Source organism: Schistocerca gregaria, unplaced genomic scaffold, assembly GCF_023897955.1.
Source record: "Schistocerca gregaria isolate iqSchGreg1 unplaced genomic scaffold, iqSchGreg1.2 ptg000394l, whole genome shotgun sequence".
Taxonomy (NCBI): domain Eukaryota; kingdom Metazoa; phylum Arthropoda; class Insecta; order Orthoptera; family Acrididae; genus Schistocerca; species Schistocerca gregaria.
Genome location: NW_026061833.1, coordinates 380,259 through 668,616, shown reverse-complemented (window position 1 = coordinate 668,616; position 288,358 = coordinate 380,259). Strand labels below are relative to the sequence as shown.

The following is a 288,358-nucleotide window of genomic DNA, read 5'->3' as shown; positions in this document are numbered from 1 at the left end:
AAGCACTACACCGACACACACCTATTTGGGGAAAAGCACTACGCTGACACACACTTATTTGGGAAGAAGCACTACACTGACACACACTTATTTGTGAAGAAGCACTACACTGACACACTCCTATTTTGGAAGAACCCCTACACTGACACACACTTATTTGGGAAGAAGCACTACACTGACACACACCTACTTGGGAAGAAGCACTACACTGACACACACTTATTTGGGAAGAAGCATGACACAGACACTCACCTATTTGGGAAGAAGCACTAAACAGAAACACACCTATTTGGGAAGAAGCACTACACTGACACACACTTATTTGTGAAGAAGCACTACACTGACACACACTTATTTGGGAAGAAGCACTACACTGACACACACTTATTTGGGAAGAAGCACTACACTGACACACACTTATTTGGGAAGAAGCACTACACTGACTCACACTTATATGCGAAGAAGCACTACACTAACACACTTATTTGGGAAGAAGCACTACACTGACACACACTTATACTGGAAGAAGCACTACACTGACACACACTTATTGGGGAAGAAGCACTACACTGACACTCACCTATTTGGGAAGAAGCACTAAACAGAAACACAACTATTTGGGAAGAAGCACTACACAGACACACACCTGTTTGGGAAGAAGCACTACACTGACACACACTTATTTGTGAAGAAGCACTACACTGACACACACCTATTTGGGAAGAAGCCCTACACTGACACACACTTATTTGGGAAGAAGCACTACAATGACACACACTTATTTGGGAAGAAGCGCTACACTGGCACACACTTCATTGGGAAGAAGCACTACACTGACTCACACTTATTTGCGAAGAAGCTCATCACCTACACACCCTTATTTATGAAGAAGCACTACACTGACACACACTTATTTGGGAAGAAGCAATACGCTGACACACACTTATTTGGGAAGAAGCACTACAATGACTCACACTTATTTGGGAAGAAGCACTACACTGACACACACTTATTCTGGAAGAAGCACTACACTGACACACACTTATTTGGGAAGAAACACTACACTGACACACACTTATTTGGGAAGAAGCTCGACACTTACACACACTTATTTGGGAAGAAGCACTACACTGACACACACTTATTTGGGAAGAAGCACTACACTGACACACGCTTATTTGGGAAGAAGCACGACACAGACACACATTTATTTGGGAAGAAGCACTACACAGACACACACCTATTTGGAAAGAAGCACTACACAGACACACATCTATTTGGGAGGAAGCACTACACAGACACACACCTATTTGGGAAGAAGCACTACACAGACACAAACTTATTTGGAAAGAAGCACTACACTGACACACACTTACTTGTGAAGAAGCACAGAAGCACTACACTGTCTCACACTTATATGGGAAGAAGCACTACACTGACACACACTTATTTGGGAAGAAACACTACACTGACACACACATATTTGGGAAGAAGCACGACACAGACACACACCTATTTAGGAAGTAGCACTACACAGACACACACCTATTTGGAAAGAAGCACTACACAGACACACATCTATTTGGGAAGAAGCACTACACAGACACACACCTATTTGGGAAGAAGTCATACACTGACACACACGTATTTGGGAAGAAGGACTACACTGACACACAATTATTTGGGAAGAAGTACTACACTGACACACACTTATTTGGGAAGAAGCACTACACAGACACACAACTATTTGGGCAGAAACACTACACAGACACACACCTATTTGGGAAGAAGCACTACACTGACACACTCTTATTTGCTAAGAAGCACTACACTGACACACACTTATTTGGGAAGATGCACTACACTGACACACAGCTATTTGGGAAGAAGCACTACACAGACACACACCTATTTGGGAAGAAGCACTACACCGACACACACCTATTTGGGGAAAAGCACTACGCTGACACACACTTATTTGGGAAGAAGCACTACACTGACACACACTTATTTGGGAAGAAGCATGACACAGACACTCACCTATTTGGGAAGAAGCACTAAACAGAAACACACCTATTTGGGAAGAAGCACTACACTGACACACACTTATTTGTGAAGAAGCACTACACTGACACACACTTATTTGGGAAGAAGCACTACACTGACACACACTTATTTGGGAAGAAGCACTACACTGACACACACTTATTTGGGAAGAAGCACTACACTGACTCACACTTATATGCGAAGAAGCACTACACTAATACACTTATTTGGGAAGAAGCACTACACTGACACACACTTATACTGGAAGAAGCACTACACTGACACACACTTATTGGGGAAGAAGCACTACACTGACACTCACCTATTTGGGAAGAAGCACTAAACAGAAACACAACTATTTGGGAAGAAGCACTACACAGACACACACCTATTTGGGAAGAAGCACTACACTGACACACACTTATTTGTGAAGAAGCACTACACTGACACACACCTATTTGGGAAGAAGCCCTACACTGACACACACTTATTTGGGAAGAAGCACTACAATGACACACACTTATTTGGGAAGAAGCGCTACACTGGCACACACTTCATTGGGAAGAAGCACTACACTGACTCACACTTATTTGCGAAGGAGCTCATCACCTACACACCCTTATTTATGAAGAAGCACTACACTGAATCACACTTATTTGGAAAGAAGGACTACACTGACACACACTTATTTGGGAAGAAGCACTACACTGACACACACGTTTTTGGCAAGAATCACTACACTGACACACACGTATTTGGGAAGAAGCACGACACTGACACACACCTATTTGCAAAGAAGCTCGACACTTACACACACTTATTTGGGAAGAAGCACTACACTGACACACACTTATTTGGGAAGAAGCAATACGCTGTCACACACTTATTTGGGAAGAAGCACTACAATGACTCACACTTATTTGGGAAGAAGCACTACACTGACACACACTTATTCTGGAAGAAGCACTACACTGACACACACTTATTTGGGAAGAAACACTACACTGACACACACTTATTTGGGAAGAAGCTCGACACTTACACACACTTATTTGGGAAGAAGCACTACACTGACACACACTTATTTGGGAAGAAGCACTACACTGACACACGCTTATTTGGGAAGAAACACTACACAGACACACACCTATTTGGGAAGAAGCACTACACAGACACACACCTATTTGGGAAGAAGCACTACACAGACACACACCTATTTGGGAAGAAGCACTACACAGACACACACTTATTTGGGAAGAAGCACTACACAGACACACACTTATTCGGGAAGAAGCACTACACAGACACACACTTATTTGGGAAGAAGCACTACACTGACACACAGGTATTTGGGAAGAAGCACTACACTGGCACACACCTATTTGGGAAGAAGCACTACACTGACACACACTTATTTGGGATGAAGCACTACACTGACACTCACTTATTTGGGAAGTAGCACTACACAGACACACACCTATTTGGGAGGAAGCACTACACAGACACACACCTATTTGGGAAGAAGCACTACACAGACACAAACTTATTTGGGAAGAAGCACTACACTGACACACACTTATTTGGGAAGAAGCACTACACTGTCTCACACTTATTTGGTAAGAAGCACTACACTGACACACACTTATTTGGGAAGAAGCACTACACTGACACACACATATTTGGGAAGAAGCACGACACAGACACACGCCTATTTGGGAAGTAGCACTACACAGACACACACCTATTTGGAAAGAAGCACTACACAGACACACATCTATTTGGGAAGAAGCACTACACAGACACACACCTATTTGGGAAGAAGCACTACACTGACACACACGTATTTGGGAAGAAGCACTACACTGACACACACGTATTTGGGAAGAAGGACTACACTGACACACAATTATTTGGGAAGAAGTACTACACTGACACACAATTATTTGGGAAGAAGTACTATACTGACACACACTTATTTGGGAAGAAGCACTACACAGAGACACACCTATTTGGGAAGAAGCACTACACTGACACACTCTTATTTGGGAAGAAGCACTACACTGACACACACTTATTTGGGAAGAAGCACTACACTGACACACAGCTATTTGGGAAGAAGCACTACACAGACACACACCTATTTGGGAAGAAGCACTACACCGACACATACCTATTTGGGGAAAAGCAATACGCTGACACACACTTATTTGGGAAGAAGCACTACACTGACACACACTTATTAGTGAAGAAGCACTACACTGACACACACCTATTTTGGAAGAAGCCCTACACTGACACACATTTATTTGGGAAGAAGCACTACACTGACACACACCTATTTGGGAAGAAGCACTACACTGACACACACTTTTTTTGAAGAAGCAAAACACAGACACTCACCTATTTGGGAAGAAGCACTAAACAGAAACACACCTATTTGGGAAGAAGCACTACACTGACACACACTTATTTGTGATGAAGCACTACACTGACACACACCTATTTGGGAAGAAGCCCTACACTGACACACACTTATTTGGGAAGAAGCACTACAATGACACACTCTTATTTGGGACGAAGCACTACACCTACACACACTTATTTGGGAAGAAGCACTACACTGACACACACTTATTTGGGAAGAAGCACTACACTGACACATACTTATTTGGTAAGAAGCACTACACTGACATATACTTATTTGGGAAGAAGCACTACACTGACACACACTTATTTGGGAAGAAGCACTACACTGACTCACACTTATTTGCGAAGAAGCTCATCACCTACGCACCCTTATTTATGAAGAAGCACTACACTGAATCACACTTATTTGGAAAGAAGGACTACACTGACACACACTTATTTGGGAAGAAGCACTACACTGACACACACGTTTTTGGCAAGAATCACTACACTGACACACACGTATTTGGGAAGAAGCACTACACTGACACACACTTATTTGGGAAGAAGCACTTTACTGACACACATTTATTTGGGAAGAAGCACTACACTTACACACATTTATTTGGGAAGAAGCACGACACTGACACACACCTATTTGCAAAGAAGCTCGACACTTACACACACTTATTTGGGAAGAAGCACTACACTGACACACACTTATTTGGGAAGAAGCAATACGCTGACACACACTTATTTGGGAAGAAGCACTACAATGACTCACACTTATTTGGGAAGAAGCACTACACTGACACACACTTATTCTGGAAGAAGCACTACACTGACACACACTTATTTGGGAAGAAACACTACACTGACACACACTTATTTGGGAAGAAGCTCGACACTTACACACACTTATTTGGGAAGAAGCACTACACTGACACACACTTATTTGGGAAGAAGCACTACACTGACACACGCTTATTTGGGAAGAAGCACGACACAGACACACATTTATTTGGGAAGAAGCACTACACAGACACACACCTATTTGGAAAGAAGCACTACACAGACACACATCTATTTGGGAGGAAGCACTACACAGACACACACCTATTTGGGAAGAAGCACTACACAGACACAAACTTATTTGGAAAGAAGCACTACACTGACACACACTTACTTGTGAAGAAGCACAGAAGCACTACACTGTCTCACACTTATATGGGAAGAAGCACTACACTGACACACACTTATTTGGGAAGAAACACTACACTGACACACACATATTTGGGAAGAAGCACGACACAGACACACACCTATTTAGGAAGTAGCACTACACAGACACACACCTATTTGGAAAGAAGCACTACACTGACACACTCTTATTTGCTAAGAAGCACTACACTGACACACACTTATTTGGGAAGATGCACTACACTGACACACAGCTATTTGGGAAGAAGCACTACACAGACACACACCTATTTGGGAAGAAGCACTACACAGACACACACCTATTTGGGGAAAAGCACTACGCTGGCACACACTTATTTGGGAAGAAGCACTACACTGACACACACTTATTTGTGAAGAAGCACTACACTGACACACACCTATTTTGGAAGAAGCCCTACACTGACACACACTTATTTGGGAAGAAGCACTACACTGACACACAACTATTTGGGAAGAAGCACTACACTGACACACACTTATTTGGGAAGAAGCATGACACAGACACTCACCTATTTGGGAAGAAGCACTAAACAGAAACACACCTATTTGGGAAGAAGCACTACACTGACACACACTTATTTGTGAAGAAGCACTACACTGACACACACTTATTTGGGAAGAAGCACTACACTGACACACACTTATTTGGGAAGAAGCACTACACTGACATACACTTATTTGGGAAGAAGCACTACACTGACTCACACTTATATGCGAAGAAGCACTACACTAACACACTTATTTGGGAAGAAGCACTACACTGACACACACTTATACTGGAAGAAGCACTACACTGACACACACTTATTGGGGAAGAAGCACTACACTGACACTCACCTATTTGGGAAGAAGCACTAAACAGAAACACAACTATTTGGGAAGAAGCACTACACAGACACACACCTATTTGGGAAGAAGCACTACACTGACACACACTTATTTGTGAAGAAGCACTACACTGACACACACCTATTTGGGAAGAAGCCCTACACTGACACACACTTATTTGGGAAGAAGCACTACAATGACACACACTTATTTGGGAAGAAGCGCTACACTGGCACACACTTCATTGGGAAGAAGCACTACACTGACTCACACTTATTTGCGAAGAAGCTCATCACCTACACACCCTTATTTATGAAGAAGCACTACACTGAATCACACTTATTTGGAAAGAAGGACTACACTGACACACACTTATTTGGGAAGAAGCACTACACTGACACACACGTTTTTGGCAAGAATCACTACACTGACACACACGTATTTGGGGAGAAGCACTACACTGACACACACTTATTTGGGAAGAAGCACTTTACTGACACACATTTATTTGGGAAGAAGCACTACACTTACACACATTTATTTGGGAAGAAGCACGACACTGACACACACCTATTTGCAAAGAAGCTCGACACTTACACACACTTATTTGGGAAGAAGCACTACACTGACACACACTTATTTGGGAAGAAGCAATACGCTGTCACACACTTATTTGGGAAGAAGCACTACAATGACTCACACTTATTTGGGAAGAAGCACTACACTGACACACACTTATTCTGGAAGAAGCACTACACTGACACACACTTATTTGGGAAGAAACACTACACTGACACACACTTATTTGGGAAGAAGCTCGACACTTACACACACTTATTTGGGAAGAAGCACTACACTGACACACACTTATTTGGGAAGAAGCACTACACTGACACACGCTTATTCGGGAAGAAGCACGACACAGACACACACTTATTTGGGAAGAAACACTACACAGACACACACCTATTTGGGAAGAAGCACTACACAGACACACACCTATTTGGGAAGAAGCACTACACAGACACACACCTATTTGGGAAGAAGCACTACACAGACACACACTTATTTGGGAAGAAGCACTACACAGACACACACTTATTCGGGAAGAAGCACTACACAGACACACACTTATTTGGGAAGAAGCACTACACTGACACACAGGTATTTGGGAAGAAGCACTACACTGGCACACACCTATTTGGGAAGAAGCACTACACTGACACACACTTATTTGGGATGAAGCACTACACTGACACTCACTTATTTGGGAAGTAGCACTACACAGACACACACCTATTTGGGAGGAAGCACTACACAGACACACACCTATTTGGGAAGAAGCACTACACAGACACAAACTTATTTGGGAAGAAGCACTACACTGACACACACTTATTTGGGAAGAAGCACTACACTGTCTCACACTTATTTGGTAAGAAGCACTACACTGACACACACTTATTTGGGAAGAAGCACTACACTGACACACACATATTTGGGAAGAAGCACGACACAGACACACGCCTATTTGGGAAGTAGCACTACACAGACACACACCTATTTGGAAAGAAGCACTACACAGACACACATCTATTTGGGAAGAAGCACTACACAGACACACACCTATTTGGGAAGAAGCACTACACTGACACACACGTATTTGGGAAGAAGCACTACACTGACACACACGTATTTGGGAAGAAGGACTACACTGACACACAATTATTTGGGAAGAAGTACTACACTGACACACAATTATTTGGGAAGAAGTACTACACTGACACACACTTATTTGGGAAGAAGCACTACACAGAGACACACCTATTTGGGAAGAAGCACTACACTGACACACTCTTATTTGGGAAGAAGCACTACACTGACACACACTTATTTGGGAAGAAGCACTACACAGACACACACCTATTTGGGAAGAAGCACTACACCGACACATACCTATTTGGGGAAAAGCACTACGCTGACACACACTTATTTGGGAAGGAGCACTACACTGACACACACTTATTAGTGAAGAAGCACTACACTGACACACACCTATTTTGGAAGAAGCCCTACACTGACACACATTTATTTGGGAAGAAGCACTACACTGACACACACCTATTTGGGAAGAAGCACTACACTGACACACCCTTTTTTTGAAGAAGCACAACACAGACACTCACCTATTTGGGAAGAAGCACTAAACAGAAACACACCTATTTGGGAAGAAGCACTACACTGACACACACTTATTTGTGATGAAGCACTACACTGACACACACCTATTTGGGAAGAAGCCCTACACTGACACACACTTATTTGGGAAGAAGCACTACAATGACACACTCTTATTTGGGACGAAGCACTACACCTACACACACTTATTTGGGACGAAGCACTACACCTACACACACTTATTTGGGAAGAAGCACTACACTGACACACACTTATTTGGGAAGAAGCACTACACTGACACATACTTATTTGGGAAGAAGCACTACACTGACACACACTTATTTGGGAAGAAGCACTAAACTGACACACACTTATTTGGGAAGAAGCACTACACTGACTCACACTTATTTGCGAAGAAGCACTACACTAACACACTTATTTGGGAAGAAGCACTACACTGACACACACTTATTCTGGAAGAAGCACTACACTGACACACACTTATTGGGGAAGAAGCACTACACTGACACACACTTATTTGGGAAGAAGCACTACACTGACTCAAACTTATTTGCGAAGAAGCTCGACACTTTCACACACTTATTTGGGAAGAAGCACTACACTGACACACACGTATTTGGGAAGAAGCACGACACAGACACACACCTATTTGGGAAGAAACACTACACAGACACACACCTATTTGGGAGGAAACACTACACAGACACACACCTATTTGGGAAGAAGCACTACACAGACACACACCTATTTGGGAAGAAGCACTACACAGACACACACTTATTTGGGAAGAAGCACTACACTGACACACAGGTATTTGGGAAGAAGCACCACACTGACACACACCTATTTGGGAAGATGCACTACACTGACACACACTTATTTGGGAAGAAGCACTACACTGACACTCACTTATTTGGGAAGAAGCACTACATAGACACACACCTATTTGGGAGGAAGCACTACACAGACACACACCTATTTGGGAGGAAGCACTACACAGACACACACCTATTTGGGGGGAAGCACTACACAGACACACACCTATTTGGGAAGAAGCACTACAAAGACACACACTTATTTGGGAAGAAGCGCTACACTGGCACTCACTTCTTTGGGAAGAAGCACTACACTGACTTACACTTATTTGCGAAGAAGCTCGTCACTTACACACCCTTATTTATGAAGAAGCATTACACTGAATCACACTTATTTGGAAAGAAGGCCTACACTGACACACACTTATTTGGGAAGAAGCACTACACTGACACACACGTTTTTGGCAAGAATCACTACACTGACACACACGTATTTGGGAAGAAGCACTACACTGACACACACTTATTTGGGAAGAAGCACTATACTGACACACATTTATTTCGGAAGAAGCACTACACTTACACACATTTATTTGTGAAGAAGCACGACACTGACACACACCTATTTGCAAAGAAGCTCGACACTTACACACACTTATTTGGGAAGAAGCACTACACTGACACACACTTATTTGGGAAGAAGCAATACGCTGACACACACTTATTTGGGAAGAAGCACTACAATGACTCACACTTATTTGGGAAGAAGCACTACACTGACTCACACTTATTTGCGAAGAAGCTCGACACTCACACACACTTATTTGGGAAGAAGCACTACAATGACACACTCTTATTTGGGAAGAAGCACTACACTGACACACACTTATTTGGGAAGAAGCACTACACTGACACACACTTATTCTGGAAGAAGCACTACACTGACACACACTTATTTGGGAAGAAGCACTACACTGACACACACTTATTTGGGAAGAAGCACTACACTGACTCAAACTTATTTGCGAAGAAGCTCGACACTTACACACACTTATTTGGGAAGAAGCACTACACTGACACACACTTATTTGGGAAGAAGCACTACACTGACACACGCTTATTTGGGAAGAGGCACGACACAGACACACACCTATTTGGGAAGAAGCACTACACAGACACACACCTATTTGGGAAGAAGCACTACACAGACACACACTAATTTGGGAAGAAGCACTACACAGACACACACTTATTTGGGAAGAAGCACTACACAGACACACACTTATTTGGGAAGAAGCACTACACTGGCACACACCTATTTGGGAAGAAGCACTGCACTGACACACACTTATTTGGGAAGAAGCACTACACTGACACTCACTTATTTGGGAAGAAGCACTACACAGACACACACCCATTTGGGAGGAAGCACTACACAGACACACACCTATTTGGGAAGAAGCACTACACAGACATAAACTTATTTGGGGTGACACACACGTATTTGGGAAGAAGCACTACACTGACACACACTTATTTGGGAAGAAGCACTATACTGACACACATTTATTTCGGAAGAAGCACTACACTTACACACATTTATTTGTGAAGAAGCACGACACTGACACACACCTATTTGCAAAGAAGCTCGACACTTACACACACTTATTTGGGAAGAAGCACTACACTGACACACACTTATTTGGGAAGAAGCAATACGCTGACACACACTTATTTGGGAAGAAGCACTACAATGACTCACACTTATTTGGGAAGAAGCACTACACTGACTCACACTTATTTGCGAAGAAGCTCGACACTCACACACACTTATTTGGGAAGAAGCACTACAATGACACACTCTTATTTGGGAAGAAGCACTACACTGACACACACTTATTTGGGAAGAAGCACTACACTGACACACACTTATTCTGGAAGAAGCACTACACTGACACACACTTATTTGGGAAGAAGCACTACACTGACACACACTTATTTGGGAAGAAGCACTACACTGACTCAAACTTATTTGCGAAGAAGCTCGACACTTACACACACTTATTTGGGAAGAAGCACTACACTGACACACACTTATTTGGGAAGAAGCACTACACTGACACACGCTTATTTGGGAAGAGGCACGACACAGACACACACCTATTTGGGAAGAAGCACTACACAGACACACACCTATTTGGGAAGAAGCACTACACAGACACACACTAATTTGGGAAGAAGCACTACACTGACACTCACTTATTTGGGAAGAAGCACTACACAGACACACACCCATTTGGGAGGAAGCACTACACAGACACACACCTATTTGGGAAGAAGCACTACACAGACATAAACTTATTTGGGAAGAAGCACTACACTGACACACACTTATTTGGGAAGAAGCACTACACTGTCTCACACTTATTTGGGAAGGAGCACTACACTGACACACACTAATTTGGGAAGAAGCACTACACTGAGACACACATATTTGGGAAGAAGCACGACACAGACACACAGCTATTTGGGAAGTAGCACTACACAGACACACACCTATTTGGGAAGAAGCACTACACCGACACACACCTATTTGGGGAAAAGCACTACGCTGACACACACTTATTTGGGAAGAAGCACTACACTGACACACACCTATTTTGGAAGAAGCCCTACACTGACACACACTTATTTGGGAAGAAGCACCACACTGACACACACTTATTTGGGAAGAAGCACTACACTGACACACAGTTATTTGGGAAGAAGCACTACACTGACACACACTTATTTGGGAAGAAGCACTACACTGACACACACTTATTTGGGAAGAAGCACTACACTGACTCACACTTATTTGGGAAGAAGCACTACACTGACACACACTTATTTGGGAAGAAGCACTACACTGACACACACTTATTCTGGAAGAAGCACTACACTGACACACACTTATTGGGGAAGAAGCACTACACTCATACACACTTATTTGGGAAGATGCGCTACACAGACACACACCTATTTGGGCAGAAACACTACACAGACACACACCTATTTGGGAAGAAGCACTACACTGACACACTCTTATTTGGGAAGAAGCACTATACTAAAACACACTTATTTGGGAAGAAGCACTACACTGACACACACCTATTTGGGAAGAAGCACCACACTGAAACACACTTATTTGGGAAGAAGCACTACACAGACACACACCTATTTGGGAAGAAGCACTACACAGACACACAGCTATTTGGGAACAAGCACTACACAGACACTCACATATTTGCGAAGAAGCACTACACCGACACACACCTATTTGGGGAAAAACCCTACACTGACACACACTTATTTGGGAAGAAGCACTACACTGACACACACTTATTTGGGAAGAAGCACGACACAGACACACACCTATTTGGGAAGAAGCACTACACAGAAACACACCTATTTGGGAAGAAGCACTACACAGACACACACCTATTTGGGAAGAAGCACTACACTGACACACACTTATTTGTGAAGAAGCACTACACTGACACACACCTATTTGGGAAGAAGCCCTACACTGACACACACTTATTTGGGAAGAAGCACTACAGTGACACACTCTTATTTGGGAAGAAGCACTACACTGACACACACTTATTTGGGAAGAAGCACTACACTGACACACACTTATTTGGGAAGAAGCACTACACTGACACACACTTATTTGGGAAGAAGCACTACACTGACACACACTTATTTGGGAAGAAGCACTACACTGACACACACTTATTTGTGAAGAAGCACTACACTGACTCACACTTATTTGCGAAGAAGCTCAACACTTACACACACTTATTTGGGAAGAATCACTACACTGACACACATATTTGGGAAGAAGCACTACACTGACACACACATATTTGGGAAGAAGCACGACACAGACACACACCTATTTGGGAAGTAGCACTACACAGACACACATCTATTTGGGAAGAAGCGCTACACTGACACACACTTTTTTTGGGAAGAAGCACTACACAGACACACACCTATTTGGGAAGAAGCACTACACAGACACACACTTATTGGGGAAGAAGCACTACACTGACACACACTTATTGGGGAAGAAGCACTACACTGACACACACTTGTTTGGGAAGAAGCACTACACTGACTCAAACTTATTTGAGAAGAAGCTCGACACATATACACACGTATTTGGGAGGAAGCACTACACAGACACACACGTATTTGGGAAGAAGCACGACACAGACACACACCTATTTGGGAAGAAGCGCTACACTGGCACACACTTATTTGGGAAGAAGCACTACACAGACTCACACTTATTTGCGAAGAAGCTCGACACTTACACACCCTTATTTATGAACAAGCACTACACTGAATCACACTTATTTGGGAAGAAGGACTACACTGACACACACTTATTTGGGAAGAAGCACTACACTGACACACACTTATATGGGAAGAAGCACTACACTGACTCACACTTATTTGGGAAGAAGCACTACACTGACACCCACTTATTCTGGAAGAAGCCCTACACTGACACACACTTATTTGGGAAGAAGCACTACACTGACACACACTTATTTGGGAAGAAGCACTACACTGACACATACTTATTTGGTAAGAAGCACTACACTGACACATACTTATTTGGGAAGAAGCACTACACTGACACACACTTATTTGCGAAGAAGCTCGACACTCACACACACTTATTTGGGAAGAAGCACTACAATGACTCACTCTTATTTGGGAAGAAGCACTACACTGGCATACACTTATTTGGGAAGAAGCACTACACTGACACACACTTATTTGGGAAGAAACACTACACTGACACATACTTATTTGGTGAGTAGCACTACACTGACACACACTTATTTGGGAAGAAGCACTACACTGACACACACTTATTTGGGAAGAAGCACTACACTGACACACACTTATTTGGGAAGAAGCACTACACTGACACACACTTATTTGGGAAGAGGCACTACACTGACACACACTTATTCTGGAAGAAGCACTACACTGACACACACTTATTTGGGAAGAAGCACTACACTGACACACACTTTTTTGGGAAGAAGCACTACACTGACTCAAACTTATTTGCGAAGAAGCTCGACACTTACACACACTTATTTGGGAAGAAGCACTACACTGACACACACTTATTTGGGAAGAAGCACTACACTGACACACACATATTTGGGAAGAAGCACGACACAGACACACACCTATTTGGGAAGTAGCACTACACAGACACACACCTATTTGGGAAGAAGCACTACACAGACACACACCTATTTGGGAAGAAGCACTACACTGACACACACTTTTTTGGAAAGAAGCACTACACTGACACACACCTATTTGGGAAGAAGCCCTACACTGACACACACTTATTTGGGAAGAAGCACTACACAGACACACACCTATTTGGGAGGAAGCAGTACACAGACACACACCTATTTGGGAAGAAGCACTACGCAGACACACACTTATTTGGGAAGAAGCACTACACTGACACCCATTTATTTGGGAAGAAGCGCTACACTGACTCACACTTATTTGCGAAGAAGCTCTACACTTACACACACTTATTTGTGAAGAAGCACTACACTGACACACACGTATTCTGGTAGAAGCACTACACTGACACACACCTATTTGGGAAGAAGCCCTACACTGACACACACTGACACACTCTTTTTTGGGAAGAAGCACTACAGTGACACACACTTATTTGGGAAGAAGCACTACACTGACACACACCTATTTGGGAAGAAGCACTACACTGACACACACTTATTTGGGAAGAAGCACTACACTGACACACACCTATTTGGGAAGAAGCACTACACTGACACACACCTATTTGGGAAGAAGCACTACACTGACACACACCTATTTGGGAAGAAGCACTAAACTGACACACACCTATTTGGGAAGAAGCACTACACTGACACACACTTATTTGGGAAGAAGCACTACACTGACACACACTTATTTTGGAAGAAGCACTACACTGACTCACACTTATTTGGGAAGAAGCACTACACTTACACACGTATTTGGGATGAAGCACGACACAGACACACACCTATTTGGGAAGAAACACTACAAAGACACACACCTATTTGGGAAGAAGCACTACACAGACACACACCTATTTGGGAAGAAGCACTACACTGACACACACCAATTTGGGAAGAAGCACTACACTGACACACACCTATTTGGGAAAAAGAACTACACTGACACACACCTATTTGGGAAGAAGCACCACGCTGACACACACCTATTTGGGAAGAAGCACTACACTGACACACACCTATTTGGGAAGAAGCACTACACTGACACACACCTATTTGGGAAGAAGCACTACACTGACACACACCTATTTGGGAAGAAGCACTACACTGACACACACTTATTTGGGAAGGATCACTACATTGACACACACTTATTTGGGAAGAAGCACTACACTGACTCACACGTGTTTGGTAAGAAGCACTACACTGACACACACGTGTGTGGGAAGAAGCACTACACTGACACACACGTGTTTTTTGAAGAAGCACTACACTGACACACACTTATTTGTGAAGAAGAACTACACTGACACACACCTATTTGGGAAGAAGCCCTACACTGACACACACTTATTTGGGAAGAAGCACTACAATGACACACTCTTATTTGGGAAGAAGCACTACACTGACACACACTTATTTGGGAAGAAGCACTACACTGACACACACTTATTTGGGAAGAAGCACTACACTGACACACACTTATTTGGGAAGAAGCACTAAACTGACACACACTTATTTGGGAAGAAGCACTACACTGACACACACTTATTTTGGAAGAAGCACTACACTGACTCACACTTATTTGGGAAGAAGCACTACACTTACACACGTATTTGGGAAGAAGCACGACACAGACACACACCTATTTGGGAAGAAACACTACAAAGACACACACCTATTTGGGTAGAAGCACTACACAGACACACACCTATTTGGGAAGAAGCACTACACAGACACACACTTATTTGGGAAGAAGCACTACACTGACACACAGGTATTTTGGAAGAAGCACCACACTGACACACACCTATTTGGGAAGAAGCACTACACTGACACACACTTATTTGGGAAGAAGCACTACACTGACACTCACTTATTTGGGAAGAAGCACTATACTGACACACATTTATTTGGGAAGAAGCACTACACTCACACACACTTATTTGGGAAGAAGCACGACACTGACACACACCTATTTGCAAAGAAGCTCGACACTAACACACACCTATTTGGGAAGAAGCACTACACTGACACACACTTATTTGGGAAGAAGCAATACGCTGACACACACTTATTTCGGAAGAAGCACTACAATGACTCACACTTATTTGGGAAGAAGCACTACACTGACTCACACTTATTTGCAAAGAAGCTCGACACTCACACACACTTATTTGGGAAGAAGCACTATACTGACACACATTTATTTGGGAAGAAGCACTACACTCACACACACTTATTTGGGAAGAAGCACGACACTGACACACACCTATTTGCAAAGAAGCTCGACACTTACACACACTTATTTGGGAAGAAGCAATACGCTGACACACACTTATTTGGGAAGAAGCACTACACAGACACACACCTATTTGGGAAGAAACACTACACAGACACACACCTATTTGGGAAGAAACACTACACAGACACACACCTATTTGGGAAGAAGCACTACACAGACACACATTTATTTGGGAAGAAGCACTACACAGACACACAGGAATTTTGGGAAGAAGCACTACACTGGCACACACCTATTTGGGAAGAAGCACTACACTGACACACACTTATTTGGGAAGAAGCACTACACTGACTCACACTTATTTGCGAAGAAGCTCGACACTTACACACCCTTATTTATGAACAAGCACTACACTGAATCACACTTATTTGGGAAGAAGGACTACACTGACACACACTTATTTGGGAAGAAGCACTACACTGACACACACGTTTTTGGCAAGAATCACTACACTGACACACACGTATTTGGGAAGAAGCACTACACTGACACACACTTATTTGGGAAGAAGCACTATACTGACACACATTTATTTGGGAAGAAGCACTACACTCACACACACTTATTTGGGAAGAAGCACGACACTGACACACACCTATTTGCAAAGAAGCTCGACACTTACACACACTTATTTGGGAAGAAGCACTACACTGACACACACTTATTTGGGAAGAAGCAATACGCTGACACACACTTATTTGGGAAGAAGCACTACAATGACTCACACTTATTTGGGAAGAAGCACTACACTGACTCACACTTATTTGCGAAGAAGCTCGACACTCACACACACTTATTTGGGAAGAAGCACTACAATGACACACTCTTATTTGGGAAGAAGCACTACACTGACACACACTTATTTGGGAAGAAGCACTACACTGACACACACTTATTTGGGAAGAAACACTACACTAACACATACTTATTTGGTGAGAAGCACTACACTGACACACACTTATTTGGGATGAAGCACTACACTGACACACACTTATTTGGGAAGAAGCACTACACTGACAAACACTTATTTGGGAAGAAGCACTACACTGACACACACTTATTTGGGAAGAGGCACTACACTGACACACACTTATTCTGGAAGAAGCACTACACTGACACACACTTATTTGGGAAGAAGCACTACACTGACACACACTTATTTGGGAAGAAGCACTACACTGACTCAAACTTATTTGCGAAGAAGCTCGACACTTACACACACTTATTTGGGAAGAAGCACTACACTGACACACACTTATTTGGGATGAAGCACTACACTGACACACGCTTATTTGGGAAGAAGCACGACATAGACACACACCTATTTGGGAAGAAACACTACACAGACACACACCTATTTGGGAAGAAGCACTACACAGACACACACCTATTTGGGAAGAAGCACTACACAGACACACACCTATTTGGGAAGAAGCACTACACAGACACACACCTATTTGGGAAGAAGCACTACACAGACACACACCTATTTGGGAAGAAGCACTACACAGACACACACCTATTTGGGAAGAAGCACTACACAGACACACACTTATTTGGGAAGAAGCACTACACAGACACACACTTATTTGGGAAGAAGCACTACACAGACACACAGGTATTTGGGAAGAAGCACTACACTGGCACACACCTATTTGGGAAGAAGCACTACTCTGACACACACTTATTTGGGAAGAAGCACTACACTGACACTCATTTATTTGGGAAGAAGCACTACACAGACACACACCTATTTGGGAGGAAGCACTACACAGACACACACCTATTTGGGAAGAAGCACTACACAGACACAATTTTTTTGGGAAGAAGCACTACACTGACACACACTTATTTGGGAAGAAGCACTACACTGTCTCACACTTATTTGGGAAGAAGCACTACACTGACTCACACTTATTTGGGATGAAGCACTACACTGACTCACACTTATTTGCGAAGAAGCTCGACACTTACACACACTTATTTGGGAAGAAGCGCTACACTGACACACACTTATTTGGGAAGAAGCACTACACTGACACACACCTATTTGGGAGGAAGCACTACACAGTCACACACCAATTTGGGAAGAAGCACTACACAGACACACACCTATTTGGGAAGAAGCACTACACAGACACACACATATTTGGGAAGAAGCACTACACAGACACACACTTATTTGGGAAGAAGCACTACACTGACACACACTTATTTGGGAAGAAGCACTACACTGACACACACTTATTTGTGAAGAAGCACTACCCTGACTCACACTTATTTGCGAAGAAGCTCAACACTTACACACACTTATTTGCAAAGAAGCTCGACACTGACACACATATTTGGGAAGAAGCACTACACTGACACACACATATTTGGGAAGAAGCACGACACAGACACACACCTATTTGGGAAGTAGCACTACACAGACACACACCTATTTGGGAAGAAGCACTACACTGACACACACTTTTTTGGGAAGAAGCACTACACAGACACACACCTATTTGGGAAGAAGCACTACACAGACACACACTTATTTGGGAAGAAGCACTACGCTGACACACAGGTATTTGGGAAGAAGCACTACACTGACACACACCTATTTGGGAAGAAGCACTACACTGACACACACTTATTTGGGAAGAAGCACTACACTGACACTCACTTATTTGGGAAGAAGCACTACACAGACACACACCTATTTTGGAGGAAGCAGTACACAGACACACACCTATTTGGGAAGAAGCACTACGCAGACACACACTTATTTGGGAAGAAGCACTACACTGACACCCACTTATTTGGGAAGAAGCACTACACTGACTCACACTTATTTGCGAAGAAGCTCGACAGTTACACACACTTATTTGTGAAGAAGCACTACACTGACACACACGTATTCTGGTAGAAGCACTACACTGACACACACCTATTTGGGAAGAAGCCCTACACTGACACACACTGACACACTCTTTTTTGGGAAGAAGCACTACAGTGACACACACTTATTTGGGAAGAAGCACTAGACTGACACACACCTATTTGGGAAGAAGCACTACACTGACACACACTTATTTGGTAAGAAGCACTACAGCGACACACACATATTTGTGAAGAAGCACTGCATTGACACACTTATTTGGGAAGAAGCACTACACTGACACACACTTATTTGGGAAGAAGCACTACACTGACACACACCTGTTTGGGAAGAAGCACTACACTGACACACACCTGTTTGGGAAGAAGCACTACACTGACACACACCTATTTGGGAAGAAGCACTAAACTGACACACACCTATTTGGGAAGAAGCACTAACTGACACACACCTATTTGGGAAGAAGCACTACACTGACACACACTTATTTGGGAAGAAGCACTACACTGACACTCACTTATTTGGGAAGAAGCACTACACAGACACACACCTATTTGGGAAGAAGCACTACACAGACACACACTTATTTGGGAAGAAGCACTACACTGACTCACACTTATTTGCGAAGAAGCACTACACTGACACACACGTATTTGGGTAGAAGCACTACACTGACACACACCTATTTGGGAAGAAGCCCTACACTGACACACACATTTGGGAAGAAGCACGACAATGACACACTCTTTTTTGGGAAGAAGCACTACACTGACACACACTTATTTGGGAAGGAGCACTAGACTGACACACACCTATTTGGGAAGAAGCACTACACTGGCACACACTTATTTGGTAAGAAGCACTACACTGACACACACCTATTTGGGAAGAAGCACTACACTGACACACACTTATTTGGGAAGGAGCACTACACTGACACACACTTATTTGGGAAGAAGCACTACACTGACTCACACGTGTGTGGTAAGAAACACTACACTGACACACACGTGTGTGGGAACAAGCACTACACTGACACACACGTGTTTGGGAAGAAGCACTACACTGACACACATGTATTTGGGAAGAAGCACTACACTGACACACACGTATTTGGGAAGAAGCACTACACTGACACACACCTATTTGGGAAGAAGCACTACACTGACACACACCTATTTGGGAAGAACCACTACACTGACACACCTATTTGGGAAGAAGCGCTACACTGACACACACTTGTTTGCGAAGAAGCGCTACACTGACACACACTTGTTTGGGAAGAAGCGCTACACTGACACACACTTGTTTGGGAAGAAGCGCTACACTGACACACACCTATTTGGGAAGAAGCACTACACTGGCACACACTTATTTGGGAAGGAGCAATACACTGGCTCACACCTATTTGGGAAGGAGCAATACACTGGCTCACACCTATTTGGGAAGAAGCACTACACTGACACACACCTATTTGGAAAGGAGCACTACACTGACACACACTTATTTGGGAAGAAGCACTACAGTGACACTCACCTATTTGGGAAGAAGCACTACACTGACACACACTTATGTGGGAAGAAGCATTACACTGACACACACTTATTTGGGAAGAAGCACTACACTGGCACACACTTATTTGGGAAGGAGCAATACACTGGCTCACACACATTTGGGTAGAAGCACTACACTGGCACACACCTATTTGGGAAGAAACACTACACTGACACACACTTATATGGGAAGAAGCACTATTATTCCCCACCGAAATTGTTGGTCTGCTCTATGGTTTTCACTTCAAACACTTCCCTCCAGTACTAGATTGGTCATCAGTTAGTGCCTGAGAATGTGTCCTTCCAATCGATCCCTTCTTTTGTTCAGGTTGTACCATAACTTTCTCTTCACCCCAACTCTGTACAGTACCTCCTAACTAATTACGTGATCTACCTATTTAATCGTCAACATTATTCTGTAGCACCACATTTCAAAAGATTAGACAAGAAGAGACACCAAATCCGTACTCGATGTTAACAAGTTTCTCTTCTTCAGAAACGGTTTTCTAGTCACTCCCAGTCTACATTTTATATCCTCCCTACTTTGAACATCATCAATTATTTTTCTTCCCAAGTAACAAATCTCGTTTATCTCATTTCCTAATTAATTACCTCAGCATCACCTGTTTTAATTCGACTACATTCCAATATCCTCGTTTTGCTTTTGTTGACTTTCATTTTATTTCTCCTCGCAAGATACTGTCCTATCGGTTCAACAGCTCTTCCAACTCCGTTGCGGTCTCTGACAAAAAATGGCATGTCATCAGGAAATCTCAAAGTTTATATTTCTTCTCTCTGGACTTTATTTTGTACTCCAAATTTTCCTTTTGTTTCCCTTACTGCTTGTTCATTATACGGACTGAACAACATTGGGAGTAGACCACAACCCTGTCTCGCTCCCTTCTCAACCATTGCTTCCCTTTCGTGCCCCTCGACTATTATAACTGCCATCTTGTTTCTGTATAAATTGTAAATAGCTTTTCGCCCCCTGCATTTTATCCCTGCGATCTTTAGAATTTGAAATAGAGTATTCCAGTCAACATTGTCAAAAGCTTTCTATAAGTCTAGAAATGCTAGAAACGTACGTTTGCTTTCCTTCACCTATCTTCTATAAGAAGTCATAGGGTCGGTCCTTCATTTCTCCGGAATCCAAACTGATCTTCCCCGAGGTCGTATTGTACAAGTTTTTCCATTCTTTTGTAAGGGATTAACAGACATTGGTATGGAATTGGTATTACTATATTCTTCTTGAACTCTGCGGGTATTTCGCCTCTCTCACACATCTTGCTTGCCAGACTGAAGAATTTTGTTATGGCTGGCTCTCCCAAAGCTATTAGTAGCTCTAATGGAATATTGTCTACTGTCAGGGCCTTGTTTTGACTTAGGCCTTTCAGTGCTCGGTCAAATTCTTCACCAGTATCATATCACCTATCTCATTTTCATCTACGTCCTCTTCCGTTTCCATAATATTGCACTCAAGTACATCGCCCTTGTATAGACGCTCTATACACTCCTTCCACTTTTCATCTTTCCCTTCCTTGCTTAGGTCTGGTTTTCTATCTGAGCTCTTGATATTCATACAGGTGGTTCTCTTTTCTCCAAAGGTTCTTTAATTTTCCTGTAGGTAGTATCTATCTTATCCCTTGTGATACATGCTTCTACATCATTACATATGTCCCAAACCATTCCTGCTTATCCATTTTCCACTTCCTGTCAATCTAAGTTTTTAGACATTTGTATTGCCTTTTGCCCTATTATTTAATATATTTTAATATTTTCTCCTTTCATCGATTACATTCAGTATCTCTTTGTGTTACCAAGGATTTCTACTAGCCCTCGTCTTTTTACCTACTTGATCCTCTGCTCTCTTCACTGTTTCATCTCTCAAAGCTACCCATTCTTCTTCTGTTGTATTCCTTTCCCCCTTTCTTGTAAATCGTTGCCCTCTGAAACCCTCTACAACCTCTGGTTCTTTCAGTTTATCCAGGCCCCATCTCCTTAAATTCCTGCCTTTTTGCAGTTTCTTCAGTTTTAATCTGCGTTAATAACAAATAAATTGTGTCGAAAATCCCCACCCCCCGCTAAATGTCTTACAATGTAAAATCTGGTCCTAAACCACTGTCTAACCGTTATATAATCTATCTGAAATCTTCCGGTGTCTCTGGGTCTATTCCACTTATACAACCTTCTCTCATGATTCTTAAACCAAGTGTTTACTATGATTGCATTATGCTCTGTGCTAAATTCTACCAGGCGACTTCCTCTCTCATTCCCTTTCCCTAGTCCACATTCACCTACTGCTTTTCCATCTCTTCCTTTTCCTGCTACCGAATTCCAGTCCCACATGAGTATTAAATTTTCGGCTCCCTTAACTATCTGAATGATTTCTTTTATTTCATCACACATTTTCTGAATCTCATCCTCATCTGCAGAGCTAAACTAGTACTACTGTGATGGTTGTGGGCTTCATGTCTATCTTGGCCACAATAATGCGTTCACTATGTTGTTGATATTAGCGTATCCGCGTTCTTGTAACTAACTACATTGGTTCTGCCAAAGTGGCTAAAATTCAGAGTTGTTAATTAACTACTACCTTCATGAATTAGATAACTCTTTCAAAGTAATTATTATGTATAAACAATTCTAAAGTTACGTGCAGTCACTTAATTTCATTATTTCTTCGAAAGTTATCCTCTTTTAATTACTTTATTCTTTACATAATTTGCTTCTTTAATAACAACTGTGAAGTCTCGGTATTAAATTATTGACATTGTTGGTTCATAAAGAGTTGCTGTGTTTTCCCTGTCGCAGTCGTGATGTGTTTCTGCTTACATTTCGCTGGCCTCGTCGCGCAATTACCTGGCTCGTCTATCTCAGCTGCCAGCTGTGCGCTGCACATGTCATTAGCCTCTTGCAGCCTGTGCAATCTCTTTAATGGCCTTGCTGAAGTCAAAATATGCCAGCACATAATATCCCTTCGAGGGTCATTCAACCCCTGCCTTTTGTATTCAAACACACAAAATGGACATGTTATTTCAAAATGCTTAGAACTACTTTGTCTCTCAGCAATTTAGTAGAACTGCTGTTTACAATGTATTTTATGGTCATTTTTGTGTCTTTCAGGCTGGATACTATTATCTTACTATAGAGATATTCCATCTGGTAACTGATATTCAGGCACTTCAGAGTTTGGAGGCTTCCCTGTAATTACCACGCAGTCTTAACATCGACTACATTGTATATGCCCCTTACTATATAGGATTCTGGACGTGCCAACTCCACTACATTAGGGTGTGGCACCCTGCTGACTACATATGATCCTTCAAAAATTTCGTAAATGAGCCCTTATTAGTACCAGATCAACCACAATGAATTCCCTACGTGTTACATACTTGCTATGCGTCGCCTTACAAGACTCTCCCTTTGCTGTTCTTCCAAAATCAAGTCAGTATTTTCTGGGAATTTTACTAAGCGTTCGATCATGGTTTCAGGTCTTTTACCCATCAACAATTCATAGGGCGATATTTCTCTTGTTGAATGTGGAAGCTCATTCAGTATCTCCTCAAACTCTGTAACATACATTGCCAAAGGCTCTACTTAGTCTTCCAGGATCTTTCTTAACTGTCTTCACAGCGTTCGAAGACCGACAGAACCTGGATATATACACTATGTTATCAAAAGTATCCGGACACCTGGCTGAAAATGAGTTACAAGTTCGTGGCGCTCTCCATCGGTAATACTGGAATTCATTGTGGTGATGGCCCGCCCTTAGCTTTGACGACAGCTTCCACTCTCGCAGGCATATGTTCTGTCACGTGCTGGAAGGTTTCTTGGGGAATGGCAGGCCAGTCTTCACGGAGTGTTGCACTGAGGAGAGGTATCGATGTCGTTCGGTGAGTCCTAGCACGAAGTCGCCGTACCAAAACATCCCAAACGTGTTCCATAGGATTCAGGTCAGAACTCTGTGCAGGCCAGTCCATTACAGGGATGTTATTGCCGTGTAACCACTCCGCCACAGGCCGTGCATTACAAACGGGTGCTCGATCGTGTTGAAGGATGCAATCGCCATCCCCAAATTCCTCTTCAAGAGTGGGAAGCAAGAAGGTGCTTAAAACATCAATGTTGGCCTATGCTGTGATAGTGGCACGCAAAACAACGAGGAGTGCAAGCCGCCTCCATGAAAAACACGACCACACCATAACACCAACGCCTCCGAATTTTACTGTTGGCACTACACACGCTAGCAGATGACGTTCACCGGGCATTCGCCATACCCACACCCTGCCATCGGATCCTCACATTGTGTATCGAGATTCGTCACTCTACACAAAGTTTTTCCACTGTTGAATCGTTCTATGTTTACGCACCTTACACCAAGTGAGCCGTCGTTTGTCATTTACCGGCGTGATGTGTGGCTTATGAGCAGCCGCTCGACCATGAAATCCAAGTTTTCTCACCACTCGCCCAACTGTCATAGTACTTACAGTGGATCCTGATGCAGTTTGGAATTCCTGTGTGGTGGTCTCGATGGATGTCTGCCTATTATACATTACGACCCTCTTCAACTGTTGGAGGTCACTGTCAGTCAACAGACGAGGTTGACCTGTACGCTTTTGTGCTGTACGTGTCCCTTCACGTTTCCACTTCACTGTCACAACGGAAACAGTGGACTTAATGATGTTTAGGAGAGTGGAAATCTCTTGAGCAGACGTATGACACAAGTGACACCCCATCACCTGCCCACGTTCGAAGTCCGTGAGTTCCTCGGATCGTCCCATTCTGCTCTCTCACGATGTCTAAAGAATACAGAGGTCGCTGATATGGAGTACCTGGCAGTAGGTGGCAGCACAATGCACCTAATATGGGAAACGTATGTTTTTGACGGTGTCCGGATACTTTTGAACTTTTATATCAAGACTTTTCAAAGTATTCTTCCAAGGTGTCGATGAAAACTGGGACCCATTATCACTAACAAGAGAACCTCCCTATCGCACCCCCCTCAGATTAAGTTATAAGTTGGCAAAGTGGATAGGCCTTGAAAAACTGAACACAGATCGCTTGAGAAAACAGGAAGAATTTGTGTGGAACTATGAAAAAAATAAGCAAAATAGACAAACCGAGTAGTCCATGCGCAAGATAGGCAACATCAGGAATAATATGATATCAGGAGTGCCGTGGTCCCGTGGTTAGCGTAAGAAGCTGCGGAACGTGAGGTCCTTGGTTCAGGTCTTCCCTCGAGTGAAAAGTTTACTTTCTTTATTTTCGCAAATTTATGATCTGTTCGGTCGTTCATTGACGTCTCTGTTCACTGTAATAAGTTTGGTGTCTGTGTTTCGCGACCGCACCGCAAAACCGTGCGATTAGTAGACGAAAGGACGTGCCTCTCCAATGGGAACCGAAAACATTTGTTCGCAAGGTCATAGGTCAACCGATTCCTCCACAGGAAAATACGTTAGAAGGAATACTCTCTCTTCCGTGCGCTGTAGTCGACTGACGTCGTGTGTTTCGATGTTTGTTTAGGCGTAGCGTCCCCATACTACGGCGCAGTTTCCTCGCATCGGACGGACGGACGGACAGATAATAATTGTCTGAAAATAAAAAATTAAATCTTCTTTCTCGAGGGATGACTTGAACCAAGGACGTCCCGTTCCGCAGCTGCTCACGCCAATCACCGAGCCACGGCGCTTTAGGGCTCACATTCTCTTTGATATTGCCTATGTTGCGCATGGACTACTCAGTTTGTATGTTTTGCTTATTTTTTTCATAGTTCCACACAACTTCTTCCTGTTTTCTCGATTGATCTATGTTCAGTTTTTCAAGGCCTATTCACTGTGCCAACTTATAACTAAATCTGAGGGGGGTGCGATGGGGAGGTTTCCTTGTAAGTATTTATTTAGGTTTGCATGCTGTATGCACATAATATTGCCCTAATTTACTAGCTATTGCTTTTCCGTTACATTTCCTCATAGGGTACAACCTTACAACCTTAGAAAACTCGTCCCTGATTACCAGCACAGACATAATACCTTCTCTGGTGGTTGTGAGAGGCCCAAACACACAGGCTGCAGCTAGCTCACCTTACCTCTTCTGGTATAAAATTTGTCCTTTACTGCTGGTTGTAGGTATTTTCGTTTTCTGACACTTTTCACATCTTTCTAATATTTTCCTATCCCTCTTTATTATATTGTTAAAATGCAAGTTTCTTTTAAATTTTCTGAACACTGTTTGGGCCTGAAATGAGCATAGCGCACGCGTATATACCATGAGAACTGCTCTATGGTATGTTCAGGTATACATAACTTCCAGTCTTCCCACACTAAATTACTTCTGTGGTACAATACCCCTTTTTCCACAAAATAATATTCCCTTACTTTGGGCTCCTAGTTTTCTTCCCACTTTTCCTTTGCCATAGATCTTTTTCTTGTTCATTTTTTGATAATGGTTTTACATGTGGTCTCAGATTAAAAGATTGATGAGGCTTGACTTTAAATTCGTAAGTTTCTCCCTTCATTAATCCTAGTTTATCAGAAAATACTTCTATATATTTTAACAACACATTTTTGTAGCTCTCTTTTGCCATCTGTATCAGTAACATCAATATTCTTTACTTTATTCTTTATTTCATTTATTATCCTTGAAATACATACATCCCACTGAAAACAATCTCACATTATTTTTAGGTAGTACTTATCCTGCACTTTCCCTTTGGGACAAACCATATTACCAATTTCTTTGCCGGCCGCGGTGGCCGAGCGGTTCTAGGCGCTTCAGTCCGGAACCGCGCGACTGCTACTGTCGCAGGTTCGAGTCCTGCCTCGGGCATGGATATGTGTAATGCCCTTAGGTTAGTTAGGTTTTAAGTAGTTCTACGTTCTAGGGGACTGATGACCTCAGATGTTAAGTCCCATAGTGCTTAGAACCATTTGAACGAATTTCTCTCCAAGTACAGCTAACCGTTAGGGTAATACTACCCTTTCCTCGACCCGTAATTGCTGCGTGGTCCACCAACAAATTTGTCTCTATTATCAATCCAATACAAAGATTTGGGACCACAATAGCACTCATCTGCAACAAAATTCCTTGAACATTTACCACTAATACCACTTGATTTTTTGTTTCCTGTCTTTTTCCTCCTACTGCACCTTGTAAGGGCGATACTGGTAAATCAAGCGGTGATCGAGCCCTCCGGCTATAGCACGTAACTCGCTACTTGTATCAGTAACAGCAGCTATTTTAATTCCATTAATTTCCATGCCTGCAACCGGTTGGTATTCCTCTTTGCTATCTATTTCATCTTCTTCAAAAAGAACTTCTGTACTATCCCCAGGACTTTCCCCTATCAACCCCTTCAATAGTCAATAATCCGTCATTTTTCTGAGCTTGATTTCGGACCTTTCTGGTTTTGCGTTCCCTGGTGTCCCCTTTCGTGATTTCTTTTTGTCTCGTATTCATTCGTCTTTTATTTTGTTCTTGAGATCGCCTGTTATTGTGATTGTTTACCACCTACTCGGTTCCAAACTCCTCTGTTGAATCCATTGCCATGACTGTCGCTGTATGTCCCATTCTGTTGCGATCCCTCTGCTCATTATGGGTTCTTTTTTGTTTCCTCCAATTACCGCCTTCTCTCGATCTCTAATTTACTCCTCTCCAGCCATTACTGGATGTTTCCTTCCCTGAAATTGCATCCAGCTGGTCTAAATCTTGTAAAATATCTTCCGTTCCTTTTTCGATATCCCTATTAAAGCTGTCTCTGCTTCAGATAATTTTTTGTTTACATTCGAGATCGACGCATTGAATTTTTCAGTCTCCTTACCAAAAGTATGATCTAAAATTTTTCCGTTCTGCTTTATTCTGTAACAAAATTTACTATGATTTACTACGGCTGCTTCCTAGTGGTGACGTTTATTTTCCAGACTCTGAGCCACTGCCCGCTGTTCCTTAATTATTTCATCTACCACTCTGAAATTTTGGTTATCATCCCCAATACATTTATCCAATCTATAGCTGTGTTCTTGTTAATTTCTTTCATGAGTTTTATCAATTGTTTTTTAATGTCTCTAGCACTTTTCCCTATTCTCTTAATAGTTGCTTCGAATTTTTGGGTATTTTCTTCTATTTTCATGTTAGTTTCCGTACCAGTTTCTGAATGTTTTGTTGGTTTCCAATTTTTTTGTTTAGTTGTTTACTTTCCCTATCACTTTCCTCTAGTTTACTTATGATAGCTGAAAAAATGGCTTGCATATTTCTGAATCATTAATTCTGTTAGTTTCATTTTCTGTCGTCATGCTTTTCTGAACCACTGTCTGAGTGTCTAACTCAGCACCATTGTCTGTGGTAACTATTTAATGTGACTCCCTGCCCCTCGGTGCCTACGATATCATTCATAGTGACTACAGGGCCTTTTGATTTTGCAAGCGAAAATACATCATGCGTCTCTGTCAAGTCAGAGCTCCCCTGAGGCATATTCTCTCTAATATTTGGTTCGCTCATTTTCCTCTTAGTTGTCCTACTGCTTCTAAGTAAAGTTAACTATGTACAGCACTATTGTATCACTTTAACTTACTTTGAAAATTGTTTATTTTCCTGGACACAGTAATGCTCCGCTGCCTCGCCAAGAGTCGAACTCCGGACATCAGCTAGAGCGCCCCCGGCGCACCCCTTCTCTGCTGCTGTCCTACGCTGAGTAGTTATACGCGTTGGTTCCTCCGGTTAAGCGGCTTGCTTTGCCACGTTGGACGTCGCTATCTCGTTTCTTCTGCTACGATCTCTTCTCGACGATCGTTCGCTGTTCTCCTCTCTCGAAATGTTTGTACTCCAGTGACGCGAATTATATTTTTCGCTACGCGTAACTTATCACTTTACATGACACACTTCCTTCAATGTTTGATTCACCCAGTTTAAATACTAGACATTGCAATCACTTGTAACAGTTATTGTTCGTTTCTCGGTTCTTGTCTCGCCGCTTTTTTCATCGAAATTGCACTTCCTGTTTTGCCTATAAATTTGCAATAAAGTTTCTTCCGCCATAAGCTATCTCTTACAGTCGTATTTCATTCACAAGATCTCTCAAATTGCGACGACATGCAAGAAGCATCTAATGCAGTCTATCCAAATTTGCGAGAAATTCACTCTCCCACCAGGGGTGCGAAATGCAAGAGCTCTCCACTCGTAGTAAACCTCCAGAAATGTCTCAGTTTAGCCGACGAGTTCATAGATGGTGATATAGGGGGCATAGAGTATAATTGTCCACGCTTTTCCAACCGACCTTTCCGATAATTAAGCCAGTCCGTCTTTGAATTGACCTAGTGAGCCACAGCGTAAGAATTCTTAGTACTTGTTCAGCCTCAAGAGGCTAAGTTTACCGAGTACCATTACTTTCCATCACAGAATATCGGGTAGTTACTAGCAAACCGACCTAGGATCTCCATGTTAGTAGCCCATAACGCGCAAAACTATCACGTGGGCAGGCCCGGTTTCAGGATGACGCCAGACGTACTACAGAAGGCGTTCCGATATGATACGGTGATGACTGATGAGTGGCAAGGCGGAAGAGTACGAATATAGTGAAATGAAAGAATCCGTCATCTGCTGGTGACTGATAACTTAATAGCAGGGTGCTCGCTGTAACTGGTAGCTTCGACTGTCACGCACATTCTGTATCTTCTGCCATACTTCCTGACGTATCGCGACATGCTCTGAGCCTTTATTCTGACCACATGTTGCCTTTTCTCAGCTCTATTGAATTAAACGCTCATTTCCATCGACAAGAGAAACAACGAAAGACGAAGTTGTGAGGTTGAACTTGTACTTCTTTGATTACACTCAAATTCTTTATTAAATGCACACAACATGATCTCTAATAAATAAAATAAATAAAAACATTTATTAAACTGCTGAGTGTGTAGTGCAGCTGTTGTGATTTAACTAGTGTCTTCATCTTTCACGGAAGACGGTGGAAAGCAATAACGACGTGTTTCTTCCACATATATTTAAAGAAAGATTTCCACCACTGGCAAGTCGGTGGGAGAAATGATTTTGATTTTGTAGACTGAGATACGATGTCGTATTATAAGTGGGTCGATTCTGACGATATTGCGGAGATTAAACTGCCATTAGTCCAGCTGTTCCGCAGCGTATTACGGTGATGACGATTGATGAGCGTTAAGTGGCGGCATCAAAGTGGGGACCCGGGGCGACGAGCCAGCCCGCGCGTTTCACTGTCACAGTCTCCAGCCGACTGTCTACGTTTCTCTTGACGTACAGTGCTCCCAGCACTGGTTCTCGAAGGCGAAATGTCTTCTGGTTTCCTGTAGCTGGCCTTAGGTATTTCGCAAATAAACTATGGTACATGTTCCTATTCTGACGCAGGCCTTGTTAACTGGTGTACCACTCCAGTACTACGTGGACACTTAGTTGTACGTGTTGCCCTGGCGTCGCACCTGTGGGCCAAAACACCCTAACCAGCCGCTTCAAGACGTGTTCTCTCGCCACTGGAAGGCAGCACAGCGAAGCCCGGGAGCCAACAAGTCGCCGGTAGGTTTGTGCACGTGTGGCGCACGTCTCTTGTCAGTGCTCCTCAGGCCACTGTGACGTCATTCGCGGTTTACGAGGTGCGACAATAAAGTAATGAGACTGGTTTTCTTTGTAAGATGTGGCAACCCTGCAGGCTTACGTAGGCACAATATCTTTGACCTCGGTCTATAAGCTGCTTCTAGTCCTAGCGGCATATCGATGCAAATGCTCAGTCGTGAGTTATGCTTCAATAAGTTAACATGTGTTTGTGTCTCTCGTCACAGAAATGGAACCGCATAATATCGCGCAACGAAAGATTTGTGCAAAAATGGTCTCCAAAAATCTCACACCACAACAGTGAGAACACGGAAAAATATGGCAGCCGATCTGTTAGAGCAAACGGAAATCAATCCATAATTGTTGAGCTGTGTTATCACTGTTGATGAAAGTTGGTTTTTTCAGTACTATCCAGAGACAAAACGCCAAAGTTCGCAATGGTGCTCAAAGGGATCAAAGACCAAAAAAAGCTCACATGTCAAACTCGAAAGTGAAATGCATGCTTCTGTGCTTCTTTGATTCCAACAGAATTGTTCATAAAGAGCGGGTGCCTCCTGGACAACCAGTTAACCAGTATTACAACAAATAAATTTTAGAAATACTTCATAAGAGTTCTTCGTGTCCTTATCAACATTGCTGATAATTGGATTTTGCATAACGATAATGCGCCATCCCATATTGCTCTGTCAGTACAGCAATTTTTAACCTCTAAACAAATTTCAGTACTACCACAGCCACCTTATTCACCAGCTATCGCTCCGTGCGACTTTTTTCTGTTTCCAAGAGTCAAAACGGCGGTCAAGGGACACCATTTTCAAACAACACAAGATGTCCAAAAAGCTGTGACGAGGGTCTTGGAGGATATTACAGAATATGAGTTCCAGAAATGTTACCATCAACGGCAGAAACGCTGGAAAATGCGTGTGTAGCCAGAAGGGAACTACTTTGAAGGAGACAACACTAAACTTGACTAAAACGGTAAGCAACATTTTCTCATATCAGTCTCATTACATCAGTCTGAATCAGAGGCTAAGACGGTTCTGCGACCGTGTAGGCTGCAGATTCCTCGACTTGCGCCATAGGGTGGTGGGGTTTCGGGTTCCGCTAAACAGGTCAGATGTCCACTGCACACTGGCGGCGGCTACACGAGTTGCAGGGCCAATGTGGCGTGGACTGGCCGGTTTTTTAGGTTAGACAGTCTTGGGAAACATTGAAAAGGGTTCCAGTCTCAAAGGGTACAGGGCAAAGAAACGACGAGAATCGACCAAGCAACAGTCGGTATTATAGTTGTAAATTGTCGTAGCTGTGTTGGAAAAGTACCAGAGCTTCAAGCGCTGACAGAAAGCACTGAAGCTGAAATCGATATAGGAACAGAAAGCTGGCTAAAGCTGGAGATAAATTCTGCCGAAACTTTTACAGAAACGCAAAACGTGTTCAGAAAGGACAGATTAAATAAAGTAGGTGGTGGTGTGTTTGTGTCTGTTGGAAGTAGTTTATCTTGTAGTTAAGTTGAAATAGTTAGTTCCTGCGAATTACTATGGGTAGAGGTTATACTCAACGGCCGTACCAAAATAATAATTGGCTCCTTCTACCGACACCCGACTCGGATGATATAATAGCTTAACGCTTCAAAGAAAACTTGAATCTCATTACAAATAAGTACCCCACTCATACAATTATAATTGGTGGAGATTTAAATCTACCCTCGATTTGTTGGCGACAACCACTTGCCCGCGAAAGGCAAAGGTCCCGAGTTCGAGTCTCGGTCGGGCACACAGTTTTAATCTGCCAGGAAGTTTCACTTCTACTGAAATTTGCAGGAGCTCTATCGTGCATGAACCACATGTTGTGTCGTACTTGTGAAGGCACATGTTCCACCAGCACAGGTAGAGAGAGTATCCCGTATGATATCATGATAACGTGCTCCATTGAGCGTAGGTGGAAGAACATAGGGCCCAATCAAGACATCACCGACAATGCCAGCCCAAACGTTCACAGAAAATCTGTGTTGATGGCGTGGTTGCACAATTGCGTGCGGATTCTCGTCAGCCCACACATGGTGATTGTGAAAATTTACAATTTGATCACGTTGGAATAAAGCCTCATCCGTAAAAAGAACATTTGGACTGAAATGACGATTGGCACATTGTTGGATGAACCATTCGTGGAAGTATACCCGTGGATGCCAATCAGCTGCTGATAGTGCCTGCACACGCTGTATATGGTACGGAAACAACTGGTTCTCCCGTAGCACTCTCCATACAGTGACGTGGTCAACGTTACCTTGTAGAGCAGCAACTTCTCTGCCGCTGACATCAGGGTTATCGTCAACTGCACGAAGAATTGCCTCGTCCATTGCAGGTGTCCTCGTCGTTCTAGGTCTTCCCCAGTCCCGAGTCATAGGCTGCAATGTTCCGTGCTCCCTAAGGCGCCGATCAATTGCTTCGAACGTCTTCCTGTCGGGACACCTTCGTTCTGGAAATCTGTCTCGATACAAACGACCGCGCCACGGCTATTGCCCCGTGCTAATCCATACGTCAAATGGGCATCTGCCAACTCGGCATTTGCAAACATTGCACTGACGGTAAAACCACGTTCGTGATGAACCCTAACCTGTTGATGCTACGTACTGATGTGCTTGATGCTAGTACTGTAGAGCAATGAGTCGTATGTCAACACAAGCACCGAAGTCAACATTACCTTCCTTCAATTAGGCCAACTGGCGGTGAATCGAGGACGTACAGTACATACTGACGCAACTAAAATGACCTCTAACATGGAAATTAAGCGTTTCCGGATACATGTCCTCATAACATCTTTTCTTTATTTGTGTGTGAGGAATGTTTCCTGAAAGTATGGTTGTACCTTTTTTGTAACACCCTGTATGTTAAGAATCTGTGGTAGACAGAAAACATCTTCCGTTATTGTACTAAAAACTTTCTCTGAGAATTACTTCGAACAATTAGCTCATGAGCCCACACGAATTGTAAATGGTTGCGAAAACACACATGACGGACACAGGGATTCCGAAAACAAAGGAAGTTGGTTACAGTACGCTTGTTCACCTACTGCTTGAATTCTGCTCAATAGTGTGGGATCCGTACCAGATAGGGTTGATATAAGAGATAGAGAGGATCCAACGGAGAGCAGCGCGCTTTGTTACAGGATCATTTAGTAATAGCGAAAGCGTTACGCAGATGATAGATAAACTCCAGTTGAAGACTCTGCAGGAGAGACGCTCAGTAGCTCGGTACGGGCTTTGTTGAAGTTTCGAGAACATACCTTCACCGAGGAGTCACGCAGTATATTGCTCCCTCCTACGTGTATCTCGCGAAGAGACCATAAGCATAAAATCAGAGAGATTAAAGCCCACACAGAGGCATACCGACAATCCTTCTTTCCACGAACAATACGAGACTGGAGTAGAAGGGAGGTACCCTCCACCACAACCCCGTCAGGTGGCTTGCGGAGTATGGATGTAGATGTAGATTAGTGAACACAAGGTCTTTGTAGCGAGGCTTAAAACCATATCAACCAAAACCACAAAAAATAAACGCATAATATATCTATTTAAAACAGCAAATAAAAATTCTCTTGATGCCTTCCTAAGAGATAGTCTCCACTCCTTCCAAGCTAATTATGTAAGTGTAGAACAGATATGGCTCAAATTCAAAGATACGGTATTGACGGCAATAGGTAGATTCATACCGCATAAGTTAATAAGAGACGGGACTGATCTACCATGGCCCACAAAACACGTGAGAACACTGTTGCAGAAGCAACGAAAAAAGCATGCCAGATTCAGAAGAACGCAAAATCCCCAAGTTTCAAGGAAGCTCAAAGTTTAGTGCAGACGTCAATGCGAGATACTTTTAATAGTTTCCACAATGAAATATTGTCTCAAAATATGGTAGAAACCCCAAAGAGAAAAAGCTGTCAATACCGTCACTTCGCGATAGCGATGGAAAAGTTACCGATGATGGTGCCACAAAATCTGAGTTACTAAATACGGTTTTCACGAAAGACGACGAAGTAAATATTCCATAATTCGAAGCCAGAACTGCTGTTAGCATGAGTGACATAAAACTAGGTACCTTAGGTGTTACGAAACAACTCAAATCACGTAAGAAAGGCAAGTCTTCCGGTCCAGATGGTTTACCAATCAGGTTCCTCTCAGAGTATGGAGACACAATAGCGCCTTCCTTAGCAATCATATACAACTGCTCACTTGACGAAAGGTCTGTTCCTAAAGACTGCAAAGTAGCACAGGTCACACCAATATTCAAGAAAGGGAATAGGAGTGACTCATTGAATTACACACCCATATCAATTTGCAGTAGGATTTTGAGGCATTTACTGTACTCGAACATCATGAATCACCTTGAATAAAATGACTTATAGATACGTAGCTAACACGGATTCAGAAAATATCTTCTTGAGCAACACAGCTAGCTCTTTATTTCCATGAAGTAATGAGTGCTGTCGACAAGAGATCTCAGATCGATTCCATATTCCTAGATTTCCAGAAGGCTTTTGTACCGTTCCTCACAAGCGACTATTAATCAAATTGCGTGTATATTTAGTATCGTGTCAGTTGTGTGACTGGATTCGTGATTTCCTCTCAGAGAGATCACAGTCCGCAGTGACAGACGGTAAATCATCGAGTAGAACAGAAAGGCGTTCCGCAAGGTAGTGTCATAGGCCCTCTGCTGTTCCTGATTTACATAAATGATCTAGGCAATAATCTGAGCAGCCCCCTTAGATTGTTTGCTGATGGCGCTGTCATTCACCGTCTAGTAAAATCATCAGACGATCAATTCCAATTACAAAATGATCTAGAGAGAATTTCTGTATGGCGCGAAAAGTGGCATTGAGCACTAAACAAAGAAAAGTGCGAGGTCATCCACATGGGTACTAAAAGAAGTCCGATAAATTTTGGGTAAACGATAAATCGCACAAATCTAAGGGATGTCAATTCGACTGACAATTACGAGCAACTTAAATTGGAAAGACCACGTAGATGATATTGTGGGTAACGCGAAACAAAGACTATGTTTTGTTGGCAGAACACTTAGAAGATGCGACAGACCGACTAAAGAGACAGCCTACATTACACTTGTCCGTCCTCTGCTGGAATATTGCTGCGCCCTATGGGATCATTGCCAAGTAGGATTGATGGAGGACGTCGAAAAATTGCAAAGAAGGGCAGCTCATTTCGTGTTATCGCGCAATAGGGGTGAGAGCGTCATTGATAAGGTACACGAGTTTCGGTGAGATATTTTTACCCGTGGTCTAGCGGTAGCGTCTTTGATTCGTAATCAAAACGTCTTCGGTCCCGGGTTCGATCCCCGCCACTGCCTAAATTTTGATAAATAATCAGCAATGGCGGCCGAAGACTTCTGGCATAAGAAGTCAGCCTCATTCTGCCAACGGCCTTGTCGAAGAGGGCGGAGGAGCGGATAGAGGTTCAGCGCACTCTCTTGTCCTAGGGGTGGGAAATTGCCCCTAAAGGCGGAAGAATCAGCAATGAACAACGACATGAGGATGCAGAAGGCAATGGAAACCACTGCATTACAGACACGTAACGTGTATCCACAGGACATGTGGCCTGTAGTTGAAGAAGTGTCATGATGATCTCTCCATTGGCAAAAGATTTCGGAATAATCCCCCATTCGGATCTCCGGGAGGGGACAGCCAAGGGGGAGGTTACCATGAGAAAAAGATTGAATAATCAGCGAAAGGATATTGTTCTACGAGTCAGGGCGTGGAATGTCAGAAGCTTGAATGTGGTAGGGAAACTAGAAAATCTGAAAAGGGAAATGCAAAGGCTCAATGTAGATATAGTAGGGGTCAGTGAAGTGAAGTGGAAGGAAGACAAGGATTTCTGGTCAGATGCGTATCGGGTAATATCAACAGCAGCAGAAAGTGGTATAACAGGTGTAGGATTCGTTATGAATAGGAAGGTAGGGCAGAGGGTCTGTTACTGTGAACAGCTCAGTGACCGGGTTGTTCTAATCAGAATCGACAGCAAACCAACACCGACAACGATACTTCAGGTATATATGCCGACGTCGCAAGCTGAAGATGAACAGATAGAGAAAGTGTATGAGGATATTGAAAGGGTAATGCAGTATGTAAAGGGGGACGAAAATCTAATAGTCATGGGCGACTGGAATGCAGTTGTAGGGGAAGGAGTAGAAGAAAAGGTTCCAGGAGAATATGGGCTTGGGACAAGGAATGAAAGAGGAGAAAGAATAATTGAGTTCTGTAACAAGTTTCAGCTAGTAATAGCGAATACCCTGTTCAAGAATCACAAGAGGAGGAGGTATACTTGGAAAAGGCCGGGAGATACGGGAAGATTTCAATTAGATTACATCATGGTCAGACAGAGATTCCGAAATCAGATACTGGATTGTAAGGCGTACCCAGCAGCAGATATAGACTCAGATCACAATATAGTAGTGATGAAGAGTAGGCTGAAGTTCAAGACATTAGTCAGGAAGAATGAATACGCAAAGAAGTGGGATACGGAAGTACTAAGGAATGACGAGATACGTTTGAAGTTCTCTAACGCTATAGATGCAGCAATAAGGAATAGCGCAGTAGGCAACACAGTTGAAGAGGAATGGACTTCTATAAAAAGGGCCATCACAGAAGTTGGGAAGGTAAACATAGGTACAAGGAAGGAAGCTGCGAAGAAGCCATGGGTGACAGAAGAAATACTTCAGTTGATTGATAAAAGGAGGAAGTACAAACATGTTCCGGGAAAATCAGGAATACAGAAATACAAGTCGCTGAGGAATGAAATAAATAGGAAGTGCAGGGAAGCTAAGACGAAATGGCTGCAGGAAAAATGTGAAGACATCGAAAAAGATATGATTGTCAGAAGGACAGACTCAGCATACAGGAAAGTCAAAACAACCTTTGGTGACATTAAAGGCAACGGTGGTAACATTAAGAGTGCAACGGGAATTCCACTGTTAAATGCAGAGGAGAGAGCAGATAGGTGGAAAGAATACATTGAAAGCCTCCATGAGGGTGAAGATTTGTCTGATGTGATAGAAGAAGAAACAAGCGTCGATTTAGAAGAGATAGGGGATCCAGTATTAGAATCGGAATTTAAAAAAGCTTTGGAGGATTTACGGTCAAATAAGGCAGAAGGGATGGATAACATTGCATCAGAATTTCTAAAATCATTAGGGGAAGTGGCAACAAAACGACTATTCACGTTGGTGTGCAGGATATATGAGTCTGGCGACATACGATCTGACTTTCGGAAAAGCATTATCTACACAATTCCGAAGACGGCAAGAGCTGACAAGTGCGAGAATTATAGCACAATCAGCTTAACAGCTCATGCATCGAATCTGCTTACAAGAATAATATACAGAAGAATGGAAAAGAAAATTGAGAATGCTCTAGGTGACGATCAGTTTGGCTTTAGGAAAAAGTAAAAGCAACAAGAGAGGCAATTCTGACGTTACGGCTAATAATGGAAGCAAGGCTAAAGAAAAATCAAGACACGTTCATAGTATTTGTCGACCTGGAAAAAGCGTTTGACAATATAAAATGGTGCAAGCTGTTGAAGATTCTGAAAAAAGTAGGGGTAAGCTACAGGGAGAGACGGGTCATATCCAATATGTACAACAACCAAGAGGGAATAATAAGAGTGGACGACCAAGAACGAAGTGCTCGTATTAAGAAGGGAGTAAGACAAGGCTGTAGCCTTTCGCCCCTACTCTTCAATTCGTACATCGAGGAAGCAATGATGGAAATAAAAGAAAGGTTCAGGAGTGGAATTAAAATACAAGGTGGAAGGATATCAATGATACGATTCGCTGATGTGATTGCTGTCCTGAGTGAAAGTGAAGAAGAATTAAATGATCTGCTGAACGGAATGAGTACACAGTATGGTTTGAGAGTAAATCGGAGAAAGACGAAGGTAATGAGAAGTAGCAGAAATGAGAACAGCGAGAAACTTAACATCAGGATTGATGGTCACGAAGTCAATGAAGTTAAGGAATTCTGCTACCTAGGCAGTAAAATAACCAATGACGGACGGAGCAAGGAGGACATCAAAAGCAGACTCGCTATGGCAAAAAAGGCGTTTCTGGCCAAGAGAAGTCTACTAATATCAAATACCGGCCTTAATTTGAGGAAGAAATTCCGAGGATGTACGTCTGGTATGTATGTATGTATGTATGTATGTATGTATGTATGGTAGTGAAACGTGGATGTTGGGAAAACCGGAACAGAAGAGAATCGAAGCATTTGAGATGTGGTGCTATAGACGAATGTTGAAAATTAGGTGGACTGATAAGGTGAGGAATGAGGAGGTTCTACGCAGAATCGGAGAGGAAATTAATATGTGGAAAATACTGATAAGGAGAAGGGACAGGACGATAGGACATCTGCTAAGACACGAGGGAATGACTTCCATGGTACTAGAGGGAGCTGTAGAGGGCAAAATTTGTAGAGGAAGACAGAGATTGGAAGACGTCAAGCAAATAATTGAGGACGTAGGTTGCAAGTGCTACTCTGAGATGAAGAGGTTAGCACAGGAAAGGAATTCGTGTGGCGGGCCGCATCAAACCAGTCAGTAGACTGATGATACGAAATTCCAATCACCATCTTTCTCTTCCGAATGTGTAAATATTTTTTTGACACCCACCTACGTAGGGAGAAATGATCATCATAATAAAATAAGAGAAATCAGAGCTCGAACGGAAAGATTTAGGTGTTCCTTTTTCCCAAGCGCCATTCGAAAGTGGAATGGTAGAGAAGTAGTATGAAAATGGTTCGATGAACCCTCATCCAGGCATTTAAGTGTGAACTGCAGAGTATCCATGTAGATGTAGTTGTTGACGTAGACTTTATTGTCGCGCCTCGTACTGCACTCACAGTTATCGTGCTAGTTGTTGCCACCGTTGTTGGGAAAGACGTGGAGCGTGACGAGATGTGAGTAGCCATCAGCAATGTCCACGTAGTACACAGGTGTCGACCTGTCTCGGAATGCTGGCTCACACACCTGGACCCCAGCTGAAACCCTGCGCGCGGTAGGACTGACTCCACTGTTGGGCATCGGAGGCGCGGTGCGTGTTTCTTGCGGCAGCCGTTCGCCCTGTCATACTCTGACAAGAAAGGTGATTCGTGTGACCAGGCAACACTTTTCCATTGATTTACGGTTTGGTCTCGATGATCCCATTCCCTCCGCAGCCCTAACGTGGGAACATGTGGAGAAGCCCCGTCTTCCACAACACGCGCTGAGCGACGTCTTCCGAAACATTTGCGCTCGTACGTCATAGCACTGCGTCGTCAGACCGGCAACACCGTGTAGCGTCTGTCCTACTTTTCAGAGTAGGGAAGTGTACGGCAGGGGATCTCTCCATCTGCGGTTCTTGTCACCGTTACAATGATTCTCCATTCCTTTGTGAACCATAACTCCATTGACAAACTTTCAGAGATGGTAGTATGGAGCAAAACAAGAAATAAATATTTTACCGACATTTGCTGTACAAGAGCTATGAGCACCTGTTTAGTAGAATAATTGTTTTTCACAGCAGCAAAGACGAGCTCCCAGCTCTTACGGTATGCACTTTGGAGTGCACGTTTTCTAGACTTTTTTGGCCCGTACTAACGCCGCTGTAAGATTGCCGGTGGAGTTCCGGTTCACGGTGTGTTGTCTCTCCATCGCGCCACGTACTCGCAATTTCAGCACCTGCTGGCCTTCCGTCTCTCGGCGAACAGCCGCAGTTTCTGCTCACAGCTCATAAGCATATTTCAGCAGCTTTTTACTCGACAGAAGGATTCGTTAAATATAAACAAACTTTTTTCTTTCTTTATAAAACTGTTTCTTATTGCCTAATAGAACTTCCGCTGCCAGAGTTGTAACAGGGCAAATTATTTATTATCGGTGTTCTTCCGCGCATTTTAGCACAAATGCTGACACCACTAAAAGGAAGAAATAATTGTAATTTAAAGATAGCTGTCGTATATTAGAACTCAATGATTCAGGTCCCACAAAATTGAAATTCTCTACTTTCCGAAACCGTCTGATGTGCTGAGAGTAGTCTCAATAAACGGCGGAAGACTGCAGACTGCAAAAGTGCTAACTTTCAGTTATTCCATAACCAGAAAGAATACAGCGCACAAACTAGAAACTTTTTCTGTAGCACCAGATAGTTCATAGCTACCCATTTTATTCACTCTCCTGTTGTCCTTTGTCTGCCGTATACCTTACAGGAACTTTTAGATGATGACGCTCGAGCAGCTGCTCGTATCCTTAGTTTTATTACATTGAAGGACTTGTCCAAAAAGATCTAACTCTCTTATTTTGTTTACGTGCGTCTATGTAAGTACTTTCTGGTGCTGCCTCCTTGCGTTTTTTTCTACGCTATTAGTGCACTAATGTTTGTGACTGGGCGCTAATGACCTTAGTAGTTGAGCGCCCTAAACAAAACAAAAAAAAGATACTATCTCCCGAGGTCACCCTATAACATCGGCCAACAGTCTGGTCACGATGCTTCAGATTTCCTTCAGTATTTGGAGAGATCGAGCAGCTTAGAATCTCTTCTGACTACGCAGCACCTTGGCCCATCTTCTCCGCTGGCGATCGCCGAAATCACTCGCGATCACTCAATAACAAACAGCACTGCGAGACTCCGGTCCATCAGCGTACAAAGCCACGTCTGCTGTCGAAGCGAAGTAAAGTGTTTCCACTTTGTCAGATTCAGGCAGCTGAGGTTTATCTTAATCCGTTTGAGGCCCTCAGGGGCTCAGAATTCGTTTGCTGGCTGAGTGCTGAGCGATCCTCGGGTTACTGACGTGAGATGCGGTGTGGTGACAGTCCCCTGTCACCTTAAGCTCTAGACATGTTCCAGCGACCACCGTGCGGCGCGGCGGTGGAACGTTTTGTGTCACAGGAGATGATGGTCTCTTTACCCGCACGGATCGCGGGGATAGCAGAACCTCTGTATCAAAAAACCTCGAACTTCAGGTGTGCTGTGCGCTGCTGAGATGCGTAGCTGTTGAGGAGGATCAGTCGCTAGCGGGCAACATCTGGAGAAGCTGCTGCACCTCAGCTATATAGAGCTTACTCTGGGTGGACTGTCTTTCCTACCTGCTCGCGGGAACACCACGAAGCATAAATCACATCTTTCTACTACCAGAGGTTCGGGTTCGCCGTTGGGCAGTATTAACACCCAAATTCCTAAGAGGCCTCGAGTGACTAGTCGACGTGGGTCACCATTTCTCAATGTCAAGGACAGTACTCAAAGTAACGGACCACATCCTGTGATAGAAACGTTGCTGGTGCCAGGAAATGTGTGGAAGGTTCATTTCAAAAACTGTTGGAGTTCTACAGAGTGATTTTTTCCACCGTGTTCAAACTCTAGGTACTGAGCGATGAGAGGACACAGAAAAAAAGATCTAATGAACTTATGTCCCAAATTGCGTGTTTTCTACATCTACATCTACATCTACATCTACATCCGTTTGAGGCCCTCAGGGGCTCAGAATTCGTTTGCTGGCTGAGTGCTGAGCGATCCTCGGGTTACTGACGTGAGATGCGGTGTGGTGACAGTCCCCTGTCACCTTAAGCTCTAGACATGTTCCAGCGACCACCGTGCGGCGCGGCGGTGGAACGTTTTGTGTCACAGGAGATGATGGTCTCTTTACCCGCACGGATCGCGGGGATAGCAGAACCTCTGTATCAAAAAACCTCGAACTTCAGGTGTGCTGTGCGCTGCTGAGATGCGTAGCTGTTGAGGAGGATCAGTCGCTAGCGGGCAACATCTGGAGAAGCTGCTGCACCTCAGCTATATAGAGCTTACTCTGGGTGGACTGTCTTTCCTACCTGCTCGCGGGAACACCACGAAGCATAAATCACATCTTTCTACTACCAGAGGTTCGGGTTCGCCGTTGGGCAGTATTAACACCCAAATTCCTAAGAGGCCTTGCTAGAAACCATTTATTCAACCGTACCATGCAGCCACACTAACACTACGCACATTTTCCTCCTATATGGTGGTACAGTTTCTCATACATCATGCTTTAGCTGCCACTCCTGCCATAGTAATTGGTAATGTTGTGTCCTATTCACTTCTTTTGCTGTCTCACCTTCTAGTGGATGTGATACAGCGTTGTGCACTGGTGCCGTATACGGATTGAGTGTGTGCCTTCGTGGTGTTTACTTAGGTAAAGGCAGATGGCAGTGGAGAGCAGGCAGGCAGCAAAGTTGTATCAGGAGACCTATATCCACAGGCAGCTGCAGCATTCAATGTCTGCAGGAGTGTTTCGCCGTTTGTCTGAGACAGGGTCGTTTTAAGGATGCAGGAAATCAGCAAGGATATACCTGAAATGTTCGGACACTAGACTTGGAGGAAAATGTGATTAACAATGTGGAAGGCGACCGCCGTGTCAGTACCAGGCAGTTGGTCCGCCAGTACTGGGTAAGCCGGACGACCGTGTGGAGCAATCTCCATGACAATCAAATGTCTCTCATCAGCAGTAGTTGTGTCACTGGTTTCTTCACAAGGCAACCACGATTTCGGATTTGTGTCATCCATCCTCTTAACGCCTGAGGCCTCCTTTACACGGAGTGGTATCTCCAACTTTCATAACGGTTATCGGTGGGATATCATGGAGAACCCTGGCGGTATGGTGACTGCGAATCACCAGCACGGTGCCGCCGGAGTGTCTGGGTGACCATATTTTGGGGCCAGTCTTTCTTCAACATCGCCCAAACGGCCGGAACTATCGACATTTCATGCAGGTGACTTTACCTCCCTTGCTGGAAGCAGTGCCATTGATGGTTAGAAGGGTTATGTGGCTGCTACACGATGGTGCTCTAGCCCACTTTGCCAGTAACGTCCAGACGCATTTCATTCGTGTCTTCCATGGTCAATGAATCGAACAAGGGGGTCCAGTTGTAAGGTATGCTCGTTCACTGGATGTCAACCCGTGCGATTTCTGGTTATGGGGCCATTTCAAAAGTATTGTGTATGCAGGGCCCATTCCGGATGTGGAGACACTGGAGCAGCGTAGTCACGCTGCCACTGTTCCGATGCAGCCAGACCGATGAGCACGTCTGAGGCAGAACATGTTACAGCGAGTACATGCATGCCTTGAGGCACATGGAAACCATTTTTAACACATACTGTAACCGTGGCTGCGTGGTACAGCGCGTATTAGACAAGTCTCTGTAATAATGTATGATTGAACAAATGGAAGTCATTCATATCTGGCCATAAGTTCATTAGGCCCTTCCTGTTCCATATCCTCTCATCGATAAATCCCTAGAGTTTATACACAGTGGAAAAAATCACCCTGTATATCGATAAAGCTCTTGAGGGACTTCCAAGAAACTCAAGTGTATCAAGAGGCTGCGAAATGGCACTCTGCTCCTGGAGACTTTGAACGCTCCCCAAATACAGAAGCTGTTGAAAGCAGAGCTACTTGGAGAGTATCCCATCAGCAGTGAGCTGCAGAGAGGGTTCATTAGTGTTGAAGGAGTTGTAACACTCTGGGGCGTTATGGATGTGGATAGAAAAGAACTGCAACGAGAATGGGAAAGTGCAAAGGTGACTTAAGTCCAGAACATTATGAAAAGGGGTGAGGGTGAATTTCAAACGTCGGCATCTTCTGTCCTGACATTCAGTCTAGAAAAGTTACCTTAGTATAATGGAGAAGGCTTTCTCCAACTTATGGCTCTGAGCACTGTGGGACTCAACTGCTGTGGTCATCAGTCCCCTAGAACTACTTAAACCTAACTAACCTAAGGACATCACACACATCCATGCCTGGGGCAGGATTCGAACCTGCGACCGTAGCAGTCGCACGGTTCCACACTGCTCGCCTAGAACCGCGAGACCACCGTGGCCGGCTCCAACTTATGGTTAGAATGTATGTCCCAAATGCATTGTGTTACTTCAAGCGCCGACACTTTGATCACACCACTGTGGATTGTAAGGGTCAGGCTACATGAAGACGATGTGGTACTGCTGGTCAGGAGCACGGTTTTCAATGCAGTGCGCCACCCACATATGTTAACTGCTACCATGCCCATCCAGATTGGAGCGGGTACTGCTCTGTCTTCACCAAATAAAAGGATATTCAAGTCACCCTATGTGTGTCTCAGTCTGATGTATGGAATGTATTTAAGGCCATTGAGTCGCCAACTTTTGTTAAGTCTTTTGCCTCCGTGTTTGCAACCTGTCCAAAAGATCAGTGATCTGTGTTACCACTCAGACCACATCCATCTGCATCTGCCACCTTGCGCCGCTGGTCCCGCAGCGCATCCTTCCTATCGCTGAAGCACTGAAAGTTCCCGAAGATAATGGCGTGATACATAGCAAACACTCATTGCAGACAATAAAAGGGAGTGTTTTTGTTACCACCCCAGAATGGCAGCTGGGGGTAAAGGCCAACTGGCAAAAACAATCCGTTCTGAAGCCATCAGACCGTGCGATATTGGTCTTCCGATGGATCTGATGATGACCAACCGTCGCCTGAGGGAACCAGCGATTCCTTCATGTGATAACTCCCTCCCCCTCTGTTGGATTCTTCCTAACACCTTGGAATGACGAGGGCGAAGACATGGCTTCTATACTGCAGTGGAACTTGAATGTTTTCAGGACACGTGTGGAGGAACTAGAAGGTAGACCAGTGTCCCTCTGCCTTCAAGGAACACATTTTAAATTGCATCCGAGGTACTCGGGTGTCCAGCCGGATCCGATCGTCGAAGTTCCACGATATTTCGGCGAACAACCATTCCGCCATCATCAGGTGGTGCTGATGGAATGGTCTGTCTGCGCTGTGTCCATGGTATTTATGTCCGCGGGGTCCCGAGTCGTACCCCGGCGCGGACAGCCGGCGGGGCGCCTGTTGGGGGGGGGGGGGGGGAGGAGGGTAGCTGCAGCCACGTCCGGTGGTAGGCGCAGCTCATCTCCGCCCGTCGTGGCGGAAGGATAAGGATCTCGCGTCCGCTCGCGCCGTTGCTCTTTGATAGTGTTTAATTTTCTAGGCCTTGCTAAGTTGAAACCCGGTGTCCCTGTCGATGAGGTTATCTGTTTCGCGAATTTCTATGGCCTCCTTGTAGATACTGTCCCAGTAGGCACTTGCGGCCCTCAGGATTTTTGTCTCTTCGAATTTAGCTGTGTCTCCGGCTTAAGTGCAGTGTTCTGCTAGGGCCGAATGGCTGGGTTGGCGTAAGCGGGTGTGACGTTCGTGTTCCTGGCATTGGTCCTCGACCGTGCGAACTGTTTGGCCGATGTAGGATTTGCCACAGCCGCACGGGTTTTTGTGTACGCCCGCTTTATTAAGACCTACGTCATCTTTTGCCGTTCCTAGTAGGTCACGAATCTTTGCTTGTGGTCGGAAGACTGTGTCAATCTTGTGCCGCCTTAACAGTCTCCCTATGTTTGACGACACGTTGCCAGCAAACTTCAAAAAGGCCAGAGCTTGCTTCTCTTTTTCGGGTTGTTCTTCGTCTCAGTTATTGCTGCCCTTGTGTTGTCGGAAGAAGGTCCTTTGGATTTGGCGGTTGCCATACCCATTCTCGCGGAACACGGTCTCCAGGTGTTTGAGTTCTGTTGGCAAGTTCTGTTCATCAGAGATCGACTGTGCTCTATGTACCAAGGTGTTGAGCATTCCATTAAGCTCCACCGGATGGTGGCAGCTGGAGGCATGTAGGTACAGGTTAGCGTGAATCGGCTTGCGGTACACACTGTGACCCAGTGAGCCATCTGACCTACGTTCCACTAGGACATCAGGAAAGGGTAGTGTTCCCTCTTTCTCAGTCTCCATGGTGAACCGAATGTTACTGTGGACTGAATTTAGATGTTGTAGAAAAATCTGTAGCTGTTCCTGGCCATGTGGCCAGATGACGAACGTGTCGTCCACGTAGCGAAAGAATCATACAGTTTCAGTTCGGCGGCTTCCAGTGCTTCCTCTTCGAAACTCTTATGAAACGTCCCCTTTGAAAAATTTATACACGACTGGTCTATGTGAAACGTCCTCTTTGAAAAATTTATACACGACTGTGCTTAATCTGACACACAATATTTTTAGCGCAACGCAATCTGACTTTCAATAATCCCTACAAAAGAATGGCTCTGACTAACATTAACCTATACCTTTCACAAATCACTTACCTCACAAAAAAATCTTCGTTACTCGAACTACTGCAATACAGCGAGCACCACTACTGCCAGCTAAATAAAAGATTCTAACTACGGAAGGCACTAGCTACTGATAGGTATAGTTAGCAAATGAAAGATTTTAATAGAGAACAAACAGTGTATTTACCTTAATAGTCAAAATATATATGATAGTTCATGACATCCAGTCTCACAAATTACAAAACTCCGCCATCTCTCTCCCCACATCCACCACTGCTGGCGGCTCACCTCCAACTGAGCAACGCTACGCGCTGTTAGCATCCAGCTGCCGCTGCCCGACACTACAATGGCAGACAACAATGCAAACTAGCCACAGACTGCGCACAGCACAGCCAGTGATTTTTCATACACAGCGCTATGTGGCGTTACCAATAAGAAAACCTAAACAGCCTACTTACATAGCCCCCATGCTCCCCACAAAAAATTTTTACAAATTGTTTTGGGCAGTGGCCAATAATGATTTGATAAAATTTTTCATAATTACTATTACAAAGATATCAAATGCACACACTTATTGATACAATGTTGGTCAGGAGCTAAAATTTTCTCACAGTCCATAAAGACAGTCCTGATCGTTCATCACAGTAAAATTGCAGTGTTTATTTTTTTTTTTTTCAAAGTCTGAGCAATAAAAGAAATTGCACTTGGAAGTAGTGGATTTCTAAGCAGTCTTGAAGAAGTAGTGTTGTCCTTCCAACAAAAGGAAGTGCTGACTCTCGACATGCAGACAGGTAATGGGCCACAGCAGAGTCAGTCGACGTTGAAGACTATCGATAGGTAGCTCATCACAGAGCAGACCCACTGTAGTCCTGGTAGAGAGATTACTGTTGGTGGGCCACCAGAGGTGCAGACCCACTGCAGTCCTTGTAGAAATAATGGTATTGGTGGGTCATCAAAGGTGTAGACCCACTGTAGTCCTTGTAGAGATGGCCAGCAGCCATCTGTTTGACTGTGCAGGCGCACAATCACCATTGAAGAGTCTTGCAGATAATATAACAAGTCCATAACCACCACTTGTGCACTCGGAAAAATTGTTTTTGAAATGTCCTTAGAACCAGCAATGCTGTTATCCAGTCCCTTACTGAGTTATTAACACATGTGCAAACACTATCAGTCCCTACTTCTCACATATTGTCCATATACTATGACCAACAGAAATGTGTGCAGTGAAATGTAATTTACAAGTTACTTAATTTGATGAACTGGTGTCAATTACAATTTTATAACATAAGAATACAATAACAAAGGTACAAAATATATCATTAAAGAACATAATAGTACAGATAACATTTGCAGTAATACAAGCTTTACAATAGAATCGAAATAGCAAATACATCAGTGTTACAAAAATTATGACATAAGTACATACATAAAAGATCAGAATAACTTTTGAAACATCAACTTCACACATGAGCATTAGAACAAAACAGAATAAATAATGTGTAAACATCTTTACAAAGTAAATAGCATGTTATTAATGCAAATTATATTTGAGGATAACAGTATTCCTCATCATAGTGAATGTAGCTTAGTATTAGAAAAATTCTGCAACATAAGTCTTATCAGATAAAAATTTAAAGACAGGAAGAACATAAATACACAAGGGTACACAAACACATAGTGGGATAACACAAGGAAAGGGCAGGGTTTGTTTTACTGCAGTATTTTGCAAACAAAACTTTCTTTACTTCTCGGAGATCTCCCTTCGTTCTTCATTATTTCCAAAAAGTCCTATCTATACCTGCTTTCTGTACTTTTCTCATCCTCTTTCAAAAATAGTTTTTCTCCACTATACACTACTTTTTTTGGCCAAATCATTTTCATATAGCTTCTCAATGCTTCTCTTCCAATTCATCATAGTTAGTTTCTTATATAGTCTACCCCCTCTTAAGCTAACTTAAAATCTACTGAGCTCAGATGCTAAACTAAGGGACGACGCAATGCAGCAGCACAAAACGATTAACACAAACAGCAATGAATAAAAAATGCAAGTAAGCATAGCAAGCAGGAATAAATGTAATAACTTATACCTAAACATGACAAACCCACAAGCAGAAAAAATAGTACACTAAAGACAACAATGCAGATAAGGGAAAGTTATAATCACATCTTAATGACTATGTAATTAAAGTGGTGCACCACAACTTATTCTATTAAATAAATTACCAAGTACTTGAAAAGAAAATTATGTTTGCAGTTCCTGTTACTAGTCCCTTCTTATTGTTCTTTCCTTTCCAAGTGCTCCTTTTTTTTGAAGAATGTGGATCATAAAATTATTATTTAACAGATCTGTTGACAGAAAGTTTTCAAATTAGCAAATGCATTTAATTTTATTTTATAAAACCAATGCTGTAACACAGCTGGAAAACAGATATCAAATGAAATAAGCAATTATGAAAGCAAAGAATAAAAACATCATTCAATAGCTATGTGGCATTTCATAAGTCAGTAGAAGTTCTCTCAGATGTAAGAATGTTTCCAAGTAATGAGCATGTCGTATTTGCGACGCTTTCAACAATGAAATGTCAATAGCGAGGATAATGGCTTCCCCTTTTTTTTTTTTCCTGTGCCTCTGAAAGGCACACACTAATGGCTTGTTTCCTGGTGGCTGTCGCCCAGCTGGGCGCCGACGACGCATTACGTCCAGGTGGTCACTTAACTTTCTTACCGAAATATTTACGACACCAGTTTCCGCTACAGTGGCAGTCTCATATAAAAAATTTCACAGGTCAAGCATTTGCGTTACAAATATGTAGAAACAAAATCCTGTAAATATAACAGTGTCCAAAAATTTTTGGCGGCCTTGTGATACATTCACGCGTATACACACATTTCATAACTCTTAAAGTACGATTCTTGGTTTCTAACATCCTTTTCATAAATCAGAGTCCCTAACCACTACTCATTATTCCTTACCTTATTACACATATGTATATTCGTCGACACTTCTTCACTATGTCATCATAACAGATACGTAGCATAACCAAATAACTCATATAGCATCAGCTTAAGCATACTTCAGCAGCATAATTCACATCGTCGACGTAATAATAACATCATAACACCACAGTCAAAATCTCAAAATCTCCGTAGCTTCCTCCAATAATTTCAAAACCTAAAAAAAATTCTCTGCTCATGTCAAAAGTGTCATCTGCCTCAAACGTACTTTAAAAATCGTGATCCCATACCAAATATGTCATTCAAAGCTCTCATAGTATCACAATGTTTCCGAAAAAATATGAACAGTTCACAAAGTACAGACAAAATACAATTTCATAAGTGTGAAGTTATCCACCTGCGTAATTGCGTAAACATGTGTCACTGACGTAGTAAAAATATGTTTGTTTCTCTGTCAAATAATCAGATAGCTGTGTAACTCTGTGTTAGAGAAATATGGTACCGATGTGTAAAGTTGTATAAACAAATACCATATTAGCTAGGGCTCCTTGTGCTTGCCAAACACATGGTACAGAAAGTAAGCGTGTACCCCCCTGAGGATTAATGTAATTATATCCTCAGGTGTTACAGATTACAGCAATGGAATGAAATGTATCACGGAAAACTTTCTTTGTAATTCAAATATGTTGAAAAATAAATAGTTTAATGCGTGTCCTGTAGCGCTAAATGCGCATCTTGCTGTAAGACAATCTCTGTGGAAGTGTCGTAGTTATTGTCCTCCGAAAGCTACGTTCTGCAGAAGTCAATGTGCTTACCTCATGATAAAAGAAATTGAAATGCTTTGCGTATAGATATCTTAGTTATTACGCTTATTGCCGTGATGAAGTAAGTACTGTACTGTACGTATTGTTGTGCTACAGAAAAGGCTGTCTCATTGTAGCTATACCACAAACGTTACTACTAAAACATGTTTTACTTTCCAGAAAAATTCATAAAAACTGTGCAGATATAAAACAGATAAACTGCAAAAGCAACATTGTAAATTGTCACTCATTAGTAGCGTCGTGATATAATCGTGTAGCTGTCACATAAACTAACCACTGTATCATCTGGTATCTCACAGAAAGTACTTTAAATCCAGAATGTATTTTCAAGTATACCAAAATGTTGCATTAAAATCTCATTAGCAATACTGGTAAATGTTCTAAGTATGTGAGCCTTATAGTCGTTACGTAATCGTGCAACTAACAAGCAAGAATGTACACACGAAATAACACAGTGATGTCTGTTCACTATAACAATGCACTCGTAAATACTGTCTAAATATGTTTCGTAGGTTCTAGACTGGATAGTGAACTTCAAAACATTGTTGCATGTTAACAGTTTCTAAGTGTGACAAAGCATACTAGAAATGTGAAGTGAAATGTTTTATGGCAAAGACAAAGTTAAAAAGCAGATTATCTTTCAATAAATGGTTTTACATGTGAAATGTGGTGTAAACCTTTACTCTTCCTAGTACGCAGACTGTCAACTGAAAAGCAATTATCATGTGGTTACGTCGGTAAGGAATACTGGAATGTTGCTCAAGGTTAGCGCGTATGTTATTTTTCTCTGGCTGCCTGCGGTGGGAGTCATTGTCTGTCTCTTTGTTGGCGCGCGCCGTTATTGGGATTAGGAGACCTAACTTCTACAAATTCACCTTGTCGAGAGGGCCCTGCTCTGTTTGATTCCCGCCAGTTCTGCTGCAATTCAGGTCTGTCGTTACGATCATATCGTCTGTCGTCATGTCGGTAGATTCCATAGTTTCTTTCTTGTCGGTCACGTGGTGGAGAATTTCTCTCTGAATCGTAACTGCGCGCTGGACCCTTGCGTCTAAAGTTATTCTGTCTCCCTTGATAGTAATTATTTTGGTTCCCATATTGTCTGTTTCTCTGATTGTCTCTGTGATAGTCATTACCGCGGAGAGGTGACCTTTCCCTATAATTATTACTACTCTGCCAACGGTTGTCATACGGGTGGTGTCTGTTTTGGTCACGATTTGTATTGTGAGAATAGCCTTGTCGTGTCCAGTTATTATTTCTTTCATCGCGGAATTGCGACGGATGTGACCTGTAATTGTTGTGTTCCTGTTTTCGCGTTCCGCGATTGTCAGTGTCAATTTCTAATTCTTGTAAGAGTCCCTGAAAAGCTACAATGTCGTCTTTGCAACGGCCTGCCAAAATAATATGCCGTAAATGTTCAGGCAATTTGATTAAGCAAATGCGGATGAGTTCTGACGGGCTGTATGGGTTTGACAGGTACTGATTCTTGTGCAACATGTCTTCAAAATATTTCACAAGACTGGAAAATTCAAATTGTTCGAAATGATTCATCATCATGATGCCATGTTTTACTCGGTCTTGTGTGGCTTGGGACCAATGTGCTGAGAGGAAGGCATGGTAAAATTCTCCTTCACTGTGGCAATCGTGAATGACCGATCGCATTCTTACAGCTGGTTCATTCTCTAAGTAGCCACACATAAATTCTAATCTGTGCTCTAGTGACCAGTTGGGAGGAAAACAATGAGAGAATTGATGGAGCCACGCTTGTGGATGAATGTCGTTGCCAGAATTCTTAAATGTTTTGAATTTACGTGTAGTAATGAACAGCTTATAGTCAAAATCATCGTGTCGGCGGGTAGCATATCGTTCATTGTTACGTTGTTTCGGCGGTTCCATCTCAAAATTCGGTGTACTTTGCCAATTACTTTCATGATTTCCGTAATGCCCTGTGTTATTATTTTGTGGTTGTTCTGTATTGCTATGTCCCTCTTCCCATACTGGGGCGCGAGTGTCCTCTGAAATATGTAATTCTTGTATTACTTGAGCCAACTGATCTTGTACTTCCGCATTTCTCTTTTGTACTGTGTGTTGATTTGATTTTGATTCTGTTTGAATTTCCTAATTTGTTCATACTCTTCAGTGTCAGTGAAGGCTACGGGTTTTGTGTCATTCAGATCATCATCTACCTTCATAGATAACTTAGTGAACTGATCTGAAAGTTCGGCTACTTTATCCGACAGTGAAATTATTTCCTCTGTGTGTCTTTCTGAACCAATTTTCAGAGTATCTACTGTGTCCTTTAAGTTCGCTTGAGTTTTTGCAAGTTGCGTAACCGAATCGGTAGATGCAACTGAGTCAGTTTTAGCTTGCAAGGTCTCATGATTTTCATGAACAATAGTTTGCAGTTCTTTTATGGCTGCTTTGTGATTCTGTAATGCATTTTCATGCCGCGAAAAAATAGGTTGGAAATGCTCACAAATTTGTGTTTTTACGTCATTACAGACTTTTTGACATTTCGATTCGATGTTATGTAACTCATTAGTTAAATATTCACGTGTTTGTTCAAGTGTGGTGTCTAACTTTTGAAGCTTTTGTTCCATTGTGTCTAACGTTTGAAGCTTTTGCTGTGTTTGTCTCTGATTTTGTTCCATTGTGACTAACATTTGAAGATTCTGTCCCATTTGTTTCTGATTTTGTTCAAGCGTTGTGTCTAACTTTTGTAGCCTTTGTCCCATTTGTTGCATTAACTGTAATAACAGTGCACTGGTGTCTGAAACATGTTCCTCAGTGCTTTTCGGCAGTGCATTTGAACCGGCAATATTCGCATTTTGAAAAGCAGAAAATGTGTCTTGATTTATTTGAGAAAACGGTGAGGACGCAAAATCTGAATCTACAGTATTTGCTAGATTGTGTCCTGTCATTTCGGAATCCTGAGGCGAGCTGTTGCCGACCGATCTGTCGATAATGCTTCCCCGTTCACTAATTGTTTCACTGCCTACACCATTATTTGCAGCCCGCTCCATTTCCCTATGCGCTATTACCAAATTACTACTTTGAACATTAGTGAATTCATTACATGGTGACGCTAACACACTGCTTTCGTCTTCACTGCCATTTCTCAGTTTACTTTGGAGCCTAGTGTTACGTTTTTCACACGCCATTATTGTCACAAGTTTTCACACGACAACACAGAAAAACACAATTTGAAGAACAAAAATAAGAGAACACATTAACATAGCACTGAAAATAATATCTAGTTAATTGCAAACACAGCTGCGAAATACTTGGTGCAAATCTACATGCATGCCACAACTGTTTTACTGTACAACAATGAAAGACTGCAACTACAAAGGAAATTCTCTCTATGATTACGCGCTAGCAATAAACAAAGGCTACACTAACTACACAAACTACAAGAAAAAATCAGAAGATTCCAGTGAGGTATCCTTGGCTAAGGTTCGACATATGAAACGTCCCCTTTGAAAAATTTATACACGACTGGTCTATGTGAAACGTCCTCTTTGAAAAATTTATACACGACTGTGCTTAATCTGACACACAATATTTTTAGCGCAACGCAATCTGACTTTCAATAATCCCTACAAAAGAATGGCTCTGACTAACATTAACCTATACCTTTCACAAATCACTTACCTCACAAAAAAATCTTCGTTACTCGAACTACTGCAATACAGCGAGCACCACTACTGCCAGCTAAATAAAAGATTCTAACTACGGAAGGCACTAGCTACTGATAGGTATAGTTAGCAAATGAAAGATTTTAATAGAGAACAAACAGTGTATTTACCTTAATAGTCAAAATATATATGATAGTTCATGACATCCAGTCTTACAAATTACAAAACTCCGCCATCTCTCTCCCCACGTCCACCACTGCTGGCGGCTCACCTCCAACTGAGCAACGCTACGCGCTGTTAGCATCCAGCTGCCGCTGCCCGACACTACAATGGCAGACAACAATGCAAACTAGCCACAGACTGCGCACAGCACAGCCAGTGATTTTTCATACACAGCGCTATGTGGCGTTACCAATAAGAAAACCTAAACAGCCTACTTACACTCTCCACGAACAGGTTGGCCACCACTGGGGAGAGCGGGCTCCCCATGGCTACTCCGTCGCTCTGCTCGTAGTATTGACCAATGAAGACAAAGGATGTAAATGTTAACACGTGCCTGAAGAGTTGCGTCAGTTCAGGCCCGAATTTCTCACCGATTAAGTGGAGAGAATCTTCCGGCGGGACACATGTGAACAATGAGACGACATCGAAGCTGACCATGATGTTGGATTCTTGTACTGCTATCTCCTTCAGGCGGCCAATGAAGTCCGTCGAGTTCCGGATACGGTGCACACATTTCCCCACATAAGGTCTTAGCATGCCCGCCAAGTGCTGCGTCAAAATATACGTCGGTGCCCCTATGTTGCTGACTATGGGTCGCATCCTTTCTTTGTGCGTTTTGGGAGACCATGTATCCTCGGAACTACCGCCGAACGTTGGCGAAGTCTTTTGATGTCCTTGTCCTCGAGTGCGCCATTTTTCAGCATCGTGGCGGCGCTTTGTTGTATCTTCCTGGTCCGGTCTGTGTTGATTTTCAGCAGCGTCTTCTGTTCGTAGTCGCGTCTCTCAAGGATGACTGTGGAAATTCCTTTGTCGGCAGGAAGAACGGCTATCTCCTTATTGTCTCAGAGGGCTCCTGGTGCTCCTCTTTCTGCTCCCGAGATGGTGCTTCTGGTCGGTGTTGCCCGTGAAACAATCCGGCAAGTTTCCATTCTGCTTTCTCATCTGGTAAGCCACGGACTGCCTGTTCTACCGAAAAGATTATTTCATTGAACGGCAGATATGCAGGTGTCGGTGCGAAATTGAGTCCTTTTTCAAGTACAGCTGTAGCTGCGTCGTCGAGTGGTTTACCCGTGAGATTAATCACGGTGCGCCTAGTGAGCACTATCTCATGTTTCGGTTTGCCAAGTAGTCGTGGAAGCTTGGTCTGCTTCTCCGTGGATTTCCTGTGGGTCCAGTCTGCCTGGGCCCAGGTAACACCTTCCACCCATTCCCAGGAGTGGAGTACGGAGGATAATCGTAGTTGAAGATGCAGCAGCTCCTTGGCGTTCTTGGCGAATTGTAAATGGGTGTAGCGAATGCTCTCCCTGACCAGGGCCAGACTGGCTCTTCACTTAATATGATTCGCTGCAGGCGTGCACTTTGTATGGTGTTTTCATCCCTATACCTTAGTAAAAAGGCCAGAGAACTCAGCAGTCGTCCTCTCTGGTTCCGAAGCTTATCCAGTTTCTTCACCAGTTGGTACATATCCTCCCTGTTGAGGTTGGTAATATGTGACCTGAGGCTTTCCCGGCGAATGTGCTGTATATTACCATCCTCTCACAATTCCCTTTTCACACACACTTGCGTTCCAGCCCCACATGACAATCAGATGTTAATCTCCATTAACATGTCCTATCACACTACTTACGTCTCTGTATATTTCGCCAACTACCGCATCCTCTTCTTTGGACTTAGGCATATAAAGTTGTATTACAGTTGTCTGCAGAGTCAGGCTCGAGCTCTTGGATCATAAACGAGTACAAATACAGACCGACAAATTAACTTTTCATCTTTTTCTCTATTTTCCTTATAGCATATTTATTAAATTTCGACCGTGTTTCTCTATTTAAGAGGTTTAATCCGCGTATTTTAAAGTGTAAATTCATTCAGTCTGTAGCGCCGTAGTTGCTCACTGAACAACCAATTACGTAGTTCATTAACGCAACAGCGTCCATTGCTGACACATCAGGAAGATAGCAAGTTGGATAATTGTCTGCTTTTGTAGTTCACTTGTTCAGTTAGTGTTGCTAGGATGGCTAGGATTTGCCCCTTTCGCAGATACCGTTCTGGGCTGGAGAAACGCTAGTGAGCACTTAGTATGTCTGCCGTGGGGCCTCATCCCAGGCTATCGAGCGTGCTGGGTGCAGTCGTCTGCATCTTGTGAGCCACGCTGGCACCGACAACGACTGTCGCGTGGGGTAAGAGGCGATTCTCAACTCGTACAGGCAGCTGGCGGAAATGGCGAAGACTGCCGGTTTCGCACACGGGGTGCAGGCAGAGCTCCAAATTTGCCGCATCGTTCTCAGAGTTGATCGGGGTTTGATGCTTCCCGTGACGAATTCCTCTCGTGTGCTTACTCTTACTCTTCATCTCGGAGTAGCACTTGTAACCTTCGTCCTCAATTATTTGCTTGACGTATTCCAATCTCTGTCTTCCTCTACAGTTTTTGCCCTCTACAGCTCCCTCTAGTACTATGGAAGTCATTCCCTCATGTCTTAACAAATGTCCTATCATCCTGTCCCTTCTACTTATCAGTGTATTCCGCGTATTCCTTTCCTCTCCGATTTTGCGTAGAACCTCCTCATTCCTTATCTGTCCACCTAATCTTCAACATTCATCTGTAGCACCACATCTCAAATGCTCCGATTACCTTCTGTTTCGGTTTTCCCACAGATCATGTTTCACTACTACACAATACTGTACTCCAGACGTACATTCTCAGAACGTTCTTCCTCAATTTAAGGCCGATATTTGATATTAGTAGACCTCTCTTGGCCAGGAATGCCCTTTTTGCCACTGCTAGTCTGCTTTTGATGGCCTCCTTGCCCCGTCAGTCATTGGTTATTTTACTACCTAGGTAGCAAAATTCCTTAACTTCATCGACTTCGTGACCATCAATCCTGATGTTAAGTTTCTCGCTGTTCTCATTTCTACTACTCATTGCCTTCGTCTTTCTTCGATTTACTCTCAATCCATATTGTGTACACATTCCGTTCAGCAGATCATTTAATTCTTCTTCACTTTCACTCAGGACAGCAATCACATCAGCGAATCGTATCATTGATATCCTTTCACCTTGTATTTTAATTCCACTCCTGAACCTTTCTTTTATTTCCATCATTGCTTCCTCGATGTACGGATTGAAGAGTAGGGGCGAAAGGCTACAGCCTTGTCTTACTCCCTTCTTAATACGAGCACTTCGTTCTTGGTCGTCCACTCTTATTATTCCCTCTTGGTTGTTGTACATATTGGATATGACCCGTCTCTCCCTATAGCTTACCCCTACTTTTTTCAGAATCTTCAACAGCTTGCATCATTTTATATTGTCAAACGCTTTTTCCAGGTCGACAAATGCTATGAACGTGTCTTGATTTTTCTTTAGCCTTGCTTCCATTATTAACCGCAACGTCAGAATTGCCTCTCTCGTGCCTTTACTTTTCCTAAAGCCAAACTGATCGTCACCTAGCACATTCTCAATTTTCTTTTCCATTCTTCTTTCAGTGCTCTGTCAAACTCTTTACTCAGTATCGTATCTCCCATTTCATCTTCATCTACGTCTTCTACCATTTCCATAATATTGCCCTCAAGTACATCGCCCTTTTATAGACCCTCTATATACCCCTTCCACCTTTCTGCATTCCCTTCTTTGCTTAGTACTGGGTTTACATGTGAGCTCTTGATATTCATACAAGTGGTTCTCTTTTCTCCAAAAGTCTCTCTAATTTTCCTGTAGGCAGTATCTATCTTACCCCTAGTGAGATAAGCCTCTACATCCTTACATTTGTCCTCTAGGCATCCCAACTTAGCCATTTTGCACTTCCTGCCGATCCCATTTTTGAGACGTTTGTGTTCCTTTTTGGCTGCTTCATTTACTGCATTTTTATATTTTCTCCTTTCATCAATTAAATTCATTATTTCTTCTGTCACTCAAGGATTTCTACCTGCCCTCGTCTTTTTACCTACTTCATCCTCTGCTGCCTTCACTACTTCATCACTCAGAGCTACCCATTCTTCTTCTACTGTATTTCTTACCCCCATTCCTGCCAGTTGTTCCCTTATGCTCTCCCTGAAACTCTGTACGACCTCTGGTTTAGTCTGTTTATCCAGCTCCCATCTCCTTAAATTCCCACCTTTTTGCAGTTTCTTCAGTTTTAATCTACAGTTCATAACCAATAGATTGTGGTCAGAGTCCACATCTGCCCCCGGAAATGTCTTACAATTTAAAACCTGGTTCCTAAATATCTGTCTTGGCATTATATAATCTATCTGATACATTCAAGGATTCTTCCATGTATACAACCATCTTTTATGATTTTTGAACCAAGTGTTAGCTATGATTAAGTTATGCTCTGTGAAAAATTCTACCAGACGGCTTCCTCTTTCATTTCTTACCCTCAATCCATATTCACCTAATATTCACCTACTATGTTTCTTCCTTTTCCCACTCTGGAATTTCAGTCACCCATGACTATTAAATTTTCTTCTCCCTTCACTACCTGAATAATTGCGTTTATCTCATAATACATTTCATCGATTTCTTCATCATTTGCAGAGATAGTTGGCATATAAACTTGTACTACTGTGGTAGGTATTGGCTTCGTGTCTATCTTGGCCATAATAACGCGTTCACTATGATGTTTGTAGTAGCTCCTATTTTCCTATTCATTATTAAACCTACTCCTGCATTACCCCTATTTTATTTTGTTTTTATAACCCTGTATTCATGTTACCAAAGTCTTGTTCCTCCTGCCACCGAACTTCACTAATTCCCAATATATCTGACTTTAACCTATCCATTTCCCTTTTTAAATTCTCTATCCTACCTGCTCGATTAAGGGATCTGACATTCCACGATCCGATGCGTAGAACGCCAGTTTTCGTTCTCCTGATAACGACGTCCTCTTGAGTAGTCCCCGCCTGGAGATCCGAATGGGGAACTATTTTACCTCCGGAATATTTAACCTAAGAGGACGATATCATCATTTAACCATACAGTAAAGCTGCATGCCCTCCGGAAAAATTACGGCTGTAGTTTCCCCTTGCTTTCAGCGTTCGCAGTACCAGCACAGCAAGGCCGATTTGGTTAGTGTTACAGGGCCACATGAGTCAATCATCCAGACTGTTGCCCCTGCAACAAATACTCCCCCCCTCCTCCCTTCGTTGTAGTTGCACCTACGGTACGGCCATTTGTACAGCTGAGGCACAAAAAACAAAAAAAATTCTCTAGGCTTACATGACCACAGTTATTGTTCGATCTTGAGTACCGCCAGTTGGCGAGTTACAGCATACGATTCTAAATGAGGAGAGAAAGAGATGAGTTTACACCGTAGTAGTGTGCGATGGATTCCTCCAGGAAAAGACTTGACGTATCGCGGTATTGTTCCAGTAAGAGCAGTTACTAGGGTACTCGCAGTGACAGCTCGGTGGCCCCTGCGACACGACCGAGCCGCCGCCGGCCCCTCGGACTGCGAACGCACCGATCCGCCACTCACATTCACGTTCACGTACGCGTCCACGTCGCCCGCTTCCGCAGTCCTCAGGGCCAGTTCAGTACAAATACTAAGCTATTATAATATTACGTTACAAAATTGGTGCACAGAGTGAGTCTAAAATTATAAAGTGAATTACATGTCCACAAGTGTAGCATAAAATATAATGAAGATCACAAAAATAAAGCAAGTCTCCTCTTTACAGAATCTAAGTAACTATTACCTTTATAACGTTCTATGTTTACTCCTCTTTAATAATCGTCTTTTACGAGTTTACTGTTGATATTGTGTATTGTATCTTATTCACAATTAGTGCCCCTTATGACAAATCAGTTGTTGGACTTATTGTACATCCAAATAATATTTTTCGTCGCAGATGTAGGGTCGGTACAAGATTTGATGAAAAAAAAATAAAAGAAATATTTTTATTATGTATAAAAATGAAAATGGATGAAAATGAAAATGGGGAAGAAATGGATTTAAATATTTATGTTATTTACTCTTTCAGTACGAACTTTGTTGTAGAACCCCTTATTTACGTGTGGTAATAAAAATTGATTTAGACAGAATTAAGCACATTTAAAATTACGTGAACCTTAGCAACCCTCTTATGCTGACAAATTAAAACTAACTGATTAATAACATTTATTTGAAATTTATTTAAATTAAATTTTTTTTACGTAATTCGGCCTTGGCACACATTTTCTAGATGCAGTGGGTTTTTAAATATTTACTGAATTCTTTCCCGGCGTTAGCTATGGAACACAAGACTGTCTGTGTTAGCATAAAATGGTTAAATATTGCCAAGCCGGCCTGAACGTTTAATTGTCATTGACAAACACACTTCACTATACGTTTAAGTTATTTGCTTTAGAAATGGAAAGAACCAACAGATTAACAACTTCAACGTTAATTATCCGCCTATGAATGCACAAATGTAAAACCAGTAATAAATTCAGTCAGCCTCAGGATCGCTGAAAAAGAAAAATATTTCATAATTCACTGCTAATTTTACCTGCTCCCGATTTACGGGTTTGGTTAATTTTATAGCGGAACAATTCTTTAAATGAGGGCCGCTGCAAATCGTTCGGTCGCGGCACAGCCCAGCAACACCAACGATAATCGCTAAAAGTGCTGAAAATTCTTTAAAGAAATATTATAGATGACATGGGCAAGCTAATTTACATTAGTAATACACGATTTTGATGAATTATAATGTATTTAGACCATAACAATAATCAAAATTACACACCTTGATTATTTCTCCTCTAATGGCGGCTAAAGATAGATACAGACAAACGAAGTCTACTCATTCATATAATGCTACGTCACAGGTTCCTCTCTCTCTCAGCTCTAGAGAAAGACGACCAAGAATACACATTATGTAGCGCTTTTTATACTACTGCTGATTTTGAATATCTCTTTGTAATCTTACAACATTATTTTCATCTGTGGCTATATTTTACATTTTTTCATCGCAGATATTGACATTTTTCGTAATTACATTATGAGTATAGAAATATTACAATCGTAAATACATCGAGAATATTATTACAGAAAATATTACAATAATAACTAACGTCCTTTACACAAAATTAAATAACATTTTTTGTTAAACAATTACAGTACATTCGAATTGCTTCATAGCGGCGTACATAGTACAATTAAATGTCATTTCATTTTATTAATTGTGTGTGTGCTGCCAGGGAACATTACATTGCCCCCTGGCAGCGTTTGGCAAAGAGTTTCTATACTTTGACACAGTGGTGCCAGTAACGTTCTTTAAAATTCTGTTTTTTTTTATATAGTGGAATGGCTCTTTTAATTCGTCCCAGGGTTATATATGTTTATGGCTCCCCCATTTGGGCGAAGGCAGACAGGAAACCTGGGCAAAACTGTGCCGGAGCCGAGCCATCCCAGTTGGTTCACGATTAATCTTGTCTCTATAATAGTAATTGTTTTGAAATGATTTAGCAGTTTGTCATCAACGGTTGCATAATATCACAGTCACGTACAGTTCAACGAAAGTTTGTTGTGTGAGTTTAACAACTCGTAATTATCATTTTGCGATACACTGCAAGGTCACTCGTCCTATGATATATCACTTATTTTTTTGAAATCATGTAGTTCAACGTCACTTTCATAATGTTCTCACTACCTACGTGTTACAAATCCATCTCGTACACTTGTTAGTGTTCATTTTCTCTCGTCAATTTACGGGTATACATAATAAGTGTTCAATGTTTGTCAAAAATCGAGTTCATTGACATGTTATGCAGTTTGTAAAATATTTTGGAATATGTCAATAATGCTGTAGTTGGTGAGCGCTGTGGAGTGATTGTTGAGCGGCGATCGGCGCGGCGCGTCTGCTCCGTATAGGTCACCGCCCCCCCTTCCCCCCCCCCCCCCCCCCCCCCCCCATCGGTGTTGCCAGCTACGGCGCTGAGAGGCGTGTGGCTGTCTGGACTGCTACGGGTTGCTGCGGCCGCTGCATGGCTGAAGTAGCCGGATGCGCGTTGTATATCAGCTCGCCCGTGTGACGTCTTCTTGCAGTGCTCCAGCGAACATGCAACAAGTTCACAAACAATGAACTATCCTTATGGGCATTTTTCCTGCTGTGGGAAAGAACGCACACAGTTATTGGCAGTTATTATTCAGTAGGCCTTCACTAGCCTGGTTTGCACAATGTTTCGTTGTCATAGTAACGCGTTTCATGGGCATACAATATTTTTTCACCATGTCATTACTTGTCATTAGTCACACGCAAGTTTTCACCTTAGAACAAAATGTATCTCTGTAGTCAATGCGCTTTCCTGGCGTCCCTTGACACACAAAGAATTTTTTTTTGGTACACACGCACAGTACAAGTTATAGTTTGACACTAGCTTGGTCCACCGTCTATTATCGGCTCACTGTTCGTGTCGTGTTAGTTCCTTGTCCACTTGCACACACGGCGATGATACAGTTTTTTATTGCTTGTTCGAAACAACCTCTTTACGTATTGCTGCAGTTTTAACAATCACTGTCTGTCTCTGCCACACAATACTACACTTTTGTTTAAGTTTTTTTTTTACAATGTCCGTTGTGCAATTTTTTTCTAACAGCACATTCGTAACTTCTTTGTTCGCTCTTTACCAAGGTGTGTGATAATTGCGTACATGGTAATAAATATTAAAATTTCGTATTAGTTTACCCAAAAATCATCTATATTTATGTTCGAGTAGATTTTATTTGTGCATTCCAGCCGGATTCAGGCATATTGTTCAATAACTCCTTTGAAACTATGTCTCACTTTACTTGCTAGGTCCTACGTAACTACAGTGTAGTCTCTGTAGGCTAAAATTGACTTCGACTCTATCAGGCTAGCTCTTTCTACTGATTCGATCTGCACATGCTTCAATTGAAGCTTCTTTGTGCGTAACTTTGAGTAACTTAATTTTGCAATAAGTTTGCCTCCCATGGTGCCCTCGGGTCACTACTGGGTGCATTACTCTCTTTGATAATACCGGTTTGAAAATAAAATTGGCTCAAAATGGTTCAAATGGCTCTGAGCACTATGGGACTCAACTGCTGTGGTCATCAGTCCCCTAGAACGTAGAACTATTTAAACCTAACTAACCTAAGGACATCACACACTTCCATGCCCGAGGCAGGATTCGAACCTGCGACCGTAGCAGTCGCACGGTTCCGGACTGCGCGCCTAGTACCGCGAGACCACCGCGGCTGGCTGAAAATAAAATTCTCAGGGTCTCATATTATTAATATTATTCCGGGTTCGGACCTGTCAATCTGACAGCTACACACATATAGTTGTATATATACATGTAATAGAAAAGACTGTACCAAGAAATATTTCAAGTTTGACACACATATAGAATATTATGCAGCACACAAACTAATCACTACTAAAATGTTCCTCCTGACTGATCTCTGTCACAATTTAACACTACAAATAATTGCACTAATCAGGTCATCTGTGCAGACATTTAGAGCATGTTTAAGGTAACACTAATTAAAAAGAAGACATAACAAATAATCATAAACAAAAGAGAAAGTCAATCATATTCTTACAACTAAATACTTTTACACTAGTACATTATCTCTACAGATCACATCATTAATGTTCATTCATTTCCAAAAGAATGGTGTACCTTTTTACACATAACACATAGGACTATTAGTCATTTACTGTAGGAATATTTCACATCCTTACGCGAATAAAGTCCCCGTACTCTCCCTGATTGGGGATCTGCTAAGAGATAGCTACTATTTCCTTCTTGGACCAAGGAATGGAGTATGAGGCTCAACAGTAGGTTTTGTGAGGCTTCACCTCGATATTGTATTGATATCCCCTAACAATTCCTGGTCGTTCTGAAAATACTCTGCATAGTCAGATAATAACTGTACCAAATCCTGCTGTTGCATTGAGTTCAAATTTTCGGACTGTGATACTTTGTTCACAAGTGCGTCCACATTTGCTTTTAATTGATCACCTTGTACGTCTGGATAATAGAGATTTTGTCCTAGAGAATGATTATCTAAATGTAGTATCCACTGATTCCTACATTTTATTTTAATAGCATTACAATTAGACACAGGTACCTCTTCAGATCTGAGCATGGACAATTCTATCCTCCTACCCGTTTTCATCAAACTTAATTTTCCCCGAGAAAGGTCGATTACTGCGTCCCTTTCTCTCAAAAAATCTACCCCCAAAATGCAGGCTACCTTTAAACCCTTTACTACCAGGAACGAGCACGCTATGGCTTCTTCCCCTATATACATCTCTACCCGCACTTGGAGTTTAATTATTTGTCGCTGTGCACTGATGGCTCCAGTGACTTTGCAATTGTTCACAGGGAAAGTCAGCATACCCTTTTCTTTACCCAGTACTCTGAATAAGTCCATACTCATGACACTGACAGTAGCACCTGTATCTACGATTGCTTGCACATCAATATTGTTAATTTTGATCTCTATTATCGCTTGTACTTTGTCTTTGTGCTCCTTTATGCACGTGGGTGGTTCAGTTATTAGTTCATGTCCCATCTGTACCCCGTCATTAACCTGAGGATACAGATTTCCGATGTTTTGTTCTGTGTCGGGCTGCTCTCGCTCCAAACCTCAGCCGACGATGGAGAGCGTATCTCGGCTGAATCTAGTTTGTTGGATTATTACTGGTGGATGGGTGAGGCTGCTCTGTGTCGCTAATCTCCACTGTGTGTAAGTTGTGTTGCTTCGGCCGTAACGGTTGCGCAATTGGCGCATTTTGTGGTGGCGGTCGGTTATTGTCATATCTTTCACTGTTTTGCCGATCCGGTCTGGGCCTCTGGTTCTGTAGCCAAGTTCGGTTTGCATCGTTATAGGTATTGGTGTTCCACGGCCCCCTGGCATTGTTCCATCTACTATTGCTTGGTGGGCCTGTTTCATATCGGTCTTCCAACCTCCTTTTCCGGTCATTGTTCACCGGCGGACTATTGCCGTTCCGGTCTCTACCTCTATTCCAGTTTTGTACAATTCTGGTCTCCTATTGTTACCTCCGCCGTCTCCATTATTTGGTGGAGGCGTGTTATTTCGACCATTTCTGTAACCTTTTCCGTTACTTCTAGCCTGTTCAGAGGCTGCCTTAACATCCTCCTGAATCAGGTCAATCGAGTCCAGAACAGACAAGAAATGTTCCATGTCGTTCTCCGGTACGTGTATAAGTTTTTCCTTTACGTGTATCGGCAAGTGTGATTTCAAAAGTCTGATCAAATCCCGGGATGAAATCTGCTCGTCCCAGTAACGGGTCTTATTAATGTATTTCTCAAAGTATTTTCGCAAATTGCCTAATCGCGGAGAATACGGCTCTGTATTATATACTTCTTTCCGTAATCTCTCCTGAATACATGTTGATCAATATTTGGCCAAGAATGCTTTTTCAAATTGCTCATATGTGTCGCAACTGTCAGCTGCTTCGGTTGCCCATAATGCAGCATCTCCTTGTATGTAAGACATAACAAACTGTATGTTCTGTGTATGACTCCAAACACTAGGCAAAATGTTTCTAAATCCCTTGATAAATACTACAGGGTGAACAGATTTCTTCTCCGTTGTAAAGATCTGAAACTGTCGGTTTCTAATCAGGCTTTCTTCAATCACTATTTTGGAGTGACATCTGTTTATTTCGCTAACATTGGTTGCCTGTTCTGTCTCGCAGTCGCTATTTTTCACTGCTATATTTATATGCCTATCATTGTTGGACCTGGCTGGCGTCACACACGCCTGTCCGTCGCCGTGCAACAAACTGCTTTCCAGCTCCGCAAGACGACGGTTGACACTTCGCTGCCACCGCGGAATGTCAGTGTGTGCCGCCCGCCGCCCTCTTTAGGTCCTGCACATCCGCACTCGAGCCCAAGTCTTTGGCCTCAATCGCGGCGTGCACCTTCTCGTCTATTGCTTGACTGAGGTCGGTGTCTTTTGCCTCTAACCAGTACGTAAATTCCTTTTCAATTTTGTTCGCCTGTTCGGATATTTTCTGCTCTATTGCTTGACTTGTGTCAATTTCTAATTTTTCCATACTGTTACCCAGTAAACTGATTTCATCTACGATACTGGCGTTAGCCACCTGGATATTATCTACTCTTTCGCTCAGTTCTTGCACCGCTTTGGGTGTTGTTTCATAGTTTTGTCTCAAACTAACAATCTCACTTTGCATAGCTTCCAAAGATTGCATTAACTGCAAGCCTCTCTCATGCTGGCGTCGATCACGCTCTGCTTGTTCACGCATAAACGTGTGTGTGTGTGTGTGTGTGTGTGTGTAGGGGAGGGGGGGGGTGGCTGCGGTTAGGGGGGGGGGGGTTGTAAGACAGCCAGGGCTGGGGCCACACACCCATTCATCGAACTACTCGTAACAGCTACTCTAAGAGAAAAATATTCCTGTATTAAAAAAAAAAAACTGTGCTGTGTAATTGTTCTCGGACGACGGTATTACACATTCTATGAATATAATTATGGACAGTGTTCTCGTCAATGTGGTAGGAGTCACAGCTTGGAGAAGGAGTTAATTTTAACAAATGTGTCATATTGTTGGTGTTCATATGACTTGCTCCGTGTCTGTTAAGAGTAAGAGTAACAAATTCTCTTCTCGTGCCAAGGTGAGAAACGAAGGGTAGCTTGGAATCTGTTACTGAATCGACCAGTACTGTCTTCCTTTGATATTACGATCTGTGTTTACTAACTTTATCCATACCATTTTTGCTACCTGACGACTCTACTACGAAAATGCCAGTATGACTGAGGTATGTCGATGGGAAGTAGGTGCTATTTTCACTAGTTGGTCTGCACGTTCGTTGCCCTTCACTCCATCTTGCTTCTTCTCCCAAACCGTAGTAAAAAGACTGGCAGTTATTATGAAATTCAGCAACTAGTTTACTTTTTTAAAAATGCAACTACCGTTAGGCACTTCAAGTGTTCTCGAAAATTCGCAATGATGTGATTTCTGAAGTATCCCCACCTTGACTGATCAATGACTGGATATCGGGACACATGTCTAATGTACTTATTACTGGTAAAGAGATAAATATGTAATTATTAACTAATTTATTGTAACACATGCACAAAAACTGCAATGAATGGCCGACTGGAATGAAACTCGGTGGCCGCATGCATTATAATTTCTTACAACGTGTGGCAGAGAGTACTGTTCCCATGCTAGTTTCGACAATAGTGATGACGATTCTATAGCATCCCATGAATAAAGCCACATGATTGCCTCGAATGATTAGGTTATTGGAAAGAGACGTACGTGAGCAAAGACAGAACATTGAACAAACCACACTCAGTGAGCACTGCTCTCAAACGGTTTCTGCATAGTGTGAGAGACTCAACGATATCGCATTAGTTTCTTTGATGTTTCAAACAACATCCGAAAATACCAATCAGTATAGAACAATGAAATTACCAAAATGGTGGGCGCGTCCCCAGGTGGCGGAAGGGGAGAATGCGTCCCAGATATGGATGGTAGGAGGGTAACGGAGTACCTGCCGCGGACCAGCACCAAAACTGCCGTCCTGCAGTCGGATGTTGGCTCATCGAGGACTAGTAGGCCCACCGCTTAAGACTGTGGATCGACGACATACTTCCGTCACATGATCATGGCTCAATGTCTAAATACAAAGGAATGGAAAAGTATAGGGCGTCCCCCGCAGGGGACGCGCGTCATCCAGGCACGAATGACGTAAGAAATGAGCAAGGGTTACCGACTTTTTCAGAACGAGGTCGGCTAAACAAGCGAGCTCTACTAACACAGTTTGTCACTCTTAATGTCAGCTCTACGAATGGAGGAGCACGTGGAGTAGCGGCAGCATTAGAAAAGGCGTCAAACTGACGTCTGCACAGTGCAGGAGGCCAGCGTTGAGAACCACTGCGATGTGTTAGCCGCAATTCATACACAGTAAGGTATCACCTAAAATGAACCAAACGTAAATTTGGCAGCGTAGTTGCAATAAGGTACGTAAACGAACGACTGATGTGGATGGATTTGACAGTGTTGATCAAGAAAATTAGGATTGTGTCAGTATATTCGCATCGTAAAGGGACAGATCAAGATAAGATGGATAGCTTTTATGACGCACTCAGTGATGTAGAAGTTAAAGGACAAAGACAGTGTTCTGCTCATGGGTGATTTTAATGCCAGGATTGGAAATTGAACAGAAGGGTATGAAAAGGTTATGGGTAAATTTGGAGAGATATGGAGGCCAACAGGATCGGGAAACAACTCTTCCATTTTTGTGCCAGTATGGGCTTAGTAATCACAAACTCCTTTTTTAAACGTAACAACATTCACCGGTATACTTGGGAAGGCAGGGGAACCAGATCTGTCATTGACTATATAATAACAGATCAGGAATTCAGGAAGTCTGTGAGGGACACACCTGTATGAAGGGGAGTCTTTGATGACACTGACCACTATTTAATCTGCAGTGAAATTGGTATTGTGAGGCCGAAAGTGCAGGAGGTCAGGTCCATATGTAGGAGGATATGAGTGGAGAAACTTCAGGATAAGGAAATCAGGCACAAGTACGTAACAGTGATCTCAGAAAGGTACCGGTTAGTTGAATGTAGTCAATTACAGTCATTGGAAAAGGAATGGACAAGGTACAGGGACACAGTACTAGAAGTCGCTAAAGAATGTCTTGGAACAGTAGTGTGTAAAGGTAGGATGAAGCAAACAGCTTGGTGGAATGAAACAGTCAAGGCAGCCTGTAAAAGAAAAAGAAGGCGCATCAAAAATGGCTACATACTAGAACTCACGTAGACAGAGAAAGTTATGTTGAAGAAAGAAACAAAGCCAAACAGATAATTGCAGCATCCAAGAGGAAATCTTGGGAAGACTTTGTAAACAGGTTGGAGACTTTGGAGAAAGCTGCTGGAAAACCATTCTGGAGTGTAATTAGCAGTCTTCGAAAGGGAGGTAAGAAGGAAATGACAAGGTCAGGGAAACTGCTGGTGAATCCTGTTAATGCCTTGGGCAGATGGAGGGAATATTTTGAAGAGCTGCTCAATGTAGGTGAAAATAAGATCAATAATGTTTGAGATTTCGATGTATAATGGGATAGGAATGATGATGGAAGTAGGATCACATTTGAGGAAGTGGAGAAAATGGTCAATAAATTGCAGTGCAATAAAGCAGCTGGGGTGGATGAAATTAAGTCAGAACTCATCAAATACAGTGGAATGGCAGGTCTTAAATGGCTACACAGGATAATTGAAATGGCGTGGGTGCAGGGACAGGTTGCATCAGACTGGATGAAAGCAGTAATCACACCAATCTTTAAACATGGAAACAGAAAAGATTGTAACAACTACAGAGGTATCTCTTTAATCAGCGTTGTTGGTAAAATCTTCTCAGGTATTGTTGAAAGTGCGAGTATTAGTTGAGGACAAACTGGATGAATATCAGTTGTGACCAGATCTTTAGCTTACGAGTGGAACAGGGAATTGTATCTATCCTTTATAGATCTAGAAAAGGCATATGACCGGGTTCCTAGGAGGAAGTTATTGTCTGTTCTACGAGATTATAGAATAGGAGGCAAACTTTTTCAAGCAATTAAAGGTCTTACATAGATAGTCAGGCAGCAGTTAGAGTTGAGCCGGCCGCGGTGGTCTCGCGGTTCTAGGCGCGCAGTCCGGAACCGTGCGACTGCTACGGTCGCAGGTTCGAATCCTGCCTCGGGCATGGATGTGTGTGATGTCCTTAGGTTAGTTAGGTTTAAGTAGTTCTAAGTTCTAGGGGACTAATGACCACAGCAGTTGAGTCCCATAGTGCTCAGAGCCATTTGAACCATTTTTAGTTAGAGTTGACGGTAAATTGAGTTCATGATTCAGAGTAGTTTCAGGGGTAAGACAAGGCTGCAACCTGTCTCCACTGTTGTTCTAATTATTTATAGATCATATGTTGAAAACAATAGACTGGCTGGGTGAGATTAAGACATGTGAACACAAAATAAGCAGTCTCGCATATGCGGATGACTTAGTTGTGATGGCAGTTCGATTAAAAGTTTGCAAAGTAATATTTCAGAGCAAGATCAGAAATGTAAGGAGTATGGTATGAAGAAATCTGCATGTGTTTGTTTGTGTGTGTGTCTGTGTGTGTGTGTATGTGGAAAGGTTTGTGCGTTGGATGTGTTGGTCGCAGTGTGATTAGGAAAGTTTTGATAGATAATGGAATATGCCGCCTTGCACTGTGATTGGCTGAAAACATATATCCTGAATCTGTCATGTTGTATGTATTTAAATTTCCCATCACCCACAATCTTTAATTTTTAAACATACCACAAAGTTTAATTTTTAAATTTTTCACCATCCACCATTTTGATGGCGTTATGAATTACTGTTATACATGCTATTCGATAGCGTTTCATTTTCTGGCCTTACTTTATGGGTTTTGTTAGTGAGTGTACTGGTCACGTGGCCTAGGAAGAAAAGCCTTACATTATTGATGGTGAGAAGGAGCACTCCTGGTACAGTCTTAGACAACTGCAGTCAGTGCAAGGCAGTCAGTGAATCTGGTTATGAGAGATAAGTCTCGGTAGGAAGATGGGCAATTTTCGAGCAAAGTGAAACTGCAGCCTGCTTCATGCTGTTGTGGACAAAGCTAGTGCCTAGCCTAGCTAAGGGCGGAGAATGCCGTGTTGCTATGCTGCCTCCAGAGAACAATTGAGTACAACATTTTTGCCTTTCTGCACGAAAACAAAATTTCTCGCACATCATGGCATCATTCCACTGCTGTGGCTGTTTTAGCGGTGACCTTGCCAGGATCATTTGGTTTCGTTTGATACACTGCAGTTAGGATGGATAGTCTGACATATCTTGGCATGTAAAAACTTATAGTAATTATTTTTGTTCTGTTTCATAGTTTGCGCATTAATCTATAGACCTATCCTATCCTAGTGCGGCAGATGTGTTATACTATTTTTATGTACCTGTATTTTGGGGCATTTTAGTCGAAAAATTTATATAGCATGTGAAAATTTTTATATAGTGTGTGGAGATATCGTTGTGTTCAATGTGTTCACTTATGTTAAATTCGTGTTAGTGATAGTTCACTGTGTAGTAGATTTTGTTTTCATTTCATTTATACATGGACAGGACTAGTTGAGCATGATCTAGAGAGGCTAGGAGAAAATGTTCAAATGAGTGTGAATTCCTCAGGGTCCAAACTGATGAGGTCATCAGCCCCTAGACTTACACACTACTTAAACTAACTTATACTGAGAACAACACACACACACACACACACACACACACACACACACACACACACACTCACAACCGTGTCCGAGGGAGGTCTCGAACCGCCGGCGGAAGGGGCCAAGCAATCCGTGACATGCCGCCTCAAACCTCGCGCCCACAAAGACTGGGAGAGTTTTTAGCCTGGATGATCTAATGGAACTGCAGAAATCATGTCGGAATTCAGTGCGGGAGAGGGGTCATAGGCAGTTGCGTCTCCTGAAACCCATGAAACTCCACTGACAGCCTAACAGACTGAAATTAGTATAACTTGCGGCAACACACACACAAGATATATAAGTTTAGTCATGTGAAACCATGTGAAACGTCCCCTTTGAGCAATTATTCAAGACTGTGCTTAAACTGACACACAATATTTTTAGCGCAACGCAATCTGACTTTCAAAAATCCCTACAAAAAATGGCCCTGACTAACATTAACCTATACGTTTCACAAATCGCTTACCTCACAAAAATCTTCGTTACTCGAACTACTGCAATACAGCGAGCACCACTACTGCCAGCTAAATAAAAGATTCAAACTACAGAACGCACTAACTACTGATAGGGATAGTTAGCAAATGAAAGATTTTAATAGAGAACAAACAATGTATTTACCTCAATATCATCAAAAGTCATAATATACACTCCTGGAAATGGAAAAAAGAACACATTGACACCGGTGTGTCAGACCCTCCATACTTGCTCCGGACACTGCGAGAGGGCTGTACAAGCAATGATCACACGCACGGCACAGCGGACGCACCAGGAACCGCGGTGTTGGCGGTGTTGGCGGTGAATGGCGCTAGCTGCGCAGCATTTGTGCACCGCCGCCGTCAGTGTCAGCCAGTTTGCCGTGGCATACGGAGCTCCATCGCAGTCTTTAACACTGGTAGCATGCCGCGACAGCGTGGACGTGAACCGTATGTGCAGTTGACGGACTTTGAGCGAGGGCGTATGGTGGGCATGCGGGAGGCCGGGTGGACGTACCGCCGAATTGCTCAACACGTGGGGCGTGAGGTCTCCACAGTACATCGATGTTGTCGCCAGTGGTCGGCGGAAGGTGCACGTGCCCGTCGACCTGGGACCGGACCGCAGCGACGCACGGATGGACGCCAAGACCGTAGGATCCTACGCAGTGCCGTAGGGGACCGCACCGCCACTTCCCAGCAAATTAGGGACACTGTTGCTCTTGGGGTATCGGCGAGGACCATTCGCAACCGTCTCCATGAAGCTGGGCTACGGTCCCGCACACCGTTAGGCCGTCTTCCGCTCACGCCCCAACATCGTGCAGCCCGCCTCCAGTGGTGTCGCGACAGGCGTGAATGGAGAGACGAATGGAGACGTCTCGTCTTCAGCGATGAGAGTCGCTTCTGCCTTGGTGCCAATGATGGTCGTATGCGTGTTTGGCGCCGTGCAGGTGAGCGCCACAATCAGGACTGCATACGACCGAGTCACACAGGGCCAACACCCGGCATCATGATGTGGGGAGCGATCTCCTACACTGGCCGTACACCTCTGGTGATCGTCGAGGGGACACTGAATAGTGCACGGTACATCCAAACCGTTATCGAACCCATCGTTCTACCATTCCTAGACCGGCAAGGGAACTTGCTGTTCCAACAGGAAAATGCACGTCCGCATGTGTCCCGTGCCACCCAACGTGCTCTAGAAGGTGTAAGTCAACTACCCTGACCAGCAAGATCTCCGGATCTGTCCCCCATTGAGCATGTTTGGGACTGGATGAAGCGTCGTCTCACGCGGTCTGCACGTCCAGCACGAACGCTGGTCCAACTGAGGCGCCAGGTGGAAATGGCATGGCAAGCCGTTCCACAGGACTACATCCAGCATCTCTACGATCGTCTTCATGGGAGAATAGCCACCTGCATTGCCGCAAAAGGTGGATATACACTGTACTAGTGCCGACAATGTGCATGCTCTGTTGCCTGTGTCTATGTGCCTGTGGTTCTGTCAGTGTGATCATGTGATGTATCTGACCCCAGGAATGTGTCAATAAAGTTTCCCCTTCCTGGGACAATGAATTCACGGTGTTCTTATTTCATTTTCCAGGAGTGTATATAGCAGTTCATGACATCCAGTCTTACAAATTTCAAAACTCCGCCATTTATCACCCCACATCCACCACTGCTGGCAGCTCACCACCAACTGCACAACGCTACGCGCTGTTAACGTCGAGCTGCCCAACGCTACAATGGCGAGTATTACAACAATGCCAACCAGCCACAGACTGCACACAGCACAGCCAGTGATTTTCATACAGAGCGCTACGTGGCGGCGGCGTTAAAAATAAAAAAAAACCTAAACAGCCTACTTACACATGTATCAAAAAATTATTCGGAGGGTGTAACTTGTAATATTTAATGTAGATAAGAAACAGTGCATGCAGTGCTTTCAGCTACCTAGTTTCAGCTACTTTTCAAGATCACTATCCAAAGACATACGAAAATGACGTTCGATTAGTATGTTTGGCATGTAGTACAAATTCTGAAAGGTTTTGAAACGGTGATACTCTCCAGGTTCATGATGAACTGCTCTTCGATCAAGAAAGAATGCTTTGCAGTTTTTTAATAGCGCCAGGTTACACAGTTGAGTTGAAAAAGTTTACATAAAATACTGCTGTGGCTTTTGTTGGTGTTACTGATGATGATGATAGGATACAACTGTAAGACAGAATTTCAGGTGTTTACAATTATTTGCTAAATAATACAGCTGTGTGTGTGTGTGTGTGTGTGTGTGTGTGTGTGTGTGTGTGTGCTTAAATGTTTGATTAACAATTGAATACTGTTCAACATTTTTGCAATGTTCACCTTGTGGAAACAGTGATTGGATACCTCTGAACACTATACAAAAATAAGTCTTTCTTCGTGTGGGAGTTTGCATATATGTGTGTCATTACGAAAATTTAATAAATAATGGGATACCGCCATCTTGCGCTGTGATTAGCTGGAAAAATATTTCCGGCACGGCCATCTTACACTGCTTTTTAAATTTACCAAAAGCCACCATCTCGCATATTTTTAAATTTTCTGGCATCTGTTACCTTTTATATGCTGGCAACAATCAGAGCAAAATGCCTGGGACCTTTGGAGGTGACGGAGCCCCACCTCTAATTGACAAACCGGGGACTCCTAAGATACGACTCGGCAAACGAATGGTAACGAGATGGGGAGTTATTAATATCAATGGAGGCTACTCTGGGAAGAAGGCAGAGCTGGCAGAGGCTGCAAGATGGGGTTGGACGTTTTAGCTGTTAGTGACGTTCGGGTAAGGGGTGAGAAAGAAGAGGAAGTGGGAGAATAACTGTCAGGAGTCAAAGCAGGAATAGCACAATGGGGTGTAGGGTTGTACATCAAAACGAAAGTAATGTCAGTGGGAAGGAGATATAAACGGATTGAGTGCCAAATAGGAGGAACAAAGTTGGAACAGGTGGATGGTTTCAATTACTTAGGATGCCTATTCTCGCAGGATGGCAACATATGAAAGAACTGGAAGCGAGGTGTAGCAAAGCTAATGCAGTGAGCGCTCAGCTACGATCTACTCTCTTCGTCAAGAAGGAAGTCAGTACCAAGACTAAGTTATCTGTGCACCGTTCAATCTTTCGACCAACTTTGTTGTATGGGAGCGAAAGCTGGGTGGATTCAGGTTACCTTATCAATAAGGTTGAGGTTACGGATATGAAAGTAGTTAGATGATTGCAGGTACTAGTAGATGGGAACAATGGCAGGAGGGTGTCCACAATGAGGAAATCAAAGAAAAACTGGGAATGAACTCTATAGATGTAGCAGTCAGGGCAATCAGGCTTAGGTGGTGGGGTCATTTTACACGCATGGGAGAAGCAAGGTTACCCAAGAGACTCATGGGTTCAGCAGTAGAGGATAGGAGGAGTCAGGGTAGACCAAGGAGAAGGTACCTGGATTCGGTTAACTTCAGAAGAGGCACCAATGTTAGCACTGACTAGGGGATCATGGAGGAATTTTATAAGGGGGATTATGCTCAAAACTGAGCGCTGAAAGACATAATCAGTCTGAAATGATGATGATAATGATGTTACCTTTTATTTTTGCATTTCCGACACTTGGTAATCTTGATGTTGTCATGTGTTCAAGGTTATTGATGAAAACATACGTGCATATGTCAAGGTCACTGAAGACGTTGTGCGTTCGATGTTATGACCTCACCAGAGAGCGTGGCTTGTGACATCGAAAATATATAAATTAACACTGTTTGACTGAGTGTTCTAGGAATTCCTACTCCGAATTATTGAAATGCTTAGGAAAACATCTGTCTGAGGCTATAATTAGAAGTATAACATACACTGTATGTGGTGGTTACATAAAAACTGCAGGGACTGTAATATAGTGTGAAATAGTGCACAGTCGGGACTTATCGATTTATATTTATTCCTGACCCTCGTCTTGATTACTGCATTGTATTGTGCGACACGTTCTTACATAGAGATAAAACTGAACACATGTTTCATACTGGTTTCAGCAACCTAAGTGAGCAGGCTTTCACTTTGTTGCGTGCTTGAAAGCGCGGGGGGGACGGGGGGGGGGGGGACACTTTCAGAATTTTTCAGGGAATGATCTTGTCAAAAATAATGTCTGCTACTGAAATGTGGTGTTTCTATCAATCACCAGTTCAATGTCCTACTATCTTGCTGCATAGGGGTTGGAAAATTGACTGCTGAAGTTAGATTAAACCCAAATACTGGTTCCTTTCTCCTGTCCGTATTTTTAAAGAAATTTACTTGAAAATCTCCGCGAGCTACCAATTGTTTCTTGTTGTGTGACAGGTATCTCGATAATCCACCTAGTTTTACATAGATTTCTCGGAAATAGTTTCCTAGAGGATATTTGTAGAAAGTGACAATTATCAGAGCAGTATTCTGCAGTAATAGCTCACAAACACATGCTCCTAGGTGCTGATCAATACAAAAATTATTCCTTTCAACATTTTTTACTTTCGTATTCAACTTTTACATATGTTGCAATTCGTCCTTTTTCTATGTTAACTTTAACTAAAAATGATGCTAGGTTATGACCCCTGATATTTAACTTTTCCGTCCCTGTGGTTTTATGGTTTTCAAAGAGGACCAGAACATCTGTCACTTCAGAATTTTCCACATCCTCCAGGCTTTCATCTGCCTTGTGATGCTTCAGTTACTCCCAGCGTGACAAAAGAGTAGCAGTCGGGTGCTAGTGTCAAATGGGCAGGCGACCACGGCGTCATCATCAGGCCTTCTGACGAACTGAGCGCAGAGGCGCCGGCGCCGGTCTTTTATCTCCTCGATCCCCCTCCCCCCCCCCCCCCCCTCCCCCAGCCGTTCCGATCGTCGTCCGCGCCCAGGGGCGCGTGCCGGCGGCGTGTTCTTAGTGTCTCTGCCTGTTCTCGAAGTTCATCGTGGGATGTCTCCTTTCAATCAGTTTCAGAGAGGCGAACGGAAAGGATGCTGGAAGGTCCGCGCCAGGACGCGGACCCCGTTCCGAACACCTAGAGGCCTGGGAGGGGGGGGGGGGGGGGGGGGCAGGGGGAAGTAAAAGCCCTGCGCCAGCGCCTGGGCGGTCAGTTGGCCAGCGCACATGATGGCAGCGTGGTCGCTTGCCGAAATGCTGTGCCCGTTGGACACTGACACCCGGCTGTTCACACGTGAACTCTCTCGTACCCTTATCTATCTTATTTTTCAACACCCTAATGTTCTGATAAAACAAATTGTTTTTTTTTTTTTTTTGGGAACAGTTAAATATATTGTGGTCCTGTTCTGCTCTAATTTACTCGTATTTCAAAAATGTCTGTCTGTAAGCTGCCTCTAGCCTAAAAAATTTATCTCTTTGACTCCAGTAATCACACTATGCGTTCAATTCCTTGCGATGCGTACAGTATGCTCAGATAATCTTTTCTTTTTCACAGCTCTTTCGATAATATGAAAATTAATACAGCTAAAACGAAAATCTTAGTTATGAGTAAAGAAAACACCGTTGCCAAATGCTCACTTAACAATGAGGGACTGAAGACCGTTGTATCGTTTGCCTACTTAGGGAGTAAAATTAATTCAAACGGAAGATCGAGGGCCGGCCGCTGTGGCGGGGCGGTTCTGGGCGCTTCAGTCCGGAACCGCGCTGCTGCTACGGTCGCAGGTTCGAATCCTGCTCCGGGCATGGATGTGCGTGATGTCCATAGGTTAGTGAGGTTTAAGTAGCTCTAAGTCTAAGGTACTGATGACCTCAGATGTTGTCCCATAGTGCTTAGAGCCATTTGAACCATTTCGAATATCGAGAAAGGACATTGCAAGTCGAATCCAACAGGGAAAATCTGCTTTTAACAAAAGAAGAAACCTTTTCATATCAAACTGCATAGACAAATGTTTCAAAAAACTCACTGTTTTTTTAAGTGTACTGTTATACGGAAGTTAGACATGGACACTGGGGCAAGCAGATAAACACAAAAATTCGATAATTGGTGCCACCGGAGAATGCTAGAGATTTACTGGGTAGACAAGATATCAAATGAGCAGGTGCTACACGGAGTGGAGGAAGAGAACACGTGTCTGTGATGCTTATCCGACACAGAAGGGACAAATGGGTCGCCCATCTGTTGAGACGTGACGGTGTCATTAGAAGTAACATTTGAGGGACGGTAGAAGAGAAGAACGAAAGAAGCAGAACCAAAGTAGAACACATCGGGCAGTTCGTGCAGGATGTCAAGTGCAGCACCTGTACCGTCCTCGACAGAAATGTGTGACAAGCTGCTGGCAACAAGCGTGCTGGGTGAGGACAAAAGAAGAATTGCGTAGCATAAAGACGAGTTGAGTGGATTTGTTTTGTCAGCTCACATAATAAAATTGGATAGGAAATGCTGAGAAGGTACAGTCCGTCTGTAAACTGAAAAGCGAGCAGTCATCGTGGAGGGGGAAGTCGTGTTTGCTAGGAGAACGTTACAGCTGCCATACAGAATGCCTAAGAACTAATTTCCTCTCTATCAGCTTTGGACAGTGTGCAGAAATTTACGTAGAATCAGTCCATATGTGTTTCATACAGTGATCTTAAATGTAAGTCGTCTCTGTAACGCTCAGTGGGTGTCCCTGTGCACTGTGTCACCAGTGAGTGCTAAGGGTCGCTGAGCGTCGGTACGATTTGTGAGAAGACCCCCTGTGGCTTTCCGTTGAGTAGCCACAACACAGTTTATCCCTGAATACGACTCTGCTTCATTTAAATGCCGTACATAAATATAATATTTGTTCCTAACCTACTTTACTGAACAATAAACATCAATTTTATGTCGTTAAAAGATTATTTTCAATACCCCGCAATTTTAGCATCGCCTGAAACTCAGAAGCTACAGAAAAAGTGAATTGGACCTTTTCATAGGAAATTTAACGTAGTTTAATTTTGTACTGAGAAACGTTTCCAGTAGAAGCCACGGCTTTTGAAGGGGATGCTAAAATTGCGGGGTATTAAAAATACTCTTTTAATGACATAAAATTGAAATAATGCAAAAAGTGACGTCACGCACCCTTCCCGAAGTCAGCATTTTTGTTGTGTAATTCATTGCTCTCTCGCCTACCACTGTACAATAGTTTGGGACTACACTGATTTTTTTTCCCGACTCAACCATCTCCGTCTTCGTTGCTTCAGGTTGATTTGCTGCACGATATTCACCAGCAGTGCAGCAGAAGTAACTCTTTTAACCCTGTGTAGCGGGTGAAAGCGGGGGTGGACATATTTATTTAGATTTATTTACAGTGTGGCAATGCAGAGAACTGGATCGAGTTCACCAGTAAACGTTTTCGATTGGATGTGCTAAGCTGCAAGTCGGTTAATTTGTGTCGCGCACTGCAGGACGCAAAGAGTGCGCGGATTCTAGCCACGGAAACTCCGAGGCGCGGCGCGGACACAAGAAACGGTTCCCCATTAGAGTGGGATGGGAAAGAGAAACTTGTTTAGGGACTTCCCGCGACGTCCAAGCGTGGCTACGCATCCCTCGCCACTTCTCGCACCCCGTGAAGCACAGCAGTGCCAGCCAGCGACCTTGCCACCTGCTGCTAGCCGTCACACCCCGGTCCCAGGATGTGGTACTCGCGGCTCCACAAGAGCGGTGTGGAATGAGCGACACCTTCCACCGTCAACCTTTCTGTGGGAACCTGCGTCTCCAGAACGCTGCAGAATTTGGCCGCAGAGCCAATATGGTGGTCGTCTACGCCGTGGGTATTTTCCTGTGAAAAGAGCGCAATTTCTATTTGCTACATCGTAGCAAAAGTTCAAAAAATGGTTGAAATGGCTCTGACCACTATGGGACTTTACTGCTGAGGTCATCAGTCCCCTAGAACCGAGAACTACTTAAACCTAACTAACCTAAGGACGTCACACACGTCCATGCCCGAGGCAGGATTCGAACCTGCGACCGTAGCAGCAGCGCGGTGCCGGACTGAAGCGCCTAGAACCGATCGGCCACCTCAGCCGGCAGCAAAAGTTGATAACCAGTGTTTCTTATGGAGTAGCGGTGAAGATGAGAAAAAATTTGCTGAACCATTCGTATATACAAACAGCACAATAACAGTTGCATCGGGGCTTGATTATAAAAATGCAAATATTTTAGTATCTGTGAGTCCGGTTACGAAGTCTCGTAACCGGTTGGCCCTGACTAGTATTAGCACGCAATCTGACTGCATAAAATAAAAAGAAAGAATGAAAGGAAATTTTCGTTAACACAATTGATTAATTAAGACCCCAGCAACTATAAAAGCTACGACACAAAAAAGCACAAGTGTAACTGTTCTGTGTGTGGTATTGAGGTTTAACGTACATGTATCTGGCACGGCTCTTCCTCAATACGACAAGAAATTTTAAACACCATTTACAATGAAGTAATTAAAAAAAGCCAGAAATACTATAATTGCACATAGAAACCAGAATTACAGTCTAATACATGAACACGAGCCAGGTGCTTTGTTGACTGAACCTATGAGCAAGAGGCATTGTTATTTAGGAAATTTGAAATAATTTTTTTTACCTTCATATATATTGACGAAAAATACACTGTGATCATTGCAACATCTTCAATCTATAAATTACAGCAACCGAACAGCATCTGCTCTCTCGCCCAGCAGAAGAACAACTGCACACGACATGCTCTAAACTAGTACTGCTCTCGAAATCCTTTCAACAAGCACTGCCCACGGCGACCTCTGAACTACAACTGCCCTCGACATTCTCTGAACAGTCACTGCCAGTGGAGGCGGCGGAATAATACTCTTTGGCGCAATCTCTGGCGCTGTGACTCAGTGTATCCACCTTTCGCAGTAAATAAAATTTGTGTTTAAATTCAGTCTATTGAATTTCGTGCAGAAGAACTCTGTTTTTTGGAAGGAGGTCTGTAGACCAGCTCATTTGTGTTAGATACCACGGTACGTAGAGTCGCAAGGCATTTGCTGTAACACGACGCACACTACAGTGCCACGCATCTCGAGTCACATGACTGACTGCAGATTGCCGAACGTACATCCACATCTACATACATACTCCGCAAGCTCTACCATATGGTGCATGGTGGAGGATACCTTGTAATCATTTCCTTTCCTGAAACTTCCTGGCAGATTAAAACTGTGTGCCCGACCGAGACTCGAAATCGGGACCTTTGCCTTTCGCGGGCAAGTGCTCTACCATCTGAGATACCGAAGCACGACTCACGCCCGGTCCTCACAGCTTTACTTCTGCCAGTATCTATTTCCTTTCCTGCGCACTCGCAAATAAAGCGGGGGGAAAACGATGTACGAGCTCTAATTTCTCCTTTATCTTCGTGGCCCTTATGCGTAGTGTACGTTGGTGGCTGTAGAATCGTTCCGCAGTCAGCTTCAAATGCTGTACTGTTCCTCAAAAATAAAAAGTCGCCTTTCCTTCTGGGATTCCGAATTGAGTTCCCGAAGCATCTCCGTAGTACTTGCGTGTAGATCAAAGCTGCTGGCAGTCCGTCTCCGAATTGCTGCGATGTCTTCGTTTAGTCCTACATGGAGGGGATATAAAACACTCGAGCAGTACTGAAGAATGGGTCGCAACGTCTGTTCTGTACGCAGCCTCCTTTAAAGGCGAACCGCACGTTCCTAAAATTATCCCAGTAAAACTAAGTCGACCATTCGCCTCCCGTACTACAGTTCTTATGTGCTCCGAAAGCTCAGATCAGAGAACCCCGACAGAGACACAGTGTGTTGACGGTGCGTCAACGCACCGAGCGAGCTCATAGTCACGATAAGACGCCTTTCCACAAATCAGTGCTCAAATTCGAAATTTCCTTGCAAATCCAAAGTGTGTGGCACAAGGGCAATTAGTCCACACCACGCTACAGGGTGAAAACTAATTCCATAAATTAAAAGTTTTTGGATATCAAAAACTACGTGTTTCTCCTTCCCGTTTACTGCACTTGATTTCTTTTCTTCTTGTTTTCTTGAATTGGAAACTTTTATATGACGTATAGGTATCGAGTGCTAGTAACCATGGTCTAGGGGTAGCGTCTTTGATTCGTAATCAAAACGTCCTAATTTTTGATAAATAGTCAGCATTGGCGGCCGAAGACTTCCGGCATACGAAGTCAGCCTCATTCTGCCAACGGCCTTGTCAAAGAGGGCGGAGGAGCGGATAGAGGTTCAGGTCACTCTCTTCTCCTAGGGGTGGGAAATTGCCCCTAAAGGCGGAAGAATCAGCAATGATCAACGACATGAGGATCCAGAAGGCAATGGAAACCACTCCATTAAAGACACATAACGTGTATCCGCAGGACATGTGGCCTGTAGTTGAAGAAGTGTCATTGGCAAAAGATTCCGGAATAGTCCCCCATTCGGATCTCCGGAAGGGGACTGCCAAGGGGGAGGTTACCATGAGAAAAAGATTGAAAAATCAACGAAAGGATAATGTTCTACGAATCGGGGCGTGGAATGTCAGAAGCTTGAACGTGGTAGGAAAACTAGAAAATCTGAAAAGGGAAATATAAAGGCTCAATCTAGACGTAGTAGGGGTCAGTGAAGTGAAGTGGAAGGAAGACAAGGATTTCTGGTCAGATGAGTATCGGGTAATATCAACAGCAGCAGAAAATGGTACAACAGGTGTAGGATTCGTTATAAATAGGAATGCAGGGCAGAGGGTGTGTTACTGTGAACAGTTCAGTGACCGGGTTGTTCTAATCAGAATCGACAGCAGACCAACACCGACAACGATAGTTCAGGTATACATGCCGACGTCGCAAGCTGAAGATGAACAGATAGAGAAAGTGTATGAGGATTTTGAAAGGGTAATGCAGTATGTAAAGGGGGACGAAAATCTAATAGTCATGGGCGACTGTAATGCAGTTACAGGAGAGTATGGGCTTGGGACAAGGAATGAAAGAGGAGAAAGACTAATTGAGTTCTGTAACAAGTTTCACCTAGTAATAGCGAATACCCAGTTCAAGAATCACAAGAGGAGGAGGTATACTTGGAAAAGGCCGGGAGATACGGAAAGATTTCAATTAGATTACATCATGGTCAGACAGAGATTCCAAAATCAGATACTGGATTGTAAGGCGTACCCAGGAGCAGATATAGACTCAGATCACAATATAGTAGTGATGAAGAGTAGGCTGAAGTTCAAGACATTAGTCAGGAAGAATCAATACGCTAAGAAGTGGGATACGAAAGTTCTAAGGAATGACGAGATACGTTTGAAGTTCTCTAACGCTGTAGATACAGCAAGGAACAGCGCAGTAGGCAGCACAGTTGAAGAGGAATGGACATCTTTAAAAAGGGCCATCACAGAAGTTGGGAAGGAAAAAATAGGTACAAAGAAGGTAGCCGCGAAGAAACCATGGGTAACAGAAGAAATACTTCAGTTGATTGATGAAAGGAGGAAGTACAAACATGTTCCGGGAAAATCAGGAATACAGAAATACAAGTCGCTGAGGAATGAAATAAATAGGAAGTGTAGGGAAGCTAAGACGAAATGGCTGCAGGAAAAATGTGAAGACATCGAAAAAGATATGATTGTTGGAAGGACAGACTCAGCATACAGGAAAGTCAAAACAACCTTTGGTGACATTAAAAGCAACGGTGGTAACATTAAGAGTGCAACGGGAAATCCACTGTTAAATGCAGAGGAGAGAGCAGACAGGTGGAAAGAATACATTGAAAGCCTCTATGAGGGTGAAGATTTGTCTGATCAGATAGAAGAAGAAAAAGGGGTCGATTTAGAAGAGATAGGGGATCCAGTATTAGAATCGGAATTTAAAAAAGCTTTGGAGGACTTACGGTCAAATAAGGCAGAAGGGATGGATAACATTCCATCAGAATTTCGAAAATTATTAGGGGAAGTGGCAACAAAACGACTATTCACGTTGGTGTGTAGAATATGAGTCTGGCTACATACCATCTGACTTTCGGAAAAGCATCATCCACACAATTCCGAAGACGGCAAGAGCTGACAAGTGCGAGAATTCTAGCACATCAGCTTAACAGCTCATTCATCGAAGCTGCTTACAAGAATAATATACAGAAGAATGGAAAAGAAAATTGAGAATACGCTAGGAGACGATCAGTTTAGCTTTAGGAAAAGTAAAGGCACGAGAGAGGCAATTCTGACGATACGGCTAATAATGGAAGCAAGGCTAAAGAAAAATCAAGACACGTTCATAGGATTTGTCGATCTGGAAAAGCGTTCGACAACATAAAATGGTGCAAGCTGTTCGAGATCCTGAAAAACGTAGGGGTAAGCTATAGGGAGAGACGGGTCATATACAATATGTACATCAACCAAGAGGGAATAATAAGAGTGGACGATCAACAACGAAGTGCTCGTATTAAGAAGGGAGTAAGACAAGGCTGTAGCCTTTCGCCCCTACTCTTCAATCTGTACATCGAGGAAGCAGTGATGGAAATAAAAGAAAGGTTCAGGAGTGGAATTAAAATACACTCCTGGAAATTGAAATAAGAACACCGTGAATTCATTGTCCCAGGAAGGGGAAACTTTATTGACACATTCCTCAGGTCAGATACATCACATGATCACACTGCTATTCTCCCATGGATACGATCGTAGAGATCGTAGAGATGTAGTCCTGTGGAACGGCTTTCCATGCCATTTCCACCTGGCGCCTCAGTTGGACCAGCGTTCGTGCTGGACGTTCAGACCGCGTGAGACGACGCTTCATCCAGTCCCAAACATGCTCAATGGGGGACAGATCCGGAGATCTTGCTGGCCAGGGTAGTTGACTTACACCTTCTAGAGCACATTGGGTGGCACGGGATACATGCGGACGTGCATTGTCCTGTTGGAACAGCAAGTTCCCTTGCCGGTCTAGGAATGGTAGAACGATGGGTTCGATGACGGTTTGGATGTACCGTGCACTATTCAGTGTCCCCTCGACGATCACCAGAGGTGTACGGCCAGTATAGGAGATCACTCCCCACACCATGATGCCGGGTGTTGGCCCTGTGTGCCTCGGTCGTATGCAGTCCTGATTGTGGCGCTCACCTGCACGGCGCCAAACACGCATACGACCATCATTGGCACCAAGGCAGAAGCGACTCTCATCGCTGAAGACGACACGTCTCCATTCGTCCCTCCATTCACGCCTGTCGCGACACCACTGGAGGCGGGCTGCAAGATGTTGGGGCGTGAGCGGAAGACGGCCTAACGGTGTGCGGGACCGTAGCCCAGGTTCATGGAGACGGTTGCGAATGGTCCTCGCCGATACCCCAGGAGCAACAGTGTCCCTAATTTGCTGGTAAGTGGCGGTGCGGTCCCCTACGGCACTGCGTAGGATCCTACGGTCTTGGCGTGCATCCGTGCGTCGCTGCGGTCCGGTCCCAGGTCGACGGGCACGTGCACCTTCCGCCGACCACTGGCGACAACATCGATGTACTGTGGAGACCTCACGCCCCACGTGTTGAGCAATTCGGCGGTACGTCCACCCGGCCTCCCGCATGCCCACTATACGCCATCGCTCAAAGTCCGTCAACTGCACATACGGTTCACGTCCACGCTGTCGCGGCATGCTACCAGTGTTAAAGACTGCGATGGAGCTCCGTATGCCACGGATAACTGGCTGACACTGACTGCGGCGGTGCACAAATGCTGTGCAGCTAGCGCCATTCGACGGCCAACACCGTGGTTCCTGGTGTGTCCGCTGTGCCGTGCGTGTGATCATTGCTTGTACAGCCCTCTCGCAGTGTCCGGAGCAAGTATGGTGGGTCTGACACACCGGTGTCAATGTGTTCTTTTTTCCATTTCCAGGAGTGTAGAAGGTGAAAGGATATCAATGACACGATTCGCTGATGATATTGCTATCCTCAGTGAAAGTGAAGAAGAATTAAATGATGTGCTGAACGGAATGAGTACACAGTATGGTTTGAGAGTAAATCGGAGAAAGACGAAGGTAATGAGAAGTAGTAGAAATGAGAACAGCGAGAAACTTAACATCAGGATTGATGGTCACAAAGTCAATGAAGTTAAGGAATTCTGCTACCTAGGCCGTGAAATAACCAACGACGGACGGAGAAAGGAGGACGTCAAAACAGACTCGCTATGGCAAAAAAGGCATTTCTGGCCAAGAGAAGTCTACTAATATCAAATACCGGCCTTAAATTGAGGAAGAAATTTCTGAGGATGTACGTCTGGAGTACAGCATTGTATGGTAGTGAAACATGGACTGTGGGAAAACCGGAACAGAAGAGAATCGAAGCATTTGAGATGTGGTGCTATAGACGAATGTTGAAATTGAAAATTAGGTGGACTGGTAAGGTAAGGAATGAGGAGGTTCTACGGAGAATCGGAGAGCAAAGGAATATGTGGAAAACACTGATAAGGAGAAGGGACAGGATGATAGGACCTCTGCTAAGACATGAGGGAATGATTTCCGTGGTCAAGCAAATAATTGAGGACGTACGTTGCAATTGCTTCTCTGAGATGAAGAGTTTAGCACAGGGGAGGAATTCGTGGCGGGCCGCATCAAGCCAGTCAGTAGACTGATGACGCAAAAAAAAAAAGGTATCGAAGATAAGGGTATGAATCGTAACGACCCGAGATTGCTGAACTACTTATCAAACGAAGATATTTAATAGCTATAACTACATCTTACTTAGGTTTTACACCTGTCTCTCAATTAGTTTCTCCGTTTCTCTGATGATTGATTTACAGGGTCCTTTATCTAACATTTGTTGATTAGAACTGAACATGAATAAATGTAAGACGTTCATAAGCAAGAAAGGTTGGAGCGACTGACGTACATCTGAAGACAGGTGAGGAGGGGGCGATACACGAGCATGAGTCTTCTGTGGCCGGGGGGGGGGGGGGGGGGGGCGCAGCTCGCGGAACTCTCGCCTTTCGGTCCGCACTCCACGCAAAGGTCGACTACGGAATATTTCTGAGCTCCTCTTACTCTTTGTGTAGTGTGTCTGTTTTACTGGAATGTTACCACGCAGTTTTTCTCTCTGCGTCTCTGTTTCTTGACGACAGCCTGGTTGCATAACACTGAATTCACGCCGAGATCCAAGGTAAAGTTGCGGCGTTTCTTCTTTTCCTTTCTTTTTCTTTGTTCTTCGCGCATTCCTGAACACCGCAAGTAGCCGTGCCAGTTCGGATACACCCGCGTGCGTAAATGCCGCTCTCTGCGAGGCAGCCGCTGCAGCGGCACGGTGCCATCGGGACCTAGGGAAGGAACAGCAATGGTGGCGCTGCGCGAAGGGAATGGCGGAAGACGCATCGTTGCTGCTGTACGTCTGTTCGGCCCAGCGCAGCTCGCTGGCGCCCCGTCCACGTTGTGCTAGGCGCTAGTTCGAGAACGTGGCCGCCTTCCCTGTCGCCACACGCACGCTTGTTTTCACTAAACCGATTACTCCTATAATTTCCGCTGGGCTCCTATTCTGGGTGGACGGCGGCTGAAACCCGCGTCCAGCCATCCAGATTCAGATTTTCCGTGATTTCCCTTAATCGCTCCAGGCCAATTGCGGGATGGTTTGTTTGAAAGGGCACGGCCGATTTACTTTCCCTCCCTTAACACCATCCGAGCATACTCTCCGTCTTTAATGACCTCGATGTCGACGGTACATTAAAAACAAACTTCCTTCCTATAATTTCGGCATTATAATGTGTCACGATTTTGGCCTGTTGCTCTTACATACGGCAGGTTCTAATGCCGAAAATTTCGGTTACAGTGTTTCAAGCTGTGCAGGAATGTTACCCATCGTATAAACATTTAGAATACTCTTACATACCAAAGATAAATATATCGTAATCTGTCACATTAAGATTATGTACAGAAAACGGTTCGGAAACTGGCGAAAGAGACATTCTGACATCAGCTGAAATCAGACATTGAGATAAATCCAATGGCGAGAAGTGAAAATCTGTGGCTTCCAGGAACCCGGTCCGGGGTTTCCTGCCTGCCACGAACCGCTTTCTCTTAACACATATAAACTAGCTTGTACAAGAGTAATCGAAACTGTACTTCAAAACCACTACAAAAATGTATGCGTCTTTATAATGATCAACTATACATTATACAGGCTACATTTTTAGACGTCTACAAGCAAAACACGAAGTAGCCTCTCAAGCAACAGCAAATCGCTTTTGGCGACCGCACTGTAGCAAAGAGATTCCCGGCGCACGGGTGACACGTGGACGGACACATCTTCTCGGCGAATATATTCCTAGTTCCGGGGAAAGTTTAGTAACAAATGGCTACTGACGGTCTTCTGGAGTGCCTGTAAAAGGCAGCTACAATTAATCGCCGCTCCGAGTAAAGAGGATGCCGAGGGCAGGGCAGCGTGTCCATCGCTTGCAGGGACTCTTGGAGGCCGCTACCAATGTTCACCGTCCAAGACCTGCCCGTTTGCGTACAGCTATCCGTCGCCATCGCGTATGGCACTGTCCATTCCAGTAGCAACTTTACCTCGTGAACTGATGAACCGCATTTACCGTGCTACGAAATGTGTGCCTTCGCAGTGTTATTCCTGATTGACAACGCTTCTCCCCGCACATAAATAGATCAAAAGCAACTGTATATAAAGATCATTGAAACTGGGGCGTATTTCTTGCATCCCAGGGTACGTGAAGTAAGTGGGGTATTGAACTTTGGAATGAAGCACTCTGTTGTAGTTACCACAGTTGTCGAAGCGACACAGCAACAGAAGCGAGATCTCCTACAAATAGAAACGCGACCGGTCCCATCTTTTGTTCGTGCCAGACGCGGCACAAGTGTTTACAATCCCTGTACGTTGTCTGGTTATCGCCAATCCTTTGCCTGACAGCAGATACGTCGCCTCGTCAGTTCCACGCCATTTTGCACCAGTATGCCCGTACCGCTACCGGCATCGTAAGCAGGTGTAACATATGAAGCATACACTGAAGCGCCAAAGGACCTGGTATAGGTACGCGTATTCAAATACAGAGATATGTCAACAGGCAGAATACGGCGCTGAGTCGGCAACGCGTATATAGTACAAGTGTCTGTCACAGTTGTTAGATCGGTTACTGCTGGTACAACGGCAGGTTATCAAGATTTATGAGACTTTGAACGTGGTATAGTCGGCGCACGAGCAATGGCACACAGCATCTCCGAGGTAGCGACGGAGTGGGGATTTTGCCGTACCACCATTTCACGGGTGTACCCTGAATATCAGGAATCGGGTAAAACATCAAATCTCCGACATCGCTGCGGCCGGAAAAAGATCCTACAAAAACGGGACCAACGACGACTGAAGAGAATGGTTCAGCGTGACAGAAGTACAAGCCTTCCGCAAATCGCTGCAGATTTCGATGCCGGGCCATGAACAGGTGTCACCGTGTGAACCATTCAACGAAACATCATCGATATGGGTTTTCGATGCCGAAGGTCCACTCGTGTGCCCTTGATGACTGCACGACACAAAGCTTTACGTCTCGGCTGGGCCCGTCAACTGTTGATGACTGGAAACATGTTGCCTGGTCGGACGAGTCTCGTTTCAAATTCTATCGAGCAGATGGAGTTTTACGGGTATGGAGACAACGTCATTAATCCGTGGACCCTGCATGTCAGCAGGGGACTGACCAAGCTGGAATAGTGTAGGGCGCGTGCACTTGGAGTGATACGGGACCCCTCCCTGATACGTTTAAATACGACTCTGTCAGGTGACACATACGTAAGCATCCTGTCTGATCACCTGCATCCATTCACGTCCATTGTGAATTCCGACGGATTTGGGCAATTCCAATAAGACAATGCGATACCCCAGGCGTCCAGAATTGCTACAGAATGGCACCAGGAACATTCTTCTGGCCACCAAAATCCGCAGACATGAACCTTCTCGATCATATCTGGGATGCCTCTGAATGTGTTGTTGAGAAGTGATCTCCACCCCCTCGTACTTTTACGGGTTTACGGACAGCTCTGTAAGCTTCGTGGTATCAGCTCCCTCCAGCACTCTCCATTAGGCGCTAGAAAGGTCTCCACGAGCGCAGTGCCGATATCCGGCATAACTTCAGTCACAGAATGTCCGTCGTCAGCGCTGGCGCTGCTGTCGCGGTCACTCTCTGACACTCTCTACAGGGGCGCCACGCTGTCCCGTCTACTGTGTGGCCACAGGTTGCGTGTCTCGATGGCGTCCACCAGTCCACTACCGTCTGGACGAGGCGGAGACCCATCTGTCAGTGACGGTCGTCCCGTCCCTTCCTTCTCGGATAGTGGCAAAGAATTTTAATGGTCTTGGCACAAACACTGCCGCGGGCGCTATCAGGGTGTCAACGTTTATGCCTCCATCGGCATTTTCGTTACCTGTTGACATAGCTGTCGGCGCAGGAGTCACGTCTTTCCTCTGTAGTGCCTGTAACGTGCAGAGTGTCACGAGCGCCCGTCAGAGGCGGCAACGTGCCGATATCGTTCTCGAGCGCTACCACGGCAATGTGGGAGGAATCGTAGGTGCATGTGAGAGCTGTGCTATCCTTCGCTGCCGACGTGGTTTTCTTTGCTGCATCCTGTGCAGGTCTTCGGCTGTCCGTCATCATGCAAAGTACGGCTACGGCAGAATGCGTTTATTTAAAGTAATGCGGGCGAGACGCACTCCACTAAGGATTGGGTACTGCCGAATTAACTCAGTTTCTCCGCAACAGGCTGTAGCGTAGCAAATTGTTACGAATTCAAAGCTCAGCTGGCCGTGGAGTCGGCAGGAGGTGAGGCGTTCAGTTCTCCTGCCGGCACAGCTGACGCCGGCTACTGGAGCGAGCGGGACGTCTTCTTGGTTAACGCTGCGTGCAACGCGTTACACGTGCTCTCCATTAATCTGAGGTAGTACTATTAAATGTTAATGCATCTTTCTCATATTTAGTATGTCAAATTCTATGGATAACACAACCATGCTGGTAAAATATCCAATGTATAACTTCAGTAGTTTCGAAGATATAGATTTTAAGCTAAAAAAACATAATAACTGTACTCGCATTGTGAAACCCAATTAGGGACTATAATGTACGAGGTGTGTTCAAAAAGTAAGGTGACTTTATATTTTTACGAAAAAATATTTATTTATTCATCAGTCTTATAGAGCTTATAATTATATTTATCCCTGAGACATTTAAGTCTCTTCTTTATCCACGATAATGTTGGGGAGGGACCTCAACTTTGGTAGTTCGTGTAGCATTGTTGACCATAGTACTGTGGTGGTGTAATCGTTAGCATTTGTGCCTAGTAAGCAAGATGACCCGGTTTCGAGTCCCGGCCGTGGCACAAATTTTAATTTATTTCTTCTGCGTCGATCTTTATTCATCAATATTTATGTTGTTCCCTTCAAAGTAATCCCCCAACGGTTCTTCCAATCCTCGAAGCAATTCTCATAAGCACTTTTTGGTGCAGCCTTGAGTACTTCCAGTGATGTAGTTTTTATTTCTTCAATCGCTGAAAATCTTCGACCTTTCATCGGTCGACCTTTCCCGGCCGTGGCACAAATTTTAATTTATTTCTTCTGCGTCGATCTTTATTCATCAATATTTATGTTGTTCCCTTCAAAGTAATCCCCCAACGGTTCTTCCAATCCTCGAAGCAATTCTCATAAGCACTTTTTGGTGCAGCCTTGAGTACTTCCAGTGATGTAGTTTTTATTTCTTCAATCGCTGAAAATCTTCGACCTTTCATCGGTCTCTTCAGTTTTAGGAACTGGAAAAATTCGCAGGGGGCCAAATCCGGTGAATATGGTGGCTGAGGCATGTTTGTCGTGTTGTTTTTGGCGAAAAATCTTTTCCGCAATTCCTGACTTTTTTCCGTATTCCTTCTCGCAAACGGCGCATAACGTCAAGGTAATACTCCTTATTGACCATACGACGTCGAGGCAAAAATTCAGGATGCACTACGCCACGGTAATTGGAAAATAATAATAAAAAAAGCAGTGAGCAAAACTTTGGCATTTGATCGAACATGGCGTGCTTTTTTCGGTCTCGGCTCTCCGGGATGCTCTTATTGGGACGACTGAGCTTTGGTTTCGACGTCATAGCCGTAAAGCCGTGTTTCGTCACCAGTTCAGACCCTTTTGACCAAATCTTTATCATTATTGGAGTCATTCAAGAGCTCCTGAATGATGCTCATGGACGGTTCCTGTGATCAAAATTGAGAAGCTTTGGAACAAACTCCGCGGACACACGTCTCATGTCCAAACACCCGAAAAAATGCATAACACTAGACGATCGATGTGGCAACATTCTCAGCAACTTCTCTTACGGTAATACGACGGTTTTCCAAAACAATTTTCTTCACAGTTTCGGCATTATAATCTGTTGTTGATCTGCTGTGGCGTCCAGAGCGAGGTTAGTCATTAATATCTTCTCTGCCATCTTGGAAGCGCTTGTGCCACTTGTACACCGTACGCCACTGTCACATTTCAAGCGTTTTAGAGCGCTTGATTCAATTTTTCACACAAAATGTGATGCAATCTCTTTGCTCCATTTTTTATAATAATCGAAAATCACCGAGCACACTAAAGCAAACGAAGTACGCTGTACACTTGGAACTGTTGGGAACATGTGTGCCAACATAACAAAACAAAAAGGATCGGTATTCGAATATACGTTGCCCGCGCAGTTCGACAAGTCACCTTACATTTTGAAGAGCCCTCGTATTCGTCTGTAGTATCAATAGTATCAATTGAAACTACAATCAAGACGAGAGGTTCATATAATCAAATTTTCTTTTCTTTAGTTTCATTGCGACAGATTTCAGGCGTAATTAACAGTACATTGAAAATTATTTCATTGTGTTTTGGTTGCCTGTGTGTTTTGGAGAGACAAAGAGAGTGAATGGAAGATGTACGTAAAGAGAGAATGAGATATTTTATTAAAACTATGTAAATGTGTGACAATGTTGTGTTCAAATGGTTCAAATGGATCTGAGCATCTGAGGCCATCAGTCCTCTAGAACTTAGAACTAATTAAACCTAACTAACCTAAGGACATCAGACATATCCATGCCCGAGGCAAGATTCGAACCTGCGACCGTAGCGGTATCGCGGTTCCAGACTGTAGCGCCTAGATCCGCTCGGCCACACCGGCCGGCTTCTGGTTGTGTAATAGGAGAATTGATGAGATATATGCGAGTGGTCTTGATTTTGTAAAGGGCAGCCAGAAGGGGCGTTGAGTACTAAATTTGTTAGTAATTTTCTTGTGGAAAGGAATCGTATTTTGTTTTCATTAAATTTTATCTTGTTTCGGAATTACGAGATTTTTAGTCTAAATTACGTGTTGTGATCTTATCGGCTGCTATTAGAAATACGTCGAGTGTAGATGTGCTCGAGATGATCTGATTGACTGCTTAACGTACTGACCAATAGAAATCCAGCATTTCCCGCTCGTTTAAGTCGGGCTTTGTGCCTCAGATTCCCGGGGTCGATTCCCGGCGGGGTCAGGGATTTTCTCTGCCTCGTGATGGCTGGGTGTTGTGTGATGTCCTTAGATTAGTTAGGTTTAAGTAGTTCTAAGTTCTAGCGGACTGATGACCATAGATGTTAAGCCCCATAGTGCTCAGAGCCATTTGAACCATTTGTGCCTCAGATCTATGACTCAGTAGTAGCTCGGGAGCAGTCTTCTGGTAAACACCAATATTAATTCGTACTGATCAAATTTGTACCAAAAAGAAGAAATTGCGCGTTTGATCGGTTATCGTGCAGTTCATGAAAAGGACTACAGCGTTGAGTATTTTGAGAAAGTGAGTGATTTATTTTAGCAGATCTAGTGTGTGAACATTTCAAGTCGGACGTAAACTTTGCGTGGCGAGCACCTCTGTACAGGACAGAACGCCTACTGAATGTGTCGAGTCGCAAGTAGTCTGGGTCAGTGACTGTTCAGGATGTTTAGAATATCGGGTCGGACTCTTTTGGCTGCTTTTGGATGTGCACTTGTTATAGAGACAGTTAGTAACATTGCCAATTGATGTCGGGATATTAAGTACGGACTTGATAGCCATTTTCCTTGTTTTAATAACAAGGAACCAACTAAAAGGAAATTTCTGACATTTTTTCAAACGACTCGTGCAACAACACCGAACGCTCGGTAGTTTGACTAACTTCCAACTACTGCCCACGGACTGGAGTTAATGGCCTTTGCGTGCTAGGTATTTAGTCGAATTTTCGTCAACGCTGCTTTTTTCGGTTTGTTTAAAAGATAGTGAGCGGCCAACCCGCCCCGCCGCAGAGTCCGTGCACCGTCCCGAAAGGGCGAAGCGCTGACACCACCTCACCTGCGGGCCTTTCGCGAGCAAGTCCGACATTCCGGATCGTCTGCAATGCTAGCCCAGCTTGGTCGATCTGCGCAGCACACACATTACCGCCCGAGTGGCAGGAACTGAGCCCGTTTCTTAGTCTCCCAAAGAATCCTGTAACAGAGTGCCCCACGTAAAATATTGACGTGACCACTCTGCTGACTATAGAAAGCTGTATTCGAAGAAGTTCGTCACTCAGGATCCTTACTCCTTCTCGGAGAAAACGTTCTACTTCCAGAGCTTTTGGTAGAGCAAATTTACTCCTACAAATCAACTGCCATGTCGGTGTTCTGTACGAGTTGGCGATTCTAAAACTAGGAGCGCGGAGCAATCGAAGCGAGTCGGCGAACACAGAGAACGCGATGTGCAGCAGGGAGCAGTCCGCACACAGACAGACTGACGGGTGAAATGTTGTACCAGACCGGGACTCGAACCCAGATTTCTTGCTTGTCGCCTTAACCACTTCCAGACCGACACAAATTCTCACATATCGCGAACGACACGTGTAGTGTTCCCTGTCCTTTACCTTCATCGCTCAGAGACTCACCTGGTTCCCAGAACAGGCCGAACGAAGAGTGCATGCGTACTGAACGCGTAGTCTTATACCAAAAGAACAAACAGCACACACATAAGTATATACGCGTTGATGGCAAATAATAATACTTTCAGTACAGGTGGACTGTGAGCAATGAGCATAATAGACAGGCGACACTGCACGTGTAGAGTACGACATGTGGGAATTGGTGGGTAGGGTGACTAAGCCATTTCTGGGCCAAGTTGTTAGTGTGGATTGCCTACAGCAATGGCAGGTATGCATTCAGGGGCGGATATATTGTTCTCATTTGATTGACAGATATTTAACCTATTGTCCTGTTAAGTGGTTTTCCATGTCACCTCCCTTTTACTATTATTCCCCCATCCCCTCCCCCCAAACCCCTTTCCCCCCTCGCTGCTATACGTACACTTTCATGTCTCAGTTATTGGAATAGGCCCTTTAACTACTATCGGAATATTGACTATTTAATTAAGTTGATCAATTAATTAATTCCCTCCCCTCTGGTAAATTCCCCTCCCCTCCCACCCTCTCCTCTCACTCGGAAAATGGCGGGAAAAAGACTCAGTAGATTGGTTATTTGGAGGGAAATCGATTGCTGTGTATCGAATATTGTTTTAGAGGATTCAAGGCAGTGAATGCAATATATGGAAAAGAGTATATTATTTATTTATAAAAAAATTAAGTTTATGGGGGTTGGATTTCTCTTGCACGTGATTCTAGGATCTTTGGAAAACATCTAGGTCTTGCAAGAAGCAATTAAATGGGGGAAACATGTTGCATAACCTAATGTTCGGCACTGTACTCTGGGCATCTTAACCTAATGTTTGGCCATTTGTGTGCAATTAACCAATTGTTCTGTTAAGTGATTTTACATGTCACTGCACATAAACTAGTGTACCGCCTTTGATAGGAAGTTCAATAATATCCTCCCACCATTTTCTGATACACGTTTCGAATTTCACATGCTTTTGAACACCATTTCTGGCGCATTCTTCATTGTCATCCACATCCTTAAACTATTGTACCATGTTTTACATAAAAGATTATTCAAATTAACTTAGTGTTCTGCGCTTAATCAACTGTTCTGCTACATGTCACCCTGCCGGCCGCGGTGGTCTAGCGGTTCTAGGCGCTCAGTCCGGAACCGCAGGACTGCTACGGTCGCAGGTTCGAATCCGGCCTCGGGCATGGATGTGTGTGATGTCCTTAGGTTAGTTAGGTGTAAGTAGTTCTGAGTTCTAGGGGACTGATGACCTCAGATGTTAAGTCCCATAGTGCTCAGAGACAGAGCCATGTCACCCACTCACACACAGCCACCCCTTAACTATTGTACCGCTAACACTACGTTGATATAACACATGTATTGGATAATTTGCGGTATCCTATTTGTCTTAGAATGTTATTCATCTTATCAGTTGGGTCTGATTCAAGAAATCGAGAAGGTTCAAAAAAGAACTGCAATAATCGTCAATGGTACATTCAACAATCGTGGGATCGTTACAAATCTCATTGAAAGTTTGAAGTGGGACACACTTGCAGACAGACGACGCACATAATGGAAGGGGCTGCTTACTGCATTCCAAAATCCTATCTTCGCCGGGGATGTAGAGCATACATTATTACCACCAACTTTCCTATCGCGCAATGATCACCAGACAAAGGTGAGTGGAACAGGAGGGGGGAAATATAACTGTAGTGGGAATAGTTCCCTCCACCACATTTCGCTTTGTGGCTAGCAGAGTATGTATGTAGATGTAGATGGAATATTGTTTAAAAAAGTGCAATAATAATAAAAAAACATATCCAGATATCCAGCCACTCGCCGACCGACTCTGATCCAAGAGAAAGGGTGCACTTGCGCCCCCAACTAACCTACAACGCGACAGTTCGGGTGCTGCAGGGATGAGGCGGAGACAGTTCTTTCATACTTTACACTTGGGAAATTACTATCGAAATACGTGTCCACCTATGTATCATTGCTGGTACGATGACGCATAGCTATAGTGAGGTTCACGGCCTAGAGATTTCGCAATGCTTACCAGGACACATTCCCTACAGGAACAACCAGTCCGTCAGAGAATTTACCCATCAAGCTACCGGTCTGGGAGCACCGTCCGCCATTGTTTTCTGCAGACAAGACTTTCAGTGGCAAAATTATTTTGCACCGATCGCTACATTGCACTGACTGTTAAACCCCGCAAAAGTTGTCTACAGATCATCAAATACATACAAGACTCACAAGAATATTTAACAGTCTAACTACAATTAAATATTACGATAGCTGCTGCAGCTTGACACCGATCGATGTACAGGTAATGTCTCCTCTGGAACGAATCTAAGTATCTATTCCCCGCACATAATTTTCCACGTAAAATATCTTTCGCGGTTATCGATGTCCTTAATCTTTACGTCCCTCGCGATAGGACGCACACTCATTTTCTCCGATGATGCCAAAACACAAGCCACAGTAACATTAAACTGCAATATATACACATTTTACACAAAAAGTGCAGTTATCTCTTATATCTGTAAAGCCCCCGAAAAAATTATGGTATACATACACTCACACATACAATATGTCTCGATTCTCCTCAGTTCAAGGAAATTATCTGACAAAGCCTTTGAATCAGCGCTGTATCACCTACAGGTTTACTGTTAAAGATTGCAGTCGCATGACATATCCTGCGTTCTACTCGTATACAGCCAAGTGTTCTGTATGTGGTTTAAAGCACTGTCTACTTGCGATCGTTAACGGCTGCTGCTGTGTAGATCCCCCGCAATGCATGTGCGCAACGCGCGCCGCTGATGGCACTCGGGAGCCGCAGGCCACCAGTGCTCCGCTGAGGCCAGGATGCCCTGTGGTTGAGGTGAACTCGACGCCGCTCGGCGCCCCAGTACGGGCACGCCCACTTAGCCGCGACGCCGTGAGGTCAGCTGCCGACGCCTGTTATACTGGTGGCTGGGAAGCCGTCAGTCGCGATGTCCGTGAGCTCCCGTCATGGACGGAGCGCACGCCGTGGGGCCGGGTTGCCGTGGGGTCAGGGCGTCAGTGCCCGGCGGCGCCTGTGACTGAGACCGCGCTGCGGCCGGTCCTGCTGGAAGTTCTCGCTGTAGTTAGTCAGCCATGGTGCCGACCGAACTCGGGCCGACCTCCAGAGCTGGAGTTGAGATCTTGCGGCGAACGGACGACTCCTGCGAGCTGGAACAGACATCCGGAATCGTCACCTACGAAGACTGAACATTCGGACACGGACCACGTCCGTCCTCAGACCCGAACCGCTTCCTATTGGCTTCTGTCTGTTGCTGCCTGCCGTCCACTATTTATATCCGGCAGGAGGACGCTTTTTACCCTCGGTGGTAGCTTTTTGTTATTACTCCCGCAGTATATTGCAGAGTAACTTAGCGTGCTGGCCTCACTTCCTCTTACTCAGCACTCTCCAGGCTTCGCTCGGCGCTCGGTCTGTGTGCGTTCTTGCGTCAGCCTGTTGGTAGACTGCTGCTCTCAGCAAGGCTATCTGTGCCTGCCTACTTCGCAACGCCTCGGTCTCCGGCGTGCCTCTGTTTTGCCATCTCCACTGCATGAAGCAATACTTACTACATGTGGCCGCAACACTGCCTCCTCCTAAAAATTAAATTCGCCCACGAATTTACCCTATACGTTAACTCTAGTTCTATCCTATATTCTACTTCTTCCCTATATACACCGAGGTTGCCCAGACTCATGCCTTACTGGTAATCCATTCTACAGGAATCTCATGGAGCGGTCTTCCATTAACATGCTGAATCCTCTGTTTTAATAAGGTATATACCACACTGATAAATACAATCAACAAGGTAATAGTACTGGCTGAAATACCAATGGTCACTATGCTACGTTTCCGCCTCGTATCGTACTCCTCCACATGCCTTAATAATTGCTGCATTGAAGTTTGACCTTTCTCCGAATCTACTAGTTTATCTACCGTTTGCAATAGTGTAGCCTGCATGGTGTTGTTATTTTCTCCTGGAATGACGCACCTGGCCAGTACAACGTCAGATGAGTATCTGTAGCCTTGGTGTCTCCCGTGACTGTCGCTGGTAAGGCGAAACGATCTCCTACTGTTTCACAATTTGTCCCGTTGATTAGCAAACCACTATCCCGTAATTCCATCTCCGTGGTTGCTGTCCAGTTCCCATTGTCATAACACTTGGCTGATATGCTCTCCGTAGCAAATACAGAATACAACCAATGCCTCCCAACTTGCTGAAAATGCGCCGTAGGCTTCACTATTATTCTCCGACACTTCAAAACTTCTGCTTCTGCCCTAATTAACTGAATCTCACACGACCCCTTCCCTGTGAAAACAACCTGTGATGGACAAATGGAAAATGACTCCGTTAGACATCAACTCAACTCTACATTCGACATAGTAGCATGAGTGTCCCCCTCCTTAGAAATTAATAAAACCTCCTGTGTCCTGAACTGTACGCCCTTCCCCATACGCTTGCATCTGACCGGATAAGGATGCACTGTGTAACAGTGATACTGTCTCCCCACACTAGTTATTGGAAATCTAATCTCTAAATACATCTTAACTAGATCGGTTGTTACCTTAATCCTAGACGTATGATAAAAAAAGTGACATACTCACTTCAATTATGGGCACTACGTGCTCTACCCCCTCTGGAAACTCTGCCTGCTTCAGACTCCATCTGAATATTTCTGGTGACATCAACGTCACACTCACCTGACCGTGCAATGCGTCATGTACTGTCTCTTGCAATTCATCTATCCTCACTCATGCATCACCAATGCTGTTGACCAGTTCCTGCAGCAGTTTAGCCATTTGCAGCTTCCTTTCCACTATATCCAATCGCGTTTGTACCTGTTGCAGATCAGTATTCAATAATTTCTGTGTTTGTTCTATATATGCTCGTAACCACACGTGTCGCATTCAACAACTCTGTACCTAATCCCCGTACTTCTGTTGTGTGTATATCTACTCTTCCCTATGATTTCCTTCCTGTCGCGAATAACTGATAAAGAATCGTTCAAACTCTCAATATCGTCTCTATCCGCTGTTCGAAAAGTTGTTTTCAGCAACTTCCCACCTGCATTCAACCAAACCCTCTTTTCTCTCTTTCTCCTCCGTGGAATCTTGCTCATGACTTGGCGCAATTGTTCCCTTATTTCCGTACATGACCTATCCAAAGACTCGTACTCTTCTTGCACGTCCCGTCATATTACGTTCTTAGATGCAACCCTTTCCACACTCGTTACCACCTCCAGTAGCTGCCGCATCTCATTCCTTACCTGCAGGATGTTGAGTGCCAGCTGAAGCGTCCACTCGTGACTCTTGAGGATCACATCCGGTTGTTTCCCGGACAACACCCCACTTCGCAACGGCATATCCTGTACCTGGCCAGCTTGTGTCAGCTGCCAGAGGACTACGCCCCATACTATTCACTTGTACCCCATCCTTCGTCACCTACAGAGTGGAAAGAGAAGGAAAAACTCCCATCACTACCCCTTAATACCAATAAAATAACCCATGTTCGTGCACAAAAATAATACACACATGATAATTACTGCTAACTACACATCCCTCGAACGCAACTTAATTTAATACCCGGTTTACTGTCTGCTTCTGGTGCTTGTTTTCGCTTTCTGCCAGAAGAAGAAGTACATATACACGGATCTACTACCCCCTGGAACGGCTTAACTCTACTAACGTGAACCACTGTTGTCTTGGTCGGCAATTGTAATTTTGCATTGACAGGTGACGTCATTTCCACTACCTGGTACGGTCCCTGGAACTTGTTTGTGAACTTCTTGGTTCTCCCTTTTGGAACATACGGATTTGCTAGTAGCACCCCTTGGCCTACTCTGTACTGTGGCAGCTTCCTCGTTGTAACTCCCATCCATTCTTGTCGTTCCAACGTTTTCGTGTTAGCTCGTCTAACTCTGCCATACTTCGTTAATGGTTTTCGCAAATTGCCTTACATGCTCGCCCTCCGCTCCCAGCCTTGGACGAAGCATGTCAAAAGGTGATGGCATCTTCCGCCCATACACCACTTCGTACGGCGACAATCCTGTCGACCTATGTACCTACTATTATATGCACTGATTACGAATTGCAAGTACACGTCCCAGTCGGTGTGTTGACTATTTACATAGTGACTCAACATCTTAGCTATCGTGTGATGCACTCTCTCTGTTCGTCTGTTTCCTTGTGGATGGAATGGACTAGTCCGTAGTTTCTTTACCATCAGTAACTTACGCAGTTGCTTCATCAGATCAGACGTGAAATTAGTAACTTGATCCGAGATTAAAAACTGAGGTATCCCATACCTCAGTAACCAATTATTAACTAAAGCTTGTGCCACAGTACTTACTTTCTGATCTGATAATGCAACCATGACTAAATACCTAGAAAAGTGGTCAATCACTGTTAACGCATACTTATTCCCTGCTGCAGTCCTATTAAATGGGCCTGATACATCAATTCCGATTTGTTGGAGAGGTCTGTCTGCCTCTGGTAATCTTTGAAGCTGAATCTTTTGATGGCACAAGTCCCCTCGCTGTGCGCATGGCACACAATTCCTGACGTACCCGTCCACGTCTTGACGTCGTGTCCTCCACCAAAACTTCTCCGCTATCCGCATCTCTTCTCCCGCCATGTCCTGTTGGAAAACTTCCGATCTTAACGCTGCTGGTACGACGACGCGCGGGCCGCATTTCGTCGACCTGCAAAGTAGCCCGTCCTGTACTAGGAACTGCAGTTGCTTTCTCAATAACTGGCAATCATTATCCACGGCTTGTGCCCTTTTCCACTCATCCTCAGTCATCCCTGTTTCTTGTAATACTGCCACTTTTCTGCTCAATGCGTCAGCATTGGCATGTTTCACACCTGGCTTGTGTATTAGCTCATAATCGAACTCACTAAGTTTCAGCGCCCATCTCACTATCCTATTCTCTGGGTCAATCAGTCCTAATAACCATTTCAGAGTTGAATGATCCGTCACAACCTTAAACTATCTACCGTACAGATAACATATAAAGTACGAAATCCCGATATTACCGCTAACAATTCCTTCTCCATCGTGGAGTAATTTTGTTCCGCCTTGTTAAGTTAACGCCACTCGGGATTAGCCAAGCGGTCTTGTCGCTGCAGTCATGGACTGTGCGGCTGGTCCCGGCGGAGGTTCGAGTCCTCCTTCAGGCATGTGTGTTTGTCCTTAGGATAATTTATGTTAAGTGGTGTGTAAGCTTAGGGACTGATGACCTTAGCAGTTAAGTCCCATAAGATTTCGCACACATTTGAACATTTTTCTGTTAAGTTGATGAGACGCGAACACAATCGGATGTTCTTTGTCATCAATTTCCTGCCCAAGTACAACCCCAAGAGCGTGATTAGACGCATCACATTGTTGTATAAACTCCTTCGAAATGTCTGGAAACTTCAAAACTGGATCTGATGTCAGTATCCGTTTCAACTTTGGAAATGCTTTCTCGCACTCTGACGTCTACTGGAAGGTAACACCTTTTCTTAGCAGCTTAGTAAGTGGCCTCGCTATTTCTGCAAACCCCAGTACGAATTTTCGATAGTAGCCCGCAAGACCAGTATACGATTGCAGTTGTTTAACCGTTTGCGGAACCAGAAAATCTCGTACTTCAGCAGTGAGACGAGGATCTGTCCGTACACCGTCCTGACTGATAACATGCCCGAGATAATTTACTTGTGCTTGCGCAAAATGGCATTTGTCCAAACTTCATATTAGCAGTGCTGCCTCTAACCTTTTAAACACCTCCTCTAACCGTTCCACATGCTGCTTTGTATCTCTTGAAAAAACTAAAATGTCATCCATATACAGCCGACCAGGGTGGTCGAGCGGTTCTAGGCGCTACAGTCTGGAACCGCATGACCGCTACGGTCGCAGGTTCGAATCCTGCCTCGGGCATGGATGTGTGTGAAGTCATAAGGTTAGTTAGGTTTAAGTAGTTATAAGTCCTAGGGGTCTGATGACCTTAGAAGTTAAGTCCCGTAGTGCTCAGAGCCATTTTTCATCCAGATACACCATGTATTTTTTCGGTTTCAACCCGCGAAGGACTCCATCCAACAACCTCTGAAATGTTGCTGCAGCGTTTTTTTTAGTCCAAACGGCATTCTTTTATACTCGAAGTGACCACAATGCGTCGTAAATGCTGTTTTTGGCCTGTCCTCCGGATATACTTCAATCTGGTGATAACCGCTTCGCAAATCCATAGTGGAGAACAATTTACACTGCCCTAGGTTGTCTAACGTTCCTGTGATATTCGGAATCTGATATACGTGCGGCACTGTCCGTTCATTCAAATGTCTGTAATCGCAAGAAAAGCTAAATTTTTTTCGTCCCGTGAGGTGTCTTCTTCGAACTAGGGCCACGCTACTAGACCAAGGACTGTTACTTTGCGGATTATCGCATCTTCCAGTTGTTGCCCTATTACTTGCTCTACTACTGGTTGTAATTGTTTCGGTGGTCTGTATGGCTTACGATACACCAGAGCGTGATTCGCTGTCGGAATATGATGCTGTATTATCGGTGTAGCAGGTAACGTACTCTGTGCTTCAAACAATGTTTTACAGTTCAGTAATAATACTTCCATAGCCGATCGATCATTTCAAATGATTTAACTTGTCACGAAGTGCAGATGTTCTGACGGTTTGCTTTACATCATAGTCTAGCCTCGAACTATCGATGTCCTCTTCATCCATTAACTCTACTGCGGCTATTACTAATCCCTTCAGCAGATCGACATCATCCCGCCCGAATTTATCTAAACTCACTGGAACCATAAACTGCCCGTTTATGTCCGTTACACGTGGTACACTCCTACGAATAAACCAAAGCTTTTCGTCTAACACCTCATTACTCGTTAGTGGCTCTACCAAGAATAACCCCTACTGTGGCACATGGACATCCACCGGTACGCAGATCAACTTCCCTGTACCTGTGCGTACTTTGTCACACGAAATCACCTTTAAAGCACTTGTACACAGTTTAGTTGGTATCACCTTAGCTATCGGTCCACCTTGCGACTCTGAAACATTTACAACAGCTGTACCCATTGAGAACAAGTTGCCATCGAGTTCCAGCGTATGTAGCGATAGGTCAATTTTGGCGTGATGTTTAATAAGATAGTCTAACTCAAGTATCGCTGAAAATCCCTGTCCCACAGTTGACAACACCTCCATTTGGTCCGGGAACCACACGTTTCCTATCTTAAACTTGAGCAGTGCTGTCCCTAGTGCATCTAATTTTTTTATCACCCACTGCGCGCAATATGTATCTTGGAGCTTCCAATCCTTTCTTGCCCACGAGGTCCACACTGACAACTGATACATGCGTTCCAGTATCCACTAAAACTCTTTGCCAAACCATCAAACTACAATCCGCCTCTTCGTTCACTCTCTGAGTACCTCTTTTTACTGGGGATGCCTCCCGACTGCAGGAACACTCCCTTTTTCGTTTAACAGTTTTTTACCTGCTGTATCATTAACCCTTTCTTGGCTTTACACTGCCGTGCCTTACGCCCTATTTTCTGACTATTGAAACACTGTGGTTCTTTTAATAGAACATCATTTGCACTCGCATCTTGCGTTAACTCATACGTGTGCGCATTCGTTCTCCTAATTCTGTCTGAAAATTCTTTTACCGTTTCACCTGTTTTTGTACCATCCTCCCCAATTTTTCCTCTAAAGAATCTGGCACTGTTTTGTTTCCTAAACCTTTGCAATAATCCCTCAGCCAACTCTGTGAACGTAGTAGCATCCTTCAACCCTTCGTGGTCACCTACTACACATAACCTCGCCATTTGCAAACACATTTCATCCGACCAGCCACGCAGCTCTGTTGTTGAGCAAGCAGAGTCGCGCAGTCACTATCCCCCTTTAAAAGCGACAACTAAAGCACGACACGTTCCTCAGAACTACGGCATTACCGTATTCACGGACATCTAGGACACACTTGAAGTTGGATAACTGTATGACAATTGTATCGTAGTGATTATTCAGTTTGATAAAGCTAGTGCGCAGAAAAGAGACAATCACAAGTCTACTTCACGATTGTAATAAGGCATTATTTGCATTCAGGTCTATAGGAGGTTTCTTGAAAATTCAGCTCTCGCACACAAACACACACATTATTGGATCTAAAGAGGGCTGTCAGCATTTCTCGCACATGCAATAAACAAAATATTTGTGTGAAGCTCTAACAGGTTCCTTTGTTTTTCGTGACAAATGTTTACCTGTTGAGTGATCGTGATTTGATTATGACCAGGAGGTCGTTTACCGATTGTGTGGCCGCCAGTGCGGTGCCGGCCCATTTAGCGTTACCCAGGGTGCACGTGCAGTTTTCAGCTACGGACGCGAACTGGCTTTACTCCCCGCTTCTCAGAGAATTAAAAAAAAAAAAAAAAAATACAAGACAACCCGCAACTTCCGATTCACGCTTTGAGCAATGGCATTGACAGAGATAGATTGCGCTCTAGACATCCACCTCTTATAAGGGCCAAAGATCTGAAGGAAAACGGTTTCTGTCTTGAAGAACGCTGGAAAGTGGAATGGGAAGAATCAGCACCACCACAGGTAAACACCTTACTGAAACCGTCGAACAGACCTCCAGGCTTTGGCTCACCACGTAAAACCTGGACCATCCTCAACAGGATCAGGACGGGCCACGGTCGATGTGCGGACTCTCTACACAAATGGGGAAGAGCACCATCCCCAAAGTGCGACTGCGGCGCTGAGAAGCAGACGATCCGGCACATCATTGCACAGTGCCCTCTGAGAGCCTACTCAGGTCAAACAACGGACTTCCTGGATGCGACTCGAAGTGCAGTTCAGTATATTAAAAACCTAAATGTTAATTTGTAATTATATATATGTTGTTCATGACATAACTGTATTTAATTCTTTATGTCTTGTTTTTAGTGCCAAAGTTATAAAGTTATTGTAGCAGCTTATTTCTCTATACACGAGATTTGTGCTTGCCATACGCTAAATAAATAAATTTACCTGTTGAAAAGACATATCCGTCCCGCGGTGATCCTACTCCTGCTCCAAAGTGTTAAACAGGTACGGTGCTAAGCAACATGAACTTAAAAATGCTAGTAGACTAAAACAGTTTTACGGTTTCTCCACCCACCTGCTCAGCCCGTGAAAAGTGACTCCGAATGACCGTACTCTAGTATATTTCGCACTCACAATGATTTCTTAGTCAGGGGGAAAATTGTGTGTGTTGTAGAAGCTATGCATGTAACGCGCTGACACAAACATCGACTTGGCTGTGTTTCGTGGAAGTGGTAAAATCGATAAACCGAATATACTCCGGGGCTTTTTTACATTGCAATTACACCCTTTATTGATCGACAAAAACGTAACGGTTTGCTTTGCGAAAACGACGCCCGTCTGGTGCAAGTGTGCACGTATCATCATTTTTTTTATACACCTATAACTGATAGTCAGAAATGTTATGCTGCTACTTGAACGTGAAGGTACCGTTGTTTATGTTCCGACATACGTTTGTGGGAAGTAATAAAACTACTATTCAGCTAAAAACAAAAAGAGATTTCGTATGTCGACTTGTAACGGAAGGATAGACTGGACGTGGCGCATTGTGATTTCAACGTACTGAGAAGTGTATCGGAATGTAAGTGGTGGTAGATTCATTTCGTAAGCAGCTGAACAATATAGCAATGCAAGTGTTCAACTGGATCTGCTATAGTGTAGAAACAGGAGGGGGAATACGGCTGTAACAATACGCCCCCTCATCGACAGTCTTAAGCGTACCCCAGCATTTTCCTTGCTCTTCTATTGATAGTGATGGTCGTAACAGTACACCAACCTGCGGCGGTGATGCCTTTCCAAGCATTACGTCCGCGGCTGCGGGATTCATTATCTGAACACAGTCCCAGACGTCTATCCTTCATAACACGTGTTTGCGACAATCTTGGCAACACCTTCCAGAAGAGATGATTCTACAATTTTGTCAGATAATTTCCTAGAACTGAGGAGAATCGAGACATATAGCATGTGTGAGTGTATGTATACCATAATTGTTTCGGGCACTGTACAGATATAAAAGATAACTGCCCTGTTTATTTTTAAAAAAAGTGTATATATTGCAGTTTAATGTTACGGTGGCTTGTGTTGTGGCATGACCAGAGAAAATGAGTGTGTGTCCTATCGTGAGGTACGTAAAGATTAAGGACATCGATAACTGCGAGAGATTTTTTACGTGTGCGCGATAGATAGTGAGATTCGTTCCAGAGGAGACATTACCAGTACATCGATCGGTGTCAGAGTGCACCAGCAATCGTAATATTTAATTGTAGTTAGACTGTTAAATATTCTAGTGAGTGTTGTATGTATTTAATGAATTGTAGACAACTTTTGCAGGGTTTAACTGTCTGTGCAATGTAGAGATCTGTGCAAAATAACTTTGCCTCTGAAAGTCTCGTATGCGGAAAACACAGGCGGACGGTGCTCCCAGACCGGTAGCTTGATGGCTAAATTCTCTGACGGACTGGTTGTTCCTGTAGGGAATGTGTCCTGGTAAGCATTGCGAATTGTCTAGGCTGTGGACAGAACCGCATCACACCAGCAATGGTAGCTAGGTGAACAGGCATTTCGATGGAAATTCCTCAAGTGTAAAGTATGGACGAGATGTCGCCGCTTCATCCTTTACGGGACCTGAACGGTCGTGGGAGCGATGGGCGTCGAGTGGCGGGATGTATTTTCTATTATTATTAGCGATATTCTATTTAAACTATATTCCATCAACATATATACTCTGATAGCCATCGAGTGGTGTGTGGTGGAGGGCACTGTTCACGCCAAAGTCATATTTTCCTCCTCCTCTTCCACTCGCGGTTTGCGTGAGGGGAAACGACTGTCTGAACGTCTCAGTACGAACTCTAATTTCCGATGGTGATAACTGCATGGAATGAAAGTTGGTCGTAATAATATATGCTCTACATCCTTGGTGAGGAAAGGATTTTGGAATTTAGTGAGCAGCCCCTTCCGTTTAGCGCATCGTCTATTTGTAAGTGTATCCCACTTCAAACTATTTAATGAGATTTGTAACGTTCCCGCTATGGTTAAATATACCAATCACGAATCTTGCCGTTCTTCTTTGGACCTTCTCAATCTCTTGAATCAGATCCAACTGGTAAGGGACCACCATACGGACGAACAATACTCTAAGGCAAACAGGATGCCTCGGAAAAAAAAAAAAAAAAAAAGAAAGAAAAGACCTGTCCAATACATGTGTAGAATATCGATTTAATTAATGTGAATATTTTTCATATGAACGTAGTGTTAGAGGTACAATAATTAAGGAGAGGCTGTATGTGAGTGGGTGACATGGAGCAGAACAGCAGGTTAAGTGCAGAACACTAAGTTAATTTGAATAATTTTTGTGTAAAACGCAGTACAATAGTTCAAGGGTGTGGGTGACACAGAAGGATGCGTCAGAAATGGTATTCAAAAGCATTTGAAATTCGAAAAGTGTACCAGAAAATGGTGGGAGGAGATAACTAATTTCTTAATTTCGTATCAAAGGCGGTACAATAGTATAAGTGCGGTGAAGTGGAAAACCACTTAACAGAACAGTAGATTAAGTGCCAACAAAGGGTGAAACATTAGGTTAAGACACCCAGAGTACAGTGCCAATCACTAGGTTATGCAACATGTTTGCCCCATGTAATTTCTCCTTGCAAGACCTAGATGTTTCCAAAGCGCCTAGAATCGTGAGCAAGAGAAATCCAACCTCCACAAACTGAATTTTTTATAAATTATGAATATACTCTTTTCCATATATTCCATGCACCTCTAAAACAATATTCCATACACAGCAATCGATTTCCCTCCAAATGACCGATCAACTGTGTCTTTATCCCGCTATTTTCTGGGCAAGAGGAGAAGGTGGGAGGGGAGGGTTAGGTTAATTAATTGACCAACTTAAATTAGTAGTAAATCAACTGATAGTTGTTATAGGGCCTATTTCAATAACTCAGACCTGAAAGTGTACCTCTAGCAGCGTGGGGGGGGGGGGGGGGGATGTTTGGGAAGGTATTGGGTGGTGGAACAATACGTTAATGGAGGTGATATTGAAAACCACTTAACAGGTCAATAGGTTAAGTACCTGTCAATCAAAGGAGAACAATAGGTTTGCTCCTAAGTGCATGCTTGCCCCTTATGTAGGTAACCCACACTAAGAAAATGGCCCAGAAACGGCTTTGTTCCCCTACTTATGTGTGGGTCTAGAAGGGTACCTGGGTAGGCGAACTGGTTAAGCCGACTGTTCTAGGTAAGCGAGAAATCTCCATTCCAGTGCTCGAGCAGCGCAAATTTTCACTGTTTCAGTGTGCGATTGCAGCTGATGTTGGAATCTGTCTTTTGTCACGTATTTTCCGCTGCAGAATCATGAACGGTGTGTCTTCTTTCGGACATGCAAGGTTTTATTACTTGTCTCTGATACATTTGATACGTGTCAGTTCACAGAGTTACACACACATCTGTATAAGTAGGTTTGAAGGTCCTTCCACAATAAGATCTACTGCACACCTGTAATCTGCAAAAGATTGTACAGTATGTGGCGGAGAGTAGATTTTGCATTAATGTCTGTTTCTTCCTTCGATATTCCTGTAGCTGAGAAACACTGTTAGTACATATGTGTGTGTGCCCGAATTTCTCAGGTTTCTGCGAGATTTATGCTGTAGGAGGCAATCCCATCTTCTCGGAACGTCTCAGATCTCGGGAAAATGAAGCTCTCTGTGGTACACATCTTCAGCCGCCGCCGAAGTTATGTCTGCAGCCCTAGTCTGCAGTTCACGTCCGTGTACTTGGCAGAGGGTTCAGAGAATCACTTTCTGACTATTTTTCGACTGTTCCACTCTCAAGCATCACGTGAGAAAATTCGAATTTGAACCTTTCGGTGCGAACTGTGATGTCTCCCATTTTACTTCGACGGTCGTTTCTCCGTATGTCGGTGAGAGTCAACAAAATACTTTCGCATTCGCAGAAGAGAGATGGTGTTTGAAATTTTGTGAAAATATCTCGCCGTAACGAAAAACGCCCGCCGGGCGGCGGGTTGTTGCTTCATTATCTCGTGTCTGTTTTTGACCTGCCGATTCATGAGCTTGTAGATTACTTCGAGGAGTAGCCAGAAAGTAGCGTAATACCTGATACAGCTCGCCTGGATCGAAGAAGGAAGTCACGCTCGCCACTTTACGAGGAGTAAAGACGTAATGGTGAAGGAATAACTACAAGCGCACTGTTTCCATTTAATCGCGTGTATTCAGAAAATCTGAAGGTTCAGACACACAGGTTTAAGGTACTGTTTGCTGCTGCTAGCCTAAGAGAGGTACTCCAGTCGCCACAAGAGTTTATGGCACGACGAGCGGTCTGCAGATTATAGTAGATGGAGACGTAGGAGGCATTTCAGGTGTTGCACTCGACGCGAGAGCTGACTCGTGTACGAGCTGAGCCTGAGCGCTCGTGGCGGGCAGCCGAGCCGCTCGCCTCTCAGTGTCAGACTATTAAAATTTGTTCTACTGCTGCCGTACCGCCTCTGTAATTTTTACTGTTTTAAATCTACATTAGACCAACTCCTCATGTTACTTCCACGTTCGTACCTTATTGCATACGATTTTTGCATGATTTTTTTTCACGGAATCTTGAGTGTCCTGATCTGTCTCTTGTATTAATGCTGTATTTTTACAAAGTCCATTAGGAGCACTGTATTTTAGTAGAACGTAATTAATTATTGTATAAAATATAGCGCAATATTTTCGCCATTGTGTATAATATCTAACTATATGATAATCTACTACGTGAGACTAGTTTTGAGGTAAGAATTTACATTTTTAAAAGAAATCGTAAGTATTGCAGAAAATTTCAGCACATCATATTTTCATATGAAACTACACATATTCTCCAAATTTCACTCTTTTTTCTGCCTGCAGAAATGGCGAAAAAACATCGATTTTTGTGCAAACTATGTATTCGATTTTTCTCAAACTACTTACACCTGCATCATTCTGCACAGTATGACGCTGCAACACCGTAGGGAAACTCAGCGTTTCTTTCACCCTCCGGCCGTACCCTGGTGAAACTGCACAGCCGCCAGTGGCACGCGCGGCGGCCCAGCCGGCACCCGCCCTGCGTCTGCGGCTGCACCTGCCTCTGCCTCTACCTCTCTACCTCTGCCTCTGCCTCTACCTCCTCTCTACACCTCTACCTCCACCTTCACGCCTCTGCCGGACACCAGACCGGCGAGCCGTGGCACAGCTCTTCTCACAATATTTTGTGTATGTCCCCGTTTCCATTTTGGCAACGGTTCCAACTGACGGGCAGTATGTGAGAATTAGTCTAACAAAGATTTGTAAGCAACATCTTTTTCGCACCTGATTTATTCTTTCACAGGATTCCTTTAATGAACCAGAGGCTGAAAGCTGCCATACCCGAGCGTAAATTTCTGTGGTTCTTCCAGTTCAAAGCGGCTCTGGAGTGTAACCTCCAAGAGGCTGGCGGCCCCGCTTCCAGAGATCGACAGCCGCTCCGTAGTCGAACGTCATCGGATCTTTTCATGTACTTGTGCGCGGTGCATCTGTGTTTTCGGTAAGAGTTGCTCTTCACCTGCAACCCTATTCACAGTTTGTAACAGGTTTATAACGGTGTCGCAACTCTAAGTAGGATGCTCAGGTCTTGCACAGAGTCTACACTAACAATTCGACCTAGGACCTACGAAACGGTATGCTACTTTTAGTACCTAGGGGGCATTCAGGCTTACAGCTAATATGGTAGAATTTGGGGGTCGCCACCAGCCTAAGCCGCCTCTTCAGAGAAGCGACCAAACTGCAAATGTTTAAAAGAAAGGGACTTACAATTGATTTCTCCTTTTTTTGATCACTTAGTTACAGTGTTCTGTTGATTTTCACCTTCTCTTTTGTTACTCCCTTATGCAATGACTCGTCAAAAGATGTAAAAATGAAGATAGCATTCATATTGATTTTGCAACTGAAATCAGCTATTAACCTAACGATCATGAAATAATTTGCAGGATTGATGGTATACAACATATCACTGGTTTATTCAAGTAGCAGTGGTTTATAATGGAGAGAATCAGTTACATTGTAAGAGAAAACGGTTTCGTGATACTCCAACAAAATAACCTGTTTTCTTTTTAATGAGGAGACCCTAGAATTTGTGAAATTTGTACAGTGGCTACAATTTCGCACCTTACAAGCACTCATCTACATACTTTGCCATGATTTACAACTGGAAATAGGTATTATTTGATAGGTTGTACATCGTATATGTCAATATTTAAGAAAGACTGACATTGTCATGTACTTCTTGTGAACAGTTGTTAACGCTTATTGCATGAATGGTGACGGAGTGTCTTTACTATCAAAACAGCGTAATGAATGATTGCCTGTAGTAGTAGCGGTTGGAATGCCAGTGGAAATGAAACGGCAGGCGTAACTCAAGCCCTGTGCAGAAAATCCCCTGCAGGTGTGTTGGTCCTGCTTAAACACAGGAAGTGGCCAAGACTGACGGTTGGAGCACATGAGCGCCGAAGCACAATACGCGGGGAGCCGGAAGGATAACCGGATAGTACTCCGGAAACTCTGAAAATCTTGGATGCAGCAGAGAGGAACGAGGAAGTGTTACCTTGGAAATCACGCAGACTGCGTTATTTCCGAGGATTTTTACTCTGAGATGTGTACCATTGTATGTATTCCTAATTAACGAGAATAGGTATTTCTTCGCAAACTTTTTCGTGATGGACGACAAAAGACTAAAATATGGGTGGTCAGCATTCGGAAGAATCTGTAGAGACGGTTAACTCAACTTGCACCACAAACAGATAGAAAAGACATTCAAACACTCATTTGTTCACATTCACACACACGATGGTTCAGAGAAAGGAATAGGTATACATGTGAAAACGCGGAAGGTAATAAGTAACATGATATAATCTAACACGCTCAACCACAGTTACACGGTAGGCCACATAATTCACAATTGATTCAGTTAGTGGGAACTTCTTATGGAACGGCTGTGATGAGAGGTTTCATCACCCCGAACTCCCCCAAGAAGATTGCAAGATTGCGCAGGGAACGTCGTTGCCATGCAATGCCTCTACCAAGTAATATTTTGCAAATTCAAATATTAAACAAGACAACGACTAAATCAGGCAGCCAGAAAAATTTGGGGGTCACAGAATTTCCTTACATTCTAAAACAATGAATTGACATTTATTCTGTGGTAACAAGTTAAATGGAGTTAATAATGACCTCACTCGGTCGCAAAGTGGACAGTGCTTCTGTTCGCAAGGTACCGCGACAAGGAAAACAAAATCTCATTATGCAAAAATGTGTTACTAGAATTTACTTGTGGTGCCAAATTAATGGAGTTAAAACGACCTCATTCGGTCCAAGGAATTGACAAGTAAAATAGTCGAGGCACCACTGCAAAAACGTATCAACATGACATTAATAAAATTGTTATGAAACAAAATTAAGGTTGGTGGTGTCAATTTAATGAATCTTCAGCGACCCGAACCGGTAAGATAATTAATTAATATGGCAAGACGCCACTGCAAGTTTAGAAACATGACGTCACTAAAACAGTAAACAAATTATATACAAAAGGAATCACAAATTTAAGTACTTCTAAGTCAAAAGTGAATGTGTCTTAGCTCAGTTCATGTGGCCAGTTGGCCCAGTTTGGTCAAAGAAATTCTCAGGAGCATGTAAGGACACACAAAGGGGGAACTATACGCATCTAAAGCCATATTTCTGACATGTTCCCTGCAATGTAAAACACAGTTTGGTACGATTGGCACTTTCTAACATGCAACAGTGCCTTCAGTGGCCAATGCCACACGCATACTGAACTGACATTTATGCACATAAAACGCAGGCCCTGTCACACACACACACACACACACACACACACACACACACACACACACACACACACACACACACACACGATTCTCTTTTCATTCGTCTTCAAGATCAAGCAAGCGGGTGTCAAGTCTTGCAGTAAAAAGCAAACTCAACTGTCCAAGTTGCGCCGCCATGATTGTCCTCTACCCCGGAATATCACTTTTGAAGACCGTGAGCACTGCGCCAGGTGAGCCACGGCCCTCGGTTTTGGTGGCACCGTCGGTTAACCCCTCTTCCTTCAGCTTATTGTTTCCAAGGGGGGCCGACCATTGGACTCATCTTCGTGTCGCCCTGAGCTAGCAGAGGACGCCGCCCACTTCTGTCCCGTCAGTGGCCCACTAACCAAACTACCTTTTCCATACAATACAAAACATAAAACTATCACAACCTCATGTCCCACTACAATGAACAGATTATAAAACTACGGTCGCAAGTTGGAATCCTGTCTCGGGCATGGATGTGTGTGATGTCCTTTGGTTAGTTAGGTTTAAGTAGTTCTACGTTCTAGGGGACTGATGACCTCAGCAGGTACGTCCCACAGTGCTCGCAGCGATTTGAACCGTTTTTAGATTATAAAATTCCAAATCAATTATCGGCTACCAATGCCATCATATTTATGACACTCGTCATCCTCTGGTACCTAGTCTATGACAGCAACCGGCTTTCTTTGTGAGCCGTGCGTGGCTCGCGCACGCGCCATCTCTTATTTCACATCCTTTCTTTGCGTACTGCCACCTCGTTACGATATAGTCCTCACGTGTCATCTTTGCTGTAACTTCCCGGTAGTCGTCTGTCGGGAGTGAGTTGGAACGTGCCAGGAGTGCAGTTCGGATCTCCCAGCGAGTTGGGACGCGCCTGCAGTGCAGTTCGGACATGGCAGTCGTAGAGTTGGGACGCGGCGGAAATCGGTCGGGTCGGAGTGGGAGTGAGGCTTGGATAGCCGTGACTCGCCCGTCTTGGTTGATCGTCGGTCGGTCGACGTGAATTGCCTCGCCGATCGCTTATGGGTCGGCTGTGTGTGTGTGTGTGTGTGTGTGTGTGTGTGTGTGTGTGTATCGACTCTCGATATGTCTTCGTGAGTTCACAGCCACTGCTTATTGTCGTTCGACTCTTCGTGCAAGTGTTTGTCAATTTGTGTGTTATTTCCACTGACAACTTGTTTTAAATGTGGTCGCCGTACTGGGTGTGTGGCAGTTGGTCGGTTGGTGTGGATCAGCCAGGAAATCTCCGCACGGCGCAGTGGGCCGGGCCCGCTGGCGGTCTCTACACAGTGTCGGAGTGTGTGGGAGCTGTTCCGGTTGCTACGAGGTTTGTGGCTCATCGACCCAGGACATCAAAGTTGAGTGGTGATTTAATTACTGAAGCTAGACTGTTCACATTGTGCCGCTGGTTTACATGGTTGGCTGTTGGGGGTATTCCCGTGAGTAACAGCGAGTGTTCGAGTCAGCGAAAGTTTGGCCACCATGTGGTGGAGTTTAACTGTATTTTAGTTATTTGTAGTCCAAGTGCACCATCGGAATTTTCTGCCTTGTGGCCATTAGCGTTCCGGTTATCTGCCCTGACCGCTGACGTAACATTCAGGCAGTGTTTTTTCCTCGCCGTATTGTCGCTGTCCAACACGTGTGTGTAGTTTTGACAGCTTTGCATACGTGGTTGCGGGCGGCTACGCCTTTTGCGTTTTGGCTTTGGAGTTCCTTGTGCACTGGTTGGGTGGAAAGCAAGTCGTCTTGTCGGAGGGTCCGTTGAGTGTATCTCGGTTGGGTTGCCGGCGGATCGGATATAGTTGGGCCGACTGGCTGTCTCCCCTAAGCGGACGTTAATATTTCAAGTGCAGACCCACCCCCGTAAACTTCTGAGCGCCGCTGGCTGTACTGACTTTCCTTATTGGTGTTTTATTGTGTATTTTAATGGCTTATAGCCGATGATTTGAATTTGTATGCTTTTAGTTGGGTTTTAAATAATGGGTCTTGAGCCGCTTTAAAATTGAAAGTTCCTTACTTGTCAAGTATTCCGTTGTTTGGTCGCTCAGTCTCATTTACAATATTTTTTTTTTTGGATAAAGCTTTTGGCCTTCTGCCTTTTGAAAATTTATTGTAGTTGTGCTTTTCAATAATGGTCCGTCAGCCGCTTTAAAATTTAAATTCCTTACTTGTTAAATTTTAGATTGTTTGGGTCTTCAGCCCGTGTAAAAGCCAAAACTTTGGGCCTTTTGCCTACTGAAAGTTATTTTAGTCTTTTAAGTAATTGGCCTTCAGCAGTTTTTCAATTGAAGTTCTTGTCTTTCAAGTATCTGAGTGGGATCTTCAGCCTAATTGAAGATAAGGCCTTCCGCCTTGTGTGTTTTTTTAAAATTAATTTTACCCGCAGTCTTAAATCATGGGCCTTCAGCCGTCTTTAGAATAAACTTGTTTGCTTTTCAAGTGTTAGATTTGTTGGACCTTCAGCCACGTTATAGAACTTACTTACGTGAGACCTTCTGCCTTCTAAATATTCTGAGTCTGAATTTTAAGTTAATGGCTTCCAGCCGTTTTTGAATTTTAGTGGTTGTGCCCTGAAGGCATAAGACAGTGTGGCCTATTCAGCCGATAACTAAGTTGAATATTTTTTGCTGTATTGTTTGGACAACTAAATAAAGTTAGTGTAACTGACAGCCCCAATATGGCCCCTTTCCACTACCTCTTCTGTCCTGCGAAATCAAGCAGGCCGTTTCACTTTTTACAGGTTTTGCTGCACATGTTAGTGGTTCGGTCACTCTTTTTGTATGCCTTTACTCGGGCCTCACCGGTTCTCCTTATGTTTTGTATCGTGATGTTAATAATCGCGCGATGCCACATTTTCGGCTGTGTTGGCCAAGGCACAACCTCCTTAATCTTGCTCGGTGGTTGCTTGCTCTTCAGAACTAGTACAGGCGGTAGCGTAGAAGAGGCATTGGGTTACTCATTTAGGATGTCCTGAAACGTACTCAGGTGCACGTCTCAGGTATGATAGTCCCTATTATTCTATAATCTGCACCGCTTATTAACTTCCTTTATCGTGCGTTCTCTCGTGTGCGCGGCGGCGTGAAATAATGAGATGAAAATGGGCCTAATTCGGTGTTTCCTGAGCATTCATTTCCAGTGCGCGGACTGGAACTGCGGTCCGTCGTCCGAAATCACTCGCTTCACCGGACCGACTACCTTTCAGAAGTGAGGCAGACGTACTCTGACGACAGCTCCACAGCTGCTACTGCTACGTAATCGAAAGCCCTCCGAGAACGGACGAGTGGTCCCAGGAGACCGGCGGCCCAGACTTCCCTACGTCTGCTGGCGACAACTGGATGTAGCGCTGCGGCATACGGCACGGTGGGCGGCTTTGCTCGCTGACAGGGCTTGCACACCCTAATGACGCGATTTTTTCTCCTCAACATGTCATTAAAGTAGCACGTCTCCCGCAGCTTTTCATAGCACCTCCGTGCACCAGTGTCCGTAGCTCAAATGCACATACCGTACCAATTTGTTCACTAGCTTGTCAACGATGACGAGAAGCCACCTGGGATAGTCAACCGCTCGCTTCTTGAACAGTACGTCATTCTGCACTAAATAATGATGTAGTGCGACATAGTTCCTGCCGTGCCACTTTGCTTTCACCTCTCGCAACAGCAACACCTTTTTTTGTTCCTGAGCAGTGCCACTGAACGACACCGTAGCATGGTTTTTGAAGGCAACCCCACGGATATACATGACGCTGAAGTTGTTCTCGCGAAGGTCACCCTCTTCCACATGTTCGAGGTCCACCGGAATGCGTGAGAGAGCGTCCGCTATGATGTTTGTTTCTCCTGGAATATACTCGATCGTAAAGTCGTACTCCTGAAGCAGCAAGGTCCACCTTCGCAGCTTCCTGGTCCTATCTTTGCTCTCATAAAGAGCTGCAAAGACCGGTGACCCGTAAATACCCTCGTTGTCCGTCCGAAAAGCTAGTAACTAAATCTTTGGAAAGCCCAGACTATGGCCAGGGCTTAGAGTTCCGTTATGGAGCAGTTCCGTTCCGCACGAGGGAGAACCCAGATTTCGAAAGAAATCGTTATGCAGGCCGCGGGATCTGCCGAGAGAGAACCCGGCTTGCGAACGAAATCGTTTTGCAGTCCGCGGGATCGTGTGTGTCGCGTCCGTCTGAAACAACTCCGCACCGAGTCCACTCAGCGAGCTATCCGTCATTAGACAGAACTCTCGATTCAAATTAGGTGGGGTAATAGCGAAACGTTAACCAACGCCTTCTTTAGCTCTTCAAATTTGTCGATAGCTTGCTGCTCCCAAATCCACACCATATTCTTACTAGTCATTGAACAGAGCGGTGGAGCAGACGCCAAGTTCACACTCACTAGCCTTTTATAAAAGTTACAGAGGCCAAGAAAACCCCGTAACTGCCGCACAGTCAGCGATTGCTGCTATTTTCTCCGGGTCCGGCTGAGTTTCATCAATGGAAACAATATGCCCCAAGAATGTGATATCTTTTCTCCCAAATTGAGATTTGTCAAGGCTTACCTTCACTCCGGCCTCGGCAACGACACTGACGCGTTTGTGTTTGTTCCCATCAGGTTAATTCTTACGATGAACGCAGTAAGTAGTTTTTCAGTGTGGAGTGTCCCCCTGATAAGCTAATGAATACGTAGGCAGATGGTTGATAAGAGTGCACGGAGACGTGATGGCGGCGTATCGCGTGTGTCCACAGGATGGGCGAGAAGCAGCCGCCGCAGCAGAAGCACAAACCCGTGTGGCGCACGGGGCTCGCCCCCTACGGCCGGTCCGCCGCGCCGGGGGCGGCGGGGGCGGCGTCGGCGTGCTCCAGGGCTTGCTGCCGGCGCCGCAGCAGCTCGCACTCGTCGGCGTCCGCCAAGGTAAGCCGACTGCTGCCGCCCGCGAGAAAGGGCTTCCAGCCACCTAACGGCGTCTTCGTCTTGCCCACGCTTCCGTCTCGCCGCTCCTCTCGCACCCTCTCCACGTCACGGTAAATCCAATGTGGGTCACGTACATCATCCCTTACACAAATGTTTACATATGGCAAGTTCTCGGTTTCAGTATCGGCTTTGATACTTGTTTCTTTCCGATAATTTCATTCATTCTGTCACTTGCTGTGCCACTCCTTCTGCCTAAGCCATTTGTTCCCACTCTCTTTCCTTCGGTCCCTTGCCGTAAAGCAGATCACCAGTCTCAGCTCTCACACTGGTGTTTGCACCTGAAAAGCTGTGATTTCGAAACCCAACATTCCATTTTTGCTAATTTTTGCCTGATCCAAAATGTAATGCTATTTCCACCTGTATACAAAAGTATCGTTACCTTTACCGATAGCAATTAGCGTCTTGGAATTCCTCGGCTCGACATCTCGTTGGGGCATTTTCTGCTTTTGTTGTACTAGTTCTCGACCTCGAACTTACGACCTGTGTGACAGAAATTGGTAACTGCCACCACAAGATGTTAAGCCTAGGGTGCAAATCGAAACTGACGCAAGTAATGAAACAACTCCGAGAGTGTGAAAACAGCAGAACATTAGATTAGTTAAAGCTGAAAACGGCTCCATAACATGATGACATATGAGCAATGACGTACATGACATAATCTACTACTAAAAAATGACATAATCTACTACTAAGAAATCATCCATAAAATACTCAGAAATACAATCATACATGAAAGAAAGAGAGTGGTAGCTGAAGATTTGCGAAATAAGAACACATTCAGTCACAGAAATTTAAGTAAATATATAAATTAGGTAATGAATTAATTTATCACACATATCCAATATTAGGCTAAGTTGATGATTATTTTATTTTTCCTGGGTTTTCTGATTTTGGAGGTCCAGGGGAATCTTTCACCTTTCCCTTTGTTCTGGTAAGCCCAAATTTCCCACAGATTGGGTACAATGGGAGTAGACTCGTTGGATTGGGGTGGGGGGTGGGGGGATTGACAAAAGAATTACTATTATTATTATTATTATTCTTTTTTTAATGCCATCCAAGTGCTATTCTAGTGGTGCAGCCACCAATCTAGTTCAAAGTAGCAAGCATAAAATTACTAGGAGCTTGTCTACAATTTTGGCACCGAAGTTTAGTGTACGCCTATGCAAGTTGGTACAAACACCTGCACGAACAGTTGGGCGACGTCACCCTTGACGATCAGTCATGTGAAATGATACGTGACAGAACATTTATTAATGCTATTGCTACAATGTGGGCTTGCCAGACAATGGACAGAAATAATACAGCATTCTTTCACTAACAGAAGACTAAATTATTGTCTTCCATGTTGGTAGTTTGATGTTATCATATAAACTCAGCTGTTAACTGCTCCATCTAGAAAAGAAAATTAGGTCAGGGTAAATTTTCAGGAGTAAAAGCTTGTGCGACGGGGGCGTACAACTGGGCCGTTTTGAATTTGAGACAAGGGAGCGAAGTGAGGGCAGTGGGAAGCGAATAGCGTCTGGAGAGGGACTCGTGTCGGCAGTTGAAAGTTAGGTGGAGGAAGCAACAGACAGCTTGAGTCCACAAGACTCAAGTTCCACACGGAATTTGCAGTCTCCCCTCCACAACGGCCAAAGGCCGGTCACGTGATTCCACCTCCACGAGGCGGGGCGTACTGCCAGCGCTCCTGGTTTTACTTGAGTGTACTATGTTGAGTACACCATCGCAGGTGCTTCTGTCTGTGCTGCATCGTCAAGGGTGACGTCGCCCAACTGTTCGTGCAGGTGTTTGTACCAACTTGCATAGGCGTACACTAAACTTCGAAAATGTATTGTTGAAGGGCAGTGGCAAGAATTCGTGCTTCAAAGTCCACATTCTTTTGGACTAGTTGCTTTGTTAAATGCACGCCGTCCAGAAGAAATTAGTTATTAAAGCGCATTTCCGTATTTCGTTATTTGAATTTCACGTAGTGTCCACCAATATTTTTCGTTTCTTTAGATAGATATAAGTGTGTACTAGAAACCATACCTTTTATGCAATGTTATTCAAAAGAACAAGTTGCCGAAACTAATAACACACATATTTTGTATATGCAATAGATACATAAGGTAATTCATAATAATGGCAACAGAGTTTGTGATGGCAGCAATTATATGTGGTTATTGTACAAAGCTTTAGAACCATTCAGCAGTTTGCTAAGGACGACTGTATGGAAAATATTGACAGTTCAATAATTATTGTATTCTATTTAAGCGGCAAATGGACAAAATGTTGGAAACTCATTCTTCAGCCGACTGTAAAACTCTGTAAAGTCATATCCCATGTATTGCTAAACTATGCATTAAATGTTATATCAGACTAAGACACGGATATATTATGAACATAACACTTGAAGCATGCGGAGTAAAATCTCACAAGAACACCAGCAGACAGTAACTTTAATAAAGAAACGAAACGAACAATGAACTTATAACAATTTCCGGGTATGCAGCCGGATCCCGTCGATAGTCTGTCACGATATTTCGGCCCAGAGACGTCCGGCCATCATCAGGGGAGTACACAACTACTGAAGAGCCCAGGTGCAGTCGCGGCCGGACGTCTCTGGGCCGAAACATCGTGGCAACTGTCGACGGGATCCGGCTGCATACCCGGAAATTATTAGAAGAACAAATATGCCGGGAAAATTTCAGAAGAACAATGAACTGTTTGCATCTGCTAAATGTTTATGTACAAAGCAATAGCCAACTCGTTACAGCACGTTAAAGTGGAAATTTCACGAACTTAAGCCTTTTTAATTGCCGTACACGAAATTAAAGCTGACTCCTTCGGCAATTTTGTCACATACATTTTATTTTGAACAATAAAAACATCAAAGTAGAAACTCATGTTCGCTACACATGAAAGTTAATAAGAAAAATATTTATTTTGAGGCAACATATTACACTCAAGTAGAACCAGGAGCGCTAGCAGTCACGCCCCGCCTCGTGGAGGTGGAATCACGTGACCGGCCGGGTGAAACTTGAGTCTTGCGCTTGAGCCCTGTGCTGGTGGGGAAGAGGCGGAAGGGAGGCGCGTGGCGTGCCTGTTGCTGCACACGCACCCCCCCCCCCCCACCCCCTCCCACCCCCCGCCCACAGCAGTTGCTGCGGCTACACACCGCAGGCGCGTGGTGTGCTGCGCTGCCTCCTCCCCTGAGGGGGCCCTGCACTCAACGCCACCACAATTACTTCCTCTTCTCGTGACGTCACTCCAGCGAGGGCTGGTGATCTCATGATTATGTTTATGAACCCGTAAACACAGGACTAAGAAGTGAACTCAGGAAAAATGTCGTATAAAACATGTCAGCAAGAATGCCCTGCTGCTTCTGGACCAGATTCGACCTTCTTTGTCCTTTGGGCTGCTTACATGCGAGAGCAGGGACATTATCCTGACGTCATCAGTGATCTTTCACCATGACCGAGTGAAATCGTTAAGAATCTTCATTGTGTGGTGTCATCAATGATCTCCAGTGCGTGAAATCCCCCGCCCTCCGACCCCTCCAATCAGAGCACAGTATTTTCTCGGGAAATAAAATGAAAGAGCCAATGATAGCCCAGCATTTCTCCGACCATTGAAATGGAACAGCCAGTCAGTACGTAACCCTGGAGCTGCCACCTCGGCCTCGTTCAGAAGAACTCTTTACCAGAAATACCTCACGATACTGGCAATACCGTTCGTACTTACAGTACTTACACGTCTGTATTATTTATCAAAAATGTTTCTATAAAATCGTCGAAAAAACGGTCTAGATTGCGACGAGTATTTTACTAAAATGACCGTTTTCGGTCTAGTCTTAGGCCATATTCAGACAGCACCATCAGCTGCATTTGACGATGCGTAGAACAGATCGTTGAGCTCCTGAAACTGCGACTGAATCAAACTGACTGTTCCATGCATCGTCAACTTCCGCTGATAGTGCTGTCTGAAGATGCCTATGCAAGGCCGAAACTGGTTATTTTAATAAATTACTCATTGCCATTTATAATGTTTTTTCACCGATTTTATAAAGATTACGAGATTGCTGTTCCCAAAAAATGTTTATGCCAAATGATGTACCTAAAATTCTGCCTGATCAGTTAATCTCATCTCACATGTACGCACATAGCATCAGAAATGTAAAAAGTATGTAACCTGCACTATTTTCACAACTCTGTTATGTATTAAAAATTCGTTAGCATCTACAATTCTGTCAGATCAGTACTTTTCATCACACACACACACACACACACACACACACACACACACACACACACGCACGTGCACACACACAAACATAGGGCCGGTGAGAGCCAGGATTGGGAATGGGGTAGGATGTGTGACTGGGTCCCATCTCCGAATACAGCAATCCAGTTTGTTGTTATTTTGAAGAACGTTTGACGTGATTTAAACCTAACGCAACTCGGGGAATACTGAAAAGACAAAAGAATAATACTCATCAGGATGAAATATACACTAAACGTAATCACTTATTAAGCACTAAACGTACGTCCACAGACGGCATGCACACAGTGATACTGTACGTAGCACGAGACACTGCCTGCGTAATTCGAGAGAACCATCATGGCGCAGCAGGTTGAATGAGAGCGCAACTGAGTCGTGCAGCGGGTCGGGAAGCACACTAAAACAGACCTTCGTGGAACACTATCAGTGGCGCTTTTCGAGCCTCTCGTTCAGCAAATGTGTGAATCACATCAAAGTCTAGCAAATTGTATTCATTTGCCAAGCTCCCCAAATCTGTGAGATGTTATTGACGCATAGTTTACCCGAGACAGTTTTAACACGAGCGACAGTGCTGAATGAACCGCTGTTTCATTTACAGCCATGGAACGGTGTAAACGATGCGCATAGGTACGCATAATTTTGGAAATAAACTTGAAATATTAAGCTTCTCTATTTTGTTGTTAATTTCTCCTTGTCAACCTGTTCTCACATGATTAAGGTATTCATTGATAAATAAGCGGCATTCCTCAGTGACCTGACCAGCTGTGTTCAGTGAGTATTTCCATAAAAACCCAGATGTTTCATCTACAGTATAACCTTAACTGTTTCACGTCAGGTTTTCAAGTTAGCCACCTGATTGTAATGATGATGTAAAAACATTTATGACGAATAAGTTTTGCGAATTTACATCTTTTATTCCATACCTGGTTTCATGGTGAAATGATTCTTCTTCTTAATGCGCACTTGTGGAAATTAAGGATCGGAATTAACCATCCGAAGATGAATCTGAAAAGGTTCGAAAACCAGTTCATGGAATAATAAGAAACCATTGAAAAAAGTGATTGATTACAATTTTATGTATTTACAAATTAGTAATTACTGTGAATTGCCTGAATGCATTAATTTTTCTTTTATCAGGTGTGCCTAGTGTAAGGAAAAATCTTTGTTTTCGTTATCCAATGGAAACTTCGCATTTTTGTGACGACTATAGGAAATAAACAAGGAACTGCTTTGTTGTTAGCAAAAATTGGCGTAAGATTTGTGCTACAGGAATTGTTGTAAAATATGTAATGTCAACCAGTTAAAGGGCCGACTGACGGATGTCATCCGTAATGTAAAATCATACACTGCCTCGATTTTCTTCCCTCTCCTTGTCAGCTTTATAGATAGCACTTATTACATCTCTGCTGCGGATATGAAGTACAAATTATTCAAAAAAGGAACGGTTTGAGACCTTCTCGGTATGGTTAAGTGCTTGAAATTCACGTGTGCGCACTGCGTGCTTAGCGCTACGCTGCGCTGTGTTCTCCAGTCACGGATGCGCGTGCATACTCGCTGATTCACGTGCCGGCTGGGAAGGGTTGTACGAACAGCTACCACGAGCTCTTCTTACTGTGTCAAAAATAAGTAACTTTAACACTTTAGTAATACCTGTAGTGCGCCTTAGCAGCTAAAATTTTGACACCGCATTACTTTCGGTGTATTTTTCCCGTGTGAAAAATTTAAAGTTTCGATATGTTGGATTTGACCACTTACTTGTCAGCTGCATGTGCCACACATAATGCTGTGAAAAGCACACAGAGGTTTGAGCTGCCTCTCATGTTACTTCCATTATAATAACCGTGGACCGGGCGAATTGACGCATTGGTTAGCACACTGGACTCGGGTTCGGGAGGACGTCGGTTCAAATCCGCCTCCGCACACACTGATTTCGGTTTTCCGCGATTCCCCTAAATCGCTACACGAAAATGCCGGGATGGTTGCTTTGAATGGGCGCTGCCGACTTCATTCCCCGTCCTTCCCTAATCCGATGGAGCCGATGACCTCGCAGTGTGGTCTCCTTCCCCGAATGAACCACCCAACCGTAATCTTGTTAGCCGCATTAACTGATAGGAATCGAATATTTGACGAATACTGATCTAATTAAATGTGCAAAAGAAACTCCTGTTTTCTGATTACAATCTACGAATTCCAAAGCCGTTCTTTTCTATTCTGTTTATCAGTGTGCCCCTTGAAGTAAATGTGATGCAGGATGAGTGTTATCTTTTCACCACGATTTAAACAGGGAGTTACATGAACAATAAATGGCCAGTATTCTCATTTTGCCGCTGGTCCGGGATGGCTCTGCTGTCGCGATGGACACAACTACAAATAAAATCATTCAGAGCGTCACTTTGTAAGTAGGCTGTTTAGGTTTTTATATTGGTAACACCACGTAGCGCTCTGTATGAAAATCACTGGCTGTGCTGTGTGCAGTCTGTGGCCTGGTGGCATTGTTGTAATATTCGCTATTGTAGTGTTGGGTTGTTGGCTGTTAACAGCGCGTAGCGTTGCGCAGTTGGAGCTGAGCCGCCAGCAGTGGTGGATGTGGGGAGAGAAATGGGGGAGTTTTGAAATTTGTTAGACTGGATATCGTGAACTGCTATACATATTATGACTTTTGAACACTATTGAGGTAAATACGTTGTTTGTTCTCTATCAAAATCTTTCGTTTGCTATCTATGCCTATCAGTAGTTAGCGCCTTCAGTAGTTTGAATCTATTATTTAGCTGGAAGTAGAGGCGCTCGCTGTATTGCAGTAGTTCGAGTAACGAAGATTTTTGGTGAGGTAAGTGATTTGTGAAAGGTATAGGTCAATGTTAGTCAGGGCCATTCTTTTGTAGGGATTATTGAAAGTCAGATTGCGATGCGCTAAAAAATATTGTGTGTCAGTTTAAGCCCAGTCCTGTATAATTTTTCTAAGGGGACGTTTCATATGTCGACCCCTACCCGAGGATACCTCACTGAAATCTTCTGATTTTTTCTTGTAGTTTGTGTAATTAGTGTAGATTTTGTTTATTGCTAGCGCGTAATTGTAGTGAGAATCTCCTTTGTAGTTGCAGTCTTTCATTGTTGTGCAGTAAAACAGGTGTGGCACGCATGTAAATTTGCACCAAGTAGATATTATCTTCAGTGCTATGTTAATGTGTTCTGTTATTTTTGCTCTTCAAATTGTGTTTTTAAGTGTTGTCGTGTGAAATATTGTGACAATAATGGTGTGTGGAAAACGTAATACTAGGCTCCAAAGTAATCTGAGAAATGACAGTGAAGACGAAAGCAGTGTGTTAGCGGCACCATGTAATGAATTAACTAATGTTCAAAGTAGTAATTTGGTAACTGTGCGTAGGGAAATGGAGCGGGCTGGAAATAATGGTGTAGGCAGTGAAACAATTAGTGAACAGGGAAGCATTATCGATCGATCGGTCGGCAAGAGCTCGCCCAGGGTTCCGAAATGACAGGACACAATCTTGCAAATACTGTAGATTCAGGTTTTGTGTCCTCACCGCTTTGTCAAATAAATCAAGACAAATTTTCTGCTTTTCAAAATGCGAATATTGCCGGTTCAAATGCACTGCCGAATAGCACAGAGGAACATTATTCAGACACCAGTGCACTGTTAGTACAGTTAATGCAACAAATGAGACAAAATCTACGAACGCTAGACACAACGCTTGAACAAAATCAGAAACAAATGGAACAAAATCTTCAAAAGTTAGACACAATGCAACAACACCAGAGGCAAGCACAGCAACAGTTAGACACAATGGAATAAAATCAGAGACAAACACAGCCAAAGCTTCAAAAGTTAGACACCAAACTTGAACAAACACGTGAAGATTTAACTACTGAGTTACATAACATTGAATCGAAATGTCAAAAAGTCTGTAATGACGTAAAAATACAAATTTGTGAGCATTTTCAACCTATTTATTCGCGGCATGAAAATGCATTACAGAGTCACGAAGCAGCCATAAAAGAACTGCAAACTATTGTTCATGAAAATCATGAGAGCTTGTGGGCTAAAATTGACTCAGTTGCATCTACCGATTCGGTTACGCTACTTGCAAAAGCTCAGGAAAACTTAAAGGACATAGCAGATACGATTTCAACACAAATGGACACTCTGAAACTTGGTTCAGAAAAACACACTGAGGAAAGAAGTACACTATCGGAGAAAGTACCCGAACTTTCGGATCAGTTCAGTAACTTATCTGCAAAGGTAGATGATGATCTGAATAACACAAGATCTGTAGCCATCACTGACACAGAAGAGTATTAACAAATTAAGAAATTCAAACATAATTAGAATCAAATTAATACGCAATACAAAAGAGAAATCCGTGAAGTACAAGATCAGTTGGCACAAGTAATACAAAAATTACATATTTCAGAAGACACTCGCGCTCCAACACGGGAAGAGGGACTTAGAAATACGGAAAAGCCACAAAATTATAACACAGGGCATTTCGGAAATTATGAAAGAAATTGGCAAGGTGCACCGAATTTTGAGATGGAACCGCCGAAACGACTTAACAATGACCGACATGCCACTCGCCGACATGATGATTTTGACTATTTACTACACGTAAATTCAAAACATTTAAGAATTCTGGCAATGACATTCATCCACAAGCGTGGCTCCATCAGTTCTCTCATTGTTTCCCTCCCAGCTGGTCATTGGATCACAGGTTAGAATTTATGTGTGGCTATTTAGAGAATGAACCAGCTGTAAGAATGCGATCGGTCATTCGCGATTGCCACAGTGAAGGAGAATTTTATCATGCCTTCCTCTCGGCATATTGGTCTCAAGCTACACAAGACCGAGTAAAACATAGCATCATAATGATGAAACATTTCGAACAATCTGAATTCTCCAGTCTAGTGAAATATTTTGAAGACATGTTGCACAAGAATCAGTACCTGTCAACCCCTCAGAACTCATCTGCATTTGCTTAATCAAATTACCTGAAGATTTACGACATATTATTTTGGCAGGACGTTGCAAAGACGACACTGAAGCTTTTCAGGGACTGTTACAAGAACTGGAAATTGACACTGACAATCGCGGAATGCGAAAACAGGAACACAACAATTACAGGTCACATCAGTCACAATTCCGCGATGAAAGAAATAATAACTGGACACGACAAGGCTATTCTCACAACACAAATCGTGACCAAAACAGACACCACCCATACGATAACCGTTGGAAGAGTAGTAATAATTACAGGGAAAGATCACCTCTCCGCAGTAGTGACTATCACAGAGACAATCAAAGCAACAGACAAAATGGGAACATAAATAATTATTATCAAGGGAGACAGAATAACTTAAGACGTAACGGTCCAGCGCGCAGTTACGATTCCGGAAGAAATTCTCCACCACATGACCCCGACAAGAAAGGAACTATGGAATCTACCGACATGACGACAGACAATATAATTATAACGACAGACGTGAATTTCATCAGAACTGGCGTGGTTCAAACTAGGTAGTGGCCTCTTGGCAAGGTAAATTTGTAGAAGTTAGGTGTCCTAATCCCAATAACGACGCGCGCCAACAAAGAGACAGACAATGACTCGCACCGCAGGCAGCCACGTGCGCCGGCTGGCTCAGAGAAAGATAACATTGACGCTAACCTTGAGAAAAATTTTAGCATTCTTTACCGACATATACCGCATGATAATTTGCGTTCAAGTTGATTTGCAGCGCACTGAAGAAAGAGTAAAGGTTTACATCATATTTCACATTTAAAACCGTTTATTGAAAGATAATCTGCTTTTTAACTTTATCTTTGCCATATAACTTTTCACTTTACGTTACTACTAGTATGCTTTGTCAGACTTAGAATCTGTTAACATGCAACAATGTTTGAAGTTAAATATCCAGTCAAGAACCAAGAGAACTTATTTAAACAGAAATTGCGAATGCATTGTTGTTGTGAACAGACGACACAGTGTTATTGTGTGTGTACATTCTTACTTGTTAGTTGCACGATTACGTAATGACTATTAGGCTCACATACTTAGAACATTTACCATTACTGATAATTAGATTTTAATGCAACATTTTGGTTTACTTGTAAATACATTCTGGATTTAAAGTACTTTCTGTGAGATACCAGATGACACAGTGGTTAGTTTATGTGACATCTACACGATTTTATCACGACGCTACTAACGAGTGACAATTTACAATGTTGCTTTTGCGGTGTTTCTGTCTTATATCTGCGCAGTTTTTCTGAATTATTCTGGAAAGTAAAGCATGTTTTAGTTGTAACGTTTGTGGTATAGCTACAATGAGACAGCCTGTTCCGTATCACAGCAATATGATACAGCACAGTACTTTCTTCATCACGGCAATAAGCGTAATAACTAAGATATCTATACGCAAAGCATTTCACTTTTGTTTATCATTAGGTAAGTACATTGACTTCTGCAGAGCTCTTTCGGAGGACGATAACAATGACACTTCCACAGAGATTATCTTACAACAAGACGCACAGTTTAGCGCTGCAGTACACATATTTGAGTGATTAATTTTGCACTTAAAACATTTATTTTTAAAGTACAATGATACAAACGTTTTCCGTGATACATTTCATTCCAGTGCTGTAATCTGTGACACCTCAGGGTATAGTTACATTAATCCTCAGGGGGGTACACGCTTACTTTGTGTACCATGTGTTTGGCAAGCACAAGGAGCCCTAGCTAATATGGTATTGGCTTTTACAACGTTACACATTGGTACCATATTTCTTTAACACATAAATTACACAGCTATCTGATCATTTAACTGGACGAGACAAACATTTATTTTACCACATCAGTGTCAGATGTTTACGTAATTACACTGTTAGATAACTTTACACTTACGAAACTGTATTTTGTCTGTACTTTGTGAACTGTTCATATTTTTTTCGGAATCATTGTAATACTACTACAGCTTTGAATGATGTATTTTTGTATGGGATCATGATTTTTAAAGTACGTTTGAGGCAGATGACTTTATTGAAGGTCTTGAAATTATTGAAAGAAGCGGCAACGATTCTGAGATGTGATTCATCTTTTATAATGCTATTATTGCGATGACGATGTGTATTATGCTGTTGAGGTATATTTAAGATCAATAAGCTGAGAATCGTACTTTAAGAGTTATGAAATGTGTGTACATGCGCGAATGTATCACAATGCCGCCGAAAAGTTTTTGACTCTGTTATACCAATAGGATTTTGTTTCTACAGATTTGTAACGCAAATTCTTGACCTGTGAAATTTTTTATATGAGACTGTCACTATAGTGGAAACTGCTGCCGTAAATATTTCAGTAAGAAAGGTAAGTGACCTTCATGTAATGCATCGTGGGCTCCCAGTTGCACGACAGTCGCTTGGAAATAGGTCATTAGTGTGTGCCTTTCAGAGGCACAGGTGGAGAAAAAAAGAGAGGCCATTATCCTCACTATTGACATTCCTTTGTAGAAAGCATCGCAAATACGACACCCTCAGACTTGAAAACATATAATTATACTGTGGAGCTCTTAATTTATGATTTTACTAAAATGCCTAATGAAACGATGAGAAACATTTCACGGCTATTGTCTTGCTAGTTGAGAGAAATGGCATATGGCTTGCTTTATGTATTTATTTACTCATTTTGTTTAATGTCTAGTTTCTAGCTGCACTGCAGCATTGGTTAAAATAAAATTTAATACATGTACTAATATAGTTATTTTATGCCTACAGATCTAGTCAATAGTAAGTTTATGATATACTTCCAAGAAAACGAGGGCACATAAATAGACATTTCCCTTCACAGGAATTGCATAAATCATTTTTTTTACGATTTGGTACCTTATCTGCTAGCGCAAATTCTTGTGATGCATCACTCTAGTGTTAAGATTTGACATAGGTATTAAACATGGCCATTTTTACTGTAATATTTTTTCTGCTTGAGCTTTGTCATGTTTAGATATAAGTTATTGTATTTGGTGCTGCTTGCTTTGCCAATTTCCATTTTTTTGTCATTGCTGTTTGTGTTAATTGTTCTGTGCTGCTGCATTGCCTCATCCCTTAGTTTAGCATCTGAGCTCAGTTGATTTAAGTTAGCTTAAGAAGGTGTAGACTATATAAGAGAATGAGTTGCGATGAATTGGAAGGAATGCATTGAGAAGCTATAAGAAAATGGTTTGGCCAAAAAAAGTATTTTGAAAGAGCATATGAACAAAAAAAAGTAGGGTTTAGGGACAATACGTTTAGGTAGGATTTTCTTGGAAATAAATGATGAGATAAGGTAATGGAAAATAATGAACTAGGAAATATGTGAACATATAAATACAGAAAGCCTGCTTGGATACGATTTTTTTTGGTGGAAACTAATGTTGAAATAAGACGAAAAATCTATGGAAAGAAGTTTTGGATTGGACTGCAGTACCAAATGTTACACTGAAAACAAACCCTGCTCTGTATTTTTGTGTTATTACACTATGTGAATTTGTGTTTTTCCTGTCTGTATGTGTTTAGCTAATAAGATTTATGTTGTAGAATTTTCCTGATAATATGTTATTTACCTTGTAAAGATGCTTAGACATTATTTATTCCGTTTTGTTCTAATGTTCATGTCTGAAGTTGTTTCACAAGTTATTCTGATCTTTTATGTATTTACTTATGTCATAATTCTTGTAACACTGATGTTTATGTTTATTTCTATTCTTTTATAAAGCCTGTACTACTACAAATGTTATCTGTATTATGTTCTTTAATGATGTGTTCTGTATCTTTGTAATTGTATTCTCAAGTTGTAAATTTATAATTGTATAGACACCAGTTCTTCAAATTAAGTTTCATTTCACTGCACACATTTCTGTTGGTCATAGTATATGGACAATATGTGAGAAGTAGGGACTGATAGTGTTTGCACGTGTGTTAATAACTCAGCAAGGGACTGGATAACAGCATTGCTGGTTCTAAGGACAATTCAAAAAAAATTTTGTGAGTGCACAAGTGGTGGTTCATGGACTTACTATATTCTCTGCAAGACTCTTCGATGGTGATTGTGCACCTGCACAGTCGCAACAGATCGCTGCTGGCCCTCTGTACAAGCACTACAATGGGTCTGAACCTTTGATTGCCCACCAGTACCATTATCTCTACAAGGACTTCAATGGGTCTGCACCTCTGGTGGCCCACCAATACCGTAATCTCTACCAGGACTACCGTTGGTCTGCTCTGTGATGACCTACCTACCAATATCCTTCAACTTTGACTGACTCTGCTGTGGATTTGCTCTGTTGTGCCCCATTACCTGTCTGCATGTCAAGAGTCAGCACTGTCTTTCTATTGGAAGGACAGCACTACTTCTTCAAGACTGCATGGAAATCCACTACTTCTGTGTGCATTTTCTTTTACTGCTCAGACTTTGAGAAAACAAACGGCAGTTTTACTGTGATGAATGATCAGGACTGTCTTTATGGTCTGTGAGAAAATTTTAGCTTTTGACCAACATTGTATCAATAAGTGTGTGCATTTTATTTCTTTGTTATTGTAATTATAATTACGAAAAATTTCTCAAATCTGTATTGGCCAGTGCCCAAAACAATTTGTACAATTGGGGATCACGGGGGCTATGTAAGTAGGCTGTTTAGGTTTTTATATTGGTAACGCCACGTATGGCTCTGTATGAAAATCACTGGCCGTGCTGTGTGCAGTCTGTGGCTGGGTGGCATTGTTGTAATATTCGCTATTGTAGTGTTGTGCTGTTGGCTGTTAACAGCGCGTAGCGTTGCCCAGTTGGAGGTGAGCTGCCGGCAGTGGTGGATGTGGGGAGAGAGATGGCGGAGTTTTGAAATTTGTAAGACTGGATGTCATGAACTCCTATATACATTATGACTTTTGAACACTATTGAGGTAAATACATTGTTTGTTCTCTATCAAAATCTTTCATTTGCTAACTATGCCTATCAGTAGTTAGTGCCTTCAGTAGTTTGAATCTTTTATTTCGCTGGCAGTAGTGGCGCTCGCTGTATTGCAGTAGTTCGAGTAACGAAGATTTTTGGTGAGGTAAGTGATTTGTGAAAGGTATAGGTCAATGTTAGTCAGGGCCATTCTTTTGTAGGGATTATTGAAAGTCAGATTGCGTTGCGCTAAACATATTGTGTCAGTTTAAGCCCAGTACTGTATAATTTTTCTATGGGGACGTTTCATAACTTGACGGATAATGCACCTGTAATTGCTTTCTATCGTTGTCCGTTTCTGATCTAGCTGTTATGTTACACAAGAACTGGGTCGAAGGCAGTCAAGAGATCTTCCGTGATAAGTCCGCTAAACCCGCTGGGCACAACAGTTGATTAGGACTGTGGAAAGGGCCAATACGGTTGAGGCCAGTTTCACCTTAAAATTGCAATTTATTGTTATTTAATAACACATTTACAAGCAAGGCGGTACATAGCCGAACTTGTACTACTACCAGTTTCAGACTCCAAATATTTCACGGCTTAAGGCCTCCAAACAATAAATCTTAAACGTCAACAAAGTGAATTTCAAGTGACTAAAAAGAAACGCAGTTACAATTTCAAATAAAAGGATTAAAATATATCACCGCTAAACTGAAAGCCTCAAGGCAAGAGTGGATAGACAAACATAAACAAGATGCAATACAAAGGCCCAGAATAAAATTTTCAAAAATTGCAAATACTACTACCATAACCTTTCAAAGGCAGAAGGCCGCAATGTTTAAGCTTGAAAAATAATTTTAAGACTGAGGTTCCAAGCCGCAATGTTAAAGTTTGAAAGGTAATTTTAAGAGTAAGGTTCCAAGGCTGAAGGTCGACAATTAATTTTCCAAAGTTTTAAAAAAATATATAGCTGAAACTGGACTAAAAGAAAAGACAACACAACGGCAATAACCTTTCAGCAAATATCCACTTGCCGGAATTCAAACTTACTTACATAAAACACAGTAAAAAAAGATTTTTGTTATCAATTGCTATGATAGATTATAAACAGACAATTAAACACCGGTGAGAAAGACCGTAAAGACAACCGCACTCACAATCCTCCAGGAGGTCGTTCACTTAGGTGAGACAGGTGGTGAGCCCAACTACACTTAAACCGTCGGAACCCAACCAAGGGACAGCCACGGACCGATCGACAAACGACTTGCTTGCCACCAATCAATACATGAGAATTCAAACAAAAAATGTTGCTGGGTCACGTCGTCCATAAAATGCCGTTTTCAATCTATCCCAGGCATGTTCGATAGAGTTCATGTCTCGAGAACATGCTGCCCACTCTAGATGAGCGGTGTCGTTATCCTGAAGGAAGTCATTCACAAGATGTGCACGATGGGGGCGAGAATTGTCGTCCATGAAGACTAATGCCTTGCCAATATCCTGCCGATATGGTTGCACTATATGTCGAAAGATGGCATTTACGGATCGTACAGCCTAGAGAGCCTGTATACAGAGAGAGTGGCCATAGGTGAAGTTGCCTGTGATTGGTTGATTAGCTTTGGCGCCATTTTTCTGCCAAACGTCTCTCGCGCTTCCTATGTTCTCCGTGCTTTTGAGTTGAATTTAAGTTCAGAGGACTTTTGGAAACGATTAAAAGGTATTTGAATTATTGAGAAACTTGTTATGCGTTGTGCATACATGTTCGATTTAAATGAATATCGGTTTTTAAGCTCTTATTTCTTTAACAGTTCGTGCCTACTGCTAGCATCACAAGCTTTTCTGAAGCCAATATCTGACAGTCCTTGCTGGAAACGGAAAGTTCCTGTAATTGTTGTGCCATGCTCATTCGACTTTGTAGCGTCAAACTTTATTTCGTTCCGAATCAGAACAGTAGGCATTATTTTGGTTTCACTTTTATTGCCAGACTGTTGACGCAGGCAAGTTGTAAGCAAGTTTTCCGCAGTTGTCGTGGTTGCTGAAACACTATTCGTAGTAAGTAATAGTAGGTACTCTTGAAGACAGTTTTTAGTAGGCCTACTTACTGTGGGGTAGAAGGGATACGGTAGTTTTCTTGTTATATTTCGTCGTTGTTACAGTAGCCTATATTTAACATTACCTGATTTTTGTAACATTTTTCCTTTGTAATCTACGAGAGGTATTCAGAAGTACTAATACGTCTCACACTTTTTGCATGTCACCAGTAAATAACTGCTTACAACTTTCATTCATCTGACGTAATACAGGTACGTTAAATCTTTAGCGTTATGCTCTTCCGATGCAAAACAAATGCTATACACTGTAATTTTTTATTTACTTTATTTTCATCGCAAGACGTCTAGTAAACGAACTTTAAAGGAGATAAATGCAAGTATCGAATAATTTTTACAGCCACTGTATCAAATTTTCCTGTGCTGTAAGTAGTAGGCTACTATGAGTATATTATAGCTGTAAGGAAAGGCATTTAACGAATGATTTCGCCATATTGTCTTGTGCTTTTGATTCGGTGACTGTGTACTCCACTACTGGTCATTCGAAAGTCCCGCCCGCAGTTTGGCAGAAAAATGCCGCCGTAACGTCCGGTTGGCTACTCTCTCCCTGTACAGGCTCCCTAGTACAGCCGTTAAGGCGACTTCCATGACCACCAGCTGCGTACGTCGGCCCCACATCATGCCAGCCCAAAACACCAGGGAACCGCCACCTTGCTGCACTAGCTGGACAGTGTGTCTAAGGCGTTCAGACTGACCGGGTTGCCACCAAACACGTCTCTGACGATTGTCTGTTTTAAGGCATATGCGACACTCATCGATGAGGACAACATGATGCCAATCCTGAACGGTACATTCGTCATGTTGTTGGGCCCATGTGTACCGCGCTGCGTGGTGTCGTCGTTCAAAGATGGACCTCGCCATGGACGTCGGGAGTGAAGTTGCGCATCATGCACCTTCTGCACACAGTTTAAGTTGTAACACGACGTCCTGTGGCTTAACGAAAAGCATTATTCAACATGGTGACGTTGCTGTCAAGGTTCCTCCGAGCCAAAATCCGTAGGTAGTGGTCATCCAATGCAGTAGTAGCCATTGGGCGGTCTCAGCGAGGCATGTCATCGACAGTTCCTGTCTCTCTGTATCTCCTCCATGTCGGAATAACATCGCTTTGTTTCACTCCGAGACGCCTGGAAACTTCCCTCGTCGAAGTTCATTCCTGGCACGAAGTAACAATGCGGACGCTATCGAACTGCGATATTTATTGATTTATTTAACCTGGCAAGATTAGTGTCATCAGGCCCTCTCTTACATCTAACCAGGCATTCTACTTATTTTACATTCTTATGTTTTAGTAGGCATGTTGAACTACATCTAGTACAAAAAGTGAAGTAAGCAATTAGAAAGGTACACCTGGAAAAATACATTATTGAAGAGAAAGATTTTAGATAGGAGTGCTGGCAGCAGGGAGTATGAGGGAGACTCATGGTGAAGGGAGGAGAAAAACAGAAAGACATGATGAAACATAATTAAGGAAACATAAAGGAAAAGAAGATTGCGTGGCTAATAGAGATAGAAGAAGAGGAAGGCATCTCAGGAGCAATATAGGAGACACTAGCTTTGCTATTTGACAGATGAGAGAATTGGCCTTGTACATTAATTTTGTGGAGAACTTTATGAGGATGATAGTAGGAAGTGCTTCAACTTCTTCTTAAAAGCAGCAGGAGATTGAATTTTCCTCAAGGTAAGGGACAGTTTGTTCCAGAGGCGGACAGCGGCAACTGAGAAAGAGTTTGCAAAAGTTTCTGTTTTGTGAGTGGGCACAGTTAGGATACCAAATAAGAGTGACCTCGTGTTTCGATTATGATGGCATGACAGGTTTTTAATCTCTGACACAAGGTACTGGGGTGCTTGCGCGACGAGGTGTCGGTGAAGAAGATAATAGAGTGTGGTAGTCACGCAATATGTCCGGCCGCAGCCACCCTAGCTCGGAGTATGAAGCACTAACATGATCATATCGGTGAATGTTGGAGGTGTAACGCACATAGGCATTCATGGTTAGCTCTAGCCGTCTTTTGTTTTCAGTACTCATGCCTTGTTGAATCACATCACAATAGTGGAGGGTCGGTAGAACGAGTGCTTGCACGAGCTGGCGTTTCAAGTCCTGTGGAAATATGTTCCGAAACCTTTTGAGAGCACAGAGACAAGCAGACGTCTTTCGGCACACTGCGACTGTATTCTCCGCCCAGTTGAGATGCTCATCCAAAGTTACACCCAAGTTCTTAACTGTTTTCTGGTATGGTACTGGAGTACCGTCGAGCAGAATAGGAGGTAGCCGTTTGCGGAAATGTGAACTTATTAATTTCTGATGGGCTATTAAGATTACTTGCGTATTTTTTGCATTTAGTTTAAGCCCTAGGTTTTTCGCCCATGTCACTACTGAAGACAGATCATCATTCATCTGAGCGATTGCAGTGTTTATATCTTCAGGTCTGACGCTTAGGTAGAGCTGGTGGTAGTCGGCATAGAAATGATATTTACAGGAGGACAGAACCGACGAAATATCGTTCAAATTTAAAGAAAACAAAAGTGGTCCTAAGACTGATCCTTGTGGCACTCCCGAGGAAACATGTTTCCAGGAACATTTTTCATTTACGCAAAATGGTTCAGATGGCTCTGAGCACTATGGGACTAAACTTTTGAGGTCATCAGTCCCCTAGAACTTAGAACTACTTAAACCTAACTAACCTAAGGACATCACACACATCCATGCCCGAGGCAGGATTCGAACCTGTGACCGTAGCGGTCGCGCTGTTCCAGACTGAAGCGCCTAGAACCGCTCAGTCACACTGGCCGGCCTTATTTACGAGGACAACACACTGCTGTCTGTCTTTTAAGTAGCTTTCAAACCATCTCATTGCACTATCTGAGAAATTAAGCTGTTGCATTTTTCTGAGCAATATGCCAAAGTTAACAGTGTCAAAAGCTTTGCTAAAGTCCAGTAGCGTCAATATTGTTGCCTCTCTATTGTCGATGGCATATTTCAGGTCATTAGTTACGTTAATTAGAGCAGTGTTTGTGCTGTGATGTTTACGGAAACCGGATTGAAATTTGTCATATAGGCTGAATTCATGCAGGTGTTCAGTGATTTGGTCATGAACAATATATTCAAGTGCTTTGGAAACAGCATGCAGTATGCCAATTGGTCGGTAATCACTAGGCAATTGCGGGTTTTCGATCTTAGGGATGGGTCGAATTATGCTGCTTTTCCATGCAGTGGGGTATATTGCGTTCACGAGGGAAAAGTTAAATATGTCAGTTAAGACAGGTACTAAGATATCGGCAACATTCTTAATCATGGGTATACTGATACTGTCGTTGCCTATTGCACCAGAAGAGATTCTCATTATTGCTTTTCTTGCCGTATTTACTGTTACATGTTTTAGATGGAAGGTGTCGTTGTTAGTTATCCTGTTTGGGGATTCTTGTGCACGGTAATTATCAGCCGTGCTGGTGTTCAGACGTGCAGGGAAGAATTCATTTAATTCGTTAACTGACACATGAAAAGTAGTTTCCAATTTTGCCTTTCCGACCCCCAAGCTACGGAGATTCTTGCATAGAGTCGTGGGCGTCAGATCGCTGCATACAAGGGAGCGAGCGTGCTTGATTTTAGCATTGCGAATGCATTGTTTCACTCTGTTCCGTAGCTTTCTATATTCTTCGAAACGCTCGGGTTTCGGATCTGCCTTGAAACGCCTGTGGGCAGCATCCCTATTAGTCATCATTTGACGTAATTCAGATGTCAGCCATGGAGCAGGAGGTTTTCTTACACAGATTGTGCGTACAGGTGCATGTTTGTCATAGAGGGCAGTGAGTTTATCACCAAGTTCATTAATTTTGCCGTCGATTGTAGGTTCTCTGATTGTTTGATGCCGTGAGATTTGTGAGCAATCGGCTGTTAGAGCGTCAAGGTCAATACGTTTCATGTTCCCACAAGTTATGTAACGCGATTTGATCCTTGGGGGCTGCACAGAGTAGGCCAGGAATATTACATCATGTGCTGAGAGGCCAGGGGCCGATGATTGACTAACATCTCTTACTTTGTCAGTCTGTTTCGTTGCGATTACGTCTATAAGAGCGTGACTGTGCGCCATATGTTGCGTAGGTTGTAATGGAAGAATGTTCATGATATTGCAACTAAACAGTCTTCTTAGGTTTATTGCGGAGGGAGTGTCTCTTAGCAGGTCTATGTTCAAGTCACCCATTACGATGACATGTTCGTATTGACACTGAAGTGAATGTAATTCCGACTGAAAGGAACTCATTGAACTTATTTTTGGCGGCTTGTACACGACGCCAGTCAAGAACTTCGGACTTTGTATATTTATTTCAATGAACATGAATTCAGCCTCTTTTTCTACAGCAGGGTTTGACGTACATAAGACTTTAGCTTGAGATCTGTTCGTATATATGCACCGACTCCGCCACCTCGCTTTTTTTATCTGTCTGCCCTAAGAAATGTGTTTGCCTTTCGCGGGCAAGTGCTCTACCATCTGACCTACCGAAACACTCTGGTTTGTCTCTTTGTTAGGCACTACCTGCCGCGAGGGGCACTGGCCGGTGCTTCCGCCAAGTGACATAAAACAGGAGTGTCCCAGATTTTGCGTGCCCTGTTTGTGACTCCGCGAGTGCCGAAAGAAAGGCGACTGCAAGAGGTTTCCTGAGGTTGCGGGAGTATAGAAAATGGATTCGTGGTATTCGGTGCAAGGAGAATATGACCAAAATAGTGACGGCTGTGTGTCACTGAGTATCCTATGTCGTAAGAGGAGAAATGTAATTACCGTATTTGAAACAGCTTAGGGTGGAATTAAGGGAAAGGGGAGTGATTTAAGAGGCCGATGCTGCCAGCAGAGAGAAGTAAGCTTAATAGGAAGCTAGAATTAAATTGAAATTTACTAAAGTGATACTGGTAGTGATTATCGTAGGAAGCTACAATTAACAAACTGCCTACTGGCTCCTGTCTCGGGTTCTTCGGCCGACGTTCATCTCATGATTTTTCTGACATTTCGCCAGCACGAGTGGCTGGCATTGTCAAAGCTTCACCCTCCACTGCCGGTGGTGAACTGGAGCCGATCTCGCGGCCGCAGACTATATGTACCTGGCGCGCCAACGTCCGAGGGCTTCTCCGCGGTCATTTCCGGTGCGGTTCTCCTCTTGCTACCTGCGACGGTCGTTCGCTGCAGTACAGGAAGGCAGGATCCGTTTACCTTAAGGCTTTCCTCTTTCTTGTTGAAACCGTTCGCGTGTTTTTGTATTTCTATAGCTTCTCTGAACAAGCGCGTGTGATAGTGATCCTCTACAGCCAGAATTTCCTTGTTGGCGAATTTTATTACGTGGTCGGTCTCATTCAGTGCGTGCTCTGCCACGGCCGGTTTCTCCACCTGCCCCAGCCTGCAGTGTCGCTTATGCTCTTTGATCCTGGTGTTAATTTATCGTCCAGTCATTCCGACGTAAACTTTTCCGCATGTACATAGTATACAGTATATTCCCTACATTGCAAGTGGGGCTCTTCTATCCTTCGCCGACCTCGACACATTGTGATCTTCCTTGTCGGTTTCAAAATCGTGTCTACGCCATGTTTGCGCAATATACGGCCGATTCTGTTCGTCACTCTGGGAATGTACGGCAGAAAAGCCGCACCCGACATTTCTTTTTCTGGTTCCTTACTTCGCCGAGTGTTTGGCTCTGTTGCACTTCTGATATAACTTGTGGAGTACCCACTACTCCTCAGAAGAGTTTACAGGTTTGCATTTCTCATTTGAGGTGCTGCGGCTCACATATTCGTCCTGCTCTCGTTACGAGCGTACTAATCATGCCTCTTTTCTGGCTCGGGTGGTGGTTTGACAGTTTGTGCAGGTATCGGTCCGTGTGTCTGTTTTCGATACACGCTGTGTCACTTGTGGCCAGCACATCTAAAAATGGCAGTTTCACCATGGCTCCACACCACGAAAGTATCATCGACATATCTGTATCACACCTTAGGTTTGCAACTCGCCAAGTCCAGTGCCTGTGCTTCGAATTGTTCCATGAAGAGGTTGGCCATCACTGGACTGAGAGGACTACCCATGGCGACGCCTTCCAGCTGTTCATATAAATCGCCATTCCACGTGAAATATCTCGTGGTGAGACATGCATGGAAGAGCTTTTTGATGTCTTGCGGGAAAATTAGATTGGGATTTGCTAAAGTGATACTGATAGTGATTTTTGTTATGAACAATTTAAACCGAAGAGATGGGTGATTAATGAACTAAAGGAGAGACTAAAAATTGCAATAGAACTATTACAGAATGGAAGAGAATAAATGGAGAAAATGAAAAAAGTATTAGCTGTAACTAAAATTAGGTAAAGGTTAGAGCTACAGGTACAAAAAAATAGTAAGACGTTAATACAGTTACGAAAACAATTAGTTGAAGGTACAAATATGGGTATAATTAAAAAGTTAATACAATTACAAGACAGTATATCTGAGTATAGGACTGTTACAATTTGCAAATTGTGTTAAGTTAGCACTGTTGGCTCGAGTAGGTTCACTTAATACTATTTAGTTCTGTCGTGTTTGTGACTGTCTTCTTTCCAGCTGCTGTCTTAATGATTACTCTGCCATCCTGAGTCCACACATTCTGAAGATCGAAATGGGATATGGCACTGTTTAAAATCTTTAGCCGTTCGTGTGTCAGATCTTCCCTTATTGTAAGCCCTGTTCTTGCTAACTTCCTCTTCTGGGTAAAGATCTCAGCCCTTTTTCAGTATGAGAGAAATTTAATTATTATTGGACGAGGTTTGGTAGCACCTGGTAGTTTTCGTCCCACCCGATGGCTCCTGTCAATGTCTGCCTTGGTCACTTCAACGCCTAATTTTTCACGCGCAACCTGTATAAGCAGGTTGTCCGTGTCTTCTTCCTTATTTTCTGCTACTCCAAACAGTCGTAGACTATTTCGCTTTTGGTACTGTTCTAGCTCGTCTGTTGCGGCACATAGTTTCACTTCCAACTCTCGTGCCTTTTTCTCGTATTCAGACACAGACTTTTTTAGTGCTGTAATTTCGGTAGTATTGGCCTCAACAGTTTCACGCATTTTGGCCAATACTGCTGCCGTTACTGTATCTGATATGGTGCCTGCTATCAGATCGAGATTTTTTTTATCGCGAAGCGCAGCGTTTACCTCAGAGCGGACCAGCTCCCCTATACCGGGAGGCGCGGCTACACCTTCCGCCAAGAGCAGGCCCGGCGCACCTGCTGCTTCCCCGCTGCTGGACGCGCTGCTGTTGACTCTTCTGTTTACCATTTTCTCGAAGATACTGGCGGAGCAAGGAAAAAAATAGCACTACTGCACAGAACACTGTTGTTTACACGATTTCCTCTTGTACTAGACAACACCACCTGCGTGAACACCTTCGAATTCAACTAAATTTCGCGAGCCGAACTTAACACGTGTTACACTGCAGCCGCCATCTTCCGTATTGACCGTCTAGGCATGGTTGAACTGCAGACAACACGAGCCGTGTACCTCCTTCCTGGTGGAATGACTGGAACTGATCGGTTTTCGGATCCCCTCCGTCTAATACGCGCTGCTCATGCATGGTTGTTTACATCTTTGGACGGGTTTAGTGACATCTCTGAACCATAAAAGGGACTATGATACAACATCCACAGTCAACATCGGTCTTCAGGAGTTCTGGGAACCGGGGTGATGAAAACCTTTTTTTGATGTGTGTACATACGGAGAACAAAGAATGAAACTACAAGTAGGTTCCATGCGGACAAGTTGGCATCTGATTCATTAAGCCCATGAGTCTTTCATGAAGCCCATGAGTCTTTCATGAACATTATCCCATCACATGCAAGACAACAGAGATTGCAGCACAATATAGGCAGACACTCAGAATTACTTATTTGTAGGAAGTTAGAAACAAAATTATTTCACATTATTATTCATAAATTCGTGAGTTAATGTTGAAAAGAAAAATAGACGCAGAACAAACGTAAGGAATTCGGGAATTAGGTGTCCCTGTCACTATTCTTTCTTTCTTTCTTTTTTTTTTTTTTCATCAGTCTTTTGACTGGTTTGTCCCAACGTAATCATCTCAGAGTAACACTTGCAACGTATTTCCTCAATTGTTTGTTGGGTGTATGTCTTCCTCTACAATTTCCGCCCTCTGCTACTCATTCCAGTACCATGGAAGTCATTCTCTCATGTTTTAACAGATGTCCTATCATCCTGACCCTTCCCCTTCTCAATATTTTTCATATATTCCTTTCCTCTCCGATTCTGCGCAAAACTTCCTCATTTCCTAACTTATCAGTCCACCTAATTTTTAATAGTCGTCTGAAGCATTACATCTCAAATGCTTCCATTCTCTAGAGTTTCGGTTTTCCCACAGTCCATGTTTCACTGCCATACAGCGCTGTGCTTCAAACGTACATTCTCAAAAATTTCTTCTTCAGATTACGGCCTATTTTTGATATCAGTATGCTGCTCATAGCCAGGAATGCCCCTTTTGTCACTGCTAGTCTGCTATTTATAGTCTCCTTGCTCCGCCCGTCATTGGTTATTTTGCTGTGTAGGTGGCACAATTCCTTAACTACATGTACTTCGTGACCATCAGTCCAGACGTTAAGTTTCTCGCTGTTCTCCTTCCAGCTCTTTCTCATTACGATTGTCTTTCTTCGATTTTTTCTCAATCCATATTCTGTATTCATTAGAGTGTTCATTCCATTCAGCAGATCATATAATTCTCCTTCATATTCGCTCAGGATAGCAATGTCATCAGCGAATCGTCTCATTGACATCCTTTCACCTTGACTTTGTATCCTCTCCCTGCCTTTCTTTTGTTTCCATCACTGGCTGCTCGATGTATAGTTTGAACAGAAGGGGCGAAAGACTACATCCCTGTCTTACACCATTCTTAATCCGACCACATCGTTCTTGGTCGTCTACTCTTATTATTCCCTCTTTGCTCTTGCACATAAGTATATTAACCGTCTCTCCCTGTAGATTACCACTATTTTTCTCCGAATTTCAAACATTTTGCACCGTTTTACAATGTCGAACGCATTTTCCAGGTCGACAAATCCTATGAACTGTCTTGATTTTTCTTTAGCCTTGCTTTCATTATCAACGGCAGAAGCAGATTGCCTCTCTGGTGCCTTTACATTTCGTAAAGGCAAACTGATCGTTACCTGAGACATCCTCAATTTTCGTTTGAATTCTTCTGTATATTATTTTGGCCAGCAGCTTGGATGTATGAGCTGTTGTGCTGGTGGTGCGACCATTCTCGCACTAGTTAGCTCGAGCAGTATTCGGAATGGTGTCGATGATGTATTTCCGAAAATCAGATGGTGTATCATAAGACTCATACATTCTACCCACATCGTGAACAGTCGTTTTGTTGCTCCTTTCCCCAAGGAATTTAGAAATTTTGATGGAATGTTAACTGTTGCTTTTGCCTTATCTGATATTAAGCCCTCAAAAGAAATTTTAAATTCTGATTCTAATACTGGATCTCCTATCTCTTCGAAATCGATTCCTATTTCTTCTTCTATCACAAACGTTCCCCGTGATAGAGGCCTTCAGAGTTGCTCTTCCTCCTATCTGCTCTCTCGTGCGCTTTTAACAGTGGAATTCCTGTTGCACCCTTAATGTTAGCACCCTTGCTTTTAATATCACCGAAAGTTGTTTTGAATTTCCTTCATGCAGCTACTTCATCTTAGCTTCCCTGCACTTGTTATTTGTTCCATTCCTTAGCGGCTTTATTTCTGTATACCTGAATTTCCCTGAACATTTGTGTGCTTGCTTCTTTCATCGATCAGCTGAATTATTTCTTCTGTTACCCATGGTTTCTTCGCAGTAACCTTCTTTGTGCCTATGTTTTTGTTTCCAACTCCGGTGATTACCCTTTTTATAGATGTCCATTCGTCTTCAACTGTTCTGCCTACTGGGCTATTCGTTATTGCAGTATCTATAGCCTTAGAGACCTTCATGCGTATCTCGTCATTCCTCAGTACTTCTGAACTCCCCCTCTTTGCGTATTGATTCCTCGTGACTGCCTTAAGCTCCAGCCTACTCTTCACCACCAGTAATTTGTCATCTGAGTTTGTATCTGGCATGGGTACGCCTTACAATCCACTATCTGACTTTGGAATCTCTCTCTCTGTCCATGATGTAATCTTACTGAAATCTTCCCACATCACGAAAATGATCCTATCCACACATCCGCGCTGTTAAAGAGTTGCCGTGACGTCGGTGCGCAAAAGAGTCTTGTAGCGTGTATCAGTGATGGTACAGGTAACACGACCGGCAGGGCTCATCTTCTCGAAAACATACAGCCCTAAGATAAACGATGCGTCAACCCGCACCACGCATTCAACTTTGCAGACTTAACTGGTACCGATTGATGTGCGTGCGCGGTCTGTAATTGTACGTATTTATACGTCCTGGTACATGGAAATGGGCTTCCACAGAAAGTTCTGTAGCCACTTCCACGCGAGGAAGAAATTCTAGAGCGTGCGTCTGACGTCTTGCTGGCACGTCAGCAGGAAGCAGCTCCTGAACATGGCAGATTATGTATGTACAGCAGTGCAGGACGTTTCATAGGATTTTAGCCATCCCCAACGTTCGGCCAGTTCCCTGTGCACTGTATCTTTGCAGACCACCCCTCGAATCATCCTGCAAAGCTGTGGCCACATCCCTCCCTCTGCCACATTACACTGTCTTTTCGAATTTTGTTATCCTTTCCTCCAGAACCTTCGCAGACGTCGGACCAGTGCCTTTTTTTTATACCACTGAGTGTCAGGAACTTCTGCAGGGCTACTGGGGTACAGTTACCAGCAGCGCTCGATCCTGCATGGAGACAGTTACGTTGGGCGTTTCGGACGCAAACTCAGCAACAGCCGTGTGGCACGTGTCTGTTCGACTGCGTGTTCCCATGCTTACAGCGCCATCTGTTGGTCAATTTTTTTGCACTTCGTTCCCCCTGTGTTGCCAATATTATATTCAAATTTGTAGCAGTAGCCCTCTTTCGACAGCGTCTTGGAATTGGAACTGTATTAGTGACAGTCGTGGAATCCTCCTGCCGCCATTCCTCATCTCACCTTCTGGACTTCTTGTTCCCTAACGACCCGTCCTGCAATGAGCCTCCCTACAAATGAGCTACATGAAGAACCGACATACAACGACTGACCACAAACAAAATCACATAAGAGCAACGGTCGTAACAACTTCTACCTAATATTATTAACGTTCGAGGGGAAAATTCTAAATACAGGGTGTACATGAAGTCTGGAAACACAATTATTTATTGCACAAGAACCAAATATTGTATAGATATCATACATATGTCATTTTGAAGAAAAACCCGGAAAGTTTTTTTTAGGTATACTACCACAGCGTAGTTCGGTAATTTGCCGATAGTCAGCGCTAGTGGCAAACATGGCGAGTTCAGTTGCGGAGCGAGCTTTCTGTGTGTCGGTGTTCGACAAAAACAAGTGTGCTGTTCAACTGATGTTTAGAACCAAGTACGGTAAGATGCCACCAACGATGAAGGCCATTTACCACTTGCACAACAAATTCGTTACGACGGGTTGCTTGTGCCCGGCAAACAGAAGTGGACGTCCCAGTGTGTGTGAAGTGAATGTGGAGCGCGTACGAGAGACATTCACAAGGAGTCCAAAGAAATTGGTGCGTCGTGCATCCCGTGAACTTGGAATGGCTCCAATGATAGTGTGGAAAGTCCTGCGACAGAAGCTGTTTGTGAAACCATTCAAAATAGAGCCGCTGCAGAAGCTCAGTGACGACGACAGAGACAGGCGCTTTGTCTGAGTTTTGTCCGCAGCTGCAACAACTGAATGAGGATGGGGAGGGCACTGTTGATCGCTTAATTCTTAGCGACGAAGCCACTTTTCACAGTGACCAGGCATTATTGTCGAATCTGGGGTACAAAGTATCCACAGAAATACACTGAATTTGAGTGCGATTCCTCTAAGGTAATGTTTTTTTGTGCCATGTCACGTCAAAAACCGGTCATTCTTCTTCGCCAAGAACACTGTCACTGGATATTCCTACTTGGACATGTTGCAGCAATGGCTGATGCCTCAAATGTAATCGGACTCTCCATTCATCTTTCAACAGGATGGGGATCCACCTCATTTTCATCATTTTCATTGTGAACTTCGTGGATACCTGAACACGAGCTGCCGCATCGATGGATCGACCGTGCTACATAATGGGACACCTGTTTCGTGAAATGGCCTCCCAGATCACCAGATCTCGCTCTGTGTGACTTTTTTCTGTATGGGGACACATTAAAGATCTGTTGTATGTACGGCCTCTACCACGTGATGTAACAGAGCTGTAGGAGAGAATACGGGAAGTGACTGCCACAGTCGACGCAAAAAATGGCTCAAATGTCTCTGAGCAATATGCTATGGTCATCTGTCCCCTAGAACTTAGAACTACTTAAACCTAACTAACCTAAGGACAGCACACAACACCCAGCCATCACGAGGCAGAGAAACTCCCTGACCCCGCCGGGAATCGAACCCGGAAACTCGGGCGTGGGAAGCGAGAACGCTACCGCACGACCACGAGATGCGGGCAGACTGTAACAGGAATAGTAATATTCTGCCGGGTCACTCATGGTTCGCATATCGAATGTTTGTAAAAAATAATATAAAATAAAATAAACTTTCAGAGTTTCAATTCAAAATGCAGTATGTAAGACATCTGTACAGTGTTTACTTCTTGTGCAGTAAATATTTGAAAGTGTTCCCGGACATTATGAATACCCTGTATCTTCTCCCAGCAACAAAGCTACAAATACCATACTGGCATACCTAACACTATACTCCTTCAAAGCTATGCCCGCTGCATCTCTTATATAAGTCATCAATAGCTTCGCGTGCCAATTATTTATGACACATAGAGCCACAAAAATTGGCGTCGATGAGTTGATTTCCCCTATCGTACCCTGAATCATGGACCTTCCTGTTGGTGGGGAGGCTTGCGTACCTCAGCGATACAGATATCCGTACCAAAGGTGCAACCACAACGGAGGGGTATCTGTTGAGAGGCTAGACAAACGTGTGGTTCCTGAAGAGGGGCAGCAGCCTTTTTAGTAGTTGCAGGGGTTAACAGTCTGGATGATTGACTGATCTGGCCTTATAACACTAATCAAAACGGCCTTGCTGTGCTGGTACTGCGTACGGCTGAAAGCAAGGGGAAACTACAGCCGTAATTCTTCCCGAAGGCATGCAGCTTTTCTGTATGGTTAAATGATGATTGCGTCCTCTTGGGTAAAATATTCCGGAGGTAAAATAGTCCCCCATTCGGATCTCCGGGCGGGGACTACTCAAGAGGACGTCGTTATCAGGAGAAAGAAAATTGACGTTCTGCGTATCGGAGCTTGGAATGTCAGATCCCTTAATCAGCAGGCAGGTTAGAAAATTTAAAAGGGAAATGGATAGGTTGAAGTTAGATATAGTGGGAATTAGTGGAGTTCGGAGGCAGGAGGAACAAGACTTCTGGTCAGGGGAATACAGGGTTATAAATATCAAATCAAGTATGGGTAATGCAGGGGTAGGTTTAATAATGAATAAAAAAATAGGACCGCGGGTAAGCTACTAGAAACAGCTTAGTGAACGCATTATTGTAGCCAAAATAGACACGAAAGCCCACGCCCACTACAGTAGTACAAGTTTATCTGCCAACTATCTCTGCAGATGGTGAAGAGATTGAAGAAATGTACGATGAGATAAAAGAAATTATTCAGATACTGAAGGGAAAGGAAAATTTTATAGTCATGGGGGACTGGATCCGGTAGTAGGAAAAAGTAGAGAATGAAAAGTAGTGGATGAATATGGAATGGGGGGAAGGAATGAAAGAGGAAGCCGCCTGGTAGAATTTTGCGGTTTAAGAACCATGTAAGGAGGTTATATACGTGGAACAGGCCTGGAGACACCGAAAGGTTTCAGATAGATTACATAATGGTAATACAGAGATTTAGGAACCAGATTTTAAATTGTAAAACATTTCCAGAGGCAGATGTGGACACTGAGCACAGTCTGTTTGTTACGAACTGTAGATTAAAATTGAAGAAACTGCAAAAAAGATGGAAATTTAAGGGGATGGGAGCTGCATAAAATGAAAGAACCTGAGGTTGTAGAGAGTTTCATAGAGAGAATAAGGGAACAATTGAAAATATGCGGGAAAGAAATAAAGTAGAAAAATAATGGGTAGGTTTTAGAAACGAAATAGTGAAGGCAGCAGAGGTTCAGGTAGATAAAAAGACGAGGGCTAGCAGAAATCCTTGGGTAACAGAAGAGATATTGAATTTAACTGATGAAAGGAGAAAATATAAAAATGCAGTAAATAAAACAGGCAGAAAGGAGTACATACATCTCAAAAGGAGGATATAAGATGAGCACCAACAAAAGCAAAACGAGGAAAATCAAATGTAGTCGAATTAAATCAGGTGATGCAGAGGGTAAAAATCGTAGAGGGAGACCAAGAGATGCATACACGAAGCAGGTTCAGAAGTATGTAGCTTGCAGTAGGTACTCTGGAGATGAAGAAACTTGCACAGGATAGAGTAGCGTGGAGAGCAGCATCAAACCAGTCTCTGGACTGAAGACCACAACAACAACAACAAAAACCCTCCTGAAATCTCACTCGACTCTAGAATCCGAATTCTTCTAGATTACACTCGCAATTATTCAATGTTTTACACTCTGTTGCTTCTCTCTATACCGACTGCATGCCAGAAACGCGCTTCTAAACTCTTATGACTCGCAGGTTAATCTCGCTGATTACACTTTTACTGCCGCATCGGGATGAGATCGTCATCTGCAAAATTCAAACATTTCCTTACGGGCCAAGTAGGGAGAAGTGATCGATCAAACTGTAAAATCCAGGGTCCTAACTTCATGTCTAAATATTTGTAAAATCCTCAAACATAGATAATGTTCATCATCAAAAGTCTCGCCTTTTAGTAACGAGGGAGAAACATATTGTGCGTTACTTAACGCAGTCCCTATCCACTCCATCTCCCTCCGTACCTTCTTGACCTTTTGCTCGAACATTTCTCTGTTTCTCATCAGCAGCTCCTCTAGTGCTTCATGCAATGGCCGTTCAACTTCACCATACCTTCAACTTATTCTCTTTTCTACCTCCTCTGTTCATCCTACCCCTCACAAATTTGTTGTGACAGCTGTGGAATCCGTCCCAACTGGCGTCCTATATCCAGCAACTACTCCTTCTGCTTCGCCAAGATCGCTTTCATCTCGTTGTGCGATTTCCAGAAAATTGTATTTTGCACCATCCCTCTCACGTTCTCTCATATTCGGCTTAAGCTCGGTGTAACTAGGCAAGAGGCGTTCCGGGACCACTCTGTCTAATATCCGGAAGTGTGACAGCATTTGCCCTGACATTGCTTTCCGCACCAGGAACTGCGGAGTAAAAATCCGCGCCCACGTAGTGCGACAGTCTCTCGTCCTCGTACACGCTGCCACGTAGTCCGTCTTATGAGTTCCGCTTCCGCTTTCTGCCCCGTAAGGGTCCACTTGCTCGCTCAGTTCGACATATTCCGCTCTTGCGCTATCCGTGGCCTGCTTGTCACTAAGTATTCCTCTTCACTACTGACCATATCACCCAGTCCTATCCTATCACACTTTATACTACATGCAATACCTCCTAGTCAAAGTATTTCTTCACTTTGACTTCCTCCTCTCTCTGAAATTTATTGATCCGCTTTCTACTGTGGTGATCGACAAGATCAAAGTGGTCGTAAACATGCCTCGACTTCTGACACTGAACTTTACTGATAAAAGACTACCAACTTCTGTTGAGACACTGAATCCCTCGTTCAGTATCACGAAGTTGCATTCACTGATGCAACACTGAGTTGTGGCCACACTTGCCGGTGGTCTTTCCATTTTATGTCAGGTGTCAATCGTTAAGCCACCATTGTTTTCAGTTACACGCACAGCTTATAATATTATAATTGAAGCTCCTTATCTACAATTCTCACGTCTCGACCAGACACGAAATCAGGAGCAAACAGATTAAATAAAAGCTGGAAAGAAACACATATGCAGTAAATAAGAGCGCCAACCACTTAAATCATTTCTTTCCTTGAAACGAAATTCTTTAATACCAGACTCAAAATTTACCTTCATCTTTAGAACATTATTAAATTTCCGCAATATTCTACTATTCACTCATACTTTACCTACTTTGTAACCAACTCTTCATTAACTTGCGTATGCAGTTCTAAAGATATCCCAAGAACCAAAATTATGAGTCACGCAAGCGTCAAAAGTTCCTATTGTGTAAATAGATAAAAGGAATGAAAAACAATCTAAAATAACGTGGACTTAAATGATGCCACCGCCCTGGGGGTCCAGGGGTTAGAATAGGCCTGAGGTATTCCTGCCTGTCGTAAGAGGTGACTAAAAGCAGTGTCACACGTTTCGGCCTTTATGTGATGGTCCTCTGTAAGGTTTGACAATTTTTCAAAATTTTCTCAAAGAGCGAGCCAGTTGGGGAAGGGCACCTTCCGTGGTGCACAATGTCCATCATGCGCTAAGACCTCTCGCATCCTTCGTCGACGTGGATCTGCACTTCCGCTATCCTCCAGCTGTTGGGCGAAGTCACCCTCTTGGGTGCGTTTTCCCCCATCCTCTGTGCAGTATCACTTTCCGCGCTGTCGACGGTAATGGACTTCTTAGCTCGTTTGCGCCTGATATCCAGCACGGTAGCCAGTCTGTTACGGTGGGGCTGCCTTGTACCATGTTGGTTGTAGCCCCCTGACCACACAGGGTTCGCTCTGCTGATGCCTGCGCCGTTAACTCCCCAATCGGAACTTTTGATGATTGCATCACATACTTATGGTTGTTGGGATTTCTTTAGAACTGCATACGCAAGTTAACGAAGAGTTGGTTACAAAGTAGGTAAAGTGTGAGTGAATAGTAGAATATTGGCAAAATTTAATAATGTTCTGTTCTAAAGATGACAGTAAATTTTGCGTCATCTATTAAAGAATTTCTTACAAGGAAAGAAACAATTTAAGTGGTTGGCGCTCTTATTTAATACATATGTGTTTCTTTTCAGCTTGTATTTTATTCTGTTTGGTGCTGGTTTCGTGTCTGGTCGAGACGTAAGAATTGTAGATAAGGAGTAGATGCCCATCACCATGGGGCATTGAGACTCCCGGCAATGACCATCCTGCCGGGGGGTCTTTGCTGCAAAAAATGGTTCAAATGGCTCTGAGCACTATGCGACTTAACTTCTGAGGTCATCAGTCGCCTAGAACGTAGAACTAATTAAACCCAACTAACCTAAGGACATCACACACATCCATGCCCGAGGCAGGATTCGAACCTGCGACCGTAGCGGACGCTCGGCTCCAGAATGTAGCGCCTAGAACCGCACGGCCACTCATGTCGGCATTCCTTGCTGCAGCTGGGTGGCGCCCGTGGGAAGGCCCCGGAATGGGTGGCATCAGGGCGTATTACGCGCCATGAAGTGTAGTACGTCATCTCATCTCTGGCTGGTGGTCAAACACCAGCAGTCTCTAAGCAGTCAAGGCCTAACTCGAATGCTAAGAAAAACGACCCCAAATCGTTCCTCTCCCTGGCTACACCAAGAGAGGAACGCCAGGTTCAAATGGCTGAGCATTATGGGACTTAAGTTCTGAGGTCATCAGTCCCCTAGAACTTAGAAATACTTAAAATTAACTAAGCTAAGAACATCACACACATCCATGCCCGAGGCAGGATTCGAACCTGCGACCGTAGCGGTCGCGGAACGCCAGGCTAAGGATGGCAGCAAGCTTATTCACCCCAGTACCTCATATGTACGAGACTTGATGGAGAATATTTCTTATCAATGAAGCGTCAGTTCTTTATGGAGCATTTAGAGGACAAGTTTGGGGAGGGTGGAGGGCTTGTCCAAAATGCGGTCAGGGTTGGTCTTGATCAAAGAAGCATCATCGGCCCAGTCACGGGCACTACTCGCCTGTGACAAGCTGGGTTATGTTTCTGCTTCCATAACGCCCGATAGGAGCTTCAATATGGTCCAAGGCATCGTATTTCACAGGGACCTCCTTTCGCAGTCTGACGAGGAGATGCGCGCCAATTTAGAGCTGCAAGGTGTCCGTTTCGTCCGACTCGTCCACCGGGGTCTGAGGGGTAATCAGTTTGCCACCTGCCACTGGCGCCCTCATGTTGGCCTTCGAGTGTGACACATTATCCGAAAAGGTCAAGGTGATGGTCCACTGCTGTGACATAATGCCGTATATCCCTCCCACAATGTGGCGATGGACGTTCGGCCGTATGTCTTCCCATTGTCAAACTACACGCCGTGCTGGACAGCAAGAACATGACGAAAATTACATAAACGCCCAGGGCAGGTAACCGGAACGTTAACGGTAACAAGGCAGAAGATACCGCTGGTGCATTTCATTAATGAAGGAGTGAATTAAATTAAGTTAAATCCCATCCAAGGAAACGGCTGCAATTCTAGACGACTTCAATACACACACGTTGTTGCTCGCGGGAATCTCGCAGAAAGCAGTAACCACGGTCAAACGAAGGGAAATTATAGCAGTTGAGGCTTTAGTGTCCAAGATCGCTGGGCTACGAACTTCGTAACCCTCGCAGCAAGCGTCTCACAACTCCAATTGCGCGTGCACGCCGCCAGCAGCTCCAGCCCGATTTCCCGCGACAGGGACTTCCTCGCTGCTCTGCGCCAACCGATCGACTGCCTCACGCAGCGAAACTAAATACACGACGGCCGATGACACGACCTACTAAACGGTCGTCCCGCTCGTCTCCTTCCGTTGGACAGTTCATGTGTGTCGCCAGCAGTCGGTGAGCACTGGCTATCCGCTCCTCACCAGTGTTCCGTCCCCGACTTCACTGGCGCTGCGTCCCGACTGCACTCCTGGTCCGTGTCCAACTGACTTCCAGTCACACGACGACCCGGAAATACTATCGGTCGCTCCAGAGTTGGTATGACGGTGCACTTATCGATATGCGCTGCTGCTGTCACTCACGTGCAAGTAAGGCAGAAGTTAGGTGGCAGTACTGTAAAAGAAGATGACAAACAATAAGTGGCACGAACACGAGCCCTTCACAGCTCAGCAATGTATCTCTTCCTCCAAATGGTGCAGCACCCCTGAACATATTGGCTGCACTGATTGATCAACTCCCTAAACCTTTCCTACTTTTGGGAGATTTTAACACCCATAACCCCTTGTGGGGGGCGCCATGCTTACTGGCCTAGGTATGGAGGTCGAAAATTTTCTGTCACAACTCGACCCCTGCCTTTTAAATACAGGTGCCTCCACACATTTCAGTGTGGTACATGGCACATATTCGGACATTGATCTCTCGGTTTGCAGTCTTGGCCTTCTCCCATCTGTCCACTGCAGAGCATATAACGACGTGTGTGATAGTGACTAGTTCCCCACGTTCCTGTCACTCCCCTGGCGTCATGTCCACGGCTGCCTGTCCAGGTGGGCTTTAAACAAGCCTTCGCCTCTGTTGTCACTTCTGAATCTCTCCCACATGGTGTCGTCGATGTTGTCGTTGAGCAGATGACTACAACGATCGTTTCTGAGGCGGAAAACGCGATCCCTCGTTCTTTAGGGTGCCCCAAGAGAAAGACAATCCCATGGTGGTCGCTGGATGTCGCCGAGACAGTTAAAGAGCGTCGGTTAGCTCTACAGCGACATAAGCGGCAACATTACCTAGAGCACCTAACAGTGTTTAAGCCGCTTCGTGCCCGTGTTCGCCAAATTATAAAACGACGGAAACTGGAGTGTTGGGAAAGGTACGTGTCGACCATTGGGTGCCATACGTCACCTTCCCATGTCTGGCCGAAGTTCATACGTCTTTTTGGGTACCAGACCCGAATAGGTGTCCCTGGCATTAACATCAATGGCGTGTTATATACCGACGCAAACGCGATTGCCAAGCACTTTGATGAGCATTATGCTCAAGCCTCTGCGTCAGAGCCCCACAGCCTTTCGCACCCTCAAACAGTGTATAGGAAGGAAAGTCCTCTCGTTTTTAGTGAACCCTGTATCGCCCCATTTACAGAGTGGGAGCTCCTCAGCGCACTTGCACATTGCCTCAACACAGCTCCTAGGCCGGATCGGATCCAAAATCAGATGATTAAATATGTCTCATTTGACTACAAGCGAAATCTCCTCGTCATTTTCAACTGGGTCTGGTGCGATGGCGTCTTTCCATCCCACTGGTGGAAGAGCACCATCATTCCGGTGCTAAAACCTGGTCAAAACTTAGTTGATGTGGATAGCTACTGGCCCATCAGCCTCACCAACTTGCTTTGTAAGCTGCTGGAATGTATGGTGTGTCAGTGGTAGGGTTGGGTCCTGGAGTCACCTAACCTACTGGCTCCACGTCAGGGCGGCTTCCACCAGGGTCGCTGTACTACTCATAATCTTGTGTCCCTCGAGTTTGCCATCCGAACAGCCTTTTCCAGACGCCAACACCTCGTTGCCATCTTTTCTGACTTCCATAAAGCATATGACAGGACCTGGAGACATCATATCCTTGCCGCATTGTATGAGTGAGGTCTCCCGGGCCTGCTCCCAATTTTTATTCAAAACTTCCTGTCGCTCCATACTTCCCGTGTCTAAGTTGGTGCCTCCCATAGTTCCTCCCGTATTCAGGAGAGTGTCGTTCTGCAGGGCTCCGTATTGAGTGTATCTCTATTTTTAGTCGCTAATAGCGGTCTAGCAGTAGCTGTAGGGCTTCACCTTCTCTGTACGTGGATGACATCTGCATTTCGCACTGCTCCTCCAGTACCGGTGTTGCTGAGCGGCGCCTACAAGGACCCATCTACATGGCTCACTCATGGGCTCTAGCTCACAGCTTCCAGTTTTCAGCCGCGAAGTCGTGTGTCATGCATTTCTGTCGGCGTCGCACCGTTCATCCAGAACCAGAACTTTACCTTAATGACGATCGCCTCACTGTAGTGAATACATATCGATTCTTAGGACTGGTTTTCGACGCCCGATTGGCTTGGCTACCTCACCTTCGTCAGCTTAAGTGGAAGTGCTGGCAGCACCTCAATGCCCTCCGCTGCCGGAGCAACACAAACTGGGGTGCAGATCACTCTGCGCTGCTGCAGCTCTACAGCGCCCTCTTCAATCGCGCATTGACTATGGGACTCTGGTTTACGGTTCGGAGGCGCCCTAAGCGTTGCGTTTATTTGACCCGGTGCACCTCTGTGGCGTTCACAGAGAGATGGGAGCTTGTAGAACGAGTCCAGTGTCCAGGTGGAGGCCAGAGTCCCTCCATTGCAGGTTAGATGTGTACAACTGCTCGCCCGTTAGGTTGCACACGTTCGTAATTCTCCTGTGCATCCGAATTACCGTCTCTGTTTCCCAACCATGATGGTTCATCTCCCACATCGGCGGCCCAGGTCAGGGCTTACTATTGGGATTCCCATCCGGTCCCTTCTGTCTGAACTGGAGTCCTTCCCAGTACCACCTCTCCTTGAGGTCCATTTATGTACACCTCCATGTTGTACGCCTAGGCTGCAGATTCATCTCGACCTTTCGCATGGTCCTAAGAACTGTTAACCCTGCGGCTCTCTGCTATCACTTTCTTTCTGTTCTCGACATTTACCAGGGCCATGAAGTGGTCTACACCGAGGGCTCAATGGCTGATGGTCACGTAGGCTTTGCGTATGTTCTTGGAGGACATATTGAACAGCACTCCTTGCCAGATGGTTGCAGTGTTTTCATTGCAGAGCTGGCGGCCGTATCTCTTGCTCTTGAGCACATCCGCTCGTCCCCTGCCGAGTCATTTCTCGAGCAGCCTACAAGCTATCGACCAGTGCTACCCTCGCCATCCTTTAATAGCGTACTTCACGAGTCCACCCGTCGTTCAGTGGTGTTTGTGTGGACCCCAGGACACGTGGAAATCCCAGGCAAAGGCAAACGGGCTACGCGGGAACCGCTTTTGGAGATAGGCACCTCTGAAGCTCACCTGCGTTCTGTCTCACACCGCAGGGTTTTCCGGCTTTGGGAGACGGAATGGCACAACAGTACCCGTAACAGTCTGTGTGTCATTAAGGAGGCTATGAATGTGTAGAAGTCTTCCATGCGGTCCTGTCGCAGGGAATCAGTTGTCCTCTGCCGGCTCCGCATTGCCATACGTGGCTAATGCACGGTTACGTCCCCTGTCATGATGACCCACCTCGGCGTCGCTGTGGCTCACAGATGACCGTTGTGCACCTCTCGCTGGACTGCCCACTATCCACCGCTCTGCAGTGGACTTTTAACTTTCCCAGCACCCTGCCTCCGGTGTTGCACGACAATGCCTCAACAGCAGCTTTAGTTTTACTCGTGAGGGTGAGTTTTATCATATGATCTAAGTTTTAGCGCATGTCCTTTGTCCCTCTGTGTTCTCTACACCAGTGCTTTTAGTGTATGAGGATGGTACCAGTTTTTTCGGTCATGTCCGAAGCAAGGGATACGATCTTCGTATAGTTAAGGGTAAATGGGCCATTGACCTTCTTCCTTGTGCTGGGTAGACACGCATTGTCCGAACTTTTATCGGACTCGGTAAGATTGTCTGCGCGAGTAATGAGTGTAATGGGCAGGGTCACTACGAATGTAGTGTGCGGACATTAAGTTGGGAATGTGGGGCTCACAGGGAGCGTGCAAGGGATAAGTCCCTGCAGTCGCACTGTGCCCTCAGGTGGACAGAGCGTCTGCCATGTAATCAGGAGATCCCGGGTTAGAGTCCTGGTCGGGGCACACATTATCAACTGTCCCTGTTGATGTATATCAACGCCTGTCAACAGTTTAGGGTCTCGATTGAATTATCATTTCATTCTAGTGCTTTTAGGGTGGAGGTTTTAGTGTGTTGCAGAGTGGCTGGCTTCTTCTTATTCTCATGGTAAGTCAGCCACGGTAAACTGCTGTCTTGTTTTGATCTCTTGTACATGTTTCTTGCGTCTCTCTGTAGTATTCTTGTCCGATTTTGTCCATTTGAGTGTTTTTTGCCCTTCTGTGATTCTCTTTCCTTGCAGCTGTATTTTGTATGTGTCGATTATTTTACCCCCACCCTTGTGGAATTAGTTTAATCGGAACGTGGGACCGATGACCTAGCAGTTTGGTCCCTCCCCCCTCTTTTAAACCAACCAACCAACCAACGAAACGATGCGAACGGAGGAAGCCTACTATAAAGAATGTCCGCAAATTAATGCAAAGTGGAAGTTAACAGCTGTCTGCGTTAGAAGGTTACGTACCGGAAAGGAGCAAGTCAAGAGTACGCTATTTTAGTGGAATGTGCCACTGGTCCATGGCTAAAAGGCAACTGCGCCTGTGCTCGGAAGCGGTCGAACCCCTCGATCTGCAGATCGCACCACACCCACTCAGAGGTGGTACCACAAACTGTGCCCAACGGAAACGATTGTGAGATTAGTTGCTCTGATACATAAGTTGAAGTTGTGGTCCTTGCAAGACTTAATGATAACCAAATGAATTAAGCGGTTACAGAAATTAAACATTGGTTCACTTTGACCAACATTTATTGAAACAAAATTCAAGAGGAAAAGCAGAAGATGGTTTGTACTAAGTGTCAACTTCTTCAAACCAGAAATTACGATACAACGTGGATTGCAGAATCCGTACAATTTTTAATTGAAATCAATTACCACTGAGCAGTAAAATCCGTGGGAAGCATAAGGGAAATGTGTGGTACTATGCGTTAAACGTCTTTTGTGTTTGTTTCATAGTTTAATTGTTAAATTCCGTGCGTGTCTTTATGTTTAAATTCTGTAATCTCGCGTTCTTGTTACTGTTAAGTGTTGATTCAGGTAGTCTGTATCGCAGTTGTCATTTATTTTGAACGACCAGCTACACAGCTCTGTAAAACGTCAGCCTCCATTGCCTACGCCGGCCGCGGTGGTCTAGCGGTTCTAGGCGCTCAGTCTGGGACCGCTCGACTGCTACGGTCGCAGGTTCGAATCCTGCCTCGGGCATGGATGTGTGTGATGCCCTTAGGTTAGTTAGGTTTAAGTATTTCTAAGTTCTAGGGGACTGATAATCACAGATGTTAAGTCCCATAGTGCTCAGACCCATTTGATCCATTTGAACCATCTATTGCCTACACACCAGGAGGGTAACAAGTTACATACTTAGGTTTCTCAGTGCTTTTTTAGTTCTTACGTTAACCGTACTGGGATGGATAAAATGTGTGGGTATTGTATGCGGACGCAGGAGGCACTGGTTCGCCAACAGATGGCTACAATCATTCTGCTGCCTCGGCGTGTGGCTGTGGCGGATAATCTGGCGCGTCGCTCGGAGCAGCTGAAGTGTCGCTCGTTTAGCGCACCTGCTCTGCTGCCGAAGCACCTCCCCTAGTGTGTACGACGCGCCGGATCTGCTCTCGATGCAGGGCGATTGGCGAAGAGACAGCGTGGGTGCTTGTCGCCTGACGTCGGCCTCGGTGGTTGGTAGCTGGCTGCTCCTTCAGCAGAGGAAAGCAGTTACATGGCGCGCATAAGGAGGGGGTGGGAGGGGGGCTCCGATGTTAGGAGCGTTATGATGCCCCGGGTCTTAACTCCGTCCTCAGTTCGTACAGGCAGCTGGTAAAAATGCTGAAGCTACTGGTCTCAAACGCAGACTCAAGATATGGAGCATTGTTCCAGCAGTTGAATGGCGTATTTTGGTTTGCAGCTGGGTGAAGGGTCTCAACGAAAGTTTCGCCAAGTTTGGGACGATTATTAACTGGTTTATATCTGTGTTATTTGACGGAGAATTGTAGGACTCCCCTCTATAGGTCAGGGATCCACTACACCAAGAAAGGACTCTCCTCTATAGGTCAGGGGTCCACTACACAAAGAAAGGACTCCCCTCTATAGGTCAGGGGTCCATTACACAAAGAAAGGACTCCCCTCTATAGGTCAGGGGTCCAATACACAAAGAAAGCAGCTACTTGGGTGGCAGCTACTTGTGGTGTGCACATGGCGGTTTTTTAGGCTAGGCGGTAGTTTGAGGTACTTTGATAAACACTCAACAGGTGACAAACAGACAGCGAAATCAGGACGCGTTCAGGGTAAAGACACGTCGACTGTCGAACTTTTATCGATAAACTGTCCAAGTATTTGTAACAAAGTTCCAAAAGTTATGCCATTCAGGAAATTTTAAGAGCTCAAATTGCTCTCGGAAGTAATAGGTGGCTGCAAGGACAGATTATATGCCATACGAGAGGCAGTGTTCATTGCAGTTGCCAACCACATTGTATCTATTGAGGTCACATTTGAGTGTGATTGTCAAGTTGTCTGGATGTGTATAACAGGTCTAGGTGAAATCAAGTTAGTTGCTGGATATTTTTATCAGCCACCCGATTCCGCCGTGAAACGTTTACAGTCATTCGAAGGAAGTCTGCAGTGAGTAGCGCCAAAATATCCAGACCGTGTAGAATTTCTTTGGAGGACGTCAATAAATTTATTGCAGGAGATACTGATAAACAGTCTTCTGAAGCACATTTGAACACGTTTTCCGAAAACCATCTTGAGCAACTAGTTCGAGAGCCCACACACAACGGGATTATGGTAGCCCCTTTAGCTACAAACAGAGCTGACCTTATCTACAATGTACTATAGGCACAGGGATTAGTCATTATGATGTCATCGTAGCTACAATGTTCACTCAAGTTAATAAACTAATGAAGGAGGCTGGGAGAGGACTTTTACCAATTAATTTATGTCATTTAGTTCTAGTGTGATGGATGAAATTATTTGCAAAGTTTAAACGGATTGCAGGTCGCGCGCTCTAAGAGTGCGTGCCGAGTAAGTGGATTAAGGACGGAGAAGACCCACCACGATTTAATAACAAACTCTGTTGCACTCTCGGTCCAAAAGAAAACATGCAAATGACGAGAGACAAGGGCAGCAGAAATTCGCGCGTCTGTGAAAAGATCTGTTACGCAAGCATACTACAACTACCACCGTCATAGGTTAGCTGGCAAATGGTTCAAATGGCTCTAAGCACAATGGGACTGGACATCTGAGGTCATCAGTCCCCTGGACTTAGAACTACTTAAATCTAACTGACCTAAGGACATCACATGGCAAATGGTATTGGCGACAACCGCCTTTCTCAGGGGCTCAGCCGTGGCGCCCCGCTATTCCCGACCTGGCGACACGTCAGCGACACGACACCAGTCCCCCCACCCCCACCTTGTCACCGTAGGCTCTGGCACAAAGTAACATATATCTTTGTCTGTGGCCCTGGGCTAGAGCTGTGCGAAAAATATCGATATATCGCCTTTTACAAAAATCTGTATACGTCGGTGGCACCTTTCCACACAATATTTTCATACATAGATATCAAAATGGTGATAAAGAGAGTCGAGATCTTTTTCACAATTATCGGTAAATATTTGAGGTTGTACTTTTGAAACTGTTGAACATAATTCTACTTTCACTGTGTGAAGTAGTCTTACAACTTTTTGAGCTTTCATCACCTCCAGTCTTTCTCTGTGACTGTATGAAGCAAGTATGTGTGGCACAAAAGTAGTAGTCAGATTGCACTGGGGGAGGGGGGGGGGTGGTGGTGTGAATGGTATAACAAGATTTCCGATGTGAAGAAATAGCATGCCAGGTGCGTTAAAAAGTCTGGTGTGCTATTTGATCACGTCGGCGCTCTTCAAACACAGTTGCGGGCTCGGTCTTATCAACAGAAACAGCAACGTCTGTCTTCACCACTCAGTTTGGACACTACAACTGCTATGGTGCTGGCGTTAAAAAAATAAAATCGACATGATGTGTTCCGGACAAATCTTCTGTGTGACGAAACCGAACGGCGCACCCATTGGACACCTTATTGTCCCACTTACATGCAGTTAGCAAAGTGGTTATCGCCAAGCGTGAACTTACACCGTTTCCTCTGCTCGGAGGAGGTCAAGCAGGCTGCTAGCTTGTTCCTGCTCAGAATATCTAACAATGAACTAGTACTTAAATGTACAGCTCCAAAACCGGCAATATATTTACAATGTGCAGCCCATATTTTTATAGGCAGGTACGTCGATATTCCTTCCGTAGGTATACTCATACTTTTCTCCTTTGTGTCCAGAGGAGATTGTGTCATTTTTTAAAAATATCGATGAATAGGATTACCGATATTAAAAAAAAAAATTCAATAGTCCTACTCTAGACATGCTTCAGTAGCCACTATACGGTGCAGCAGTGGAACGTTGTTTGTCACACTGAACAGGGACCTTCGTTTGACCGCTCGGATCGCGAAGATGGTAAAAAACTTTACAAAAACTCCTCAATCTCGAGGTGTGCTGTGCGCAAATGAGATGGATGACTGTCGAGGCGAACCAGTCGTTAGAGGGCAACCTGTGGGGACCTATCCGAACCTAGCTTGTATAAGATTTACCTAAGCACACGGGGCTCTGTCTGGGTGGATTTCCCTCGAAATGTTCTTCTCCGCCTCCCAGTATAACACTACATGCGGCAGTTACATTATTACTACACCGGTAATGTTATTCTTGTGAAAGGATTTTTGTGGGCGTGACTGTGTGTAGTGGAAAAGTATCGGACTATTTTTCGATTCTAGAAAAATTGTTAGTGAGAGGAAATAATAGCAAAACAAACGGAATCGAACCAAGGTTCTATAAGTAATCAAACAAGCTGTAACTACGTAAATAGAAACGGTCGCCAGCCTAATTACGCAATGCTGTACTCAGTTCTAGTATGAGTCATAGAGAAAGTTACCTGTGTGGACGGCCTTTACTTGACACAAAACTTCTGTTTTGCTGTTAAGATATAGGGCAATAGCACGATTTAACAAGTAATGTTCCAATGAACTGACTTCAACTACACTAATGTGTTTACGCAACAACTGGCTCTCATTGAAACTCACTTTCTATACACTAAAGTAGTAAGATCGTGATGATTGTAGTAAATGACTACTAATGGAGGAGCCACTATTGACATGGGCAAGTAGTTCTTTAATCAGTTTAATTATAGGAAATTATTGCTATTGAAATAGTTACGAATTAATAGTATCTCCTGTACTGATTATTATTTGCATTTTCAAGCAACATCACTACCTCATATTATTTAGCTCAAATGCACTTGAGTCTAGTATAGTTTCAATAATTGTAGCCAGTTGTCTATTTTCGATTGATGTTATTGCAATAAGACCTTTAAACTTGGCCCAAGAACCAGCATGGTGACCTAGAAACTAATTTCTCGGTAGATTTAGTCAGAACACGAAATAGTAAACACTGTTAACTACATTACACATAAAATTGTAAATGCTATTATTTCAGTTAAAGTAATCTTTGAACTGAGTCCTTTCAGTGACCATTCATGAAAACAACGCTATTTCAAAACCTATGCTCACTAAATAATTATACACTTTACAACTCAACAAAGTCATTTAACTTTTACATTTGTTCTCTAAAACAATCGCCTTTTCTTGCTACAATTTATTTGTTTTTCCCCCATTCGTCTCGCCTTTTTCTTGCTCTAAGGCATCATAAGTGGGATCTATTTTTAGAATATCGCGATTTTTTTATGTAAATAAGTAATTACGTACGGTTAGCTGTGATCTGCGTTTCCTCTTATCTGGTCTGGAGGTCGCGCTACCATTTTATTACCGACACATAAGCACAATTTTCTATTGCGAACTTTTTCACACTGTTCACCATGTTTCTCCTTCTTTTTTGTGGTTTACTATTATTCTCTTGCCACTCGATATAGCTATTTCTTCGGACACTGTGCTTTGAACAACGGAAATTTTGTGACTTCAAGTGGAGGAGACATTGACAGGTGCTAAGACGGCAGGCACCCTTAACGCTCATGAAATTGTTACTTTTGCTCCGTTTCAATGCAAATATGATGATGTCCCTTCTTAAGGTATTTGTCTGGAGTGCCGCCTTGTATAGAAGTGAAAGATGCATGATGAATAATTCAGACATGAATCTCCAGCTGATGACTACCCTGCCACACACATCTTTTCTGCCTTCTCTATATATGCTTCCTCATAGCTGATGAGTATCCCAACACAAACACCTTCCTACAACCTGTATGTACCATGCTCCTGAGCGGCCACCTGCCCCTACATACCTCATTTTCCCGTCTCCTGTATGTGCCCTCCTCACCAGCGCTTGACTGCCCCACCAGACTACACCTCCCTGTCTCCAGTACGTAACCTCCTGCCGATCTGATAACTTCCCCACCACACTGTGCCCTCCTGCCTCCTTTGTGAAGCTCCCTCCATAGTTGACTTTCTGTGCCCTGTATGCACCCTGCCTCCATCAGATGACAACCACACAAAATGATTACATATCTCCTGTAAGACTCATCACCAGCTGATGACTCCCCACCACACCATGTTTTCTTTCCTCTTACATGTACGCTCCTCCATAGCTATGAGTGCCCCACCACATCACACTTACCTGTCTCCTGCGTGTAAACTTCTCCTTAACTGCACCAACACCTGCTTCCCATTCCTATTCCCTGTACGTATGAGTTCCCACCGTGCCACACAATTATGCATCATGTATGTACTCCCCAGCTAACGACTCCCACTCTCTAGTATGTACCCTCCTCCCTAGTTGCAGACTGCACCATTTTACCACAGCTTCTTGCTTCATATATGCACTTCCCTCCCCCGCTGATGATTGCCACACCACACCATGTCCACCTGTATCACCCTCTTCCCCAGGTGATGACGCCTCACACACTGCACTTCCTACACAGATGACGACTGCCCCAATGCACTGCACGCTTCTACCTCCTGTGTGTACCAACCTGCATAGCTGACGAGTACTCCAACTCACCACATCTTCCTGGCTCCTGCGTGGCACATGCTCCACCCCAGATGATGACTACCTCACAACCAAACACCTTCCTGCCACCTGTGTGTACCGTCCTCCCCAGCTAATGACTGCCCAATAACACCACACCTTCCTGTCTTATGTATGTACCCTTCTCACCAAGTGATGACTGCCCCACCACGCTATGCCTTCCTGCCTGCAGCACATATCCCTCTCCCTAGATGACTGCCCCACTCACCACGTCTTCCTGCCACCTGTATGTAAGCTCCATCCCACCTGATGTTTGCCCCAAGGCACCACACCTCCTTGTCTCCAGTATGTAACCTCCTCTCCAGGTGACGACTTCTGACCACAATTACTCAGAATACTGATTTTAAAAGGCAACAGACATGACACAGGGCTCACCTTCTACAAATAAAGGTGATCAATAACATTAAACTATTGTATTATTGAATTAATATGACAAATGAGCTTACATTAGGCAGCAATTAACAAACATGTCCGACCTCTACCACATCAGAAAAGAGAGAAAAAATAGATAGTAGAAGAACAACTGAACGCTGTTCTTATTCACATTAAACTTACATACATACAAGCACGAATGTATCTAGACATTGTTAGGCAGTTTGTTTCTTCAGCGTGTACTCTCTGTTAACAATACCATCCTATGTTCGATGGCCACAGATTAAGGGAATGGAGGTTACTTTGCTTCAATCACAGTGTGATATATCCAAATTGTATTTTCGACTTGCAACTATTTTACTACTAGGTAGTTCTCAGTTCTAATTCTCAGCGATTTATTTTTGCACTCCGACTTTTTTCTTCTGTTTATCTTTCTTTAATCAGACTATTTATAATATTCGTCGCCACTGCTACGCCACAGAAGAAAAAGCACAGTCAGCTCTCTCTGTCTGTCCTTTACGAACGGAATAAAACGTAAATGTCGTGTGGCTAGGACCTCTCGTCGGGTAGACTGTTCGCCGGGTGCAACAAGGCATGAGTACTGAAAACAAAAGACGGCTAGAGCTAACCATGAATGCCTATGTGCGTTACACCTCCAACATTCGCCGATATGATCATGTTAGTGCTTCATACTCCGAGCTAGAGTGTCTGCGGCTGGACAAATTGCGTGACTACCACACTCTATATCTTCTTCACCGACACCTCGTCGCGCAAGCACCCCAGTACCTTGTGTCAGAGATTAAAAACCTGTCATGCCATCATAATCGAAACACGAGGTCACTCTTATTTGGTATCCTAACTGTGCCCACTCACAAAACAGAAACTTTTGCAAACTCTTTCTCAGTTGCCGCTGACCGCCTCTGGAACAAACTGCCCCTTACCTTGAGGAAAATTCAATCTCCTGCTGCTTTTAAGAAGAAGTTGAAGCACTTCATACTATCATCCTCATAAAGTTCTCCACAAAATTAATGTACAAGGCCAATTCTCTCATCTGTCAAATAGCAAAGCTAGTGTCTCCTATCTTGCTCCTGAGATGCCTTCCTCTTCATCTATCTCTATTAGCCACGCAATCTTCTTTTCCTTTATGTTTCCTTAATTATGTTTCATCATGTCTTTCTGTTTTTCTCCTCCCTTCACCATGAGTCTCCCTCATACTCCCTGCTGCCAGCACTCCTATCTAAAATCTTTCTCTTCAATAATGTATTTTTCCAGGTGTACCTTTCTAATTGCTTATTTCACTTTTTGTACTAGATGTAGTTCAACATGCCTACTAAAACATATGAATGTAAAATAAGTAGAATGCCTGGTTAGATGTAAGAGAGGGCCTGATGACACTAATCTTGCCAGGTTAAATAAATAAATAAATAAATAAATAAATAAAGGTTTTGATACGGTGTTGGAATTCTTGGAATCGATGTCTTGTCGGTATCGATAACGGGTAAAAATAGTCGGGACTCTCCATTTCCGGGATCAACAGACTATCTGTGTACGCACAGTTAGGCCTTGTATAGAAGTGAAAGATGCATGATGAATAATTCAGACATGAAGAGAATGGATGCTTGCGAAATGTGGAGTGACTGAAGAATGGTGAATATTAGATGTTGTAGATTGAGTAACTAATGACGAGGCACAGAATCGAATTGGGGGAAAATTGTAGCATAATTTGATTAAAAGAACGGATCGGTTGACAGGATATGTCCTGAGGGTTCAGACATTAGTCAGTGTGGTAATGGAAGTGGGTGGAAGGGAGTTTGAGGGGTAAAAAGTACAGGGTAAGCGGGATCTGTTAGGAGTAAGTTAGAGTAGTAGGGGGAGACCTGCAGAGAAAAGAGCAGCGCAGAGAGTTGCACCGAACCATTCTCGGGACTGGTGGCTGCGACAGCTTGGCCACGGAAGATCGTAAGACCGTCCCCTCCTCCAGTCATCTTCTGACCGCCTCAGAATAGCACTTGCAGCTTACGTCATCAGTTATTTGCTGGGGGCATTCCAGTATCTGCTTTCCTCTACAGTTTTTACCCCTACAGCTCCCTCTAGTTATTCCCTGCTCCATACCGAGCGAGGTGGCACAGTGGTTAGCACACTGGACTCGCATTCGGGAGGACGACGGTTCAATCCCGTCTCCAGCCATCCTTATTTAGGTTTTCCGTGATTTCCCTAAATCGTTTCAGGCAAATGCCGGGATGGTTCCTTTGAAAGGGCACGGCCGATTTCCTTCCCAATCCTTCCGTAACCCGAGCTTGCGCTCCGTCTCTAATGACCTCGTTGTCGACGGGACGTTAAACACTAACCACCACCACCACTCTGCTCCTTCTTCCTGTCAGTGTTTTCCACATATTCCTTTCCTATTCTGTGCAGAACCTCCTCATCCCATACCTTATCAATCCACATAATTTTCAACATTCTTCTGTAGCACCACCTTTCAAATGCTTCGATTCTCTTCTGTACAATGCTGTGCTCCAAACGAACAAATTCAGAAATTTCTTCCTCAAATTAAGCCTATGTTTGATGCTAGTAGAGGTCACTTGGCCAGGAAAGGCCGTTTTTGCCGGTGCGAATCTGCTTTCGATGTTCCGCTTGCTCCGTCCGTCATGGGTTATTTTGCTGCCTAGATAGCAATATTCATTAACTGCATGTACTTCTTAAATTTCTCTCTTTTCTCATTCCTGCTACTTCTCATTCCTGCTACTTCTCATTACTTTCACCTTTTTTCGACTTACTCTCAAGCCATTTTCTGTACTCAGCAGACTGTTCATCCCATTCAGCAGATACTGTACTTCCTCTTCTCTGTCACTGGGGATAGCAAAGTCATCAGCGAATCTTATTGTCGAAATCCTTTCACATTGAATTTTGACTCAACTCTGCCGCGCGGGGTAGCCTTGCGGTCTGGGGCGCCTTGCCATGGTTCACGCGGCTTCCCCCGTCGGAGGTTCGGGTCCTCCCTTGGGCATGTGTGTGTGTGTGTTGTCCTTAGCGTAAATTAGTTTCAGGTAGATTAAGTAGTGTGTAACCCTAGGGACCAATGACCTTAGCAGTTTGGTTCCACAGAACACACCATAAATTTCCAAAGTGACTCAACTCTTGAACCTTTCTCTTATTTCCGTCCTTGCTTCTTCGATGTATAGTTTGAATAGTAAGTCCGAAAGACTACGTCCCGTCTTACAGCATTTTTAATCTCAGCACTTCGTTCTTGCTCTTCCACTCTTATCGTTCCCTCTTGGCTCTTGTATGTATTGTATATCACTCGTCATTCGCTACAGCCTATCTCTATTTTTCTCAGGATTTCGAACATACTGCAGATGCTTTTTCCAGATCTACAGACCCTAGGAACGGATCTTGATTTTTCTTTTCTGTGTTCCTGAATTTCCTTGAACATTTTTGTACTTCCTTCTTTAATCGATTAACTGACGTATTTCTTTTGTTTCCCATCGTTTCTTCGCAGTTACCTCCATTGCATCCATGTATTTCTTTGTTAGATATGTCCATTCCTCTTCAACTGTTTAGATATGTCCATTCCTCTTCAACTGTACTGTCTACTGTTCTGCTCCTTATCGCAGTAAGTATAGCTTCCGAAAACTTCAAACGTATCTCTTCGTTCCTCGGCACATCTGTTTCCACTTCTTTGCACATTAATTCTTCCTGACTAGTCTCTCAAACTTCATACTGCTGTTCATCACTGACTAATTGTGATCTAAGTACATGTCTGCTCCTAGATACGCTTTACTATACAATATGTGGTTTCGGAATCTCTGCCTGATCACGATGTATTTAAAGTGAAATTTTCTCGTATATCCCGGCCTATTCCGAGCATATCTCCTCCTGTTGTAATTTTTTGAACTGAATCTTCGCTATTACTAGCCAAAAATTATTGCAGAACTCAGTCTTTCTCATCTGTCATCTCTATCGTAACCTTTACTTCTGCTCCTTCCCCTGCAATCATATTCCAATCTCCTATGATTGTTGATTTTCATCTCCCTTCAGGTATTGAATTATCCATTCAATATGCTCATCTACTTTCTCTAGCTCTTCATTTTCCGCTTGCGACATCGGCACGTATACCTGAACTATCGTTGTCGGTTTTGGTTTGCTGTCTGTTCTGATGAGAGCAACCCTATCACTGAGTTGTTCACAGCAACACACTCCCTGCACTACTTCCGTTACAGTATTTTGTGCAGCCATTGATATTACCCTATACTAATCTGATCAGAAATCCTTGTCTTCTTTCCATTTCACTTCACTGACGCCCAATAGATACAGATTGAGGATTTGAATTTACCTTTTCAGTTTTTCTAGGTTACCCACCACATTAAAACTTTTTACATTGCACGTCCTGAAACATAGAACGTTATCCTTTCGTTCCATACAGTACGAACACCGAAATTGCATATATAATCTATTCCGCAATAGGAAAGCAACTACAGTCGCGTAGTATTGGAAAACACCAGAACGAGATACCTACAAGATTCTACTAAGATTATGCCAAACAACTTACTCGCTTTCTAGGAGCGGTTTATCGCTGGAGCAGCGGGTAGTACATAGCGGAAAAAAAAGAAGCCTTACCGAGTATCGGACCAGATTTACGATTGGGTTCACGACTTCCTTGCAGACACAATTCAACATGTCGCTCTTAACGGAACAGCGTAAATGTAATTTCCGGAGTATCCAAGGAAGTGTGATAGGATAGTTACTGTTTACATTGTATAGAAATTATCTTGTACAAAGCATCGGAAGTTCTTTAAGACTTTTCACGGATGATGGAGTTATCTACAAGAAAATAGTAACGCCAGAAAACCGTATCGATTTGTGGAATGACAAGCAGAGAATTGATATATGGCGCAGACTCTTGGTAGGTGAACCAGAGAGTGACGTATTGAGCATTCATAGGGAAACATACCTATTACTGTACAGCTAAACAGTTGATGCCAGATTGCTGGAAATAGTATCTACCGTAAAATATTTAGGGGCAACTATCCCGAGCGACTGTAAGTTGAATAACCACATAAAGCAAATTATGTAGGAAAATCAGAAGCCAGACTGACATTCGAAGAAGTGGCATACAAGGCCCATGATTCTCGGGTGTTGCTCATCCATCTGGGAAACTAACGGAACTGACAGAGAAGAGTGGTGCGCCCACGTGACGGGACCGTTTAGTTGGAACGACAGTCTTACGGTAGACGTTACGGAAGAGCGCTGTGCTTCACGGAGAGGATTAATATCGGAATTTCGAGAGAGTACTTTCTGGGAAGAGTCGCAAATCAAATTCATTCCGCCCAAATACATATTGGGAAACGACCACAGAGAGAAAATTGGAGAAATTACAGCTAATACAGAAACTTATCGAAAATCCAGTCGCATTTGGATTATACAAGAGAGAATTAGTTAGTGGTAGGAGGATTATCCTTTACCACACACAATGCCAGAGCTTGCGGAGTATGGCGTAGATGTACATGTCTTGTGCTGTTCAGCATGTGTCTCTTGCTTCCGACATACCCCATAACACCCCACCACACCACACCGTGTGTCTCCAGGATGTATCCTCTTCCACAGCTGACGACCGTCCCACCACACTACGCCTCGATGCCTTCTGTATGTTGCAACCACTACACCAGACGCTTGTGTGTACCCTCATCCACAGCTGACAACTGTCCCACCACACCTCGACTTCCTGCCTCCTGTATGTACCATCCTGTCCCCAGGATGCACCATCCTCCTCAGGTGATGACTCCCCCATCACACCACATCTTCCTGTCTCCTCTACGTACCATCCTCCCCACACACAATGCCTTCTTTTCCTCCTGTATGTACCATCCTCCACAGCTGTCACGTGGCCCAACACACCTCACATTCCCATCTCCTGTATATACCCTCGTCTCCAGCTGATGACTACCCTGCCACACACATCTTTTCTGCCTTCTCTATATATGCTTCCTCATAGCTGATGAGTATCCCAACACAAACACCTTCCTACAACCTGTATGTACCATGCTCCTGAGCGGCCACCTGCCCCTACATACCTCATTTTCCCGTCTCCTGTATGTGCCCTCCTCACCAGCGCTTGACTGCCCCACCAGACTACACCTCCCTGTCTCCAGTACGTAACCTCCTGCCGATCTGATAACTTCCCCACCACACTGTGCCCTCCTGCCTCCTTTGTGAAGCTCCCTCCATAGTTGACTTTCTGTGCCCTGTATGCACCCTGCCTCCATCAGATGACAACCACACAAAATGATTACATATCTCCTGTAAGACTCATCACCAGCTGATGACTCCCCACCACACCATGTTTTCTTTCCTCTTACATGTACGCTCCTCCATAGCTATGAGTGCCCCACCACATCACACTTACCTGTCTCCTGCGTGTAAACTTCTCCTTAACTGCACCAACACCTGCTTCCCATTCCTATTCCCTGTACGTATGAGTTCCCACCGTGCCACACAATTATGCATCATGTATGTACTCCCCAGCTAACGACTCCCACTCTCTAGTATGTACCCTCCTCCCTAGTTGCAGACTGCACCATTTTACCACAGCTTCTTGCTTCATATATGCACTTCCCTCCCCCGCTGATGATTGCCACACCACACCATGTCCACCTGTATCACCCTCTTCCCCAGGTGATGACGCCTCACACACTGCACTTCCTACACAGATGACGACTGCCCCAATGCACTGCACGCTTCTACCTCCTGTGTGTACCAACCTGCATAGCTGACGAGTACTCCAACTCACCACATCTTCCTGGCTCCTGCGTGGCACATGCTCCACCCCAGATGATGACTACCTCACAACCAAACACCTTCCTGCCACCTGTGTGTACCGTCCTCCCCAGCTAATGACTGCCCAATAACACCACACCTTCCTGTCTTATGTATGTACCCTTCTCACCAAGTGATGACTGCCCCACCACGCTATGCCTTCCTGCCTGCAGCACATATCCCTCTCCCTAGATGACTGCCCCACTCACCACGTCTTCCTGCCACCTGTATGTAAGCTCCATCCCACCTGATGTTTGCCCCAAGGCACCACACCTCCTTGTCTCCAGTATGTAACCTCCTCTCCAGGTGACGACTTCTGACCACAATTACTCAGAATACTGATTTTAAAAGGCAACAGACATGACACAGGGCTCACCTTCTACAAATAAAGGTGATCAATAACATTAAACTATTGTATTATTGAATTAATATGACAAATGAGCTTACATTAGGCAGCAATTAACAAACATGTCCGACCTCTACCACATCAGAAAAGAGAGAAAAAATAGATAGTAGAAGAACAACTGAACGCTGTTCTTATTCACATTAAACTTACATACATACAAGCACGAATGTATCTAGACATTGTTAGGCAGTTTGTTTCTTCAGCGTGTACTCTCTGTTAACAATACCATCCTATGTTCGATGGCCACAGATTAAGGGAATGGAGGTTACTTTGCTTCAATCACAGTGTGATATATCCAAATTGTATTTTCGACTTGCAACTATTTTACTACTAGGTAGTTCTCAGTTCTAATTCTCAGCGATTTATTTTTGCACTCCGACTTTTTTCTTCTGTTTATCTTTCTTTAATCAGACTATTTATAATATTCGTCGCCACTGCTACGCCACAGAAGAAAAAGCACAGTCAGCTCTCTCTGTCTGTCCTTTACGAACGGAATAAAACGTAAATGTCGTGTGGCTAGGACCTCTCGTCGGGTAGACTGTTCGCCGGGTGCAACAAGGCATGAGTACTGAAAACAAAAGACGGCTAGAGCTAACCATGAATGCCTATGTGCGTTACACCTCCAACATTCGCCGATATGATCATGTTAGTGCTTCATACTCCGAGCTAGAGTGTCTGCGGCTGGACAAATTGCGTGACTACCACACTCTATATCTTCTTCACCGACACCTCGTCGCGCAAGCACCCCAGTACCTTGTGTCAGAGATTAAAAACCTGTCATGCCATCATAATCGAAACACGAGGTCACTCTTATTTGGTATCCTAACTGTGCCCACTCACAAAACAGAAACTTTTGCAAACTCTTTCTCAGTTGCCGCTGACCGCCTCTGGAACAAACTGCCCCTTACCTTGAGGAAAATTCAATCTCCTGCTGCTTTTAAGAAGAAGTTGAAGCACTTCATACTATCATCCTCATAAAGTTCTCCACAAAATTAATGTACAAGGCCAATTCTCTCATCTGTCAAATAGCAAAGCTAGTGTCTCCTATCTTGCTCCTGAGATGCCTTCCTCTTCATCTATCTCTATTAGCCACGCAATCTTCTTTTCCTTTATGTTTCCTTAATTATGTTTCATCATGTCTTTCTGTTTTTCTCCTCCCTTCACCATGAGTCTCCCTCATACTCCCTGCTGCCAGCACTCCTATCTAAAATCTTTCTCTTCAATAATGTATTTTTCCAGGTGTACCTTTCTAATTGCTTATTTCACTTTTTGTACTAGATGTAGTTCAACATGCCTACTAAAACATATGAATGTAAAATAAGTAGAATGCCTGGTTAGATGTAAGAGAGGGCCTGATGACACTAATCTTGCCAGGTTAAATAAATAAATAAATAAATAAATAAATAAAGGTTTTGATACGGTGTTGGAATTCTTGGAATCGATGTCTTGTCGGTATCGATAACGGGTAAAAATAGTCGGGACTCTCCATTTCCGGGATCAACAGACTATCTGTGTACGCACAGTTAGGCTGTACGGAACTCCTGGTGCGGGAGTCGAGCTCGGCCAGTTTTTGTAGCATTTAGAGCACCCTAAGACCGTCGGAATTAGCAGTGTAGTGGTATAGCCCTTGCCGATGGAGGGTGAATGTGGCACGATCGATTGTGTACGCGGCGCGAAGCCGCCATTGCTGGGTAAACAACGCCTAGAGGGGCTCACGCGCAGGACAGTCGCAGTACCGTATAGGGGATGACAGTGGCGGTGTCGACTGTCAGATTATCGCCTCCGCCAGGAAACATTATGAAAATGTACACCGCTTCACTTCTTTTTACCCCAGATTCAGTATCTGGATTTACACAGATGTTGCGGATTTAAAGAAAATACAAATCTCGTTTCAGTGTCTTTCGACAAGTTGTTTTGGAATGCATACGTGCAGGAATGGTTGTACGAGCATCAATTTGTACTTGGCATATGTGGAGGTCGGCTCACGACATTTTTTTCCGGTTTGGGGATAAAAAATGAAACAGGAATTGTGATGAGTGATGTAAAGAGTGGTTAATGAAGTTGTTCTCAGAGGAAGTTACCCCTCGAGGAAAGAGTAAATACTTGGGGATGAGCGGAAAAATAAGTATGAATGGGTCATCCGCAGTAACAGCTGTGGGTACGAGTGTGGCGTTGGCGAGCCGCGGTGTACGACTAAGTTGCAAAGGCGGCGGCGGAGGTCAGGAGGAAGGGAAGGAGGGAGGGCAGGAGGGAGGGAGGGAGGGGGCGCCACCTGTCGGCGGGCAGAGGGCGGCGGCAGGAGCAGGAGCAGGGGCCGGGGGCCAGCCAGCCAGCCGGCAGTGCGCCGCGCGCCGCCGCCGCCTCCTCCGCCTCCGCCGCCATGGGCGCCCACGCCAGCGCGGAGCAGCAGCGGCATCCGATCAGCTGCGGCGCCGCCCGCTCGCCGCCAGAGGTACACACACAGCCCAGCCGGACTCCGCCGTCCCGTGTGCTCGTCTCACTCGTAACGTGTCTGAGGCGAGGCTGAGGTGTCGCAGCATTTGTTTAGGCACGGACGTCCCGTCACCTCGCCCCACTGACAGTTGTCGATGTGTAAACGGATACTAAAGCTGAGTCCCATTCGCTCCCGAATTAGGCTTCCTCTCTACCTCTTCGTCACGCCTCCCGCAACCTGCGCTTCCCATCACGAACGGTAGCTCCCGCTCCCTGGCGCTACAAAGTACGCCACAAGTCCTTCAGGTGCACCCCAGCTGCGTTGTCCCCGGCGACTGAATGCTCATCAGGTGCCCGAATACGACGAGCGGGTACCGTGCCCTGCAAACAGTGCGGAGGAAAGGGAGCGCCGGATTTGATGAGGGACGCCCCGCGACGACGCGTCGCCGCACGCAGCCCGGTGCGAGGGAAGGCTGCCGCGCCTGCCGGCGCCCGCCTCCTTCCTGCTCCGGACGCCGCACTCTGCCGCCGCCACTGGTGGTACAATCGACTGTTTTCGACAATCGATTGGTTAGTGTGAGTCGATTGGTTTTTTCGTTCAGTCGGTCTTTTCAGTCCAGTGACACAACCGAATGAAACTAGTATGCTTCAACGTCAGCTATACAAGTATTTTCTCCCACTCACCGTGTTTGCGTTGTTTCACTTAATGCGAGACAACCGACTGAAACAAGTCTCCGTCGGTTGCGCCCCTTATATGGATGTTTCCACTCCCTGGTCGGATGTGAGTCATTTTATTTACATCCGTTTTGAGCCTTTTCGATTATACATGGAACGTCACGTTGACAACTTTTTTACAGACTAATAAAGTATCTCATTTCAAGGATATGTGAATAAAAAGTATATTTATAAAGTAAGGTACATCCAAAATGAATGCATTTACGTACTGAAACACGAATTTTCGTACTTGTGGCGCTAAATATCAATTTTTGGTTGGTTGTAAAAGTTTAATATCTGGTGGCGCACTTGAAATTTGTGTAGGCCTATATATAAATGAACAATCACTCCTTGGCACTTTTTATTACTTCACATTCTTCTCATTTTTGCGGTTCAGATTTTGCAATTGGTTTTAAAGTAACTTCCCGATAAGCTAAAGGCTTTAAACCTTGAACTCTAATATCAAATATCTGTCTCTTAACTCAGCACTGGATGACAACGCAATATTGACCGGCTTTCTTTCCTGTTGTGTGACGGAGCGTGGCTACTTGCCGTACCGTTGCTGTTTTGCTGTCTTCTTCTTCCAGTCGCGAATGTTTCGCGCTTAAGGACGACTGCTACCAAGTTCCCCTGTCAGCTCGAGTCTCTCTAGCTTTTACATTCGCCGTCTTCTCGCGAGATATGCCTATGAGCAAGCTAATTTGAACAGAACCTGAAACGAGCGTGAAGTTTACCACACGTCTTGCTGTAATGTCATCAAAATGTTTGAAATCGACTGAAAACTTCCACACACACAAAACGAAAAAGTGGAAAATAGCTATATACATACAAAAACTTTTTAATGTAACACTGTTTTCAGTTGCCTTTCCTAGGCCCTTGCAGATCCCTAGAGCCATAGCCCTCAAAATTTGTGCTTGTGAATTTTTAACAGCTACGACTCTACATGAAAAACTGAAAACGTATGTAGCTGGTGACGTAGTACAAAATATTTACCTTCCACGCAAATAAATGGCTGAATTTTCAAATGATGTTCCATTTGTGCACATAATCACACATGGCCTATAAAAGGGAATGCAAACCGCCGCTACAACGAGGCAAGATTCCTTTCCTCTTAATACATCTTTAAGTAAACCATTGCACTTCTGTTTGCACCCCCACCTAGGGGTGCAGTACGTCCGGATTTCCGCGGATTGGCGCTTATTTTGAGGACGTACTGAGGCGTTCTGGAGGGATTTTTATACTACTGTCCGGAATAAACCTCGATCTTGATTGGAAATACACTGTAATTCAGTCCTAGTTAAATTTCATTAAAGGAGGATCTAACTATAGATAGTTTCTTGGTCTTAGTTTGTTAAAAATGTAGCGACAAGCACGCTTAGTAGCTCTCTTATGCGTATACATTATGTTCCAGAGTTGTCTTCACAACTAGAAACGGGAATAGGTAGGAAGATCCGGTTTGTGGCATAATGTTCGCACACACCTACAGCTGTTTTTCTCTTATTTTGCGAAGTTAGGGGCTGGTGCAGTGCACGGAATGGTTTGTACAGACCAGATCTGACATCCAGGTCCTGCGCAAACCCGCTGGCGGGGCTTGTACGAAATGTGTCCCAAGTTTGGCGCTAGAAAATATGGTCACTTTAACATAGTAAACTGTGTTAAGCGGCTACTAGAACCCTAGATGTATACGAACATTATGTCGCAAACCCCTCTTTTCTACCTAGCCCCATTTCTGAAATATGTGTGATCAAAGTTGTACAGACAATTTTGGAACACTCCTTACATTGAAGAATGAAGGCTTTTACGACCGGGTGACATGGCTGTTGTATACTTTTCGGGATGTGAGGTCGTGGACCAAGAACTTTTATGCTCCTTACGTTTCGTCCAGGACTGCGCTGGACTTCCTCAGAGGCGCTGCTCCGCTGAGTCTAACCGACTGACTGGTCGGGTGTCTGAGAGCGACTTATATATTGTGAGAAAGGGGGGCGTGGTTCGAGAGACACGTGATGAGCAGTGATAATCTATAGGAAAGTTAAGGTTGACTATCGATTACCACCTTGTCAAAGATAAAACTTGTTAGCATTTTTGTAGAGCCGAGCCACTGTCCATATACCGCTAAGTTTCATAGCCTCCTCTTTCCTATTAAAATTATCGTGATGTTTATAAATTTCAATAGCTTCTCTATATAACCGTGGGTAGTAATTTAACGTTGTAGATAAAACTTCGGTATCCGAAAACTTCACTTGGTGGTTGCCTGGTTGAAGAGCATGTTCGGCTACAGCTGATTTTTCTATTTTTCCAAGTCGACAAAGATTTTTATGCTCTTTCAGTCGCGTATTTACGCTTCTTTTGGTAGTACCAATATAAACTTTACCACAGGTACATGGAATTTTATACACACCGCATGTCGACAGGGGAGGGCGTTTATCCTTCACAGATCGTAGTACTTGACTTATTTTCTTTGTTGGTTTAAAGACGGGTTTTATGTCATGTTTTTTAATAAAAGGCAGAACTACTGTATTTTTCTGTCGCTGTGGTTCATTCTTATCTTTTGGTCTTCTGTTCCTTGGACGCAAAATTCTATTTATCTCTTTTCTTGAGTAGCCGTTTTTTTCAAAAGCCTGCTTCAGATGTTTCACTTCAGCATCCAAATGTTCAGGTGTACATATCCTTTCCGCTCGATCGACAAGACTTTTTATGACACCCCTTTTTTGTTGTGGATGATGATTAGAAGTTTTGTGTAAATATCTGTCCGTATGTGTTGCCTTCCGAAAAACTTTATATTCCAAGCTTCTATCGGGCCGTCTCATAACTAAGACATCCAAGAAAGATATTCTGTTATCCTTTTCTGTTTACATGGTAAACTGTATTTTTGGGTGAATTTTATTTAGATAATCAAAGAAATCGTCCAAGGCCTTTCTGCCATGAGACCAAACCACAAATGTGTCATCTACGTATCGATACCAACGAGATGGTTTATAATTAACTTTGTCTAGGGCTGATTGTTCAAATTTCTCCATGTAAAGATTGGCAATCGCAGGGCCTAATGGATTACCCATTGCTACTCCATCAAGTTGTTCATAAAATTCATTATCCCTCTGGAACTGACTTGATGTGAGACAATGTCTGAAAAGAACAGTCAAATCTTCTGGAAAAATATCCGCTATGAAAATCATAACTTCGTTAACAGGAATCATTGCTCTCAGACACCCGACCAGTCAGTCGGCAAGACTCAGCGGAGCAGCACCTCTAAGGAAGTCCAGCGCAGTCCTGGAAGAAACGTAAGGAGCAGAAAAGTTCTTGGACCACGACCTCACATCCCGAAAAGTATATCAACAGCCACTCCTTACATTCCATACTTCTTTACTGAGATAATGAGAAGCCGCCGACAATGGGCGATCGCATGTACCGCGACACCACCCCGCCCACTAGACAACTGAATGTCTTATTTGTCAGTTGCCTTTTTAGTCACTGTGCAGTATAGAATTGATTTCATTAACGCTCATTTTCCTGACTGCAAATTAGTACTATGTGTGAATACGAACGTCTCCAGAATGCGCTTCCACAAATCCGTGTCACTCTCAAGTGTACTTGATCGCCAGGAGGCGGGCGGCCGTTGTCATTGTTAACACTGACACTCAAGCGAACAACCATTCCCCGCTTCCCGGGGAACATTGTGGCCGCCTGCCACCTTATGGTTTACAGACTTTTTCTGTCCGGGAAAATAATGGAAAATAATCCGATTTCACTCACATATCCGGGGCTTTCGAAGTTTTTGTCTGGGGTCGCAGGCCTACCCCGGTGACTGGCGAGGCATACCCCTTCACTTAGGACCACCTTCCGCCAGTATAATGTAGCACTGCTTCAGTTCAGGCTGGTTTCGCCCAGAAAAATGAATAGATAGCTCGATTTCACTTAAAACAATTAAACTACTGTAAAGAAGCAAAGAATAATTCAGTCAATATGTAAAACTACAACGGTGTCAAATATTTTCATTCGATAGCTCCCACAGACTACTTTCGATCGAAAACGAAAATGAATAATAATTCATCCGACAGGTAAAATTACAACCTTCTGACAGGACTGTTTTCGTTCCTTTCCTGGCTTCACTCGTAGGAATAAATTAGTAGCCCAGTCGACAGAACCGTTTGTTTTCATTCGGTTTCTCCCACAGACTAGTTTCACTCAAAAGAATGAATAAATAACCCAAACGATACGCATAACTAGAACTGAACGACTCGGTTGTTTTTCAACGACCCCATGGATCCACTGTCGCCGTTCAGTTGTTTGGGCCCGCCGCCTGGGGCCGGCAGGAGTGCTCCGACTTGGGCCCGCAGTCCTCTGGGACCGCGACGCCCGACACGTCACTTTGTGGGCCATCTAAAGGCACTTTTTAATGTCGAAAGACATCGGCGAGCAATGTCCGTTTCCTCACTAAGGCGAATAGCTGTCCACAGTCGAATATACTCTGGTTCACTTTTTGTGGGACGGCGTCACCAAATCGAAGAATTACTGTCACTCCCGTAGACGTCTGTTCCCTAAAGAAAAACATCCTCCTGGGACCACGAACGTTGCCGGCCTGAAATATCGGCAAAAAGTATGTGCAGACGACAATTTCACACACACTTACGATATACCAGCTACGACCCTGTTCTGTTTCGACACACCACTTTGGTACGGGGTCAAAGCCATAAGTACGAGCAGTTTTGTATTACTGATGATAATTATGTGACCGATCTGACGCAGTTATTAAACAGATACAGCCCATTATGCCCACGCTCAAATGATTTTTTTGGAAAAAGCCAACGCTCCATCCCGATATACGGAGAACATCCCCGAGATGTATTCCAGCGTCTGCGAACGTCCGACTCACGCCTCGGCTCGCTACAGACTGCGGTGAAGTTGCCTCCGCCACACTCCGGCACAAGGGCCTGCGGGGTCACGAGCAGAGAGCCGCGGGTAGCTGTCGGTCTGTGAAGGACTGGTACGCGTTCTCTCCAGCAGCAGGACTCTGTCAGCAAAAAAAGGCAATATGACCGACATTACAGATAAAAACATACAGGCCTACTTTCAGCCGGCCACGGTGGCCGAGCCGAGCCGCTCTAGGTGCTTCAGTCTGGAACCGCGCGACTGCTAGGGCCCCAGGTTCGAATCCTGCCTCGGGCATGGATGTGTGTGATGCCCTTACGTTAGTGAGGTTTAAGTAGTTCTACGTTCTAGGGGATGATGACCTCAGGTCCCATAGAGCTCAGAGCCATTTTTGAGGCTACTTTCACTTAAAACATGAAATTGTAAAAACGATTTCGTTCACCTTCTTTTGGAGCTTAAATCATCCTCTGACGTATGTTTATGAGATTAACTCATAATTACGTCGCTTCTTTGTAGAACAGTTTAATGATTACAAATGTACACTTTACAACAAATGAAAATTTTATTTACTTTTAAGAGAAAATAAATGATTTTACATGGATGGCTATGTTTATGAAACAGTACACATTACAGGCATTCGATTACGTACATCGAAGTATTTTGACATCCTGCGCCGTCTGATTTGTAATGTAATCAGTAGACCGAGGACCTTTGGCCTAAAACCTTTTCTGTTCCTGACTTACTAGTCGCCAATAAACTTGTACTTACGTGTTTCGTGACTAATTAAACCCGAAAACGTAAATTTTATAGCACCAAAAACTGCCTATTTCGACGTTAATGTCTATTTTAGCTTCATTCTCGTAAAAGGTACCCATTTCTTTAATGTAACAAAATTACCATATTGTCAAAAGATAAGAATCGAAAGAGGGAGGACTATTTGGGTGGGTGGGGTCGGGGTGGGGGGTGGGGAGGAATGTCTGTAACTTATAATGTCCTGGCCAACTGCCTGATTGCACGAACAGAGATATTAGTAGGCCTTGAACTGGCCTCAGATGAAAAAGTAAAGTACCTAAGGGCATAATTACAGCTGCCTAGCCATTGTAGGAAAAAAAACTCCTTGTTTATAAACGGACTCTCATTGTAGGAAAGCACGGCACTTGTCGACTTTTCACACTTTTTTATCCACCCGCAGGGCGTATTATACTGCTTCTAATTTGAGTGCACGAACAGTTCAACAGAAGTAAATGCCGATAACAGCTAGTTCAAAGTGTTTCAAAGTGTTTTTCTACAAAAAAATGGTTCAAATGGCTCTGAGCACTGTGCGACTTAACATCTATGGTCATCAGTCCCCTAGAACTTAGAACTGCTTAGACTTAACTAACCTAAGGACATCACACAACACCCAGCCATCACGAGGCAGAGAAAACCCCTGACTCCGCCGTGAATCGAACGCGGGAACCCGGGCGTGGGAAGCGAGAACGCTATCGCACGACCACGAGATGCGGGCAGAGACTTTCTGCACTATATGGCATACGGAAAAGTTATTTCTTTACTGGAGGAAGTTACGAAGAAAATTAATGAAGGACCAAATGAAGAGGGAATAAAGTACGAGCAAAAATGGCGGAAGATTTTACAGAACAACACCGGCCTGAAGGACTTGCGCCCACCAGCATACATACACAGAGGAAAGTCGAACTCTCCTGATTTAATATCCTCGTTAAACATGTGCCAAAAGTAAATAACGCCTATATCGCACCCGTTGATGTATAACGTTCTTTTGCGGCATATAAATTAATACTTACAAACAAGCGCCGTAGTTTTGTCTGAGAAACCTAGAAATGATTTTAGCTATTTATTGTGAAACCAGCTATGATCTGAATGTTTGAAACCACTGATGTATCCACCATTTATTAAATTACATATTACACGTGTCTCGACTTATGGCTATAGGTGTAACAGCATTTGTATCTTGGGAAAACTAAAAAGGTTTCGGGTCGGTTTTGACATTAAAGTAGTGTATTTTTGCTGGCTTCTGCAACTGTGCGTATTTTCATTTCCCTTGTTTTTAATCAATAATACTATGCTTATATGTTAACATGTGTATTTTACATTGTATGTAGTTTTTCTGCGTAATATTTTAAGGCGTATTTTATGTGCCTAAAATGCACTTTTTTACGACCTAGACACCTAGTAATCAAACACACGTCAAACTCACGTCGTATGCACATGGCATGTGTGATGCATCAGTAAAACGGAACTGACAAGTAACTGCGACACGAGCTATAGACATGAGTAAAATGTATATAGTGTGCCAATTTTGAGCAAAATCCCCCTGTTTTCAGAGTTATATTGAGTGCAATCAAAAAGTAGCTGTAAAGACGGTACATACCTCTATGCATATCTGTCTCAGACAATTTTTCACATAGCTCTGTAACAATATTTTCACTTCGTTGTGTGAGGAGCACATTGTTTTTCAGTTCACAGCTGTTCTCAGCGTCTACAAGAATACTGCTACAAAAATGTATTCTGCGGTAGCCGTCAGTACGTATACTGCACGTCATGGAGCACTCGTTCTGCCCAAACACCTTTCTTTATTTAAGGCAAGATCTCACTTCTCACTCGATCGGCAATGTCGGGAGACAGTTCACAGAGGACGGAAAATCTGTCGTGCTATCGATGTATCGCAGTTCGCGCCTGTATCGGTTAGTCCTCTTGAAAACACCTTTCCCACTAACGATGTTGAACGGCCAACGCACACATCTGCACACACTTGTGCTCGATTGTCTCCTTGTCACATGTTACAAACTGCAGTAGGTGTAGAATGTGTGGAAGTTTTGCAAGCATGCCTTTTCATGTTCGTGGTGCTCCCCTTGTATATGAGAAACGCATGCATCCCTCTCTGAATGTAACCCACAGGATTACAACTGTACCTTTCAGCCACTTTCCTACAATGTCCCAGTTTGAAATCTGTTGGATAGGTGCTTCAAATGTTGGTGAAGTTGAAGGAACACATTTCATTGCCCCGTACGGGAAAGGCATTGTCCATTTCAGTTTGTTATACTTTATTTTTAAAGGCGAACGTCGCCCGTGGCAGGGGATGATAAGGGAGTCTGCGATACACAGCCTTCTCCCGCGGTCCCGTTCCTAAACCATTGGCCTCCTGTTGAATATGACCGACATCACATCCTGCTTCGTCCCTCCTCTAAAGCAGAACTCATCAAAGCAGTCAGTATGACAAGCGTTTGGTATAAAACAAAGGCTTGTAGAAACACCACTACTTTTTGCACTGGCGCTAACACCACGTGGGTCCGTGGGTCGGTTAGTTCAAATGCCAACACGATCTAAACATTCATGGTGGTGTCTGATTGTACTATGTCGTGTCTCCCTACCACTTTCGCGCAACGACGCTCTGAGCGTGTTTTTTAGGGAACTAGTTTGAACCTGGGACCTGTTGCTGGTAAGGAGACGCCAGACCACACATGACATGTAGAATTCAGAAGAGTTCAGTGAGACTAGCGATGATATAATCAAATGCTTAATGATCTCAGCGTCAGCTCCACTGCACTCCCTGTAAAAGAATCTTAATTCTAACTAAATATAGTGGAAAGGGTTCAAGGCTTTCCTATTTTTAGTTAGCTGGTAAAATAACGTCGAAAAAGCAGTTAAGTTTACCATTGGAAATTTATTCTAATCACAAAACATCGTTTATAAATTGCACTATTGATAAAAGGAAATGTTTTAATACAGGATGGTAAAAACCAACTGCGTTCAACCAAAATGTGAACGAATATTCCCTAAATGGGTTTCCAAGTTCTACAATCGATCGAAGGATGACCTATGCCATATCACATCTATAATCTAGGTTTAATTTAAGTTTCACAAAAGAGAAAACTATCAAAATGGTCTACAGTGACCCTCAATTATCTTTAATAACTTATCTAACTTGTCGTAAATTACAGTGGCTGATGTGGCTTCTCAATAACTATATAAAAGAAAAATCATCGCGTTTCAGATCTGTTCTTCAAGTGGCAAATGTGAACACCATGAGTTTTAATTAACGATCACCATTAGTATTACGGAAAAATTGGGTGTAACAGATGAGTCTTCTGCAGTTCTGAGTGAAGCCTTATGCGCTCAAAAATGCGGCATCGCGTGCGTTCATTACCTTGTCGGTGTTTAGGCAGCGTCAGGGCGGCAGCGGCCGGCGCAGCAGCCATCTAGCTCGCCGTCTCGGAACCAACTCTTCTCTAACTTCTCCTTACTACAATTTACCGAAGTTAGTTTAAAAAAGCTATCTGGCTGTGTTTTCATCTGACCAATCAGGGTCTCAATGTTAACCTTACGCTCCGCCTACAAAAATCCTGTCTATCCAATGGGAAACGTTATACTTTTCGTGGTGGGGCAATATTTTTAAAGTTTGCAACGTAACAGAGACGCTAAAAAGTCTCACGCTAAAACCTGCAGCTAGTGTGGTCCTTTTAGCGTTATCGTGAGATCTATACTGCTCTTCTGGAGGGCTCTATCTTTTAACATGGGCTGGGGAGTGATCCTAATGTAACAGACACGCGAAAAAGTCTCACGCTAAAACTTGCGGGTGGTAGTGGCCCTTTTTGTGTTATCGTAAGATCTATACTGCTCTTCTGGAGGGCTCTAGCTTTTAACATGGGCTGGGGGTTGTCCTTGACATACCTGAGACGCGAAAAAGTCTGACGCTAAAACGTGCGGGTTGTATAGTTGTACAGGTAGGCTCGTGGCGTGGGTGCCCAGCCCCTCCCCACGGTTCTGCTCTCGGCTTCTGTCCTCGTTTCTCCCCTCGGAACTGCGTCTGCCTCACGGTGGGAAGGTACGACATGCATTTACGCAATCTTGTGTTAGTCTGTGGTATTCCATTTGCTCACTCGTTACTCGTATTACTTTGGTTAATTTAATGTCACAATTTATTCGGAGCTATGTGACATACTACTGGATTTGCTTATCACGTCAGGGTTTTTATGTAAGGTGTCGAATTTTATTATTGGTAAATAATCAGCACAATATTTCAAGATATCACCACCCTTCGAACTTAATTTTTGCACTGAATTTAGGCAATGATTGAATCGTTGTCTAAGTCAGTCAAAAATTTTCTAATTTATCTAAATTTTGTTGCACACTGTTCAGCCACATATTCTGTTCTATGCTAGTTTGTATTACTAATTTATATTTTTATATTCTTCCACATTATAATTAAAAATGACAAGAGAAGAATATTTTTGTACTGTTATTAATTTTTAATTATTGTGTGTAGCTTGTTTTTTAAGAAGTTTGTTATCGAAAGTGAGGAGTCTTTCACATCGATTTTCTTATAAATATGGTTTTCTATAAATGCAGTAATTAAATAAAATCTATTCCTAACACATTTTCTAAATATCATGTGCAAGTAAAATGTTTTTGTTTCTAGACACGCATTTCAACATTGTTACACTAACAAATAAGAAATATTTCCTAGAATTGCTTTGACAAAGAAATACACATGCACAAGTATTCAAATATTATCCTAACAAATGGTACAAATGTTAAAAAAATTGCTTTGACAAAGAAATATACATACACACGTATTGAGGTATTATCCTAATAAATGATACAAATGTTAAAAAAAAGGAAAACATCCAACAAGATAATTTTTTATTCTTTGTTTTTTATAAGGAGAAAATAAGTAAAATATAGTTATTCTTTTATTTTCATGAGTAGAAAATAAGTGGCGTATCTAGTTTCTTTATATACTGTCCATTTCAGAACTAATGACTTGTTTTTATCGACAGTCTATTTTTTACTTAAGTCCATAGTCAATGACTGTTATTTTGTAGTTTATTAGCTGTCTGGTGTGCTTAACTTATTTAGTTTTTCACACGTTTCTTTTGCACAATTCCTACATCCTATAATTTGATTTCACACGTTCACACAATCCTATGAATGTTCAAGCATGAGGTTGGCGAATGTTTTTGCACGAAGGTGATGGACTTGAGCGGGATGGATCTAGGCAAGTATTTGATGTACAGCTTCGTTCGTCGTTCCTTGTTGGCTTTGCAAGTGTGTGTTGCTGTTGTGGAGGTCCCATAATGGAATGGAGCTGTGAGTGCAGAATCTCGTGGTTTACTGGCTTTGTATGCGTGAAAGTCATCGTTATGTGTCGCTGAATGCGGTCGTTTTTCGTTGTAATACTTCGCAGACAACTAGTTTACAATAGGACAGGGATTTGGGTAGGTGTCGTCTATTCTTCACCCATCTTCTTTCTTGGTCTCAATCTTGCGAATCTTCAACTTCTGTTCTTCCCGCTTTTTCTCTGCTTCTTACTTGCTTCTTGGTTCTTCTCTGGGCAGGATATGGAAATATTTATTGATAACTAGTCGCTTTGAAGTTCTCGTCCTAGTAACAGTTTGATAAATTGTTTGGGCGCGTCATTTTTACTTTGTGGAAGTTCTTCTTCAGTTTCGTGCATCAGCGTGCTGTTTAATAGCAGTAGTGTGACTTTTAATCATATTTTTTGTCAGCGGTGGCTTGCCCAAGCGGTCTTCTCGTCCGGCCGTTTTTTGCTCACTCCGCTGAGTCGGGGGCGCCCTGGGGTTTACGAGCGGTGAAAATCCGGTGTCCTGGCGTCCCGTGGCGCCTCTGCAGGGCTGTCACTGTGCGGCTTCCTGTTCCACCCCAGCAAGGTTCTACCTAGCGGGCATATTTATTGCCAACTTTCGCTACAAGGGCATTCTGTTACCTTCGCTGTCCTTTTCCTTCTCTCGACGCTCCTGCTATGTAGGAATCGTGTCTTGCTAATTACTTCCTTTTCTTTCTTGATACATCTCGCGTTGCAACTTGTGGGTCGTTGCATCTCTTCCTAGCTGGAGTTTTTACAATGGTTCTTACAAAAAGTTTTACTTATAATCATCTAACATATATCTAGTATCTACTTGTTTTGCGCCTACTTAAAAAGCTTTACAAATTTCGGCGCCCTTTCCATGTTACAATTCTAAAATATTCGGAGTCTTAACGTCTACTCAAGAATCCTCAAATTCGTTTTTATTTTTGTGTAGTGTCGTGGTGTATAGCATTTTAGTATTTCATACTGTTAGACTATCTACGCTTTATCCCTTCACCTTAAGCTATGGTACTATTGGTGTTATTATTGAAACTACTTTCTTTTTCCCACCTTCCTCTCTCTTCATTCTTCTTTCACCTGACGATCTTATCTGCAACATAATCTTGAAATATTGTGCTGATTATTTACCAATAATAAAATTAATATTCAAACTTTTACTGAAAGTGTTTAATACTGTCAGCCTTAGGTAAATGTACCTCTGATTTATCTCGTCAAATACCCTCTAATTCTCTTTTACTGTGTTCCGAAATACCATGAACTTCTTGTAATTTTTCGTCGATTTCTTTATGGACTTCTAACATGAGTTGAGGCGATTCCCCCTTTTGTGCATACCATTCTAATTCTTCATCCTCTTTTTCTCGCGTCATTCTTAATTGTTTGTTTATAACTGGTATCTCTTCTAATTTTAGCTTTTGCTCAAAGAGAAGTGTGACATTCCCGCATGTTACGCTACCTTTCCCCATATCTATTATCGCTCGTCTCTCATTTAAAAAATCTGCACCTATAATAAAATCTACAGTTAGTTTAGGTATAATCACGAAGTTGGCTTCGATCTTTTGACCTTGGCACGAAAGAGTTAACCTTGTTTGTCTCGTATCTTCCGCAGCATTGTTTCTAATAGGACCTCTTACTTTAATCTTACGTGTTTTCAGAAGTGGCAATTCCTCATTGGCATTACGCTGCATGAATAAATTTTCTGAGATAGCAGTCAGTTCACTTCCGCTATCAAGTACAATATTGACTGGGATATGCTTCACCATGGCCTTCACAATTGGTTGAATTTGAAAGGGTTGGTTCTGTTCTTCTTCTTTTTGCATCAACGAATCCTCCACTGAATAATACATGAGTCTTTTTAGGAATTTCCCTTGTGAATTCGAACTTTCTGTAGGATAAGCTTCGACTGCTACTTCCCTCTCTTTTATTTCCTCTTCTCTATTTCTTCCTTCATTTACGCTTTCTTCTACATCCTCTACTTTTTCCTCATCCTCGTCTATCTTCTCCTTTTCCGTCGCTACTTCCACCATCGCATCTAAATGCCCGAATTATCGCTTCATAACTTCCTTCATTATATACGTTGGGTTGTGTGCCCACTCGCAATTTATTTTCAACTTCTGTCGACTGTGCATTTGCATTATCCTCATTGAATTCGTTTTCCCTGGTTTCCATCTCAAATAGCTCTGCAATACTCATTACTTCGTGCTTTCCTCCTACATTCGTTGTGCATGCCTCTGGTAATTCATCTTCCTCGTCAGTATTCTCCCACTTAATTTCGTCCCAACACGATATTGTTATTTTCTCTTCTTCGTTTTTATCTGGTCCCTGCGGATTTGTTTCTTCCTTCTTCTCTTCTCGTGATAAGATTTTTACTTCTCTGTTCAAGGTGCTGCAATTGTCCTGGGTCGGTGCGTCATTCTCTTTGGCATGGGCGCTTAGCCGTCAACTCGAACGTTTATCGGGTTTTGGTGGTCTTACCTCAAACTATTCTGTCTGTATTCGCTTTTCTTGTTCAGCTTGTTGATAGTGGTTTATTTGTTGATAATTTTTCGGTCTATTGGTTCTCCAGTACCCGTTCCGGTTGTCGTTATTCCCTTTGTAATAGTTGTTGCCGTTCCTGGGTGAATTATAGTTATTGCCATATTCTCTTCTAAACCCATAACCAGTTCTTTGTTGAAATCTATTGTCGTTTCTTGGTGCGAAGTTATCACGTGGTTCGTAATTGTTTCTTCGTACTGTGTCTTATGGATTCCACTGCTTTTTGCTTTCGTTTTCACGTGCGCTTCGTCATTTTCTTGCGTCATCTTCCGAAAATATGAACTCTAGTTCCCTTAGAATACCTTTAAATGCTTCGGCGTCATAGCCTCCACGACCTACTAATGATTGCTGGTATTTCAATGGTAGCTTCATCGCGCATAATTTAATCAACTCTCCGCCACTGTATGGTACATCTAAGCATTGATTTTTGTTTGCCATTACTTCGAAAAATTTCACGGGACTCTTTTCTCCTGAATGTTCAAAATATGGGTTCTGTAATAATCCGTACTTCACTCTGTTCTGTGCTTCGCTGGACCAATATCGTGAGAGAAACTTCTCTCTGAAATCTTCGTACGATCGGCATGTCGCTGCAACATTTTGCCTGATTTCTGCGACTGTTCCTAACATGTGTGCACATATAAAGTCTAATTTGTGTGCTAGCGTCCAGTGTTCTGGTAATCCTACTCGGAATTGATCAATAAAAGTTCGTGGATGTAATGAGTTTCCTTCTCGAAAGTGTTGAAATTTTCTGACTGTGAGGAAATGATCGTTGTCGTACTTTGTCATAGTTCCAAATGAAATTCGCGATTCTTCGCCACTTTTGTTTCTGATCATTTCTCTCGTCGTTCTTTCCGGTTGTGGTAGATCCATTGGATATTGTCCACTGTAACTTTCGCGTAACCGCGGTGCAGGCTGTCTGATTTCACATATGCTACTTTCCGCCTGTGATTGGAATCGCAAATCCGTAATATCTTCGTTAATTGCTTGTTTTTCCGGTGCTGTTACAGATACGGATGTGGTTGCACACTCTGTGCTTGTTCGATCCTGTTCACTACGCTCTTCAATGGTTTGCAACAACTCTGTTCGCAATTTCTGAAATTGTCGCTTCGTTTGCTCTTCTATTTTGACTATGCGGTTATCATATCTTTTCAGCGCTGCTCTTGTGATACGTTTGTGTAACACACTTTTTTCAACAATTTCACGCGCTGTACCTGCTGCTTGTCTAGTAATTTCGTTTATCTGTTTCTTTAGTTTCTTGACTTCTCCCTGGGTGTTGTTACGTAATGTTTTGATCTCGTCCTGAGTGTCATTACGCAATGTTTGTACGTCCGCTTGTACCTTGTCAATGTCTGTTCTCAATTGATTGTGACCTGTTATTAAGTTTCCTATCACTTCTCGAGATTCTTTTGCCTCGTCTTCAATATGACTTAGGTGTAACTGAATTTTTTTTGTTTTGTTCTTTAATCTCGCGCATTTGTCTCGTGGTTTCTGCATTCTGAATTTGAATTTGGTTGGCTATGTCTTTATTTTGCCTTGTTATGGTTTCCGTAATTTGTTGTAATAATTGTGCTAGATTGGTGGGTCCTATTGCGTTTTCTTCCGACGTCCTTCGCTCTGCGTTTTCGCCCAAGTGTTGGTTCGCAACCGATTGCATTGAACTGTGCTGTGACACGTTTCTGCTCGCATTCTTTGTACTCTGTGCTGGGGGAGCTCTGATTACTTGTACTATGGGTTCTACATATTCAAGACGCAAGTTAAAATCCTCATCGACTGTCTCTCTACTTTGCTGCTCCTCTGTCGTATGCTGACCTAGGTTTTCTGTGCCTTGGCGTACATTATGCTCGTTATGGTTCGTTATCTGTCCTACTTCCCGCGATACTGCATCGTCTGTTGTACTGCCCTCTATTCTCTGTCCATTTTTATGATGGGTCTCTACCTCAATTCGGTCAAGGTCTCGATTTGCCATTGCTAATCTTTCCGAATCCCTTATTTTCTGTTTTAAAAGCAATTCACGCGCCCTACTTCACGTCAAAATGTGCTCATAAGATCTCACACGTTTCATAAATTTTTTGTTCACAAGACTTGACACTACCAAGACTGACAATCCATTCACTTACTTGTTGGGTCAGAACCAACTTGTCAACGATGTATCCGCCACCTGCGCTTGGATTGGAGAGAAAACTTAATTCTAACAAATTTCAAAACTCATAGTTTAATTATGCAATTGTCACTGCCAGACTCATTTCTATTTTAAACATTTACTATCTATCGCTGCAGCTACTGTTTTACAATATAAAACTTTAAGAAATTTTTTTTTTTAGAAAAATTTTTAAATAAGATATTTTTCTGACCTACTTAGGCATGTGGTCGACCTTCAATCATGGTATTTTACCATCCTGGCAGGGTCGCCATTTTCTAAACATTCATGGTGGTGTCTGTACTATGTCGTGTCTCCCTACCACTTTCGCGCAACGACGCTCTGAGCGTGTTTTTTAGGGGACTAGTTTGAACCTGGGACCTGTTGCTGGTAAGGAGACGCCAGACCACACATGACATGTAGAATTCAGAAGAGTTCAGTGAGACTAGCGATGATATAATCAAATGCTTAATGATCTCAGCGTCAGCTCCACTGCACTCCCTGTAAAAGAATCTTAATTCTAACTAAATATAGTGGAAAGGGTTCAAGGCTTTCCTATTTTTGGTTAGCTGGTAAAATAACGTCGAAAAGCAGTTAAGCTTACCATTGGAAATTTATTCTAATCACAATACATCGTTTATAAATTGCACTATTGATAAAAGGAAATGTTTTAATACAGGATGGTAAAAACCAACTGCGTTCAACCAAAATGTGAACGAATATTCCCTAAATGGGTTTCCAAGTTCTACAATCGATCGAAGGATGACCTATGCCATATCACATCTATAATCTAGGTTTAATTTAAGTTTCACAAAAGAGAAAACTATCAAAATGATCTACAGTGACCCTCAATTATCTTTAATAACTTATCTAACTTGTCGTAAATTACAGTGGCTGATGTGGCTTCTCAATAACTATATAAAAGAAAAATCATCGCGTTTCAGATCTGTTCTTCAAGTGGCAAATGTGAACACCATGAGTTTTAATTAACGATCACCATTAGTATTACGGAAAAACTGGTTGTAACAGATGAGTCTTCTGCAGTTCTGAGTGAAGCCTTATGCGCTCAAAAATGCGGCATCGCGTGCGTTCATTACCTTGTCGGTGTTTAGGCAGCGTCAGGGCGGCAGCGGCCGGCGCAGCAGCCATCCAGCTCGCCGTCTCGGAACCAACTCTAACTTCTCCTTACTACAATTTACCGAAGTTAGTTTAAAAAAGCTATCTGGCTGTGTTTTCATCTGACCAATCAGGGTCTCAATGTTAACCTTACGCTCCGCCTACAAAAATTCTGTCTATCCAATGGGAAACGTTATACTTTTCGTGGTGGGGCAATGTTTTTAAAGTTTGCAACGTAACAGAGACGCTAAAAAGTCTCACGCTAAAACCTGCAGCTAGTGTGGTCCTTTTAGCGTTATCGTGAGATCTATACTGCTCTTCTGGAGGGCTCTATCTTTTAACATGGGCTGGGGAGTGATCCTAATGTAACAGACACGCGAAAAAGTCTCACGCTATAACTTGCGGGTGGTAGTGGCTCTTTTTGTGTTATCGTAAGATCTATACTGCTCTTCTGGAGGGCTCTAGCTTTTAACATGGGCTGGGGGTTGTCCTTGACATACCTGAGACGCGAAAAAGTCTGACGCTAAAACGTGCGGGTTGTATAGTTGTACAGGTAGGCTCGTGGCGTGGGTGTCCAGCCCCTCCCCACGGTTCTGCTCTCGGCTTCTGTCCTCGTTTCTCCCCTCGGAACTGCGTCTGCCTCACGGTGGGAAGGTACGACATGCATTTAGGCATTCTTGTGTTAGTCTGTGGTATTCCATTTGCTCACTCGTTACTCGTATTACTTTGGTTAATTTAATGTCACAATTTATTCGGAGCTATGTGACATACTACTGGATTTGCTTATCACGTCAGGGTTTTCATGTAAGGTGTTGGATTTGCCTGACACCTTACAACGAGAGGCACGTGACCCAACAGGAGGAGGCCCGCTGCATTTGATGCTTCTCATCTGGGACCGATATTGTCTGCTGATATGATAGTAGCGAAGGCAATTAAAGCGGTCCCTGACAGTTGACACATAAAGATCTACAGAACACGTCGTTCCATTGCTAGATCCAACTTGTGGTACAGTTTTAGAGTAGAAGAAACGTGTCTGCAGTTCCAAAGTTTGTTCTTTACCGTGCCTCTTCACAAACCTTCGAACACCTATAATGGGGAGACAGATTGCACGATTTCCAAAAACTAGATATAGTTTTATGATTACTCCCAGTGTGAACAAAAAAAGAAGGAATGTAAACTTGTATGTTTTTAGACATTGGTACTGCACTGTTTACTAAGAAGAGAGCCTTGTTAGCAGTTTTCAGTTCGACCTTCTCTTTGGTTTTTCCCACAGAAGAGGAATCAATCATAGCATTCTTCAATTCTGATAAGGAAAGATATAAGCGCTTTCCTAGAGCGATAGGATGCACAGGGCCTTTCTTTTAAAAGGAAATTTTCGATATAAATGATGTACTAATGCTGAGAAGATGCAGTTCCCAAGGGGACCATTGTTGTTGACACTTCGTTGGTGGGGAGCGGAACCAGAAGCGACATTTGAAAGGTCATTGGGAGATGATAACTGGTGAGCACTTGCAGTGAACGCTTTGAATCCAGAGTAATTTCTCTTTGACCCTCTTTTCTCACGCTGGAAAAGCTGGAGGTATACAATTGTGTCAACTTCATCTTCTCATATACGGGGCGTAGTCCAGCGAGTGGTTGATGGCAGCCATCGTGTTGTGGAACGTAGGTCCTGGAGGAGCTGGAAAGGAAACTGCGTCTCCAGAAGGCCGCTGGGTAGCCACTTCACGTTGTACCTCACCGAATATGGCGGGGCTTGTCGCCACCGATACGAAAGTCAAATTTTTAAGTTCGTCACCGTTAGCCGAGTTCGCAGCTCTAGGTCTTTTGGCTAGCATTGCTACCTCTGGATCGCGGGGTCCCGGGTTCGATTCCCGGCCGGGTCGGGGATTTCCTGTGCCCGGGGACTGGGTGTTGTATTTATCATTTCATCATCATTGGTGACAGTGGCTAGATTTGACTGAGTTAAAAATTGGACTGTGTAAAAATTCTGACTTCGTACAGGCGCTGATGACCTCGGGCAGTTGAGCGCCCCACAAACCAAACATCATCAACCGATAACCGAACCAAAGGTAAAACCGCGTCGCACGGAAGGGCGGCCTCGGAGGACCACCGCCACTATCTCTCTCTCTCTCTCTCTCTCTCTCTCTCTCTCTCTTTCCCCTCTCGCGTCAGTGGGCGAACTTTGCCAAAAACTGCGTGCGCCAGTGTTCCACCAACTTCTCAGTCACTGCAGCGCCTCCTGCGCGCATCACTAATATTTCTGGACACGTTACACGAGGCGTTATGTGGAGTCCAACTTACGACGTGACTGGTGCAGGTAAATTCCGCGCCGAGAATATTTATTTTTATGCATTGTATCGACCAAACACACAGCTTGTAATAGTTAGCCTGGTGTCTCTAAAAACATTTCGAAGTAACTTTTCACCTCCAGTAAGAAGAGTAATCTTTGGCGCCCGTTTGCCGAAATGTTTGTGCGTCAAGTTGCAGTGCAGGCAAGCAACACCGACTCAAAGGAAGGCCTCGGCGCTTGTTGGTGGAGTCACGTCAGCTAGGCACGGCGAACGCCAGGTCTGTTGCAGGCAGAAACGCCTGGGCGCGCTTATCACTATAAATTTCGTATTTTTGGACAAAATGTTTGGTATTGTTTTGGATTCTGCAGTTTTATTTAGATGAAAGATTTTCTTACTATCGTAAAGCTACAAATGAAGATCATAGTTCTGTATTACTGAATTCTGTCGAAACAAACGTAGATCAATATGAGAAGATGCTTTGCCCCATTGCAAGCTTCGGAAATTTTATATTCAAGTAACTGTATTTACTTGATTCATTTTGTTATCGAAATTTACCCCAACCCCCTTACAATTAACTCGTTTCTTTTATTTATTTATTTATTTATTTTCGTTTGACATCGTCACTGGAAATGTGAACTAATTTACATGTGTAAATGTCTAACTGTTGCCAGTAATTAGATTACAGTCGTTTTCAACGAAAGAAATTCTAAACGGGGAACAAAATAGCTTCATATATAGAAAATACTGCTGAGCTTAAACTATTTTAAACATGCACATTAGAAAAGATAAATATTCCCCTCTTGCAACTGAAAGGAGAAACCTTATGATAAAATTTTTATTTGATAAAACAAGTATCTCTCTTTTGCCTCTTCACCTGTACCCCACCCCCTCCCCCAAAGTGTACAATCGCAAGATATTCCATTAACATTCAGTGCTCCTCACCCCATAGTCACCAAGATACCTTAAGAAGAAACCTCTCAGAACAGTGTGTGGTGGTGAACTACCGCCAATAGCTTCACATTTTCCTGTGTCAGAGAGGGAGACACCACCATTATGAGTATGCCTGCAACAGACCTGGCGTTCGCCATGCCTGGCTGACGTGACATCACGAGAAGCGCCGAAGCCTTCCTTTGAGTCGGTGTTGTCGCAAGGTGCCCGCGCGCGTTCGCCGGCTTGCCCGTGGCGCCACGTACGGGCAACCGTGGCGCGCGTGGCGGGTGTCCGTGATTCGTAGCTTTCCCAGAGATGCACAACTCCGGCGCGAGTGGTCGGCCCGCTGTAAACGAGGGACAAGGATAATATCAATATTAAAAATGGAAGGTTAAGTTCGGTACATTTTCGTCCACAACATTACAAACGGAACCTGCAAAATTACTTGTTGGGTTTTCGCTACAAGGTAGTTGCCGAAGTGAGAAGCAATTCGGTCCCAGGAAACATTTAACTTACTCGGAAGTAAATCTCTTGCCGTAGGTTCTGACATCATAGAAGGCGGCGTGACAGAGAGAGAACGTCGCAGTAACATCGGAGCAGTGCGGAAAAGGGCTCTCAAAACAATGTAACTTCTGTCTCCCAACAAAATAAAATTAGACGAGCCAGTTAACACAGAAATTACTTCTCATTCGATCGTTATAAGCAAAGATCAAGATTTCAGGATATGAAGAAATAATTCGGTGCTGTGAAGACCAAAACTTAATACTAGAGAAACATATTGTAGGTATGAAGGAAGCTAGCTAATAAACAGCGTGTACCTCTCAAAACATGCGTTGCTACCAGTAAGAATACAGGAAGAGTACGTAAGTCGAGGGGCGTGACAGGGAGGCAGTGGCTGGGAAGGGAGTGACACAGGGCTGTAGTCTCTCCCCGATGTCATTCAATCCGTATATTGAGCAAGCAGTGAAGGAAACAAAAGAGAAATTCCGAGTAGGTATTAAAATACACGGAGAAGAAATAGAAACTTTGAGGTTCGCCGATGACATTGTAATTCTGTCAAAGACAGCAAAGGACTTGGAAGAGCAGTTGAACGGAATGGATAGTGTCTTGAAAGGAGGATTTAAGATGAACATCAACAAAAGCAAAAAGACGATAATGGAATGTAGTCGAATTAAGTCGGGTGATGCTGAGGGAATTAGATTAGGAAATGAGACACTTAAAGTAGTAAAGGAGTTTTGCTATTTGGAGAGCGAAATAACTGATGATGGTCGAAGTAGAGAGGATATAAAATGTAGAATGGCAATCGCAAGGAAAGCGTTTCTGAAGGAGAGAAATTTGTTAACATCGAGTATAGATTTAAGTGTCAGGAAGTCGTTTCTGAAAGTATTTGTGTGGAGTGTTGCCATGTATGGAAGTGAAACATGGATGATAAATAGTTTGGACAAGAAGAGAATAGAAGCTTTCGAAATGTGGTGCTACAGAAGAATGCTTAAGATTAGATGGGTAGATCACATAACTAATGATGAAGTATTGAATAGAATTGGGGAGAAGAGGAGTTTGTGGCAGAACTTGACAAAAAGAAGGGACCGGTTAGTAGGACATGTTCTGAGGCATCAAGGAATCACAAATTTAACATTGGATGGCAGCGTGGAGGGTAAAAATCGTAGAGGGAGACCAAGAGATGAATACAATAAGCAGATTCAGAAGGATTTAGGTTGCAATAAGTACTGGTAGATGAAGAAGCTTGCACGGGATAGGGTAGCATGCAGAGCTGCATCAAACTAGTCCCTGGACTGAAGACGACAACAACAACAACGTAAGGACTTTAAAATATACTGTCTCAGCGTTTCACCCAAGGATAAATTGGGTGCCTGACGAAGAAAGAAAGGTATAAAGTGGAGTTCGGTGGACATTGCAAGTGCCATTACTTTGAAATCTTGCAAAAGCATATGCTTATCTAAGAAGAAAGAAGTGTCCTTTGCGCTGTCGAGTAATGCAGTTTGTCTCAACAAAGCATTTTAAAGGAAGTACAAGATTTAATTAAGGCTAAAAATTGCTCTAAGCACAATGGGACTTAACATCTAGGACCAGTCCCCTAGACTTAGAATAACTTAAACCTAACTAACCACCACCCACTTCCCTGCTCGAGGCAGGATCCGAACCTGCGACCGCAACAGCACCGAGGTGCCGGACTGAAACGCCCAGAACAGTTTTTTTTTATAAAAACATTTATTAAAGAAACAATGTTACACATTCCAAATACATACTATGTACATATACTAACCAAGTACACATGTTATTCATGAAATGCTTTAAACAAAACCAGTTTGACCATTGTAATTATGCCGATGTTAGAGAAATACAGCAGAAGATTGTGTTACTGACTAAATTACCAGAATTAATTAAGTTCAACATCAAGAATAGACATGCAAACTTGAGCATGAAATAAAGTCTGTACTTTGAATTTCATGTGCTCCAATCTTTACAGAAGCGTAAACGAAGGAAATCGTCTTTGTGAGAGCCAGGTTAAGGGTAGAAACTGATCTTTGACCTTCTCAGCTTAGACTAGCTATGAGCATTTCACACAAATCTGTGGAAGTCACCAATTACAGAATATGGAAGATTTATGCCCATTGCACACAAAAACATTTAATAATCTCATTAGACAATTTCTGAAATACTTGAGAATGGCGGAAAGAAGATATTATAAAGTTGACTAGGCTCCTAACTACACTTTCTGGACGTTAATTGAATGTTAAGTATCTGAAGTAATCACACCTATGGAATAAGTCTTTCACTGCAAGACTGACTTACACATCACAGTGCAAAAATGAACATGGCAATCTGCCAGCCATTGAATATTACATTATATAAGATAGAAACTTATGGTTTTAACCAGTTGATAAGGACATTTCCATAAAAACTGACAATTTCCAGATTTCTATTATTAACCAATAATGCAGATTTAATGTTTTGTGTTTCGACACTATTAGACAAACTGTCACATACGTTCTGTACATTAGCTTATAAAATTTCAAAAACTACTGTCTGAAGTAGAAAAAGTACACACCAAAAACATACAGTAAAATTTTAAATAATATCCTGTCAACACAGTCTTCTTTTAACCAATGCCCACTCTTTCAAATATAATTTTTAACATATTACTGAACTTTTTCTTGTGACTCGAATACCTTCTAATTTTGTGGAATTCACACAGCATATGTACCTTGACCTCTATGGAGCTGTCCGATCCTAATGTTTTTAGGACGTAATTAACAAAATTTCCCAGCATCCAGTACATAGCGTTATTTTTTGCCTCTGGGAAATAGCGTGCTTCAGGCCTGTGTATCAATGACAGCGATATATACTCAGGGTATGTCCTTGTAATCAGAGCTACTTGCTCCCGGATCCAATTCCAACTATGCATGTGACCATTGCAAGTATATCTACGAATTATTGTGCCAACTAGATGGCACTGTTGACATAAATGCGTTTCACATAGTCTTATTGCGTACAGTTTTTCATTGGTGCTAACTATGTTGTTAACTGTCTTGTACCATGACGTTTTTATATTAGACGTGAGGACATTAAAACTAACGTTTTTCCAAATCTCACTCCACTCTATGTTTGAAAACTGTCGTTCTATTTTGTTCCTTCCTTTGCTTTTCTTTCGTTCCCACATTATGGCTCTTGATGTTTAGTCGTGACTGCCTGAGTTAGACACTTACATAACTAAACTCAACATAGAAAGTCCTCACATGCTGTAAACGACTGTTGATATTCTGCACGTCAGTCGGGGGAAGCATGCTTCGAGATTTAATGATCTCGAAAAGTTGGCTGGTTATGCTTTCTCGTGAGTCTCTTATTAAATTAACTTGGCCTTTTGATAAAAAATGCAGAGGCTTTAGCCGTTAAATCAGTTAATCCTAATCCACCATTTTTAGGATCTAAATTGGCTACTTTAGCAGGTACTCTGAACTCTTCACCTCTCCACAAAAAGTTGGTGACCTTGGACATTATTCCCCTCGATATCATTCTCAGTACTGGAAACAGCTGGGCAGTATAATAAGCTTTAGCAAGGATGCATGAGCTGATATACTTTGTTATTTGTACTTGGTTCATATATAGAGTTAAATTCTCTATAATGGCTCCTTGCACTTTATGTGCTGCAACTTTCCAATTTAAAGCCGTCTTTTTCATGGGGCATGCTGTCAGAGTGATTGCAAGTGTTTTATGTGGTCGGACTAATTTTGCCCACTCGAAGTTGATATTATCAAAACCTCTGACTCTGACATTTAACATCTTACTTTTGTTTCGTTTGCATTGGCTCCAGATGCTCTACAGTACGAATCAACCACCGTTGCTAGCGTGGTTACATCGTGATTATTCCTTATAATGACCCATATATCGTCAGCATAGGCTCTTATAACTGTCTTATGTCCTGATAATGTTAAGCCTTTTAATCTAGCATGGACATGTCGAAGGAAAGGTTCCAGCGAAATGGCGAAGAGCGACATGGAGAGAGGACTTCCTTGAGGAACACCACGTTGTATTTTCATCAGCCTGGATTGTTGACACTTCAACACTGTTTTAGCATTATTCCAGTTGCTATGTTCTGTATAACCCTATCGTTGAAACCTATTTTCTTCAATGTCTGTAGAAAATATTCATGATTTACTACATCGAACGCTTTATAAAAATCTAAAAAAAGCATAGTTTATGTTTGTTACAGATGTTATTGCAATGATATCCCTGAATTGTGCTAGATTTTGAAAAATGGTTCTGCCTTGCGAGCAGTTCTGATATTGACTAATAATTTTATCTGTAAGGCATAAAATTCTCTTGTTTACTATTGTAGCTATTAATTTATAGTCAGAATTCAGCAGTGAAACTGGGCGAAAATTATTTAAATCTTTGCTTCCATTATTTTTTGGCACCAGAACAATTTTACTCTCCTTAAACTCAGCCGGAATCATTGTACCCTGAGTGACCTTATTTACAATTTCCGTGATTTTCGCGCCTACTATTGGCCAGTAACGGACGTAAAACTCTGCTGGTAGACAATCCGATCCTGGGGATATTTTTGGTGGAGAGGCGCAGAGAGTCTCATACACGTCCTCTTCATTGACAACCTCGAGAAAATTTTCGTTGTCAGCTGTGGGGCTAGGATGTCAAGGAATTCTTCCAACGAAGCATCACTACTTTGATGTACAGAATACAGCTCGCAGTAATAGCGGTAAATATCATCCATGATACCCTGCTGTGTTCTGAGAATCGTACCGTGTTTTGTTCGAAATTCATCAGTAAAATTCCTTTTCCCGTTTTTTGTATGCTTCGCTGACATCGAATTTGCCTTCGAATTTATTTTCAACACTTCCATTTGACTTCTCTTCACATTAAGTAACTTGGCTTTGACTTATTTGATGTCTGCTATTCGAAGTGAGGAACCTATTGAGACTTGATCATATAGCTCTCTCAAAACGGAATAGTAATATTCCATAGTGCATTTCATTTCTCTTGCGCTCTGGGCACTGAATTGAATAACAACCTTTCTCAACTTTGACTTCTCCATTTGAAACCATCAGTCGATAGCAGTGGCATATCTACTACGAGCACGCAGGCATATTGCCCATGTTTCTTTAATCAGGTCTTCTAAATCATGATTTACTAACAAGGAAGTGTTCAAATTCCACTGATTCTTGAATCGGAGAATTGGCTGCCTTGTTAGTTTTATGCAAGCTAAGATATTTGAATGGGCTGAAAAATACGTAGGAATGGTTTCTACTTTTGTTACGGAAGTTTCAAGATTTTTAGGCAGTAAAATAACCAGTGACGAACGGAGCAAGGAGGACATCAAAAGCAGACTCGGTATGGCAAAAAAGGCATTTCTGGCCAAGAGAAGTCTACTGACATCAAATACCGGCCTTAATTTGAGGAAGAAATTTCTGAGGATGTACGTCTGGAGTACAGCATTGTATGGTAGTGAAACATGGACTGTGGGAAAACCGGAACAGAAGAGAATCGAAGCATTTGAGATGTGGTGCTATACACGAATGTTGAAAATTAGGTGGACTGATAAGGTAAGGAATGAGGAGGTTCTACGCAGAATCGGAGAGGAAAGGAATATGTGGAAAACACTGATAAGGAAAAGGGACAGGATGATAGGACATCTGCTAAGACATGAGGGAATGACTTCCATGGTACTAGAGGGAGCTGTAGAGGGCAAAAACTGTACAGGAGGACAGAGTTTGGAATACGTCAAGCAAATAATTGCGGACGTAGGTTGCAAGTGCTACTCTGAGATGAAGAGGTTAGCACAGGACAGGAATTCGTGGCAGGCCGCATCAAACCAGTCAGTAGACTGATGACAAAAAAAAAAAAGATCTATCAATTTTACTACGTGATGGTGCCGTGACATAAGTGAACTCAACAATGAAGGGGTATTTCATTTCCCATATATCCTTCAATTCTAAACCAGTAACTAGTTGTTTTAGTTCACTTGAGAAATTAAAATTAGGTAACTGATATTTTCTATTTAAAACACAATTAAAATCACTTCCAAGTAATAACTGTCTTGGAGTTTTCCGTAACAAGTGTATCAGGTCATCTTTGAAGAAACGTGCCCTGTCAGCGCGGTGAGAACTTCCTGAAGGGGCGTACAAGTTGATGCTGGTCACATCATTGACATTTAGTCCTGTTCCCCTTCCGAGTCCAGTCGTTCCACCTCGCTTACTGTAATCCCTTCCATCACCAAAACAGCTGATCAAACACTTGTTTCGGGAGATACATTTATGTAACTGACAAAACCGGGAATTACTAAATCCGAAATTAGAACTTCTTGTAACAGGGCAATATCAGTCGCGAGTTCGTACAAAAATTCCTTAAGGGCCGATAATTTCAAACTGGACGTAATTTTATTTATGTTTATAGAGGTGACAGAATAAGGTTCCGTCACTGCGTTGTCACCTGTCGCTATGTAGTTGTGTTGATAAACTAATTTTGTTTCCTGTGGTTCAGGATTCAATTAAGTAACTATGCCTATCAGTAGTTGGTACCTTCAGTAGTTTGAATCTTTTATTTAGCTGGCAGTAGTGGCGCTCGCTGTATTGCAGTAGTTCGAGTAACGAAGATTTTTGGTGAGGTAAGTGATTTGTGAAAGGTATAGGTTAATGTTAGTCAGGGCCATTCTTTAGTAGGGATTTTTGAAAGGCAGATTGCGTTGCGCTAAAAAATATTGTGTGTCAGTTTAAGCACAGTCATGTATAAATTTTTCAAAGGGGTCATTTCATTCTTTCTGAAGATCTATGCTTACCAGTCAGTAACACTACGTCCGACAACCGTATCCACCTACAAAATCTTGACCATGTCCATGATATGGGAATAGGATCTTCGTGATAACTCCGAAGTACAAAGGTGGACTTCTTCAGTTCCTCTATATTACAGTACTACTTAGAATAATAACGCAATTTTTCACCAGCGAAATGCGAATGTATTATTTCTTCTACACAGATCAAAAATACAGACTCTTCATTATTTCTCATAACCAAAATAGCTACCGCCGATTACGCTCTAAAATAACGTGCGTCTATCCTCGTTCATTTGCAGAGAGAGAGAGAGACATTCCTCTTACCGAGGGATAGGAAAAACATGTTTTTTAACACTTGAAGCTAAAAAATACAGATGGTGTGCACAGGCTCTATGCTGGGCTACCGCTTCACCTTTTCTCTTTGCCCTTAAAGAAAACGAAAACATGAAAGCAAGAAATGCAAAAGGTTCATCAGATCCGGTACGTCCACCCTGTCGCTGCCATTGTACCTCTGCTCTGTCCCTGTCCAGGTGCCAAGGTAGTGTTCTTTTACCTGTCCCGCTGCAGTACCTCCATCCTGTCGCTGTCCCAGACTCTGTCCCTGTCGTGGTAAATCTGTCCTCTCCGTGGCCCTGTCGCAGTAATTCTGTCCAGTCTCTCTCCCCGTCACGGCACCACCGTCATATCCTTGCCTGGTCGAAACTGGTAATAACCAGAATCAGAGAAATGACACGGTAGGACAAGGCCCCTTTAACTAACATCATTTATCTTTGGAAAACAACATTTCTTTCCATTTGTTTGGTAACAAGAGGACTGCTTTAAAAAACTGGTAGGAAAATTAAAGTTAATTTTCCATTATAGACATAAAGGCGTTCAGAATAGTGAATGCAACAGCTTTTGAATTTCAATAATAATATCAAAAAAATTCAAGAAATAAGACGTTAACGCTATTGAGCTCTTTAAAAGTTTTACATTAAACTCTTTTAAATAAACCAACATATTAAAGCAATTAAAACAATTACAGATAAATTTGTTCGTGTGAGTTAAAATCCAAGATATTAGGCGTACCCCCTCAAAAGATAATATTAACAAAGATAATAATTGGCCTTTAGGGATTACCGAAAAGATGTACACCAAAAAGTTTACAATAAAACTTAGAACAAGGGTACAATATGTATTAAGCGTTGAAGAGAAGTTTCCTGTGGCAAGCCATCTGAGCAGAGACCTGTTGGCCGACAGCCAGATTTCTTTTACAGTGCAAGACAGATAACGTAAGATGCTCAGCTTAAGCACAAACAGCCAGCCAGGACACGGGACTGCAAACAAACAGCAGGCCGCTCCACGGAGTACCAAAGAGCCGCGCAAGGAGCCGCCGACACGCAGCACTACCCAGCAAGTTAGAGAGTACTGCTAACCGTGGTGGCAGTTGTCGAGCCTCTCCATTAAGTCGGTACGCCATAGGAGTGCTATTGAGAAGGGATTTCAGATCGATTCCGTATTCCTGGATTTCCGGAAGGCTTTTGACACTGTACCACACAAGCGCCTCTTAGTGAAATTGCTTGCTTATGGAATATCGTCTCAACTATGTGACTGGACTAGTGATTTCCTGTCACAGAGGTCACAGTTCGTAGTAATTGACGGAAAGTCATCGAGTAAAACAGAAGTGATTTCTGGCGTTCCCCAAGGTAGTGTTGTAGGCCCTTTGCTGTTCCTTATCTACACTCCTGGAAATGGAAAAAAGAACACATTGACACCGGTGTGTCAGACCCACCATACTTGCTCCGGGCACTGCGAGAGGGCTGTACAAGCAATGATCACACGCACGGCACAGCGGACACACCAGGAACCGCGGTGTTGGCCGTCGAATGGCGCTAGCTGCGCAGCATTTGTGCACCGCCGCCGTCAGTGTCAGCCAGTTTGCCGTGGCATACGGAGCTCCATCGCAGTCTTTAACACTGGTAGCATGCCGCGACAGTGTGGACGTGAACCGTATGTGGAGCTGACGGACTTTGAGCGATGGCGTATAGTGGGCATGCGGGAGGCCGGGTGGACGTACCGCCGAATTGCTCAACACGTGGGGCGTGAGGTCTCCACAGTACATCGATGTTGTCGCCAGTGGTCGGCGGAAGGTGCACGTGCCCGTCGACCTGGGACCGGACCGCAGCGACGCACGGATGCACGCCAAGACCGTAGGATCCTACGCAGTGCCGTAGGGGACCGCACCGCCACTTCCCAGCAAATTAGGGACACTGTTGCTCCTGGGGTATCGGGGAGGACCATTCGCAACCGTCTCCATGAAGCTGGGCTACGGTCCCGCACACCGTTAGGCCGTCTTCCGCTGACGCCCCAACATCGTGCAGCCCGCCTCCAGTGTCGCGACAGGCGTGAATGGAGGGACGAATGGAGACGTGTCGTCTTCAGCGATGAGAGTCGCTTCTGCCTTGGTGCCAATGATGGTCGTATGCGTGTTTGGCGCCGTGCAAGTGAGCGCCACAATCAGGACTGCATACGACCGAGGCACACAGGGCCAACACCCGGCATCATGGTGTGGGGAGCGATCTCCTACACTGGCCGTACACCTCTGGTGATCGTCGAGGGGACACTGAATAGTGCACGGTACATCCAAACCGTCATCGAACCCATCGTTCTACCATTCCTAGACCGGCAAGGGAACTTGCTGTTCCAACCGGACAATGTACGTCCGCATGTATCCCGTGCCACCCAACGTGCTCTAGAAGGTGTAAGTCAACTACCCTGGCCAGCAAGATCTCCGGATCTGTCCCCCATTGAGCATGTTTGGGACTGGATGAAGCGTCGTCTCACGCGGTCTGCACGTCCAGCACGAACGCTGGTCCAACTGAGGCGCCAGGTGGAAATGGCATGGCAAGCCGTTCCACAGGACTACATCCAGCATCTCTACGATCCTCTCCATGGGAGAATAGCAGCCTGCATTGCTGCGAAAGGTGGATATACACTGTACTAGTGCCGACATTGTGCATGCTCTGTTGCCTGTGTCTATGTGCCTGTGGTTCTGTCAGTGTGATCATGTGATGTATCTGACCCCAGGAATGTGTCAATAAAGTTTCCCCTTCCTGGGACAATGAATTCACGGTGTTCTTATTTCAATTTCCAGGAGTGTATTTAAACGATTTGGGAGACAATCTCAGCACCCGTCTTCGGTTGTTTTTCAGTTGACGCTGTCATTTATCGACTAATAAAGTCATCAGAAGATCATAACAAACTACAAAGCGATTTAGAAAAAATATCTGAATGGAGCGAAAAGTTACAGTTGACCCTAAATAACGGAAGGTGTGAGGTCATCAGCATGAGTGCTGAAAGGAACTCGTTAAACTTCGGTTACACGATAAATCAGTCTAATCTAAAAGCCGTAAATTCAACTAAATACCTAGCTATTACAGTTACAAACAACTTCAATTGTAAAGAACACATAGAAAATGTTGTGGGGAAGGCTAACCAAAGACAGCGTTTTATTGGCAGGTCACTTAGAAAATGTAACATACCTACTAAGGAGACTGCCTACACTACGCTTGTCCGTCCTCTTCTAGAATAGTGCTGCGCGGTGTGGGATCCTTACCAGATAGGACTGACGGAGTACATTATAAAGTTTAAAGAAAGTCAGCACGTTTTGTATTAGCGCGAAATATGGGAGAGAGTTTCAAAGAAATGATACAGGATTTGGGCTGCAAATCATTAAAAGAAAGGCGTTTTTCGCTACGACGGAATCTTCTCACGAAATTCCAATCACCAACTTTCTCCTCCGAATGCGAAAATATTTTGTTGATACCGACCTACATAGGGAGGAACGATCACCACGATAAAATAAGGGAAATCAGAGCTCGTACGGAAAGATAGAGGTGTTCATTTTTTCCGCGCGCTATACGAGTTTGGAATAATAGAGAATTGTGAAGGTGGGTCGATCAACCCTCTGCCGCCCACTTGAATGTGATTTGCACAGTACCCGTGTAGATGTTGATATAAGCTTTGCTAACGGAGCAGTACTGAACGGGAGCTGTAATTTCTTCCAGGAAGGAATGACGGTAACAACTCGCCAAGGTCTTACCATCAGGTGGAGCTGACAACATGCTTAAAGGGCTGGATAGTGGTGATGACAGAGAGCCCACCAACTTCTGAAACATCGTCAAAACAAATATTGAAATTCAGACAGAATTGTTGTCTTGGATGAAAATTTTCAAAGATACATTTTTTTTTTTTTTTTTTTTTTTTTTTTTTTTTAAGAAACTTAACTCGGCGCAGTGCCATGATAGAGCTATGCGTGACAGTCGGTCACGTTACATAACCGTAACAACACTTGAATGTGATTTGCACAGTACCCGTGTAGATGTTGATATAAGATTTGCTAACGGAGCAGTACTGAACGGGAGCTGTAATTTCTTCCAGGAAGGAATGTCGGTAACAACTCGCCAAGGTCTTACCATCAGGTGGAGCTGACAACATGCTTAAAGGGCTGGATAGTTTTGATGACAGAGAGCCCACCAACTTCTGAAACATCGTCAAAACAAATATTGAAATTCAGACAGAATTGTTGTCTTGGATGAAAATTTTCAAAGAAACAATTTAAAAAAAAAAAAAAAAAAACTAGGCGCAGTACCATGATAGAGCTATGCGTGACAGTCGGTCACGTTACATAACCGTAACAACATTAACCTTTCCAAATATCTTGGGTGTGAACGCTGGCCAGCTCATTAAGACAAGTTATTTCCAAATCACTCTGAGCTGGCAGGATAATACACGTGACCTAAAACCACAGTGTCACCTAAGAGTGCGTGTATGACGACTCGACGAACGTAAACTCGAACATCTACTCAAAGAGATTGCCGCGCCGGAAGTCGGTACACACAGTCGAACAACTAGACGCGCACAACATAAGCAAACAAGACCTCCTCCTTGTGTCCACTCATGGCGAAGAAGGGTGAACGACGACGCGGAGCAGACCGACGTTGTGCCGACCCTCGCCGCGAGCGCTGCTGCTGACCCAGCCCTACCTGCAGTGTGGGGAAACTGCCCGAGCCGACCTCTCCTGAGGCCCCTCCCAGGCGCGACTCAAGCGGCAGCTTCTGAAGACTATACGCGGCACCGACAGAAGCACAAGGGAGTAGAAGCCAGCTAAAAGTAGCCGGTAGTAGAAAGGTGAAATGGGCCGCCGTGGCTCAGCGGCACCTCCATCCTGGCCCTGTTCCTCTCACGGTACTTTCGTACAGCCCCTCTCTCTGTCGCTGCCATGCCACCTTCGTTGTAAATCTGTCTCTGTCCTGTCTCTCTCGTATTATCTCCGTCCTGTCTCTGCTGCAGTACCTCCATCCTGTCACATCCCCTTCCCCTGTCCTGGTTGCGGTACCTTCGTCCTGTCATTATCTCTGTCACCGTCACGGTACCTCCGTTACGCACCTGTGTGTGTCATTGTACCTCCATCCTCTATCGGTCCCTGTCTCTGTTGCAGTACTTCCACCTGTCGATATCCCTGTTTTTGTCATAGCTGCAGTATCTGCGTCCTGCCCTTGTCCCTGTTCCGTCCGTGCTGCAGTACCCCATTCTGCCCCTGTCACAGTATTTCCAACCTGTCCAGGTACGCTGTTCCTCCATCATCTCACTGTCCCTGTCTGTGGCTCTGTCCCTGTACTTTTGACCTGTCCCTGCCTCTTTACCTCCGTTCTGTCCCTGTCCCTGTAATTCCATCAAGTCGCAGCCCTCCTCTGTCCCGTCCCTGTCCATGTCTCTGTTGCGGTACCTCCATCCGGGCACTGACCCAGCCCCTGTCACAATACCTCTGTTCTGTCCCTGTCCAATATCCCATCACGGTACCTTCGTCCTGTTGCTGTACGTGCGCTGTCCATGTCATCGTACCTCCGTCCTGTTCCTGTCACTGATGTGGTACCTCTCTCATGTCCCTGTCCCTGTCACACTACCTCCTTCCTGGCAGTGCTTCTGTCTCGTCTTGTCACAGTACTTTGTTCCTTTCCCTGTTATGGTACCTCCGTCCTGTCCCTGCCCGTGTCACGGTACCTCCTCCCTGTCAGTGTTACAGTACTTCTATCCAGTCCTTGTCACGGTGCCTTGTTCCTGTCAATGCTGCTGTACTTCTGTCATGTCCCTGTCTGTGTCACAATACTTCTGTCCTGTGTCATGTCACAGTAGGTTTTTCCAGGCCCTCATGTGTTACCTCGGCCATGGCCCTGTCCTTGTCACAGTACCTCCATCCTGTAAGTGATACAGTGCTTCTGTCCTGTCCTTGTCAGGTACCTTGTTCCTGTGAATGCTGTAGTACCTCTTCCATGTCGCTGTCCATGTCACGGTACGTCATTCCTGCAGTGTCAAAATACTTCTCTCCTGTCCTTGTCACAGTATGTTATTCGTGTCTCTGATGTGGTACATCAGTCCTGTCCCTGTCTGTGCCACAGTACCTCATCCCTGTTAGTGTCACAGTACTTCTGTCTGGTCCCTATCACAATACGTTGTTCCTCTCACTGATGTGATACCTGTGTTCTGTCCCTGTCTATATCACGGTATCTACTTCATGTCAGTGTCAGAGTAGTTCTGTCCAGTCCTTGTCACAGTATGTTGTTTCTGTCCGTGATGTGGTATCTCTGTCCTGTGCCTGTCTGTGTCATGCTAGTTCCTTCCTGTCAGTGGCGCAGTACTTCTGTCTACTCCTTGTCATATTATGTTGTTTTTGTCCCTGATGTGGTACCTCTGTTCTCTCCCTGCCCGTGTCACGGTACCTCCTTCCTGTCAGTGTCACAGTACTTTTGTCCTGTCCTTGTTATTGTACCTTGTTCCTGTCCCTGATGTGGTATCTCTGTCCTGTGTACGTCCGTGTCATGGAAGCTCCTTCCTGTCAGTGTCACAGTGCTTCTTTGAAGTCCTTGTCACATTAACTTGTTCCTGTGCCTGATGTCGTACCTCTGTTTTGTCCCTATCTGTGTCATGGTACCTCTTTCCTGCCAGTGTCACAGTCCTTTTGACAGTACCTTGTTCCTGTCCCTGATGTGGTACCTCTGTTCAGTCACATTCCATATCACGGTACCTCCGTTCTTTCAGTGTCACAGTACATTTGTCCTGCACTTGTCATGATACCCTGTTCCGCTTCCTGATATGGTACCTCTGGTTATCCCTTTCGGTGTCACGGTACCTCCTGCCTGTCTGTGTCACAGTACTTCTGTCCTGTCCTTTTCACGGTGCCTTGTTCCTGTCCCTGATGTGGTACCTCTGTCCTGTCCATGTGTGTTTCACGGTACCTCAATCCTGTCAGTGTCACAGTACAGTACAGTCTCGGTAGTTCGAGTCTCGATAGTTCGAGTTTCCAATAATCTGAGCATCTTCCTTCTTTTTTTTTAATGTTTCAACGATCTACTTTTCTTTACTGACATGATAAATAATGAAAACATCATTGCAAAAGATAGATAGGAAGAGTACAGCTTAGTGACAAAGCAGACAACAATGCAATCAACACCGACGATTAGCTCGCTGCCCTGTTGCACGGACATCTGTTGTCAGTATGGCACGAAATACCCCGACTGCTGCCGGCTGCTACCGATCAAAACTGGGGAGTTCATACACTGCTGTAGATCCCGGTACCTGTACTGTACAGTGTTGTGTGTCGTTTTGTTTGTTGACTGTGTGTCCCGTTGTACACCTTACAAAGATAAGTGCTGTAACAAAAAAGAGGAAATTTGTGCCTTTGCATCTAAAATTAGAAGCACTAAGGCGACTTGACAAAGGAGAAACAATAAAAAAACTTGCTCTCGAATATGGTGTCGGTGAAGTTACTGTTGGTGACTGGCGAAGAAACCGACTTAAATTGGAATACTTTTCTTCACAGAAATGCTCACACGAATCTCTCAGTCGAGCAAGTATAAAGAAGTCAGACTTTGAAAAAACAAGTGAGGCATTGTTCAAATGGTTTACCCAACAGAGACAAAAGAGTGCTCCGATTTCTGGCCCAGTCTTGCAAGAAAGAGCTTTGTTTCTCAGAAACCAACTGCAGGAAGGAGATGACAATTTCGGCGATAGTGTGGGCTGGCTCGGCTCGACAAGTGGAAGAAGAGGTATGGAGTGCGTCAACTAGACGTATGTGGAGAAAAACTCTCTGGAGACGCTCAGGCCGTTTCAAAATTTATCGTCGAGTTTAAAAAAATCATAACCAACGAAAATTTGTCTAATGAACAAATATATAACTGTGACGAAACTGGGATAAATTTTAAAATGTTACCAGCGACAACACTTGCTTCTTGTGAAGATAAAATTGCTCCTGGCCACAAAAATGCAAAGAGCGGCTCACAGTTATGGCAGCTTCAAATGCAACTGGAAATCACAAACTAAAACTAGCTGTGATTGGGAAGTCTACCAAGCCAAGAGCATTTAAGAATGTATCCATATCAGCTCTTCCGGTTGTCTATACACATCAGAATAATGCCTGAATGAATCAGGAAATCTTCAAGAACTGGTTTTTTAACTCATTTGTACCTGACTGCAAGAATTTTTTAAAAGAAAGGGGACTACCATGCAAAGCACTTTTGCACACGGATAATGCGTCCTCACATCCAAGTGCAGGAGAACTGCAGTGCGACTGTATCCGCGCCCTGTTTTTCCCACCAAACGTTACCTGTCTCATTCAGCCCATGGATCAGGGCGTTCTGGAACGACTAAAAAGAAAAGTATCGACGGCGATTGCTACAGTCAATCCTGCATTCCGAAGACAACGAAAGCTAGAAGGAGCTTTCAAGAAAGTGAAGGACGTCGTGTACTGGATTACCGAATCTTGGAGCGAATTAAGTCAGACACAATTTCTAAGTCATGGAGGAAAATTCTACAGGAAAGTATGCCAGCCACAGAAACTGAAGATTTATCAGATGAGGACACTCAACCATTGTGTAATTTAATCAGAAGATTGCCAGGGTGTCAATAGGCAGAAGAGGTGGATGTAGGCAAGTGGTTAAATTCGGACGAACAGTTGGAAGTGACATGCTCTGCTATAATTGACATTGTTAATATAGTTAATATACCATCGCAGTGAGAGAGTGACGAGAATGACGAGGCAGAGGCTGCACCGATGATGAGTCACACCGATGGCTGCGCTGCTCTCGACGCCGCCATATGCTACGTGCAACAACAGCCTAAGGCGACACCAACTGACCTACTGCTCTTGAGACGGTGGCGTGACATTGCCGCGAGGAAACGATGCAGCTTCGCCAAACAAGACACTTCACTATTACTTGTCTAAATAAATAATTATTGTTATTGTGCCATTTCAAATGCATGTGTAAATACTTTTATTTTAATGAAGTGCATATTTTGAGCTGTAATACAGTATCATAATATTTCTTTTTCCCATTTAAATTTCGATAGTCCGAGTTTTCGATAGTTGGAGGTGGTTCCGGTCCCGTTCACATCGAACTATCTACACTCTACTGCCGGTCTGTTCACAGTGCCTCTGCCCTGTACCTGATATGGTACCTTGCCCTGTCCCTGTCGTTGTCGTTATACCACGTTCCTGCCTGTGCCCCTGTCTTGGAACCACTGTCCTGCAGCCCCATCTCTGTGGGGGCGGGGTATGGCCGGGAGTCAGGGGGAAAAGCAGGGCACACCCGGCAGCGGCAGCAGAAGAGCCTGTCGCACAGCGGGTGGGTCGCAGGCGGCAGTGGGACCGCCTGCCGCCGCTGCCGCCACCGCCGCCACCGCCGCCCACAGTCTTGGGCGAGTGTGTTCCGTGGTCAGTCTAAACATTCTACCGCATTTAACAATGTTGATACAGCACATTGACATATGCTAGGGTGCCTATAGGCTTAGTGACGTTTGTAGGCATAAAATATTTAGCAAAGTGTGTGTACGAAACTAGCAACCAGGCAGTTGTTCGCAATTCCTAAATATGTGTGGAAATTTGTTGTACATCCTAATCTCCCCCTCTCCCTGTCGATCTCCTTCCCCCCTCCCCACTCTATGTTCATTTTCTGCCCCCACTCCGTCCACCTCCACTTCCCTCCTCTCTCTGCTTTTAATCCTTGTTTATAGGAGTTACAAAGCAAACTGTGATTGGGAATTGAAGTCGCCTAAAATGAATGGGTAAATCTACATCTACATTTATACTCTGCAAGCCACCCAACGGTGTATGGCGGAGGGCACTTTACGTGCCACTGTCATTACCTCCCTTTGCTGTTCCAGTCGCGTATGGTTCGCGGGAAGAACGACTGCCGGAAAGCCTACGTGCGCGCTCGAATCTCTCTAATTTTACATTCGTTATCTCCTCGAGAGGTATAAGTAGGAGGAAGCAATATACTCGATACCTCATCCAGAAACGCACCCTCTCGAAACCTGGACAGCAAGCTACACCGCGATGCAGAGCGCCTCTCTGGCAGTCTGCCACTTGAGTTCGCTAAACATCTCCGTAACGCTATCACGCTTACCAAATAACCCTGTGACGAAACGCGCCGCTCTTCCTTGGATGTCCTCCGTCAACCCGACCTGGTACGGATCCGACACTGATGAGCAATACTCAAGTATAGGTCGAACGAGTGTTTTGTAAGCCACCTCCTTTCTTGATGGACTACATTTTCTAAGGACTCTCTCAATGAATCTCAACTTGGTACCCCAATAATTAATTTTATATGGTCATTCCACTTCAAATCGTTCCGCACGCATACTCCCAGATATTTTACAGAAGTAAGTGCTACCAGTGTTTGTTCCGCTATCATATAATCATATGTATAATCTATTTATTCGCAATACATTACATTTGTCTATGTTATGGGGTCAGTTGCCACTCCCTGCACCAACTGCCTATTCGCTGCAAATCTTCCTGCATTTCGCTACAATTTTCTAATGCTGCAACTTCTCTGTATACTACAGCATCATCCGCGAAAAGCCGCATGGAACTTCCGACACTATCTACTAGGTCATTTATATGTTGTTGTTGTTGTGGTCTTCAGTCCTGAGACTGGTTTGATGCAGCTCTTCATGCTACTCTATCCTGTGCAAGCTTCTTCATCTCCCAGTACCTACTGCAACCTACATCCTTCTGAATCTGCTTAGTGTACTCATCTCTCGGTCTCCCTCTACGATTTTTACCCTCCACACTGCCCTCCAATGCTAAATTTGTGATCCCTTGATGCCTCAAAACATGTCCTACCAACCGATCCCTTCTTCTAGTCAAGTTGTGCCACAAACTTCTCTTCTCCCCAATCCTATTCAATACCTCCTCATTAGTTACGTGATCTATCCACCTTATCTTCAGTATTCTTCTGTAGCACCACATTTCGAAAGCTTCTATTCTCTTCTTGTCCAAACTAGTTATCGTCCATGTTTCACTTCCATACATGGCTACACTCCAAACAAATATTTTCAGAAATGACTTCCTGACACTTAAATCTATATTCGATGTTAACAAATTTCTCTTCTTGAGAAACGCTTTCCTTGCCATTGCCAGTCTACATTTTATATCCTCTCTACTTCGACCATCATCAGTTATTTTACTTCCTAAATAGCAAAACTCCTTTACTACTTTAAGTGTCTCATTTTCTAAGCTAATTCCCTCAGCATCACCCGATTTAATTGGACTACATTCCATTATCCTCGTTTTGCTTTTGTTGATGTTCATCTTATATCCTCCTTTCAAGACACTGTCCATACCGTTCAACTGCTCTTCCAAGTCCTTTGCCGTCTCTGACAGAATTACAATGTCATCGGCGAACCTCAAAGTTTTTACTTCGTCTCCATGAATTTTAATACCTACTCCAAATTTTTCTTTTGTTTCCTTTACTGCTTGCTCAATATACAGATTGAATAACATCGGGGAGAGGCTACAACCCTGTCTCACTCCTTTTCCAACCACTGCTTCCCTTTCATGCCCCTCGACTCTTATGACTGCCATCTGGTTTCTGTACAAATTGTAAATAGCCTTTCGCTCCCTGTATTTTACCCCTGCCACCTTTAGAATTTGAAAAAGAGTATTCCAGTCAACATTGTCAAAAGCTTTCTCTAAGTCTACAAATGCTAGAAACGTAGGTTTGCCTTTTCTTAATCTTTCTTCTAAGATAAGTCGTAAGGTCAGTATTGCCTCACGTGTTCCAACATTACGACGGATTCCAAACTGATCCTCCCCGAGGTCTGCATCTACCAGTTTTTCCATTCGTCTGTAAAGAATTCGCGTTAGTATTTTGCAGCTGTGACTTGTTAAACTGATAGTTCGGTAATTTTCACATCTGTCAGCACCTGCTTTCTTTGGGATTGGAATAATTATATTCTTCTTGAAGTCTGAGGGTATTTCGCCTGTCTCATACATCTTGCTCACCAGCTGGTAGAGTTTTGTCATGACTGGCTCTCCCAAGGCCGTCAGTAGTTCTAATGGAATGTTGTCTACTCCGGGGGGCCTTGTTTCGACTCAGGTCTTTCAGTGCTCTGTCAAACTCTTCACGCAGTATCGTATCACCAATTTCGTCTTCATCTACATCCTCTTCCATTTACATAATATTGTCCTCAAGTACATCGCCCTTGTATAAACCTTCTATATACTCCTTCCACCTTTCTGCCTTCCCTTCTTTGCTTAGAACTGGGTTGCCATCTGAGCTCTTGATATTCATACACGTGGTTCTCTTCTCTCCAAAGGTCTCTCTAATTTTCCTGTATGCAGTATCTATCTTACCCCTAGTGAGATAAGCTTCTACATCCTTACATTTGTCCTCTAGCCATCCCTGTTTAGCCATTTTGCACTTCCTGTCGATCTCATTTTTGAGACGTTTGTATTCCTTTTTGCCTGCTTCATTTACTGCATTTTTATATTTTCTCCTTTCATCAATTAAATTCAATATTTCTTCTGTTACCCAAGGATTTCTACCAGCCCTCGTCTTTTTACCTACTTTATCCTCTGCTGCCTTCACTACTTCATCCCTCAGAGCTACCCATTCTTCTTCTACTGTATTTCTTTCCCCTATTCCTGTCAATTGTTCCCTTATGCTCTCCCTGAAACTCTGTACAACCTCTGGTTCTTTCAGTTTATCCAGGTCCCATCTCCTTAATTTCCCACATTTTTGCAGTTTCTTCAGGTCATAACCAATAGATTGTGGTCAGAGTCCACATCTGCCCCTGGAAATGTCTTACAACTTAAAACCTGGTTCCTAAATCTCTGTCTTACCATTATATAATCTATCTGATACCTTTTAGTATCTCCAGGGTTCTTCCACGTATACAACCTTCTTTCATGATTCTTAAACCAAGTGTTACCTATGACTAAGTTGTGCTCTGTACAAAATTCTACTAGGCGGCTTCCTCTTTCATTTCTTAGCCCCAATCCATATTCACCTACTATGTTTCCTTCTCTCCCTTTTCCTACACTCGAATTCCAGTCACCCATTACTATTAAATTTTCGTCTCCCTCCACTATCTGAATAATTTCTTTTATTTCATCGTACATTTCTTCAATTTCTTCGTCATCTGCAGAGCTAGTTGGCATATAAACTTGTACTACTGTAGTAGGTGTGGGCTTCGTATCTATCTTGGCCACAATAATGCGTTCACTATGCTGTTTGTAGTAGCTTACCCGCATTCCTATTTTCCTATTCAATATTAAACCTACTCCTGCATTACCCCTATTTGATTTTGTGTTTATAACCCTGTAATCACCTGACCAGAAGTCTTGTTCCTCCTGACACCGAACTTCACTGATTCCCACTATATCTAACTTTAACCTATCCATTTCCCTTTTTAAATTTTCTAACCTACCTGCCCGATTAAGGGATCTGACATTCCACGCTCCGATCCGTAGAACGCCAGTTTTCTTTCTCCTGATAACGACATCCTCCTGAGTAGTCCCCGCCCGGAGATCCGAATGGGGGACTATTTTACCTCCGGAATATTTTACCCAAGAGGATGCCATCATCATTTAATCATACAGTAAAGCTGCATGTCCTCGGGAAAAATTACGGCTGTAGTTTCCCCTTGCTTTCAGCCGTTCGCAGTACCAGCACAGCAACGCCGTTTTGGTTAATGTTGCAAGGCCAGATCAGTCAATCATCCAGACTGTTGCCCCCGCAACTACTGAAAAGGCTGCTGCCCCTCTTCAGGAACCACACGTTTGTCTGGCATCTCAACAGATACCCCTCCGTTGTGGTTGCACCTACGATACGGCCATCTGTATCGCTGAGGCACGCAAGCCTCCCCACCAACGGCAAGGTCCATGGTTCATTGTTAAAAGCTATGGTCCCATAACACTCCTCTGTGGCACGCCAGAGGTTACTTTAACGTCTGTAGACGTCTCTCCATTGATAACAACATGCTGTGCTCTGTTTGTTAAAAACTCTTCAATCCAGCCACGAAGCTGGTCTGATATTCCGTAGGCTCTTACTTTATTTATCAGGCGACAGTGCGGAACTGTATCGAACGCCTTCCGGAAGTCAAGGAAAATAGCATCTACCTGGAAGCCTGTATCTAATGTTTTCTGGGTCTCATGAACAAATAAAGCGAGTTGGATCACACACGATCGCTGTTTCCGGAATCCATGTTGATTACTACAGAGTAGACTCTGGGTTTCCAAAAACGACATGATACGCGAGCAAAAAACATGTTCTAAAATTCTACAACAGATAGACGTCAGAGATATTGGTCTATAGTTTTGCGCATCTGCTCGACGACCCTTCTTGAAGACTGGGACTACCTGTGCTCTTTTCCAATCATTTGGAACCTTCAGTTCCTCTAGAGACTTGCGGTACACGGCTGTTAAAAGGGGGGGGGGGGGGCAAGCTCTTTCGCGTACTCTGTGTAGAATCGGTATCCCGTCAGGTCCAGTGGACTTTCCTCTGTTGAGTGATTCCAGTCGCTTTTCTATTCCTTGGACACTTATTTCGATGTCAGTCATTTTTTCGTTTGTGCGAGGATTTAGAGAAGGAACTGCAGAGCGGTCTTCCTCTGTGAAACAGCTTTGGAAAAAGGTGTAGTATTTCAGCTTTACGCATGTAATCCTCTGTTTCAATGCCATCATCATCCCGGAGTGCCTGGTTGCGACCATTGGTGTACGTGATGTGAGAGAGACACCTTCAGCTGCTGGATGTGTGAGTACAGTGTATTTGGCATAATTTTTATCTGCGAACGGGTAGGATTATAAATTTCTGGATGATTCAGATTCCATTCTAATCGTAAGCCAATAAGCCACAAACACAAATTTCCGGTTTGTGTTAAAACCGCCTACGAGGAACAAAACGACCGGTAAGTGGTTGTGTACACACGTTCTGTTTAGACTTATGCACACGGTGTCTCTCCTAAGAGTCGTCACGCGCTTTTTGTATGGTTTTTCGGCAGATATATGCAATTCATTTATTTCAGTGTGAGAAATTCAACTGCGGCGCCGTAGTGGTTAGGTGGTCATTAGTGTCGAGGTCCGGTGTGCCGGCCAGCCTGTGGCTAGCTTTTAAGGCGGTTTTCCATCTGTCTCGGCGAATGCGGGCTGGTTCCCCTTATTCCGCCTCAGATTGGTGCGTAAACACAGTTTCCACGTACGCGTACACCATAATTATTCTACTACGCAAACGTTTGGGGTTACACTCGTCTTGTATGGGACGTTCCCGGGAGGTCCACTGGGGGCCGAACTGCACAGTAGCCCAGGGTTCGGTGTGGGGCGGCGGCGGGGCGTGTGGACTGGTGTGGCCTGTTGTGGGGTTGTGCACCATTGAGGACTCCGGCGGGACGAAGCCTCTCCGTCGTCTCTAGGTCCCCAGGTTAATACATACATAGGTGGTCAGGGTGTTGGACTTTAAGCTGGACGAACCGTGTCCAAAACTTCCTCGTGCCATTTATTTTATTTTACTTTTCATAACGTTATGAACTGTCCGTCAAGTCATTGTTCTCTTTCTGTAGGATTGGCAGTTGTCATACTATACATTGGTTATAGAATACGAGTCACGAGGCAAGAATACGTTACCGTCGCAAGTAAATGTGATGAAGAGTGAGAGCAACTGAGATACCACATAGACGTCTCACAGATATAAAAACAACAAATAAATGAGTGCGAACTAGTTTACAACAAAGTAATTCAAGGATCACAACTTCCAAAACGGAACGCAAGTTCAAAAACGTTAAAAATATGTTTTGACAGATTTTACTGATTGTGAAACTGTTGCGCTCAGTTGACGCAGCTTATGCGACGAACTATTACGTTTTCATATCCGTGGGAGTGGTCACACTCACATTCACATTCGTACGAACCTCTAAATCGGGCAAGGAGTCACATCTTACTTAGCAGACGTACAAATTAGGAGACACCTTTCATATGACTCGCGCACTGTCACTAATGCCACAAGTTTATCACAGTGGAGGATTCGGTTGACTTATCGCCATGTCATCAAACGTTTGCGGCTTCCACTCGAAAGCCACTTCCTTTCAGCTACTAATAGTGTAGTTGTGAACAATTAACTGTCATTGTAGGTCTCACCCTTACAACTCGCTATTGCAAACGGACGGTATACAACGACACAGACACAAATTTGAATACAGCAAACAGCGGGAAAAAAAGAAAGAAAGGAAAGAGTAAATTTCGCGCGAGTGAGATTTGAACACAGGCTCGCCCGCTTGACAGTCCATCACTGCAACAACATAAGCACGACGCCCTTCCCCTTTTAGCTTGATATATATTGCTCTTCTTGTCCTTGGGCCGTCCACTACTTCTGCTTTCGTTTTCCTGCTTTCACGCTTGATCTGTGTTCAGCCTTTGACGAGCTGACCACTGGACGCTCTTACAGCTAACTTTGAGGGGGGGGGGGGGGGGCGATGAGGAGTCGAAAAACGTAGTCTTCGGTTTACTCACAACATTTTCTACGTGTTCTTCCCGATTTAAGGTGTTCGTAATTGTAATTCCTAGGTATTTAGTTAAATTTACGACCTTTAGATTTGGCTGATTTATCGCGTAACCGAAGATTAACAGATTCCTTTTAGCACTCGCGTGGATGACCTTATACTTTTTATTACTTAAGGTCAATTGCCAATTTTCGGTCCGTACAGATATCTTTTCTAAATCGTGTTGCAATTTGTTTTGATTTTCTGATGACATTACTATCCGATAAACGACAGCATTATCTGCAAACATCCTAAGACGGCTGCTCAGATTGTCTCCTACGTCGTTTATCTAGGTAAGGAGCAGGAAAGGACCTATAATACTAGCTTAGGGAACGCAAGACATCACTTCTGTTTTGCTTGATGACTTTCGGTCAATTACTACGAACTGTGGCTCTCTCGCATGAAATCATGAATCCAGTCACATATTAGAGACAATATTCCATAAGCACGTAGTTTCACTACAAGCTCTTGTGTGGTACAACATCAAAAGCCTTCTGGAAACGTAGAAATACGGAATGAATTTGAAATACCTTGTCAATAGCACTCAGCAGTTCATACGAGTAATTAGCTATTTCTGTTCCACAATAAAAATGTTTTGATTGTGTGTCAATAGACCGTTCCCTTCGATGTGCAATACAATACAACAAAATTGTTCGAATACAATATATGTCCCAAAAATCCTGCCGCATATCGGCGTTAATAATATGGGACTGTAATTAATTACCTTTCTTGAATATTGGCTTGACCTGTGCAACTTTCCAGTCTTTGGATACGGATCTTTCGTCGAGTGTGCGCTTGTGTATGATTGCTAAGTACGAAGCTTTTGCATCAGCATACTCTGAAAGAAATGTAATTGGTACACATTCTAGACCGGAAGACTTGCTTTTATTAAGTGCTTCACTACTCCGAGGATAACTATTTCTGAGTTACTCATGTTGTCAACAGTTCATGATTTGAGTTCTGGAATATTTATTTCGTCTTGATTCGAATTCTGGAATGTTTACTTCGTCTTCTTTGGTGAAGGAATTTGGAGAGGCTGTGTTTCGTAACTCTGCTTTAGCAGCACTATCATCAATCGTATTTCCACTGCTATCCCTTAGAGAAGGTATTCATCGTGTCTTGCCGTTGGCGTACTTCACACACGACCAGAATCTTTTTGGATTTTCTGCCAGGTTCAACTAGCTCGGAGTACTATGGGACTTTCGGCCACGTTTCGAGAAAAAGTTCCGTTGTAGAAAGTATTACAAGCATGTCGCATTGAAGTCCGCGCTAAATTTCGATGGTCTGATGCGTTCGTATAGACTTGGTATGGTTATTTTTTTTCTTTGTTTTTGCAACAGTGTTCTTGCCCGTTTTGTGTACCAAGCTGGATCAGCTCCGTCGTTTGTTAATTCATTTGGTATAAATCTCTCAATTGCTGCCCACACTGTTTCTCTCCTCCCCCCCTCCCCCTCCCCTCCCCCCCCCCCCCCATGAACCATGGGCCTTGTCGTTGGTGGGGAGGCTTGCGTGCCTCGGCGATACAGATGGCCGTACCATAGGTGCAACCACAACGGAGGGGTATCTGTTGAGAGGCCAGACGAACGTGTGGTTCCTGAAGAGGGGCAGCAGCCTTTACAGTAGTTGCAGGGGCAACAGTCTGTCTGGATGATTGACTGATCTGGCCTTGTAACATTAACCAAAACGGCTTTGCTTTGCTGGTACTGCGAACGGCTGTAAGCAAGGGGAAACTACACCGCAATTTTTCCCGCGAGCATGCAGCTTTACTGTATGATTAAATGATGATGGCATCCTCTGGGGGGAAATATTCCGGAGGTAAAATAGTCCCCCATTCGGATCTCCGGGCAGGGACTACTCAAGAGGATGTCGTTATCAGGAGAAAGAAAACTGGCGTTCTACGGATCGGAGTGTGGAATGTCAAATCCCTTAATCGGGCAGGCAGGTTAGAAAATTTAAAAAGGGAAATCGATAGGTTAAAGTTAGATATAGTGGGAAATAGTGAAGTTCGCTGTCAGGAGGAACAAGACTTTTGGTCAGGTGAATACAGGGTTATAAATACAAAATGAAATAGGGGTAAAGCAGGAGTAGGTTTAATAATGAATAAAAAATAGGAATGAGGGTAAGTTACTACAAACAGCATAGTGAACGCATTATTGTGGCCAAAATAGACACGAAAGCCCACGCCCACTACAGTAGTACAAGTTTATATGCCAACTAGCTCTGCAGATGACGAAGAAATTGAAGAAATCTATGATCAAATAAAAGAAATTATTCAGATACTGAAGGGTGACGAAAATTTAATAGTCATGGGTGACTGGAATCCGTCAGTAGGAAAAGGGAGCGAAGGAAACACAGTAGGTGAATATGGATTGGGGGGAAGAAATGGAAGAGGAAGCTGCCTGGTAGAATTTTGCACAGAACACAACTTAATCATAGCTAATACTTGGTTCAAGAATCATTAAAGAAGGTTGTATACATGGAAGAATCCTGGAGATACTAAAAGGTATCAGATAGATTATATAATGGTAAGACAGAGATTTAGGAATCAGGTTTCAAATTGTGAGACTTTTCAGGGGCAGATGTGGACTCTGACCACAATCTATTGGTTATGAACTGTAGATTAAACTTGAAGAAACTGCAAAAATGTGGGAAATTAAGGAGATGGGACCTGGATAAACTGAAAGAACCAGAGGTTGTACAGAGTTTCAGGGAGAGCATAAGGGAACAATTGACAGGAATGGAGGAAAGAAATACAGTAGAAGGAGAATGGGTAGCTCTGAGGGATGAAGTAGTGAAGGCAGCAGAAGATGAACTAGGTAAAAAGACGAGGGCTAATAGAAATCCTTGGGTAGCAGAAAAAATATTGACTTTAATTGATGAAAGGAGAAAATATAAAAATGCAGTAAGTGAAGCAGGCAAAAAGGAATTCAAGCGTCTCAAAAATGAGATCGACAGGAAGTGCAAAATGGCTAAGCAGGCATGGCTAGAGGACAAATGTAAGGATGTAGAAGCTTATCTCACTAGGGGTAAGATAGATACTGCCTACAGGAAAATTAAAGAGACCTTTGGAGAAAAGAGAGCCACTTGTATGAATATCAATAGCTCAGATGGAAACCTAGTTCTAAGCAAAGAAGGGAAGGCGGAAAGGTGGAAGGAGTATATAGAGGGTCTATACAAGGGCGATGTACTTGAGGACAATATTATGAAAATGTAAGAGGATGCAGATGAAGACGAAATGGGAGATACGATACTGCGTGTAGAGTTTGACAGAGCACTGAAAGACCTAAGTCGAAACAAGGCCCCCGGAGTAGACAACATTCCATTAGAACTACTGACGGCCTTGGGAGAACCAGTCCTGACAAAACTCTACCATCTGGTGAGCAAGATGTATGAGACTGGTGAAATACCCTCAGACTTCAAGAAGAATATAATAATTCCAATCCCAAAGAAAGCAGCTGCTGACAGATGTGAAAATTACCGAACTATCAGTTTAATAAGTCACAGCTGCAAAATACTAACACGAATTCTTTACAGACGAATGGAAAAAACTAGTAGAATGCGACCTCGGGGAATATCAGTTGGGATTCCGTAGAAATGTTGGAACACGTGAGGCAATACTGACCCTACGACTTATCTTAGAAGAAAGATTAAGGAAGGGCAAACCTACATTTCTAGCATTTGTAGACTTAGAGAAATCTTTTGACAGTGTTGACAGGAATACTCTCTTTCAAATTCTGAAGGTAGCAGGGGTAAAATACAGAGAGCTAAAGGCTCTTTACAATTTGTACAGAAACCAGATGGCAGTTATTAGAGTCGAGGGACATGAAAGGGAAGCAGTGGTTGGGAAGGGAGTGAGACAGGGTTGTAGTCTCTCCCCGATGTTATTCAATCTGTATATTGAGCAAGCAGTAAAGGAAACAAAAGAAATTCGGAGTAGTTATTAAAATCCATGGAGAAGAAATAAAAATTTTGAGGTTCGCCGATGACATCGTAATTCTGTCAGAGACAGCAAAGGACTTGGAAGAGCAGTTGAACGGAATAGATAATGTCTTGGAAGGAGGATATAAAATGAACATCAACAAAAGCAAAACGAGGAATTTAGTCGAATTAAGTTGGGTGATGCTGAGGGAATTAGATTAGGAAATGAGACACTTAAATTAGTAGAGGAGTTTTGCTATTTGGGGATCAAAATAACTGATGATGGTCGAAGTAGAGAGGATATAAAATGTAGACTGGCAATGGCAAGGAAAGCGTTTCTGAAGAAGAGAAATTTGTTAACATCGAGTATAGATTTAAGTGCCAGGAGGTCATTTCTGAAAGTATTTGTATGGAGTGTAGCCATGTATGGAAGTGAAACATGGATGATAAATAGTTTGGACAAGAAGAGAATAGAAGCTTTCGAAATGTGGTGCTACAGAAGAATGCTGAAGATTAGATGAGTAGATCACATAACTAATGAGGAGGTATTGAATAGAACTGGGGAGAAGAGGAGTTTGTGGCACAACTTGACTAAAAGAAGGGACCGGTTGGTAGGACATGTTCTGAGGCATCAAGGGATCACAAATTTAGCATTGGAGGGCAGCGTGGAGGGTAAAAATCGTAGGGGGAGACCAAGAGATGAATACACTTAGCAGATTCAGAAGGATGTAGGTTGCAGTAGGTACTGGGATATGAAGAAGCTTGCACAGGATAGAGCAGCATGGAAAGCTGCATCAAACCAGTCTCAGGACTGAAGACCACAAGAACAACAACTGTTTCTCTGAATTCAAGCAATATCTGGTCTACACTTACATTGTTAATTTGGATGGATTGTCTCTCAGGAAGTGAATTTTTATCCGCTTTCCTCAATAGGTATATTTTTCGTTTATTTTGGGGGTTACACTATTCACTCTCGCTACAACCACCCTATGTTCACGAATCGCTGTATCGTTTTTGATGCTCATTATTAGCTGAGGGCTTTTTGTTACTAAGAGGTCAACTGTGTTTTGAGAACCGTTTACTATTTGCGTAGGCTCATGAACTAACTACTCGAAATAATTTTCAGAGAATGCACAATTTCGGATGATGTTTTATGCGTACCTCGGGATTGAAACATGCATTTTAGCCAACATATCGAGGGTAAATTAAAGTCACCAGCAACTGTAATTGTATGAGGCCGGCACGTGTTAGAAATTAAATTCAAATTTTCTGTATCATCTGAGATGGGAGGTCGGTAAAATGATGTAATTGCTATTTTATTCCGCTTGCTAAGAATGACTTTTGGCCGAAATAACTCCCAGGAACTATATAGTTCAATTTCGCTACAAGATAAATTACTTCTAACAGCACAGCCACCGCCAACTGCTTTCTGAGCACCGTTAGGTCCTTAGCAAAAATTTCCGCCTAACTTATACCCAGCTCTATCCAACTTTCAGTGCCTATAACGATTTGAGCATCAGCGTTTTCTATTAGCGCTTGTAGCTCTGATACTTTTCCAACAGAGCTATGTCAGTTTACAAATGTTATACAGATGGTTCCTAGTTCTACGTACTTCCTGTGTTCAACCTGTTCCATTTTCAGATTGCAGCCCATTTTGTATTTCCACAAGACCCTTTAAGCTAAAAAACCGCTGAGTCCACGCCACACAGATCCTGCTACCAGTATAGCCGCCTCCTGCGTGTAGGGGGCTCCCGACCTATTCAGCAGAACCCGAAACCCAACCACCCTACGGAGCAAGTCGAGGAACTTGCGGCCTACACGGTCGCAGTACCGTCTGAGCATCTGATTGAGACCCTCTACTCGCCTCTGTACGGGAGATCCGCATCATAGCATCCGGAGGGACCCGTTCCACGCCTGAAACAACCCCACCCAGTATGCACACGGAGTGCATACTGACTTTCTTCTCATTCTTGGCTTGTTTCCCACCTCAAACAAAATTATTTTTAAAGCTAAATTTTATGCGACCATTCGATTGCGCGGTCCCAAATTAGTCTAATGCGATATTCGTGCTATCGATATGTACTGACACGGAGGTGAAAACACGAGGAATAGCAGGTACTTCAGTGGCGACTGACCAGTGCTGCAGTCAACGCGGTGTTGACGCTTCTTCTTCGTTTTTTACTGTCCCCGTTAATATCACGAATATCGCACTAGACTAACCTACGACCTCTCTATCGAACGGGCACGTACATTATGTTTGTGATATGAAATTGAAAATTTTTGCCGAAACACCATAGAAAAAGCTTCAGACGACTCTTAGGAGAGACACCATCTGTAAGAAGAAAGAATCTATGTAGAAGAAACAGTATGTGTGATGATTTGAACGCGATATCGCTGTTAAAAATAACTGCGAGAAAGAAAACTAAATCCCACATTTTAATAGCACAGCACATTTTGCTCGCAGTCGGCTTTAACAGACCACTTGAGTTTTTGTTTAAAAAATGTACACCCAGTGTCCACCTGGATGTTCATTAGACTATTGTGTAACGAACTGAAGAAAAACGATAAACTTTTTGAGAACTTTGCGAGCTATGCTTGCCTATCATCGTCAGCAGCAGCATCAGCCAAATCGATTGCTCAGTGATGTGGCGAGGCCGTAGCCACAAAGGCTGGGGGGATCCCGGCGGTCTGCACCCCCTATATCATCACCTGAAATTGCACGCGGCTTAGCTGCCGCGTAGTGAAATTCAAAGACATTTTGATTCGGAATCATACGATAGCCATCAAGGTCAACGATAACTACATTCCATTATCCTCGTTTTGTTTTTGTTGATGTTCATCTTATACTCTCCTTTCAAGACACTGTCCATTCCGTTCAACTGCTCTTCCAAGTCCTTTGCCGTCTCTGACAGAATTACAATGTCATCGGCAAACCTCAAAGTTTTTACTTCTTCTCCATGAATTTTAATACCTACTCCAAATTTTTCTTTTGTTTCCTTTACTGCTTGCTCAATATACAGATTGAATAACATCGGGGAGAGGCTACAACCCTGTCTCACTCCCTTCCCAACCACTGCTTTTCGTTCGTGCCCCTCGACCCTTATATATGCCGTCTGTTTTCTGTACAAATTGTAAATAGCCTTTCGCTCCCTATATTATACCCCTGCCACCTTCAGAATTTGAAAGAGAGTATTCCAGTCAACATTGTCAAAAGCTTTCTCTAAGTCTACAAATGCTAGAAACGTAGGTTTGCCTTTTCTTAATCTTTCTTCTAAGATAAGTCGTAAGGTCAGTATTGCCTCACGTGTTCCAACATTTCTACGGAATCCAAACTGATCTTCTCCGAGATCGGTTTCTACTAGTTTTTCCATTCGTCTGTAAAGAATTCACGTCAGTATTTTGCAGCCGTGACTTATTAAAATGATAGTTCGGTAATTTTCACATCTGTCAACACCTGCTTTCTTGGGATTGGAATAATTATGTTCTTCTTGAAGTCTGTGGGTATTTCGCCTGTCTCATACATCTTTCTCACCAGATGGTAGAGTTTTGTCAGGACTGGCTCTCCCAAGGCCGTCAGTAGTTCCAATGGAATGTTGTCTACTCCCGGGGCCTTGTTTCGACTTTGGTCTTTCAGTGTACTGTCAAACTATTCACGCAGTATCATATCTCCCATTTCATCTTCATCTACATCCTCTTCCATTTCCATACCATTGTTCTCAAGTACATCGCCCTTGTATAGACCCTCTGTATACTCCTTGCACCTTCTGCTTTCTCTCGTTTGCTTAGAACTATATTTCCATCTGAGCTCTTGATATTCAAACAAGTGGTTCTCTTTTCTCGTAAGGTCTCTTTAATTATCCTGTAGGCAGTACCTATTTTACCCATAGTGAGATATCATTCTACATCCTTACATTTGCCCTCTAGCCATCCCTTCTTAGCCATTTTGCATTTCCCTCCGATCTCATTTTTGAGACGTTTGTATTCCTTTTTGCCTGCTTCATTTACTGCATTTTTATATTTTCTTCTTTCATCAGTTAAATTCAATATTTCTTCTGTCACCCAAGGATTTCTATTAGCCCTCGTCTTTTTAAGTACTTGATCCTCTGCTGCCTTCACTATTTCATCCCTCAAAGCTACCCATTCTTTATCTACATCATTTCTTGCCCCCGTTCTTGTTAATTGTTCCCTTATGCCCTCCCTGAAACTCGGTACAACCTCTGGTTTAGTCAGTTTATCCAGGTGCTATCTCCTTAAATTCCCGCCTTTTTTCAGTTTCTTCAGTTTTAATCTACAGTTCATAACCAATAGATTGTAGTCATAGTCCACATCTTCCCCTGGAAATGTCTTACAATTCAAAACCTGGTTCCAAAATATCTGTCTTACCATTGTACAATCTATCTGATACCATCTAGTATCTCCAGGATTCTTCCATGTATACAACCTTCTTTTATGATTCTTGAACCAAGTGTTAGTTACGGTTAAGCTATGGTCTGTGAAAAATTCTACAAGGTGGCTTCCTCTTTCATTTCTTACTCCTATTCTATATTCACCTACTACGTTTCCTTCTCTTCCTTTTCCTACTATCGAATTCCAGTCCCCGATGACATAAATTTTCGTCTCTCTTCACTCTCTGAATAATTTCTTTTATCTCGTCGTACATTTATTCAATCTCTTCGTCATCTGTTGAGCTAGTTGGCATATAAACTTGTACTACTGTGGTAGGTGTGGACTTCGTGACTATCTTGGCTACAATAATGCGTTCACTATGCTGTTTGTAGTAGCTTACTCGCACTCCTGTTTTTTATTCATTATTAAACCTACTCCTGCATTACCCCTATTTGGTTTTGTATTTATAACCATGTATTCACCTGATCAGTTGTTCCTCCTGCTACCGAGCTTCACTAATTCCCACTATATTTGACTTTGATCTATCCATTTCCGTTTTCAAATTTTCTAACCTACCTGCCCGATCCGTAGAACGTCAGTTTTCTTTCTCCTGATAACGACATCCTCTTGAGTAGTCCCCGCCCGGAGATCCGAATGGGAGACTATTTTACCTCCGGAATATTTTACCCAAGAGTACGCAATCATTATTGAACCATACAGTAAAGCTGCATGCCCTCGGGAAAAATTACGGCTGTAGTTTCCCCTTGCTTTCAGCCGTTCGCAGTACCAGCACAGCAAGGACGTTGTGGTTAGTGTTACAAGGCTAGATCAGTCAATCATCCAGACTGTTGCCCCTGCAACTACTGAAAAGGGTGCTGCCCCTCTTCAGGAACCACACGTTTGTCTGGCCTCTCAACAGAGGCACCTACGGTAGGCTATCTGTATCACTGATGCACGCAAGGGATTACATTAAGGCGTTACATTAAAAAAAAATTAAGGTAAATTTACGAAAATTGGGATTTCACTTCTTGGTTAGATATAAAGAAATATTTGTTTTGAGATGAAAGTTTCTATGGAAAAATCTCCATAAGAATGCAAAAGGCATGTTTAACAAGAACTTTGAACTCTAGCTACCACAATCGCTTTTTAGTCAGTACTACATTCGGAAAATGCCGTGGTAATATAGCCTTAATTATCGTGAATATCTTAGAAGGTGTTGCAATTTGTGAACGGTATAAAATTTGATTAAATAGAAACAAATAAAATGTCTGCAGGCCACACAGTCTACGCGAACGACGCAGCGGGTGCTACGCTAGTGCTGTAATAACTGAAGTCAGCTGTTCCGTACACAATTAAACTTTAAAATATGGATACCTTCATACACTATCAAATTAAACATGCGCAATCAAACGAAGAACATTCAGCATCAGGATTCAATCTCTTGTTGGGAACCATTTTTTTTAATATTTTAAAGCAATGTCCAACAACCAGTTTTCTTCAAATTCTCCACCGACTTGCTGTAGATCTGTGTGCTGAGCCACTGAGTTAGCAATCTCTGGAGTCTGGAGCCCACCTTGAAAATAGTTTTTTGTGGTTTCCCATTTTCAATTTAGGAAAGTGCCGGCGTTGGTCCCTTACTTTAGCCCACAGCAAATTCCTTCGACATTCCGTTCTTTCCTTGCAGTATCCAATTCCAGTGTTTCTGTTTAAATGAAAAGAGCAACGTCGAAGACGAACCGAGCAGCTCTTTGGAGACTCTCAGAACTAATAGATTTGTGATAAATAATAATCCAAAGTCTCATCACTTATGCTCAAGCATTTGTCAGCCGGGACGTTCTTTAACGGAAGTGACAGTTGCCTCCTTATAGATATATAATGAAAAAATTCTTAGAAAAATGTACAGCGCTGTACTCCGAGACGGAACCTTGGCCGAAGGACTTACAAAGGAACTCTACGAACACACAGACAACATTACAGATAAATGTAGGAAAAGATTCCTACAGTTCAATGGGCGCCTATGTAGGACGGATGATTTTAACATCGTTAATGCAAGCAAATTAAACACCAACTGGATAAAAGACACACAAGAAGACCTGCAATAAATGGAAATCTTAGAAGAATAAACTGAGGACAAAGAACAATTCAGGAGAAAAATAAAAAGCAAGGAACTTGACCACTGCCCAACCAGAGAAACTACAAGGATGAAATGGACAGAGAAACACAGTGAATTAATGAAGAGGTTTTGGAAAGAAAAGAAAGGAAGAAAAGGAAGTGTAGCTGTGTTTGACAAAGGTTCACACGCTCTCCTAAAGGAAAGTAATCGAGAATAATAATATTATATAAAGAGGAAACGTTTGTAGCAAATATCTCGAAAGATCTTTGACTGATTGAAATATTGTAATAAATGTTCGGACAGGCACAGGCTACATATTTTTAATATATATGGTGTATAAATGCATATGTAAAACCTATACTTCCTTGTGAAGATAAGTCATTGTTTGAGACTGTTACACAAAAATCTCTAAAAGTTCTAGACCGACTTAAGTAAGTTTTTTATACAATAGTAAACTTTCGGACGGATATAGGCTATAGAAATTTTGAACATTTACGGTGAAGAAAAAGTTACGCACTCGGACTTTGCAGGGCAATTCCTCACGTACTGGCAATAGAAAAATGTCTCTCTCAAAATTTCGTCCTACGCTTATTCCGGGCAGTAAATGGACATTAAATATCGGCAGTCTGTCAACACTAATCCAATGTACGGTAACTACCAATATCAGCAGATGAAACAGTTTTCTGCAGTGCATAGCATTTTGGGTTAGCAAGCAGAGGTTTAGGATGCCATTGTGGACTGTGGATTATTTGTTTTTATTTTCTAAAAGTATCTGCGTGTACGGTATCTGGCGTCTTAATCGTCATACAGCGATTACAGTGATCTTTCTCAAAACTGTTACAGTTGCATTTTATGAACGCGGAAATAATACATTCGTTTCCGTTATTCACCTTTTAAAGACATTGTTGTATGTCGTGGAGGCGAATTGTTTCGCATCACTCCATCTACTACACTCTGAGCCTGACTTCTGTGTGCCCTCCCCAGATCAAAACCAACTATTATTCATACTACGTCCAAATCCATTAGAATCCGTTAGGGCATTACGTCACCAGTAGCATTCTTTGGAAATAATTTCGATGCACGTATTGGGAGGAGGATACACAAAAAACAGGTTTGGAATCTAGTACACGCAGTGGCACGAAACAATTCGCGTCCACGACGTGCAAAAGGCTTCTATAATAGCCGGTCAATGGAAACGATTGTACTTTCGTTTCTGTGGTTCAAATGGCTCTGAGCACTATGGGACTCAACTGCTGTGGTCATCAGTCCCCTAGAACTTAGAACTACTTAAACCGACCTAACCTAAGGACATCACACACATTCATGCCCGAGGCGGGATTCGAACCTGCGACCGTAGCAGTCGCACGGTTCCGGACTGCGCGCCTAGAACCGCGAGCCCACCGCGGCCCGCTCGTTTCTGTGTTCATAGTATGTAATTGCAAATGTTTTTTAGAAGACGCACAGTAATCGCTGTATGACGGTTACGAGGCTAGATGCCGTACCACGCAAACTACTTTGAGCAAATAGAAACTAATTGCCTCAAACCATAATCGAACCCTCGACCTCCTGCATGCCATCCAAAACCTAACTGCCCAGTAATATCCTGTCTGCCGACAAAGGTAGTTACTGTACATGCGATTACAATGTTGCCAGACTGCCAGTTTTTAACGTTCATATGCGCAGGACGAAATTTTGTAGCAGTCATTTTTGTATTGCCAGTATGTGAGGAATCGCGCTGCGAAGTAAGAGTGCGCGAATTTTTCTTCGCCCTGTATATCTTATGGTAGTACATCCATAAATGGGAAATGTTGTTAGGAAAAATCTCCAAAAATTCGTTAGGAAAAATGTCTAAAGGTACTTGACAGATGTACTTCAAATTTCTACACTGTACTCAAACGCACAGAAGGACATATGCTAAATTTTCTTTTATAAATAAAGAGAAACGTTGTTGGCGAAAATCTCGAAAATTTCTTCACTGATTTACTTCAAATTTTTACACGATACTCTAATAAATTATCATATAGACAAGTTTGCTACACCTTTTTTCAAAATAAATGAATAAATAAAGTAGAAACGTAGTTGCCAAAAATTTCAAAAAGTGCTTGCCTAATTTACTTCGTACGTTTACACGATATCTTAAAAAATGTCCAGACAGACTTAGGCTTTTTGTTTTATGTAAGTGTCACATAAATGTGCATACGCTGTATAAAGAGAAAAAGTTATTAGCAAAAGTCTCGAAAAGTTCTTAACCACATTTACTTCAAATTCTACACAGTACTCCTATAAACATTCCTACAACAATGGAAAATCCAGGATGGAATGTAACAACATTATGTAAAGGAAAGTTGCCACTCACCATACAGCGGAGATGCTGAGTCGCAGATAGGCACAACAAAAAGACTCTTACAATATAAGCTTTCGGCCAACAAGGCCTTTGTCGAAAATAGACGACAAAACACACACACACACACACACACACACACACACACACAAACGCAAACGCAACTCGCACACACATGACTGCAGCCTCTGGCAGCTGAAGCCACAAAACTGTAGTTTCTGCCGTATACAAGGCTTTTGATAAGACAGGCGTGTTGTAGTTCCGTAGTTTTGCACTACGAGATATTGCTCTTTTGTTACAGCGAATGCATGTCAGCTTGTACGCCTTTTACAGTTTTGACATGAAGCGGTGCTGGAGATTGTGTTCAGACCTGTGGATTGGATGGTTTCTCCTAAGTACTTGAAGTGAGTGACCTGCGAGATTCTTCGTACAGTGTTTTCAGTGGAAGTGTTCCAGCTGATTTGGTGTCCATACACTGAGGTTTTTCATACTAAATTTGGAGTCCAGCTTTATAGTACATTTCATGCAATTTGTATAGCGCTAGTTTGGCTTCATCTTTGCTGTTTGTTAACGTAGTCAGGTCATCAGCAAAGAACAGGCATTTTACGATGACTCTTTTTTCTTTATCTTTTCTAGTTTTGATGCCTTTGACATGTTTTTACTATTCTCTAATTAATTCTGCAAGTAGGATGTTGAACGAGAGTGGCGATGAGCGGTCTCCTTGTCGGATTCCTGTGTGAATTTCGGATGAATTTGATATTTCTCGCATGAATTTTGCTGTTGAGTGGTGTCCATTAAAATTCTCATTTGTTCTTCATGGTAGCCAGCTAAATTTTCCCTGTAGGTCTTGTAAAAATTGCACCTGTTGCTCTTTGTAAAGTTTACTTCTATTTCAATCAACCTCTTATTATCGTATTTGTATTTGACTTTTTTTTTTTTTTTTCTCTGCCGGCCAGAGTGATCGAGCCCTACAGTTTGGAACCGCGCGACCGCTACGGTCTCATGTTCGAATCCTGCCTCGGGCATGGATGTTGTGATGTCCTTATGTTAGTTAGGTTTAAGTAGTTCTAAGTTCTAGGGGACTACTGACAAAAGAAGGAAAGTCCCATAGTGCTCAGAGCCATTTTTTTAACTGCACTCAGAGGTTTCCAAGAGTCAGCCCACCGGGTGAAACGTATATGGGCGAAGAGGCAACAAGCCATGTAGTTCCATTCCAGACCACTAGAGGCGCTAGGGGTCAAACGAAGCTGGAATTGACCAATGAGAGCTGTCTACACTCCAATGGTGGTTGTTTTGAAATAATCTATCGTCTTGCTCTGCACTGAAGTCGGTGGTCTTCGGTTACAATCGTCTTTGTATTTGTTTCATTTTTACATACTACTCATCTTCATTATAAACAGATTTTTTACTTTAAATTCATAATAATTCCATTATCCTTGTTTCGCTTTTGTTGATGTTCATCTTATATCGTCCTTTCAAGACACTGTCCATTCCGTTCAACTGCTCTTCCAAGTCCTTTGCTGTCTCTCACAGAATTACAATGTCATCGGCGAACCTCAAAGTTTTTATTTCTTCTCCATGGATTTTAATACCTACTCCGAATTTCTCTTTTGTTTCATTTACTGTTTGCTCAATATACAGATTGAATAACATCGGGGAGAAGCTACAACCCCGTCTCACTCCCTTCCCAACCGCTGCTTGCCTTTCATGCCCCTCGACTCTTATAACTGTCATCTGGTTTGTGTACAAATTTTAAATAGCTTTTCGCTCCTTGTATTTTACTCCTGCCACCTTTAGAATTTGAAAGATAGTATTCTAGTCAACATTGTCAAAAGCTTTCTCTAAGTCTTACGAAATCGAACGATTTTTGAGAGACAACATTCGCGTCGATCCCCACGAGCTGACAGGCATCCGTCTATCACTTCCAGCCTCGAGATTAACGGAGAGGCGTGTGACGGTCCGGTGCGGCGTCCCACCGACGGCTACCGCTGTTGTCATCCTGACGGTAAGAGTCGACCCCGCCGGTACGAGGGTACGTACGATGCGCGTATTGGAACTGGCAAGCCCTGGCCGCACTCACCACTGACTCATTGTGGGCTCACGGAAGAGAAGTGGAACACCTTTGAAGCCTATCACGTTGTGAATGGCGCCGACAGGTACGGACTCGTGCCGTCGTACGTGTTCGTCAGCGGGTGCCGAGCCATCGTTGTGTACGACGGACAACTGCGTAAGTGTGCCGGTTGTGGAGAAGCAGGCCGCGCCCTATCAAACTGCCTCCAGCGCCGCCTCCTGCACAGACAGCGGCGCGACCGCGGTCCCGCTTTATTACGTGAGTGGAAGCGGCGCGCCCGTGACGCAGCCTGACGCGACCGCCAGCTCAGCCTCCGACGACGCCCTCGCAGGACACGACACCCGCCACTACCGTCACGCCGGGGGCGTCGGTTCCGGACACCAGCCACGTGGCTGAAGGTGCCGACTCCGGCGCTTCAACGTGGATGGGCGCGCTGTTCCGGAAACGACGATCACCGAAGCGTCGTAAGAAATGCGGCCTCTCGACGGAAGACGACCTCTGGGGCGGAGACAGGGAGCGAGCTGCCGACTCCGTCTCTGAGTCGTCGTTGCCGACAGGCTCTTCCAGTACTGCCCAAAGGCAGGGGTGCGATGCCACGGAAGGGACGGCGGCCTCGCCCAGCCCGGACGTCCCCGTGGCCGGTGGCCGGCGACCCTCGGGACGCGACGACACACTGCCGCCCACGCCTTCCACGCTGCTCAGATGGAGGCACAAGGCGCACGAGAGGCGCGCTCCACACTCCTCCACCACTCGGGGACAGCCTAACACCTGCAGAAGGTCAACCACGAAGCGGCCCCTTTACCACAGAGGAGCCACCATTTCCATCTACATACTCCACACTAAGATGTCCCAATCCTACCGTGTTGGTACGATCGGCGTCAACGACATATACTCTGTCATCGAAATGCGCACGTTGCAGGATATGCTCCACGCGGCGGATCCCGATATCACCGTTCCTCGACAAGCCCACACAGAACTGCAATTGAACATTTACGGGTACACTGCTTACAGCATCCGACCTAGCGATGCTGCCGGTGGAACTGCCGTCCCCTTAAGCGACGGCATCGAGGCTTCAGTCGTCACGTATCTGCCGCCTGCACGAGGCCTTGCCATTACGGTGGAACCAGTCCGTATTGTCAATGTATACCCGCCCTCCGGGACGTCTCGTCGCGGTGAATGGATCACCTTTTATTCTGACGGAATTGCTCCACTCCTGAATGGGAACACTAGAACACTATCTCATAGGCGCGTCCTGGATCCGGCTGACCGAACGCAACACTCCTCTACCTGCCTCGCACTGCGACCATTCGTGCAGGGTGTGGCGCTCCGAGACGTGTGGCGCCTCCTCCGTGGCTACACCCACTTCACCGGCCGCTGCACCAGCTGCCTCCGCCGATCTGCGTCTCCTGAGGACGCAGAGCAGCGGAACTGTGGCCGACAGTTTTCACCGACGATTTGTTGTCAAAGGTCTATTCAGTCACGCTCCCCCGTCAATGCGCATACTGGATCCGTGGTCCGTCGACGACGAGCGTTCCCAAAGTGTAAGAGGAACCACGTCGGCATGAGATCGCTCCTATGTGGGACCGCTGCCTCCGGATTCTGCCCGTCCGTTCTTCCGCCTAACATTGGTGGCTCGACTCCGCTCTGATGGACGCCCATGGGATATGGCTGTCTGGTGACGTCGGAATTTTATTAGACAGCGCTGAGGGAGCTAATGACACAGCTGTCAACACGAGATCGGAAAACAGCGGTTAATCGCCTCGAAGCTCGCTCCTCCGTCTCACCGTGTAACGGCTTAATGGAGACAGAGTCTGGGTGAGGGCACGAGACACCATCCCCACCGAAATTACATTCATGTATCACGTCATCAGGGAGAGACGCCACCGCAAGCGCCAACATCAGTCGAGACAGCAGCGGGAGGACGCGTCGCTGCAGCATTCGCCCAGCATTGCACGACGTTTGATACCCGGGACCCACAGGTACGAAGAGTACGAAGCCATCCTGTGCGATTTGTGTGATCCCAGAGTAGTGGCCCAGGACGACGCCATTGAAGATTTAAACAGTGGCGCCGATCACCGCCATCAGACAGCTTACCGAACGAATTCTACCGCGCCTTCTATCCCCTCAATGGATTCAGGTTTTTCGTTCCCATGGATTTCCTTGAAGGCATCATGATACCAACTCCAAAGCGGAGCGGATCTCACTGTTGTCACGACTACATCTGCATCTACATACATACCCCGCAATCCACCATACGGTGTGTCGCGGAGGGTATCTCGTACCACAATTAGCATCTTCTGTCATTGTTCCACTCCCAAACAAAACGAGGGAAAAATACTGCCTATATGCCTCTGTACGAGCCCTAATCTCGCTTTATCTTGTCTTTCCGCGAAATATAAGTTTGCGGCAGTAAAATTGTACTGCAGTCAGCCTCAATTGCTGCTTCTCTAAATTTCCTCAGTAGTGATTCACGAAAAGACTATCGTGTTCTTATGCTCTTGAATGGGGATTCCTAACTTTTCTCCCGAATTCTTCGCACACGTCTCCAGGCCACAATGGGACAAATGACCCATCCTGACCACACGTGTTTAGGCGGCGACAACATTCACAGGGCACTTGGCGCCTACCACGACCGTCATGGCGGCCTCCCGCCTCCGACGCGCCCTTGATTTCGATCACGCCTTTGATCGTGTCGATCACGATTTCCTTCGTGCCGTGCTTGAACACGTGAGCACCTCGCAGACATCGTCAATGGTGATCCTACGTTTAATCCACGGGGTGCACTCCCGTGTCATGGTCAACGGTCGCCAGACCAAACACATCACTCTTGGACTTTCTGTCTGACAGGGGTGTCCTTTATCAGGAGTCTTATTCGCGACGGCCCTCGAACCCGCACTGTACAGCCCTCGCCAATCAGTGGAAGGCATCTGCGCACGAGACGTGACCTTCCGAAGTGCTGCCTTCGCTGACGACGTGCTGCTCTTGGCGCCGTCGAGTGACGAAATTAAAGCGCTGCGGTGCGGAATCAGGCAGCCCTATCAACATGTGCGGGATCACTGCATGGATGTCGGAAGAGGCCTTCTCGATCCGACGGCGATCCCTTACCAGAAGGTTCCCACACTGACCGCATTGGGAGTGCAGTTCTCCAGTACAGTTTGCCGAACTGTGACAGCCACATATCGCTGGCTACTACCATGAACACGTGCCTGCTCCGTAGCAGCTGATTCATGCATATAATTCTCCAGACGCGATACGATTAGGGCTTACCTCGTATCCAAACTTATTATTATAATTATTATTTTGCACACATTCTTCCCCTAACTCTCACTATGGCCCATAGTTTCCAGGCAGCGTATGAACATTCTGTGAGAGTAGAACATATTCAAAGTGCGCTGTAAGACGGCCCCTAAACCTGCAGGGCAGAAAAGGTGATTAGGATTGTGGAAAGGGACAAATAAGGTGTCGTTCAGGGTCACTCAAAACTGTAATTTTTTGAACTACGAGTTTCAAAAAGGCAATTATTTCACTGCTGAAGGCCTCCAAACAAGAAATCTTAAGTCACCACAAATAAAAATGCAGTTAAAATAGCAAATAACATAATTAAAATGTATTTGGTATCACAGATAGCCGGCGAGGGTGGCCGAGCGGTTCTAGGCGCAACAGTCTGGAACCGCGTGACCGCTACGGTCGTAGGTTAGAATCCTGCCTCGGGCATGGATGTGTGTGACGTCCTTAGGTTAGTTAGGTTTAAGTAGTTCTAAGTTCTAGGGGACTGATGACCTCAGAAGTTAAGTCCCATAGTGCTCAGAGCCATTTGAACCATTTATCACAGATAATCTGAAAAGCCTCAAGACAAAAGTAGACAGAACAAACATATGCAAGATGTAATGCAAGCGGCTGTAGGTGCAAGATAACATGTGTGGGAGGGAGAAAGGGGTGTGAATTTTATTTAGATTCTATAAATGAAATGCAAGGAGTGCTGTTCAACATATACGTGGGTTATTCAGTAAAACTGCATTAAACTGCATTGCAATAATTATTTAAATTTTATCAAATTCATTAATCATTCGCTCACAAACTATTCAAATAATGATAAACAAAAATAAAAAATGGGTCGTCAGATACTGTAGAAAGTATATAAAAAACAGATAGAATTGAATTGACACCAAGAGCTCACAACAAGTGAATTATATAAGGTGCCTGCCCTAGTACTTGCCTTTTAACATGAACATTGCATGACTTCATTCTAATTTAACATATAAATAAATTACACGAGATGTGTTGACCTGGTGTTATTAATGAGGAAGGAATTTAAAAAAGCAGCTGAACATATGACTCTCTTAGCGGGCAAACGGTGAATACTGTGCCTTGCGTCTTTACGAGCATCTAACACATTGCAAGAAGAATGGGCAGCTAGGAAGGCGGGCGTTTTCTGTATTACCATATTCATAGCGTGGTCGGCGTGGCGGTGGAGTCGGCTGATAGTATGCGGCTGCATCAAGACTCTGCCGGCAGCATAGTTGATAGCGTGTAACATGCCCTACGCAGAAAATAGTGACCGAAACCTGCTACTGGAAGTTACCATTACTGGACGACGGTATGTGTCCATCTGCAAGTGCAAACCTACGTGAAACTGCATTAAACAAACCTCAAAACTGTTGTAACAGTACTACCGTCATCGGACATGTCGTAAATAAAAATGTGATCCTGAGTTAAGCTCTTGATAACGCGCACAGTGTGTGAGGCTCGCCTACTTGGATCTGACAAACTTTGCTCTCTACGCTGTTTGCGACAAATGCAAAGTGCATTGTCTCATGACAAGCGATAAGAGAATCCTTGCGACTTATCGGAAGCAGTCAAGAGTGAACTCCTGCCTCCTCAAAAGGAATATTCGGAATCCCGAAATACTAGTGCGCTCCTCGCACCTGGAGAGAGGGAGAGCCGCTCCCCTCAAGCGTCTTGTCTCCTCCCTTCCGCAAACTACGTAGCTCTTACTATTTTTCAAAGCGAACATTAGATTCTTGCCAATGAAGAAGCCCCTTTCAAAATTTCCCCCCTCCTTGCCGTCGCATTCTGCGAGGAAAAGAGAGCGATACTCTGTGAGAGTATACAAATAAACCGAGACTTCTCCCTTTGAGTATTGCCGCTACATCCCCAGGTGTTCTGCTCGCGGGAAACGGCCAAAGTTCCCCGGGCCACTTAGGATTCTCGGACACCCAAGTCTTGCTGTTTCTATTCAACTCGCCGCTCTGTCCGCGTTACCTAGAATGGTGACAAAACTGTTTTTCGCTCTTAGTTTGTAGTTTCTGCTGCCTCGGGTACACGTGCGAATGTCCACGGCTTCCCTTGGCAGCGTGTTGATGGATGCAGCGCCTTCGCCTGTCGCTAATCCTCTGGGGGCCTGCCACCTGTGAAGCGTGCCGACATGGGCGCGACCGCCGCTCGCCCGTGGGCGCGACCGCCGCTCGCCCGTGGGCGCTACCTGTGTCCGTCCACCTGGTCGCCGGACTTCCCTGCTAGGAACGCATCAGAAGAATTCCTTTCTTGCAAAAAGTGTACCAAGTTTGCAAACAGAAGAATCATAGCCCCTTACCGATGCTTAATGACACAATAATTCACCTCCATCACACTTCATACATTGCAATAAACTTATGACTGATTTAAAAACATGAAAAGCTTTGACGCTTTTCAAGGGCCGCAATTAAATATGAAAATTTTAAAATATATTACCATAATCTTTTACGGCAGAAGGCCGCAATGTTTTTGTTTGAAGCATAATTTCAAGAATAAGGTTTTAAGCGGCTTAAGGCCCACTATTGATTTTCCAAAATTCAAAAATACATGTTGTTGTTGTTGTGGTCTTCAGTCCTGAGACTGGTTTGATGCAGCTCTCCATGCTACTCTATCCTGTGCAAGCTTCATCATCTCCCACTACCTACTGCAACCTACATCCTTCTGAATCTGTTTAGTGTATTCATCTCTTGGTCTCCCTCTACGATTTTTACCATCCACGCTGTCGTCCAGTACTAAATTGGCGATCCCTGATGTCTCAGAACATGACCTACCAACCATTCTCTTCTTCTAGTTAAGTTGTGCCACAAACTTCTCTTCTCCCCAATCCTATTCAATACCTCCTCATTAGTTATGTGTTCTACGCATCTAATCTTCAGCATTCTTCTGTAGCACCACATTTCGAAAGCTTCTATTCTCTTCTTGTCCACACTATTTATCGTCCACGTTTCACTTCCATACACTACGCTCCATACAAATACTTTCAGAAACGACTTCCTGACACTTAAATCTATACTCAATGTTAACAAATTTCTCTCCTTCAGAAACGCTTTCCTTGCCATAGCCAGTCTACATTTTATATCCTCTCTACTTCGACCATCATCAGTTATTTTGCTCCCCAAATAGCAAAACTCCTCTACTAAGTTAAGTGTCTCATTTCCTAATCTAATGCCCTCAGCGTCACCCGACTTAATTCGACTACATTCTATTATCCTTGTTTTGCTTTTGTTGATGTTCATCTTATACCCTCCTTTCATGACACTGTCCATTCCGTTCAACTGCTCTTCCAAGTCCTTTGCTGTCTCTGACAGAATTACAATGTCATCGGCGACCCTCAAAGTTTTTGTTTCTTCTGCAAGGATTTTAATCCCTACACCAAATTTTGCTTTTGTTTCCTTCACTGCTTGCTCAATATACAGATTGAATAACATCGGGGATAGGCTACAACCCTGTCTCACTCTCTTCCCAACCACTGCTTCCCTTTCGTCCCCCTCGACTCTTATAACGGCCATCTGGTTTCTGTACAAATTGTAAATAGTCTTGCGCTCCCTGTATTTTACCCCTGCCACCTTTAGAATTTGAAAGAGAGTATTCCAGTCAACATTGTCAAAACCTTTCTCTAAGTCTACAAATGCTAGAAACGTAGGTTTGCCTTTCCTTAATCTAGTTTCTAAGATAAGTCGTAGTGTCAGTATTGCCTCACGTGTCCCCATATTTCTATGGAATCCAAACTGATCTTCCTCCAGGTCAGTTTCCACCAGTTTTTCCATTCGTCCGTAGAGAATATGCGTTAGTATTTTGCACCCGTGACTTATTAAACTGATTGTTCGGTCATTTTCACATCTGTCAGCACTTTTTTTTTTGGCATTGGAATTATTATATTCTTCTTGAAGTCTGGGGGTATTTCGCCTGTCTCATACATCTTGCTCATGAATACATAAAGTCCAGTAAAAACAAGAATCCTTGAGTCATTGGCTATGATAGATTAAAAAAGAGAACATTAAACGCTGGTGAGCAGGGCAATGAAGAAAGCAGCACTCAGAAGGCTCCAGGGAGGTCGGTCTGCCCTCGTTCACTTAGGTGAGACAGGTGGTGAGCCCGATTACACTTGATCCGTCGGAACCCAACCAGGGGACAGCCACGGACTCACCGACACAGCGACTTGCTTGCGAGCAATCAGTACACGAGAGCTCAAACACAAGAAGTTACGAACCCGAAAATGCGCAATAAAACATGTATTAGCTGTCAAAAGTACACACCATGTGTGACAGCGACAACTGGTGAGGAAAGGACGCTGTCTGAAATTACGTCAGTGGCCAGGCCAGGTAACCAGAACACTAACGGCCCCAAGGCAGAACATTACACTGGTGCACTCGTATTGTAGTCAACCAGTATAGTCAGTGGCGCCGCATAGGGACTAAATTTCAGCAATAGAAAAACTTGGTGTCGCTCACAGGAAAACCTCCCCAACAGCGAACCATGGAAACGAGCCTCAATATGAATGGACGTGGCTTGGGTAGTTGAAACCACTACTCAACTTTGACGTCCTGTGTCGGTGAGCCACGAAGCTCGTAGCGATCAGACAGCTCCACACACGCTCCGACAGTGCGCAGGGACCGGCAGCGGACGCAGCCGACTACAACACGCGGAGATAACTTCCCTCGTCCGCAACAACTGACCGACTGCCCGCACACACCCTAGCCGGAAACTACATGCACAAAACCAAAGATGGTGCACAGTGCAAATATCGATATTCACCCACCGCTGCTGCCGCATGTAGAAGGAAGAAGAACCACGACGTGACCGCAACAAGGGCTGGAAACCGACCACAGATTAAGAGCAAAGTTCACGAATACCCATAGCTGGGAGTGAGCACAGCTGACGCTGCACTACTTTGAGGAGGCGTTCGCTGGCGGGAGACCTGGGGTCGACTCGTGTCCACAGCCGCGCGCGGGCGTTACACCTGCGGAAGACGCGACGCGGTCTACTGGTGACGAGGGCTAGAGTACGAGGGACTGTTACCGCATCTGTGAAGCACGACAGCCCCGAAACAGCGCCGACAGTCCGCTGGACCAGTGTGTGCTGAGCTATCCACACGCCATACCTGCCGCGTACAACCGTTCGTTTTTTGTGGTTCGTGGTGGTGAACGGCACATTAGCCACGCGCCAGCGCCCCAATACCATCCATGTTACGGATGACCCTTTGTGCCCGCTCTTCGGAGTCGTCGATTTAGATGCGCACCGCTCGAGGCGTGTTGCGGCGGGCAGCTGCTGGGATCTTGTACAACGTATGCTGGAGCTGTGCGCTACGGTCGCGGCGGCGGCCGAAGTCTGTCACGCCGGACGGACTCCTACGCTCAGATACTGTTTACTTTCCCACCACCAGAACTGACGCCGTCATCTGGCAGAAGGGCGCGGTGCTGTACTACATTTTACAAGCTGTGCCCAAAAGCGCTCTCGACTTGTGGCTCCACCTGACGACGAATCATGAGGCGTTCCGCCGCCATGCATTCGATGGGTCGCGACTATCGTATTGTTTAGGCGCATTATTCGAGGATCCTCTTGCCCATCGGCGCGTTTGAAGTACTAGATGACGCAGCTGAAGACGATTCGCAGAACATGATTGATCCTCCAAGGAGACGGTTCACCCTTTCCATCAATTTGCTCGGAAGCTTCTGGTGACGGTAGTGGGTTCCGATAAAAAAAATGCACTACAAATAACTAAATGGATTTGTTCAAATAAACCTCTCTTCATTCTGTAAGACCCGTGGACTTCCTTCGCTCTGAGAGGGCGAGAATGGGGCATTGTGGACAGGCGTCGGAAGGCGACCCCTGCCCTCTGTGGCCCCCCACCCTGCTCTCGGACTTAAAAAAAAGAAAGCCGGCGAATCGTGTTCAAACCTCCCTCGTGCCAACTTTTTTTCGCTGTTCGCTTTTTTCATATTTGTCTGTCGTGGTGTGACGACTTTTTGCAACACCGACCCATAATGACAGCTGCATCAAACGAACGCAACAGTTTCCCCATCACACAATTTCTCTGTACTCTGTCAAAACATACGTTTTTAACGTTTTCTAAGTTGCGTCCCGTTTTGAAAGTTTTGACTATTGAATCCCTTTGTTGTAATGTGTTTCACACCCGTTTATTTGTTGCTTTCATTTCTGTAAGACGTCGCCTCTTCTCACTATTCATTAGATTTACGTGCGACGTAACTTATTCTTACCACATAACTGATATATGATAAGTGTATATTATTACCACTGTCAAGACTACAGAAAGAGAAGAAACATTTGAATGACAAGACGGACAGTTCATAATGTTGTGGGAAAGAAAATTGACACGATGGAATTTTGGACATGGTTTTTATTTAATTATTTTTTATTTCTTTTGATTATTACAGACTTTACATTTGTGGTACGAAAAAGAAAGTTTTGAGTGGGAGTCTTTTTTTTCTCGCATTCCTGGAATTACCTGAAACTACAGAAAATAGCCCTGGATTCGGTGTGGGGCGGCAGTGGGGTATGTGGACTGCTGTATCCTGTTGTGGGGTTGTGAGCCACTGAGGGCTACGGCGAGGACGAAGCCTCTCCATCATTTCTAGGTCTCCAGTTCCATACAATAAAATACAAGTCTTGACCGCGTGGTTAAGTGCGTGAAAGTTCTCAATAGCACACGACAAAATTAAAACGTCCAGTGGGCACATCTTAAGTTAGGTATTAATTAAGGCGGCTAGTGTGAGGTGAGGGCCCGTGTGTCTCGTTGGCCCCGACGGGCCGGCGACTGTCTCGCTCGCGTGCTGCGGCCTACGGGGAGGTAGCAGCCTTTAACCTAAGTCTACGACCGCCGAGCACACGAGTGCGTAGTAGTGGTGCTATACTTCTCCACTATTATTCTTAACACGGAAACTGAAGGTGGTTCGCAGAGTGAGAAGCGCACGTCAGCAGAGAGGGAAGTAAGAGAAAAGCCAATCAGTGGAGACTACAGCCCCACACAGCCTCAAACGAATCTTCATAAACTTCAATTTGGACGGTGTTTAATCGTGTAGGGTACAGCAGCACGCCGCGGCATGGACTCGACTAATGTCTGGAGCAGTGCTGGATGAAACTGATACCATGCATCCTGCAGCGTTGTCCATAAATCCGTAAAAGTATAAAGGGGGCAGCACGTTGCAAGACATCCCAGATATGCTCAATAATGTTAGTGTCCGGGCAGTTGTTTGGCCAGTGGAAGCGTTTAAACTCAGAAGAGTGTTCCTGGAACATCTATGTAGCAATTCTGGACGTGTGGGGTTGGAAGTTGCAGTATATAAAGGGGGTCGAAAATGTAATAGTCATGGGCCACTGGAATGCAGTTGTAGGGGAAGGAGTAGAAGAAAAGGTTACAGGAGAATATGGGCTTGGGACAAGGAATGAAAGAGGAGAAACACTAATTGAGTTCTGTAACAGGTTTCAGCTAGTAATAGCGAATACCCAGTTCAAGAATCACAAGAGGAGGAGGTATACTTGGAAAAGGCCGGGAGATACGGGAAGATTTCAATTAGATTACATCATGGTCAGACAGAGATTCCGAAATCAGATACTGGATTGTAAGGCGTACCCAGGAGCAGATATAGACTCAGATCACAATATAGTAGTGATGAAGAGTAGGCTGAAGTTCAAGACATTAGTCAGGAAGAATTAATACGCAAATAAGTGGGATACGGAAGTTCTAAGGAATGACGAGATACGTTTGAAGTTCTCTAACGCTGTAGATACAGCAAGGAACAGCGCAGTAGGCAGCACAGTTGAAGAGGAATGGACATCTCTAAAAAGGGCCATCACAGAAGTTGGGAAGGAAAACATAGGTACAAGGAAGGTAGCTGCGATACTTCAGTTGATTGATGAAAGGAGGAAGTACAAACATGTTCCGGGAAAATCAGGAATACAGAAATACAAGTCGCTGAGGAATGAAATAAATAGGAAGTGCAGGGAAGCTAAGACGAAATGGCTGCAGGAAAAAAGTGATGACCTCGAAAAAGATATGATAGTCGGAAGGACAGACTCAGCATAAAGGAAAGTCAAAACAACCTTTGGTGACATTAAAAGCAACGGTGGTAACATTAAGAGTGCAACGGGAATTCCACTGTTGAATGCAGAGGAGAGAGCAGATAGGTGGAAAGAATATATTGAAAGCCTCCATGAGGGTGAAAATTTGTCTGATGTGATAGAAGAAGAAACAGGAGTCGATTTAGAAGAGATAGGGGATCCAGTATTAGAATCGGAATTTAAAAGAGCTTTGGAGGACTTACGGTGAAATAAGGCAGAAGGGATAGATAACATTCCATTTCTAAAATATTAGAGGAAGTGGAAACAAAACGACTATTCACGTTGGTGTGTAGAATATATGAGTCTGGCGACATACCATCTGACTTTCGGAAAAGCATCATCCACACAATTCCGAAGACAGCAAGAGCTGACAAGTGCGAGGATTATCGCACAATCAGCTTAACAGCTCATGCACCGAAGCTGTTTACAAGAATAATAACAGAAGAATGGAAAAGAAAATTGAGAATGAGCTAGGTGACGATCAGTTTGGCTTTAGGAAAAGTAAAGGCACGAGAGAGGCAATTATGACGTTACGGCTCATAATGGAAGCAAGGCTAAAGAAAAATCAAGACACGTTCATAGGATTTGTCGACATGGAAAAAGCGTTCGACAATATAAAATGGTGCAAGCTGTCCGAGATTCCGGAAAAGCATCATCCACACAATTCCGAAGACGGCAAGAGCTGACAAGTGCGAGAATTATCGCACAATCAGCTTAACAGCTCATGCACCGAAGCTAAGAATAATAACAGAAGAATGGAAAAGAAAATTGAGAATGAGCTAGGTGACGATCAGTTTGGCTTTAGGAAAAGTAAAGGCACGATAGAGGCAATTCTGACGTTACGGCTAATAGTGGAAGCAAGGCTAAAGAAAAATCAAGACACGTTCATAGGGTTTGTCGACCTGGAAAAAGCGTTCGACAATATAAAATGGTGCAAGCTGTTCGAGATTCTGAAAAAAGTAGGGGTAAGCTATAGGGAGAGAAGGGTCATATACAATATGTACAACAACCAAGAGGGAATAATAAGAGTGGACGATCAAGAACGAAGTGCTCGTATTAAGAAGGGAGTAAGACAAGGCTGTAGTCTTTCGCCCCTACTCTTCAATCTGTACGTCGAGGAAGCAATGATGGAAATAAAAGAAAGGTTCAGGAGTGGAATTAAAATACAAGGTGAAAGGATATCAATGATACGATTCGCTGATGACATTGCTATCCTGAGTGAAAGTGAAGAAGAATTAAATGATCTGCTGAACGGAATGAACAGTCTAATGAGTACACAGTATGGTTTGAGAGTAAATCGGAGAAAGACGAAGGTAATGAGAAGTAGTAGAAATGAGAACAACGAGAAACTTAACATCAGGATCGATGGTCACGAAGTCAAAGAAGTTAAGGAATTCTGCTACCTAGGCAGTAAAATAACCAATGACGGACGGAGCAAGGAGGACATCAAAAGCAGACTCGCTATGGCAAAAAAGGCATTTCTGGCCAAGAGAAGTCTACTAATATCAAATACGGGCCTTAATTTGAGGAAGAAATTTCTGAGGATGTACGTCTGGAGTACAGCATTGTATGGTAGTGAAACATGGACTGTGGGAAAACCAGAACAGAAGAGAATCGAAGCTTTTGAGATGTGGTGCTATAGACGAATGTAGAAAATTAGGTAGACTGATAAGGTGAGGAATGAGGAGGTTCTACGCAGAATCGGAGAGGAAAAGAATATGTGGAAAACATTGATAAGGAGAAGGGACAGGATGATAGGACATCTGCTAAGACATGACGGAATGACTTCCATGGTACTAGAGGGAGCTGTAGAGGGCAAAAACTGTAGAGGAAGACAGAGATTGGAATACGTCTAGCAAATAATTGAGGACGTAGGTTGCAAGTGCTACTCTGAGATGAAGAGGTTAGCACAGTAAAGGAATTCGTGGCGGGCCGCATCAAACCAGTCAGTAGGCTGATGATAAAAAAAAGGGGTTTCTCATTGTCCTGCTGGAATTGAACAAGTCCGGTGGAATGCGTGATGGACACGAATGGGTGCAGGTGACCAGGCAGGATGCTTACGTACGTGTCACCTGTCATTATCGTATCCAGACGTATTAGGGGACCCATATCACTCCAACTGCACACACCCAACACCATGACAGAGCCTTCACAAGCTTTAACAATTTCCTGCTGATATGCAGGGTCCGTGGATTCGTGGGTTGTCTCCATACCCTTGTACACGTCCATCCGCTCGTTACAATTTGAAACAAGACTCCTCCAAACAGGTACCATGTTCCCAGTCATCAACAGTCCAATTTCGGTGTTGACGGGCGAAGCGTGAATTTTTGTGTCGTGCAGTCATCAAGGGTACACGACTGGGCCTTCGTCTCCGAAACCCCTTATCGATGATGTTTCGTTGAATGGTTCGTACGCTGACATTTGCTGCTGGACCATCAGTGAAATATGCAGCAATTTTCCGGAAGGGTTGTACTTGTGTCACGGTGAATCATTCTCTTCAGTCGTCGTCGATCCCGTTCTTGCAGGGTTTTTTTCCGACCGCAGCAATGCCGGAGATTTGATGTTTTACGCTGGCCCGAGTGGCCGAGCGGTTCTAGGCGCTACAGTCTGGAACCGCGTGGCCGCTACGGTCACAGGTTTGAATCCTGCCTCGGGCATAGATGTGTGTGATGTCCTTAGGTTAGTTAGGTTTAAGTAGCTCTAAGTCCTAGGGGACTGATGACCTCAGATGTTAAGTCCCATAGTGCTCAGAGCCATTTCTGATGTTTTGCCTGATTCCTAACATTCACGGTACAATCGTGAAATGGTCCTGCCGTTGTAGCAGCAGCAGCAGCCGACCTGACAACGGCGCCAGACACTGTCGTCCTACACAGGCGTTGCCGACCGCAGCGCCGCGTTCTGCCTGTTTACATATCTCTTTATTTTAATACACATGACTATATAAGTTTCTGTGGCGCTTCAGTGTAAATGATTAAGTGGCATTTCGCACAGAACTCGCCACCCATGCGTGCCCAATAAACAAGGGTCTCATTCGCACGAGAAACGGATTCCTACACCTGTTCAGGAGATAACAGTTGATAAATGCGTGCTATGTGTGCACCAGACCTAAGGTCTTACGTAAATGTAAGAGGTGTAGGTTTTCTAGATCATGTTCAGACGTTATTCGACAATGGAACAACTAAAGAAAACGTATCTGCATCCCACAACTGCGTCGCGCCACATATCAGATATAAGAGACATAATTATGCCTGATCTAATTGCTCATATAGCAAAGATGAATGTTCGCCAACGACAGACAACAAGGAACCACTATTTGATATTCACTGTCTCCTGTTTTGTTGACTCGATTCTCAGATCTCGTGTTTTGTTTACAATTGACCTCCCACTGAACCAAAAACGGATGATAAAATTCTAGGAGAATTATTGAATTATTGAGACGATTTTAGTCTTTTGACATCTACGACTCTACTTGAAAGAGAAGCAGTTTGCAACTGACCAAGGTGCCAACGTTGTCGCCGCACTGCGCGTCTTCAGCGTTTGAGTCAGTCGCCCAAGGACAAAGAATCCTCTGAAATAGAACTTTTACGCAAACGCCTCAAAGTATGAGGTGTCATGAGCTAGCAGCTTTTCTCTGGGCGCCATTTCGTAATTTAAAAATCTGACGGTCATGGCGAGGTTAGACGTAGGATCCATTTACTGCTATGTTAACTGATAATTTGCAGTCGAAATCAACGTCGGTCACAGAATCGAGTATAAGTCGCGCAGGTTCAGAGTCTATGTTCCTTCTCTGATAGAGCAGCCGAACGCGGTACATCAGAATACTTTACCAGCTCGCCCAACCGAATTCGTGAGCGACAAATTGAATGGAACCACTCAAATACCTTCAACAACAGAACATTTTATTTTATTTTCAATAAACTTTCATATTCAGAGCAGGGATCGCATCGGTGCGGTTTTGCAGAATGGTGTATTAAAGAGCTGTTGTACTTTTCCAATGAGGCAAAAACATGATAGTGAAAGAGACATCCACAATCCATGAATAGGGATTCTTTCACCAAACTCCACAAGAACTCCACTACCAGAGAAAGTAATGAAGTTTGCTTTGTGGGCAGATGGCGATGATAATCTTGCTCCAATAGATACATTACAGAGATGTTTAAATCAAAAATAGAAGAAAATGTGATTTCTTCCTGGTAAACGAGCCAAAAAAATTTCCTACTCTTCGGAGTATCTCCAGAAAAATACTGTGTATACAAGCATATAGTTCTGCTTCTGGAAGAAATTTTGGTTATGCAGGTTTCATTCTCAACTCAAGACGGTCAGGTCACATCCGGACAATATTGATGCTCTTCTTTTTTTCCATACTGACTCTATCCGAGACAAATGAGAGAAAAAGTATGCTGAAACTCCTTTCGGACATTGTTCCCTTTTCCTTTGTTTGCAGTGAAGGAAAAGTTTTAATTTATTGCACATATTGTCGTGTATGTTTGATTTACGTACACTGTTTTTCAACTTAGTTTCGAATATTTGAAATGAAATAAACATTTGTTTGTTTCCAAATTGACTGAGCAGCGCTCCCTATACTGTCAGCTCCATTTCAGCCTCAGCTTACCATGATTTAAACTTAGTATTTAGAAAAATATATCAATTGTTGGTGATTCTTACTATCGGTTAGAACGCCTCGAAACGACGTAGATGACGCTGAGACTCGAGACCGCAAATGACCTGAAATTCCACAAAAGTCGACGATGAACGCTGAACGCGTCCCCACCAAACAAAGCCATCCACCCTCAGCGCCCGGCCGTACTCCCACAGGCCGTGCCAGCCGCGGTGGTCTAGCGGTTCTAGGCGCTCAATCCGGAACCGCGTGGCTGCTACGGTCGCAGGTTCGAATCCTGCCTCGGACATGGATGTGTGTGGTGTCCTTAGGTTAATTAGGTTTAAGTAGTTCTAAGTTCTAGAGGACTGATGACCACAGCTGTTAAGTCCCATAGTGCTCAGAGCCATTTGAACCACCAACCACAGGCCGTCCTTCTCCTTCGTGAATCCCCTCACCACTACTGATCCTCCCTCCGCACTCGAGACCGCGACACACGTCCGCCACTGGCAATTACGACGACACATCCGCAACTTGCTTACTGCGAAGAAACGCCGTGCCTGGCGGCAGACATGCACACAACTAAACGCCACGCTCCGTATAAAGTCTTCCAAGTATTAGCCTGCTTTCCATCGCCTTTGTGGAAACCGCCCAACCCCGTAGTAACCTCTCCTCCTCGATGACCGTCCCCTTCCTGACAACCTCGGTAATGCCAAACACTTTGCCTCCCACTTACCGGATGTCTTTTTCATTGCAGATGATCCCCAATTTGATTATTCCCTCTTCCATGATGTCATCGAACGTACAGATACCTCCACTCCTGCCCTTGGTCCTAGCCTCCAGTCCTTGGGCCACACACCACCATCAGGACTTAACACCACCATCACTACACAGTTCATTAGCCTCACACTCCGCACTAAACGCAAAACCGCTTGCGGCAACGACAGCGTCACCTACCGCCATTTCAAACACTACCCTTCCTCCTCCCTAGCAGTCCTCTCGGAATCCATCCTTACCCGGCGCATCCATCACCACCCCAACACCCAATGTGGCTTTCGACCTTCCTTCTCTGCTGATGACCAACTCATACACCTCACTCTTCTCCTCTCCCTCCATCTTAACTCCTGTCGCACTGCCACTTTTGTCTTCCTAGACCTCGAAAAGGCCTACGATCGTGTATGACATCCCAGTCTCCTATTTAATGCCCTTCCTACCCTTCTACCCCTCCGTGGCCCCAGGGCTCTGTCCTCTCCCTCTCCTCTACCTCCTGTACATGGCAGATATGCCCCAATCCCCTCCCCCCCCTCCAATCCACTTCCTGCCGATGACACCACTTTCCTTGCCCTTGCTCCTACCCTTCAATGGTCCCAACACCATCTCCAGAATCACCTTTATCTTTTTTCCACTCATCAAATTCAGTCCTTCCAAGACCCAGGCAATCATCATAGGTCGTACCACTCGGTCCTTCTAGTACCTTCAGTTTTCCCTTACCATCTGCACTCGTCCTCTCCGCCTCTCTCCCACCCTCACCTACCTTGGACTACCCTCACCTCACCTGGATCCCTAATCTCCGCTCTATCCAATACAAAGCCCACAAATGCCTCCGTCTCCTTAAACTCCTCTCTGGCCAGACATAGGGGTTGAACCCATCTACCATCCTCCACACCTACAGATCCTTAATACATCCCACCCTCTGTTATGCCCGTGCCACCTGGATGTCCGACCCCCTCAAATTCTAAAAGTCCCTCCAGATCCTCGAACACCGTGCACTCTGCCTCGCCTTCCTTATACGCCTCCCATCCCCCACGCGGATCATCTGTGACCTGATTCCTTTCCCCCATTTGCACCTTTTGCTTGAATGTGTCCGCATCCTTTACACCTCCCACCAACTTGATCCTCCTCATCCCCTGGTTGCTCCTCTCCTCTCCAACCACAGCCCACTGCCGCGCCTCCACCTCTACACCCTTCATCTCCTTTCCCCAAGTTGCTTCCATCAACTTCCCCTCCCAGGTGATGCCCTCTCTCCCTCCATTTATCCCTCCTATCAAATATGATCCTCACCTCCTCCTCCCTTCCTCTGTCCTTTCCCCAGGTTCCCTCTCCCATCCTGTTTCTTCTCCACCTACCCACTCCTCGACTCCATTCTCTTCCCCGCCAAAACGTCCTTTTTCTTTCCCCTCCACTGTTTTCCCCACTCCTTTCTAGCGTCCGCCCTGCTCCCCTCCTTTACCTGTGTCCTGTCCCTCCATCGGCTCTCCCCTTTTTCTGTGCCCTCTTCGTACATCGGCTCCCCCTCTTTTTTGCTTTTCCTCTCCTCTGCCCTTTTTCGTCCCCCTCATCTTCCCACGTTTCCCTCCCCACACCCATATGCATTCGTAATCTACAGCGCAGTGTTTTCCGTGAGTGTTGATTGTTGTGTGTTCCCCTTTTGTAAAGTGTTGCGAACAGAAACCAGACTGCCACTGTGTTTTTTAATTGTGCGTGTCTATTTCCTAGGTGTTTTTAATCAACATCACTGACCCCTTTGTTTTTTTATGTTTTATTCCCGACTTTCTCGCCATGTACCAATTCTAAACAGTCACCATTTTATCACCTCTTTTTATTGTTATATCTCATCATGTTCTTCTTCATCTTTATCTGTTGGCTGCAGAGCGGCGTATTACGCTGCTGCGGGGAGGGGGGGAATCGAAATACAATAAAGATAAAAAAGGAAGAGGCTGAACATGTGACGCACGTTCAGCCGTTGTGCCTGTCGATCGCACCCTCGGCAACACGGGCAGCGCTGCACAGATCTCCAGACCGAGTGCTCACGTCGGCGTGGCTCCGGGCCTACGAACACGGCTACATATTATGAGGCTCTGGGTTCGAATCTTGCCAGTATGGTCTATCTCAAACAAAGAGGCGTGTGACAAACTAGTCCGACGTCCGTCCCACCAATGGGTATGGCTACCGCTTTCGCCACTCTGACGGTAACCGTGGACGTCGCGAGTATGGGCGTGCGCACGGTGCGCAAATTCGAACAGTCGTTCGAGGTCCCCGCAGCGCTCGTTACTGACGCATTGCGGCCATATGGAACGGTCCTAAGCCACACGGAACAGAAGTGGAACACCTTTGAAACGTATCGCGTGCTGAGTGGCGTCCGACAGGTACGCATCGAACTCCTCTAAGACGTGCCGTCGTAAGTGTTCATCGGAGGTTGCCGAGCCACCATTATGTGCGACTGACAACCGCGGACGCGTGCCTGCTGTTGACACGAAGGCCACGTGCGATCCAACTGCCTCGAGCGGTAAGGCGGCGCTACAAGGGGAACCAGCACAGACAGCCGTGCCAACCGCGGTACAGCTGAAGTTGGGCCGGTGTGCACAGATGCTGCACCCTTGCTGCAGTCAGATGCGCCCGCGAGCGCAGCAGCCGAAGGCGCCGTGACTGCGGAGCTGCACTACGAGAAGCCCTGGCAAGACACAACGCCCGCAACACCACCGTCAGCGTTGTCAGTTCCGGACGCAGGCTGCATGGCCCAGCCCTTTTCGCGGATGCGGACATTCGAAGGTGGAAACAACGGTCGCCGAAGCGTCATATGAAACGCCGCCTCTCGACGGCAGTCGACCAACAGGGCGGAGACAGGGAGCACGCTGCCGACGCCGTCTCTGACGCGTCGCTGCCAACGGAATCTACCAGCACCGACACCACGGACAGGACGGCGGCGTCGCGCAGCCTAGACGTTTCCGTGACGAAAGCCCTCAGGACAAAGACCAATGACGACGCGCCGCCGTAGACTCATCTCCGCTCGGTGACAGGGCTGCTGAAATGGAGGCAGAAGACGCACAAGTCACCCTTCACATTCCTTCGCCGCACGGGGAGAGCCTGACATTCGTAGAAGGGCCACGTTAAAGATACCTGCCGCAAAGAAAGAGTGGCAAAACGGCACCATTATCACCGAGAGGCCGTCTTTGCGTCTACTCACTTCGTATTTAGATGTCCCTATCCTACCGCGTGGGCACAGTCAACGTTAACGCCATACGGTCTGTCATCAAAACGCGCATGTTCCACGATATTCTCCGGGCGGCGGATCTGGATAACACCGTCCTTCAAGAAGTCCATCCAGAGCTGCAGCTGAACATTTATAGATACACAGCCTACAGCGTCGCATCAAGCGACGGTGCCGGCGGAACCGCCATCCTATTACGCGACGGCATCGAGGCATCGGAAGTTACGTACCTGTCTTGTGCACGAGGTGTTGCCATCACGGTTGGAATTGTCCGCGTTGTCAATGTATACGCGCCTTCCGTCGCAGACAAAGAGTCACCTATTATTACCACGAAATTGCACTGCTGACTGGGAATACGGAACACTACATCATAGGCGGCGATTTTAATAGCGTCTTAGATCCAGCAGACCAAACACCGCACTACTCTATATGCCCAGCACTATATACTCTCGTGCGAGATCCGGCGATACACTACACGTGGCGTCTCCTTCACCGACCACTCTGCCAGCCGCCTCGACCGGATATACATCTCACGAGGACTCATCGCCGCGACAAGGGACGCACCTCTTTAACGAATGCCTCAGACAAAGGAAGTTCCCCAAGAGGTGGAAAACCGCGAACGTGGTCATAATAAAAAAAAGGGACCAGAAAAAGACCCGGCCCAAGTCAAATCATACATGCCAATTTGCCTATTGGACCTGTTCGGGAAGCTTGTGGCTGACGGATTGACGGCTCACCGGGTGCTGTGTGGGATGAGCGACAGGCAGTTCGGCTTCAGGCCGGGACGGTCGGCATCTGATGCTACCGCTCTGGCGGCTGACTGAGGTCTGTGGCTCATCCCTGCATAAGTACGTCGTTGGCATCATGGTGGATATCAGTGGCGCCTTCGACAACCTGTGGTGGCTTTCGCTCTTCTCCTGTCTGCAGGAGAAAGAGTGTCCAGGACCGCTATATGGTTGTCTGAGGAGCTATTGTAAGGATCGGGAGGTATGGCTATCATCCCCTAGCGGGAGAATTTGGAAAGTAATTACCAAAGGGTGTCCCCAAGGCTCTGTTCTGGGACCCCTTTCCTGGGACATCCATATGGAACCATTGCTAGACAGACTACAGTAAAGTGAAGAAGTGCTAGAGGCGATAGCCTACGCAGATCACCTCCTCCTGCTGGTAGGCGGTCGCAGGCGAGAAGACATCGAACCAAAGCCCGAAAGAGCCATAGAGAAGCTGCACCAATGGTGCCAAAATACAAAGATGAAAATATCTCCAAGTAAATCTACATACTTACTGCTAAAAGGTCAGCTAATCAGGAATCCCACTGTTAGAATCGATAGGTCACCAGTTCTTCGGCGACGGGAGACGCGGTACTTGGGAGTCATAATTGACGAGAGATGGAACTTCGGGAAGCACATAGACACTGTAACCCAGAGAGCTCTCCAACTACTAAACAACCTCATCTCCATTGGACATAAAAGATTTCAGCTCGCTCCTCATCTGATAAAACTTTATCACAATAGTATTCTAATTTCAGTAGTGGTTTACGGCTCGGGAGTCTGGGCGTACAGGCTCACGAGGCTCGTGCCCGCCATGACAGTGAGAAGAGTCCAAAGAAACATGATTTTGAGATCTGTGGGGCCTAAGGAACATCACCGGGGGGAGCTCTGTTACTCATAATGGGGCTCTGCCTGCTAGGTATCGAGATACGAGAGCAAGCGGCCAAAAAGGGGAACAAGGAGAAAATAATAGAGATCATGGATGTGAGGGTGGAGGATCAGAGAGAAATACGAAACAGAGAGGAGGAACTTTGGAAGAGGGCTTGGGAGGAAGAGGAAATGGTGAGAAGAACCTTCCAGTTCCTATCTGACGTAAAGAGCGTGGGGGCATGAAATACTTTGAACCTACACGAGGACTTATTCACTTTCTCACTGGTCATGGACCCTATCCGACTTATCTATGTCGGTTTGGAAAAAGGGCAACCCCCGAGTATGACTGTGGCGCGTCAGAAGGAACTTCCCGACCATGTGGTTTTCGAGTGCCCTCTCTTCAATGATGTCGCGACAACACTCCGAGACAGACTTCCGAACAATGACACATAACAACTACTCACACAAGAAGACACTTTGAATGCTCTGGTAGATGAGGTATCACGGAAAGTGTTAACACAATACCTGAGGGACCAAGAATAGGTACCAATCCATAGACCAACCGATTGAGACCAGATCCCATTCCCATACCGCCTGTGCGTGGAATGGCCGACTTCCATCAGTTGGAAACCGCCACGTACCGGACTAGGGGGAGGGGGGGGGGGGGAAGGGGGCGGCAATACCGCCGATTATGAGTAAAGCACCGCTTATGACGTAGGTTAAGTTAGTATTTTGTAGGATTAGATTTAGGAAACTGCAGCGAATACTAACTTTGTCCAGCCCAGTGCCAGGGGCATGCTCCTCGGGGTTAGCTCGTGGAGCCTGGATATTCTAGGTAGGTTTGTTCTATACTGGCACACCTGTGACGCTGCAGTTAGTAGTCATTCTAGGTTAGATAATTAACAAGTAGGTTAATTAAACTACCCATTGTTGTAGAAAATTGACACACTGTAGTAGTTTAAACTGTAATATTAAGCTGCATTGTAACCCAATTTTATGTATCAATTAATGGACCAGTAATCATGTTAGGAGGTGGGTTAATATGGATAATTAGTATTGTTATGGAAATAAAGAATTTTTTATCGCTCTCTTACGCTACTGAACGCGCTGTAAGGTTGTTGCATTAATTTGAGGTGTAAAGCGGTGCTAATAGACAATAGAGCGGTTTAAAAGCTGTGAGCTATCTGAGGAAGTTAACGGTTCATTACTGAGCAACTGTTTCACCAGGTATCCAGTCTAGCTTACCAAATTTCCAACCAGACTAACATTAATTATAATCTTTTAATAGTCATACGTAAACCGGTGATACATATATAAAAAAGAGAATTTAAATAAAAATAAATAAATCAGTTTATACTGGCAATTTATTTTAACATTGATCATTGAAATTTCAGCATATTAAACTTGAGTCATAACTAAGCTGGTGCCTTATTTAGGATTGTGAAAATGTGAGTTTGTAATCTTACGGAACACATCAAACAGGGAGCCAAGATTGGGAGACTGCATACAACACTACATTCATAAAATAACACACGAAGAACATTGAAACATATGTAAGAGGAAATTAACCACAACCAACCGATTCAATTTTCACCCAAAGAAGTGACGTTCGTAGCGCAATCCTGTCCGTCATGTAACTACCGCACACTGGTATACTAAATTCATACTAACTCTCTGTGAAACCTTCCCGAAAAGAATAGCTGAGAGCTACTTTGATGATTACACCACATGCTTCACGTGGTTAACTTGGTTTACACAAAGAGTGTACCTCCACAATAATTTTGATGTTGTTGTTGTTGTTGTCTTCAGTCCTGAGACTGGTTTGATGCGGCTCTCCATGCTACTCTATCCTGTGCAAGCTGCTTCATCTCCCAGTACCTACTGCAACCTACATCCTTCTGAATCTGCTTAGTGTACTCATCTCTCTGTCTCCCTCTACGATTTTTACCCTCCACGCTGCCCTCCAATGCTAAATTTGTGATCCCTTGATGCCTCAAAACATGTCCTACCAACCGATCCCTTCTTCTAGTCAAGTTGTGCCACAAACTTCTCTTCTCCCCAATCCTATTCAATACCTCCTCATTAGTTACGTGCTCTATCCACCTTATCTTCAGTATTCTTCTGTAGCACCACATTTCGAAAGCTTCTATTCTCTTCTTGTCCAAACTAGTTATCGTCCATGTTTCACTTCCATACATGGCTACACTCCAAACAAATACTTTCAGAAACGACTTCCTGATACATAAATCAATATTCGATGTTAACAAATTTCTCTTCTTCAGAAACGCTTTCCTTGCCATTGCCAGTCTACATTTTATATCCTCTCTACTTCGACCATCATCAGTTATTTTACTTCCTAAATAGCAAAACTCCTTTACTACTTTAAGTGTCTCATTTCCTAGTCTAATTCCCTCAGCATCACCCGATTTAATTTGACTACATTCCATTATCCTCGTTTTGCTTTTGTTAATGTTCATGTTATATCCTCCTTTCAAGACACTGTCCATTCCGTTCAACTGCTCTTCCAAGTCCTTTGCCGTCTCTGACAGAATTACAATGTCATCGGCGAACCTCAAAGTTTTTACTTCGTCTCCATGAATTTTAATACCTACTCCAAATTTTTCTTTTGTTTCCTTTACTGCTTGCTCAATATACAGATTGAATAACATCGGGGAGAGGCTACAACCCTGTCTCACTCCTTTCCCAACCACTGCTTCCCTTTCATGCCCCTCGACTCTTATGACTGCCATCTGGTTTCTGTACAAATTGTAAATAGCCTTTCGCTCCCTGTATTTTACCCCTGCCACCTTTATAATTTGAAAAAGAGTATTCCAGTCAACATTGTCAAAAGCTTTCTCTAAGTCTACAAATGCTAGAAACGTAGGTTTGCCTTTTCTTAATCTTTCTTCTAAGATAAGTCGTAAGGTCAGTATTGCCTCACGTGTTCCAACATTTCGACGAAATCCAAACTGATCCTCCCCAAGGTCTGCATCTACCAGTTTTTCCATTCGTCTGTAAAGAATTCGCGTTAGTATTTTGCACCCGTGACTTATTAAACTGATAGTTCGGTAATTTTCACATCTGTCAGCACCTGCTTTCTTTGGGATTGGAATTATTATATTCTTCTTGAAGTCTGAGGGTATTTCGCCTGTCTCATACATCTTGCTCACCAGCTGGTAGAGTTTTGTCAGGACTGGTTGTCCCAAGGCCGTCAGTAGTTCTAATGGAATGTTGTCTACTGCGGGGGCCTTGTTTCGACTCAGGTCTTTCAGTGCTCTGTCAAACTCTTAACGCAGTATCGTATCACCAATTTCGTCTTCATTTACATCCTCTTCCATTTCCATAATATTGTCCTCAAGTACATCGCCCTTGTATAAACCTTCTATATACTCCTTCCACCTTTCTGCCTTCCCTTCTTTGCTTAGAACTGGGCTGCCATCTGAGCTCTTGATATTCATACACGTGGTTCTCTTCTCTCCAAAGGTCTCTTTAATTTTCCTGTAGGCAGTATCTATCTTACCCCTAGTGAGATAAGCTTCTACATCCTTACATTTGTCCTCTAGCCATCCCTGTTTAGCCATTTTGCACTTCCTGTCGATCTCATTTTTGAGACGTTTGTATTCCTTTTTGCCTGCTTCATTTACTGCATTTTTATATTTTCTCCTTTCATCAATTAAATTCAATATTTCTTCTGTTACCCAAGGATTTCTACCAGCCCTCGTCTTTTTACCTACTTTATCCTCTGCTGCCTTCACTACTACATCTCTCAGAGCTACCCAGTCTTCTTCTACTGTATTTCTTTCCCCTATTCCTGTCAATTGTTCCCTTATGCTCTCCCTGAAACTCTGTACAACCTCTGGTTCTTTCAGTTTATCCAGGTCCCATCTCCTTAATTTCCCACATTTTTGCAGTTTCTTCAGTTTTAATCTACAGGTCATAACCAATAGATTGTGGTCAGAGTCCACATCTGCCCCTGCAAATGTCTTACAACTTAAAACCTGGTTCCTAAATCTCTGTCTTACCATTATATAATCTATCTGATACCTTTTAGTATCTCCAGGGTTCTTCCACGTATACAACCTTCTTTTATGATTCTTGAACCAAGTGTTACCTATGATTAAGTTGTGCTCTGTGCAAAATTCTACTAGGCGGCTTCCTCTTTCATTTCTTAGCCCCAATCCATATTCACCTACTATGTTTCCTTCTCTCCCTTTTCCTACACTCGAATTCCAGTCACCCATTACTATTAAATTTTCGTCTCCCTTCACTATCTGAATAATTTCTTTTATTTCATCGTACATTTCTTCAATTTCTTCATCATCTGCAGAGCTAGTTGGCATATAAACTTGTACTACTGTAGTAGGTGTGGGCTTCGTACCTATCTTGGCCACAATAATGCGTTCACTATGCTGTTTGTAGTAGCTTACCCGCATTCCTATTTTCCTATTCATTATTAAACCTACTCCTGCATTACCCCTATTTGATTTTGTGTTTATAACCCTGTAGTCACCTGACCAGAAGTCTTGTTCCTCCTGCCACCGAACTTCACTAATTCCCACTATATCTAACTTTAACCTATCCATTTCCCTTTTTAAATTTTCTAACCTACCTGCCCGATTAAGGGATCTGACATTCCACGCTCCGATCCGTAGAACGCCAGTTTTCTTTCTCCTGATAACGACATCCTCCTGAGTAGTTCCCACCCGGAGATCCGAATGGGGGACTATTTTACCTCCGGAATATTTTACCCAAGAGAATGCCATCATCATTTAATCATACAGTAAAGCTGCATGTCCTCGGGAAAAATTACGGCTGTAGTTTCCCCTTGCTTTCAGCCGTTCGCAGTACCAGCACAGCAAGGCCGTTTTGGTTAATGTTGCAAGGCCAGATCAGTCAGTCATCCAGACTGTTGCCCCTGCAACTACTGAAAAGGCTGCTGCCCCTCTTCAGGAACCACACGTTTGTCTGGCCTCTCAACAGATACCCCTCCGTTGTGGTTGCACCTACGGTACGGCCCTCTGTATCGCTGAGGCACGCAAGCCTCCCCACCAACGGCAAGGTCCATGGTTCATGGGGGGATAATCTTGATAATTAAAATAAATTAGATCGAAAAGCAATTTACAAAAGAAAAACCTCGAACTGGTTACTATCGTCTTACTATTAACCTGATGGGTCAAACAATTGTATAAGCACGTGGTACTGGTCTCACGAAGTACATCCCACGTGGGTTGAACATAAAGAAAAGTTGCTATATTGAAAAATATTGTTAAGGCGAGACGTTATAATCTCACGCACATTCGCATTTAAGATTGATGATCTTAGTTAGAGTTACTGATCAACACGTGGTTCCACTTTACTAACAAACTAGTGACAAAGCAACTACTGTAAAATAATCTGAAGTTCGCACTCGAAATACACTGCGTTGCAACTTAAGATAACATTAGATATTTTAGAGCTAAACCTGAAATAAAGTTGATTAAATTTTCAGTTAGGCTGAACTTAAGAAATCCATTGTCCTGCGGACTTAGCAGACACGCGCTTAGCCGGAGATCTTACCACTTCAGACGCTCGCCGCGGACAGACTGACCTGCGCTCCTACCAAGGTTGCTTCCGTATACAAAATGGAAGTGGCCAGAAGGGCAGCTTCCTATACCAACATGACAAGGGACGGACAGAACCATACTAAGGATAGAAACCTCTTTGCTTTTAGAAAGCATAGCTACCTGTTCCGACGTTGGTCCTACTGTTCTCTAGCAGACAGGCTTGTCTGCTACCCTCAAGCATGCAACTAGAAATACATTTGCTCATTCATCCTCTCACACAGAAGGGAAGGGGGATGACAGTATCTTATTATATACAGTACATAAAAGAAAGCGAATTTAGGTTCCGTATGAGACTGTGTGACATGAATTGCATATAAACTGTGTTTTAAAGTGTAGTAGTGTGACAGATCGTTCTTGTTTATGTGTAAAAGTAACACGTTCCACTGCTCAGTCTCCTCGCAGATAGTCAGAAACGCCACAGTAAATTTAGAAGAGGAATTTATGCCGTAAATGACAACAGATTTAAGAAATTAACGTGAAATGAATCCAACAGACACCTTTCAGCGCATTGTAAACTTTTCGCCCGTATCCTGCGCACTCGCCTTCAGCCCACCACAGGAGACGTGGTCCATCCTGACCGGACGTGTTCAGGAGGAGACAACAACATCCACGGGGCACTTGGCGCCTACCGCGACGCCACGGCGCTGGCAGCGGCCTGCCGAGGCGCTGTTGTCGGCGTCGGTTTTGATCGCGCCTTTTGTTATATCGACCACAGTTTCCTTCGCACCGTGCTCGAACGCATGGACCTGTCGCAGGCGTCAGCAAGGGCGATCTTACGCTTAACCCACCGGGCGCGCTCCCGGGTTATGTTGAACCGACAAGAGATTGAACACATCCCTCTTGGACGGTTGGTGGGACAGGGATGTCCTTTATGAGGAGTCTTATTCGCGGTGGCCCTCGAACCTGCACTGCACGGCCTTCGCCAATGACTGTAAGGCATCTGCATTCGGGACGTGAACTTCCGATGTGCTGCCTTCAAAGACGATGCGGTGCTCTTCGTGCGGTCGAGCGACGAAATCCAGGCGACTCTTCAGTGGTTGTGCCGCTACGGCGCGGAATCGGGCAGCATCGTCAACATGCGCAAGACGACATACGTGGATGTCGGGAGAGGCCTTCTACACCCGACAGCGATCCCCTTCCAAGAAGTTCCCTCACTGAACGCACTGGAGGTGCAGTTCTCCAGGACAGTTCGCCGATCTGCGACAGCCACATATCGCTGACTACTACAAAGGACCCGGGTGCTGCTCTGTGATAGTACATTCCGCAATATGGATACGATTCTCCGAACGCGTTACGTCAACACTTACCTAGCGTCCAAACTTAATAATTTTGCGCAGATTTTACCGCTAACAGCTGTCGTGGGCCACTGTTTCCAGGAGGCATACGGGCAATTTGAGAGTGCAGGTCATGTATTCATAGCTCGCTACACTACTTTAGCGCAGCCTCCACTGGCAGGAGGCCTGGGATTGACTCACGTCCACAGCCGGGCGCTGGTATTGTACCTACGGACGATGCGGCTCGCACGGACCGCGACCACCGACAGTTAGACGGGGACGCTGGTACACGTCGTCGCGCCGTGAGATCTTCGTCCACCGGTCACCGTGGGCCACATAGCTCCGTCTCTCGCCCACGTCCCCGTTTTTCTGGTCGAACTGAGTTCGAGGATCTACCGGCGACGAGGGCGCCTAGCACGAGTGGTTACTACCGCAACTACCAGGCACGACAACCCATTTAACGTCGAACATCAACAACCATCCGCTGGACCGGGGTGTGGCGAGCCGTGCACACCCCATCTCTGCCCACTACGCTCGTTCCCTGTGGTATGTGGTGGTGAACGGCAAATTAGCCGCACGCCAGCGCCTCCATTCCATCCGTCTCACCGACGACCCTTTGTGTGCGCACTGTGCCGTCGTCGATTCGGAGGCGCACCGCCTAACACGTGCTGTGACAGGCAGCTGCTGGCGTCTTGTGTGTACAACGTGTGCTGGCGGTCCTGTTGCGACGACAGCCAGAGTCTGTCACGCCGGCCCAACTCATACAACCAGACACCACTTAATTTCCCACTTCAAGACGAACGCCGTCAACTGGCTGGAGGGCGTGGTGCTGTGTTACAAGCCGCTCCCGAGAACGCTCTGGACTTGTGATTCCACCTGACAACGGCTCACGAGGCGTTCTGCCACCATGCACTGTACCGCACACAACTATCGAACTATTTAGGCGCATTATTCGAGGATCCTCCTGCCCATGGGGGCGTTCCGAGTACTAGAGGGCACACTTAAAAATGATTCATGGCTCACGATTGATCCTCAGAGCAAACGGTTTAGAGGCAGTCCCCCTTACATTCATTACGCGAACACGACTCGGAAACTTCTGGTGGCGGTTGTAGGATCCCGTTAAAAAAAAGAAATAAGTGTATTTGATCCAATAAAGTTCTCTTGACCCTGTCGAACCTCTTTCCTTCGTGGGCTCTGGGAGTGCGGGAACGGGCCCCTGCCCTCTTTAACACCGACCCTTCTCTCAGGCCCTTAATTAGTAAATAAGAAAACTCTTGCGTGTGACAGGAAGTACTTTTTTATTTCGTTAGATAATTATAAGTTCACTTTGAGGTGATATTCATTATTTCCATTACCGATCTCGCGGTCCCCACTGGTTTATTGCAAAGTACAGAACAACAAAAAACTAACGTATTGCGTCACAAGTGAAGCTCCCGTATTACGTCGTTACCAGTAAATGGCCTACCTTTTCTTTACTAAATAGCGTCAGTGAACAAAAATGAAGATCAAAAGGAAAGAAACACAAAATAAGAACAGCTTTTATTTGTTTACAGTGAGGACAATAATTTTCTGACTTCTACCTTTACAACAAATCACATTTACGAAAGGTGCGATTCACGTAAGAAGTGACACGCCTTTTATTTCGTGAATGGTTATACTTATCAAAACGTGGTTTTCGCCAAATGTTACGCCGTTCATGGGCACGTATGTTTTTCGTCTTGAGCGTTGGTATCAACTGAGATACTGAAGTAAGTACTGTTTATTTTTAACTGAACCATCTACTTTTTATAACTGCATTCGTTAGGTCTTGAGAACACAATTACAGAGATATAGCATTTGTTAATGTTGAAACCTGTAATTACAAAATTCTAGAAATGTCCTGGAACGTAAGAGGGCGGTGGCCGGAAACGACATTTGCGGTGCAAACGCTGCAAGGCGGACATTTCGAACCAGGCTGCGTAGTTGTAAGCCGTAAGGAAGGCCTGCGATACAAGAATAAGACTTTATCTCCTCTTGAACCAATTACGACCTAGATGCAGGTTCCTCTACGAATGTTCTACATAGATACGACATAGGCTAAAATGTAGCCGCGCGGGGCAGCCGATCGGTCTGGGGCGTCTTGTCACGGTCCTCGCGGCTTCCCTCCTCGGAGGTTCGAGTCCTCCGTCGGGCCTGGGCGTGTGTCTCGTCCATAGCGTAAGTTAGCTTTAAGTCAGATTAAGTGGTGTGTAAGCCTAGGGACGGATGAGCCCTACAGTTTGGTCCCATAAGACCTTACCACAAATGTCCAAAAATTTTGCTAGAATCTAGCGTATCACAAAGAGCTTAGGAAAACTGTTTCACAATTGTGTATCGTCCCAGACATACCTGAGCTGAAACAGAGAAATCAACTGTTGATTCTTCAAAATTAAGGAGATTTTATACATTGTAAGAAGCATCTACTGTATTAAATATCTAAATGTTAGAAGGAAGATTTGACGTATCTTTTCCTGTACATGGCTGTGTGCTTCTTACAAGTAAAATATGTGCTGTCGAACAACAGTCTATCTTCACTGCTCCAAATTATGTCATATGGGATACATTCATTCCACTAAACATTTTATTAAAAATATAATGGTGACCACAAAATAAACATTCTTCCTAACGAAACTTCGTTTCATGCTGAACGTAAGCGCGTAATAACACTGTTACCAGCAGTACACGCTTCCAACTTATCTTATATTGCAATGCAATTTCGTACACATATAAATGTAATAAACAATTTACTAGTAATGAATTGGTAACCATCCAAATCGCAGAACATAAATTTTGTCTTAAAAAAAACTTTATCCTTTATTTAAACGTCTGTTCATATTGTTGACCATGGACTGAAAGGTAAATTTGCAATCGCCGTTCGAAAGAACGATGAACGGGTGTAGTTAACAGTGGATGATATCGTAGAGCATGCACTGGCGATTCGCCGACACAAGTCGTGTGCCGCAATTGAGGCTCCGTCATGAACTGCTTCTTTCAGTGCTCCCCAAGGGAAAAAAAGCAAGAGGGGTCTAGTCGGTAGACTTCGCAGGCCATTTGACAACAGAATTTCGTAATATCCAACGTTCGGCAAAGTTGTAATTAAGTATTTGCGTTTCAACAATGGACGATGGACTGTGCAACAGTTGCGTTGCAGCTGTATGCATTGTCTGTGGACTATGCACTGGTCGCTCTTCAGAAGAACCGCCAGAGTGAGCGTACGAATGTCAATTTACAACGCCTGAAATGAAGTAAATTCCCACAGTGTAAATTCCTATGAGGCCGCACCATAAGTTTACGCTAAACGACCGTTGACATTGCACCTGACAAAGCCAGTGTGGATTTTTGGTTGCCCAGTAGTGTTCGTTACGCAAATTTGTAGTAGCGTGGTCAGTAATCGTTTCTTCATCGGTAAAATGCGCACATTAAAAAAACGTAGTGTCGTCTCTCGGTGCTGAAGGGCAAACCTACGAAATTCTGTACGACGTTCGAAATCACGGTCGTTGAGTGCCCGGTGTAGTGCCACATGATAGGGATTGGAAATTCTGTCGGTGCAGGATGCGAATGACCATCGTCTGGCTGAGTCCACATTCCTCGGCAATATGGCCCGAGTCACTGTGCGTATACATTAGCATCGTAGCCAGGACAGCTTCTTCGTGTTGCCTAGCAGTTGCAGTCTTCTACTCTCTTGTCCTCTTTTCAAAGGCGAAGAGTCTATCCGCACTAGCGCCCTGATGATTCGTGAAGTTTCCTGGCGCGTGGCACACTAGCCCTTTACCGCCGTGCTGCTTTTACGGCATTTCATTTACAATCACCACACAAAAGTAGTACATCCAGCTTCTCCTAATTGGTGTAATGTCTGCAACCGAGGAATGTCGAAGCAGGAATGAGCAGCCTGCAGTGCACACAATTAACAGGCTGATGTGTTGACGTTCCGACGCCGCGCAGCACGGCAGCTCTGCCTGGCTGCCGATTCCAGCCATCGTGCTCTCAAATGCTCCGACATCTGTCGCATTTTTCTTACGAACGGTTTCAACGTCAACGTGGACGTTAACGAACACATTATCACTGTAATTATCTTCTCAGGATTTATCAAATGCAGTTTTAAAAGTATGCGGATCCATTAAAAAAATTAAAAAGATAACATGCTTCAATGTTCCCATTGACACCAACGCTAAAAAAAAAGTGCGCTCTACATACTATCATCTTACGAAAACCGCACGCCGTACGTGACTCATCCTATATATATATTGCCTGTGATTCAGAAGAAAAAGCAGATTTCAGTTGTTTATCACAAACTACGTACAAGGGACATAAACACGTTGCGCATGCGCGTAACTGGATAGAGGGAGGGTCAAAGTTTGGCACAGCTGCACTCTTGTTTGTAGGAACGTGGTGCCCACAGCACAAGACAAAGCATTCTCTGTGTTGTAGTTTTCGCCAATTCAGCTCATTATTGAAGTGCAACGTGCATTCCGCCGTAGATTCAGCAAGAAGCCGAATCTACAAAAGTATATTTATGGGCGCCATACGAAATTCTTGCAAGTTGGTATCAAATTCGAAGGAAAGAGCACTGGTCGGACATGGACTTATGATGAAAACTTGGAGCGTATTCGAGACGCGTTCACACGGAGCCCTCGGAAGTCCAGAAGACGGGCAGGACAGCAACTTCATCTTCCTCCAACAGAGGTGTGGCGTGTTTCGAAACGACACATACGTATGGAGCCTCGTAAGTTGCATTACTGCAGCGATTGTGTCCCGGCCACCGTAACAGCAGTTACGAATTTTGTACTTCAGTTCTCCTGGATATGGCAGAGGACACTTTCCGAACGGGTCGTCTTTCCTGGTGAATCAAATGGTTCAAATGGCTCTGAGAACTATGGGACTTGACTTCTGAGGCCATAAGTCCCCCTAGAACTTAGAACTACTTAAACCAAACTAACCAAAGGACATCACACACATCCATGCCCGAGGCAAGATTCGAACCTGCGAACGTAGCAGTCGCGCGGTTCCAGACTGTAGCGTCTAGAACCTCTCGGCCACCCCGGCCGGCTCTGGCGAATCGAAGTTTCATCTAACTGGTAAAGTCAAACGACATTATGAAAGAATTTTGGCGTCATAGAATCCAGACGTCGTCGTCGAACATGAAGGAGGCTCGCCTAAACTTTTAAGTTTATGGACTTTCCTTTTTTGCGTTGGAAACTATTAAAGAATGTCATACCAGGACATGCTGCAAAATTGGTTGTTTCCTGAGCTTCACGAAAATTCTAGTGATTTCATTTTTAGGCGTGATTGTGCCCCGCCTCACCTGGACTGGGAGAGGTGGACAACGAGATCTTGTATTACCAGGTCAACAGACCTCACACCTTGCAATTTGTTCTGTGGGGAGACACAAAAGACACTGTCTGTCCCACCTCTGACAGCTACTCTTCAAGAGCTGGGAAGTTGAGTCTTTGAACATGTCAATTCAGTAAACAGGGACCTGTCGATTACCGTGTGGCACGAAATGGACCACCGTTTCGATGTTTCTCCAGCAACGCGCGGTGCTCGTGTCGAGCGTATGACATAGTGTTCGTGCGAGCACGATACTGTGAACCTTTGTTCGTCCAGTGACACGCGCAAAGCGTTCCTTCGGTGTGTCCACGTTGCGCTGGCGGCAGCACGCCCAGTGCTGTGGGCTGAGGCAACCCGGGGGGCCGAGGCGCACGCTCGGGGCCTGCGGGGATGGCGGCCGCTCTGCAGCGGCGGCCAGACACCTGCTATTAGAACGCAGTCACGACCAGGGAGGCCGGGCCGCGCGCCTGCTCGACTCGGGCTGCCCGTCCCCGTCTAAACGCGGTAAACACACCGAGCCGGGCTGATGTCAGGGCCGCTGTTAGCCGGCCAAGGGCGCCCGGAGGGGGGGAGGGGGGTGGGGGGGGGGGGGCTGGGCAGGCCCAGGCCATCCACAGCCAGACAGCTGTGCAAAGTAGCTGGCCCGGCCTCGGCTGCTCCCTGTCCTGTCGCAGTGCGGGGACTGCTGTGTTTCGGTTGTCCAAACCTCTCCATCTCTGCGACCTACGTCCGTCTCAACCTGTTTACTGCACTCGAGCCTCAATACCCCTGTACAGTTTGCACCCTTCACACTTCGTTAGCAAATTTGACTCCTCGATGTCTTCGCATTTCTTCTGCCAACATATCCCTTCTTACAGGCAAGCTATAGAACAAATTTATTTTTCCCCGATTCGACTCATTAACTCCTCACTACCTGTTCTATCTGCCAGTCTAATCCACGGTTTCCTTCCTCTTCTTCTCTGCGCTGTTTATTGTCCAGGTTTCGCTTCTGTACAGGTATCCGCAGAACAGTCTCTGCTAGCATTTATCATTCAGTGTTAACATATTTCTCTTTTTTAGAAATAAAAAGCAAAGCTGGTGTCACTACTTTAGTGTCTCAGTTCCTAATCTCATTCCCACAGCATCACGTGATTTACTGCGACAGCAGTCTGTTACTGTTGTTTCACTTTTCTTAATGATCACCTTATAACCTCGTTTCAAGACGCTGACCATCTTGTTCAGTTGCTCTTCCGAGTCCTTAGCCATCTCGAATAGAACGCCAGTATCATCGGCATTTTTTCTCTCTGAACTTTAATTCCCTTTCCACATTTCTGCTCGGTTTCCTTTACTGCTTGCTCAAAATATATAATAATCATTACGGCAAAAGAAAAACCTTTCATTTTTATTGAGAGCGATTAATATATACTGGCAGTCCCTCCCTGACCGTCCGTCACAAAAACCCTCGTATTCCTGCGCTTTACAGCGTGGCTGGGGTGCGGTGTTCCGCTACGACAGCGATTGTCGATGCTGCCACTCGCCGACCGTAATGTTGAAGACGAATGCGTGAGCTTCTTTAAGCGTCAGTTTCAGGCTGTGTTTAGAACGTTGGCTCCTCGGTTTTATCATCGAATCTTTCATATTGTCAACAACCGCACACCCTGAAGAAGGCGCCACTCTTAGTTAAGTGTGGATGGTCGTGGCACGTACACTCTCCCACTCCGTAGCACGTGCTGCTCTGAATGGTCACGTAACACACTGCACAGTTTATTTGCGTTTATTGAGAAACTTCGTACTGTTCGCGTTAGCATCGTTCATGCGTTGTTTCCATTGCATAATACTATGGCTCTGTGCAGTACTTGAGAAACCGTCTTTTTCCATTTAGTTCAACGTTACAGTTCGCAATATATTCACCGTTAACTGATTTCATGCTATTTCCAGTAATGCATTTCACGTGTTAGTCTCAACGTTTTTGCAGTCGCAACACAGAAACTGCTGCACCAGAATTTCACTACGCACAGTTCGTTCTCGCAGTTACAATGTCACACAACTACATAAGTCGTATGTCGAAAATTATGATCCCACAGATGTTTGTGAATTTTAAGTAAAAAATAAATAATGGTACTAACGACGATCCATCATCAAATAAAATAAAGAAACACAATAAAAAAAAAGATTCACGTTTGTTCCTCATAGCTGTATCGTTACCTATTACAGATTTACGTGTCGCCTACATTTGATGTCGCTTTTTAGTATTATCCTCAACGTACTGATCCTTGCGTCTTAAAGAGAGTTGTCATCCGTTGTTGAAAGTAGAAATTTAATCTAACTCCTTCAGAATTTTTTTTTTTCGTGACCATTCGACGTGCTTACTACCCTGTATACAGGGTGTTGCAAAAAGGTACGGCCAAACTTTCAGGAAACATTCCTCACACACAAATAAAGAAAAGGACAATTTGAACATTTCCTGTAACAAAGTGAGTCACGCTGGTACGTTCTGTTGCTGTGTGTTTCCATTCCATGATTAATGTGATTTGAAGAGAAGTAATAAAATGAGCTCTAACATGGAAAGTAAGCGTTTCCGGACACATGTCCAAATAACGCATTTTCTTTCTTTGTGTGTGAGGAATGTTTCCTGAAAGTTTAGCCATACCTTTTTGTAACATCCTGTATATGCCACTGTCGGCGGCAGCCTGACGAGGCTGCTGCCCCGTCTCATATGTCGTTCGCGACGTATCGTGACTACTCCAGAGCTGCATCGAGCGCATTCTGTGCATCCGTTCTTCTGTCCTTTTTGTGAAGAGGTACGAGACAGGCCGAGGAATATGTAGCAGCAGAAGCAGGAAAAATCCCACCGTATTCAGTGCGAGAAGTTAGACTCGGTCTATGGTTTTCAATGAGGTCGTAAATGTGTCGCTTTCCAGTGTGCCACATTTCCATATTCCACAGTCTGAAGTATTGTTAAGGTGGTTATGGTAGACAACGAGCGGTGGACCAACCGCCTAGTTCAGCGTACAGCTCAGGCCTGTTGTCCGCAGCTCGTGGTCGTGCGGTAGCGTTCTCCCTTCCCACGCCCGGGTTCCCGGGTTCGATTCCCGGCGGGGTCAGGGATTTTCTCTGCCTCGTGATGACTGGGTGTTGTGTGATGTCCTTAGGTTAGTTAGGTTTAAGTAGTTCTAAGTTCTAGGGCACTGATGACCATAGATGTTAAGTCCTACAGTGCTCACAGCCATTTGAACAGCTCACACCTGTCCTCCAGTATATCGTTCCAGTATGCGAGGTGGAATGTAGGTAAGGTGGAGTGAATCCAAACTTGTAGTTTCTTGTAGCTATAAAACGTTCGAGGTCGGATCTTAATGTTATGTACTTTAAATTACAGGTAATATAAAGGAGCAACTGTTTGCAAAATATTTTTGTTATATCATCAATAGTTTTTGAGATATCCGTATTTTAAGGAAAGCCCATTTTTGCCATTTGCAAAAATGGTAGGGTAAATCCGACCCCATATTTGTTTGGCTGATTTTGCACAGAAATAGTTCTAAATGAACCGTTTTTTGGGAAATAATTGTAAGCAATTATGTTTTTCACATAAATGAACAAAATGTATTCAAAAAATAACAATGTTTAGAGTACTAAATGTACTGAAAGTTAAATGAATGTAAATTTTAATTGGAAAAAAGATGATTTCATTGTACGGCGGTGCAACAGCAATGTCGATCTCGGAATGTTAAAATGATAAGCGACAGTTCGTAAAGACATGCCCTTTTGCATTGCAGCAACTAATCGACGAATATCGTTTTGATTGCGTTTTGTCGTTTTTCGTTTGTCATTTCGTACCATTTCTCCAAAAAATAAACAAAAATTTACTTGGTTTCCCTAAATAAATACTTGCATACACACAAACGGTAAAAAAAATGCTGTCGGATTTACCCACCATTTAGCGGTCGGCTTTACCCCACCAGGCCAGTTTTCATTAAACACACATAGAAACAAGTTACACGAAATTTCCAACAAAAAGGATACATACACTGAATAGGTCACTGAATTCACTACAAAATCACTTACCGATTGTTTTGCGATCGTTTTATTTAATAAGGCAAATCTAGTGAGGCAATTTGCACAAAAATTAAATTGAAGGAATCGAAAACACACTTGTTGTCTTTTGGGTGCTCAAAAAATGGTTCAGATGGCTCCGAGCACTATGGGACTTAACATCTATGGTCATCAGTCCGCTAGAATTTAGAACTACTTAAACCTAACTAACCTAAGGACATCACACAACACCCAGTCATCACGAGGCAGAGAAAATCCCTGACCCCGCCGGGAATCGAACCCGGGCGCGGGAAGCGAGAACGCTACCGCACGACCACGAGCTGCGGACTGTTTTGGGTGTCTAAATGTCAAATGCGGCAAAGCTGTGAAGGTGACATTTTCGTTATTTTGAATGCTCTGTATGGTAACACTAATGCGAAATCGCTCCGCTTTGGCGTCTCTTACAAATAGAGGTCGGTCAGGTTTACCCACCCGTTCGGATTTACCCCACCTTACCCTAAGTGGAATATGACTGCCGTGAGTTGTTGCCTCAGTTTGTCGAGTACGAGTATCATTAGATGTACAACAGTCAGAGAAAGATGGAGTTGTCAATAAAATTCTTCTGGGTTAGAAACCGCATTGTCATTTATAAAATTCCATTGTTTCGGCGTCTGTTGCAAGAAGCCTTCCTCAGGGTGTGTTGCAGTTAGCAGTTAGCAACACACCCTGAGGAAGGCGTCTTGCAACAGACGCCGAAACGTTGGAATTTTATAAATGACAATGCGGTCTCTAACCCAGAAGAATTTTATTGACATTGACAACGGCCGCGGAAGCCTACGGTTACATTTAAAGATGGAGTTGTTGCAGGAATCACGCTTCTCTTTGCTGACAATAGCAACTAACCCGCCGACGAAATTCTTGTCTATCATCGACTGAACTACGGTACTACAGACGTGAGCTACGACGTCTGAGATGTATTTCCACTGCCGTCACCCAGAAATGCGAGATTTTTTCGCCTCAGAGTACTTACTTCTCTTGCCTAGTCCGCCTTAAAAACTAACGTGTCGCCAGTCTCGTGTCGGAAGATCCGTTGGAAACAGGTGTGTTGCGCACAGCCCACTAGCAGTCACCTCACACGAAAAGACGCGGCACCGGCGCAGAAACTCTCGTCACGATTCTGTCCCTCATTTACGAGGGGACGGTCGACTCAGTCAGTGCGTGCGTTTCCGCTGCTGACACTTTTCTTCATTCTACAGCACTGCAGGTGCCAGGAAAGTTCTTCATAATCATCATGTTTACCTTACTGTTTTCTGTGCTCTTTTTGTTCTAGCAGTGTGTGGTCAGACACACTTTGCTTTGGTTGAGCTTCTTTTCGGTGGCCTACTGTTTGTGGAACTGTTGGCTGCCGACGCGGCCGTTCACAGACCCGCCAGCTGTTCGGCCGCCCCCACGTCCGCCCAGCTCTGCCCTCTGCTACGGGCCAGCCGCGTATACAATGCTGAGGAGGCTGTGTCGACAGCAGCCACCAGGCGCTATCGCTCGATAACATCAGCTGACGGCTTCGTCACAGTGCGTCCGACCTCCTTCGTCAGTTTTTGGAGGGACGGGGGAGGATGGGTTAGCTCTATCGAAGAGCATACCGTCTCTTTTAACTTTCTAGGGTGGGATGACACGACGCAACTGTTTTCGAACACGAGTGCTGCATTGTGGCACTTCCACCTGTGTATACCTCTCCAAAAGATCAAGAAGATAACATTAGAGAGATCCGACTCGACACGAAGGCTTACGTGCAGTCGTTCTTCCCAAGAACTGTACGTGACGGGAACTGGAAAAGAGGGAAGTGGCACTAGTGTGGAAAGTAGCCTCCGCCACACACCGCAGTGTGGTTGTGGAGTGTAGATTAAACGTGCTAAATGCATCGTGCATCTTGATCAGCTATATCTGTTTCGAAAAGAACATGGCGGGTACTAGAATAATCAGACCAGTTGTGCGAATAAACAGGGTGTCTCAGAAGGAATGGTCTGTTATCAGAGATGCGACAGGAGCGATCATTTTAAGCGAAAAAGTATAGCGAATTGGGCTCTAAAATGCATCCCTAAAGATGCACTTCACCTTTACAGTGTGAAACAAATCTCTTCTATAGATCTGATGTGATTAAATTTTCCTTAAGACATTTGAGTCTTTTTGTCTGCGATCTCTATGCTTTCCATATTTTAGAGAAGGTAGTGTGCCTCACAAGAAGAAAAAAAATTGTCGTCAACATGGGCTCTAAAATGCGTATCCTAAAAAGGAAAAAAAGTCTTTGACAGTAGAGGAGATGAACAAGAGCTCACAGCTCTTAAAGTACACATTTTAGTCACCATATTTACCAGACATTTTTGTTTCTAATGATCGTTTCCGTCGTATCGTGAACACTGATGATTCCTTCTGGGACACCCTGTATCAGATGAACAAAGAGAGATCTGTTGAATAACTCAAGATGATCCGTGATGACGTTGAAAAACGAAGTTTCAAGCACCCATCTCAACTTCAAATTCACCAAAACAGACATCGCAATTAACTTTCAATGACTGTCATTCAACATATAATTGAATGACGGACATGAATTTTGGAAAAAGATATTGTAAACACCTAAAGCACTGAACACTGGAAACACATACACCAAATTTTCAAATACCTCATACAACCCAGTCACTACCCAACCGGTATAGAAACAGTAAGCAGTAATAATATCTTGTAAACAGCTAATGCCCACATGCCGCAACGCGAGAAAGATCCACTATGGTGATTCTAAGCATAAAATTCGTCACCCTTGTGAATTCGACAAATTATTTTCTGAGGTTATAATTTACGTCCAAAATGCCCACTAAAGATTTTGCCTATTTGTGGTTTCCAATTAAGCTGTGATTGCAATTCACAGATTCCCTTCACATCCCGATTATGATATCTCCCCTGGACCTTGCCGTTGGTGGGGAGGATTGCGTGCCTCAGCAGTACAGACAGCAGTAAATGCAACGGAGGAGAGGCCAGACCAACGTGCGGTTCCTGAAGAGGGGCAGCAGCCTTTTCAGTAACTTCAGGACGATTTACTGATCTGGCCGACCCGGTAACATCAACCAAAGTGGCATTGCTGTTCTGATACTGCCAACGACTGAAAGCAAGAGGAAACTACAGTATAGCCGTAATTTTTCCCGAGACATGCAGCTCTACTGTATGTTAAATGATATTAGCACCCTCTTCGGTAAAATATTCCGGGCGGGGACTACGCAGGAGGATGCCGTCATAAGTTGATACATAACTGGCGCCCTACGGATCTCAGCGTGGGCTGTTATATCCCTTAATCAGGCAGGCAGGTTAGAATTTTTAAAAGGGAAATGAAGAGGTTGTTGTTAGATGTAGTAGGAATTGGTGAAGTTCGGTGGCAGTGTGAGTAGGACTTCTGGTCAGGTGAATACAGAGTTATAAATACAAAATCAAGTAGATGTAATTAGGGGTAATGACGGCGTAGGTTTAATAATAATGAATAATAAAATAGAAATGCGGATAAGCTACTATGAACAGCATAGTGAACGCAATATTGTAAACCCTACATCTCGTGCGGTACCGTTCTCGCTTCCCACGCCCGGGTTCCCGGGTTCGATTCCCGGCGGAGTCAGGGATTTTCTCTGCCTCGTGATGGCTCGGTGTTGTGTGATGTCCTTAGGTTAGTTAGGTTTAGGGGACTGATGACCATAGATGTTAAGTCCCATAGTGCTCAGAGCCATTTGAAGCAATATCGTAGCCAAAAGAGACACGAAGCTCACACCTACCACAGCTGTACAAGATTATATGCCAACTAGCTCCGCAGATGACGAGAAAATTGAAGAAAACTATGATGAAATAAAAGAAATCATTCAGACGGTTAAGGGAGACGAAACTTTAGTTGTGATGGGGGACTGGAACTTGATAGTAGGGAAAGGAAGAGAAGGAGAAATAGTAGGTGAACATGGAACTGGGTAATGAAATGAAACAGAAAATCGCCTGGTACAGTTTTGAAGAAAGCTAATTTAATAATCGGTAACACTCGGTTTAAGAATCATGTGAGAAATTTGTATAGGAGCAAGAGACTTGGAGACACTGGAAGGTTTCAGATTGATTATAAAATAGTAAGAAAGAGATTTCGGAAATAGATTTTAAATTGCAAGACATTTCCAGGTGGAAACGTGGGCTCTGACCACAACTTATTGATTGTTAATTTTGGATGAAAAGCTAAAGAAAACGCAAAAGGGTATGAAATTAATGAGAGAGGACGTGGAGAGGTTTAGTGGGAGTGTTAGACAAAGGTTGACCAGAATAGGGGAAAGGAATTCAGTGGAAGACGGAATGAGTAGACTTAGAGATGAACTACTGAAGGCAGCAGAGAATAGTAAAACACAAGGCCCAATATAAACTCTTGGTTAACCCAGGAGAATTTAACAATTTAATTGATCAAAGGAGAAAATATAGTTTGCTGCAAATGAAGAGGCTAAAGGAAATACAAACGTCTAGAGCACGAGACTGATAGGAAGAGCAAAATGGCTAAATAGGAATAGCTAGAGGGAAATGTAAGGATTTAGAAGCATATTTCACCAAGGGAAAATTAAAGAGTCCTTTGCAGAAAGCAGAAACAACTGTATGAATATCAAGAGCTCAGTTGGAAAACCAGTCGTAAGCAAAGAAGGGAAGACTGAAAGATTGAAAAATTTGCGGTAGGGTCTTATGGGACCAAACTGCTGAGGTTATCTGACTCAAACTAATTTACGCTTAGGACGACACACACACACACACACACACACACACACACACACACACACACACAGACCCAAGCCTGAGGGAGGACTCGACCCTGCGACTGGGGGAGCCACGCGGACTGACAAGACGCCGTAGACCGTGCGGCCATCCCTCGTGACGCTGAGAGGTTGAAGGAGTATATAGAGATTCTATACGAGAGCAATGTGCTTGAGAGCTGTGTTACAGAAGTGGACGAGGACGTAGATGAAGATGAGACGGGGACGATGACACTGCAAGAAGTATTTGTCGGGGCACTGAAAGACCAAACACGGAACAAGGCGCCGGGAGTAGACTACTTTCGGTCAAAAGTACTGACAGCCTTGTGAGAGACAGCCGTGACAAAACTCGTTCATCTGAGTTGTATGAGACTGGCGAAATATCCTCAGACTTCTAGAAGAGTGTAATAATTCCAATTCCAATGAAACCAGCCGCTGACAAGTGAGAATAACATCGAACTATCAGCTTAATAAGTCACTGTTGCAAAATACTAACACGAGTTCGTCACAGAAGAGTGAAAAATCTGGTAGACGCTGAACTCGAGGTAGACCAGTTTGGATTCAGGAGAAGTGTAGGGACGTGCGAGGCAATACTGACCCTACAACTTCTCTTAGAAGTGTAAAAACCTACATTTATAACAACTGTAGACTTAGAGAAAGCTTTGGACACTGCTGACTGGGCCGGCCGGAGTAGCCGGACGGTTCTAGGCGCTACATTCTGGAACCGAGCGACCGCTACGGTTGCAGGTTCGAATCCTGCCTCGGGCATGGATGTGTGAGATGTCCTTAGGTTAGTTAGGTTTAATTAGTTCTAAGTTCTAGGCGGCTGATGACCTCCGAAGTTAAGTCGCATAGTGCTCAGAGCCATTTGAACCATTTGAACTGCTGACTGGAACACCAATGTCTTTGAAATTGTGGAGGTAGCGTGGGTAAAATACAGGGTGCGAAAGGCTGTTTATAGCTTGTAGAGAAATCAGATAGCAGGTGTCAGAGTCGAGGGGCACGAAAGGGAACGAGTGGTTGAGAAGGGAGTGAGACAGGATAGTAGTGTAGCCCCGATGTTATTCGATCTGTACACTGAGCAAGCAGTAAAGGAAACGAAAGAAAAATTTGAAGTAGGAATTAAACTTCAGGGAGAAAATAATAAAAACTTTGGTGTTTGCTGCCGACATTGTAATTTTGTCAGAGAGAGCAAAGAACTTTTGAAGAACAGTTGAACAGAAACGACAATGTCTTGAAATGGGAATATAAGACGAACATAAACAAAAGCGGAACAGGGGTAATGGAATGTAGTCGAGTTACATCAGGTGATGTTGAGGGAATTAGATTATGAAATAAAGTTGTAGATGAGTTTTAGTGCTGGCCGCGGTGGCCGAGCTGTTCTAGGCGCTTCACTCTGGAACCGCGCGACTGCTACGGTCTCAGGTTCGAATCCTGCCTCGGGCATGGATGTGTGTGATGTCCTTAGGTTAGTTAGGTTTAAGTAGTTCTAAGTTCTAGGGGACTGATGACCTCAGATGTAAGTCCCATAGTGCTCCGAGCCATTTGAACCATTTTTGAGTTTTGGTGTTTGGGCAGCAAAGTAACTGATGTTGGCCGAATCAGAGGGGATGTACAACTGAAGACCACAACAACAACTGTATTTTTCATTCTCAAGGTGCCACAAACTCCGATCTCGAAATAAACTTGTGGGTTTGTCAAAGTGCAAATTTAGTGTGTGAGAACGTCGGCCGAATCGACCGAGGAGAACAAACTGATTTCAGTTTCTCCTACTGTGGTGTTAGGTCTGTACGTCAAGGTGACGAGACGGGCTGCAACGTGACCGCGCTTCACTGATTTCGAGACAACAAATAAGGACCACTTTAAAAAATGCAAACCTGACAGTTCATAAAAAGTTAGCAGAACATGGGAAAATGTTTGTGAAAGAATGAGCCGTAGCCAGAGTGTCAGGGCCGACTTCCGTAAGAAATGGAGAGGCGTGGGGAATTGAAATGAAGTTAAAATTGTGATGATATTTACGAATCGGAAGTACGGAAACTGTGAAGATTTTTGGCCCTATTCCTCGTATACGCCACTAAAAAATAACGACCAGCACTCATTGTCCAATCGGTGATTTACTGCAGTTTCTGTCCTTCCGTACCGGTCGATCAGTAAACTCAGCCGACCACCGACGATATGTGACCGTGACCGCATACCAGCAATGAAGTCGCCTAGCGTCCAAAATCGGCAGAGGACGCGGAGCACTCCCCAGTCCGTCTGAGCAGCGGTATCGGCCGAGTAACCGACTCTCGCGTATGGTTCAAAATGGTTCAATGTCTCTGAGCACTATGGGACTTAACATCTTAGGTCATCAGTCCCCTAGAACTTAGAACTACTTAAACCTAACTAACCTAAGGACATCACACAACACCCAGCCATCACGAGGCAGAGAAAATCCCTGACCCCGCCGGGAATCGAACCCGGGAACCCGGGCTTGGACGCTACCGCATCTCGCGTATGCTGCTGACGGCTGTTGGAATGCCGCGCAAACGTGTGCGGCTTTCGGAGAGGGCGCGCTGGCCCGGGCTTCTTTTCCGGCCGCCGTCGTTGTCGCCGTCGACGGCGGTGGCGAGCCAGCGGCGGCGGCGGGGGTGTGTGGCGGTGGGAGTGGCCGGGGGGGGGGGGGTGGAGGGAGGGGGGGTTGGGGGCGTGGCTGGCAGCGCCGACCAGCGAGCGGCGCGGCGCAGTCTGGCGCCGGCGCAGCCTGGCCGCGCTGCTGCCACACGGACGCTGCAGCCGCCGCCGCCGCCGCCGCCTCCGACGCCGCCGCCACTGCGCGCCAGCAGGTGCGTCTGCGTCCCGGAGCGCCGCTAGCGTCGCAGCAGGGTGGCCGGTCGTTCTCGTTCCGTACCACCGCAGTGCTGAGTGAGTGCGAAAAGTGATCTCGCGCGGTTTGTTAGGTCCGCGCCGCGGCTCTGCGAGTCGATTCTCGCTGACTGTAACAAGTACGTGTGTTTGTTACCACGTCTTCGTTGTCGACGGCGGCAAACGCGGGAGGTAACTCGGTGGGGGCGGTGCCGGCATCCGGCCCACTCGTGTCCAGTCGCACCGAGGACGCGCGCAGTTTACGGTCCCCACACGACCGACTCATCGTCATCGACATGCCCTCACTTCTATAGACACCGCACGGTTCCGAATTTAATAGCGTACGTTGGCGCAAAGACTGGTGATCAGGAACTTTATACTGCGACTTGCCTTCCACTTTGGCTTTCGGTACTACGACAGCACTGATGCAAGTCCAACACTTGCGACTGCTGTGCGTCTTCTGCCTGCCTTTCAGTCGGCACTACGTACAACGACGCTTTGAAGAAAAATGCCTACAGTTAAGAGTCTGGACAGTCCGTTACAGTTTGGAATAAAGACATGCGCCTACATTATGCATCCCCAGTATAAAGACACTATGGACATTCTAGTCCCAGACGTGAATATAGCAATTCGTAACTTCCAAATAATGGTTCAAATGGCACTAAGCACTATGGATCTTAACATCTGAGGTCGTCAGTCCCCTAGTTTTAGAACTACTTAAAACTTAAAAGTAAGGACATAATAGACATCCGTGCCCGAGGCAGGATTCGAACCTGCGACCGCAGCAGCAGCGCGGTTCCGGTCTGAAACGCCTACAACGGCTCGACCACAGCTTCCGGCTTCGTACGTTTCGTAACAGTATTTATCGTCTGTCGTTATGTACCGAAAGAGTCTTCCACTTCTATGAGATAAAAAAATATTAAAGCGTGTTGGTTTATTTTGTGCTTATTGTAATAATGATGCTGAGGGCCTTGTGAACCACGAATAGGCAGGGTGCTTTACAAATCATGTTACACACACCGCAGTCTGAAAGCAACAATAGTACCAGTACGTGTCTGACACTGTCAGAGGTTTCACAAGAGTTTCCACTTATAACTTTCGACTCGTTCGTTTCAAGTACTGGGAGGCCAACCCCAAATTGACACATGCATCCTACTTCATCACCTTGGAAAGTCTGTAACATCATAGCGGTATCACACTGTATATACGTACGCGTACAGGCGTCGGCTCCTATAAATTCGATGCTCTGTAGCGTCGTTGGATGACGTTTCCAGCCCTGGGTTCCTATGTAAAATTTTATATACTGAGTACTGTCCACACCTGTAGAAGTGTGTAATGTGAATTGTCAATCACTCTGTAGAGAAGTTTCTTACATGTTGTTACTGTTTGGTGAACGGTGAACGTCTCTACGAGAGGCCCGCTGCTGAGTGTGCGATTGTCGTACCTAGCGTGCGGGAGAATGCTCGGTATCCTTTCCGGTTTTAGTTTGAGCGGCATATTAACTGAGAGTTGTGAACTGAATAGATTCCACACTCTTTCACGAGACCTGCCTTTTCCTACACTCGACATAAGCCAAATGTGGCGACGGCGAGTTGGCGAGTTGTCTGCGGCGGGCCTCTGTTGTGTTTCCAGCTGGCTGGCTGGAGTGGCGAGCACAAGTGCGTGGGTGGAGCGGGCGACGGCCCGGCCACACGGCTTGCTCTGTGATGCCGCGACGTGACACCAGTTCACCAGAGAACCTCCCGACTGGGTGTAAGTCTCCAGAATGTTCACATTCGTATCTGAGATTCACGGTGGATCATTGTTATTCGTGGCCCTTACTAACGAATATCCTATGGTACTGCTGCAGTTTGATTCTCGCACCAATGCAAATACAGTGGACATGGTGGGGTATCAGTGGCTTTGAGAAACAGCCAAAACCGTCGTGACTGAACGATTTCCAGGGCCCAGTGAAATACCTATTCTGTACAGAACATGTTACTCTTGGAACCATAACGTACCCGACATCCAAAGAACAATAAGCTGTGCGCATTTACTTAAACAAATCACAAGCCTAGTTGTGTACTAGAAAGGCTGCAGAAGTCATAGACAAAATATCTTTGTTATCCACCTGTTATAGAACCTTTCAACATACTGGAGCTCAAACATAATGGCGTATCTAAAACAGAATTACCTCTTCTATGCCAAACAGCGTCGATCCCAAAACCGTTGGTTATGTGAAAAGCAACATTTACTTTCCTGTCGCGACATTGTGAGAAGCACGGACCGAGGCCGTCATGTGCTTGCACAATTTCTTTGTTTCCGAAAAGCATTTGACTCAGCACTACATCTAGGCTTGTTGAAACTACGACCTTATAGGACATTAAGAGAAACTTCTGACTGGAATCAGCGTTTCTTGGGAGGACGCAGTACGTTATGTCGGATAGCGAGTCATCGACTAATGTAAAATTAACTTTTAGTGTGCGCAGGGACTTGCTTTGGAACCCTTACTGTTCGTGTTGAATAATAACGACTTTGTGGACAATAGTATTAGCGTGAGATTTTTTGGTAGTTTATTCAGTTATCTACAGTGAAGTACTGTGTGGAGGAAGCTTCATAAATAGTGCCGAATGTTGATAAGATTTCACAGTGGTACAGCGGTAATTTGCTTTAATGTTTGAAATGTTAAATTTTGCACTTCACAAAACGAGAAAAAAAACGCATGCTGTTACAGTAATATCAGTGAGACACAACTGTAATCGGTAATCTCAAAGAAATATCTATGTGTAACACTTCGTGGGGACATGAAATGTAACGGTCACATACCCGTAGGCTCCGACGTGGATAGAGCAGGTGGACCACTTGTCTTTATTGGTAGCTGGAAAAATGGAACGAGTTTACGAATCACTTGTGCGACCGATCCTAGACTACTGCTCGACAGTTTTTTGGGCCCGTACCAGACATTACTAAGAGCGAATACTGAATGTGTACAAAGAGGATCAGCTGGAACGATCTCAGGCTTGTTTGACCAGTGGCAGAGGGTCACGGAGACGCTGAAGAAACTGAACTGGCAGACTCCTGACGACAGTCGTAAACTACTCCGAGATGCCTACTTACAAAGTTTCAGCAACCATCTTTAAATGATGAATGTAGGAGTACGTTACATCCTCCGATGTGCCGCTCCGGTAAGAATCGCAAGGACAAGACTGCCTCGTTACATTGTATAGAGGCGCTTTTAAGTTGTCATTCTTCCCGCGTAAATCGAATGGGTAGAAGCCCTAATAAGTCCTGAAATGCGCGATGTACTTGGAACTGGTTCGCAGAGCGGAGACTTAGATGCCAGATACCGACCGAACACGTGAGCGCATAAATCTCAGACTGCCTCTCATACAGCGTATCAGCAGCTGGCGACTTTGTTATGAACCGGTTCACGCCGTGGACATTGCCATTAGGATACGTTCGACAGAGTAAGACGAATACGGACGGATCACGGACTGGACGTGTTTGCGGCAACTGTGGTAAGAGGAACGAATACCGTACGGCTGCCAGCCCGGTCACTCCCCGCAGCCCTTTCAATACCGCATACAATTTGCCAGTGCAGCTTCCCATTCGACCCCGTGGCGGTGAGCCGTCCCTGACAGGTGGCACGTGGCAGTCGTGTGAGGGGACCGTGTTTACGGCCGTCTGGCTGCTGCGTGACGTCACGCACGCCAAAATAGGCCGTGATGCGGCGCCGCGCAGCGCGGAGGGAGGTAGGAAGGGAGGGAGGCGCGGCCGCGTGGAGCAGGTTCCTGCCCGGCGCTGCCCTTCTCCAGGGGAAGGGAAGCCGCCGTCACCTGCAAAGTGCGCCCCATCGTTACAATCGATTCCTCCTACGTAATCTTGTTCTGTTATCTTTAAAGTTCGGTGACATACCGGTAGCAAATATTTCAGACTTTTTAAGTGGCGATCAAGCATTCGGTTGATTTAGAGGCTTATGTTGTTGAAATCTTATCCGGATATTGGCCGAGTACCACTGTCGTCTTCCAGCAACGTTTCGACGACTTCACTACTCGTCATTTTCGGAACAAGTCTCAAAACTCATTCAAACGTTGCTACTTGTCAATGCTGCCACTCGGCTGGTATCCCGAAAAAATTTCATTCAGTATAATGTTGTTCGGAGTTACTTCATCGAATGCGAGTTCCTCGCACCAGCTGTACTGGACTCCCACCAAACACTGACGTAACGAAAATTCGTGCCCGACTGGGAGTTGAACTCGGGTTTACCATTTATCGCCTTAAATACTTCGGCAATCCCCTCGCTCTCCCTGGACCGACGCAGCCTTCCGTATGTCACACTACCTGCATCGTAATATTGCCATCTGTTCACCTAATGCTCCTAACATTAATCGGTTTCCCGCAACATGTGTGTAGGTATTACAAGTCTAGGCGGGCACACGATGATAACGAATTTCGCCGCGTTTTCTCGTCGCCTGCTCCTTCCTGTTACGGAGAGAGCGGTGTGACGTAGGGAGCTTGCGGTCGGTCCGGGAAGCACACTGCAGCTGAACAGGTTGCGGCGATCGCCCGCGACGCGAAAGGTGGCGAATCTGGGGTCGAGTCGTTCTCTGCCACAAATTTTCGTACGTAACAAAAATGGTTCAAATGGCTCTGAGCACTATCGGACTTAACATCTGAGATCATCAGACCCCTAGAACTTAAAACTACTCAAACCTAACTAATCTAAGGACATCACAACAAGCAATGCCCGAGGCAGGATTCGAACCTGCGACCGTAGCGGTCGCGCGTTTCCAGACTGAGGTGCCTAGTACCGCTCGGCCTCGCCTGCGGGCTCGTATGAAACTTTTGGGCACCAGATCTGTACGTAATTCAAATTATGTCAAGGAATTCACACCCAGAGAATTAGTTTAGAGTTATATCGTACAGATGCGGATGGTCAACAATTTATGTTCATGCAGCCGTGCATGTGCGTACAATATTGTTATTGTTGTAACTCTTCAGGCTTTCCCGGTGATCTAATGACATGTTGGGTTGTCGGGTGTTCTGCCGGATACCAGCGTCGTACTTGCACGATATTTCGGTCACGTAGCTCGTAACCTTCATCAGGTGCGACCTGAGACTGCTCTTCGAGTGGACCTGGGGTCCAGTACTAATGCCTATGGCGTTCCCCCTCCACCAACGGCTGTTGATTTAAATACACGAAAGTTGGAAGTGCAACAAAGAACAAATGAGCCAGGCAAAAGGGAATAAATACTCCCAAAAATGTGTCTGACAGGAAGTGAAAAACTGAAAAGTAGAAATGGATAGAGGATACAAACAAGGATGCTCAAACAAGTTTCGGGCTTGTAGCCGCTCGTCGTATAATTCAGTGCACCGTTTTTCACTGGTCACATGCCAGTCATCATCAGGCGAGTCGTCGAAGACTGATGAAGAATTTTGTTTCTTTACTGTTATTTCAGTTCCCCACAGCGGGGTCGGGCTGAGGCACGCAAAGCCGCTCTGCAGCCAAAGGTTACAAAACCTGGATTTAAAAATGATGAAAACACATAAAAGGTGACGGTAAAAGATGATTTCATAAAAAATGCGAGTACGTAGGTGGACGATAGTGACCATTTTTACATAAAAACATGTGGCAGTAAATGTGGATTTGCGAAATTCGCATAGATGAAAATACAAATGGTTGTTAAAACACTTGTGATGAATTTACATTGCAGTTGAACTACAATCACTCTTGAACGTGAATGATGTCATGATGTAATGGCGAGGGGAGGTGACACTCGAAAAAATTGTCATGATGCGATGATGAGCCCTGTAGAATCACAGGTAGACATTGCTCGGCAGTGTGATGAACTCGGGAGCCAGCAGCCAGAGACTGCGGGCGTGTGGGTGGCAGTAATTTTCCTGTTCGTGTGTGTGTGTGTGTGTGTGTGTGTGTGTGTGTGTGTGTGTGTGTTTATCCGCCACGAAGGCCTTGTTGGCCAAATGCTCATTTTCTGACAGTGTTTTTGTTATGTTAAAAAAAATGGTTCAAATATCTCTGAGCACTATGGGACTCAACTGCTGTGGTCATCAGTCCCCTAGAACTTAGAACTACTTAAACCTAACTAACCTAAGGACATCACACACATCCATGCCCGAGGCAGGATTCGAACCTGCGACCGTAGCAGTCACGCGGTTCCGGACTGAGCGCCTAGAACCGCGAGACCACCGCGGCCGGCTTTTGTTATGTCCATTTCCGACTCAGCGCCTACGCTATTTGGTGAGTAGCAATTGTCCTTTTCGTAATACAATGTATTATTTCACAAGAAACATTAAAATCACAACGCCCAAAATAATAAAGAATTATCGACCAATAGGGAGAAGATATATAGATAAACCAGGAAAGAGGAGGAAAGATAAAATAAAAAGTAAGCAATAGAGGCTAACAGCTAGCTAATACTTGAAGGAAAAAGAAGAAGGAGATTCAGGTATAAGGGACACGAAAATTTAATTGTAATGGGAAAAGTAAAAAGAAGTTGGACATCACGAACTTGGGGAAACGATTGAAAGGGGAAGACGGCTGGTAGAATCTCGCAGAGTTCCCAATTTTTTATTGCTCATACCTAGTTTAAAAATCGCGAATAA

General features: G+C 44.1%; 1 protein-coding gene across 1 annotated transcript; it reads left to right on the top strand.

Annotated features, from left to right (window-relative positions):
• The first annotated feature begins 120,183 nt into the window (after positions 1-120,183).
• LOC126310129 (uncharacterized) lies at positions 120,184-270,597 on the top strand. The gene is made up of 4 exons (XM_049992107.1): positions 120,184-120,348; positions 214,065-214,348; positions 236,569-237,006; positions 270,375-270,597. The coding sequence occupies exons 1-4, from the start codon at positions 120,184-120,186 to the stop codon at positions 270,595-270,597; spliced, it is 1,110 nt and encodes a 369-aa protein (XP_049848064.1).
• Positions 270,598-288,358: the final 17,761 nt, after the last annotated feature.

Excerpts from the sequence above, each read along its gene's own strand:
- LOC126310129 (XM_049992107.1), top strand. The coding sequence starts at position 120,184 with ATGGGCGAGAAGCAGCCGCCGCAGCAGAAGCACAAACCCGTGTGGCGC. Across the intron at positions 214,349-236,568 it reads TTGGGCGAGTGTGTTCCGTG|CCTGACGCGACCGCCAGCTC; the intron begins GTCAGTCTAAAC and ends CCCGTGACGCAG. Across the intron at positions 237,007-270,374 it reads AGGCACAAGGCGCACGAGAG|TGACACGCGCAAAGCGTTCC; the intron begins GCGCGCTCCACA and ends TTGTTCGTCCAG.